This window comes from Centropristis striata, chromosome 2, assembly GCF_030273125.1.
Source record: "Centropristis striata isolate RG_2023a ecotype Rhode Island chromosome 2, C.striata_1.0, whole genome shotgun sequence".
Lineage (NCBI taxonomy): Eukaryota > Metazoa > Chordata > Actinopteri > Perciformes > Serranidae > Centropristis > Centropristis striata.
In genome coordinates, this window is record NC_081518.1 from 9,789,975 (window position 1) to 10,044,496 (window position 254,522).

The following is a 254,522-nucleotide window of genomic DNA, read 5'->3' on the forward strand; positions in this document are numbered from 1 at the left end:
AGCAAAGCAAAGAATTTGAGGGAAAAGCAAGAGGAGAAAGGGAGAGAAACAGAGACAGAGCAAACAAGAGAATGAAGAAAAGCTGGTTAGCGATGTTTGAAGTGAGCATTATTTCAGACATTTTGTCAGCAGAGAGACAACAGAAAGCATTGGACTAAATATAAAGCAGTGTTGCAGTCTATAGAGAGACATTTTGTATGCATTAACAGAAAAAGTGTCACTGTTATGAAATTCAAATAAAGAACTTGTCAAAAGTAGAGTTAAAGTTTCACACAATCACAGAGAATTATAGAATCTCTAATTTTGTCAGTTCTTTGAAATTGTCTCAATGTTCTACCAGTGGTGAGTGATTTGAGTCACCAATGACATTAATAGTCAATGATGACTGTCTCATCTCAGGTCAGAGCCTTCTTTTCTCACTTAAATAGAACATATTATACAAATTCATTGCCCTCATTGCATACATTAATATATTGACTTGCACATGTACAGACCTCGTCTGTCACATTTTTTATACATGTGTTAATGTGCTTTGATCTACATTGACAGCAGAGTTTGTAGCAAAAAACACTTGTAGTGTGTAGAATAAAGTTCCAAGGTTGAAGAAAGAAGATTTTTTTATTCTGACTTGTGTCTGAAGGAGCAAAAAAATTCCACCAGCTTGAAACATGTAAAACAATTTTCTCAGTGATTCAAAACTCTTTGATGCATGTGCGAATATTTTCTACCAAAATAAACTCAACTGCTTGAGTCCTTGTGTGTTTTTCAGTAAAACACTTCCATAAAACAGAGCAGCGATGTCTCATGAAAGTTAAGACATCATCATAAAAATGCAGATTTCCCCCTTTACTGTTACTCACTACACGGGTCAGCAGACAATTTGTTACAATGAATTACAATAGTGCTGCAGCTTATGCCACATTCCGGGTCTCTCTCTTTTGAAGTTCCTTGATGAAGCTCTAAGAGGAAAGATTCCTCTCTACCCTTACGGGCTCCACCCTCAGTATACGAGACAGTAACCACAAAGACTGCAATTAAAGCCCTTAGATGTCAAGGGAACATATTAAAGCTTAGCGTTCAAAGGCAGACATTGAAGCATCATTAGCTATGCTTAATTTATAATCAGTGATTCACAATGGAACAACGCTCACTCATGGATCTAATGCTTAACTTTAGTTAACCCCTCACTATTCATAGTCCACCTGAAAGCTTTGTGAATGACTTCTGTCATGTGGCACCACCATGTGATCAATGCTCAAAGAAAAACTTTAACACAACCTTTTCACAGCATAGTAAACAGATGTGCGAGCAGCAACTACTGTATGTTTGCAGCTGAGAGTTTTTTTTTGTCAGTTAACAGGAATTATTTAGCATAGACCAAACAAAAAGCTCAAGTTTTCGCTACAATTGAAATCTAACGATCATAATTTATCATGGGGTTAGGGCTGCACGATTTGTAAAAAATATCTAATTGCTATCATTTTGACTGGTACTGGAGTTGTGTTATGATTCACACTTTTTGAGGACATTATCATTATTGCAGAATTATTCATTGTTTAATTAAAAACTGATTTAAAAAGAGATGGTGTGATTTTTTTGCTGCACCACAGTACTTGGTTCTGAATGGTGCTTTAAAACATATGTGTGTGTTAGGGTTGTCAAAAGTATCGATATTCAAAAAAGTATTGATATTAAAAACGTTGTATCCGGATACGATACTCATTTTTTTAAAAGTATCGATTGTTCTAATTGTTATTGTTTATTGTATTTATTTATTTTTTTGCACTACCCCAGACCTGAAGCTTGTTATCATAGTTGCAGTTTCTTTTTGCACAACTGTTTTTTATTATAAATATTTAACCTGTGGTTCTGTTAATTTTAACATGTTGCATTTTTCTTGTTAATAAAAATATTTCTGTTAAATTTTGGGGTCTTTGTTTTTATCCTGGTGGTATCGAAAATGGTATCGAGTATCGAAAATTTTCCTATCGAGTATCGGTATCGAGTTGAAAATTTTAGTATCGTGACAACCCTAGTGTGTGTTGTGCTGTAGTGAGGATGTCTGAGCCATCTTAAATAAGAAACGTGTAGAATTTGAAAGTTAGAAGTAGAATTTGATTGAAGCATGTTTTCACTGGTTTAAAAAATGACAACCCAAACCCCCAGATTCAGGTGGTTGTCTTGGAAACTTAAGGAGGATAAGGACACATTATTTGAGAGTGAATGTGTGACAGATATGAACTATTTTATTAAATATATTAAACTATTTTCCTGTCTGGGGATTGCTGTCATTGGGCCTGAGGAGGAAATGCAACAAACAAAACATAAATATTGCACTAGACAACATGACATCATGTCAGAGTTTACAGGTCCCATTATCTATGCTTATGGGGATTTAATCTGTATGTATGAAATAAACTCATAACCTTTCAGCAGTCTACTATCGGAAGACAATAACATCTCGGGGAAGCAGGAGCAAGTAGGAGGAAAGTGAAGTGCATGCCTGGAGTTGCATGGGCATTAATTGACCAGGCCCTGACAGGGAGAGCAGAGAGAACGAAGCAGGCAAAGCTTCAAAACTGTGAGGTGAGGTCAGAAGAAATTAAGAAACATGGATGTGTGTGCATTTGTTGGCGGGTGGGCTTAAGTCATGGTAGTTATTTAATCGTAAGACCAGGAAATTTAGTAAACATTGACACTGTGGTTTCTCACAAAACTGCCTATCTCGACCTCTTGTCTTAGTAAGTGGCTTTAAAAAAGCATCCTGAGCGGTCAGAAGACGACTGTTTAAAGAGCTCAAGCAATGGCAGCAGCACAGACAGTGGTACTAGTGGCTCGATCAAGTCTCCTAGGTCCAGAGCATGTGAATGAGCACAGGCAAGCAAAGAGCGCAACTAGGAGGATTTGGGATGGAGCACAGAATGGAATTGTTTTTTTTAAACTAGAGCGTTGGCTTATCCCCAGCTCCAATATCGCTCCTTTAGCGTTTTCACCGTGCACTCAAAGCATGCCTGAGCAACCCTTCCCTGTTCTTTTTTCGGGTCTGCATTGCCTATGCCTGTCACTTACAGTCACAGTTAGGTCTACAAATGGGGTTGAGAATGATTACTGTTGTGATAATGTATAGGTAAGGGTGAAGTGTGTGCATTTTGTGTGCGCAGTGACTCCGGTTTATGTATTTTGCACCCACACAATCTTCTTTCAAAAAATGCATGTTGCGAGCTCGACAGTTTGACTTTTTGGTAATAGGCGGCGAGTGATCGTAATGGATCGGGTGAAATCGGAGTTCAGTGCAGAGTGATACTGAGCTGAGTCAACAGTTCCGCAAGCAAGGAGTGAATATTCTTACCGCTTCACTCTGCTCTAGTCAGCTCAAAATGTTAGCATGAGAAACAGTGAGGGGCTGGCTATGTTATGTTTCTTTTACAACATTCACAGACTCACTCTACACATTCTATTTCTCATGCTTTGAAAAGTTGATGGGAAGTTTTATTATTGTGTGAATGCAAGCAGAGAAAGACACGAGCCTACAGCTGTTTTATCTCACTGAAAGCAAGCTGTCCACTTGCACGCTTTGGCTCTCGCAGAACAGCAGCTGTGTTGTAAGAGAGTGCAGAGAGGGATGGACAAGTAGAAAGTGATACAAAAGAACAGCGGGGCAGGATTTGGATTCCCTGTCTTAGCTCCCAGTTAAGGAGCACTCAAAAGCAACTGCACACTAGATCATGTACGGACGAAAAGCATCATTGCACTGATATACATGGCTTAAAAAATTCAACCACTGACCACATCAGTGATCACATTAAGCTTGTACTGACCACAGCCAGTGACCGTTAAGGCTAGACAGTTAAAGTTAAATCACAATAAGACACTCCACAGTAACCTGATACATTAAAATTTTTATTTAGTGAGTTAATAATTAAATAGTAAATAATTAATATGTGGATATTATTAGTTATATTATATCAGGAGGGATAATCTTCTCGATAATGACTTAAAATGTTTGCGTTGGCCTGCAAAATCATCCTCTTCAGCTTAAAAATTTTGAGATGCTTTGGATAAAAGTGCTATATACAGTAAGTGCAGTCCATTGGTTACATAGAAGTTAACCTAAATTTAGCCGATAGTAGCCAATGATTATGTGGTTTTGTTTTGTTTTTTGTCTGGCAAACATGTTTAAAATGTCTTTGTCTGGTGCAAACTTAAGTGTGTTTATGTGTGTTCATGCACGTAGGTGTTAATGAGAAAAGCACTTCAGCACACAGGCAACCCATTTAATTGTACATAGGATGGCTGAAATAATTAACAGGACAGGAAGTGTGCCCTTATTGTGCCCTTATTTCTAATGAGTGAGAAAATAGGAAATCAACATTTTCCTGCAGCAACGTACAATCCTATCTAACCACCGGCAACAAGTAGTAGGTCACAATAAGGCTTAATATATATTCCCTGTCTCTCCTCCATGTCCTCTCACAGCATGTACTTAATATATGTTCATGCAGCATGTCTCACTGAAGCACACAAAAAAACACTGTGTGACAGCTCTAATTTCGGCTATATAACCCTTGAAAATTCTACCAATATTTAATTTATTCAAATAATTATGCATTGCACACTTTTCAAGTGTACCAAATGAACTTTGAAATCAACTAAAATTCAGGGGGCTGCCATGAGTCATAATACAGCTACCATTGTCGTTTCTGTGATGAACTGGCAGGATACTGAAATTATGTTTGAATGAAATACTGAGATTAAATTAAATTTCTCATTTAATTTTTGCTACCTGTTGTACATCTCTAAAGGTCATTTGAAAAAACTCAGCTTTCACAAAGGACTCCAAAATTCCAACAATGTACTAGCAGCATTCCCCACTAAAATGATCTATCTTACTGAGCCTAATTGGTTTTTTATTGAATCCTAACTGGAATGTGAGCTGCATATAAATGTCCTTTCATTGGAACTTGGAATTGATTGGAATTTTAAAGGTTAAAAAAAATCCAACCAGAGATGCCAAGTGCACAGACATCTACTGTACTACGGCCTGTACTTCAACATTAAATGACTATTTTGCTAAACATGTTCACAGGATATGGTTATGACACAAAATGTGAAAATCCATCCATTTATTAAAATCAGGGGCTATGTGAGGCTGTAAAGAGAAATGATCGCTTATTATACGACTTCTAAAAGGACTGCTTTTGGTCATATTAAATAGCTTTAGTGGACAATATTTAGTTTACCTTGGCTACTCAACAGAAAAGTTCCATAGGCTGATGAACTAGCATTACACAGCTACCACCAATCAGTCAAGTTGCGGCTTAGTTTCATGTCTGCCCAGACTCATATATTGCTGTTTGTAGGGACTTCCGAGACAACCTGAAAACAGAAAGTGCAAAAATAACTAAGACTAATTAACTCTTAAGTGCTGAAGAGTAGAGGAAGATAGAAATAGTAACTACTGAATAGAAGGGGAAAGAGTTTGAGTCAAGGTAATACATATAAGGGCTTTACTTAACCACAATTACTATAACGCCAAAAACAACTAATCAGACAATCCCTCACTCCAGAAAACAATCTCTCTATTTTTTATAAGTTTAAGAAACAATAAACAATATAATATAAGGAACAAAAATTACCTACATTTTAGCGGGACTCTTTTTTAAAAAATATGACTGTTTCTAATGGACTTGAAAAGCAATTTACGGACAAAATCGACTGCTCTGTGCTGCTCTTTGGAGACCTGATAATTAAGGGTTATTTTGCCCAAGTCAATAAAAGGAACCGATCTTGCCCATGAGTTGTTTCTCACCTGAAAGATTATAAGGAGACAAGTAAAAAACAACTTTGCAAAATTGTCTGTCAAAGAAAGAGATACCTTGTATAACACTTTCTATAAAGCCCATGTCTAATATGCAATATAAATATACCTCTGATGGGTTGTAATCTTCTTATAGCACTGTGTAATTATAGTTATAAGCATTCTTTAGCCTTCATAATACTTGTAACGATAGTTACGATAATTGATGGTCACTCACTGATATTGTTTTTGTAAGCCCATGTCTATAATGCATGATGGACCTACCCAAACCCTATAATATCACATTAAAAGCGTGTGACAATTATAATACACTATGATTCTTGGGGGGGAAATCTCAGTGAGTTACCAGCAATTATAAATACTTTTGATACTTGTCATTATTAAATGCTTTATTATGCACTGAGTTATTGTTATAAAGCATCATGAATATTTATAAGCAATTTTCACTCTAATTATATAGTGCTATGAGCTGCTTGTAATGTAATATAGAGATGGGCTTCATTGAAAGTGTAACTAGAACTTCTACCTTGGATATAAACTCAATGGTATGCAACCTTTCAAAGACTTTTGTGATAACACGACATTGACAAGCAATTTATAAAGTCCATTCCAGGTTACTTCATTTGACCCGCTCTAACATAGAAAAAAGGCTGTCACTTTTACTCGGCCTAAAGTATTACCACCACAAAAGCTACTCTGTGATAACTATATTAGTCCAAAGACAATTACCTTACACACATTAAAGTGTAACATGCTCTTATTGTTTCATCCCTAATTGAAAGGTTCCATTCATTTTTATTGATCAGGACAGGACATTTGCAGGACATCTGTATCAACTGCCTACAGCTAATGAGCAGAGACTTGAGAGGCGAGCACAGAATTCAAGTCAGTATGGTGTTAATTAATTTTTTTCACCCTGACCTGCTTGCTGAAAAGTAAAAACACCCATTTAATGTAATTTGCTCACTGAGGAGATGTGTTAAAGTGGCACTGACCCTTTGCCAAAAACCAACATCCCACTCTGAATAGATAAACAGCAGAGCCATAAAGGATACTGCTGTGAACAGAATGTCTACTTCGTCAAATAACTGTTCCACTCCTCCAATGCTGGTTGCATGTGTGATACCAGCCTTCTCTTTACACTAATAAAAATAAAAAAACATCACCTTATTTCTATTTACGCTTGATTAAGTCAAGGTCTGCCAAAAATACTACAGTGGCGTTCTCAAAACAAACTGTTCTGAGTCCCCATCCCAACTCAGCAGTTTGTGTACAGGATGGCAGGTATTCTCTTAGAAAACAACAGCAAGAGACACAAACATCACGAAGAATGAGGAAGTTTCAAGGGATATAGATGAATATTTAATAAGAAAAACTGAGTGAAAACTGTTTCATACTGTGTCCTTTTTAATGTTTAATGCTGATCCAGATGCTGCTGCTCTTAAGTGAGATGAAACATGATGCTACATGGCTGTGTTAATAAGATGACAAGCCCGCATGCACACATATAGGCACACACGTACGCTCAGTGACACACAGCGGCAGCAGCAGCAACTGGGTTCAACAGCTCGACCCAACAGTCGTGCTGCTATACAACCTCCACCGGGACAGGAGGAAACAGGCTGGAACACAGCTAAGAGAATGGACTCTAACCATGAGAAAGGTTTGAGTTAGTCAAATGTTTCCTGCCTTTCTCTGCAAATCTAAAATACATTACCCATGAGCAGTAACAAACCAGGCGGTCTGCATACAGCAGAGCAGCAGTGCTCTTATGTGCCTGCTTGCATATGATGAGAAGTGTGTTTCCTGATTACTGTAAAATATAGTGCTGTGTGCAGTCTCTGGGTCATTACCCTAACAGAGAAGTACAATCATCTGCTGGTGGACATCCTTCCTTTGTCCTCTCTGGAGACACCCTGCTTGACTGTCTGTCTACCTGTTTGCCATTTAGATTGCCTCCATTATTCAACACCTTGACGGTAGGGAACAAGGGTGTACTGGTGTGTAGGGGGGTCTTGTGTGCCTTGAGAGGTGCAGCATAGAGTTGTGACAGGTAGATAACACCTGGATGAATAATTCAAGTTGGCATAAGCTGGCTGAGTCGGTGACAAGACAAGAAAGAAAACACAAGACATGTGAATAAATCATCAGAGAAGGGACTAATAGACCACGCACAGGAGAGGACAAGACTGATAACATCTCATGCTACCTCCTGCTCTAGCTTTAATCATTCCAACAACCTTGTACATGAATATTCCAGATCTTGCCAGCCATACTAATGTATAAAGATGTAACTGTATAGTGTCTTATCATGCAGCATTACCACCAGGAATAGTCAGAATAGCTCAACAAAATCCACAACACCATGGCAACCCTGGAGACCCTGATGTAGCAAGGACTGCAGAGTGCTAACTGATATGTTAGAGACCAAACTGAAACTGCTAAAAAGGGGGAAAGGTGTGAGATGTAAGAAACTACACATTTCAGGAAAGAGTAAGATATTTCAATGCTGTTTGACTGTCTGAATGTTACTCAATAGTTTGGTCAAGAACTGTACTCTTACATTCTATTTCACGACAGTTAGTTCAAACCAGCAAATTTGATTTTTTTTTGGTGGTGAAGCCAAATAAAGGATTTTCTAAAAACTCCATAAATTGTTCTTGCTTATTATTGTAATAAATGGTGCTTGTAGATCTGAGGGTTCCATAAAGCAAGTTTACCAAATAAGCCAAGCTTATTTTGTTTATTTTGCTACATTTACAGTTTGTCCGGTTCTGTAAAGCATATTCAACATAATTCCCTGCTGCCATTATAACTGAGCTTGAACCATGTTGAATTTGCTTTACAGAACCATCCATTATTCTTAACTGCTTATCCAAACTCGGGCCACAGCAAATTAATTTTTAAATCTCAATAATATTTGTAGAAATATTATATTGTAGAAAATAAATATTAAAATACCATAGATAAATAAAACATAAATAATTAAACTACAACTAAAACTGATAAAATAGACTCTCAGGCTCTGTTAACAAAAAAATGCACTGAGATTAATATTTTTCATTATATTATTTTATTATTAAAATACCATCTAAACAGCTGGATTTTTTTTTTTCCGGCAATTCGTACTGCCTGTCAATCATTAGCAGCATTACTTAAAAAAAAAAAAAAGTATGTAAAGGACGATATATCGAGTCAAGGAAAAACTATCATGTCCATTTAATATATATATATATATATATATATATATATATATATATATATATATATATATATATGGGGGCGTTTATATATATATATAACAATAAGTCGATATAATAATTATCGTGACAGGCCTAGCAACATCACACTCAAGGTCATTCTGTTGTACTGAATATCATCACAACAGAATCACATCCACAGTGATATACAGTTCATTAGTACTTGCTCCGTGTAAAATTGTTCATGTGAAAGAATAAACAACATTGATGATGACAAAGTGCTGTGATAATTGTCATATTGTTTTGGTCCATATCTCCCAGGACACCTTTAAATAAATGAGGCATTGAAAAGAAATCAGCACTCTAGTCCATTTAGCTTTAATAAGACCTCTACCTAAGCTTAAAACAGCAGAGGAAATTGGACCTAACAGAAATAACAAATGAGTGATGTCTTCTGTCATGCATATCTCGAAATCAATTCACTGAAAGTGATAAAAAGCAGTTTGTTCCCTAACAGTAGCCCAGATAGTAGGCACAAGCTCTCACACACTTGCCTCTATATTTTTCAAGCAATTCCTCTTGTGCAGAATGAAGACACTTAGCCAATTACTCCCAAGCAGAGATGCAAGCATGCACACATGCTTAACTCAAAAACAGAAACTCATTCACATTGTTCTTCCTTGTTTTACCACTCCAGCTCAACTGAGAAACCCTGCCATGTTCATTGTCGCAGTACACTGCAAATTTAAGCCAATGTGTCACAGTCATGAGCCAGAGAGTTGGGACAGAAGATGGAGGAGAAAGTGAAGTGGAGAGAAAAATAGTAGGTGCTCAGAAAAACAATAGTATGGAATACTATATGTAGGAATATAAGTGTTTGGAAATGTCACGAGGCACACCTCTGTAAAAGTAAGGCTTATTGTATTGCTTTAGAAATATATATTTTTAAAGTGCAGCAGTCAGGCATCAGACAGATAGACATTAAATAAAGTGTATAAAAGAATGTAGTGGGAGTCTGACCTGTTCTTTGTGATCCAAAAGTAAGAGCAACTCTACAGAGTAATTCTGGTTTTGCATATTGGTTCTCATCAGCCTGCACCCAGAAACAGCTCTCTGACATTTCCTGGGGTCGAATCTGAAAACAAGCATCCACAGTTCAGCACATTTAGTCAACACATGGCTTAGTATTATACAGATTATAAAGGCCACAAAGGGAAATGTCATAATATAACAAAAACACATCATTTAAATCAGATATTAGTCGCATCTTAAAGAAACAAAACTGAACTTAACTTACTGCACAATAGTTCTGACAGTTGTCAAATTAAATACACATATATCGACTATTTACCTGCCAATTAAAGTGCATGTTTGAAATCCAGTTCTTGTTAATCTGTGCTTGTTACCCATGCTCAGTTTACACTTGCCACAATCTTTTTGTTTTTTTATCTTTCCGCCAAATAATATAGTTAGGCACAAAAGAAACATTGCACACCAAGGCCCTAAGTCAAATGTTTTTTTTGGGCAATGCTTTGCCATAATAACCATGTATTGATGCAGCAGGGGCACAAATTGGGGCTGCATGCTCCATCCCTGTGGTCTCTTAACGAAGGCTCATAATGATGTTTGTACAGGCTTGTCCATTTGTCCATTTTGAAATGAAAAGCCCCACATGGAAGGAATCATACAAGCTGGCATCCAGCAAACTTCGAAAGAAAGAAAATCTAAATTCAACAAGATCTGGCAAAAGATCCCAAAGTTCCTTCACCTCAGCCAAGTAGGGGTGAAAAGAAGATGTTACCATCATGCTGCCTGCTGAGAGAGACAGACTGGCTCAAGCTGGGTTGCCATGTGGGACTGAGCAAAACCCGTAAGTGCCCAAGGATGCCCGAGGGCTAAAGACAAGAATCGGCTGCCCGTTCCCTCCAGTACAAGCATTCCCCTGGCCATCAGAACCGTCAGATGGAATTTTACATTTTGCACATTGTGCACTCGTACTCCTCCACCAACGATGCAGATTTTTGGAGCCTCTTCATGCTTATTGTTTATCGTTACATATTTTGGTATTATTTAAAACATTTATGCTACAACTTGGTGAACCAAAGTCAGGCTGAAATGCTTGTGAATTTGGGACTGAAGGTCCCACTGGAGTCAGGTGAAACTTGGCACTAATGGGATACTCTTGTGGCCCTGTACCTGCTATGTGTGTAAGCTGACAGCTGTTTGCTAACACAGTACTTATAAGAAAGTGACAAGCTATGTCAAGGCTTTACTGCTGCTAGGTTGTTTGGGGGTCTTCCTGTCAAAAATAGTTTTGTCACTGAACTCTAATCATTAAATTATTTAGTCACTCTAAACTGGGCTGAGCCGCTCAGTAAGAATGGAAAGTTTGATGTCTTATTACTGAAGAAGTTTCCGAACAGCTTTGTCCCAAACATAACCATATGTGGAGGTCCCACACAGCTGTGCCAAAAGACAAGTCGTCCACATGTCACTTTGCAATTTCAAGCGTATGGTTTAGTTTGCTGAACACCTGTACCGATGTACATCTGAGATTAAATTATTAATCAAACCACAAACTAATATCACTTATGGTGTGATTAATATTGCTCTGCAGAGAACAACATCTGTAGAGGTACCACCAAGGCTGCTCTGACAACAGCATCTGATCATCTGTTATTTTCAATTATTACTTGGTTGGCACAGAAGTAGGAAGTTGTTGTTTAATTTTTAGAAAAACATCTGCAATGTTCAGGCGCTGCCAATAAACATCAGGAACAAAGGACCAAAGAGCAGAGAACGGCCACTATAAATACCTGGCCTAAATATTGTTGCTTTTCAAAAACTTTTTGTTTGGGAAAAGTTTATAATCCGCAACGGTAGGAAAACATCTCTGATATCTCTCTATATACTACATATACATTTATATACCAAGTCTTACTATAATATAATCTTTATCATGATATGAAATTACCTATCAGGAAAGGAGATTTAAGCTATATCTCCCAGTCTTAATCTGGAATAATACCAGATATCTGTTAAAGATCAATTCTAAAATTCACTTTAATCCAAATACTTATAGGCATGAATAAATCCATTCATTTGTGAAACTTTAGGTGTTGAACTTTGTTAACTTTGTCAGTGAATTGTTGATATGACTTCTTAGTATTTTTGAGCCTTTAGTTAGCAATATATTAGACTGCATCGTATGTAAAAGTGGGTGGCTAAATATTAGAGCCACCTTGCTGTGTCTTACCTTGGACCAGTTGAGGCGCTTCATGGAGGTCTCAGGCTTGAATTCCTTCTTAGGCCTGAGGCCATAAGGCAGCTGATGGTGGGTGGGGGAGCCTAGACCACCCCCAAACCCTAGAGGGGGAGGAGGGGGGGCACCAAAAGGAGGAGGCACTCCAGGTGGGGGAGGTGGGGCTGGACAACCAGGTAAGGGAGGCGGAGGAGGTGGAGGAGGGGGAGCTGGCATCCCGGGTGGTGGAACAGGCGGTGGAGGGCCAGACGGTAAGGCTGAGGGAGATGATACCAGTCCAGCATGGGCAGGGGACAGACCCACTGGTACAGCTCCAAACTAGAAAGAAAGGGGGGAAAAAACGAATTATGTGGGAACAAAATATAAAAAACAATGGTCATTTACCTTAGTGTGAGAGCTGAGGTTTGTCTCTCCAGACTATAACAATTATAACATCAAAATTGCAAAGGGTAGCCTATAATTAAAGAAATGGCACTCCTGAGTTGCCCTGGAGCTAGGCACTTAAATGCAGGGCTGATGTTATTTTTTTACCATTATCACCAAATCTCAACCGCCATTTTCCAATGTATTATACAGAAAAAAATTATCAGTGAGGCCAAAGAATAATATACTGTAGCTTAAGGCTGTGATTCTCAACCTTTTCTCAACCTAAGTCTCAAGTAAATGAGGTAGTATCAACTCCTTTATATTCCTTTATCTGGGCAGTAGTGTGAACTCTCCTTTATATGCTTAATCAAATTCTTGAATTAAATAAAATATCATCCAGTCTTTACATTTCATTTTCAGCATCAGATAATATTTGCAGTATCTGTCTTTTGCTTGCCTCAAGGATGGATTTTTTTTTATCTCACTTCCAGCACATATATTTTACTGGTTAGTAGTTGTGGACTGTGGAGCAGTGCTCAAGAAACCCTTCACCAGATAAATAAACAATGAATTCACATTGCGAGGAAAAACTGAAAAATGGGTGTAGATAAAAAAAATAGAAAAAATGGCTGTGTAGCATTCTCTAATACCACTGTGGTACGGATAAAGGAGGCGTGTTCTCTCAACCATCCAGCAGAGGCCAAATGATCATAAACGATCCAGATTCTGTCCAGAACCTACCCAAAACGATTTGTTTTTTTTCCAAAGCTAAAAATCAAATGTTATAACCGGGGCTACAAAGTTTCGTAAATTGTATCATACAGAGAAAATGGCTTATTGATCCATGCACCAGTTTTAGATTAAAGACTCACACTAAAGGTCAGCCCTGGGCCCTTACTCTGCTACCGCCTCTAGAGGGAAGAACTCCTTTGCTGAATTAACAAGTGTGCGAGCGTGTGTGTTTGTGAGAGTTAGACTGACACAGAGACGGGCAGGCAAAGACAGCGAGACAAAGTGTGTGTGTGTGTGTGTGTATGTACTCACAAGGGCTAAATGTACCACTGTCATTTGAACCAAGGTACTATTTGAGTATTCATTCTGTGTTTGCTCACTCAAATTGAAAAATTATCGGGAATATAAAAAGGAAGTTCTCTTCTCCTCTCTGAGCCTGTAGTTATCTTGCAGTGCCGGGGCGTAGGAGCAACTCTCTAGAGTGTTGGGGTGTGTGTGGGGGGGTTGAAGAGAGGCCCAGTAGTGAGGTTGAAGGGGGTTGTCAGAATAAATTGCTTTTAGAACAATTTCCTCTTATGGGATATCGGATCAGAGAATCAGAAATGGCCAACAAGGAGGGCTGGTCAGTGTTCTCATTAGACTTAGTGTCAGCTAGTCAGTATAGCCTCCGTGTCAGCCCAAACTTCAGGCTCCAGTGGATAAAACCCTTACACCCGTCCTCATCCCGCACCCCAAATAACAAGAACATCTCATGACGGAAAGTAAGAAAAGTTGAACTGCAATTCTGTGTTAGATTGTGGGCCGTTTCTTGAGTAATCAAATCCAGTATTTTCTCACATCGCAATCCCCCTAAAGAATAATACACTTTTTTTTTAAATGACATTGAAGACAAGGATATACATGTAATTTACCTGGGACCTGAAGGCCTGCAGCTCTGCTTCAAGTTCAGCTATTTTTTCATCACACTTCACCAGCTGAGCTTGTGCCTCTTGTCTGCTTAGAAACTCCTCATCAAACTGAAAAGAGAAACACACACCCAAGTTACACACAAGCACACATCAGTGTTAAATGAATGTAAATGTGAATTAACATAAGCAGTGTTCGTTAACATTTTAAAGTATAATGGTGTAATTGTTTCATATAATCAACGTTCATTTCACCTTGATTACCTTCATTTACTGATTGAATTTCAACCTTTTGTCAAACACCCAATCATTAATAAAACCTTTTAAGTACCATACACACCAACGCCAATCAGACAGCCCATCTTTGTAATCAAGATCTTCAACCTGCTGCTATCCTTAGTTAAATTATTCACAGCAGTCAATGCATTTGAACCCACACATTTCAGTTCTGATTGTGTGTTATTATGACAAATTGTATAAAAAAAACAATTAAAAAAAACTGTACTGTACAAAAAAGCAAGATACATTTCCTCAACATTTTATTTATAATCATAATCATTATCATTATAATCATAGACATTATTAGAGCAGCACACATTAAAAAGTAGGAAATAAACTTGTCATTCATCTTAGTAAAAAATAATGTTGCTACATCACTGTTCTCAAACTAAAATATCTACAATTGTTACTGACAAATTCTGTTCACCTTGCAGTTCAAAAATGGTTTCCTTTATTATTATGTTTTTTATAGTTTAATGTAATCAGTCTAAATATTAATTAATAATATATTTATGGCAAAAGATCTGTAGTGCTCACTTCATAAGACCTATTTTTCTGTTGTTCTTTAGTGTGGAAAATATTTAGAGAGTATTTTTAAGCCATTTTCTGCGACTGCAAATTTACAGTACATGAGGTTTCCAAATTTCTGCTATGATCTTGAATTACTGTTTTCATATTGCACAGGCCCCCAGGAATTATCAGTCTCATGCTAACTTCAAAGTGTAAATTTTTTGTTACGTAAACAGATATTATTTTACAAATTACAATAAATGCCTTCATGTCTTAGCGGGCTTTGTTTTAGCCAGGTGGTGCAGTGGATATGTGGTGGGATGAAAATCTAGCTTGTTGTTTTGTCAACACTTGCCTTCTGTGCCAGTTCTGAAGCTCTTTGTTCATACTCGTCAGTTCGAGCTTTATCTACACACACCTCTGAAAGCGAAACAGAAAAAACAAATGAAAATAATTTATGTCATGCTGAAATATGTGTAATGGAAATCATCTGCCAGAAGTGTGTCACTTGCCTAACAAGTGGCTGAAGTCCACATCTAGGCGCTTGCGGTAACTGAAGTCGGGGTCGGTGCCACTACGGTGGAGCACAATTTGAGAAACACACTCCTCAATGATCTTGAAGTACTGGGGCCTGAAAGTCAGGATAAGGAAGAAAATAGAGACAGTGAGAAAAGACAGAGTGGAAAAGACATGATTCAATTTCATACTAATCCCGTTGTGTGTATGCATTTTTACAAGAACAGATTCAGGTGTGAGATGAGCTGCAGGAGAAGCAGAGTTAGTGAGAATGGATAAGGGAAATGAGGTCTCCTGTAGGATTAATCTCGGGGTTAAGGCAACGATCAGGTTAACAGACAACTTTCTAGGTTTCATTTTTTCTTGCTTATTCCAAAAAGGGACAAAACAACCCGATGTGAGCCAAGAGAACATGCGTCAGGATCACAACAGTGTGTGAAGAAAAGGAAGTAAGGTACCACCCTGGGTGAAATCACAAGTTTCTAGGGAGTCGCCTGAAGCAATATTAAACACAACACATTGTTAATTGTTTATGTGAGAATCAGGTTTATCAAGAATTCTTACACATCTTTCTCCAATACCAAACCCCAACTCCCACAACACTCTCAACCATTTAATAGAAAATAGGTTTAAAAAACAATAATAGGAAAGGGAAATAGACAATATTAAACAGAAAATAATGAATGAATGAACTGCAGAAGAGGAACAGGGACTATATGTTCCCAATTAACAGATATAGAGTATTTATTCAATAAAAAATATTTAAAAAAAAATTCTAACATTTGAAAGAAAAAAACAAACTTTTGGTTTCTTCAGAACTACTAAAACATTAATTTATACACCAGTTAGACCTTAACATAAGAACTGTTTTTTGATGGTGCTGACCAATGGGAAATACACAGCAACCTAATACCAGGTGCAGAGTAATTGCAGTTAAATTGTTTCAAATGCCTCTGTTGAATGCATTAATCACAGAATAACCTAGGGCATGTCACAATAAGAGAGAGACGTTATTATAATGCAACAACAGACGACATGCAAGGCTGGGAGCCAGTGCTACTGCAAGTTAAAGGGAAAATGTCTGTTTGATCTGCTCATTATCTTACAACAATGCCGCTGAGAGTCCAAATCCCTTCTACACCAAATCATTAACTAAAACTTTGAGACTTACAAACAGCCATAAATCAGAGGCACTGCCTTCCACTTCTTCCTAAAAAATGAGACTGGATCTGATAGTATGAATACCATTTCTGTGGTTTTGAAGGTGAGCCGAAAGCTGGAATCATTGCTGAATGAAGATGAAAACATTGACAATCAAATGGAATAATGCATGTTGTCAATCAAGCTGCTGGTGTTCCTTTCATCACTCTGGGACTCGGGGACCCCCGTGTGAAAGGGGACTGTACAGTATATTCTTGACATCAAGGATAACGAGAATTAAATAACTCAAGATCACTACACCAGTCAGTCGGGAGGCATGCAGTGCAGTAAAAGGATCACATTGGCCTTATGTGCGAATGGTGAAAAAATTAATTATATCAAGGGTACAGAAGTGCCTGAGGAAAACTTATGTATTCTAAAAAAAATACTGGAAGCCAACTAAAAGAGAGCCTGAAGATAGACATCATATGTTATAAGAATGGGGGGGGATATGCAATCATCCATGCAATTAAACTATGCATTTTTACAATCATCACATTTTAATAATAACTAATATATACAGTGTGTACTAGGATGGGTCCTGATGATTTGCCCTCCAGAACAGTCTTCACGTTTTTGATTGAATTTTTTAAGTAATGCTGTGACTAATCTAGCTTGCCCAACGAATCTTCTATGTAATAAAAATCAAATTGTAGGGGAGTGCGCGTACATCGCCCCCTTCAGGACAAGAACACACCTCTCTAGTGACTAACGTTGCACAGACAGCAAACCTTTGTATTTTTATTTTATGTATTTTGGGTTTTGGACAGGCTAAGAAAAAGACACCACACCCTAAAGCAGGGGTGGCAAACTGATCCAATTTGACACTGATCCAGTTTGACACTCCTGCCCTAAACCCAAAACTAATACAGAGTATTACTCTTAGTGGAGCATGTGGAGAAATCCCAAAATTGACAGGCCTGCTGTGCCTAGTTACAGTTGCTACATGCAAGCCATTAGTATTTAAATGTTAGTAGAGGTTTTCAGCAAATGGTCAACTGACTAATTGTCCCAGTCTCGTTCTAGTGACAGACAATAAATTATATTATTCAATTATTGCCCAGTAAATTATATAAAGTATTATTTAAAGTATAACTGTTACCGTAATCCTAATGGTTCAGCTGGTTATCTGCCAGAAGGTAAAAAGAAAATTGTGAAGTCTAGACATGCCTTGGTAAGGGGGAATTGATCATGGGGAAGGAAGCGTGTTTTTGTGTGTACAGTAATAGTCTCGCCGTTATTAATGCTTACAAAATAGATGGCAGCATGTTGGCAGTCACAACGTCAACGTTAACATTTCATAATCATTTCAGATGAAGAAAAGTAATCAGACAGAGCAGGAGCTGTGCCAGACACTTAACGTGTTGTTTTAGGGTGGGAGAAAAACTGCAGGTGATGCATTTCATATTCTTCAGATTACAGCTCCATCTTTTGATCAAGCCAAGGTTTAACTCACACCCAGCTGTGAGTGAACCAACATAAAATAAGCCTTTGAAAAATACCATTAATAGGAGATGAGAAATACTCTGGAGCCATGGTTGCTGTAGATGGACTGGAGATGAAAGACACAGCATTCTCTTTGTTAGCCAATGTCATTGAGAGGGTTTAAGGCAGAAAGAGTGAGACCTCCACAAAACATAAGCTCTTCACCAGTGTACATTGTTACCCGTGTTTTCAAAAGCTGCTTCGACCTTTGCTTGTGTGTGCATTTGGCTAAGATGAGAGATTAAAATGCTTTATGTCAGTCACAAGTTATGGTATTGTATACTTCTGACCGGAGCCAAAGAGCTTTGGTCTATGAAGAAAATAATAGCGCTAATGAATAGAGCTGATTAAAAACAAATAAAAACCACAGGAAGTCCAAGTTCCAGACATACAGGGGGACAATGAGTCAATGAGGGAAGAAAATGAGAATTAAAAAAGCTGCATGCTTCATTACACTTTAGATAATTAGCAATAACTGTGTGTATGTTCGTGCTGATGATTTTTTACCTGACCATGTAGTCATTGCGTATGAGCATCAGGTGCTGCATTATAGAGAGGAAATAGGGCTCTGCAATGCTGTCCTTCACCATGCTCTGCACAATACTGAACACGTCCCCCACATCAGTGCAGAGAGTCAAGGACTTTTACATAAACCGAAACACTGCATTGTCAAATAAAAAAAGTTATCGAAATATAAAATGAAAGAAAAAGTTACTTTACTTCAAGGAATATCTGACCTTAACTGGAGGCCCTGAAGATTTCAAATGCATTGTTATGTTAGCCACATTAACAATAAACAGAAACTTAGTGTTACATGTGTCCCTTTGTAATAATGACAAGGATATTCCAGCTCACTCTTGATGTCTTCCAGCCTATGAGAGAACTCCATCATGTCCTCTTCTTTGTGTTCTTCAAACACCTTTAGTTGAATGTCAAGGGCCTCATTTCTGATGCTTGTCAGTTGCTACAGATGGATTAAAGAAGAAAGGGTAAAACAGATAAAGAGAGATAAAAATTAAAGCAACAGAAATCAGAGAGAAAGGCTTGAGACCCTCTCTGACATCAGCAGCAAAAGGAAAGCACCAAGCTGAAGTAAAGACAAGGAGCTCGTTTTAAACGCTATTACTCATCATGATAAACAGGTGTGGGGACCAGCTCCTAACTTTAATTTATTTGTTTTCTGGCAGCTACAGCAACAATGTTTACAACAGATAAACATGTTAGGTAGATGGTATAAAAGCCAGTAGGAAGATTATTAGCCAAGGCACTAGAAACTTTATTGGTTTCTGGGTGCTGGCACAGGCAGAGGGCGTGCAAACTCTCCTCTGTGTTTCATAAATTATTTGCTGGAGCAAATCTACAATATTTCACTGAAGTGGACAACTCATTTAAATATTAATACGAGGCGAGTGTGAGTTTGTATTATGTGTCCGTGTGTGTGTGTGTGTGTGTGTATGAATGTGTGTGGTTTCGTTGTGCTTACCGGCAATATCTCTTTCAGGCCACAGCGCATAAATTCATTTCTGATGTGCAGCCTGAAGTCCAGCTCATCAGGGGATGTTACTAGTGCATTGATGAGCTGCATGCATGCCACCTGCAACATGAAGGGTACACAGGACAAAGAGAGAGGGTGAGAGGGGGAGAGAGAAGAGTGAGAACCAGAGAAAGAGACGACGGACTTCTTCTTCCAGAAGTTGATGAAAAGCATGCCGGCATGCATTCTAAATGAGTTATGTCCCTTGGAAGCAGAGGACCATAACTAATGCATGTCTATTTTCTCCAGTCACCAACTAGGGGGTCTGATTTTAATATTAATGCAACAACTGCAGACCCATACACACAAAACTAACTAACAGTCAATTTAAGGGCAAACTCGCTCTTTTGGAAGCTGTTTTTCACTCCCCTATGAGTTTGGTTTACTGCACAGGGAGCGCTGCATCCTGTGACTCTTCAACTAGCCGGGCAAACACAGACAGAAAAATCAATTATTGATCAGTAAAGCAATCCACTCATGTGTGAAAAGAGGGTCTGGCAATACTTGAGCCAAGGAAGGATATTCAGATGTTTTCAGGGTTATTCTGAATTTGATTGCTTGGTAATTACCTGTCTTCTTCTTGTATCGCAATACAGATAGGTACCACTACAAAATGTCACAAAACCTTTGACTAGACGTGTGACCTGTGTACAGTGGCAAAGATGGGAAAATAATTTATTATTATCATTTATTTGAAGAATTACCATCCACATATCCTTTGGTTTCGGTTTACGCTAATACATTTTAAGCAAAATCAATACGCAGAGAGTTGACACTTGCTGGAGACACATAATCAATAACACGAGACAAAAGGGGAGTAAGAAAGATCGCTGCAATGCTTTACATCATTTTTCATGAGTAAACCATTACAATGTAGATGCTGTATTGGTATTTGAAGCCTGTAAGTTGATTCCAGCTCTTCATATATTTAATAATTCATAGATGTATAGTTAATCATTTACATTAGCCTCAGCTTTGTATTCAGAACAATGCATAGGCCAATTACAAATATTAAGAGAAAATTCAGCCATCTTTGATTCCGGTGGCCCCCCAATGTGTCCATTTACACTTAGTGTCTAAATGCACACTTTCCCCAAGCCAAGAGCTGCCAGGGGAAACTGGGTATAAATGTAGTCAAGTAGGACAGAGAGCCTTTGGCCAAACAGTGCAATGGTAAGGATAACAATATCTGTGCTTTAATAATGCATGGGGTTAAAAGGAAACTGTGCTGTGTATTAGGAAGTGGAAAGTAATAACAAAGCATCAACTGCTTCCCTCACTTTTGTCCTCTCCTTCTGCTTCCACCCTCTTAGAGTGTCCCTACAGTTTTGCAGCCGTCAAATGTATTTACAACAATCTGAATGCAAATGCTACGGATAATGCTACAGGGGGCAAAAGAGATATCATCTTTTAATTAAGTTTAACATAGGTCATTTCATGAGAATACGAAACAAGCAAAGGAGCAAAATGGTAATTCTAGAGTTTTATGCTCATCTCGTGAGAGTGTGTGTTGTAGGCATTGGATGAATGATCACTCTCTTCACATCCCTCAGCTACCAATTAAAATGCAGACAACATACTTTAATCATGAATTACATTATTGTGACAAAAATCAACAATGCAGTCCCCGTTTTGAGCAGCCCATATGCACTGTCTCAAGTGGATATGTCAGCAAGGAGATGATACATCTGAACAATTATGTCCACAACAACATGTAAATGCAGTGAATAAGATGATAAAATTGGCAATGTGCAAGGACAGGTAAAAATCTGTCAAACCATAAACTGGATAAGGAGAGTTTTTGAGTTTACAAAATTTTGTTATTCAAATATACTTAGGATTACTTTTTGAGGGTCACATTAAAGAAATAAGAAATTTGTGATTTTATTGTTTTTGTTTGTTTCAGTGTTCTCTTCCTGCTTCTACAGTACTTACATTTATGTTACAGCTTATTATTAGATGTTCCTAGAATTTAAATTCTAACAGTATCATAAATACATGTGGCAATTGTAAATCATGGAAGATCTTTACCTCAATTAAGCAACTAACACCATTACAAAATGATTATGTTCATGATTACAAATGGTCAAATCAAATTAACAGGTTCTCGACTGCCTTGTTACCTTACAGCTGCTTGTTTGATCCGCAAAACGAACCTTAACCAACATCAATAAACCATTTACCCCAGTTAATAAACACCAGGGACTGAATCACACAAAATTAAAAACATTTGACAAATACAAGCAAGGTATTGGTGCTTTAATGTTTCCACCGTGACTGGATCTGAGATTTGCAGAAACATAACACCTTATTTTAACTCAAAAGACAAGTATAATTGAACATTTCTTGTCAAAAAAAAAGACTGAAGAATGTGTAAGTGAGTAAAAGAGCCCTGAGCCCCAGTTGTGATATGTTAAAAAGGTCAACTTTCCAAAGCCATTCCATATTCCATTTCAGAGAAATCTTGGGGAAACGACAAGGTTTCAATGACTGTACAGTACATGTACTTTGCACTTACTTGTAATTGAACTGAGCGATCTCGTAGTCCCTGCACAATGGGACTGAACCTCTCGATGGCTCGCCATTCCCCTGCTGTGGTGATGGCTTCAAGGACCTTTTCCAAACTAAATGAGAACATGAAATGCATGAGCGAACAATTGGGGGAAAAATGAAGACATGTCTTCATTTGAAGGGATTTTGACTGTGAGCTCTCTCTCCATTTCCACTATATCCAACGTTCCTTTTTCGTCAATTTGACCTGAGTGGAAGGCTTTTCTCTGGGATTTCATCACCTTCACTTTAGAACATGACTTCAGTCTCGAGTAGGAGTGGGATGACAATTTTAAACTGGTAAAATGTATGTGTATGTATGTGTGTGTGTGTATGTGTGTGTGTGTGTGTGTGTGTGTGTGTGTGTGTGTGTGTGTGTATGTGTGTTCAATATCTAAATCTACTTCTGTTCATATTGATGTTAATGCCAAATATCTTACGGTATACCTGAAAAGGCCTACTGTATTACTTTTTTTAAGTACTCTTAAAATGTATCTTGTAATATATAACGTGACACTCAATTATATTCTGCACTTTAACCAAAACAAGGCTAACACATTTTCTACATCTGACATAACTATTGCAATACATGATCAATATACAATATACTGACACCAGTATTATGATACAATAGCTGTGTCCCAATGTCAAGGATCCTTCCTTGGTAGGATCCTTCCTTCAGAGTCGGGTCCTCCTAAGGCAAGGCAAGAGTCCTTCCTTTGACTGGTGTAATGCACAAATGGGACAGCCTTCGGAGTGTGCAGCTGTGCGTCATTGCGTAATTGGACGTCCTGCTTAACTTCAGCGCCGCTCTCGGACCTTTGGCTAAGATCAAGTGTAGTATCTGTTCTTATCAGTTTAATAAAAAAAAATTAAAAAAATTCAGCGCCGCAATTTCAAAATCAGTTCACGACATGAATGTGTCTCTGGCATCAGCACTCTGACACATATTTGTGAAAATGGAAGAAGATGCTTTAAGGTTGAATCTCCACGATTTATCAAGTAAAAACCATAAAGTGGATTAAACCTGAATATTTAACTGATCCTGGCTGAATTCGGCCGCTACTTAGTGTCAAGAATGCAGCGGCGCATAATTCATCATGGAAATATATTCTGTGATTTTTTATTTTTTATTTTACAGTACAGTACAATAACAGTTATTTATAAATAACAATAACGGATAATAGCGGACTTTCGGTCCCTGTAAACACAATAAAGAAATGTATAACTTTCTGAATGGCACAGTTGCACATAGTACATCATCATCGGACACATATAAATTAATAAACAATAACTTTAGCGACTGAGACGGCAATAATTAACTTAACCGGCAATGTATCAAGATGACGTTTATTAGGCTATCTTTAGACAAATATTCTGGCATTTGTTTATGTTTATGTTTTTGCTTGACTTTGAACACACGTTTTGTAAGTTATGTGACAACATTCAGTGTAAACTGTAAATACTTATTTAAATGCATATTGCGCCGCTAGCGTCGCTGTTTCTACGCTCGCCATTTTTAAATCTCCCGGTAGACCGGTGTGCGCAATGCTTTATGGGTAATGGGAGCGCACGGAGGATACACACATGCATCCTTGGAATTTGGGCAGAAGAAGGACTCTGTCCTCCGGAGCATCCTCGACATTGGGACAGTCCTTCGGCGGATGTCGATGACGTGGCATCCTTCAAATCCAGCCGTTTGAGCATCCTTCCTTGACATTGGGACACAGCCAATGTATTGACTGACACTGGCATTCAGAAAAATCACAGGCATTTCTTTCCCTTACTCCAAATATTAAATTCTCTTGAGACACTGTGGCAGTTCAGCCTTTTTTCCAAATTGTTGGCAGTTCTATGCTTTGCTTTTCTAAAATACAAAATAACAAAGAATAGTTAGGGCCCTTAAATGACAAAGTTTGCTTTTGAGGAATCAAAAATCATAAAAAATGATTTCTTTCAGCAGTACAAAAGCAGTTAGACATGGATATGCTGACAGACTGAATGAAACAGAACATACGTGTTCTCTTCGCCCACAATGCAGATGGCTGACAGCAGCTTAACCACGTCAGTCATCATGGCAGACTGGGTGGGATCAATGGCTCTTGCCAGTAACGCAAGACTTTTCTCCTCCCCCAGGATTCGATCCAAGCCATACTGCAATAAAGAAACACAAAGCACGATTACCCAGATATGCTGAGATTCTCCCCATTTGCAACAACATGAAAACAATATCCAACAATGCACTTGGACCCCAGAAAATGTGATTAAACAGCAAAGTAATTACTAAAATAAGTAAGACTAATTCTGCTATGCGAGTTTCACCGTATGTTCTATAATAAAGCTAACAAAGAAAAAAAACAATCTTGCAATAACACCATAATTACAAAAAACATTATTGAAAGTGTAATTGTCAATACAGTTTTTTTGTATGTGATGACAGAATTGTACAATGAAGAAGAAATTCAGCAACATTCAGAACTGTAATTGCTGCTAAACAAAGATAATCCAGGCTCATTTATTGATTGTGGTTAATTTTTTTACAGAAAAAAAAAATCAATTTACCAATTTCAGATCATGTTAGTAGACAAAATGCTCAGGACAAATAATACATTACAATTAATTGACTCTTTGTATTGCAGTGAAAGGGGCTTTATTTGACTAAGGAATGTATCAAAAAGTGAGGGTTTTTTTTTTCTTGCTTTTGAAAAACAATTTCAAAGCGCTTTTGTAGACATGGTGGCAACACCAAGCACTACTGAGCACCCGAATCCTATTTTCTGTTTGCCTGTTTTATATGGGTTTTATGTTGCTTCCTTTTCTAAGAAATATGATATTTTTCCAGATTTTTCTCTCAAATTTCTGAAATGTCTGTCATACTATACTTTGGAGAACCAAGCAGGCCTTTTAAATCCTCAATACCATTGTTTTACATATATATAGTCATGGAAAAAAATATTAGACCACCCTTGTTTTCTCTAATTTCTTGTTCATTTTAATTCTTGGTACAGCTAAAGGTACATTTGTTTGGAAAATATAATGATAAAATAAAATAGCTCAAGAGTTTAATTTAAGAGCTGATATCTAGCCATTTTCCATTTTTTCTTGATAATGAATTTGGTTATTATAAAAAAAAAACATGGAAAATGGCTAGATATAAGCTCTTAAATTAAACTCATATGTGCTATTTTTGTTGTTATTATTATATTTGTCCAAACAAATGTACCATTAGTTGCACCAGGTATTAAAATGAACAAGAAACTGAAAAAAACAATGGTCTAATATTTTTTTCCATGACTGTATATCACAGTATATAACAAATTAACAGTGTAAATACTGACCGATATTGAAGTTAATAAGTACTAACAAAGTAATGAAGATAAAAAAGTAAAAAGTGAGAGCTATACAATGTGTGTATTTATAGTAACTTTCTTGATCAAGATTAAGTTGTTCCAAGGCTAGTTTCATAGTACAGTAACTTTTACACGACAGACAATAGGAAATATGCAACTGTGTGACTTGACGCAGGAAGGCGAAGAAGAAAAAATGCTGCACTGACAGCTGGCAGAGAACACCTGTCTTCTTGGCATTGTGGGTACATCCCATCCCAAGATGCCTCTCTAGCCAGGGAAAGGTCTGGGCTGACAGAGAGGCCTACGGGTAAATGCTGGCGTCTGGCGCCTGTTGAGACGCAGGATTACATGAGACCTTACAGCACACTTTGTGCCAGAGCTCCTGTATATCTGTCTCCGGTGGGTTTTAGCTCCATGTGTTAAGATTTTTTTTTTCTCTATAGCTACTGTGGACTAACAGCACACAAGGAGAAAAAGCTGAAGCATTGTGAAATAAAACTACTTTGACGGAATAAATTTCAATGTAAAAGTGCTTTGGTCTGGGTAATAACTACATTTTTGTCTACCGACCTTAATTGGAATAATTTTATCACAATGTGATCATATGGTTTACGGTTTTGCGAAATAATTTTATTTAACTTGTACATGCAAACTGTAACTAAAAAGTTTTTGAAAAGTCAAGACCTTCCAAAGTGACTGACAGTGATAGATTACTTTCAGGTACATTCAGGGGCAGGCTACGTATGACAGCTTGTCTCAAGAAAAATTTAATATACCAAGCATAATGACATGACTTAAATTATGTCAGAGAGCAACTCATTATGTAAGTTTCATTAAAAATGTTGGTTTATTGCACTACCCTACCTTTTATTTCTTTTAAAATGTTTTTTTTTGTTTGTTTTATTGTTAAATTGTTCTAAACACACATAATTTGTGTTGAAAGGCTGTCTGTGTCCATTATGTCTACGGCCCAGATTCTGCTAAGGGTAATTACGTTTTTCCCAGTCCGGTCCAGTCTACAAGCTTAGACCGGTTTGATTTCATGCAAACCGGCTGAACCGACATTTGTCATTATGACACATTCTGGCAAACTGAAAGTAGCCCACATCAGCAACCTGTGCCGACAGCATCACAGCACTAAATCCAGCTGTACCGCATTGGTGATAAGCAATATGACAATGTGATTAACATAATATTTGTTTGTTTATAAACGGACTAAATGAGCCACTAATGTCTGACAGGCCGTGTGCAATTATTCACTGCCAAGCCGAGGCTGCCGACATGAAGAAGATCACATTGTCGTCGAGGTGGGAGAGGGTACGAGGCTCATGATGCATGTTGTGTTTGTCTAATGGAAAGTCCATGTGGATTTTGTGGTGCAGGATTGAGACAGAGCATAGTTAGTCCCAAAGAAAAATAAAACAGTGCCAATTAGTCAACATTTTGGATTTGAAACCAACAAAAGAAGTGTGCCAGATATACATGCGGCAACATGTAAACACTGCTTGAAAAGTCATGGCAAAAGGTGCTGATAAATGCAACATTGCTGCCACCAAGTTGACTGGAGTTGCTACACTTTCAGTCATGAGCCCCCTCTGTCTCATTATGTTGCACTCTACAGTGGTAAAATTTGGTATCCATGTCTGTCTGGTTTCTGGCATAATATGAAATTGGTTGAATTTTTTTACAACAACCCAACCCGAATTTATACTAAATAGTCATAATAGCTTCAGCAATAAGATTCAGGAACTAAATCTATAACAAAAAATCAACTGTTTGTGTTGCTGTTACATTTCAAATGCATCTGAAAATGTTTAAGATTAGTCAAATAGACCAACAGAAGATTTTTAAAATGACTGCTTTGTTTGAGATGCAATATACGTGCTCAAAAAATAACAGAGAAACAGAGAGATATATGCTGTTTTGTGATTTGTTGTTTTAATTTATGCCGTACTACATTACTACGTGGAAACCATCGGCAGATAAAGTTGTGTTCTTCCCACTTATTCTCTCAATAGCATCTCTCTTCTCACTTACACTCTTAGTCACACACTCTTTCTCTCTAAAGTACTGACTCCGGAGAGAATGCACAACGGGAATCTTAGATCTGTGGAAATGTGTCACAGGGTGTCATCCAGATTGCATCAGCACATTAGTAAAACTCCCTTCAATTGGCTCCATATTGTTGTGTTGCTGCTCTTCTCCTCCACTGGTCATAAGCCCTTTGTAATTGAAATCCCAGGTGCCTAATTTGGTAATTGCATGAAAACACCAGATGTCGATGCGGATGGGATTAAAATTACCCTTGGAGATCAGACTCAACTCAAAATACAAGAAGTCATTGCAGACATATTTTTTTTCCCGAAGGGTAAAAGGACAAAACTGACATATTAATTCAAGAAGTTATATCATAATTAACAAAAATGTATAAGAGCAACATACTGACTTTGGGGACTCCTGGTGGCAGTGCACCCACAACCACACCTGCTTCTTTAAAGAGTCTATGAACATTTATCAATTCATAATCACTAAGGAATTAAGTTAATGTGGGCTATTCTGCCCACAGACAAACATTTCACAAGTCTATAAACAATTAATCAGAAAAGTACGTTGTTTTACTGATTTTCAAAGGTCAGACACACAAATATATATACAGTGCTTAACACATTTATTAGACCATCTGTCATAAACTAAAACAAATGTTTCATTTTTTTTTTCATTCCAGGAATGAAAGTAAATAACTATAAATTGACATCTTTGTCAATAAATAATAATTTGCTCGACCAATATAATAATATAATATAATAATTATATTTTAGCATTAAAACTATCATTTCGTTTAAAGAGCTTCTACATACTGGTGTATTAACCATAACAGAAACATAAAATAAACTGGTGGTCTAATACATTTGTTAAGCACTGTATATGATAACTTCAGTAAAAACTAAATTTGAATTAAGTTTATAACATTTCTCCTTTATAATTGGGTATAATTTTTTTTGCAGAATAAAAGTATTCATTTAAGTAATAATAAATAATAAGTTAATATGCAACCTATTGTGAAAACAAGATTACCATTAAAAAAAACTAATGTCATTACCTTATTATTCATGATGGCTTTGAGACACTGGACAACTTTATGTTGATTCTTTTTGTCAAGCTTCTCTTGACTAGGGACAAAGAGACAGAGAGCGATCAGGAACAGTTCATCTCTAATGTAGCATGAAGACAACACATTGTATGCAGTGTGAAAATGTATGTACAGATAAATGCGCAGGATAAATGACCCTGAAGAAAACAAGTGTAATGAGATCAGATAAGCATCTGTATACGAATTCATAGAAGTTAATGCATAAACTTACTTTTTCTTTAACAGCAACCTTTCCAAAATGTCCAGAAGTAGTCCAAGACCCTCATGCCCGAAGCTCTGCACCCAACTGAAAAAACAAACATTAAATCAATATCACAACAGTGTAAGACTGACAACTGACAACAACACTTTCATGATCATCAGCCACTGTGGAAAGCTTTAAGACAGAAAAACACATGTAGAATTCAGTACATTGTGCCGAGGAGAGAGGAAGCGGTAGTAAACAAAGAATTATATGCACTAAATATCATAGGCAGAAGGGAGCCGTGAAAGCTAGTATAGCTATATAATAGAATCCCAAAAATGCATTTTTGAGAATACTTTACATAAACACATAATTAAAACAAACATCTTTGAAAAGGATCCCATACATTTTGTGTGAAATATGCAGAGAGCTAGACACAAAAAACTGCCAGTTCTTAGGTGAACCGAGATCTTACTCACACTTTTAAGCCCACATGTATGCCAATACCAATATGTCAGCATGAAGCTCTAATTCATGTTGCAGGATAAAATTCTAGACATTGATATAATACTCTCATCTCCAATATAAAATAAAAAATGATGACAGTGTCCCCGTTTGTTATTTTATTTAACAAAATATATTTCTTAGGGGAAAAAAAATGTTCATAAATTATATTTTTGGTTTAGCAAGTAGCTTTAGTTCATTAGTGTTGCTTTGTTGTATACACATAATAGCCTAGATACCGAAGTGTGATTTCTACATTAGTGCTGGTCGAAATATTGGACAATGACTGCCATTAGCAAAAATCTTAGATACAAAGGCAGGAACAGTGTTATCACCACCACCAGTTTTTTTTATCTGCTTCCAGAAGACAAGATAGTGACCTTATACCTCTTCCAATAGAATGGATTAATCTGATTATGCAGTACAACAACCAGGAACATTTTATAACAAATATTAATTCAATTAAAAACAATTTCTCAGCCCTTCTCAGCATTATATTCCTTAATCTTTTGTCCTAAACACTTGGGGAAGGTTCATTGTTAGGAGGTTATAATGAACTCTGGCCCAGGCTACTAAGATCTCTTTGGATCTTGGGTGGAAACTGTAAAACTGATGCAGAAAATAGGGCATTCCTTTTCATAAACCAAAGAGTTTCCTTGTTCTTCCCACTTACATATTACAATAGTTGCTAAACCCATACTTGAAGCAGATGAGGGAACAATTGTGTGTGTGATAGTGCTGCATAGCATTAAAAAAAAGTTTTTACACAAAAGTGAAGGGAATGGGATAAAGAACAGTGACACTTTCGAGAGAACAAAAGTTTTAACTCTGATTCAAATAAGTAACACAAAAAGGTACAACAGTTATTATGTTGCGAGGCAAGGTAAAACCCTTTAGGGTATGCAAACAGCGTAAGTGAGCGGCTGCACGTGACTCCTGGTTTAAAATTAATTAAACATCTTTGAATATTAGCATTCAGTGTTTGTACTTTTCTAATCAACAAGCTGCACGCCTCCCAGCATCAAATCTACAGAAATTCTCAAGGTGACAACATAAAATGGTAAGCTGTTAACTGAATTGAATTTCCTGAAAAGGAGTCTAGGGTTGTAATAAGTAGATGTAAATAAATTATATGTTGTTACATTTTTGTGTCAGATGGTAGATGCTCATTTTGTTCACACCTTGATTGTACACAGGAGATGGGTGATTTCCCATTTATTTAACATTTTCCACCAGAAGATGACTGGTCTGGAATGACCTAAAATGTGGATGATTCACACACATCTTCAACCTTACAGCATAGAAGATCTATAAGATCACCACAGATTCAAGTTGGACACTCAAGATTAGTGTCACCAATTCAGTATCCAACCACATGTGTCACAATCTGCTTCGAGTTGGGCAATGTATTTATATAAAAGATATATTGATATATTTTTAAATGTGATATGGAATTAGTCCATATCTCATATATCAATATAGTTAAAAAATGTTTTCTTTCTTTATATATAAATGCTGCCCTAACTAGGGTTTGTCATATTTAGTTATTTTGTAATGTTTGTTATTCTTTTCTCATATACATATATTTAATTTAGAAAAATACCTATTTTATTTCAAAGGCTATTTTAATTTAATTAATATTTTTTAATTAAAATGTGCGCTTGGAGTTTTGATTATTTTTTTTTAAACTACTCCTGTTGTTATACACTATTTATGATTACTTAAACGGTTTGATTGTTGATTGATTGTGTATGATTTGAGTGAAGTGATTTAATATATGTGTACGGGTAGTTGATTCAAAGAAGGGTGACACAACTAATTTGTCTGTGCATGACATAAAGTTGATTTGTTTCTAATTGGGAAAAAAGACCAATGAATGGCCCACTGATGCCTAATGGCACCCTGATTGGCAGAGCTGCAAGTAACTTAAGCCTAAGGGTGCTAACTGAGCCAATTTCAGTGCTTTATATATTTCTGTACTTTCTTAATGATAGATAACTGTAGATGAACGGAAGCCCACTGTTTCAAAACAATGTTACGAGGTGACACTACACACACACACACACACAGTTGGGCGTCTGTATCAATGAACATCAGTTAAGCATTTCAAGCATCACAGCTCAGTACATGCAGTTTTAATTAGCTGGCTTTGCTTCATCTTTGCTGCGAAATACAGCAAAATAATTGACGATCATCATTTTTATACAAACAATTTTATCATGGGAATCAGAGATCTGGGCTTTGTGTTTAAACTACACCATGTGAGTTAGATGTAGGACTGTGTAGACCATCTAGGTGCAAACATTTCTTCCCCTTTTTGTATTTAAGCCTCCATGTTTTGAAAAATCTTTGAGTTAGTCAAGTCATGATATACTGGAATGTTTTTTGTTTTTTTGGTTAATGAGGGCATTCATTGTGCAAATTAATAGTAACAAAACTGATTTTGAAAGGCTTCCAACAGCGATTTCAGCATATAAACCAAGGCTTCAATTCCACCTGCCTCTAGCAGTTACGAAAACCTTATTCTTAATGGCCTTCCACTGACAAAAGGAGGACAAGAGGCAGGGAAGTAGCGTGGGCCTCTGTATCATCAAGGTGTATGACTGTGTGTGAGAGTGTGACAGGGTCAGGAAAATAAGGGAGGCTGACAAAACCTGTCACTGCCATTCTGATGAAGACAGGGAAGGCATCTACCAAGGTGCCAAAGTAATGAGACTCTCATGTTTGAAGGGAAAAAAATCAATTTAGCTCACACTTCTCATAGGCCAAGGCTCAGGCCATTTTGGTTATAGAGTATTCAAGTCGGGGGTCTTGGCATGAGCTTCATTGAAATGCATAACTCAGTAGCAACTGCATGCTAGTTTTTTCATCATCTGTAGCTGAGCCAGAGAGCAAAGGAAAATAATCAGTTGATCTATAGCAGGAATTATCGCACAGGAAGCCAACAAGCCTGTACTGTCAGGGTCTGCTGCATCAAATTTGAAAGACATCTGCCTTGCAACACATTCCACAAAAGCAGAAGAAGACAAAAGGTGACATGGTCTTTCAAAGAGCTTTCAAAAGCTTCTCGTAAAGAGCCTGTAAAGTTTAGACTTTTTCAGAGCCTAGTAGGAGACAATATAATAGCTGTCCACAATACCTGAAAAAAAAGTCTCATATTCAAAGGAAAAATAAATAATGGCAATGGCAATAATGTACCTAAGGATTATGTCTTTCTATCATAGTTGAAAGTCAGGAGATGCTGGGCACACATTGTGCAATTCTATTGATCTTGCACATTGTGTTTTCTCACAATACACCTTTAACTTGGCCTCTACACATGGTCAGAACATGCTACTTTTCTGTTCACACTGTACAAATTAACTGACATGCTACAACATGCCTGTTGAACAGGATATCTTTTCAAATCAACAAATATCATGTGTAAATCATGGTACATTTCAAACAGGATCAGAAAATTATTTGTCTCCCTCCATTAACTACTGTACATATTTTTCTGAACGAAGGTCCCATAGTGGTCCACTGGATGAAGAGGGCCTCTCTATAGTGACCTGTTCCTTTATCCTCACGCAGTTAGTGATTTGTATTTGACATGCTGTCTTTCTAGACTCTAAAGTAATTAGTATTTTAAATTCTGTTTGCTAATCTAGCATGCTTTGGCAGCCCTTGGGTTTCATTAGTTCCTAACATCTGGCAACCCTCCCACATCCCAAATGAGAAACTTCAATCACATTCTTTGCCTGAATGTCTTCAGTGTTTGGAGCCGTGTTGAGTATGAGTGATCTGAAACTTTTCTATCCTCGGCTTTTCTTTGCTGAAGATACTGCAGCACCGATTCATGTCTGACTGCTTCCTGTTAACATTGATGTTATCATAGTTCAGGTTGTCTATTTTCTCTACTAGCAGTGTGCACATTTCAAAAATATACATAGAGTAAACCACCGTCAATGAGCAAAACACCACACTGAACTGAATTGTGGGGGGAAAATGGAGTTCTGGGAGAAAAACAGTATTTAACCCTTACTACAGGTGCATCTCAATAAATTAGAATATCATAGAAAAGTTTATTTATGTCACATATTTAATTCAAACAGTGGAAATAACACATTATATAGATCCATTACACACAGAATGAAACATGTCATGTCTTAATTTATTTAATTTATTCTAATTATAATGATTATGGCTTATACTTAATGAAGACCTAAAATTCAGTGTCTCAAAAAATTTGAGATGTTTCATATGGAAATGTTGGCCTCTGAAAAGTCTGTCCATCTATATGCACTCAATACTTGGTTGGTGCTATTTGACTTGATATACCGGAAATGGACTTTTCCATGATATTCTAATTTATTGAGATGCACCTGAATTAGGGCACTGATGGACAGTAATACTTTTTTTTTAGCAGCACTCTATCCACAAGTGAAATGCATAAATCTGGACGCTTACAATATTCCATGTCCTATGCCAACACTGCCTAAAATTTGACCATGACTTGTTAGAAACGGAATCTTTGTAATGCGTCAGTCTCCCAAAATGTGGATGAGATACTATAAAATACTATTTATTCAATGCAACAAACGGTAATTAATGTTCAATCTGGGATCAGAGGCATACTTTAATCACACTTCACCATCAACAGATGCAAAAGAAGCACAGCAGTATTCGACTGAGGGCTATCATCTCAGAAAGACACCAAGAAACAGAGCGAGGGAGAGAGCATTAAAAAATAAGGAAAACAAATTCATCATCCCATTCCCTGGGAAACAAAAACAGTCATAAATCAAAGAGAAAAATGAGGCGCCTTATCTGGCTAACTTCACACCTAAGGTAGCTTGACTTCTAACGGAGTCTCAGGAGAATGCCTCCAAGGTTCCCAGGCAGTAGAGCACAGTGTTGCACTCCGCTAAAGCGATTATGAACCAGAAATAAAAAATTAACTTTAAAATGTTGTCCCAAGTATAGCAAGTTAACTGACTACAGGAGGGACTCTCCAGGGACGAAGAGAAGGAGGCTTAAGTCATAGCAATGTGGAACCTCTGAAATAAAAATAGAGGTCATTTCATTGAGGAAGGACTGACTAACGTCATTTTTTAATATTCCCACTGACAAAGATGCTTGAAAAAACAAGGCATCAAGTTCCTACAATGTTTTAAATATTAAGGTATTAACACATAGCTATAAATCTTGGCCAAACTGCAAGGATATTCATCAAATCAGATACAATGCCTTCAACCAACCATTTGATTGATCACTTAGCCATAAATTCTAAACAAAAAAAACTACACATCTGTTTACATTTTTTTTAAACTTCACAACATACCCTTGAATATTGTATCATGAACATATTAACCATGACTGTGTGCCTCAATATTTGGGATCTCAGGACTTTGACCAGCCTCTACCATTTTAACATGAATAGGAAATAATACATTTCTGTGTGTTCTTTGAAGCTTCAGATTTTTCAAAAACACTGGTCACTTTATTAGGTACACATGTGAATGTAATGCAATTGTAACCTGTAATAAACCTCAGCCATACATTTTACCAATATAAGAACAATAATAATATTCAGTTTTGATAGAGAAAGTTAGAGGTAAAAGATAGGTATTTAATTACATGTATATTATTAGGGCTGTAGTTTGTAGTGGTGGTGGACTAGAGTCAATTATATTAAAAAGTGGTCCTAATATTTTAATATTCCATTATTCCTTCTGTTGTAACACCACTGCAGCCTATTGTATAGCCTTGATCATAAACATAAAACCTGTACTTTTACTTTTTTTTATAGAGAATTGGTTGCTGAACTGTCGTTTTGGACATAATTAGATTTTAGAGATGTTCCTAATAAGTGTATTCCCTTATAAAAACAAAGAGGTATGTTTGTGTATATTTTGTTTGAGGAATTGTGAATCTGTGTGCAGCACATGGGTGGCAGGTGTATGAGAGACAGGCAGAGCATCCAAGGTTTATTAAAAACGTTGGTGTAAGGAAGAGGGATATTAAACTCTACCCTATTTTATAGCTAAACTGAAAAGAAATAAATAAATCTGAGGCCTTAAACCTGAAGGTCAGTTTTAATATAAAATCAAAAACCAATTTCCACTTGTTTGTCAGAACCATTTATCAAATCCATTTAATACAATTACATCCTGTGGCCTTGCTGGTCCTGTGGGGTAGTACTGTGGCCTCTCTTCACAAGAAGGGAGAGAGAGCTAGAATAGCTGAGGTGGGTAAGCTATACAGGGGTCAGAGACAAGCGTCACACGGCGACACTCTGGAGCTGCAGGAAGTCCCAAATTACCTCTAAGTCTGCCTGCTCAACCAGAAGGAACCTGATGAGGGAGCACATAAGTCTGTCAACCCATAGTAGCAGAATGCAAACAGCTTATATTAGATGGAGGCAGTGAGTGAGAGATGTCTGCTGCAACAGTGCCAAGAAAGTGACAGTGATCAGCATCCAAAAACAGTGGCAGACAAAATACCTTTACTGCCAAATCAATCCCACAACTCAGGATTGTAATGGTGCTATTAGAAAGCAAAGGGTTACTGCTGTCGGGCCACTGTTTCTAGCCAAGGCAGATTTACGGTCAAGCCAGATTGTGTCATTATACATGAGCCTGACTGTCCATTTTATTAGTGGTGACTTATTCAAAAGTCAGTGCCTACAGGCCACATATTCCTCAAGGATCACAGAGGTGAGGGGCCCTGTAAGCAGTGGGTACGCATAGACTGTTGCCATTTATGTCACATTTTTGTGCAAGCTCATATTGCCAGCAATTATATATTTTAATGATACATTTAATGAAGTATCATAAATGTTTGATAGTAAATAACATTTTTGTGCATATTGTAATAAAACAAATCCTACAATGTAGACTTTATTTGGTATTTTTTAAACTCCGCCTTACACCAAATGGCTAAAAGTAACTAAGTCACTGCATCTACTGTCCTTATTATCAATGCATGTTGTTGACATACACTGCAAGTGTCACAGGTCAAAGTATAAAGGAACAAGAGAGACACATACATAGAGACATGCTAGTGATAAAAAGGCATCAAATTAACCGGATCCAAAATTAATTAATTCAATCAGTAAGTGACAAGTTATTATTGTTATTATGATATAACATTTTAATCAAACCTGTGTTTAATTTAAAATGGTAACTGACTAATATATATCATATATGTATTGTTGACAAGATGAACACTTGTATGCCTAATTCAAGTAGAAAGTGCGAGTTCTGTCCTTGGCAGTGTTTGTACCTGTTTGCTGAGGACATTGACATTGGCAGACAAAATGTGGATTCATTATGATTAAAAGCTCTTAACACCAATTTTCTCTTGGCTCTCTTAATAGAGCTACGCTGCTCAAGAGGTTGTAGAAAACATAGAGGTCTCTGTTCTTTAACTCCTACATCCATGTGCTGCCACTCATGTGCTACAGTCTACTGTGTAAGTGGGTGTCTGTGAGAGCTGCGGTGGGTCGCAAGGCTACTCCCATGTGAACCCAAAGAGATGAGCCTGCCAGTGAGAAGGCTTTATTAGCCAGGAGAAGGCTTAGACCAGTTAAAAATAAATAAATGAATGAGATGAGAGATTCCAGCTGTGTTAACAACATACTGTATTAACACATTTTCATGTGGTTACACTGGCAAAAAATAAATAAATTTAGTCACCTTAGCGTCACCCATTTATTTGTGCACATTGGCATCACCATCTTGATTTTTGGCTGTTGCCATCTTGTTGTTTTTTTTGCAACCAGCACAGACCCATTTTGAGCAACTAAAATGTTACAGTTCACTTTATTGACGTGAAATCACACTGTGAAAAGGTAAAAGTTCCAAGACGATCACACAGAGGTACAGTGCTCTAGCAGCCTGTTGATCACAAGGTAGCTTCGCCCTAAAGCATACCTTGCTATATTGTCTATTTTACTTTACATAGGACCATAATTTGTAACTGAACATCCTGCTGTACTGAAGAAAAATTTAAACTAGCGATTAAGTCAATAAAGTAATAGGGAACTTGTTAACTGTTGCAATAAATCAAGATGTATGGTCAGTTTCCTATTGACTTTCATACAATCTAGGTTACCATATGACCGGTTGCTGGAAAGCAATGTAGCATTTAATAGGCTATTTTAAACACAGTCCAGCACATCTCAATCCACATAATGTGCACCGGGGCTGCATGACACTAACATGACACTGCCAGCTAACTTCATTGGGGTCAATAAACACAAGACCGCATCACAAATCTGTTTTAACCAAATATTCTCTGGTGTAGCTTAGCTACAAACACAAAACACAGAACGCTGTGTATTTCGTCTGTTCACGAGAGCAGATGATATTAATGATCCTGTGAAATTTAGACGGCTGCACTAATATTTCTGCAGCGGCTGTGTACCGCTGCTGAATAAAAATATGGGTCTGGATTAATCCAACAGTCATTTTTTACATTAATGGAAGTATCGTTTGGTCTGCAAAATGTCAGTAAATAGTGAAAAATGTCCATCCCAGCTTCTCATAATCCAAGGTGATACATTAAAATGTCTTGTTTGTCAGTCCAAAACCCAAAGATATTCAATATGGTAAACCAATTCTTCCTCCAATTTAACATAAACCTAATGGAACATTAACAGAAGAGAGCCTTCCCTGTTCTATTTATTCATTTCAGCTGAATGGCTGAAACCGTTTGATTTGGTGATGAAGCTCAGTTTGCTTGTTGCTTCTGCTATCTCAGCGTATTCATCCACTGATTTCTCAAGGGCACAAATGTATCCATCCTAGCCCTCTTCTTTTTCAAATCATCCAGCTCGTGTGAGTGGGCCTTTCTCTACAGGTCAACAGCTTGCTGCTCTCTCTTTTCCTTTTCTTCATCCAGGTAGTCAGAGTGCTTCTGCATAGCTCCTGCAGCTGAAAGCAGCAGCTCTTTGGGGATCTCTACCTTGGTTATGTCCCAACAGATCTCGCACGGTCAACAATGAGCCTCTGAGTCTCCAGAGACGTCTCCTTTTGAAGCTCTACAGTCAATTCTCGGGTGCTTAAGAAAATACCCTCTCAACAGTAGCCTGTCCATGAGATAGAACAATAGGAATCTTCACCACATCCTGCACTATGGAAAACTACTAGTTGGTTTTGTCTCCATTGTGTCATAGCGTAAGGTGCATCAGGGGTCAAATTCCCCGAATTCAGCCTGAGATGCAAGACTCCCAAAACTCTCAGAGTATATCATCTAGGGTTGTTAAAAGTATCGATACTCAAAAAAGTATCGATACTAAAACATTGTATCTGGATACGATACTCATTTTCAAAATTATCAAGTATCTGAAGCTTGTAATCATAGTTGCAGTTTCTTTTTGCACAACTGTTTTTTATTATAAATATTTAACTTGTGGTTCTGTTCATTTTTACATGTTGCATTTTTCTTGTTAATACAAATATTTCTGTTAAATTTTGGGGTCTTTGTTTTTATCCTGGTGGTATCTAAAATGGTATCAAGTATCGAATATTTTCCTGAGTATCGGCATCGAGATGGTCATTTTAGTATTGTGACAACCCTAATATCATCACACACTGCCTCATCTACATGTTTAGCTTGAAAAATCTATGTGCAACATTCTTTTCATTTGACATTTGAGGCTTTGAAATAGCTATTTCCAATCCCACAAAAACTTTTAAAACTTACAAAAAGTATCTCTGTCATAGAACAGGAAATAGCTTACTGGGATCAAATAATCAATCTCTGTGTGTATGGCAATAGGAGGTGGTAGATTGTTAAAAAGTCAGTGTAGATTACATTTTGGAGCTCAGATTTTTTGACTGTCTTTAAAGTGTTTCTGGGAGAATATATGATAATGTGAAACAAACATGCTAATCCCCAACCTCAGAGAGAGCCCAAAGCAACAACCTAAATCGACGAGAGGGAGACAACCAAGACAAGACTGCCAGGGATCTGGCCGTCATTACGGCGAGATATCAAATGAGCACTTCCAAGGCTCATATGTATATTACACTCTCTTGTTAAATTATCAACAAAAACAATAAAAAATGTCTTGAAAAAGACACAAAAGACGCACTAAATCACTGAAGTCTTCAAAGGAAAAACTGTCAGTCAATTCTGGATTAAATCAATAGTTAAACTATGGTGTTTTGTTCTCCGTGAAGCATTTTCAGCTCTGATTCACAAGTCTGCCAGGAATGATCTTCACAGCTGCAATTCATGAAGTTTAGGACATGTGACCAGAACCTGCTGGCTCTCTACTTGTTGAAATTATATTTTTTGAAACACGACATCTGATTGTGACCCCATCAAAATGTCTTTATGCAGTGTAATTATTAGCAAAACTTATTACAAAAGAGACAATAGTGAGAGCACTTAAATTAAAGAGAGCAAGGTTATTTCCATTTGCTGTAATTTTGTACTGTACCTGACAGGGTTGCTGGTAAGGGAGACTCGCAATGAGTCCAGACAGGCAAACAGACGTTCGTCCATCACCCCTGACTTCAACTCTCCCAGGAATTCCTGGGGAGATATTTGATGGCTGCTTCTCAAGCTACCCTGGAAGCAAGAGAGGAAGAAGAAATCTCTTTAGTGCAGCCATGGAAAAAGTGATCAAAACAAGAGGCCAACTCATAGAAAGACCCAACATTGACAGTTTTAACAGTCAATCATAAAAGTACAAGTGTGAAAAAGTGCCCACGGATTCATTTCCAGTACTTCTCTCTTTATAAACCTGCAAATCAATTTAAATCTAGCCTACTTGAACATATTTCATTGTATGTATACATGCCATCTTTCTCCATATTTCATCTCTTCAGCTGAGATATAGCATTCAAGTTCTTACAAAATGTCACTCAAAAGAGCTGACACATTTGCCAGCACTATGCAATGATTACAAAAGACCAAAAAAACAACGTTGTCTAGAATATTTTTATGAATGTTTACTAAAATGACAGGTCTTTCATAATCACGCTTTTGTTGAAAAAATAAAAGAGGAAAGGAAGGAAAAAAATATCAGACAGAAAATTTGCTTAGATCAATGAGGTTGACATATGTTTAAATATATAGTTTAATCACGAGGGCAATAAACTAGCTTCAGTGAAGGAGATACATGCAAATCATCATCAACAGTGTTTCCCAAATATTCATTTAGTAACAGCAGTACAATGAGAGCAACACCCAGCGCTCAAGAATTAGTCTAAAAAAACAGTAAAAGTACTTGAGAACTTGAGAAGTACTTAAGAACTTGAAGAGCATCACTGACATTTGGAGATTATGTAAGAATTATATTTTAATATGTAATTTAATTTGAGAAGACATTTTATTAAATGCTCCCACTGCATGAAAATGAATAAAACTACATATTTTTATGACAGCAATTCTGTTCATGCCTGTGTATTTATAATGTTTTCTTAAATAACACGAAAAAGCTCAAAACCATTTAAGTTAAAAAAAATTAAAAAAACATCAAAGGCACTATATTTAAAATTAGTCTTACATTAGAAGTAAAAGTAAAAACATGTTTTCGACCAACTCATTTTTTAATGTTTTTGGATCAAAGCCAGTAGCTTCTCATCCTTAAGCAAGCCCAGGGTTATGAATAAACCTTTGCTTTTTCATCTGTACTCTTCTTATTTTTTAAGATGGTAAGTCAACTTTCCTAATTAACTTCCAAATCTTAAAATATCTTACCCCAAAATTACACATTTCCCAAATACCACAATCCAAGGGGGCAGAGAATCTAAAATCTTTTCATGTTGGTTAAAAATTATTAAAGTCATCAATAGAAATCACAGCAATTAACTGAGACAGCAATCGTCTGTCACACTGCAATGTTCTATAATCTTTGATAACACACAAAAAGAAACCATGCCTAGAATCACATGTAGGTTTGGATTGTTGTACTTTTTATGTTTATTTGTTCTGGCCCTGGCCTATAGGTCCCCACGTGCCCATAGGAGAGGGCTTCTACAAATGTACAACTTTTCAATTAGAACCACAGATTTGAAAAAAAAAAAAAAAAAAAAAAGCAACTGCGCCTCCCGTTTCTACATGCATCTTGCTGAAGTCGTAAATATACCGGCACCGACAGTCACTGCGTTTTTCAGTGGGAGGGTGGTAGAAAGAGAAAGCTACACTTACACACTAAACAATTTGTTTATCAAGACAGCTGCACTGATGTCAAAACGTCACATATCGTTGGGTACGTTTTTGATTCACCAAAGGCCTCAGAAAACAGTCTGTATAACTACCACCAGGAATAAATAATCCCTACCCCTTGCAGGCTGCCAAAACAATGGAACTATGCCCAGACTGACTCTCCCCTGACACCCCAAGCACTAATCTATGATATCCTTCTCAATAGTTAATAAATCAAAAATTAGCTGTCAAAATCTCACTCAAGAAAGCCACTTTTATCTTCAGTTGTGTTATATTGGTCATAAGCACCTCTATAGACTTAATAAGGGAAACTGACTACCCGTATAGGCAGAGCCAATGTGACATTGAATGAGAGCCAGGAAAGCAAAAACATCATTTTGGCTTCAGTCCTTAGTGATTATTGGATAGCTTGGTATCCAGTTTGACTTTAAAAAACAGATAAAAAGGACTTTACTATTTGTTTAACCCAATGAGGCTCTGCTTCAGAACCATGGGACACATACATTTCCTCTCCTCCCAATTAGGTAGTAGTCCTATAAATCCTCCTCAGCCACACTAGTGTTGTTATCATCATGGTCAAAGCGTGCCTTTTTTACTTTGCTCCCTCAATGTTTCTCAATTGAAACTGTCTTGCCATCATCAGCCTAGGCTGACTCCTGCCTCATACGTTTTCCTGCTGTTGTAAATAACTGGAACAGTGGCAGCAAATTCACCAATTCTACCCACTCCCTGCCAGCACACCAGCCCATCAAGAATACAGTAAGTGTCTGCCTCCCTCCTTATTCTTCTTCTGGCCTAGTGGTCACACATCTCTCACGTCCTGGAAAGACATGATGATGACCAGCATGTTTGTTTCTCGAAACCTTTAAGGCCTTCAGCAGTCAGAGAACCATAAGTGGTGCTCATAGCAGCAACAGGCACATCTGGCTCAGCCTTTCTGGCTAAAGGGGCATAAGTGACAGCATGTTGGCCCACTGCTGAAATCAGAGGAGCTGTGGAACCACCTGCAAACCCAGCCACATCCACATCATTTGCTGCAGGGGGAACCCAGTGAGTGTCCCTGTGAGCCTCTTCATTTCTAATAGATATTTTTCAACTTGATATGAGTTCCATGCTATTCATTATTAAATCGTCCTGATATATATATATATACACAATGTGGCTACTATATTCAGATTCAGCCATTATAAATAAAATAAGCTGCTATGCTATGCAATGGACTGTGGTCCACTGTTGCATGCATGACATGAAACCGTACAGGGGTAAAACAAAAACCTTTCACTGCCCCAGCAGGAGTGGTGTGGTTGACAGCAGTGAGATGGTCACATTTAACCTCAAACAAGTATGAATCTTTGCACATCACTGTCCTCTCATCATGTTCACCTGCATCCCTGTGAAGAAGAAAATCCTCTGTGATTTCCATTTCTTTCTCAAATAACTGTGCCTAGAACAATCATGGTAATTGAGCAGCTTTTTCCCCCATTGCTTCCCCATCTCAAACACCCTTTCCATTGGGGCCTTTCTCTACTCACAACGGGACATGGAAGTGGACCGAAATGCCACAATCCCTCTGTCTCAATGCACTTACACTCTCAGAGGATATTTGTTCACCCCTCCATTCAGATATATCGGACACTGAAAAAGGGGATACAGAGACAGTGACTAACAATGATAACAACTGACACTCCGTTTGCGACACACGACAAAGGTTTTGTTTTCCTGCCGCAGCAAAAGCCAACATTACCTCAATATCAAACTGTGCCAGCACTTTTAAGAAACAGCACCATTCCTGTAAGAGTTCAAGACCAGTACCTCTGGTGCATACAAACATCCCAGCACTACTAAAAAAGCCTGAACTGGTGAGCTTCAACTCATTTCTGACTGAAATGTAATTACTAATTAAATGTTCAAATCAAGACCATGTAAAATATCTAAATCACCATGAGTAGAGGCTTTTAAGGAAAAAGGTAACAAATATCACAATTGCATGCCATATCCAACATGAAAGCTGTCATCATGAAAACGCATTGGATGATGTATTTTTGTCTAATTAAATAAAAAATGCTTATGCGTTAACTTGAACACAAAATGCTTTCATTTTTTTCAAAATGTATTCAGTGTTCACCTTCTTTGTTTAAATTCTTTAATGTACATATACAAACTTTGTTTCTCCTTCAACGATCAGCTCCTTCAACAATCAATCACTTTAATTGAGGTCTTAGCCACAATTGGGAAAATTGGGAACTAGTAGAACACAATTTATGCTTGATCAATGTTGACAAAGTGAGCCCCAGCCTACTGTTTTCTAATGCTAGCTGATTAAAAGTCTCTGGGGCTGACTGGTAGTTTATCCAGAGAAAGTCATATAGGTGAAGTTGGGCTGTATTCACAAAACATTTTATCTTACCAAAATCCATATAAGAAGCCTCGTAATCCTCAGACTAAAATAACCATGGCTGATGGTGAAAGGTGCAAATTAAAACCAAAATGGAGGCAAGAATAGCTTTTACTCTTTTCTCAGCTTGTGCATGAAAGAAAGGACATTATTAAAGGAGGAGATGTCTGGTGTCATTTGTTTATTTCTATTGTTTGGTGAAGGGACTGCAGCCTTGACTAGCTCTACTATAATCATAGCATTGTAGTTAAGAAGATACCTTTTTAAAAGCTCAGTATCATTAAAAGGGTATAAAAAATATAATTACAAAGTTGATTGGATTTTAGGGTTGTTTGTGATTTGCTCTTAGTCACTTAGGAGTCCCCTTGTCTACTTCTAATTAATCAGATTTAGCTGCTGGTCTTAGCACTGAAATAATGTTCAACTGAAAATGATCAAATATAAGAGTCCTAAAATAAGGACGAATGCACTTACTTACTTTAGTTACTCCTAAATCAGCAAGTTAGGAGCTACTTTTAGCCTGAAGATGTTTTGTGAATAGGGCCCCTGATGACTGCAGGATGCCAGGTTTACAATAAACTTGGTGCAAAAAAAGGAGCTTGGAAGATACCCACTTGATTTGGCAAAATCAGACTGCTAAAGGTTGATTAGAATGCATTTTTGCATAGATCAAGGACTGTGGATTTGATAACATCTATTGTCAGATGGAAGTGTAGAAGAATGGAACAATTACAGTGATCAATAACTTTTAATGTACATATGGGCATGTGAATATTGTATCAGGGATACAGTAGACTTGAAAAAATACTTGTTCTGTCTTTGCATATAAGAACACTGAACGCAGGATTTTTATGACCTATTAAATAGTCCCTGTCCTCAGTCTTAGTGCGTGTTGTATCACTAAGACAGAGTAGACCTTTCAAAAAATTTGTTCCAGGTGTTTAAAAAGGCAACACTAAGTAAAACCCCATTTCCTACACAGCAGGGGAACTGCAGACAAATCAACACAGTGGGGTCTCCGAGAAGTAGAGTTATTTTGGTTATTTCAAGACAACTACAGCTTCACAAAACACTGGCAAAGGTCAGCAATTATTTTGTGTAACAAAATACCTGACAATTGTTTCTGTACAAGGCAATCTACAAAAATGGCAAGACAGAGTCACACTTCACTAGGTTATCAAGGGACATAGTATACATCAATTTAGGATGCAGTATCAAATAATTAATTGCTAAAGCCATCTTGTGGTGTGTCAGGAAATTGGTTTGCCTTATTCCCGAGTTTCCTGGTGGGAACATTTACCTGACTCAAGTCAAAAGATGTTAAAGCCACCAGAAAATCTCCAACTTAATAATAATAACATATTTGTGCTAAGTTAAACATTGTGAATCTGAGATTGGCGGATGATACCAAGATTTGTTTCACTCCAAAAATCACTGTTAAAGTACATTGAGTCACAGCTTGTATTAAGAATACCGTGTGACTGATGGGGTTCAAATCTTTAAACAATCACTCCACTGGTGTTCAAAAAGCACTTGATCAGTTTGACAGGTTTTAAAGTTTAGTAGCTAAAGTATTTGATCAGCACATATGTAAGATAAGAAGAGAGGAGAAAACACATAATCGCTTAAATATGAGAACATTTCCATCATATACCAAGTAATGAAATAAAAGTAACAGGATCATTTACTTTAATTTATTTACATAAGCCTACAATTACATCATATTGCATCCCATAAGCTACATACTATTATTACTTTATTTATTATTATTTATTTTAATTGCCCCTTGGGGCCAAATAAAGTTTTTTGAATTGAATACATGAATATCACCCATGAAGGGAAAACACATAAGCCCACGGTTGTCACTGAGCCTAAACCACACCAATATGGTACATTCATATTTGGTGTCAGCAAAGAATATTTTATGCCTAGACAATTAATTTGTTAATTATTATTTAATTGCACATCAACATTTAATGCAGCACTTCTGGACAACGATATTACATATTTAATAGGAGCACACAGGCTTCTTGGACTTTAATTGTACACATATGAGGCTAAAACAATTAAAATCAGCGAGGTGTGATAGTGCTTTTGCTCCAGTCATGGAGGGCTGCTATAAGTTTTACAGGCCACCAGATGTCACTGTGCTTGCTGCGTTTGAAGCCCTGAAGCCTTGGATTATTTTTCGGTGCAAATAGAAAGAGAGCCCCAAAGGTTCAAAAGGCTTTGTCTGCCCAAAATAATTGCATAACCTTGAGTGTATTATTGGTTAAGGACTCAGTATTGGTCTCACAGGGTAAATTATTACACGAGAGCCTGGCCAGCTTAAATAATGGCCATAATTTGACCATGGGCTTGAGAGTGATTTAAAAATTGAAAGCAGAATTACACCCAGCCTGCTGAGCATCTTACACCTACTGTCATAATATATATTAACTCAGTAATTACTGACATGAGAGATATACAGTATGTCAATATGCTTGTTTTCTTTCACAACGTCTCTGTCTAAACATGCAATTTACGACAACTTATGTAAATGTAGCATTTCATCATTTTAATTTGTTGCCTTTTGGCCAGTGGCAAAATTATTTTACCATGCAGGTAAACAAATGCAGTCATATAAACAGGCTGGTCCCCATGGTAACTAGAGATGGACAGCCTCGGGCAACTTTGGAAGGATGTCTGATTATAGCAAATATAATAAATGCAGCCCTTCTCTGCAAGACACTGTGCCAACTTGTTAACCAGAAAACATTTCAAAAGCAAACATGTAAAGGATAATCTGAGCTGCACTGCAGTGTGAGGAGGTAACATGTGCACTCATGAGATTCTGTGATATTTGTTAACAGCAGATCTAAGTTAGGTGGTGCCCTCAGAAAGAGGTTATTCTCAAGCTTCTGTTAATATGAAATCAATATAGAAACACCTCCGGTAGGCTACAATTTCATTATTATTCAACCTAAGTATCACAAACTGAACCCATATTAACTATGAACACACTCTGGGGTAGATATTTAATGGAGTATCACCTGCAAATTGCGGTCTTTCAAAGATTCTGTTCTTAAGGGTAAGAGCAATCGATGTAAAGCATGGCCTTTTTCAGTCCGGGAGAGAAAGAATGGTCCGTGGTTTCCATTTCTTTGGAGATTTAATCGCTTTTTTTCTGAACTCCAACAGTTTTATTACCCTCTATCAAGATCCGTCTGTCTGCTTTGAGGGTGAGTAAAAGGAAAAGCTTAAGGCTCAATCCTAAAACTTTGAAAAAGGACCAATCAACCATGATCACACACTCACAAAAAACAAATCAATTATCTTTCAGCACTCAAAAATGTTATTCAGAATTAATACCAAACCTCATCCATTTGTATTGTGCGTGTGAGAGACAGACAGACGGACAAGCTCAGTATGCACCAAAGGACTACTGGGCAGTAATACTCAACTTTCAGCCCAGGGGCATAGGGTGCCAGATGGCCTGCTGACCATTTTCCAATTCAAAAATGAAAACAAATTGATTCACACTGGAAGACTACTAGAACAAGAAAAGCATCAAAATAGAGCTTGTTTATCAGAAAAACAATTGCCAGGGGAATGGGGAGGATCGTGTGGACAACCCAACAGAGGCCCGGAGTAAATATGCTACTTGTTCTGTCCCTTATAGGAGCAGTTTATGTTTATAGTTAATATTCAAATTATTCCAACATTTGCATGAATGGAAGAGGTTTCGTCAATGTTTAAATTGTTTGTATAATTTTCTTTCAAATGTAACCTAAGAAATTTAACCAACCAAAATGTAGTTGCTGCTGTGAAATGCAGTAAAATATCTGATATTTTGGCATATAACAGTAGTGTCATAAGTCAATTAATTAGAAAATAAAGAATTTAGTTATGGGCCCTTTAATATTTATTCATGTCTGATAAATATTATTAACTTTGTATATTAACTGGTCCCTGGCCTCCTGTCATTTTGTAAAAGTAGCCCCCGGGTAACACAAGTTGAGTATTCCTGCTGTGGGGTTAATTTTATACAAGTGAGTAAACAACATAAGCAGATCTTCACTAATTGGATGAAAGGGATATTTTGTAAATTCTAGCAAGGTGCCATTTTGACATATGGATACTTGAACTTTGATACTATTTAAATTTCCATTTCAATGACTACTCCTGCAAATATTACCATCCTCAAAACAGTATTTCTGTATTGTAACAAATGTGTCCCGATGCAGATGCAACTACCTCTCCTAGATATAGACATGGCAAGACAAACGAGATTGCATTGGCTTGTAATCCAATTTACACTGTTTTTGATGTTGGATAATCAAATTCAATTCCTCTCCAGTCTCAAATAAGAGGTCCCATGTGAAATATAATTTTTCATTGAAAAATGAACGGAATGTTATAATATGTGCCAGGAGTGTGAGCAAAGTTTTAGGATTAGAAAAAACATGACATTTAAACACATTTAATCATGTTACTTTATAGAGATAGGCAGAAAAACATAGGAAGTGAAATCAAGTTGTGTTTAAAAACTTACAGTTTTAGAAGCAGTAAAAACATACTGGATGACCATTTCTCTCTTTGTGTTGAGGTCCTTGTCTCTCAAAGGAGTCTTTTTTTCCTCATTCAAGTTCATGTCCTCCTGGAAGGGAAAAAACAGACAGAAAGAAGGTATTACTAAAAATGTAATCTAATTTAAAATGCAATATTCTTGTTGTTTTTTTGTTGTTTTTTGTTAGCAACACCTCTGGCGACAGGACCTGCTTTGGCTTTTCCCACAGTGTATAAATTATACAATACTTCAGCAATATTAGCATTGGTCCAAACTTATTTTCCCATTCCATTTTTTATTTAGATGTAGATATTCATTTGCAACATTGGCCAAAACAGGAGAAAGTGTTCCATTTCTGAAAATTAAACTTAAAAAAGTGAGGTTCATATAATATGAAAAAATCCAAAGTCCATTACTATGAGAGCATTGTATTAATGGTTAATGGCCCAAATTATGTTGTGTTAGTGACTACCTGTTCATCTAAATTATTTGTCTGGATGATGAAATGCAAAGGTCTCAAGTTAATTATTTTCCATGTTTTTTTACAAGCTCATTGTAAACATTTTGGTCCCAAGACTTTTCCAAAAAACAAACAAGTGGAAGACATCTCCATATTTTCTTCCAGCAGTAATATGTGAAGCAGAAATATGGTATTATAGAATGTCCTATTAGAAAATGGCAAGCCCAAACCAGTCTAAGTAAATCCTTTTGTGTTCTTTAAAACAACCGTCTTAAAAAAGTGTCAGTATTTGAGTGAAAAATAGGGTAAAATACTATCTATTTTTAGAATTTGCTGAAAGCCTTGTCATATTTGTCAAGTATTCTTTTTTTACCAAAAAGTAATGAGATTTAAAAAGGGTTTGCTTTTTTTGCTTTTTATCAATTTCCTGTACCTAAATGTGACAAAACATTTAAACTATATTCAACATACGCCCATGTTGTTCTAATTAGTATTTTTGTTTGATAATATTTTTTTTGGTTGCCCTTGCATCAAATGCTGGTTTAACATGTTGAGGTACAACATTGTTTTTCTAAGAAACTTTTGATTTTGACAAATGACAGCACAACTTACCATCATCTTTTCAAAAAGAGCCAAGATCTCTTTTTCTGAGGTGATCTTCGCTGAAAGTTCCTCAATCTGATGTGAGGTGGATGATGAAGAAATGGACCAATCACTTGTATTGTGTTTTGAGAGTGATAAGGGTGGCCGCTCCTTTTTACTACCCGGAATTCGAATACTGGCGAATCGGTCCAGCTGTACAGACAGAGAGAGAGAACACATTTAAAATAAGGAAAAATACACATACATTTCCATGCCAAATTGAAATACATAAACATGTGTTAGATTATGAGCATATTTGAATGGTTAACACAAAGAAAAGAGCAGTCAAAACAACTAGGCTATTAATGAGTTAGAAAAACAATCTTAGTTGGAATAAAGCACGTACAGTACACAGAACATCTGTTAAACACAAGTTGAGCAGAGCATTATTTACATAACATGTAGAGCCAACAGAGACATTAGTGTGTGAGAAAAGCAGTCTGTGCTTGTGATGTGAAAGAATACTTGGAAGACTAATTCCATTGCCACTCAAAATAAGCAAATTGGAATAAGAGATGTTAGATTATGCCAAGATTGATAACCAAGAGAAACGAGTGCAAACCAATTTCTGAAATCTTACCACATCATCTGTGATGTTTCTAAAGGGTAAGTGCTAAAGGTGAGGAACAGAAAAAAACACAAATGAGGATACATGAGGAAACTGCATCAAATGTTATAAAAATAATAATAAATAACCCTATAAAATCCTTAATCCTGAAACAGACTGCTAACAATTACACGTTCAATTTGTTAATTTCTCTGCAGCAAAAGGGGAGAAACCGTTTGAAAGGACAAATGTTGCTATTTTTTTGTCTTTGCTTTACACTCATGTTGGAATTCAAAAACAGACAGATGTTTGCAGTTATTTATCTAAAGACAGTTCAATAAGAGTGATATCTGAGATTGCTAGCAGTAGCTAAGTCATTCACATAATTTTACCAGTGATCATTGTTAAATGGTCTACACTTATATAGCACTTTTCTAGTCTTTCTAGTCAGATGGTGCTCATTCACCCATTCACACGCATTCATATTGGTGTCCGTGGCTACCCAAAACGGAGCCACCTGCCATCATCAGGAATTCATTCACACACTGATGAACGCAGCATCGGGAGCATTTTGGGGTTCAGTTATTTGCCAAAGGATACTTGGGCATGTAGGCCACCAATCAATGGGCGACTACTCTACCAATTGAGCCACAGCCGCAATTGGGACTGCCATGTTCAGTTGAAACTGCTATGGTGTTATGTTAGTGTAACATAGTGTCTATCAAAGCTTTGATCCACAGGTTTAAATGGACCCACTGGATGCCAGCTAAATGAAGCCCAAACTACAGTGCATTCCCCAGGAGCCCGTACAATCATCACCAAGCACAATGGGTGGGTGCCAAACTTTCCCTACAAAGAGAAAATCCTTTTGGGGCACCCAGCAGTGCAGTTTAGCACATCATTAAACATATGTTTAAATGGCTAAACCCAAGTGACATGTAAGTCATCAACGACACTAGTCATTTAAACAAAAATTGCTGCCTAGAAAGTGCTTCTCTAACAAGCCCTGTCTGCAAATTACACTGGATCCACTTGTAGAAGAGGAGATTGGCAGTTGGCCTATTGTTATCTGTGCATACCAGCTACCTCAGTGCCTGCCGAGCAACTTTTGTCTGCTGTTTTCTTTCTGCTCTCTCAGATTTTTTTGTTTGTTTGTTTTTCTGTAGACTTCTTGGGAAAGCTGAGATCTGTATTTCAAGCAGGTGCATGAGTCAAACAAGGAATTATTCTAATAAGGAACAAGAAGTCAATACCGAAAATATTCAACTTCAAAATGTTGTCATAATGAAATGCTGAATGAAAAACTGACATAGAAAGGTTTAGTCTCCTTCAAGCAGAACAGCAGTTTGTACAGAACCTCAGAGGAATAAATCAATACACACAAGTGTTTAATTAAAATTAATATAAAATTGCCTGGAATAAAATGTGTCAACCTGTCAATGAGTCATCCCCTTAATGAGTTTTCCAAGATTAACCTCATACATTTTTGTTCAAAATGTGCGAGAAAAGAAACAGACCTGAAGGTGGACATGAGAGAATATTAATAAAATGACCCACCATATACAGTTTTTAATTATAGCAATTATTTTGTCTCCATAGATTGACAGCTGTGCCTACTGACTTTGACCAGTTGTAAAGTCATATAGCCACAGCTTGGCAAACTATGAGAGTAGGCATATTATATAATTAGAACAAAAATTCACAAAGATGGATGAGCTATTATCTATTCAAAATTATTTTATTAATAGCTGAGATGTTAAGAGGTAAAATGCACTTCAAAAAGTTCTATAAAATAGAAATAACCAGAATATTATGACGACTGCAAGTACATTAAAAACACAAGAAAATATTTAGTTAACAAGTGTGATATAATTCACCAAACTCGACTCACTATTATTGAATTTTATATATTATTAAAATAATTCTCTCAAAAGTAGAAAATATAAAAAATAGTTATTACTAAATACATAAAAGAATACAATAAAGTATGTAAAACAGTGAACAGTGGACAGCCTATTTCACACCCCTCTAATCTCATAAATTTCCACCTTCCCCTGCACTTCCACTGTCAAACACTTGTTTTCACATTAATTTGAATCTAACAGTAATGATCAATGGGTTTGTGACTCAGAAAAGACAGGCTCCCTTTCTCTGTGCTTTAACAACCTTCATCATAATTCAGCTTTTCAACAATGACGAAATGGCCATTGATGACAAAAGGATTATAAAGCAATCCAACACCAACATGATTTGATTTAAATTAATGTTTCTTTTGAGAGTTATCTAACTCTCTCAACACAATAAGAGCAAAACTGCACTTAAAGTTGGGGAAAAAACATAAACAAACAGCATGAGAAATTCTCACAGCAGCAGTCAACAATTGAGCTTCTGCTTGTTATTCAAGTGCTTGTTAGAGTTCTGCCGAGGTAATGTATACAATGGAAAAGTAAGTTAGCCCTCCTGTTTTGTTCCTGTAGGATTAATGGTGTGGAACACAAAACTGGGAAATATAAAATGAAGGAACAGATATTATGCTAGTTACTGTCCTTTTTGCATCTTGTTTTATACATTGCAACAGTGTCTAAGCTGACATTTGTGCCAGCGGTTGCATTCTAGTGCAGTGGTTTAAGGACCCCCACAGAGGCCTTGGATGACAAATCTAAGGCATAGGAAAACTAGATAACTTTTTGTTTTTTGCTTCGCCAAATTATGTGTCATTCTGCAGACTTTCCTATGTTTTTCCCCAGTGAAATTGGTTAATGTTAAACGTTTGGGTCTGTTGTTCAAACCAAACAAGTAATCTGAAGAAATCACCTTGGGCTGTAGTAAATTGTGATGGGCCTTGTTCACTTTTTTCTGACATTCTTTGATGAAACAACTAATAGATTATTAACCAGGAAAATAATTGGCAGATTAAGCGATAATGAATATATGCTTTATCTTGCAGCGCCACCTGGGATCTTATTGGTATTTGAGTTCTAAAAATGAGTAAACAAAAACAATTCAAGGCTGTCTTTCAGTACCAATCCATGATGGTAACAATTAACACTGCAGGAAAGGGTGAGGTCTTGCCAGCACTCCCAACTGTACAATCCAATGTGGTGCACATCATAAAGGAGCTGACCTGGTCTTCAGAAAGAAGTACGATTCCCAGGTAACTTAAAAATAAGGTGGCCTGACAGTAATTTGTAAATATAATTTCCACTATCACCCTGTTGATTTAATTAAACTCTGATAACATCTTTTTCAATTAACTGAGAAGCACTTGTAGTGAAACTGCTGATTTATAAAACACTGCACATGGAATTCACAATAGAAAAGAGATATAAACAAATTGGAAAGGGAAAGGGAGAGGGAATGCTTCATGGAGGCAAATGCAAAAACTATAGAACCTGAGACCCTACCAAGATAACATCCATAGACATCAGATTGTGACAACTTCATTCTTTGGACCCTTACAGCACTGCTCACTCTTTTTCCTTAAATTCTACTTCATTTCTACTTTTAGAACTTTGAGCAACTGCACTTCTCAGATCAAGAAAAAACAACTGCTATAAGGGGCTCTCTCACCAAGAAATGAAAAATGGTTCCCTAAAATAAAAAATACCATTAAAAACAAACCCTCAAAAAGAGTGAGAAATCTCTTTACAAATAAGACAAGTGGATTTTTTTTCTCCATGTTTGGGAGTGTTTACAAGTATAACAGACGTATAACCTGGAAACTAGACGAATGTGGTATTTTTTTTTTTGCTCCAGCAGATGAGTCTGTTTACTTTCCCATTCAGACTCATTTCTAGTCAGCCTGCACCCTAATGAACACAAATCACATGTGTATTTCATATAAGGCAGGTTTGATAGGGTGACTGATGTCCAGCGCAACTTACAAAACTCACATCAAACAGTCAAACTAGGCAGCACTGATCAAATACGAATCAAGGTTCTGTTGTTCTACGTTGCCTGTACTTCTCGGCTAAGATGCTTTCAAAAACACATTTGTGTTGCGTAGTGTAAACAGATTTTTTTTTAAACTGTGGGATCCGGCCGCTATGTTTCTACTGCTTGAAAACAGACCAAGCACTGTCCCGGATTGTATCACTCAGCGCTACGTCATACATTTCCTTGCTATGATTGGTTGTAGGTCTTTTCAAAGGTATTTTTGTCTGCACTGGTTAACACCCTTTGGAAATCAAAAATTAATTGAAAGGTCCCAAACTAATGTGCACAGATGTATGTGGTTAGTTGTACAAAAAATTAAACATATCACACATTGAACTCTTGAGCTTTAGTAAGAGTTTCTTACTTGAGGGTTATTTTTTTATATATTTTCTGTCAATTGCATGGACTAATTCATTAATCTCCTACCTCGATCATCTCACAGTCACTGGCTGAAAAGCCACTCAGCAAAGAAAAGTTAACAATGAAAAGCCATAAAAGAAATTTGCTTTGGTGGGAAAAAAATGTCAGGCAAAATAAATGCTGATAAAAATACAATTCATTGAAAACTGCTCACTCTCCCCCCTAACAATGTTTTGGTTCATTTTATATTTTAGCTCTAAAATGACAGATATGCTTCAGACACGACAGGTGTATTTTTTTACTCCTCTCCTTTTTATTAACACAGGCTTTATGAAGATGAAATGTTCATGTTTTTAACTGGCACTGTAAAAGCTTTAAGGTTAATAGAATAGATTCATTGAGTGTCTCAATTATGCTTAATTCATTCCCAGTTACTTATTTGAATGCCAAAATTCTATAATATTGCCCATTAACACTAAAAACATTCTCCAAACATTAGTGATAAAGAAAAAAGATATTATACATCCATTACATTAATGAGTCGATAAAATCTTTTCAAAGCTTAAACTGACAACCAACTGTTTTTTTTAATGAATAGTCCTTCACATCCTTTCTATCCTGTACTTACGAAAGCCAAAAACAGCATCTCAAAAGAACATTAGCACATTGCATTAACATGTCTCCTATTCCGTTTTTTCACTTTAATAATGCTCTGCCTAAAAATAGTCACAAAACATAAAATGGCCTTTAATGGCAAATCTACTCTGTCAGTTACAGCAAGTACTGTGGTATCGCAGTGCCACCTATTGAAATGAATAAATAATTGAATGACCTTAACTGTGAAAAATAATGTTGTTCAGTTATTTGTAGTTATTTATAATAATGGTTAAAAATGATAAATGTGAGATGGGCCAATCGAATGAGAGACAGGGACAGGCACCATCACAGATGCATGTTTGTTTCTTTTAGTAAGAATAAGTAACAAGATGTTCTTTGGTTTCTTTGGAGCATTACTTACTGTTTCAAACTGTAAGGAGAGCATTGTTAAGCAATGCAAAGCTCTCTGGGAGGCAATATCGTTTGAGTATATTGCTTTTTATTAAGTTTTTAAACGGAGAACCAGGACAATAACAAACCCTTTTGTCAGCATGAGTGTCAATGTGTGGTTCAGCTCACGTCAGGATGTTTGCCCTTCACTCTTGTTGACAACAGTGAAAAAGTGCGGGCGAGAGCACGTCACACAGGATGAAACTTCAATATGTTTTCAGCTTGTATAGCTTTTATTCTGAAGTAGCCACACAAAGACTCAAGTGTTTACGACCTACTGTGTCTTAGCGTAGATTAATTAGTTTTTTCAATAGGTTTAAATTTTGACAAAATAATCTCAACTCAAGATTCAATTGTTTGATTTTTTCAACTACATCTCAGTCATCATCATTCGATTGAGTTTCCTTTGTTGTAAACATCAAGTGATAAAAGAACAGAACAGAAATGATTAAATAAATACCAGTAAGTAGATTTATATAGTATGCTACACATGGGTTCAAAAGTAATAAGAGAATTTTATATAACAATTCCATCGTAACATGAATATTTGAATAAAAATGAAATATATATAAATAAATATTTTTTTTAAAACTACAAAATAAGTTCAAAACAACAAAGTGCATGGCTGCTTTTGAGATCTTCTATGTTTTGTGTGATGTGAGACAAACTCAGTAATAAAAGGAGAAGCCAGAGGTCTGTTTGTGTCTGACGTTGAATAGAAGATATTGAATTTTGAAAAGAAGTGGTGAGCAGTCGCTATGGTTAAGACTTCAGAAATCAGCTGGAATAGCTGTAGATCTAGTGAGTGCCCTTATCGCCTGCCGAAAGTTTGCCATTAATAAATATACAACAGTCTTGATTAACAACACCATAAATAAATGTTGCAGTAATAGTTTAGAGAGCACTGTGAGTGATGCCCGCCGTCCATTTAAGGAGCTGAAAGACCCTCACTGTGATAAAATAAATGGCAGGTCGTGTCAGTTTAGACACAGAGTTAAAATATTTAATGAATCTTTACTGACAGCACCATGAGTGGCTTGCCATCCATTTAAAGAGCCAAACCATCTGCCATAGGACTGTCACTGTAAAAATACAACGATATAGTAATGCGTTGTTGTTCAAGGTCATTAAGTCAGATTCTGGGCTTGGAGCAGCCACTCATCCTCCATGCTTCCCCACCACTGTTACATATTTATATGGATCAGTGACATTACTCCCCAACATACAACCAACTGTTCCAATATGTTCCAAGCATAGGTCACATGATGACAACAGACCCATCTCCATCACAACTGTGCAAACTCCATCTGTTGTCTAAAACAGCTCTTGGACTGGTAACAAGGGACCCGGTTACGTAAAACACTACTTTTGCTTATTGTCATTTTCAAAATATGACCAGTATGACCAATATGTGATCAGCCATATCAAGGCAAAATGCCTATAATCCAACTAGCTTACTCTTAAACATTGCAAACAAAAACCATTGTGCAACTGATATTTGTTGTCTTCACCTTTAACATTGCAGCTATAGTATTTTGTATACTCACAGTAAAGTTTCAAAATAAATTCCTATTAAGAGGTAGTTTGCATTTATTCTGAATCCAATACTACCACAAGTTACCACAAAGCCCCAAGTGTTTCCTTCAAACTAACCATCAGTTTTCTGTAGTCGGTGTGCATATTTAGTGTTTTCCAAGAGACAGTGCAATTTTGCAGGTTACATACAATTTGGCAGTCATTCTGAATGGTTTAACAAATATCATTCAACCTGACTGCAACCCTACTTTCAACCAGCACTGAACACACATCTCAACAGGCAAACAGGTGTTTCTATTAGAGATGGTAAATGTTAGACATTTAGCCAACAGCTCATCAGTGGGAGTGGATAATAACAGGCTGGATTGAAAAACCATCCCTGCGCAGACCTTTACTAGAAGATTAGAATCTCTGAATGGTGGTGACAAGGAATTAACTTGTGTTAGCTCTCTCATAAGAATGGGGTCAAATGCAGGTTGAGCGTGCATTAAGTAGATCTGTGTCATACACAAGTCTCCTGTCTGAAAGAGGGATGTGTGTGTTTTTAAGCCTGGCTGCTTTGAAAAAGAGACCTCCAATTGAGAATAGTCACAAGATTTTAAAATAGCAACACCTCCCTATTTTCCCCAAGAGAATACAGCAGAGACCAGGTAGACAGACAAATGTTGGTTTGTAATAGTAGGAAGGACATGGATTAGTGTAAGGGCTAAAGCCTGTGCTAATTTTAACCTTTTGATTTCCTACATGCAAAGCAAAGTGGACAAACAGTCCAGGGGGCCGTTTATAAAGAAAAATAACATTGGGTAGAAGCTTTCCATCTTATAATTCCGTTAAGGCATATTCTCTGCATTGGACATAATATATTGGGTCAAGTAGGTATATTTCACAGGCATAACACATCTCCACCACTGTTCCCCCATTTTTCCTAAGGTGTGATCCAACTGACAAGCCAATTCTGAAATGATTAAAAGTAACTGGAAATTAGAGCTGCAACAAAAGTCTATTAATCATTTAGTCAATCTTCACAATATCAATCAGCAACTATAACTATATGACTGAATAATCATTCCAGTATTTTTAAGTGAAAAGCAAACATTTGTTGATTGTATGCTTCTCTTAAATATAAGAATGCGATGCTAATATCTCTTATTATCATAACAAACCAAACAGCTTTGAATTTTTTGACTCTTGGTAAGTTAAAACAAACTATTTGAATACATTACCTCAGGGTAATAAGGTTAAGTTGTTACTTTCTGACACTTTGTTGAGAAAATTATTCATTTATTTATCTGGATAATAATCAGCAGATGAATCAGTATTGACAATATAAAACTGATGTATCCTTTTAGATAGAATCAAGCACCTATTCACTATGAAAATGTGTATATGGAAAACAAAAAGTTGCTGCAGCTAGTTTTAGTCTGTCATACTTACAAACTTGGGTTTGCGGTCTCCATCATCGTGACATGTGTTGTGGTTGGAGGAACCCTTCTTCTTCTGAGATTTACTGTCTCGTCCGGTGGTGGATTCAAACCGATGACTATAACTATCCATGTTATTGACCTAACGTTAATGACTTCTGCCCGACCTGAACCTACTAACGACGTTAACCTTGTACTGTATGTGACGTTAGCAAACACCTTTTCTACATTACCATTCGTAGCTCACGTTGGGTGGACAGTTAATGTAGCTTACTGTAACACATGGGTGCAAATGTCATCCCTTTGTCCAAATAAATGTCTGTACGCAACGCTAAAGTTTGCGTTGTATTTTCACTCTCAATAGTCCGTTTAGCTAACTAGCTAGCAAGTTTGCTAAACTACCATTCACTGATGGATTTACTTAGCGCTAATCCAATTTAAGGACTGTCACGTATAATAACTTAACGCTTGAGTTTCCGCTAACAGAAGGAAGGCTGCATACAACATACCGACTTGTCCATTGACAATTTTCCTCCAGCCATTAACTGAAAGCTATGTAGTCATTAACATCAGTAGCTGAAGCGTTAGCTGAATACATTTATGTGGCAGATATTTTTTGACAGACCGCGCGCAATGAAAATGTCAGCTGAGCCTGTTTAATCCAACCAATAGCATCCACTGAGACGCCAATACGGACTCATCATTGGTGCAGACACATATGTTTACGGTTGAAAGGGCATTTGATTGGCCACACAGGCCTGTCAATCATCCCGCCTCCGTATTAGGTTGTTCGTTTTAGTTACCTGGGACTCCCGTGCACTAGGTACGATACAGTCTATGGGTACGATGTTTTATTTTGCCGGTCTACTCCATGAATGTTAAAAAAACAAAATAAACAAACAAACAAACGAACGAACGCAACATTCAACCAGCATCACAGTACAATTATAACAGACCAATATACGCTTAATATCGGTTATTGAATAAACTCCTGTCAATAGTTTACAAAACCCGCAAAAGAGACGGTAGAATATGCAGAATGTCGAAACCCAACCCACAGTTCAAATCGTTTTTGAGGGTGGAAACTTCATTTTAGTGTTGCATTAGTAACAAGACAAAACATACATTTCCTTGAAAGATTCAATCAACTGTGAGTCATAACAGGCCTACTAATAGGCACTGTTGATTAAAATTGAATGACTCTTTTAACACAACAGAGCATAGATGAGAAAAACGTGTGTGAGTCACTTTTTTTTTTCCAACTTTTCTGACATACAGGTGATTTTTTTGTGTGTATTTTAGAAAACGCTTTGCCCTTCTCTCTGTACCTGTAACATCTCCATGGCTTAACCAACCATACTCCTTATTCAATTTTATTTAAATTGCTCAGAATCACTAATTAGCTTCAGAGGGCTTTTCAATCTGTACAGCATACAACAACCTCTAACCCCAAACATTCAACAGGGAAATAGGCAGGCTTTCATGTTAAGTTTGGGGTGCCTTTAAAAAAAAAAAAAACAGGTTGTTGCACTGAAAATGCTTCACGCTGTTGGTTTTCAGATTTGTTTGGCCATTTAAAAGTACGCCTAAAGCTACAGTAAAATCCCCAATACCTTGTCTGATGCAAACAGCAATGAGGTGATGTGATGCAACAAACAGAAACTTTTGTGAGATCCTTCTCATGTGCTCTGCTAAAAACCCTTGCTTCTCCAAGACACACAGTATCAGGGAGCGTTCTTCAATGTAAAGCCAAGTATTATGGAACATGTGCACTCCTGTTAGTGAAACGCATGAATTAGGCTACATGATAATATATTAATAGTATGGAATATTCACAGTAAACCACATGGCATTAGTCACTGCTCTTGGTTGATGCTTCTTATAAGCTCCTAAACGATTAATGTTGTCATTCGGCGGTTGATCATGCAGAATTTTCTTCATGAGGACAATGAAGTTTACGTAACCTAATGATAATAGGATTAAAAGGCACGTTAGTATTAACCTTTTCGCTGCCTTTGTGCTTCCAGACAGCTTTGAGCATGCCAATTTTCCTTAAAACATCATCAGCATGAAATGATAATTAGACACATGTAGCCAGTGACAGTTACAACTTTAACAACAGTTGCTTGGAAGTTTGATTGACAGTTTTTTTTAAAGAAGGCTATCTTTGCCAGCAGCAACAACCAGGAAGTCTATGGTATACACTTAACAAACAGGTCAGAATTCAACTGTCTCTGATGGTTCATGTAATTTGCTCAGCTGTTATATTTCAAGCATCAATCTTTTACAAGTGGTGCAGTAATTCAGTATAATTATGCTTCCAGTATTACCATGTCAATCTGCAAAAACGCAGTAGACTGGAATAAATTCTCACCAATAGGTAAACTGACATATGAAAGGAGATTTAAACAGGAATTGTATATGAATGGCTGAACAGATTTGGCATGCATGATTAGAATTTAAATATATGTTTGTTTGTTTTTTTTCCTATCAACACAAAAGTTGAAGTCAAATGTCACTATTGGATGAAACCTTCAGCTATGAAATCAAATGTGACTTTCTTTTAATTCAAGCATTTGAAATCTTGTTATCTGTAAAGACCTTTTTATTCCTTGAGTCACTGAAAGGCTGTCTGCATGGCTGCCAGCAGTCTGTTAAAGCTCTTCATATAGCCAAACACAATCCTTGTGGCATTGTGCCTTTCTAATCCCCTCAGACAATGAGAGATCTACCCTTCCAAATCGGAATTTGTGCAGGGATATACAATCAATAATCCCAGGGGGCAAATAATAGAAATTAAAATTTTGTTGTATTGATAAATGACATGCATCTCTGCTATTTAAACAGAGTCCATATACAGAAAATCCATCTGTGTGAGCTTGAATTTCTTTTGTTCTAAATGAATGTGTGCTTTATTGGCATGAGTATTTCAAGACATAACACATAGCATAATATAAGCAAATATAAAAGGTACAATTTATTTAAAAGAAAAAAGATTACTGATTGTTAAATTGAGCTGCAAGGATAATTTGAACAGTATTGTCTCTTAAAGTCATTCAATTCATAAACAAAAGAGTTTAAATGATTCAGGTTTTTGAAGAATTGATTTGGGCAGACTTGTTTTAAATTATCTGTAGTGTCCCCCCAAAAATATAATTCTATGTCAGTGGTTGTGCCAGTAACAACACGATTGAAGCTTTTATTAAAGTCAAGCTGCATAAAATGAATGGAGTGAATCGATGTTGAATACTGCAAATATAAATCGATAACTTTTAAAGGCTTTGACTCACTTAAGGAAATGTCATTTTACAATGAAGCTTCATTGCTGGACTGGTCCATTTTTTTCATTGCTGGGGATCATGTGAAACCTGTATGTTGAGAGTAGGTGCTGTTTAGTGTGCATAGACTGCCATCTTGTGGCTAGAATTAAAACTGCGTCACTACATCAGAACCCTGGGTTTTATTATAAATATCCAAACCATGGCAGGTATTTTACTTTATTTTACAACATTAAGTAATAAGTGCTATTTTCCCTGTGCTTTTCTACTTTTGTATTGTGACATGTCAAAATGTCTTCTGTGAAAAAGGATTATAACAAGCAAAGTTCCCGTCCTTGTTGGGTTTTTTTCTTGTCCAGCTGCAAAGAGACAAAATGACTATGAAAAGGGGCAAAACAAGCACAAAGAAAATCCAAAGAAACTACAAAGAGATCCAAAACCCCAGAGAGATACAAAATAGCAATAGAAAGAAGCTAAACAACTGGATAGTTTTTGTGACTCGATCCAATGTAGGAAAGATGGTGTGGTCTTTTGCATGTCTGTGCCCAGGGACTCATTGTTTCATAATCCACTGATGCCAGCAGTGAACGTGGCTGTCCTATGACAGCTGTTGGCTGGCCTCCCCAAGTTATTAACATGACTCCTTGTCAAACAAGAGTGTAGCATTACTTAATATGGTTAAATGTTGTGACATACATGCACCACAATCATTATTCATCAGTTTATAGTTATTTTTCTTTTAGATAAGACTTGTAAATCTTATCATCTTCAAGCTGACAGTTATGTTTTACCTTATTATTTTAACAAAGTTTATGTGGAATATAGTCACTTAATGACAATGTCTTTTTTATGGTTATCAGGGATTTCTTAAAACATTTTACATTTACATTTAGTCATTTAGCAGACGCTTTTATCCAAAGCGACTTACAGGAAGAGTAAAAGCAAACAATCAAGGTATAGTGCAATAAGAGCTATTAGTGCATCAATAAGTGCTAGTGACAATTCTTTGAGGAGTAGAATTATCGTGTGGAGCTAGGAGAGAAGATACTCTCTGAAGAGATGGGTCTTCAGGAGTTTTTTAAAGGTAGAGAGGGACGCCCCTGCTCTGGTAGGAACTGGTAGTGTGTTCCACCAGTGGGGAACAAGAAGTGCAAAGAGTCTGGATTGCCTTGGACCAACGGGGGGCAGAGCCAGGCGCCGTTCATTGGAAGAGCGCAACGGTCGTGAGGTAGCATATGTCTGAATCAGGGCGTTCAGGTAGGTAGGAGCAGTACCGGAGACAACTTTGTAGGCCAGCATTAGAGATTTGAATTTGATGCGGGCTGCAACAGGTAACCAGTGGAGCTCAATGAGCAGTGGTGTGACATGTGACCTTTTTGGCTGGTTGTAGACTAGGCGCGCCACCGCGTTCTGGATCATCTGAAGCGGTTTTACTGTGCAGGCTGGCAGGCCTGTCAGGAGGGCATTACAGTAGTCAAGTTTTGAGATGACAACAGCTTGTGTCAGGAGTTGAGTGGCATGTTGAGTTAGGTAAGGTCTGATTTTTCTTATGTTGTAAAGTGCAAAGCGGCATGACCGGGTAACTGAGGCGACATGACTGGAAAAGGTGAGTTGGTCATCAATCATCACCCCTAGGTTTCGCACCACCTTGGTGGGTGCAAGACACAGGGAGTCAATCTTGATGTTGATGTTGTGGTGTATTGTGGGGTGTATTTTGTTAAAAGCTATGAATCAAAAATGAATGTACCAAACACCAGTATGCACCAATGCATTTCAGAGTTGCCTCACAGGAAATTTGGCCAAGTGAATCACAGAGTTATCAGCAGTTCAGAAAACCAAGTTGAAAATAGATTCATATGCAGAAGAAATATAGAAAGTAAAAGTAGTTTAAAAAGTGAAACTGAAACTATGTGAAGAGCTGGTAATATTTTGGTCCCTGCTAATGTGTCAAATCCTGAAGCAATATAGAAAGTAAAAGTTGTTTAGAAAGTGAAACTGAAATAATATTTGGTTCCCAGCTGTCCCTGTCCATGTGGGTATCATGTGTCTGTTTTGCTCCCTGGGCCATCACATAACTTTTCTTTTTTATTTCTGGCAGATTTGAGTACTACTCACTGAACCTTATATATCTTTGTTATGTTTAAGGAGGCGCTGACAACGACTGTGTGCTAACTCCGTGCTTTATTAATATCAACATTAGGTGACATTCAGAACACACGTCACACGTTACGTTTGCGGCTGACGTCATGCCGTCATGACTCTAACCTGGCGTACAGCCATACACTACATTTACCCCCCCTTTTAAATAACTCGAACCAGTACAGCAGAACAGTCTCTCAACAAATCAACCTGGCTGACAAAACCGGGAAGACTACTGGTTTGCCTGCATAGCCCTGTAGTGGAGCAGAGTACTCTGCAGTGCCGATGGAAACGGGAGGCTGTCTGCCAGATGTGCTCTGAGCCCGTTCTTGAGCGTTTGGTTGAACCTTTCCACGCCACCGTTAGCCTGCGGGTGGTAGAAGGCTGTTCTAATGTGCTTGATTCCTCTCTCCTCCGCGAAGGAAGTGAAGTCGGCCGAGATGAACTGGGGTCACCCTTGACGCGGTGGAAGGGTGCCAGTTCTTCCGAGACTCTGGCGGGCCAGCCCTCTTGGATAAACGTGCAGAGCTGGGCGAACACAGGGTCCTGTTCGGAAGCAGCCTGGAGCTCCTGCAGAGAAACGGCTGCCTGGAGGGGCGTGTGCAGCATGAGAATCAGTTCTGGCTCTGAGGGGTCCTGGACGGTGTCAGGCACTGCACCGGGTGTGGCTCTGGAAAGGAGATCTGCAACAACGTTCTCTCTGCCAGGCGTAAACTGTGTGGTGAAGTCGTACGCCTGCAGCCTCTCAGACCACCGATAAAGGCGCAGTGGCCTGTGGCCAGATCCAGTTGTGGACAGCAGGGCGGTGAGGGCCTGGTGGTCCGTCCGCAGGGTGAAGTGCCGCCCGTACAGGTACATGTGCCAGCGTTCACAGGCCCAGACGCAGGCCAGTGCTTCCCTTTCCCCCACCGAGTACTTGGACTCAGCCGGAGTGAGAGATCTCGAGGCAAACGCCACCGGCCGCTCGACCCCTTGCTGGAGTTGGAACAAGACGGCGCAGACGGCTGTGTTGGATGCGTCACAGGTCACGAACGTAGGACTCCGCAGGTCAAAGTGGGCCAGCACTGGCGGAGAGGTGAGCTGGGACTTGAGGCGGTGGACAGCGGCACGGCATGCAGGGGTCCAAGCCCAGGGCACGTCCTGCTTGAGAAGGGCGCGCAGCGGTGAAGTGGTCTCAGAGTAGTGGGGAAGAAAGCGGAGGTAATAGGCTGTCATCCCCAGGAATGAGGATAGCTGGGCGGGGCAGGAGGGCTCAGGCAGGCGCAGGACAGCATCAACATTTGAGTGGAGTGGGCTCAGGCCGTGGCTCGTCAGGCGAAACCCCACAAATTCGATGGCAGATGCTGCAAAGATGCACTTCTCCCCGTTCAATGTGAGGTTGTGGCTGCTGAGGGCGTTGAGCACCCTGGAAAGGCGCTCGTCGTGCGAGGCGGAGGTCGCCCCGTGAACCACAATGTTGTCGAGATATACAACCACACCTGGGATGACTGCAAAGATGGTGGCCATGATTTTCTGGAAGCAGCTAGGGGCAGAGCTCAGGCCGAAGGGCATGCGGGTATACCGAAAGACCCCCATGTGGGTCACAAAAGCAGTGAGGTTGTGACTGCCAGGATGTAAAGGGACCTGTAGATAGCCTTGGCGGAGGTCGAGCTTGGAGAAGACTGTTGAGCCATAAAACTTAGCGGACAGCTCCTCCACTGTAGGCAGTGGGTATCTATCTGGGATCACTGCTCTATTTACCTGCCTGAGATCCACGCAGGGCCGCAGACCACCTGACTTCTTCTTCGCCACCACCAGGTTAGAGACCCAGGGCGAGGCATCAACTCGCTCAATGATGCCGGTGTCCAGCACTTTTTGCAGCTCGGCTGTGACGTCATCTCGTAGGGCGAGGGGCAGCCGGCATAGAGGTTGGATGACTGGGGGCACAGCCGGGTCGATGAGCGGCTGGTGGTTGAAGGCGGTAAGGCAGCCCAGCCCGGTGAAAAGTGACGGCCATCGGTGCTGCCAGGGTGTGGACACAGTCAGTATGGGTAGTATATCTGGGAAGAAGTTGATGGATTTTCTTCAGGTGGCTCCCATGTGCGTTGACACTCAACATTGGTCTTTGGAATATGAAGTGCAGTGGGATGTTGTTGTTCACAAACCTCACAGACCAAGCGTTTCTTACAGTCACGGCTTATGTGTCCAACCTTTAAACAACCAAAGCATACAGTATTCCTTTTTCCTTTGGGAACCGGATCTTTTCTCTGTGTTGGCATTGTTGGCATTTCTCCAGGAGGTGAGCACGTGTACAGCAAGAACAATACAAGATATCCTGTCTCTTTGTATTGCTTGTGTGAGCATTTTCTTCAGATGAGTTAACAGGCATTACTGTCGTGGCAAAACTACTTCCTTTCCCTCTGAATGACTTTGTTTGCATTTTGAATTTGCTGTAGGGTTTTGAAGCAGTTACATTTTGTGGTACAGATGGTTCAATATTTCCAAAAATTGGACCAGAAAGGATCCTCACTTGTTCCTCCAAAAATGCAACAACATCAACAAAATGCGCCCTTTGATTGTATTTTTCCATTATATCATGGGCAACAGCTCTCCACCTTTCATGATATTTATATGGTAATTTACAAACCACTGTTTTCATATTGCTTGGCATGTCCATTTCCTGCATATGAGGAAGCTCTTCCATCACATTACAGCAACCCCGTAGAAACAAACCATAGGCTTGCAATGATTTAACATCCTCTGACTTTATTGCTGGCCAGGTTAAAGCCTTTTAAATATATGCATTAGCGATCTTATACTCATTACCAAAATGTTCCTGAAGCAGAGCTTTAGCCACAATGAATCCACGTTCGGGATCCATGTGTTGACAACTTTGCACTAGTTCCCTTGGTTGCCCTCTGGTGAACTGTTCCAGGTAATACAAGCAGGTCAAGCTCCCCGCCAGCTCTCGACCATACAACATCATAGAGGGGCTGAGTCCAGTGCTTTCATGAGGGGCTGTACGCAGCGCAAAGCAGATCTGGGAGAGAAATTTGTCCCACGAAGTGTGTTTGTCCCCAACATAGGCACGTATGGCAGTTTTGAGAGTTCGGTTAACGCACTCTGTCGCGTTTGTTTGAGGGTGGTAAGCGGTGGTGAGCTTGTGCACTGATCCGAGGGTGGAGATAACGTGTTCAAACAACTCACTCACAGAAGGCTAACCTCTGTCAGAAACAAGATAGGATGGGGCGCTGTGTCTGGCGAATATTTCACTGACACCGACGAAATCTACTCCTGCGTACTCCCAGGGTTTCTGAGGCAAGATAGGAACCATGAGACCAGCCGGTTTCCTTTGGCTTGGCTTTGTGAACTGGCAGACTGAACAGGAAGTGACATAGCGCTTGACATCTTCCGGCATTTTGGGCCAAAAAAACCTGTACTGCAGACTAGTCAGTGTCTTTGAAATACCAAGATGACCTGCAGTGGGGTGGTCATGATAGTAGCTGAGCAGGGTGCCTCGGATCGATGTTGGGGCATAGAGTTTGAGTTATTTCAGCGGATGCAATCCACATCTGGTTTTTGGTTCCTTGTAGTATAGCAGACTGTCATAAAGAACATACTGTTGGGGGATGTTGTCGTCTGTGTCAACATGCGGGTCTGCCTCAAGGTCTCTGAGAAGCTGACCTGTGACTGGGTCATCTAGCTGTAGTTGTCTTACATGTGCGCGATCTGCCAACAACACAGGGGGCAGGGCGTGGAGGTCCAAACTGCCGATGACAGCATACTCCGGCAGGAGATCTGTGTGTGTGTCACAGTCCCAGGGCAGTGGGTTACGAGATATGGCGTCAGGCACGTTGTTGTGTGCCCCAGGCTTGTGCACTATGGTGAAGTCAAAGTCTTGCAGTCGTAGCGACCAACGAGCTAGCCGGCCAGTGGGGTTAGGGCGGGACATCAACCACCTGAGGCTGCTGTGGTCTGTGAAGATAGTCACATGAAGTCCTTCAACATAAGGCCTGAAATGTTCGAGAGCCCAAATTACAGCCAAACATTCTTTCTCAGGGGTAGAATATGGTTTCTCTGCTTTGTGGAGGGAGCGACTCGCGTAAGCCACTACAACTTCTCGACCCTCATTGTCTTTTTGCATCAAGGCCGCACCTAGGCCGAGCTCAACCTTAATATGGGTGCTGATGTGACACTCTTTTTCAAAATGTCCATGGCTCCCTTACATTTGTCATCCCAGTGGAAAACTGCATCTTTCCTGATGAGCGCGTGGAGGGGCTCAGCATGGCGTGCATAGTCCTGGATGAAACGACGATAGTATCCCGTCAGTCCAAGGAACTGTCTGACTTGTTTCACGGTGGTTGGGGATTCGAACTCCACCACAGCTTTGATTTTTTCTGCATCTGGTTTTATGCCAGAGGGCGTGATGCGATAGCCCAGGAAGGTGAGCTCGCTCAGGCAGAACTGATATTTCTTGAGTTTCAGAGACAGACCAGCAGCCTCGAGTCTTTTGAGCACCTCCTCTAGATCAGTCAGATGTTGCTCAAAGGTGGGGGAAGTAACAACAATATCATCCAGATACACTGCACATGTCTTGTAGATGAGACCAGCTAGGACAGTGTTCATTAGTTTCTGAAATGTGGCTGGTGCGTTGCAGAGACCAAAGGGGAGCCAACTGTAACTGAATTCCATTGTCGACTGTTGTCGCCAGACGTGTTTTTCCAACAGAGTGAGGCATCTCACTTCATTACAATCTCTGCCGAGCGCGAGCGGTAACGTGCACAGAAATGACGCCGTCCAACACAGCTACGCGTACCAAAACTTAGAAAGTCTGGGAGCATTTTAGCCTGGATACGGCAATAAAAAAATGACTTGCAAGGTTTGCAAAGCAGATCTTGCGTATCACGGCAGCACCTCGGTGATGCACGAGCATTTAAAAAGAAAGCACGTCGGGCAGTTGAACCAAACGGAGTCTGACTCGCCTCGGTAAGATTCAAGTAACATTCAAGCCGATACGTTTTGTTTATAAGCGCATTTTTTCGCTTTAAAAGAGAGCTTTAACGTTATGTCTGACAAACGTATTTTAAATTAAATGCATGCAGTCTGAAGCAGAGAGCCACCATGAAGCCTTTCTGCAGAAGAAGCAGATGTGCAGCAGCAACAGGCGCCTCACTGAGTCACTGGAGCTGGTCTGTGCTATGAGGTTCCAACAGGTGAGCCCAGTTCAACCCAGACTACATCCAGAACCCAGAACCAGTTCCACCCACTTGATGGAGCAGAAATACAGTTTTATAAAACACATTTTCCTGTCCTGAAAAAATGGACAGGTTTATTTATTTTTTGTATGAATCAGCAGCTGAATTGTTGAATAAAAGATGCTTTTTTCATTTAAGTACCCATCTTTCTTGTGTTTATTAACATTTGCCACATATTTAAAGCAACTTCATGCTAAATTTAAGAAAAAATTAATAATTATCTGATTAGTCGACTAATCGTTTCAATAGTCGGTGACTAGTCGACTATTAAAATAGTCGTTAGTTGCAGCCCTACTGAACACTTTCTTTCACTTCTTTTATGATTTCACTCTGTACCATCTCAGCTAAGCCCTGAAGAATTTCGTTTTGGATTTGGTGACTTGTGTACTTTGCATTCCCACATGCATCCAGCCTTTTTTCAATAAATTTGTCGTGCTTCGCTATCTCATCTAGTATGGCCAAAAAGTTCCCCTTATTCTTAGAGTCCTCAGACTCCCGATGGCCTCTCTGCGCTATATTTTGGATTGTGGTCAAAAGAAGCACATTTGCTATAGTTTTCACATAATATTGATTTTCTTCCACTTTTTTTTGTCAGTTCATGTTCAAAGAGTTTAACATGGTTGTGTTCATCTCAGTAGCTTTTTTACACTGATTCCATGCATACATTGCATTGACATGCATTTCTGATTTTGAGTGGAGTTTAAACCCAGCCTCCTTTGACAATGCTTTTTTCCAATTGGAGAAGCCTGACTCTGAGGCAAAGGCGGAGTCTGGTGCATTAGGCAAGGAGAAATGTCTGCAGGCAAAGCAGTAGGAAGAGTCTTCAAGGATTGAGTATTCAAGCCAAGAATTGGCTCTATACCAGGCACTGTAGAATGCTCTCTTCCTTGATCCATGCTGGGTTCTGGGGAATCGTGTCAGACAAGGCTGAACTGGTCCCTCCTCTTTGCATCTTGAAATATCTGGAATATAAATAAAATGGTCATGAAAACACAGTTAAGGGATCCAGAAGATTATTAGGCGATAACTGCAGCTAACTAGCAGGTTTCAGGTAAGTAGACCTACCACTGGGTCCTCTTGGATGAACAAAAGTAGTGCTGGAGACAGCTGGCTCTTCTGGCTCACCGACATCCTCGTCAGAATTAGAGGCCTCTGTGTCCTCCTTCGATGGAACTACATTGTATAGTGTAATCAAAATAAAAATGCAACCACCATTAAAAAAACAACACTCATCAGTAACCAACATTTCAAAATATCTAAAACTAAACTTAATTACTGAACTGAGCATGTGACTGTTTCTGTCTAAGCTCTGACCTGGTGATGATGGGCTTTGCTGTGCCTCGTACGCTCTCTCCTGACTAGTCCCAGGAAGGGAGCTGCCACCTTCGTCGTCGTTGTCCTCCCTTAATGGAACTACATTGTGTAAAAGTGAAACTATTAGCGTAAGCAAAACAATAATACAACCACCATTAAAAAAACAACAGCAACACACATTATCAGTAACCAACACTTCAAAATATCTAAAATTTAACTTCAGGGTTCCTACACATTTGAAATTTCCAGACCCTAATTCCCAGACTTCTCAGTAAAATAAATAAATAAAATAATTTGTGAGTAATTAGATGTGTATCATGTGAATAGATTATGCAATTAATCATTTGTTTTCATTATTCTGAATTTGTATGCCATTATGTCACTAAATTATTTCCAGGAGATTGTAGCTAGGTAGTGCATGCAAATTAATTAACCCAAATATCTTCAGATAACCCAGATAAGTATTGGATAAATATATTATTTCCATACAATAGTTTCCATTTTCCATACTTTTCCAGACCTGGAAATGTATAAAATCAAATTCCATACTTTCCATACCAGTGTAGGAACCCTGTAACTTGAGCATGTGACTGCTTCTGTAGATGCTCTGACCTGGTGATGATGGGCTGCGTGGTTCACACTCTCTCTCCTGACTAGTCCCAGGATGGGAGCTGCCAGGACTGGGTTCTGTCTGTCTGCCTCCCTCGTCTTTGCCTGACTTGCTTCTCTTTAAAAAGAAGTCATTTATCTTGTTCCCCTGTCTTTTCATCCTCAACTGACCCTATAAAAAATAAGCCAGTCTTGTTACTCCTAGCATCACTTACAATTACACAATGTTATTAAATCCCCCCTTCAAGCCTAAACAATGTCAGGGCAAATAGACCACTGTAAACGTAACTTTAATATTCAGACATTTCAGCTAGTTGACAGGCTAGCTACCATCTTCACGTTACATTTCATTTAAGGTAACAGAGCATGAAACAGCTAGCTGGGTGATTGTCTGCTAGTTTCACTCTAGAATAATTGGAGAAACATGTGAATATATATAACGTTAGCAACGCAAGTTAATTAATTGTAGACGTTAATGTTCCAACCCTCACCTATGGTCACGAACTTTGGGTAGTGACCGAAAGAGCAAAATCGCGGATACAAGCGGCTGAAAAGAGCTTCCTCCGTAGGGTGGCTGGGCTCAGCCTTAGAGATAGGGTGAGGAGCTCAGACATCCGGAGGGAGCTCGGAGTAGAGTCGCTGCTCCTTTGTGTCGAAAGGAGTCAGCTGAGGTGGTTTGGGCATCTGGTAAGGATGCCTCCCGGGCGCCTCCCGTTAGAGGTGTTCCGGGCACGTCCAACTGGTAGGAGGCCCCGGGGAAGACCCAGAACACGGTGGAGGGATTATATCTCTCTCCTGGCCTGGGAACGCCTCAGGGTCCCCCAGGAGGAGCTGGACGTTGTGGCTGGGGAGAGGGACGTCTGGAATGCCCTGCTTAGCCTGCTGCCCCCGCGACCCGGCCCCGGATAAGCGGAAGAAAATGGATGGATGGATGGATGTTGAGCGGTGGTTGGAAGCTGACACTGGTCATCTGTATACGCCATGAGATGTAGCCTAACGTTAACGTTTGCTTGATAGCGTGCCTCTCTGCTTGTAGCAAAAAAAAACTAAAAAAAAAAAAAAAAACGATCTCCTATCTGAAAACAAAAATTATTTTAAACAGTGACTCATTAGGACACCACCGTAAAACTTACTTTAGAATGAAGATTTCACTGTCCATGTAGGATAGTCTTCTTTTACGTTGTTCGTCTTTTTCGTCTCCTGTCTCCTTCTCTCCAGCAACGGTAACCGACTCCAGTTCAAATCTGCCTCTTCTTCTGTGGCGATTCTTCTTCTCCTCCTAATGAACGTGGATTACAACGCTTTGTGGTACATAGCGCCAACTACTGTACAGGAGGGACTTAGCAGTCAATGGGCGTCACTGATTTAAAAATGCAACTGGCTCCTTTCGACAAGACGTGCAGTGCCGCGATATGTCAATCATCTGGGGTGGCACCTGGGGGGTCCAATCAGATTTCAGGGGGGTCCAGTGCTACCCCGGCCCCCCCTCTAGCTCCGCCTCTGCCTGTAGGCATTCCGCAGTCTGTTGACTTCCATTTGTAAGTCTTGAACCTGTTGTTCTAGGTCTGGATTTGTACTTTGAGGAACAGTGTATCTTGCAAGATCTTCCCAGTCCAAGTCAGAGTAAGGGTCAAACTCGTCAGCTTTTAAGTCTGGGTGGGATGCCATTATGCACTAAAGCTTTAAACCACAGACCTTTAAACTAGTGCTACACTTTGTTTGTTTTTGGGGCAGAATTAAACTTACTGACCACAATGCAGTTAATGTCAACCAATACTGGCCCTTACAAACTACACTTAGCACTGTGTGTATATGATTTTTACATGTAGCTAAACCAGAACATTTTCACCCATTTGACATAATGCTATGTGAGGAAGATAAGAAAAACAAAACAGAATAATCCTATTACAGTCAGGCACAATAATCACTGAACATTTTTAAATTGACTGAATGTCACAGAAAAATCACAGTGAAAAAAAGTACACTTTAACAGATAAGCAGACACAATTTTACTCGTTTTTTTTTTTTTTTTTTAAAGAATCACACTGTCCTCTACTCACTCAGTCCAGCCAATATGCATTTACGAGTGAAACAGTCCACAATCCATGATAAAAGCGAAACTTTTGATTCACCTTTTTGAATAGTCCTTTACTCCCTAATGAATGTGGAGTGCTTTCTATACATGTTTCCGTTTTATTATATCCACAGTCTCTTGGTATTGCTCCGGTCAATTTCAAGGATAGCTCCAGCGATGTTAGCCTCAGACTCCGTCCGGTTATGTCCGGCGAAACAGCAAAGCATCCACTTACACGGACTCCCGCGGTGAAAAGATGCCGAAAGCAGTCCGGTCCGGAACGTAGTCCGGGTTAGAGGGTTGAAGCGAGGTCCAGAGGATGATGTTCGGGCGCCACTTGTAACGTGAGCTGGTGCAGGCGGAGAGGCTAGCAGTTAGCATTAGCAGAAGCACCGGATAGCAGGTTAGCTTGGAGAGACGACAGAGACAGAAGTGAGGATTTCCACACGGCGGCTTTATTCTACAGAGTCTAAACATTGACCATACAAAGCCAGGTCTCCACGGCGCTACGTTCACTAACCATACAGGAATAGCAGTAGGTAGACAGCACAACCAACACCAACTCGTTACTATATATTGAGAGTTCTCTTCTGAGGAAAGTCCGCAGAGCAAGAGACATGGTGAATGACCAAGGCTCTGTATACACACCCAAACAGGATTCGAGACCATAGGTGCCGCCCCCTTGTGGCGCTTTACCGTACTACAGTACACATCTAGACTGACTGTTACAAGTTCAATAAACCCATGTGGAGAACTTTTTACCTCAGACATTTTAATGCTTTGCATAGACTCTTGTATTAATTTCCTTAAAGCACTTGCTTTGTTTAGTTTAACCTTTCGAACATGTTGTAATCGGTCGATCTTGTCTGCGAGTCCTTTATCGGAAAGTTTGACCACTCGTTGGTTTGTCCGTGTGTCGATAGTGCCGGCGGCCACAGAGTCCGGTTTGCCAGTGTAACGGGTGTGCATTGTCTTTAATAGGTTTGTATCAGGATTAATGCACGTCCATTAACCCTTATAAGTTCTGCGTTGTGTTCTAGTTGTGCTGAAGGAAAGAAGGACCACGATCAGCTGCTGGTTGCTCTTTTAATGAAGGCAGGACAGTGGATCTGTACAAATCAGAAAAACAGAAACAGAAAAACAAACAAGGCTCTGTAACATGCAGTCTTCTCCACACAGCACACAGGTCTCAAGCTCCTCCTCTCAGCTAATCTGGCGCGAACTGCATATTCATGACTTATACTACTTTTTGTATTAACAGAAAAAATACTCTTAAATAAAAAGTGAAAATTAATTATATAAATTATAAAATGCTCAATATATTTAATAACATGAATTTCTTTTAAATGCTCAATACAACCAGTGTAAACACCATGCCAAATGAATTATAATAAACACAATGCACATACCTGTACAAATCAACAGAAAAACAAACAAGGCTCTGTAACATGCAGTCTTCTCCACACAGCACACAGGTCTCAAGCTCCTGTTAACAATTGAGCATACAGAAAACCCTGTAAACTAGTATGTGGAAACGTTCATGCTCGCAAAAAGTCAGTTTACAAAGTTATATTCAATTAACACATTAACTGCATGTTCACAACCTAGAACCTTACATTTATACATGCATAAAACAAGGTTTGCTTTGTCCAAAAACCGAAATAAATGTTCAAAAATAATGAGCAAAATAATACATTACCTCCTCTCAGCTAATCTGGCGCGAACTGAGAGAAGCACAGAAATGACGGCACAAAGCCTGCGACCTCTTAAAGTGAAAGTACAGGTATTACACATTGGTCTGAATACAACACTCAGGCATTAATATAGGCAATAAAACACATCTTAAACATATAAAAAACTATATTCATCAGGATTTGGTGACATTTCAAACGTAAAAGTAAATATATAATTTCAACCTGGTTACATTCACCCCTCCTGAAATTCACTAACATCCTGATAATAAAAAAAAAAGTCTCAGGACTGCAAGAAACGTACAATATGTCCACTACCGACACAATCTGGCACAAATGAAATGAAGGACCTAGTCCACAGTCAACTTAAAAGTTACCCCACATACAAGGTTCAGGGAAGAAAGAGGTTGATCAAGCCCCTGAATCCCCTTAGGTTAGTGCGACGCCTGATACGCCACACAACACTTGGCCCAAAAGAAAACTTGTCCCACAGACATTTGTACGTAACAATGTTCATGACTCAATTCCAAACAAAAAAAAACAACAAACAAAAAAATGTCCCAATCACGTTACCAACAAATATCAAGGCTCATCTCTGCAAATCAAGGAAAGATTGGGAACGGTTCCCAAATAAAATGTTCGAGCCCCTCAAAAATGGTTTCTGAACCATGGATTCTATCAGTCTATTCACTGATTTCACTACTCTCCCTGCACGTGTTCTAACATGATCATCAGCTGCAGTGTGTGCATGTGGGTCAAACCAAAACATCAGCATGTAGTGAGTGTGAAGTATCGGAGTGTGGTGCAGGTGATATGGATGGGCAATCAGCAACAACACCAGCAGGACTGTGCACTGGACTAGACTGGACCAGCTCTTCTGAATCAGCTAACTCAGAGTCAAGTGGGACTTCAGGTGACAAAACTGCAAACCTCTCTCCATTTCTAGAATCAGACAGGTTCTGTGCACTGTCATCTTGAGTCAACAACACAGACACTGAGGCTGCATCATCACCACAGTCACAGTCTTCCTGATCAGACTCCTCGCTGGTCAAAGACTGATCACTTGCAAGGGCATCCTGGCTCTCATCCATCCCAGGAAGTGGCAAAAAGTTGACCTCCAACAAAAGATTCCTGTGCACAACTCGTGCGTCCCACTGCATCCTGTATTTTGTAGACATGGATATTGGGATTTGCACCAACAACTGTGTACACTCCATCCTCCCATTTCTCGGCCAACTTCTTCTACCCTCGTTCCCCCTTATTTGCCACTAAAACACGATCTCCCACAGACAGGTAGGTACCCTTGACACGTCTGTTATACTGGCGGGCCTGATGCTGCTGCTCAGTGGAAGTATGTTTCTGGGCGATTTCCATAGCACTTTTGAGGCAGGAAAGCAGAGACTTGGCATACGAGTCATAGTCAACAACTGATGGGTCGTTCAAAACCTGTTTAAACAGAATATCCACCGGCAATCTAGATACACGCCCAAACATCAAGAAGAACGGTGCATAACCTGTGGTCTCATGAATGGTGGCATTATAGGCAAACGTGAGGGTCTGGATCTGTTGTGGCCACTGGTGTTTTTCCTTAAGGGGAAGGGTACGGAGCATGCTGCCCAGGGTGCGATTGAATCGCTCTTTTCCTCCATTCCCCATGGGGTGGTAGGCTGTCGTGCGAGAATTTGCAACACCGGCCAGAAGAAGGAGCTCAGCAATCAAGTTGCTCTCGAAATTGGTGCCCTGATCAGAATGCATCCTCTCAGGGAAACCGTAAACACAGAACACATTGTCCCAGAGTTTTTTCGCGACCTGCTTTGCAGTCTGATTGGCACAAGGGAATGCATGAGCAAGTTTGGTGAAATGGTCAGTGACCACTAGGACATCCACAGACCGCTGCTTGCTGTCCTCTGTCGACCAAAAATCCATGCACACTAACTCCATCGGTGCAGAGCTCTTGATGCTTTCCAGAGGTGCACGAGCAGCAGGTTCTGGCGACTTCCCAAACACACATCTCTGACAGCATCTGACATGTGCCCTCACATCCCTCTCCATATCAGGCCAGTAAAATCGCTGCCTTGCCAGTGAAAGAGTACGGTCCTGACCCTGATGACCTGCCAGATCATGAATGCCTGATAAGGCCTTTTCCCTTAGATTCAGAGGCAACACATATTGAGATCTTCTCTGCTTGGATACAGGATCTCTCGTCACCCGATACAACACCCCGTCATGGACTTCCAACTTGTCCCATTGCTTGAACAATCTGAGGACCTTCGAGTCAGCGCCATGTCTTTCACGCCTAGATGGTCGCCTCCTGGCTGCAACGAAGGGCAACACCTTAGAGACGCAGGGGTCTTGCTCTTGACTCAGCTGCAGCTCCTGAGCAGAGAACATGGACGAAACATCCTGACCACTCGACAGCTGTTGAACGTGTTGGGCCAGACAAAGTGCTCTGGACTCCGCTGCATCAATCCAATCACAGTGTGCCTGACAAAGAGCTCTGATCTCAGCTGAATCACATGCCACCATGGGTGTTGGATGGTTCCCTGATCTGTAGCTTTGAGACTGGCAGCTGACCCTGAAAACATCCTGCACAGAGTCCTCCTCTACCCCATTAGCTTCCTGCATCAGAGTAGGATATGGTTCCCTCAGCAGCCTCTGACAAATGGGTTTTGCGAAGAGGTCGCGACTCAAGGCATCAGCCACCACATTTCTTTTCCCGGGCAGGTGTTTGAGATCAAAGGAGTAAGATGTACACCCAGCGGATTTCACATGCATCTAGCTTCGGCTTTGTTAGAAGGTAAGTAAGGGGATTATTATCCGTCCAGATGGTGAAGCTACGGCCTTTCAGCCAGTGGCTGAACTTTTCACATATACTCCACTTCAAAGCCATGAACTCCAGTCTGTGAGCTGGATATTTCCGTTGCGATGCACTGAGGGTTTTGCTTGCAAAAGCAACAGGTCTGGCCTTGGACTCTCCTCGTGGCACTTGAGAGAGCACCGCTCTAAGTCCGTCCAATGACGCATCAACTGACAGGATAAACAGCTCGTCAAAGTTTGGATGGGCCAGCACAACACATTCCAACAGCATGGTTTTCAACTGGTCAAAAGCGTTTCCATATTCCGCTGACCAGTCTGCAGAGGTAAGCTTACGGTAGGCACCTAGAGGCTTCCTATCCTTAGCTGACCGTCCCCGTCTCTTCTGTCCAGCCGTAAGTGCAAACAAGGGCTTCGCAATGGAGGAACAATTCGGGATGAAATGTTGGTAGTAAAATACCATGCCAAGGAATGATTTGATTCTCCAGAGAGAAGGCGTGCATCCATCGTCCTCCATGAGGTCTCGTATTGTCATCTTGGTGATTACCTCCACTTTGGCAGGATCAACGGCCACACCCTCACCATTAATGACATGGCCAAGGGATCCAACTTGTTTTTGAAGCAAATGGCACTTCTTGGGGGCCAGTTTCAAGTTGTTCTCTCGCAACCTCTGAAACACTGTGTGAAGTCTGGACAAGGCCTCATCTTCAGATGGTGCAAAAACAAGAAGATCATCAAGATAACACAGGAGTTTTGTGAAGTTCATGTCCCCAAAGATCCCGATCATCATCCTCATGAAGGATGCGGGACTGTTACACAGTCCCTGTGGCATGCGATTATATTCATGCAGTCCAAGGGGGGTCGTGAAAGCTGTGTACTTCTTGTCGTCTTCGTGCATTGGGATGTTGAAGAAGCCAGAAGTGAGGTCCATCGTGCTAAAGAGGCAATTGCCACCAAGAGCAGCCAGACAGTCAGATTGGTGCGGCAAGGGATGGGCGTCCTTTAAGGTTCGGGCATTCAGCCACCTGAAATCAAAGCAAATCCGCAGCCCACCATCTTTCTTCCACACCATCACCAGTGGCGAAGCATACTCGCTTGAGGACTTCCTGATAATCCCTTTTTCCTCCATATCAGTGAGAGCCTGCCTCAACTTCTGATAGTGGGCAGGAGGGACTCTTCTGTATGGCAAGCGAAAAGGGCGATCATCGGTGAGATGAATGCGGTGCGTGTATCCCTTGACCTCACCACAATCCAATGAGTGCTTGGAGAAGATGTCTTGATAGTTAGTTGACCTATGGCTAAGCCACACCCCCAAAGGCGATGAGCCAATCACAGTGCGCATAGCTAACTCAATACACTCGGACATTCTCTGCTTCCACATCCATTGAAATGCATTGGAGTTAGTCCGTTTTCAGTAGTTTTTATGTGTTTTTTCTTGATATTTTAAGTTTAAAATGGTCAAACGGTGTGCATGGGGTACCTGCAACTCTGACACAAGGTATCCCGAGAGGCTGGGCGACAGGGTGTATTTTCTACCATTTCCTAAGCCACATCTCAACCCAGATAAGTGTCTGCTCTGGATCAAGTTATGCGGTAGACCACAACACCATTTTAACGTGGATAAAATTAACAAGGATGTCTACATCTGTTCTAAGGTAAGTCAACAACGAATTTGAGGCAACATATCGTCACTCTGCTAAAGATGTTTAGATGTTAGAGAGGTTAAAGTTATCTTTAACATCACTAACGTTAGCCTAACGTTAGCTAACGTTAGAAAACGTTAGGCTAACCCTTTCTAACGTTAGCTTCTAGCTGCGTTGTACATCATGTCACTTTGTTTGGGAGTTCATTAGCCTGTTATGTGCTAGTTTCTGTACTTTTGCAATCGTACATGATTGTTAGCTGTTGTCCAAAGGGCTCTAGTTATACTGACGTTAACTTTCGGAGCTTAGCTTCATTAATTTATCTGTGAATAACCGAGATAACAAATGTTAGCAATGTTATGCTGAATGATTCATGTAAATACTGTAGCACGAAACTAACGGAGAGGTACTCTTGGTAAAGATGATAAAAAGGCTAAAAAGACGTATGCAACTTTCTGTCAATACAACAGGGGAGCTTTGTGATATACTTTTTAGAAAAACATGTAATCTTTTTCACTACTCTTCAACATAACTAAATATTCAAACTATTTACATGCATACAGTGTCAATAGACAAGAGGTCAGGATGTTCAAAAGGTCATTGATTTGTGCCGGTTTAGTGTGAGTAATAACTCCTAATAAAATGCTATATTTTTTGTTTAAGCATTTTGTCAATGGAGGGCCCAGCACTGAGTTTCCCCATCCTCATCAAGCTACAAGGACTGGATATACTGTAGGAAAGAGGTGTCGTCCATCTCCAAAAAAGAGGTACCTCAAATGCGTGTTGGGTGCACACATACATGAACACACACAGGTTCAAGTCACACTTGAGCATTGATGACACAATATCAAGCTGAAGGCAAAAATCAGAAAAAGGATCTGCAAACTGTTGAAAAAATCACAGCAGCTTTAATAGCAGAAAGCATTGGGTTTTGAGAAACACGTTGAAACATTTTATGACATATTATTAATCCACTTAATATTGATTAATCCATAAAATAACCGAAACACATTGATAATGAAGATAAATGTTTCTTGCAGCCCTAATGATGTTATTTTTTTTTCATTTACAGGTGTGAATCAGCTCCCAGAAGGACCACAAAGAACAGAAAAATCAGGAGAGGAGGTGAGATCTATTTCTTGGGACAAAAGTTATTTACATGAAATTCACGAAGCTTTGTAATCATTGAATTGATGAACAGGACATCTTTGTGAACTCTCTCAATGTACAGATCTGCTCTTGTGTAAAGGACAAAATCACAGAAATCAAGTCCACTTAAAAGCAGCTGCCCTTGGATTTGATAGTAGCAGTTGTGGCTTTTTGAAATTTTGATGTCTTGTCCATTGTTGATGACATAGAAATCTTTGATCGTTGAGGCAGCTTCTTCTATGGTCATGTCTCTTGATCCAAAGGGGCACTTAATTTCGAGCAGTCCAGTTTCTCCATCATCACATATAATAGCATCCGGGGTAGCACCAAGAAACGGCAGCTCTGGCTGTAGCATTAGGCCAGCATCGTGTACATGTCTACATGGATATGTCTCTTGGTAGAGCTCCTTTGCCTTTGGCTCACTGGCAGTGCCATAGCTCGTTGCCTTTGAGGTGAAGGGTTTGGGGTAGTAAATCAACTGAATGAATTCCTCTGTAACTTTTTTTCTTTTCAGTATTTCTCCAAATTTAGAGGCTGTTAGCCTTCCCGCGCGATCTTTGTGCCATTTCTCACAGGCATCCTGTGCCTTTGTCGCCACTTGAATTTTCCTTGCTTCTTCAAGACTGAAACTCTGATTGACTGTAGGTGTTGGCAGAGAGATGTCTGGGGAGAGGGGCCTGGGGATGTTGTCGGCACAGGAACAGGATACGGGCAGGGATGATGCTGGCTTGTTTAACACTGGAAGCTACAGGAGAAGGAAATTGAAGTTATGACAAATACAGAAACAGCTGAAATTACAATATAACTAATAATAACATATGAGAGGGAGTGCTCTGTTGTGGTTATTGGCACTGGTGTGCTGCCTTTTTTCTGTTTAGGAAATGTGAATGGGCCCTTAGTTTGAATAATTTTACTGATATGTTGGTTGGTTTGTGACATTTGGCTTGCACCAGAACATCTTTATGTTTTCCTTCATTCATTTTAAACCATAAATTTATATTTGCAGTGCCACTAGAGCAGGGATTCCCAAAGTGTGGTGCGTGGACCCCTGGGGGTGCAACACTCAGGCATTAATATAGGCAATAAAACACATCTTAAACATATAAAAAACTATATTCATCAGGATTTGGTGACATTTCAAACGTAAAAGTAAATATATAATTTCAACCTGGTTACACCAGCAGCAACTAGCGCATGGACACCCGACGATGTGTCCACATTAGTCCCCAAGTCCTCCATTTAAAGTCCGACAGTCACAACATGTCAGTCAAACCCATTCAAATGTTTTTCCACTTCAGCAATCAATGCATTGGGATTACGCCCATACGTGTGCACACTTTTAAATTTAGATGGCCATCTCTTATTAGTGGTAGCGTTACCTTACCTATGACTGAAGGCTGTGGCCATGTGAAGTTCTTCGGCGTTCTCACCGGCGTTTCCTCGCCAGCTCCTCCTCGCGTTGGCTCTCCTCACCGGCGTGTCCAGTCGGCAGGTGAACTGCGGAAGCGCGTCCTCCTCGTGGCTTTCTCCTCCCGACCGGCGTCTCCTCGCCCGCACCTCCTCGAGTTGGCTCTCCTCACGGCGTGTCCAGTCGGCGAGCTGCGGAAGCGCATCCTCCTCGCCATCCTCTGTCCTCACCGGCGTTTCCAGTCGGCAGGTGAGCAGCTGGCGCTCAGCTGATGCCCCGATCGTCACACAAAGCCTGCACCATGGCTCTCTTTTCCTCGTGTCCACCACCAAACGCAACAAAAGTCCAACTTCCAGCCTTTTCTTCGCGTTTAACACCAACACGCGAACATAGGTCCAACTTGCCACTCCAGTAACTGTTGTCGACCTTTCAGACAGTTTTTGACTTTGATTGTACAAGCTAAGCCAATGCTTTAAGCCACTGAGGCATTTCAACAGGAAAACTAATTGACACGCTTTGACTGCCATGAATGATGAATGAGAGTCCAGTTGCTTTTCAGATTAGATGCAAAACAAGTCCATTTATTTAACATCTCATGCTTTAATCACACTTTCTCTCTTACATACATCCGCACGAAGCATTACGAGCACAGCGTAGCGTAGCGGTCAAAAACTGTTTTTCCTCTTCCGGTTGGAAAACACCTGACGAGCCCCCAAAAGGTTCCCACCTATATAGGCTGACCTGCCAGTCACAATTGGACCATGACACACACAACAATTAACATTAAATCTGCTCTTACAACAACTGATCTCTGTCCGTCACATAGACTGTATATAGATAAGTCTGTCATTGTTAAATTGATGTCTTTTACCTTGTTTACCAAGTTACAATCTCGAAGATCTCTCTCTTGTTTTGTTCTCATTGGCAAAACCTTTTGCAGGAGTGTGATTGAGTCACTTTTACCTGCTTTTGCAGTTTCATCATTTGCAGTCATCACTGTCTTCTCTGTTTGTTCGGCGATAGTAACTATTCACTCGGACTAAGAGGCGGGCAGTCAGAGATATTTCATCAAATACATTTACAGCTCAAAGAGACATGGGGTACGTTCAGCTCCATGTATTAAATAATGCTGATGTTAGGGAGACAGGGGAAAATTGTACATTTCTTTGTGTTTTTTTATTAATTAAATTTAAAATTTACATTTACATTAAATTATTTTACTTTTTTTTTTATGCGGCTCTTCCTCTTCTTTGGATGGGCTTCCTCCCACAGTCCAAAAACATGCATCTTAGGTTTAATTGGTGACTACATAAATTTCCCGTAGGAGTGAATAAGAGCATGAGTGGTTGTTTGTCGACCAGGGTGTATCCCGCTCAGTGTCAGCTGAGATCAGCTCCAGCCCTCCACGACCCAAGTTCGGATATATGAGGTTATGGATGTAAATGGCAGTTAATTTCATCTATAATTTATGCCACTTTATTTTTTGTGCTTTTATTTTGAAGAGCACCACTCTTATTTTGTTACTTCCTGTTATCTAAGACACTAGACTTCCTGCTCTCGTAGTGGCAAAAACAACACGATAACGATGCTACAGAGTTGGACTGTTACTGTGAGGTGTGTGTGAGAGGAAGGTGGGCTGCTAGCAGGCCGCAGCAGCGGTGGTTTCTGCAAAAGTAAGTGTCATGTTAAAGGGTGAGCTTGACATGAAAATTGATCAAGAATTTTTCTGGACCGATTCACAAGTTGTGCTTGGGTACATCAACAATGATGCCCGTAGGTTCCACATATTTGTTGCAAACCGTGTTCAGCTGATTAGAGATAACAGTAATCCCAGTCAGTGGTATTATGTGGATACCTCAGAAAACCCGGCAGATCACGCATCCCGAGATCTTCATGCTTCAGACATTCACTCAACGAACTGGCTGCGAGGTCCGAAGTTTCTCTTGGAGCGTGAATTACATCTAACACCCAGCACTCCAGCAGAATTGCTTGTTGGTGATCCTGAAGTCAAGACAATTCAAGTGCTTGCAACCGAAGCCAATAACTGCAACGACATCCACCAGCGTCTGAGTCAGTTTTCCTCATGGACAACACTTGTAAAGGTGGTTGCAAGAATCAAGAGACTGAGGTTTAAACAAAAACAACATAGTGAACATGTGACTGTGGAGGAGCATGAGAAGGCTGCTGAGGCAGTGATTAAAATCGTACAGCAGCAAGCCTTCCCCCATGAGATACAGACGCTTCAAGGTGAAAAAGAACTCCCAAACTCAAGCTCTCTCTTCAGTCTTGATCCCATCTGGTCTGAAGGACTTCTCCATGTTGGTGGGAGATTAAAACAGTCATGCCACAAAATCAAGCACTCATTTTACCAAACAACAATCATATTACTAAGCTTATTGTGTCCCACTGCCACGCTAAGACATGCCATCAGGGTCGAAGCCAGACACAAATGGAGCTTAGGACAAATGGATTTTGGGTCATTGGTGGCAGCAAACTGGTAGCTAAACTGATACACACCTGTGTGCTTTGCAGGAAATTTCGACGGCCGACAGAGAACCAGCAGATGGCTGAACTCCCTAAAGAACGTCTTGAAGCCTCAGCACCTTTTACGAATAGCAGCATGGACTGTTTTGGCCCGTTTATTGTAAAGAAAGCCCACAAAGAATACAAAAGATATAAGAGCTGTCCATATCGAGATGCTCGAAGATTTGTCGACAGACTCATTCATCAACGCATTGAGATGCTTTATCAGCCTCAGAGGAGCTGTCAGAGAACTACACTGCGACCAAGGTTCTAACTTTGTTGGCGCCAGAAATGAGTTTAAGGAAGCACTTAAACAATGCGACACCAAGCTACTGGAAATTTTCCTGTCTGAAAAGCAATGTGAATTTCTCTTCAACGCCCCCTCAGCCAGCCATGCAGGTGGTGTCTGGGAACTGCAAATTAGAACTGTTCAAAATGTGCTGAATGCAACCTTTGCCCAGTGCCCAGGTCGACTTGATGACACCTCTCTCAGAACACTGTTGTATGAGGCCATGGCAATCGTTAACAGTCGCCCATTAACAGTAGATGGAATCAACGATCCTCATGCACTGGAACCCTTAACACAGAATCACCTCATCATGATGAAATCTAAAGTTGCTCTTCCTCCCCCTGGAGTATTCGTGAAGGAGGATTTGGCAAAAACAACACGATAACGATGCTACAGAGTTGGACTGTTACAAGTCACACTCAACAACACTCTCCGAGCATGGCGTGCCGTGGGTGAGGCATCAGCGCAAGCTCTGCGACAAGACGAACAGAAATGAACACTAATGAATTTTCCTTGAACTAATGAACTGCTTAACACACCTAAGGGCTTGAAACAGTTATTTACAGCTAAGGAGTGATTCGGAGTGGTGGTTTCTTCACCCTCACCACACTCGCGCTAACAGCCAGTTGATTGAACACGAGGTTGGATTTGTTTGTATGTGTGCTGGACAAGTTTTGAATCTGAAAATGGAGCGTTGCGATAATATGCACACATATGCACACAGAGCCTTGGAGACCCAGCTGGGAGTCATGGATGATTTATTAAATCAAGAACACTCCTCAGAATCATCTCCAGAGATTACAAAGAGACCAAGTAAAAAGTCAAAAGCAGATATGGAGGAGCAGAACCAACAGCCTGTGACTAACTCACTGCTGCTGACAATCATGGAGAGAATTGAGAAAATGCAACAAGAGTCGCTCAGACAGCTCCAATCAGTGGAAATAACGGTTAAAGACAATAGCAACACCTTAAAAAGTGTCACTAACTCTCCAATCTAGAGTCGAAACTCTGGAGAAAGAAAACACTGTGCTCCGTGGAAAGTGCAACGACCTGGACACTTATAAAAGAAGATGGAATCTCTGGGTCGCTGGAATCCCCGAACAGCCGTGAGAAAACATCAAGAGGATCATCATAGACCTTTTCAGCCAGGTTTCCCTTGACATCCTTGACCAACTGAACCTCTCTGTGGACATCGCTCATAGACTGGGTCCCCGATCTGAGGAGGTGAGCTCCAGCCGCTGGATCATCATCCAATTCCTGCTGTGGTCCCATAGAGACAAGATCTGGAAAGACGCTAAAACCTCTGCCATACTCAAAGAAAGAAAGATAAGAATAACGGAAGATCTGACACAAGAAGACAAGGACGCTCGGAACAGGCTGTGGCCGATGGTGGAGCAGGCGAGGAAGGAGGGGAAGAGAGCAGGATTCAGAGGTCCATTTGCCTACATCAATGGGAACAAAGTGTCAGTGAGTAACATGTAGGGGATAAAATATATGTTGTAGCAGGCTGTTACCTCTGACACAGCTCTTTGATGACACTCGATTAAAGTAAATATGATTTATAGTGTTTAATTGAATTAAAGGGTATGCCTACTTGTCTGCTGAGATATAATAATTAGTACTTTGTGTGATGATCTCTGGCAAACCGGGTAGTATTACCAACTTCAGCTATCGAAATTGCACATCTAAAAGCCAATTCAATTATAAATGTACTGGTCTGTCGCAGATGCAACAGTTTTCCTCAAATCCTAAGTGAGGATTTTGAGTGTTTTTGTTTCTTCTTAATTAGTGTATGTCAATTTGTGTTCTTTCTGTTAATGCCAGGGGTATTAGAAATCATATAATGAGAAAAAGTGTTTATTTTTATATTGCCAAAATAAAGGTGCAGATTTTTACTTCATTCAAGAAACTCATGCCTCAGAATCGGATGTGTCAATGTGGAGGAGTCAGTTGGGGGGGGGTTCCTTTGGTAGCAACAGGTCAGCAGGGGTCACTATATTACAGGGAAAGTTCAAAGGCAACATTATCAATCACTTTTCAGATACTAGATAATGGTGGTAGATGGATAATCCTTGTAGAACCTGATAATGTAATAAATTCCCGTTAATGTAATAACCCCGTTAATGTAATAAAAATCTGCACTTTAGTCCAGTGAAAATGTAATAAAACCTGATAATGTAATAACTTCCCTGTTAGGGGTAGCGGGGAGAGGCTCGAGCGCACAACACAAGAGGCAGGATTTAGTAGAGTTCAGGGTTTTATTAGTAGGGTGATGTGGGGGGAAAAGGCTGGGTGAGCTGGAGGGGAGCTGGAGGTGAGCTGGAGGGGAACCGGAGGTGAGCTGGAGGTGAAGAGCAGGTGAGGTGACTGGGCTGGTTGACGGGCAGGCAAGCCGGATCACTGCTGGAGAGGGGAGATCTGTGGGAAGAGAGGTTGAATATGAGTTGGAGCAAGGCAAGGAGGCAAAAAGGTTCAAAAAGCCAAAAGGCAAAAAGGCAACAGCAACAAAACACTTCTCTTCTCTTCTAGGTACTTGCCAGGTAACAATCAGGGAAGATCTGGCGATGACTGGCAGGAGAGCTGGAGTCTTGTAGGCAGAGGGGTTGATTGGAGAGTGGCAGCAGGTGTGCAGTGATCCGGCTCATTCACCTCGTCAACTAATCTGTTGCAGCTGTGTCTGAGGAGTGCCCGCTGGGAGCGAGCTGAGGTGCTGGGAGTGGCTGAGGCCGGAACAGAGGGGTGTGAAGGAGCAGAGGAGGAGGGTGTGGGTGGAGCCGTAACAGGACCCCCCCCCGAGCGAGCACCTCCAGGTGCGGCCATCCGGGGCCCACCCGGGGCATCAGGGTGGGCCCTGTAGAAGTCCCGGAGGAGGGCAGGGGACATGATCTGCGACCTGGGAACCCAGCTCCGTTCCTCAGGCCCATACCCCTCCCAGTCAACCAGGTACTGGAACCCCCTGCCCTGGCGCCGGGCCCGAAGGAGCCGCCGGACCGCCCACTGAGGGTGACCATCCACCAGCTGAGGAGGGGGCGGAGCAGGAGCCGGCGGCACAAGAGCATTTGTGACGACGGGCTTGACCCGGGAGACGTGGAACACCGGGTGGACACGCCGAAGGGAGTGGGGGAGGACCAGCCGGACAGCCACAGGGTTGATCACCCGGTCGATGACATAGGGACCGATGAACCTGGGCGCCAGCTTCCGGGAGGGGACGTGGAGGGGGAGGTCAGCAGTGGACAACCAAACCTGCTGGCCGGCCTGGTACTCAGGTGCAGGGGAGCGGCGCCGGTTGGCACCCCGAGCGGCCCGCGACGTAGCACGGAGCAGAGCCGAGCGCACAGAGGCCCAAACCCGCCGACACCGACGGATGTGAGCCTGGACAGACGGGACTGAAGCATCAGCCTCCTGGAGTGGGAGCAGGGGGGGCTAGTACCCCAGGGAGCACTCAAAGGGTGACCGGCCGGTGGAGTCGCTGACCATGGCATTCAGGGAGTACTCAACCCAGGGCAGGTCCCTGCTCCAGGAGGATGGATGGAGGGAAGCCATGCAGCGGAGTGCCGACTCCAGACTCTGGTTTGTCCTCTCGGCCTGCCCGTTGGTCTGGGGGTGGTAGCCGGATGAGAGGCTTGCCGTGGCCCCAATACCCCCACAGAAGGCCTGCCACACCTTCGAGGTGAACTGGGGACCACGGTCAGACACCACATCCTGGGGGAGCCCGTACAGCCTGAAGACATGGGCAGTCAGCAGCTCTGCAGTCTCCGCTGCGGTTGGCAGCTTCGCCAGGGCCACCAACCGCACAGATTTTGAAAACCGGTCCACAATGGTGAGGATGACTGAGTCACCCTGGGACAGGGGGAGACCAGTCACAAAGTCGACCGCGATGTGGGACCATGGACGACTGGGTACGGGGAGGGGCCGCAGCAGACCAGACGGGGGCTGATGGGATGTCTTGCTGCGGGCACAAGTGGGGCAGGCTGAAACGTACCCCCGGACATCCTCTGCCATAGTAGGCCACCAGAACTGCCGGCGCAGGAAGGACAGGGTACGTCGGGCCCCCGGGTGGCAGGCAAAGCGGCTGGCATGACCCCACTGGATTACCGTGGCTCTGACGGCCTCCGGAACGAAGAGACGACCAGGTGGACCAGTCCCAGGGTCGGGCTGGGTGTGCTGAGCCCTTATGACCGCTGCCTCGATGTCCATATTGACCACTCCGATGACCCGGGAGGAAGGAAGGATGGTATCTGGAGTGGTAGGCTCCTCCCCCGCCGCATGACACCGAGACAGAGAGTCAGCCTTATTGTTCAGGGACCCCGGGCGGAACGTGATGGTGAAGTCGAACCGCCCGAGGAACAGGGCCCAGCGTGCCTGGCGGGAGGTCAACCTCCTGGCCGACCTGATGTATGTCAGATTTTTGTGGTCTGATAGAACGGTGATGGGGTGCTCTGCGCCCTCCAGCCAGTGCCGCCACTCCTGGAATGCCTCCACAACAGCCAGTAGCTCCCGGTTACCGATGTCGTAGTTGGTCTCAGCGGGGGAGTAGCGACGGGAAAAGAAGGCACAGGGGCGCATCTTCTGGTCAGCAGCCCGCTGAGAGAGGACACCGCCCACGCCCGTGTCTGAGGCGTCCACCTCCACTATGAAGGGCTTCGTGGGGTCTGGGTTGACCAGGATTGGTGCAGAGGTGAAGCGCCTCTTCAGGTCAGCGAAGGCGGTACTGGCCCCTGGTGTCCAGGCAAACGGTCGCAGAGAGGAGGTGAGGGCAGTGAGGGGGGCAGCCACCCGACTGTAGTCCCGAACGAACCGGCGATAAAAGTTGGCGAAGCCAAGGAAGGACTGCAGCTGCTTGCGGGAGGTAGGCTGTTCCCAGTCGACGACTGCCCGGATCTTCTTAGGGTCAGGCCGGGTCCGTCCCCCCTCCACAATGAGTCCCAGAAATTCCACGGAGGGAGCGTGGAAGATGCATTTCTCAGCCTTAATAAACAGTCGGTTCTCCAAGAGACGCTGGATGACGAGGCGGACATGCTGGACGTGTTCCTCGGGGTCTCTGGAGAACACCAGGATGTCATCCAGGTACAGGACCACAAAGATGTCCAACATATCCCTCAGCACGTCGTTCATCAGGGCCTGGAAAACCGAGGGGGCGTTGGTTAGGCCGAAGGGCATCACTCGGTATTCATAGTGGCCACGGGGGGTCTTGAAAGCCGTCTTCCACTCGTCCCCCTCACGGATCCGGACCAGATGGTATGCGTTCCGTAGGTCCAACTTAGTGAACACCGTGGCCCCGAGGAGGGGCTCGAAGTTGGAGCTCATGAGGGGGAGAGGGTAGGTGTTCCGGATGGTGATGGCGTTGAGCTCACGGTAGTCAATGCACGGCCTGAGGGACCCATCCTTCTTCTTCACAAAGAAAAATCCCGCTGCCACCGGGGAGTGAGAAGGTCGGATAAGCCCCTCGGCCAGGCTCTCGGAGATGTACTCATCCATGGCGGCCTTCTCTGGAGGGGCAAGGTTGTACAGGCGGCTGACCGGGTGTTTGCTGCCAGGGCGGAGCTCAATGGCACAGTCATAGGGCCGGTGCGGGGGCAGGGTGCGTGCACGCTCTTTACTGAAGGCCTCTCCTAAGTCGTGGTAGACCTGTGGCACGGAGGAGAGGTCGGGGGGAGCTGGAGGGGGCTGTGGTGGTGACGACGGGGTATGAGCAGCACGGAGACACCGCGCATAGCAGGCCGTACTCCAGCTGAGGATGCGCCCCTCACCATAGCTGACATGGGGAATGTGGAGCTCCAGCCATGGTCGGCCCAGAATGAGGGGGGCTTGGGGAGAATTGAGGACATAGAAGTCGATCGTCTCCACATGGTTCCCGGAGATGGTCATGGAGAGGGGTCTTGTGCGGTGGGTGAGGGGCCCCAGACTGTGTCCATCAAGGGCAGATACTGCAAGTGGGGACTCCAGGGCGACGAGGGGGAGGGCAGCCGAGCGGGCAAACTGGGCGTCCAGGAAGTTCCCGTCTGCCCCTGAGTCTATGATGGCCCCGACTGAAATAGTCTGACCCTGCCAGGAGAGGGTGACAGGGAACCTGGCTGGGCTGATAGGTGGTGGGGAGTGAGTAATTCGGCTCACCCGCAATCCCCCTTCGGGTGAGCCTACTCCTTTTGACAGGGAGGGGCAGGTGGTGGCTGGTTCTCGAACAGGGGGGTTGGCCCTTGGTGGGGAGGCCCCGAGGATGGTGTTCCAGGGCCGTGATGAACTGGTCGAGGACCGCCTCTCACGCTGGCGCTCCCTGATGCGCTCGTCCACATCAATAGCCAAGGCCACCAGTTCGTCCAGAGTGGAGGGCTTGTCTCTGATGAGTTCGTCCCTGATGTTCTCACTCAGCCCCTGACGAAAAGCGCTCCTTAGCCCAGCGTCATTCCAACCACTCCCAGCGGCAAGAGTGCGAAACTCCGTCGAGAAGGCGGCTGCTGTCCGGTTCCCCTGGCGAAGGGACATCAGCCGTGCCCCAATCTCCTGCCCGGCAGTGGGGTGGTCGAAGACCCTCCTGAACTCAGCGAGGAAGGTGGTGTAGTCATCAAACAAAGCCGGGCGAGAGCTGAGGATGGCCTGGGCCCAATTCAGGGCCTCGCTGGTGGTGAGGTTGGTGATGAAGGCCACACGGGCTGCTGGTGTGAGGAACTGGCTGGGTTGATGGGAAAATATCAACTCACACTGCATGACGAAGCCACGGAACTGGGAAAAGGTCCCGTCGAAGGGGCGGGGACTGGCCAAGTTGGGCTCACGGGGCTGGACGGGAGACAGGGCCGGAGGCGGAGCAGCCAACGGGGGTGGACCTGCAGCAGGGGCAGCCAGGGGGGTGATGGCAGCCATAAGTGCAGCCACCTGCTCCGACAGGGCCTGGACCATCAATGTGAGGTTCTGGACCTGGGAAGAGCGCCCCTGCTGTAGAGCCTCCTGGGCCAGGAGCCGGTCACCCAGGGACTGGACAGAAACTGAAGCCTCCCTGAGGAGACGGCTGTGGTCCGAAATAACTCTCCCTTGGGCCTGGAGAGCCTGCTGTGCGGGTTCAGGAAGCGGGGTTTGGGTCCGCTCTCCTGTGTCTGCCGAGCCTGGGTCCATGGCCAGATCTTCTGTTAGGGGTAGCGGGGAGAGGCTCGAGCGCACAACACAAGAGGCAGGATTTAGTAGAGTTCAGGGTTTTATTAGTAGGGTGATGTGGGGGGAAAAGGCTGGGTGAGCTGGAGGGGAGCTGGAGGTGAGCTGGAGGGGAACCGGAGGTGAGCTGGAGGTGAAGAGCAGGTGAGGTGACTGGGCTGGTTGACGGGCAGGCAAGCCGGATCACTGCTGGAGAGGGGAGATCTGTGGGAAGAGAGGTTGAATATGAGTTGGAGCAAGGCAAGGAGGCAAAAAGGTTCAAAAAGCCAAAAGGCAAAAAGGCAACAGCAACAAAACACTTCTCTTCTCTTCTAGGTACTTGCCAGGTAACAATCAGGGAAGATCTGGCGATGACTGGCAGGAGAGCTGGAGTCTTGTAGGCAGAGGGGTTGATTGGAGAGTGGCAGCAGGTGTGCAGTGATCCGGCTCATTCACCTCGTCAACTAATCTGTTGCAGCTGTGTCTGAGGAGTGCCCGCTGGGAGCGAGCTGAGGTGCTGGGAGTGGCTGAGGCCGGAACAGAGGGGTGTGAAGGAGCAGAGGAGGAGGGTGTGGGTGGAGCCGTAACATTCCCGATAATGTAATAAAGTGCATTTCCCAATAATGTAATACACTTTTAACCAATAATGTAGTAAAGTATTACATTAATGGGAGGTTATTACATTATCAGGTTAGCCTTCATTTCGCAAGTCCTGATAATGTAATAACTTCCCGATAATGTAATAAAGTGCAGCAGACCACCCATTATTTGAGTTCAAGTGGTGATACTGTGTAGGCAACTCTAGCTCAAGAGCTCTAGCGCCACCAACAGGTCAAAGTTGAATGTTTATTAACTTTTGACCCGTTCATCCGTTTTTCACAAACGAGGTATCACTGGAACCCTTGGGCCAATCTGAACTCAATTCATCCTCAATGGGGGTTTTCGGCCATATTGGATTTTCCGCCATCTTTGATTTGATCAAAAACCTTTAAAGGGCCTCTCTTATCACAAATTTTGTCTTATCTTCTCTAATCTTGGCCCAGATGATCTTCAGACCATGACACACAAATGCATTCAACATCTTCTTGAAATTCAAAGGCACTTGGCTGTGACAGCCAATCAAACTTGATGGTGAGGTCACCAAACAGGAAGTAAGCCCATTTCTCAGTAACCCTTTAGCATATCTTAATCAAACTTGGTACATATGACATCATGACATCATCATATGACTCATGACATCATCCTGGGGACACCCAAAACATCTGGTGACCTTTGACCTCTAGGGGGCCACATATTCTGTCCAACCTTCATGAAACTTAGCATATGATCTTCAGACCAAGTTGAATAAATGTGTCAAACAGCTTTTTCAAATTCAAAACCATTTGGCTCTCTGACAGCCATGATAATCTTGAGTGCAGTATCTCCAGAATGCATTGGTGCAAGTGCTTCAAATTTGGTATGAGTGTTTGTAGGGACTTAAAGATTAATTGATTTGATGATGAAGGTCAAAGGTCTCTCCTTATATGTCCTTGATGCACATGTTTCAAATTAAGCAGCTAGCTCAGTGAGCTCAGCAACATAGCAACATTTTAGCCAGTATATTGCATCCACTCTAGTTGTTTCTAGTTGTTATTATTATTACTACTATTATTGTCTTTAATCATCTCCAGTAATATATTATTACTACTAATACGAATAATCAAAAATATAGTATTACATTACAAGTATTGCATTACCTACATAGTTTTTCTAACTACATGCTGGTACGAAAGGCTCATCGATAGCTGTCCAGTGTATAAAGTCCCTTTTATTATTATAAATGTATTTTATATTCTATATTTACTTCAATTAGTCTATCTACTAAAACATGGAGGGCAAATGAGGCTTTGGTTAGTGAAGTTATTTCATATAATATTCACATTAAATAACGATAATAAATTGTCTATTTGCTATTGGTTTATGGATTATACACCAGTTCAGTATATGGATGCCGAAAGATAGTTCAAATCCATGTTCAAAATAGCCATGATGAAGACATCAACCATAAAGAAGTTCTAAAATGATGGCTCTAAAATGAGGTTGCTTTTCTGGATAGGTTGCTTTTGTTGTGTGTTGAAATTAACTGAAGAAATACAAAATTGTTGCATTTGGAGTCGACTGCAATTTGCCAGTGATATTTAACGAGCTCAGAACACAGTTGGTAACACTTCATTTTACAGGGTCCCTAATACAATGTATCCAACCTATGTACTTAGTAAAAAGTAAAGTGTTATTGCACTGTTTGAGCAGTGCTTTGTAGCCTAATATTGCTGTTGATTATGTGAAAATGTTCTGAAAGCACTAGGCACAAGTAGTTACATATAGTTTGAAATACAAAATAATCCATTCCAAAAACGTATAAAAGCTGCAAGCAATGATGAAGGGGCCAATATAGTGGATGGCACCAAGGCTGGTTGAGACCAGGTTTTTTTCCTAGGTTCTAAGCCGGTTTGATGTCAATAAGAGTTAAAGTTTAACACCAGGATGCTCAAAGATCAGAATGGCAGCCAAATTCTGATGTGCAAAATAGTTTTGGAGCTATTTGGAGAGGTCTGGCAATATCACCAGACAGTGAAAAATAAGTTTGCAATCCACTTATGTGAAGATATAGGAGTTAAAACACATTTTCGATATTGCACCGCCCCCTAGATGTCAAAGTTCACCAAATTGTTTAGGTGTTCCCAGGATGATGTCATGACTCTATGTACCAAGTTTGGTTAAGATATGTAAAGGGTTGCTGAGAAATGGGCTAACTTCCTGTTTGGAGACTTAGCCATTAAGTTTGATTGATTGTCACGGCCAAGCACCTTTAGATTTCAAGAAGCTTTTGAATGCATTCGTGTGTCATGGATACCTCGTTTGTGAAAAACGGATGAACGGGTCAAAAGTTAATAAACATTCAACTTTGACCTGTTGGTGGCGCTAGAGCTCTTGAGCTAGAGTTGCCTACACAGTATCACCACTTGAACCCAAGTAATGGGTGGTCTGCTGCACTTTATTACATTATCGGGAAGTTATTACATTATCAGGACTTGCGAAATGAAGGCTAACCTGTTAATGTAATAACCTCCCATTAATGTAATACTTTATTACATTATTGGTTAAAAGTGTATTACATTATTGGGAAATGCACTTTATTACATTATCGGGAAGTTATTACATTATCAGGTTTTATTACATTTTCACTGGACTCAAGTGCAGATTTTTATTACATTAACGGGGTTATTACATTAACGGCAATTTATTACATTATCGGGTTCTACAATCCTTCTTGTAGATATTGTCATTCTCATATCATTCTCAGTTTATTGTTATAAATATATATTCCTCCAGTAATAAACAAAGTAATGCAGTTATATCTTCAACAATAGAAAACAAAGTTAACCAGCTCTTACTAACGTTCCCTATGGCCAAAGTATTATGGGGGGGAGACTTTAATATAGTGCTGGATGAAAGCCTGGACAGATGGCCTCCCAAGGACAGAGTTATTAATGAATTAGGGAATATTTGTGGCAGGATGGGCCTTATTGACATCTGGAGGCACAGAAACCCAAACCAAAAAATATATACTTGGAGTAATAAGGACAGATCCCAACAATCACGCATAGATTTCTGGTTGATCTCTTCAGACATAGAAGATAAAGTGGAGTCCATCATAATTGAACCTGCAGTTTTGACAGATCATCAGGCTGTCACAATTAAGCTCAATATGTCAGCAACTAGATACACCTCTAACAGAGAGTACTGGAAACTTAATGGAACATTATTACAAAACAAGCAATTTATAAATGACGCCTAAAAAATAATTACAAAATACTGGAGACAAGCAAATTCACTAAATAGCTTTGGGAAATATTGGGAACTTATGAAATATGAAATTAGAAAGATAGCTATTGCAGCTGGGGAAAAAATCGCCAAAGCAAATAGAGAAAGAGAACATCACATTATCACAAAAATTATAAGACTATCAGAGAAAGTAAGCCCGTCTGGAGAAGAACTGAATGAACTGTCAGCTTTACAACTTAAATTTGACCAAATGTATGAGGAAAAGGCCAGAGGAGCCTTTGTTAGGTCTCGGAGGAAATGGCTGGAACAAGGGGAAAAATGCACCAAATACTTTTTTAATTTGGAAAAAAGGAACTTCGAGCTGGCATCTCTATGTAAACTTAATATTAATAACCAGCTATGTGAGGATGAAAAATGTATCTCCCAGTATGTAGCTGATTTCTACCAAAAATGATATGCTGCTGATATTGAAAATGAAGGCAACCTCGATTTTTTTCTTCAAGATATTTAAAAGGACATTAAAGGTATTGATGACGGCTTTAAAATGGTTTGTGACATGAGGGTTAGCTTGACAGAGGTACAGCAATGTGTTGACTCTAAAGGATAATTCCAAGTGGGCCGCTACAATGGATAATGAATGACTGAATACGTGTTTCAAATGAATTTTGATGCAGCCTCAACCAATAACAAAGATGTGTGTGTGGGGTGAACCCCACTTTGCTGTCAATCAGTTTAAGATTAGTGAATATTCACCTCCCGATCACTTTCATACTATGTGGCAAGGGGCAAATAAATAATTTATTTTCAGTGGGAACGAAAATGTGTATCTTTGAATCATGTGGAGTTCAACTTTGGTAATTTTACAGCTTCAAACAATAGCAAAGACGTGTGTGTTTGACCCCACTTGCCTGTCAAGCTGACTACAAACCAGCAGCAGTTTGTCCCATCCTGCACATACTGCATCGCCAGGTGATGGTAAGAGTATCATCACTCCGGCTTGTTTCAGACCAGAGCAATTGAGTGTGTTAATTGCCCCGGTTTCCACATGGCTCACCTTATTTGAGACTCACTGTTCTTCTTTCTACTTGTTTGGAGTCAATAATTGGAGCCGCTCATTGAGCCTACCACAAAGGCGTAATCTTTTTATAATGTGTTTACTTACCTGGCGCTACAGCCTGATTCTCGCGATATCACGAGATTACACGGAGATCGCCGGATCATGCTTCTGTGTCGCATACATGTGGCAGAATGTGTTTACAACATGGTCCCCCCGCCCCAGAAATAATCACTTATAGCTGATACTGTTTTTAGCGGGAAAGCTTCCATACAAATCAACATGACTGGTAAACCTGATGTTTTCAACAGTGGGGGATTAAAAATGTTCTGAGAAGCAAAGCAGACCCCTGCGAAATTTCGAAGCATGTTAGTAAAATCGGGGGTTTATTTTGAAGGGCGGAAGTCTGTGGTTGTGGGGACTGATGATGTGGGGTGCTCAGGCTGGGAGGGAGGAGGAGTTGGGTGTTGCCTCGGTCTCTGAGCTGGAGGCAGGAGTCCCAGTCGAGATTCAGTCCGTTACACGCCGCGACACTTGGCCTGCTGCTGCTGCCGTCTTGTGAACTCAACGCCGATTATATCTGACTATAACCGACCACCATGGGAGTCGAAGGCTGCACCAAATGTATCAAGTACCTGCTTTTCTTCTTCAATTTCATCTTCTGGGTAAGTAAGCCTTGTTTTTTGTTGTTTTTTTTAAAACCACATTGTGTGTTCACTTCAGTGCGCAGAGACGCCTCCTCTGTGGTTAGCGGTTTTTAGTTGGTTTATGCTGCCAGTCCGTTATGAATGAACGATGCTGGATAAATCAACAACATACATGCTAAATCTAACAACGCACATATTTTCATTTACCGTTATACCCTGTGAATAATAGCGCGGCAGCTTTTCCACCGCTAGGGGGGATTATGGCGAAATTATAGCACAACCTTATAAATGGCAAGAAAGGCATGCGTGCTTAATTTACGTCATTATTATTCACACCCACGAAATTATGAATATTATAGTTCGTATACAGCAAACCACAACATGCCGGAGTGGTCACCTCGGCTATTAGGTCCGCAAAATCTAACGGAGAAAATTGCGTCTTCAGCCCCCAAATGACAAGTTCACTCGATAGTTTTAGTTTGTTGTGACATGAAACACACGGTTCAAACGGTTTTAATAACATATTAGGTCATCGTCAAAGTCTCAAACACCATATGGGCTGATTAAAATCTTTAGTTTGGAGGTTTGCTGTGAAGCATGTTGGGCGGTATTGGTGGAGACTGCCTCGCTTGGGTTTGGAGAATGGCTTTGTTTGGATTACATCCTCCACCCAATGTGTGTGTGTGTGTGTGTGTGTGAGTGAGTGAGTGAGTGAGGAGGGGGGCTCATGGTGGTTTCCATTTGGTGAGTCAAGGCCCTGCATTGGATGATTGATCATGGAAACATTTGTGTTTCGGTTTTACTCTCCTTGTGTAAGTAAGGGTTGCTGTAGAGTTTGTTCTTGAACAGCTCCTTCGCTTTCATCCCCATTGACTCAGATACTTTCTTTCTTTCTATCAAATTCAAAAGTCATAGCTTAAATCAAAAAGTGGCCCTGTATTTTCTTATATGTGATCTGAGTGTCAGGCAACTCAATTGGTTGATCCAACTCCCGTCTGGGGATTGTTTTGAAATCAAGAATAAAACAATCCTAAACAGAGTGTCAGCCTGACACGACCCAGTGTTAACAGCTGCATTGGTGGAGGCGCCTTGTTGATGACAGTGAAATATGGTCAAGGGATTCCAGTTGTGGTAACAGATAAAAAAAAAACAACAACCACTAAACAGCAGGTAACAGCAGGTATATCAGTATTATATTAATATCATGATATGAGACGTCTAAGCTTATGGATCTAAATATGGCAGAGTTGTTGTTTTTCCTGGTTTTTAAAGGGCTGCATTACAGTGGTTTCATTATTTAATTTATTGACTGTTTTAGCTGTTCTGTTATTTGCCTGAATCGTACGATGGCCCTGAAGTGCAAACCACACCAGCAATTCACACAACACACCAGCAATTCGCCACAACACGCCAGCAATTACCACAACACGCCAGCGATTACCACAACACGGCTGCAATTCACCACAACACGCCAGCAATTCGCCACAACACACCAGCAATTCATCAAAACGGAAAGGGTAGGTACATATTGGACACTGATCCTCCTCCTGATTGGTTGCTGCCGTCATTCGCTTCGCCATAGTCAAACCAGCCTCCCCTATACATGTAGTGCGCCCGTATTGTGATATTTATGGTAAATTCGTTGAGACTGCTCAGAGCGAGCTGACATGAAGGATAAACACTTTACTGTTATTCTTTCTCACTTTGCATTACAAAACTCTTACCCGCAGAGAGGAGATGAAGTATTAACTTTACATGAACACGCCGAAAATGTATTTGTTGTTGTTGGCGAAATTCATAATAAAATGCTGTTATAATTTAATATACCACAATATCAAAGTATTTGAAATAATTCAATATTTGAATTTCTACATATTGCCAAGCTCGAAAAAGGATTTTACGGCTACTATGTTAATCTTTGTTGCACAGTTAACAGGCATTTTATTTTTTGTATTTAATTGAACATTTGCCTGCATGTAGTCTATTTGGTTAATGCAACTAATTGCCGGATGCCATTGCAATGTGTTTTAGACAATTCAAAGGTGGAAATGAAGGCTCAAGAGAAGACCATTATAAGAACCAACTGTAATATCTTTGTTGATCATTTGTATTCGTTTTAAATGTGCTCTCCTCCAAGTTTCAATTTAAAGCAGAGTGTTGCCCACTCATCTATCACTTGGGTACAGATCACACTTCCTGTTCCAGCCGCTTTGCTGAGACAATTTAGGCACATTAGAGGATGTTAGTGGTGTAAGTGCAGGGATCACCACAGGCTGACATGTTGCAGACAGGTCACTCAGTTTAGAAGGAGCTTCATCAGCAAATAAGCAGGCCTGTGGGGAAATTTTTTAAAGTTGTGTTTTGCAACTTTATGCAACTGTGCAATTGTTGTGAATTCTTGAGAAATGTGTGTTGCTTAGTCCTGGTGTTGCCCAGGTTGAAACACACATTTGCTGTGTCATACTATGTTGGACAGCAGTAGACACTGCCAAATACAGTATTCATACATTTTCTTCAGGGTTGGCACAAATGTTTACTTTAATTTACTTTTTTTAAAAACTTTTTTGGTATTATTATTCTAACATTTGTAGATTGCGTCAGAAACAGCACTATAACGCAACACATGGTATTATAGGCTACATTATAAAATCAAATTTTTCTGTGTTAACTATTTAATTCTGGCATGTCCAACAAGTGCCTGAAAGCAACATAGGTTGGCTCCACCGTGTTACAATTTAAAGGTCTATCGTGGCCAGAACAGTATAGCAAGTTTTAAACCTTAAGTCAAAACAATATGGAACAGTTATTTTTTCACATTGGTGTTTGTTACACTCCCACCTGGCCGGCAGTTTGAGCCCAGGAACCACAGCAGGAAATGCTTATACTCCTTATGACCATGCACCTCTGATTAGCATCATCAATAATGAATGTCAACTATGGTGTTGGAGTTGAACAACGGGCAATGTGGTCTTTATTTCCCACCGCTGCACTTTTCTTCAGTCTAACTGTTCAGGGACAAGAGGCTTAATAATTAAGCCACAGTCCTCGCATTATCTAACATAGATAAACAGGAAATGGTGCAGCAGATTTGTAGCTTCAGATGGTAAAGGCACAGTGTCTACATTAGAAGAAAAAAAAAACCTTCACATTCAGCTCCACTCTTAAAACAGTTGGTGGTGGGGGTGGTGGATTTTTTTAGGGGCAGAAAGCAGGTCAACACATAGAAGTGGAGTATTCCATGTGAAAGCTGGGAACCTGAAGCTTATTTGAGATGCAGCTCAGTATTGTGTTTCAAGAAGGTTTAGTCATTAATCTGTAATAAAACATGATTAATAATTAATTAAAATTGAAATTGAAATGTATAAGGGTTTAGATAATTCTGATACGATTATATAGAGTCTATTTCCATGTTCAATCGTGTCTCATAAGCCCTACAGCAATGTTTGGGTCGAAGACCTTGAGGAACACCACAGAAAAAGCCCTGCTGTGGTTTTGTTTTAGAAACTTTAGACATTTCTACAAGAATTAGATTTTCTGCCAATTGGATGGCGAGCCATTCTATTCGGCAAAGCCACTTATTGCCAATATACATAGGAAAAGCCATATATCTCCCGAATGCCCTAGGTCTTTAGTTTGTGGTCGTTAAGTTTCATTAGGCTGTGATTATTATAGAGGTCACAGCAGGTCATTTAAACAGTTAAGTCAAGTTTAAAAATGCTCCCACTGCAATGAAATGGCTACTGTGAGGACTTAAATCATCACAAATAAAATTGAGCCAATTGAATCCTCAAGAGTCTCAGCTTTCCAGTCACCCAATTTTGGCAATTCCAAGACTGTTCTGGGAACCCAGTATGCAGAAATCTTCAAATACAATAGGCAAAAATAAAAAATGTTTTGCCTCAGACTGCATGGGATCAGCATACAGTGGTTATGTCTGTAAAGCGGAGATTGCTTGTAGGCAAAGAGCCCATTTTTATTCAGATATCTTGAGGTCAGAGATCAAGGGACCCCTTTGAAAATAGCCATGTCAGTTTTTCCCTTGCTAAAATTTAGCCTTTGGGGTTCTATTTCACCCACCAATATCTTTCCAGCTTTAAAATGGAGCCAACCCCTGCTTCTGAAAGAGAAAGTGGGCAAAACGTTCTGAACCGTAGAGTGCTTAGCAGTCCAAGATATATTTGTTCCTTTGATTATTTTCTGGACTCATTTCTTTAGTTTTTGTCATAAAAGTGCGTCAGAATAATCTGTGCCAGTGAAATTGTCAGACAAACCACTCATTTATCTTACACAGTGTGTTAGACCTTTTTGTTCAGCTGGCTAAATTCAAATAGTGACAGGCTCCATGTCTTCATAGCTGCTGTACGTTGTCCTCTCTGCAAAGTCTCCTAGTAGCTGGGTGTTGTCCAGGCCTATCTGAATTACTTAAATATAACATTGTAGGGATTTTGCTGTATACGTACACATGTTTGCATGTGCAAAATAGTCACTGATAAGAAGTGTTGGTCATACTCTGAAAAGTGACTTTTAATGTGATTGGTAATGTACTACAGCATCCTTCTGACTCCTTCTTTCTTTTTTATCACAAATCCCACTTTAACCCTTTTAGTTTTATTGGCTGCTCTAAAGAGCTCTGTGAAAAGATCCGTCAGAGCAGGCGAATCCAGTCGATCTGAAACAACACTTTGACTGCAATGTGCGGTCATTGAGCAGCCGCCCGCGAGGGTTGGCTCTTTAAAAGGGAGACCTCCTGTTTCCATAAATCATACTGGACACTGAGAGGGTTAAGAGGCTACAGGAGTTGGGGGGAGGGAAGCCTCTGTGTGGTGGTATAGGAGACTAATGGGAACTGCAGACAACACCTCAACACCCCCCCCACCCCACCCCACCCCACTCCCTGTCCTCCAGCATGCCCAGCATTCTACAACCCCCTGTACTCTGGGCAACAGGCAGAAATAGACACAGGAGCGAGGGCTGGCAGGATGATATTTTAAGCAGTTTCAGAGTTTCACATCCTATTTCTGTGTTGCCCTTCCATGTTGAGAGTCATTAAATGTTATTTATAACAGGACTCTTTTCCTGTTTAACACAACACATTTAAACTTACTTTTAAATTTTGATCAGAAGGAGCCTACACTGTCATTCACCAGTAGGCACGCTCTGTATGGTGACAGCAGGCTGTAGGAAACATGACGATTGTGGCCCATGTGTTTAGACATTTCTCTGGGTGAGGAATGTTTGACCACAAGTGCAGTGGCTGAACGAGCAACAGATGGTTAGTTCATGTCTTTGGCATCTGATGCCAAAAATATTATCTGTAACTGAAAATGGGGCACGTGGACTCCTGTTAATGTTTGCCCTAATATCAGTCTGTGTATTTCATACCACGGACAAGTTTCAGTATATGTCATAATAAGGGCCTGAGCGGTACAGGATGTTTTGGGGCAATTTAAGAGAGGAAACATTTGACAGTATGACATCCAATATAATTATTTTTTTAGCTTGAATGAAAAAAGACATTTTCTATGTGAGTTGTAGTCATACAACTATGAAAATGTAATAAGGAAGCTGCTTTCTTCAAGATGTTAGCTTCTTAAAGAATATTTAACGTTATTATACATTATATGATATGTTCAATGTATTACATTATCAACTCCATCACTATCTTTGGAGAAATAGTCCTACACCTTACTGCCTGTTCGCTGGAAAGAATATTTTATCATGTCAAACTATGTGATGATGAAAAACCCTTTTTCACAATAGACATTTTAACTTTCTGTAGTTGGAAAAGATTCCTTACAACATTAACGATCTGTCTTTTCTAGTCCTAGTAAGCCATTATAATGAAGCAGCAGCTGTTAGAATGGCTAAATTAAATGCATTTATTATTAATACTTATCCACTATCTCACGCTGTTTCTCCTATTCAGGGTTGCTAGTCGCAGTGGACATTTGGCGGAAGGCAGGGTTTACCCTGGACAGGCAATCACAGACAGGGCTGACACTAAAGCTCCTTTCACACTGAGATTCCATAATACTGCCATAAAGAAGATCCACCATTACGCTTTGCTTTCAACACTGAACCAACAACAGCAACATAATGGGAAAAACAGGCGTGGCTGTGGTTTTATTATTTCCACTGTTATAATATTTACTATTTATTTTGTTTTATCAACATTTTTTTCATTGCTATTGTGAGGTATTTTATTGATATTTACCTATTTATTTATCATTGAGATTTTTTTCAGTAGCTGGTAAAGCACTAAGTGCATTTGATTTATTCAAAAATTTGTGGGAAAGAGGATATAGAGACAGACAACCATTCATGCTCCCTATCACACCGACAGGCAATTTAAGAGTAGATTATTAACTTAACCTAGATGTCTTTGGACTCTGGTAGGAGGCAGGATAACCCAGAGAAAACCCACACTGACATGGTGAGATCATACAAACTCTGCGCGGTGATCGGTTTCTAACCCAGAACCCTCGTCTCTGTCACTGCACCACCGTGCCGCCCTCATTATTAATAATAACTAGTCATAGAGTATACTAATAGTAACTAGTAGAGTTTTCCTTATATTATAGGTCATAATATCTGCCATGAAATATGTTTATTACAAAATAGACTTTGCTGTTATACATCATTGTTAGAACATTATTTTATTAATAACTAATCAGTCTTTTGGGCTTTAATGTCAAATATTGTGTAAAATGCCCCTCATAAATTCATATTTCCCAGTTGATATGTTCAAAGGAGACTTTTTATTTGAGTTATTTCCCTAAAGTATGTGCACTCGCCCCAGCCACTGCTTGGGCTTGGAGTCGAAACGGACAGTGGGACAGCCCTGCAAGCAAAAAGCCAATAAAAGTAACTTGGAATCCTTGCAAAAGATGTGCAGACAATGAAAATAAACCCTCAGTGGAATAGAGTTTATTCAGGTAACTGTACCGAAGCAACAAACACTGAAAGAACAGGAGAAAGGAACAGAGAGAAATTCCTTCGAGACAGCGATGAGGTCAAAGTGAGGGTTTGTTATTTTTTTTTTTTTTAAAAAGAAGAAGAATGAAATAGGAAAAAAGGAGCCTGGAACAGCTTGGATGCAGGCATTATTTTTCTTAATGCAAAACAGAACTATTCAGTTGTTAAGCACATTACATTGAATTGGTTTTAATATCTTTATTGTATTTTAAGTGTGCAGCTGTGCTATCTAGGAAAATGGAAGCATCTGATCAGAAGTCTGTATCGGCAGATATTCAATATTAAATGACTCGAATCGGGATCAGGGGTGGAAAAATGTGATTCAGGCATCCCTAGTTATGTACTTGCCTTTTTAGTTCTTCCTAACCATTTGATCATAAGTGGCCAGCAGTGGGCCTTTTTTGGCTACTCTGTTGAAATATGAGTCTTCTATCTACTATCTACTCCGACTGAATGTCATTCAAGTTTCAGTGATTCTTTAGAATTGGTCTGAAACAGTTACTGCCAGTCACTCTGAGTCAAACATCCCAGGGTTCATATTTATAGCTCAAAGATCGTGTTATGGGTTTGTGATTCACTGATTTATTACTTTCTTTAAACCACCAGCTGGTATCTGTGAGTCACATCCCATCACATGTCCTTTAAGCTGTAGCAAACCTGTAACGAGGAAAGTTGGTGCCCCTCGTTATCAGTTATAGCTATGTTGCTGCCTCAGACACTTCTCTGGCAAAGCAGAACTTTTTTTTGTTCTGTCTGCGTTCTCCCTCTCCATCATGTGTAAAAAGGCTTTAAATTGAATCTTGTTAAACCTAATTCACTGGTAAGGAGGCTGCGAGTTCACTTGAAGTTAGTGAGTCATTTTGCGGGGGTGCTGTGGCGGTGTGTGTTGAAATTCTGCACTCTCGCCAGTTATGGTGTTGATCTTGTTGCTAGGCAGCAGCTGGCCTTAGCTGAGGAATGGACCTCAAAAGGAGGAGGAGGAGGAGGAGGATGGGGCGGGGAGAGTCTGTTTTGGTTCACATCTATTCACAGAAACTAGTGTTAGCTAGTTTAGATATTCTCTTTGGTCATATTCACTATTTTGAATGTATTGAAGTATGAGATTTATTTAATATCCAACCCGCATGTGGAGCAGAAGGGTGTCTGTTGTGTCCCTGGTGGTTTGTTTTACAGCTGCTGTGAGCGGTGATGCTTGTTCCTGTGTGGCTGCTGAAGTATATGCTAACTCTGGTTATATTTAGGATTTCTTTGTCCTGGGCCAAAGAAAAAGGGGCTCAGGAAGGCTTATGTCAATATAAACCTCCCTGCAGAACAATACATTACGGTGACAAAGTTGTACATTTCAGTATGTACAGATTTTCCCCAAGGAAACTGCTGAGAAAAGGAAGCATGATTAAACAAAGGATCCCAAAGACGTTAGCTGCTTTAGTGTTGTTCTGCTGGTTGCCTCAAATATCACTTCTATATAACAATTAAAGGAATTTCGGGAAATACCCTTTATAGGAGAGAGCTAGATGCACAAAGAGCTAGCCCGGCTCTGTTCAAAGGTAACAAAATGTACTGAACATCATCTCTAAAGTTCACTTTGTCCTCAACATGTTGCCCTTCCCAAATAAAAGAAGGGGTTTGACTTAAAACTGGGCAATTTTACATAATTTTGGAACATTATTCTTACTAAAGATAACGTGTGAAGGCAGCTGCTGTCCTCTCAGCTGTTGACAGACCGCTGCCATCTGCCAGCATAGAGAGTGAAGAGAAGCTCAGACAGACTGAAAGCCTTGATCAATCAATGTACATGTGGTTAATAAGTTAAAAAGACATGTACAGCGGAATATTTGGGTGATTTAAACAGCCGTCTATGTAGATACACATAAAGAAACAGAAGGTGGAGGCAGTGTGGATTACATTACAGAACATATACGCACCTCATGTCTCACACGCCTCGCTGCCAGTGTGGATTCCCAGTATGGCAGAAACGCCAGTAATAACTGGCAGCAGCCAGGCCTGTTTTATCTGTAATGTTAAATGAAAATGAAACATAAACCATCATCAGTTTATAGTGTCCTTCAGGCTCCTTGTAAGGATGACACGCCTCATAAAACTGTGTAATCCTGAGTGTGCATCTCGCACAGGGCCTTTCTTTCATATGTCACCAAGAATGCGTCATAAATGTGAAAATAAGAAAACCATGAAAACTGATTTTTAAAAATGTAACCAGCGCAATGTAGTCAACGAACGCTGAAGTAACTTCTTGTGTTGTGTGTTGCAGCTTGCAGGAGGTGTCATCCTGGGCGTGGCCCTGTGGTTGAGACACGACCCCAAGACCAGCAGCCTCCTGGAGCTTGAATTTGATGGAGCCCACGCCCCTAGCACCTTCTACATCAGTACGTATCTCATCTGTATCTCTGTTTCCGTCTTCACATTGTCTTTGTCTTGTGGACACTCTTGATAAAGCTGGCAGTTCAGTAACAGAGAAGCTTGCAGCAAAGAAGCATCTGTTGCCGCACTCAACCTATTTCACAACTCGGAAAATGTGTTTCTGGCATTTCTGCTCATTTACATTATTTCCACACGACGCCACTGCCCTTTGTCCACTAAACAGGCCAAGTTAAATGTTACTCAGATGGAAATGCTCTCTGTGTTATTTAGTCTAATAATTATTCTCATTACACCCGTTTTGCTCAGGTTGTGGAAAGACTGTTTTATGGGTTCAAAGGAAAGTCCTGAAGTCTGAGTTAGCTGTCATAAAAAAAGCTGCATGGAAACAGGAAGTCATGTGAAAATAAAAACTCATATTGCACATACAACATATTCTATTTCTATGACTCTGTTTTTCTGATACAGTAAAACATTCAGGGCTGTGCTTAAAATAGCACAACATACAGTACACATCCTTATATGGTAGATCAGACCACAGGATGTGGACTAGATTTCAAAACACAAGTTTATATTTAATACATCCTGGTAATTGGTAGGGATATACCAATTGGACTTCTCAAAATAATCGGCCAATATCGAGTACCGACCCAATACCTGTGTTTGTTTAATAAGCTGTATATCGCTCTGTGTGGAAGTGACTTCTGTGTATAAGGTAACATCAGGCATGACTCAAACATTGCTTTCTTAAATTTCTAAAACAAATTTTTATCATACACACACACACACACACACATATATATATACACACACACATATGTATATATACACACACACACACACACACACATATATATATATATATATATATACACACACATATATGTATATATACACACACACACACACATATATATATATACATATATATATATACACACACACACACACACACACACACACACATATGTATATACACACACACATATATATATTTATTTTTTTTTAATTTTTTTTAAAGACTAAACTCCAACTCATTAAATCGAGCAATTTGACCATTGGCCTTTTGGAAACATTTGGATCCCACGAGTTGGAAAAACTCCTACACAGCAATCACTGTAACCTAATTATACAAATAGTATAATACTTAAAAATGATTGTAAAATGATAAAGGTGCTGCTTGAAGTAATAAAACTTTGTCTTCACGATTTGTTCAGTTACCTTGTAAAAATCCTCCCAAAGCATCTCCTCCTTCTCCTTCTTCTCCCTCATTACAAAGTCCTGAATTTGAATCGTCTCCGGCTACTATGCAAATATCCAACCGCTGCCAAACCGGAATTGAAATGAATAGAAGCAAAAATAAAACTGAAAAACAAAATCTGCGGATCATTCAAATGTTATAATTTGTGTTCAGTGTTATGAATGAAGCTTCAAAGCTTGTAACTATTCGATAGAGCCATCTATATTTCAAGATACTGTAGCTGTATCATGAAACCAGTGTTGGCTGCTTTTTAACATTATCGACGTTCTCAGACGTTTGTATGATGTGCTGTTATGATTGACAGTGCTAACAGTGAAGTGAAACAGTATATAATAGACCAACATTAACTATTAATGGACTGAATAAGTGGATCTCCTTTTAAGGCTCTATGATTGAGATGGATGTGATGTACATTATTAATAAGTTAAAGATAAAAGGCACATTAGTCAATTACTTTTGGGACACATCATTTTGGGATTAGAACTGCTAGTTTCTTTGTTTGCATTAGTGATGTCTACAAGAAGCTTCATGAACCATTAATGTTTTTTGTTGAACCCACAAGGTAACACTAGAAAGAAAAGGGTTCAAGCAATGGCAATTCAGTTCAGTTCAGCTTTCAACCCTTTGTTTAACATAGAGCACTGTGTAGTAGGCTCAGAATATACAGAAATTGCTTTATGAAGCTGCATTTAGCCATCACTATCTGAGCCACAATGTTTCTGATTGCAAGTGAAATTAAAAATATATATTTTCAATCAATATTAATCCATCTGAACTTAACAGTAGTGCTGCAACTGACGTTTTTGTATCATCAAATTATCCCTCAACATATGTTTAAATTAATCGAACAATTGTTTAGTAAAAAAAGAAAAAGGTTGGTGATAAGTGCCTGTCTTCAAATGACGTGGTTTGAGCAACACACAGTTTAAAACCCAAGGAAAGTTTTAGAAAAAAAAGCTGCATGTTCTCACATTTGAGAAGTATTTTGTGTTGATGAACTCATCAGTCACACTTACACCTACAGTACAGTACAGTACAGGGTGTACAAAGTTGACCCTCAGTAACCTGGATGTGAGAATATTGAACTAGTGTGAAATGCGTTGTGATGAAGTGAGGCGGCCCCGCCACGCCCAGATCACCAGTGACTTGTGACCAGGACTAACAGAGGCCACACAGCTCATCATATGACTTTGTTACTAGCTTGCTCTCCCACATGAAGTGAGGCGCTGTCACCTCTTCAACCCTGCAAACCAACATCCACATTACACAAGTCAGTTCCTCCCATCTGCAGGAACAACTTGACTGAGTCATCTGCCTTGTTAACGGAATGAGAGTGAGAAGAGGAATGAAAGAGAAGATGACAGAAGGAAGAATTTGTTGAATTACAAAATAAACGTGGGAGTCTCCTATCCCCATCTAAAATGCAGCTGCTGAAAAAAATGGAGGGTTTGTTTGGATCATTGTTTTCTCCGTCCTCTGGGGCATAGCTGCGGTTGTACAATGAAAAAAGGCTCACCAGCCAGAGAGGAACTACTTGGGGACCTTCTCTCAAACAGCCTCAATGATTGCATCCTACCCATTACATAAAGCCTCCCTCTCATTCCCGAGGAGGGAAGAAAAAACCTCGTTGGTAAAGGAAAAAATTCCTCACTGGCCCTCCCTTTCCCTCCTCCTCACCGACCCCACCCTCGGCCTCCCTCCTCTGTGAAAGTTTTCCTCTCCCTCACTCCACTCGGTTTCTTTCCACTGTCGCTCCCCCTTACTCGCCCATCTGGTTGTGGTTAGTGTTCAAGTCGCGCTGTCTCACTTCTCCTTATTTTCCTTTAGTCCTTCCCTCCCTCCCCTCTATCTCTGTCTGCCCTTTTATTTCCTCCCCTCCCCTCCTCTCCTCATCCCCTGCTGCAAGAACGTTTCAATATGGAGTCCTACATCTGCTTCTCTCCTTTCTCTCACCCCTACCCGCTCACAGACACAATTACCCAAAGGCAGCCCGCCTCTCGCCTTTCAACAGAATTAAACATGCAGCGAATTTGTCCATTAATAGAAAGATTACTTTTTTACTGAAATCTGGTTTCCTAACTGGCCCGGCGTAAAGCAACAGAAAATAACTGAACTTCAGCTGAACAATCAGTTGAAAGTCAAGTAAATTAAATGAAGTTTGGAAAATAAAACATGGGGGTTTTCTTTAAACTTCTCGGTTCCTGTTGAGTCTTATTGTTTTCCCTGTTACATCAGTTTTCTCAATGGCCAAGCAGGGTCAGTTCCTTCCAGGTTATGTAATCATTACAGCTTTTGTGGCAGAAGTTAGCAACAGTCATGAGAATGCTGGTTGGTAGGTTGATAGTCATCTTGATCTTGGTTAGAAATACTTCAGAGAACAGAACTATGACTCTGTTATGTGTCTGAAACAACAAACCAAGCCTTAATCATTCAACTGTTCAAACTTAAATGAAGTTCTCACTGCTTATAAGAAGATATTTTAAAGGAAAACCACAGTTTACATTACAATGACATTTATTTCCGTAGTCCACGTCTGAAGATACATTGCTGTGATCTTGAAAGTTGCAAACATCTCTAAAAAAGATGAAATGACAAATTACAAATAAAAAGATGTCTGTCCATCACCATGTCCTTGTACAAGAAATGATTGTAAAAAAAATTGGACAGTGGTTGATGACTGTCAGCCATCGTGATGGACGATAGCGTCATCCATCGGCCCAACCCTATAACTTCATCATAATTCAGTCATTTTAACGCATTCATAAGTGAAGCCATTTAATTTCTTATTTTAAGTAAGTCACTAGACTGGAGCTTGTGATAATAAGTTGAAATATGGTTATAACTAAGGAAACTGCACATTTAAAGTTGATTAGCGCTAGAACTGGCACATACTTCATGATAGAAGATCAATGAATGTCATTTAATTTGATTATGGGTTTTACAGTCCAGCTGCAGTCTGTAGTGGTGTATTGCTTTGAAATGAAAGCAATGAAGGCACAGAAATATTTAATCCTCAGCCCACATACAGTAAATGACCAATGCAAGTGGAGATTCAGGAAGTTACCACTTAAACCACTTGACTCACTTTCCTATCCAGCAGCAAACCACGTGGTCACTGACTTGTGAAGACATTTGCTGTCACTGGGACGACTAAGGTGATTCCAACAAGAGTTAACATGAAACTAACACGACTCACTATGTTTGTCTGGAAGTCCCGAAAATGTACCAGACCCACAGGGATTTCACATGTCAGATGGTTTACAGTACCACCTCATAAAAATAGATTCAGAGTCAGGAGTATCCCCTCCTCACAAGTAGGTGGGATTTGTTTTGGAATTTAACCTCTTCCATGCCAGCCATCCTTTTCACTTTCTTTTTAGTTTGGGATCTTTAGGGGGAGATAGCAGGTCAAAAGTAGATGACATGGTTGATATCAGTATCTGCATCTATTCAGCAACAGGGTAAAAAAATCTGACAACAGATTTTATTGTTGCCAAACAAAAACTAAACATTTTTGATGAAGCAATAGAAAGCTAATATTTTTTTTTTACCACAGCTGATGCAAAATTTTATTTGGCTTCTTTCTGCAGATAAATAGGATTGAACATGGTCCTACAGAGTCTCAGAACGGACCGTAGAATGTCTTAATTGACCAACAAGAATCAATAGTAACAAATCATCACAATCCAGCATGACACTTTGTCACTAAATGAGTACTTTGAACATACAACATACTGTGGTATGGTACTTTAGACTGACCTTCTACTTTATGGCATCGTATCTGTTATCAAACTTAAATGACAGATTACAATGTCGAGATGTTATACTCTTTATACTGAATAAAACAAAGTCATTATGTATGAGTTTAGTCTGCTGTGTTGATGGGCTGTCTGTGGGTTGGGAAGTCTTTTACTCCCCTCCATGAAATTCCACCTTGAATGTCTTTTCCACTGCATTCACACCAACCTGACGTCAGAATTTCTGATGTCCTTACATGGCCCAATGGCAGTATAAATAATAAACTACAAAAATATAACAAGGAACCAGAAGCAGCACAAAGGAAGGCTTTCATTGTATAATAAACAATAGTCGGATGGCTTAACTTAACGCATCTGGATAAAATATTTGGAGGTGCATTAGTATATTAGCTTCATCATCTCAGGGAAACTCCACCTGGAATATATGTTGTTTGCATCAGCGAGCGGATAAACAAACACAATAGGCTTAATTCCAAGAATGTATAGTTGGAAGTAGTTAGGTGGTGTTTGTGCTCACAATGAAAGACAAATCATTTTTTCATTAGATATAATTATATAATTAAACATACATGGTTGTCCATAAGTTGTGACATGTTTGGAAGAGATTTATAAAGTGTTGAGAAGTTATACACTTTTCCTACTTTATGGCAACCGTGTAACAGAATATGAAATTATAGAGATTAGGGGACTTAATAAATGATAAATTGATATAAAATTTAACTTTAGTTAATTGTTTACCATTTTTTAACCAAAATCATTCTTAGTAATGCTATAATTTATGTCATAGAACAGTTTATTATTGCACACATTATAACATTTTATATACTATATTAAGTATTTGTCTATAGACATTCTGTAGATGGCTGTTATAAAGGTGCAACTGAGGATTATAATACTTTATCTTATAAAAATATGTTAATGTTACTTGATGCTTCATAAAACACTTATCAATCATTAACTAATTATTATTTGCATTTGTTGCAACTTAATAACAGATCATGTTTATAGCGGGTTTACAAACATGTTAGTAGTTATTGATAAAGTATTAACTGTCTAAATAATATATAAACATTTAACAAAGTTTTATTATCATCAGTTGAAACTTTATAATAGTCGCCTAAATAATGTTTAAAGATTGTTTACAAATTAATGAGTGACCACCAACAAAGTTATAATGTTTGACAACAGTAAAACAACGATGAACCTTCAATTAACCATCAATTACCCGTATTAACGATGGTTATTATAAAGTGTATATGACAGAGCTCGACCAGGTTAAAGCTTACTGACACCATGAGGTAAATTAAAATCTAGCATTAGATTTTTGAAATGTTAAGTTTGCAGAACATTTCTTCACATTTTATTCGTAGCCTTTAAATATGAGACGGCCTCGACACTTCTCATGTTAAAGCTGTAACACTGAGAGTCACATGATCCATCAGCTCCTCTTCAGACTGTACACGGCAGACGCAGAAGCTCGGTGAATGGAAGCAGATACAGAGCATAATGGAAGAGGATCTATGAGAAGATTAAATCAAGACAGGCAGGAAAAGACATTTAAGTAAATGGAATTATTGAGAGCATAATTTCGAATGAGCAAACGCATTAAATAGAAAGGACAGATGGGCGGTGGCAGGAGAGGGAGAGACAGAGAGGGCCAAACAGCCTAGGAGGAGGGAGGGGCAGGGAGGGGCGGGGCGGACCGTGTCAGCCTGGAGAGCCACAATATAAGAGATGGAGAGAGCACTTGGTCAGTCTCCAAGATATCGATTTATAAATTAGCCTTAGTGTGTGTGTGAGAGGCTCTGTGGGGAGCAAAGGGGTGGGGGGTGGGGGATGTGAGGTACGGGACCAGTTAGTGGTCCGCAATCGAATTATGTCAGAGCTGACAAGCAGGAGTAATGATGCTGAGGCTGAATACGGAGAGCTGCACTCCCAGCCTCGAACGAACACAAAGAGCACAACAGACCCTGGTGCTCACGGACATTAATGTGTGAGCTGATAAAACGGTTTGGTTTAAAAAATGTAAGGTGTGGATCGTGCTATTTATGGAGCCCTAAAGGGCTCAATATTAATTAAATTAAAAAGTCTTTTTTTTAATCTAATATATTAGTGAAATAATTTATCTCAGTTATTTATTATGAATTTTAAATTTATCATTTTACCACAATTTCAGTTCATTTTTATTATATATATATATATATTCAATATATAAGTCCTGCGTCTCTGTGGACACAGCACAATTATTGAACACAAACATTTTTTTTACAACTTTTACTTACAACCTTTCTTGACCCCTCCTCTCTGCTCTGTGTAAACAGCCTGCGGTCATATGACTGCTGGTCTCAGCGAAGACATTTATGGCTTTACAATGGCCAGAGCACAGAAAAGAATGGTTGTTTTTTTTCTAGGATTTTCCTAAAGAAAGTTTGTTTAAAGAATTATGAAAATTCAATGATCACTTTGTTTTTTTACAGTTTCTCTATATGGTAAATTGTGTCATTTTGGCTATTTATTAAAGAAAATATGCCATTCAAACCTAGCATGTGCAGCCTGCATGAAATAAAAAAAACGCTAATAAAAAATGACATGACATTAAAGTTACATTGGGGATAAATCAATCATAAAATGAAATGAAAACAGTGAACATGAGTTTTTGATGTAAATATACATTTAAGGAAATAACATTTCATGATAGTGAGTTGAATTTAAATACTTTGTTAATTATTAGTCATTATTAGTTCACTGATATATTTTACACTTGTTGGGGTCACCTGTTACAATAATAAATTATGAGAGATGGCTGTTAAATCGCACCATTTTAATTCAAGGAGCTCTGATCATCACCTCATGTTCATAATCTCTGACCTTTCTGAGCATTTTATCTGCACATGAACACACCACCAATTAGCAGTTAACTTCTCAAATGTGTTCGCACTTCTAACAGCATTACTGCACAGTTAAAACCAGATGTAATCACTTTAATAAATGACCTCACTCCAACAAACCTCAGCTTTTAGATTTTTTTCATGTTTACTGCAGTGAATGGAAACTGTATGGAAAAAACACATTCAACACAGGAAAGTCTCAGGCAGTCATTTATATTTATAGGACTGAAACTTGCAAAAACAGCAGATTGGACTTTCAACAAAAAACAAGCTTTTCTATGAAGCCCACGTCTATAACATATTATAAGCAAACTTATCATGTATTATAATCTGCTTATAGCACTATATAATTTTATTTCGAAGCACTCATAAATAATCAGTAGACCTAATAAACATACCATATTATAAAGCATTTTATAATTACTTGAAGTGACGTGGGTATCATAGAAAATGCGACTGTGTTTTCTCATCTCTTCCAATACTATTTATAGTAAACAAATTCAGAAATAACACATTTTTGTATGTAATTTCTTGTTTATGCTTCCTGGAATTTACACTTATAAAATTTAAATTTCCGAATGGCTCTAGTATTTACATGTTGAATACAGCTTCTGCATCAGCCCTTTGATCTGAATCTTTATCAGCCCTTCACTTCCTTGTCTTTTGTTTGTTTTGCACAAAAGCCCAGTGAGCAAGATGTTAGGCAGAGATATGGCTATTTCTGCCCTCCACCCTTCATAAAATAAAAAATGAATCTGCAAGCACCTGCCAGCCTAACACAGGAAACATGCGGAGGTCTGTGAGATAAATGTGTCTGAGGAGCGACACTAAACAAGTGCAGCTACTGTTTTATGTCCTGTGTGAAAAATAATGTGTTGAATTATGGAGCAGGGAAAGTGACTAATTTTATTCTACTGGCATGAAAACAAGATTGCACCTCCTGCTGTACGTCAGATGTTACTGCAGGCATGGAGGTACTAAAATAGGGTGGAGCATACTTCCACAGCATCAAAGCCACAGTGGTTTGAAAGCCTTTTAGTGGTTTCAATTCTTGCAGTGGCTGTTTACATTAATTAACTTTGTCTCTAAGCAGCAGGATCACTCTGAAAGCATGTCAAGTATGCTGGATATCTCCGCAGAATGCCTGACGCCCTCTTACTTCCTCTTAATGTATGTTAGGGCTGCTCCAATGTGGCACAGAATCAGAGTCACACTTTCTTCACATGTATTGAACTTAAAAAGAGAAACACTTGCCTTTATAGGGGTTAGATTATTTGTGAGAAACAAATAAAAAAATAAATGTAAGAAAAATTAGATCAAATATATTATTTACATAAATATATATCCATTTAAATACAAATGTAAAACTAATAAATAAATAGAATATGCTTTCTTGTAAGGCTAATGTGCTTTCACAACCTACTGAAAACTACCAAACAAATGTTCAATAAGTAAAATAATAAATAGAATTAAAATTGACATATTCAGTAACTCGACGAAAAAGGGCTTTAGTTTTAAAGGAACGGAATTTATGACAGCACAATGAGAACATTATTCTAAAACAAATTGTGGCACAGTAACTGTTTTATCTTGTTTTCATAATGATATTAATCAGCCAATCTTTACTTTCTGTCTGTCCATCCAGGTGTCCATATCCTGATTGCTGTCGGCGCAGTGATGATGGTGGTCGGTTTCCTCGGCTGTTATGGCGCCATCCAAGAGTCTCAGTGTCTACTGGGAACTGTAAGTCTTATTTAAATGTTTTTTAGACCTCTAAACATGCTATGGAAATGTTTTTAGTAGGTCCTCGTTTTGTTTACCAAACGTTTTCATCCAATCCACTGATCAACAGGTGGCACGTGTTTCAGTGTGTGTCAGCAAAAGCTGGGGAGAAGAGTAAGCTAGTAAACATGAACCTAAAACAATGCTGAATATAGAATAACTTGAAAAGAATCTCCTTGCAAATGTTCTATGAGGAAGAAAATGCACTTTTGGATTCATGCATAGCATAACTTTTATTTAAAACTCCACAGGGCACCTTTAACTTAATCAAATATTACTTTCTCTCATTAAAATGTAAACCCTTTGTTTGCTAAATCCTTCGATGGAGCTGTTTCTGATGTTTCTATTCTGTCCTGCAGTTCTTTGCCTGCCTGGTCATCCTGTTCGCCTGTGAAGTTGCAGCTGGAATCTGGGGATTCATGCATAAAGACACTGTAAGACTGCAGACAAACACCAGACAGATGATGAAATACTGCTATTACACTAATGTGGTTGTTATTTTTGTAAAAACAAATGCCGGCCTCTTGGATTGTAACGAAATAGTAATGCATGAGAGCAAGTAACTGGACTAATTTAAGATAAAGAGAGGGTATGAAATGTGTCAACATGACAAAAATGTAACATTCATTTAAAATTAATTTCTCTGTAGCGATGTGCAGATCTTTAAAACCATCAATTGGAAATCTGCTTTTCAATTCAATTTGTTAATGCTACAATGTTGATAAGTAACTTCCCATCAGTGACAATTGCACTTTTACATTGCACATTTTTTCTCGAAGTGACTGTCTGTTGCTTACTTTAATGTTTTGTGTTTATATCGACAAAAACAATTTACTAACACTTAAAACTGACTGATACAGTTTTGAGATACAACAATTTCTTGTAAGTTTGAGGCTGAGCCCTGAGAAACCTCTTTATTCCTGTTTCAGGTGTCAAAGGAGATGATCAACTACTACGACTCTGTGTATGAAAAGGCTGTGGCAGAAAGCATCGTTGATCTAGACAAGAAAAGGGCTGCCGCCAGCGTGCTCAAGGTCTTCCACGAGACGGTATGAACATACATCAAATATATAATTTATTTTCATACATATCATATTAAATGTATTTATTTGTTCATGTGTACTTTATTATGTTAAGATATTATTCGCTTTACTAGGATCATTTTGAAACATGAAATGTATTTCAACCAAATGCATCACAGAGTCTATCAATTATTTTTAGCTTTTGAAATTAGGGTTTTATCTAATCTAAATCCAGTGTTTAATACACTAATTTTGAATCCTATCAGACGTCTTTGTGAATTAATTTACATTTAGCATTCTTTAGCAAACTTTTGAAATTTTGCTTAAATTGTAAATAACTAAAACTCGAAATTGAAATTCGACAATTCGACAGTTCAGAAGTCAAAAAAACGGCCTGATAATGACGAAGAACTTATATTATAGTTAATAATAAGAAACAAACGATGTGAATATGAGCAGTTTTTTTGATGTGTATTTGTTATGTTTATTTGGTGTGAGTATAATTTGTAATGTAATGTGAAGGATAATTCACATAAAAGCCTCCAAGCGCTTGAAAAGTGGCGTTCTTCCAGTGGCATGTGACATAGAAATAGTTACAGTAATAAAATATACACAGTTTAAAACTGTTAAAGACAACATTCAGAGTAAACCGAGATAGATTAGCATAGTACTTGACCACAAGGCATTCTATAAACACCCAACTGTTACAAGAGTATAACTGATCAATCAGTCATAAGACACACACACACACACACACACACACACACACACACACACACACACACACAAACACATACATAATGTGCAGGGTTTCCTGCAGGAAACCCTGCAGGGGGGGGGGGAGGATAAATTAATGAATTACTAGATTGTTTAATTATTATTATTGCCCTTAATATTAAAGAGAAGATGCTTAATCAATTTTTATTTTTGGCTCTCAAAATATGAGAGAAGTTGCTTGACAATAAACCCACAAACATGAAGATGGAAAACACAAACTGTTTATTTTTGGGGTCATGGCCTAATAAGTTTGGGAACCCTTGGCACACAAAGCAAACAGAAAATTCAGAAAACGGAAACAGACTAGGCAGTGGAGGACTCAGACTACTAGAAGGGCGGGGGCGAAAAAATAAAAAGGGCAGATTCTGCACAACATGGGCCCCACCAGCACGCAAAAAGCTAGGATGCATTATGTATGATGAAATATTAGCATTAAGTTAAAATGAGATCCAGATCAAAGTAATTAATGATATGGTACTGACAATTAAAACCATCGAACCGATCCATCTAGGGGGGTCCGGGGGCATGGCCCCCCCGGGAGAAAATTTGTAAATTTTTAAGTAAAATGCATCTATTTTGTGCACTTTGAGAGCTAAATGAGAGCAAATATCTCACATAACATTATTCACAGTTGGGTGATACCGTATTATAGAATCTCTAGAGGGCACATCATCATAATTTATTGTATAAAGGGGAACCGTAGAGGGCAATCAATAAGTTTTTTCATGTGTAAAGGGCAGCCAATAAGGCACTTTCCCTCATTTTCACCATTCTAAAGGGCACTTTCGCGCGCCTTTTCAACCACGGAGGCACCAAGACAGGAAAAAGGGCACTAGAAGGGCACTAGAAGGGCTCTCATTAAGGCACGTTATCAAATTTTCTTGCACTGGAGGGCACATCATCATAAGTCATTGTATGAAGGGGCACCAAATCATTTTTTGCACGTGTAAAGGGCAGCCAATAAGGCACTTCCTCTCGTTTTCACCACTCTAGAGGGCACTTAAGCGCACTTTTTTCCGATCTTACTGAAATCAGTATCTGCAGATCCAATATTTTCGATCACCGATCACAGCGTCGTAAACAGTAATTGAAGCATTTTAATTATTCGGTAACAAGTATTAAAATAGGAGATGAGAAAGTATTATGAATTGACAACAATCTGTTTTATTGCAGGGAATTTGCAACTCTCCACTCTAGCTATTACTCTCTTAGAGAGACAACTTCAAGCTTACATAGACTGTATAATCATAAATCAAATCAAATACCTTTCATAAGTGCAACATTGCATTCTTTAAAGTTGGGGTCTCAAACTCAATTTCCCTTGGGGCCGCTGGAGGCAGTATCTGGGTGAGGCCGGGCCGCATCAGGTATTCCACAAAAAAAACTTTGCTAAAAAAATCAAAACTTCTCAAATCCCATTATTAACAGTTATTTAACTTCAATGGCTTCTTCTGAACATGAACTGTCCTGAACATGAATGGAATATTAAAGAACATGAACGGTTCTTCTGAAAAAGGCTTCTCCTGCCTACTTCTTGCTGCCAGATGTATATGTATATATATGTTCTCACAGAACGGATATAGCTGCAGTTTTTCTAACAGAAAATTAAGGCCAGACTGTCTACGCCAGCATACAAAATATAGTTTACAAACAACACTGCAGATAATAAACTGTCCAGTAGCATTTGCCTTTCGTTTTGCGCTCAATTTAAGTCTTTCATGATGACATGAACATCAGGACATTTGTAGATGGCAGAAAGTAATGGGATAGCCTAAAGGACCGCACTAACATTAAACTTTCATATCAAAGTGGGGGCCACAAAATATCGTCACGAGGGCCACAATTAGCGTGTGTGTGTGTGTGTGTGTGTGTGTGAGTGTGTGTGTGTGTGTGTGTGTGTGAGTGTGTGTGTGTGTGTGTGTGTGAGAGAGAGATCGACATGGCGCAGAATGCACTGCAGGCAGACAGCGCAGCACTAAAGAATAACATTAATTCATTATAACACAAATCTATCTATGTGTGCTGGTAGATTAGTTCTCAAGCTTCCGTGTCGCTTGAATGCGTTGCATCTTTTTTTTTTTTTTGCCGGACATTCCAGCCCGGGCGCTACAGATTTCAGGCCGGGCGGGGCGCCTGGCCAAATAAGGTCTGCAGGAAACCCTGATGTGTATGATAAATTAGAAGGCTCACACTTATCTTTAAATATTAAAATGAGCAGCTGCTCACTGTCAGACGAGAAGAACAAGGTGGCGTGTGAGGAGAGGGATCATCACTGTGTTGTTTCTGTGTTTCAGCTGAGCTGCTGTGGTAAAGGCCAGGGCTCCACTTTCATGACAAAGTTTACAGACGTACTTGGCCTGACTGACCTCTGCCCCAGCTCTGGAACTTTAACTGTAAGTGCAATCATCCGTCTCAACACTTCTATCAGCACTTCTGTGCATCAGCAGTTTGGCCACAGAAGCTCGTAGCTTGAAAAAAGTAACACTGACATTGTGAGGGAGATACATTTCAGATCAAGAATTGAAGATAAAAGTGAGCGTGTTCACATACATCATTAGTCAGAAGGTTGTATAGTAACACAGAGTAATGTTTCTCAACATTTCTGTCGGAGTCAGTCGATATGCAGACGGGAGACAAATGATAATGTTCCCTTGGAAAGTAGTATCAACCTTCTCCTCAAAGTCTCTTGTAGTTTCCCCCTTGATGCACTCTTACGATAGTACCTGGTGGTTATGTTTTAAACCCTTTACATTATGCCATGGTTCACATTATTTGAAAGCTGAGAACCTGATGATTAATTTGAGTCATATGTCAAGTTGTTCTAGTCATTATTCTGTACTATTAGTAAATTAATTAATCAAACTTGACACATAGATGAAATTGAGCTCATTGAATCCACAACAGTCTCGTCTTCCCTGTCATACCCAATTTATGCAATTCCAAGACTTACTGACCCCAGTATGCAGGAATACTCAAATTCAATTGAAGAAAGTGACATATTTGTAGTACTGCATGAGAACAAGTGCATGGTTTATGCCTCAAACTGCATGGTATTAGCATAAAGTGGCCATGTCTGTGAAGGGGAGACTTGTGGCTACCCATATAACCTATTTTATTAATTCAGACATCTTGAGGTCAGAGGTCAAAGGGGCTGCTCTCAAAATCAGCATGTCACTTTCTCCCTTGCTAAAATTTAGCTTGACATTGGAGTGTTATTGGAGCCCACTACAGCCACAGGAAGAAAGAAAATCAACAGGGTGGTCAGATCATAGGAATGCTGAAGGGTCCGGCCCCCCCTCCCCACTGTGCTGTGGATGGGGGACACACACCCAGTGCCCCCACACCCAAAAGAGAAAGTACAGGCAGAGTGCAGGCTCTCAAATGTTGTTTGAATTTATAGATTGCTGGTTGAAAAGTCGAAATAAATCAGAAAAGGTCTATAGGGTCAGGGGCCTGAAAATGTTGAGAAACGCTAATCTAAAGCAAACATCGTTTGATGTGAAAATGAAAGTGGCGTCGAGAATCAATGGGAGCTGTATTCAGAGCTAAAACCGTAAGTCAGCTGCTTAAGTGCAAAGCTCAGTGGAAAGATATGCAGAGAACTTTATCTGTATTCATGACTTGTGCTGCACGGGGGCCTTAACTTGATTTCTTGGCAGCAAGCTGACATTACTGAAATGACCCGAGTCCAATCCAAGCCTCCCAGGGTTGTCTTGTGTTCAGTTTACTGGAACGGATGTTTTCCAGTGTATTTAGCCAATAGCTTTAAAGAAGCACTGGCCTTTACTTCTTTGACTGTGGGTGTAATCATTGTCGACTAAATGCAAGGGACATAGTAAGCTGTGACATAAAATGTAAACATGCAATATGTGATTTACTGCTGCTCAGGGTCTCTCTAACAAACAATGAAAAAAGACAAAGCAAAGGAATCATTGCAGTCAGTTTCTCGCAATTGGGGTTATTATATTAAGGTCATTTCTGATCTCTGTTTTGTTGGTTTCCCTTTGCAGAGTTGCCACACGAGGATTGATGAATTGTTCACAGATAAGATCTACCTGATTGGTCTCGCCGCTCTGGTGGTTGCAGTAATTATGGTGAGAACGTCACAGACATTAAACCTTTCAGTACCATGGTGTTTTTCTGCCTTTAGTTTATCCAAAAGCATTTAAAAGGTCCACAGCTTAACATGTCATTAAACGTAGCTGCACAAACAATGACAGAACGTTTTGTTGGATAAGAAGAAGATCTAATCAATGACTGTGTCCATCCACGTAGATCTTTGAGATGATCTTCAGCATGGTGTTGTGCTGCGGGATCCGCAACAGCCCGGTGTACTAAAGCGACGGGCCGCCAGCCTGCTCGCCCATGAAGGAAGGACGACCTCGAAGTCTCCGTCTCATTCTTTTCCCTTTCTTTCATAAGCAGGAAACGTCACATATATTGCTTGCTGGATTTAGTCGGCTCTTTGAGAAGACAACCTAAACCATCCTCCATTGAGCATTTTAATTACACTGTCAATTATTTTTTTGTTAGCCACAGATGCTGTTCTTCATATTTGACCAGTGCTATCCTAACCTGTTATGTAGATATTATATCACTCTGTCACAAATGACTTTCACCAGTCCTGGTGCTGTAATCCTAGTGATGCATTAGTTGTTTACTGCTCCCTTGCCTATGAACATGCTCTTATATTCTTGGTTTTATGGATGTTTTTTCACTGTTTTATGTATAAACTGTATATAAATATATATATTAACAGTGCTTTATGACTGCCTAAGCATGGAAATTGTATTACAGTAGATCCTTCTCCTGTATTATTCCTGCACTCTCTGCTTGTTTGTCTCTCTCTAGACTGAACCAGATGATGGTGTATATGACCGGCACTAGTGAAGCACTAGTGTTGGCCTCACCATGCCACATAGAGGTTAACACATATGAACACACGTCCCTGTCCTACAGACCATTGTCCTGGTTCACACCCACACTGCTGTGTGATGTCTGCAGGAACTGACTAAAGAAGGAATCTCTATTATTCTTGGAAGCTGGAACCAAAGTCAAAGTGACCCGATGTCTGTCATTTTGGCCCTATGGACTTATTTGTTGTCTTTGGCTGTTTGTTGTTCATCATGTGTCTAAAACTGTCCGAGTTCTCGCTTGTATAAAACACTCAAGGAAAGCGTTTCCCTCAGTAGTTGTCTTTAGATTTCATTAACTACTTTACTTATTCGGCCTCGCATGATTCAAGACTTGTGAATCATCATCAACATTTCAATTGTGTGGTTAAAAAAGCCAGTCTGGTTATCTTATTGTTAGTGATGTCTAAATGAAGCCTCATGAACCATTAGTTATTTTTGTTGACTACACTAAATGGCACTCTTGATTTAAAGAGAGCACCATCCAGTGGGCCCAGAAAATAATTCATAAAGCTTCATTTGGCCATCACTATTGTTTTTTTTTATGATTTCCTCCCGACAACAACAGGAAGCAGAAATCAAATCTGTTTGAAATATTTCTGGAAACCACAGTTTGAACGGTTTTATACAACTGTGCACTTATTTGTGGAGGCAACTCACTTAACACTACAACCACCTCTCCCAGATCAGATGAATCAAACTGAGATTATGAGCCATAACATTTAAACTCCAGTTGCATCCATGTATTGACCCTGTGCTGACAATCAGCAAGACTTTTTGTATGGCTCATAATCTCAGTTTGATTCCTCTGATTTGGGAGAGCTGATTGATCAGCAAACTGGTTGCTCAGCCCTGAAGGAAATTAATTGACTTCACACATGGTGAAACTCCAGCCTATCGGCAATGTAGAAAGCAAGAAAGAGCCTTGGTTTGGTGTTATGGATCTGGGTTGCCTTGTCTGGTTGAGTCTAGTCCCATCTCATCTGACCTGGTTGAGTCAATGTATTATCCCTTTGGCTTCACAGCCTACTAACCTCCCTCATTGTCACCATTCATGTGGTACCTGTTCCCAGAGCAGGCAGGAGCAGCTCAACTGTCATGAGCCAGCCAGTGGTTTGCACTAAGCTGATTGCCCTCTTGCTTATGTTGCGTAGCCGTTGGTTTGTCCCCGTATGCACCACACAATTTGACTTTGTGTATTTGTGTGCACATACAAATCAATATGATCACCAGTGCAACTGGATCAAAGTGTGTGTGAGACATACAGAGACCTATTCCTAGTAAGTCACAACACCTGAAAAAGAAATAGTTCCAGCATGTAGCTCCTCTTAAAACCCCAGCTTATGGTATCTAGTAATTATTTAGACATTTGTGGTTTCACAAATTAATTTCAGGGCTGCTGTATTAGACTGCGTAAGATTTAACAAGTGGTAATGATTTTGTGTCTGCTACCTTTAAGTCCATATTTTAACTGTCTTGTGCTGACTGCAGTGGTAATATTTGTAGCAGTTTTTGTACTAGTATGGGGTAGCGCAGTGACATTAACAGCTACACTGTCGGCCACAAATCAGTCTTAACTGCCTCCTGAAGTTCAGCCAATCAGAACGCTCCCACCTGGCAACTGAACATACTGCTTGTATAGTCCAGCAGGGTTTCTACTCCACCACACAGGCTTTGAAATATGTTGTCCTGAGGTCTGCTCCTACTAGATCATGCTGCCGCTGACACTACCGCATCACATTAAATTGTATCATCTTGTTTAACCTTCCATATTATCACTGCTTCGTCAACCAACTAAAACCTTGTCTTGTTAACATCTCATACTTAAACTGAGAAACAGTAAAAGTGTCTTGTAATATTTACAGCTCTGATGTACTAATGAACTCATGAAGGCTGTAGAAAGACAATGTATGCCTTTTTTTCTTCTTGTATTGTGATATCAGTGTTTGGTACGTCGTCCAAGGAGTCCAGATAGAAAGGGTGGAAGATTTTGTGGCAGTGGTGACTGAGAAGAAGTCAAACCTTGAACACATCAGCTACTTCCTCCTCAGCAATCATTGGGCAACACCCCACAGTACAGTATTCCCCAATGAGGAAGACGCTAGCTGTGTTTCTCTGACAGTACTGTCCACGTTGATGCCTTTTTTAATTCGGGAACTGACACTCAGGACCCACTGCCACTTAAATCTCAACCCCCCTCTACTATTGTAGACTTTGGTTTGCCCAAATATAAAGGGATTAAATGTATTTTACAAATAAACTGGTGGTCTTGTCTTTTTGTTGGTGAATCTTCATGAAAAGTGGGAACTGTAACTAGGCTGAATATTACTGAATATTAACTTTTGCAACATCTTAAGTTGACTACAGGTCTAGAAGAATGTGAATAAAAAATAATTATATAAGTTTATTTGTAGGGTGCATAAACATCAACTTTTTCAAACTTAGCGAGAGTGAGTTAAAATAATCAGCTTGCATGTAACAATGGCTTCATCAAAACTACAAATAGAGAAATAAACTAGGACTGCAAGCAGTACTGAACGGGCCCTCGCAGTACACGCGTGTCGGGGCATGCTGTCGTCGGGGTGTGTGCGTTACAGGGGCCAGTCTATACCACCCCTATGAATTTCATTGCCTTAAGTGTTATAGTGTGGCCACGGTACTAAATATGAAATTAGACTGCCACCACAGTGCCACCTAGGGGCCGATCAATAAAACCTTAAAGGGTTATCCTCAGGAGGGCATTGACAATGATTGTACCAAGTTTTGTATAATAATGCAAACTATCCCTTTAATCCTCATACAGTTTCTGAAGGAGGACTCTTAACTGATATGTATAAGTTAGAAGAGGCAGGGAGCAATGGTGGAAAGTAACTATGTACATTAATAAAGTACTGGACTTAAAGTAAAATTTTGAGGTACTTTTATGTACATTTTATGTAACTTTATACTTCTACTCCACTACATTTTGAGACATATATTGTACTTTTTATTCCTTTACATTTAGCTGACAGCTTTAGTTACTTTTCAGGTCAAGATTTAAAATGAAAAACATGATAAATTAAACCACTTAAAAGTTTATTTTTTAATTTTTATTTATTTTATTTTGTATTTTTATTTATTTTTTTCATTTTTTATTTTTTTTATTTTTATTTTTTTTTAATTATTATTTTTTCTGCGTTTCTACGCATGCGCGGCCCTGCTGAGCATGCGCGGTCTTTCTGGACAATGCGCATGCGAAGAAAAAGCCGCGCAGAAGCACAGTAGAGCCGCGCATGCGCAGAAGCCAGAAAGACTGCGCATGCGCAGAAGCGCAGAAAAAATAATAATAAAAAATAAAAATAAAAATATTTAAAAATATTTTTTTTTTAAATAAAAAAATTAATTGAAAAAAAAGTGAAAAAAAAAAGGTGAAGAAGTACAAAAGACAGTGGTGGAAGAAGTGTTCAGATCCTTTACTTCAGTAAAAGTACTAATACCACACTGTGAAATGACTCCACTCCGCTCATTTTAACTACCTAATAAACTTTTAAGTGGTTTAATTTATAAAAATGGGTAATCATTTTAAATGTATCATGTTTTTCATTTTAAATCTTGACCTGAAAAGTAACTAAAGCTGTCAGCTAAATGTAGAGGAATAAAAAGTACAATTTATGTCTCAAAATGTAGTAGAGTAGAAGTATAAAGTTACATAAAATCTACATAAAAGTACCTCAACATTTTAATTTAAGTCCTGTACTTGAGTAAATTGTACATAGTAACTTTCCACCATTGCTACCTTTCCTTTATTATAGCGCCACCTAGTGGTGGAAATTCAGGATGACAATAGATTATTAAAATTTTTCGCCAGGTGTGACTTATATTTAAAGTTTCATGAGTTTTGGGGTATGTTCAGGCAGTGAAAAATGCGATCATTTGGGAAGAAGAAAAAAAATTATAATTCAAAATACATTAGGGACCTCGCAGGTTGTTGCCTGCTCGGGCCTTAATAAATAAAAAGGCGGTGATAACTGGCAGATAAACAACAGACTGCTGGCTGGTTGTGCTAACTATTTGAAATTGATAAACTACTTTCAAAATAAAATCTAGGACTGACATTATTTAAACACCAGATGGAGACAAAGAGTCACATTTGGTCTCTTCAATTCAGTTTATTGACATTCTGAATATTATATCTTATATGTATATATTATTTATAACATAGAATATGATTATATTATCTATATATTATATATTTTAGGAGTCTTTAAAAGTACCTTCTAGACCTAAGAGATTTCTGTTTCTACTGTGATTTTCTGAACAAAATGTTGTCTTGTGTTTTTTTCTGTTACTATGAAAAATATTAACATATTTAAATTTATGTTTAGACAGAGGACAAGTAAGCCAGTATGTTTACAACTGGAATAAAATAGAAAGCAGGTAGGTGAGGAGGGTGAGGCGTCTACATGGATGATGAGGGATGTTGGAACAGGTCAGGAGATCAGCGGGGAGGGTCAGGTGACTGGAAGGACAGGGAGGGAGTGGAGACGAGTCAGTAATAAGGCCGGGTCCAGGGGGAAAAGTCAACGGGCAATCGGTGGAAGGGTAGAAAATGTGCATGAACAAGTTTGGAGAAGTGGGAATGTGGCTGGAAGGAGAAACAGAGAAGCAGCTTGTGACAGAACTTCAGTTTAAAGTACAGAAACTGAAGCCATGATCTGTTCCTGAAGCTAATCAGGTAGTTTTGTTTCAATTCAAAACATCTAACCACATGCTTAAAGCCAAGACCTTAATCTGGGAGAAAATGTGTCTACCTTTTCATTGATGCATTTATTTTGTATCTGAACATAATTTTAAAGAGGCAGGATTGCGATTACACACACTTAATAACATTTAATTCTGCTCTTACAAGTCTGTGATCTCAAATGTCGACCTGCAGACTGAAAAGTGTTCAGAATTTGCTCTCTCCAATCTTTTGTCATCAACATACTTCCATACACTCAAGGAATGAGCTGCATGCTGCTGTGATATTTGGCACCTTGTGTGCAGGAGGGAGTGGGGAGCAGTGAGACAGAAACACAAAACAGTTTTTTTTCCGTTTTGAAAAAAAGTTCAATTTTTTTCTGATCTGTTCTGTCACAGTCTGCTTCAGTGATGGATTTAAAAACCTGATTTGATGATTTTGTCAGAATGCAACGAGGAGCCAAGTGCAAATGAGAGGCTAGACACCAAAGAAATATCTCAGGAGATTTGAAATTGAAAGCTAGTCGGGCTAGAATAACTCCAACCTAGACTTGAAGTTGGCAAAATGTAGATGTTAATGTGCTGGGCTGTAGACATTTTAAAACTGTTTGTTGGGAAAAAAATAAATAACTGTTCATGTCGTATGATGTTTTTGTCACAGCCACAGGGAGCCACTGCAGACGGCCTAAAGAGCTCCACATGCAGGTTGCCTACCCCTTGTCTGTCCTTTCTCCAAATCAGTTAAAATCTGCCGACCATCACCCTAAGGCTCCCTAATTAACACGTTAAATCTTGTTTGTTGATCTTTGGACAGATCCAGACTAGCTGTTTTCTTGTCCTTCCAGTCTTTATGCTGAGCTTATTGTTACCTGGCTACAACTTCATATATCAATATTCTTTTCTAAACTCTTGGCAAGAAAGTTGATTTGCCAAATTGTTAAATTATTCCCATAACTACACTACATAGACCATAACGTCAAACAAATTAATGTTTTAGTCAGAGGGCACTCTGTCTGACTCTCTGGAGAAACCTTGGCGTTTTATAACCATTGACAATAAGATCCAGGTGAGCTTCTTCAGTGCATCTGGTGCCAGGAATGCCTTTGAAGCTACACACCCTGGAAACCATTCTGTGGAAACACCGACAATGCAAATACAAATCAGCTGACTAAAACAAGCAAATCAAAACCAGGACTTTTCATTTGACTAACGGTGAAACATCTTTCTGCAAAAACACAGACTGATGATACAGACACTGTACAGCTCTCTGTAAATTAAGTTGTTTTTATAGATGTGTGATACAGTAAGTGACTGAGATCAGACCCAGCATAATGTTCATTCTGTATATTTCCAAGTAGGAGAGTGTGGGTTGAAAGTAAAAATCGAAGTAAACTTATGTTATGTTATGTTATGTTAAACTTGCATCATACATCTATCTTCTTTTTCCAACAAGTGAGATTGTTCATTACCAAACTACCAGAATATATTTCTTGATCCAGAACAGTTTTTTTAAACTTTACTATAATGTTATATTCCCTTTCTTCATTTTGTGATTTAATTTTAATATTGTTATTATTTTTGATTACTTATAGAGGACTTTTCCTACAGGAGGTTGGCTCAAAGTGCTTTACAATAAAAAATTAAAAAATACAGCACATTAAAACAAGGACAATATGTTTCAGTCTTGCAATCAATCAAGACAAAGTAAAGCACAATGTCACTTCCTCAATAAACCTTTGCTACTGTAGCATCTCTGGCAGCTACTATGCTGCATTAAAGCTACACTAATCAATACTCATATTTAACAATGGATCAGATGGCTTTGTGTAATGGAGCAGCTCGTATAGTGACAAACCCATGCAAAGGTTTATTACCTCAATTTGCATTTGCATTCACATCTCTTTCCACTGTTTTTTTACTTAAAATGTTACAGATTTGTTTACTCATGACTCTCTTGGTGGGAATAGTTTGTATTACTGTCTTTCAACAGCCCTGTGTAAACTATGTCCCTCCCTCAACTTTCATTTTTTATTTTTACCTGTGAAGACAACCTAAATTTAAAAAAAATGAAATAGCAAAGTTGACCCTGGACCCTTTCATTTAATCTTCAATAAAATCAGCTTTAAACTTAAAATCAATTAAAGTTAAACTTTAATATTACATGGGCACTGGACCAAGAACTCTCCATTTCTCTTCACCTAACTTTTTTTATTATCATCTGTAATCACTGACGTGTCCATGATGCTGATGTCAGTCTGAGGCTGACGGTTGAGCTGCTCAAGCCTTGATGTGTAGGATGTATAACTTTAGTGACTCCCAGTGGTATGAACAACAATTTCACTGCAGCAGACAATGCAAGGATGTTGTCATTTACTTGTATTTATGCTAATTTTCTCAGTTTCAGAAATATTAATGAACAGCCTAAACCGTGGCTCTTACGGCCGTCTGCAGTGGCGTTCTATGCTGTGACAAAAAAAATTGAAATTGAAATTAAACGGTTATTTCTTTACATTTTCATTTTCATTTATCAATGGTTTAGGCCCAAAGACAATAATGTGTAGCTTATATACGGCATTTTTGTCAACTTAAATGTGCATCCTATGTTACAAAAGTCTGCGGTGCTTTACCTCTAAATCTTTGCCAACTTCAAGTCTAGTTTTGAGTTTCCTTCGTTAGGCTAGGCTAGCTTTCAGCTCCAAATCTCCTGAGATATTTCTTTGGTGTCCAGCCTTTCATTTGCACTTAGGTCCTAGCTGCATTCTGACAAAATCATGTTAATGAATGGTCATTATGACCTATTAGAAATGTTGGCCGGGTAATTTAGACCTAAGACTTAGACTTAAAATGAGTTTTTAGGCTCCATTACAACATTTTCTCTCTTTCTGGCCAAAAATGGCTGTTTTGTTAGTAAAAGTTGCTGACCCCTGAACCACTTATGTGGATTTTCGTTTTTTACCTGTACACAGAGTTTTAACAAGATTAAGAGTATTTAATGTGATAATAAAGGTAGATGAAAAGTCGGTTGTCAAGACTTTTCAATCTGGACAAAGTTACAGATCAACATAACATACAGCCATGCTTAAATCTCCAGTGATGTCAGACAAACATGAATAAAAGTTATGCTTACTGTAACAAAATGTATCTATCATCAGATATTAGCAAACCATTATCATGTTACATGACTGTATGTTATGCAATTCTTGGAACTGATCATTCTTATCCAAACCCAAGTAATGACTGCAGCCATCAGGAGGAGCAGGGTGGAGTCAGGGTCAGATGCTTAACAAGTTTAGCAAACATGATCAGCTGAGGTGATACACTACAATGTGATGTCATCTCAAAGCTTCCTAAAGTTCACTGAGGTGAAGCACAACGTGAATACACGCACATAGGAAATCAAGATAAACAAATGCTGCTTAGGTTGTTATTCCCCTCTGGCTCCAGCTCCAACTTATTGTTCTTTTACCAGCATTTTAAATGAGGATAAATGAGAGTAACAATAGTATTGCAAAATAAGCACAGTTCTCTTGTTGATGTGGCGGTTGTTTAAGGCCCCAGGAATGTGGAAATAACCTCACCTCCTAAACCTAACATGAGAAGTCTTGGGGGAGGTCTGGGAAACTAAGTCTGAGTCTGAGGAGCAGTAATAAGTCAGGGGCCGAGAGGTTTAAGGAGGGATTCCTGCAGCCTGTCTCAGAAACAGTCCTGATAGCACTGAGACCCCGAGGCTCTCACACAAAGCTACAGAGAAACCGCTGACTCTCAGTTTGGGTGTGGGCGTAATCAGAAGTGTGTCTAAGCGCCATTCTTAGTAACAGCACGCACAAACACACACACACACACACACACACACACACACACACATACTCACTTCCACACATAGGTCATGACCTCTTACTTTTACTTACACAAAACCAGGAATGTGTGCTAACTGATGTTATTTTTTCTCTGAGTAAATTCATTCCAGCTGAATTTTCCTTATTGGAATTTTTTTTTAACTTTTCCAGTTAATTACAGGCTATTGAGAGAGCATTTAAATCATCAACATACCACAAATTACATCTTTAATATATTGCTGCTCTCTTATGTTGTTTATTTATTGTGCATTCATGAGCAAACATTTTTGAAACATTATGCCAAATGCTGGGATGTTTAGCTTTTCATTTTTATTCTACATCCTACTTTGGAAGTCTGGGACTGAAATTATATAATTCAATAAATTAACATTTTAATTCTCTATGTGTGTGTGTGTGTGTGTGTGTGTGTGTGTGTGTGTGTGTGCATTGTTTAAGATAAAGTTAACAACAATTTAAAAAAGAAAAAAGATGTATCGACAAAATATTTATTATTAGACCAATTCGACGTAATGTTTAAGGATTGTATATTAATATATCACAAATATTTTTGCCTTGAAAGTGGGGGGAAAGCAGTAAAACATTGCATATGCTCAGTAAACATTTGGTCATTTTTGCAACTTTTTCCATTTTTGCATATTTTTAATTCATAAGAAACCAGATCCAGTAATCCTTAAAGGAAAATTATGGGGGCTTTACCACAGACCAAGTTGACCACATAGAACACATTTATGATGTGTTTTTTTTATTTTATTGTTTTAAATCTACCCCTAAATGTCAAAGATCTGTGATGTGACATATACGATACATTGGGCGTTTATTGTATTTATGTTTATGATATTTTTTATTTTAAAATTTAAAAAACTAGACACATTTTCTGCTTACAGAGACACAAATTTGCCTTTTTCTTTGCATCTCCACAACATTTATCAAAATTGTGACATCAATAGTTAACAATAAATTATTTTTCAGATTTACTTTAAGTAAAAATAAGAATACATCAATAATAAATAAAAACAAATAACCATCAGCCTTTTTGTTTGCATCTCGATAACATATATCAAAATTGTGACTTCAATTTGTTCACTTCCCTATTAACGGATTAGAATTGTTAAATGGGTTTAAATTTAGCCTATAGTAACAAAAAATAAGCTTTTTGAAATTAGCTACTTTTTTTAACATTTCTGTTTCCAGTCACGGCCACATTTTGGAGAAGTCAAAAATAAATAAATAAATAAATAAATAAATAAATAAATAAAAAATAAAAAAACATTTTGGAGAAGTCACTTCTTGTCACAGTCACGTGTGGTGTGACCACCACACCAGGGTGTTGAGTTTACGTCGCTTAGGGATTTAATGAGTTAAGGTGAAGCATAAAGCTGAATATGGGAGATTATTGAATATTTAAAGTGTTTGTTACACGGGTGTCACCATGGGTGTTATGGGTTAAATTAACAACATGCTAATTGAAAACATAATCCGGGTGGGGCTAAGTTTCCTTTCCTTTAAAAGCAGGCTATTTGCTGTTGCAAATGAGTTACATAAACGTCACGTCTCGGTCGTCCTGCTGACCGTCAGTAGGTGGGTTTAGGTTGCCCCCAGCCCAGCTGCAGGTCCCGCCCACACTCATTCGGGCAGCTGACCGAGCTCCATTTCGTAGCGGACTCTCAGACGACTGACGGACCCTGTAGGACCTCCTGCCTCCTCACTTTTCTCTCTCTGCCTGGGTGAAGAAGTTTATTGTGACTGTGATGATGAGTGTCGCGGTGGCGGAGGGCTGTTTTCTGTCCGCCCTGCAGCCCAACTCCTCCTGCACCGCTTATGTGGTTCCGTCGGACGGTCCGTCTCCGGACCCGATGGCTAAAGCCAGGCGGGTCCGAGAGCAGGTCCGGATGCGGCTGGCTGAGAAGAAGTCCTCCTCCCTGCCCAGACTGGACGACTCGCTGATAGGATCAACAGGTGAGCCACATCAGGGTAGAAAAGTTTGACTTCAAATCAGCTCCAGCTGTTTAAATAAACTACAGGTTGAAGTAAATTATGCTGCTGCTGCCAGATCATTGAATAAATATTATGCATACAGTAAAAACATGCTGATAAGGAGGAAGAACATGATGTAAAGTTGATCCTTTTCACACTGATGGAGCAAGCTGTAGGCTGTGAATAGGCTGTATATCTGCCTGCATCAATAGGTTTCACTAGGATACCGGACTGAAGGCTTAAAACTGCATTGATTCGGTTTTTTCTTGGGCAGTGGGAACAGTTGTAAACACAACAGGAACATATTCAATGAAGTTGTGGTGGAAGTGCTGGCAAACAGTTGATAAGTATTTTTGTTCATATTCTAGTAGCATAAAGGCAACATCAGTGTAGCCTATATGTTACAGTAACAAGTATGTTTATGTGGATTGTGCGCAGATTTTTTCTACAAACAATTATACAAACAATGTATTACATTGTCAGCCAGTACTACAAATGATAACTGAGAGAATAAAGAATAAAAAGGAATAATACAAATAACTAAATAAACATCATTACTGTTCATTCACTTGCTGACTATTTAAAAAAAAAAGAAAAGAAAATGAATAGCTACATCATTTCTAAATCTTGCCAAGCAATATTTTCTGCAATATATATTGTGTTAAAAAATGTTTTCATAACGGCACACACATCGGACAGCATATTCACCGATACTGATAGGCGTTTGATAGACCATATCATCCTCTATCAGTCAACCGATATATCTGTCGAACTCTAGTAACACTAATTATATTTTGTGTGGTGCTTTTATTATTCAGGTCCTGAAATGAAATGTTTTTGTAATGGGTTAACAGTGTGCCACTATACAATGTTGTGGATTTTATTTATCAAAATATTATTTTCATGTTCACCTTCTTACCCTGTTTATGGTATAATTGCTATTCTCATCACCATTAACACCCTTTTCTCATAAAGATGTCATGAAACACGACTTTTCTTAAAAGTCTGCTTGCAACTTTAGTATTCATTCACCAAGCAGCTAATTAAACATTAACCTCATGCAGTCCAACATGACTTTCTGTCCCAGTTAAAGATCAGTTTTAGGCCAGTGTATATACTTTTATTTTCTGAAAACCTTAAATACCATAATCCCTATATGTTGCGGTCTTATTACACTTTCCTGATGTAACCGTACACCGTTTAAACACATGTGGGATTCTGCTCCAGAGGCAGGAGTTTTTGGGGTTGCTTTTTTTCGGTAAATATAACCATCAAAAAAGCTGCAGTTACACCACTGAAATGTTGCCATATGGCCAACAATGAAGAAAGTAGAAACAGTCACTAATGCTTTTTGTCATAATAAAAAAACTACCCTTAGTCACCCCTCAGTTTAACAACGTTTTAGGGGAAAATAACCTTGATGCCATCAGGGGTTACTTTAGTTTAGGCGTGAACATTTTTAGGCAGAAAATCTGCGTTACAAACTGGAGGTGTTCACTTAGGAGGCAGAGAGGGTGTGAGGATGATCCAGTTGCATCAGGGGAAAGGTAACGCTTCTGCTACTTCAATTTCAGACTATTCTCGTTTTTTTAATTTTGTGTTTTGTATTTCTAAGATGTCAGTCTTATTATTCTAATTGTCAGAAGCAAATGCACCCCTAGTTGTACCAGGCATTAAAATAAGCAAGAAATTGAAGAAAAAGGGTGGTCTATTGTTTTTTTCCATGACCGTAGTCATACAGAGGAAAACATATATGCTAACAGTCACTGTTCATACAGTGAAACGAATAGGACACATGAAACCAGTGCTACTGTGGAGAATAGTTGGAAGGTGATGGAAGATGTCTGAATGCTACGATGGCTGAGGTACTGGATCGGCAGTAATGATTTTGTTCATTCGACGCACAGAACAAAATCAAACACAATGTACCAGACCTCCTGGAATGACTGCATGCACTATCACAAACCATTATTCTTACAGTCATTTGACTCATTGATCAAATAACTACAGACTGTCCAGTTCTGTGTTTGGTCAACTTTTTCTCTGTAATAGCTTTAACACAGAGGCCTTTCTTGTTGGCAGAAGGCCTGAACAGACAGAGCGCTGTTTGCTGCATCTTTTTTTTAAATTGTTGCTGGGAAACCAGTGAATCACCTGTCCTTAGCCGAACCCGTGTATTGCTGTGAAGTAATCCCGCAGATCTGGACCTTTGAATTTTTTTAAGAAAGCACAAAACATGGAGAGGTGGAGGGTAGTTGCTCTCTGATTGAGGGTGAGAGGTTGTTGTAAGGTACGTTGGACACAGGGGAACTGAGACCCTGATAAGGTGGAGAATTCAAAGGCAGCACCACCAGCGGGTCCAGGAGCTTTGCCTGGATGATGAGTCAGGGACAGATTCAGCCCTCAATTAATCTGATATAACAATGGGCCCTTTATCAGCATAGGAAAATACATCTTACTCACCAGAGAGATTCACCTGACTGTTCACACAGCTCCATGCATCAATTAGCTCAGTGGTTCCCAAAGTTTTTCTACTGGGCCCCCTTTTCTATCTAAAAAATACTTTCAAGTTGATATTTACATTTAAATTTAGAATACAAAATCCACTCAGTGTAATTTTTACGGTGAAGTTCTGGCAACCACAGCTGCCGGTATTTTACTGTAAATTAAACAGATTCTTTTTTACAGTGCAGCATTGGAGAACAATTAAATTATTTCAATTTATCCTTGCCACGCCCACCCCCGTTTGTAACACTGGGCCCCCCCAAGGGGTCACACCCCCCAGTTTGGGAACCACTGAATTAGCTGATTAGCATTAAAAAAATGCGCTGACTTTGAATTATTCAAGTAATTGTTTTAAAATAACGCAAATCATACCACGTCTACCAGCATCGAAACAGGAAGGAAGTGGCAAAGTAGTACAGCCCACCTGTTGATTGATTTGATTGGCTGCCTTGGGAAAGCATGAGGAATGGTGTGATTCAGCGCCTTGCACTGAAAAGTTGAGAGTATTTTAACTTAAATGCACATTGAAAAAACATTAGAAAAACACAACACGCAAGAGAGAAGTACACACCATGTTTCCAGCGACCCAACTGGACAGTTGTGTTAAAGCAGTTTTGTGATAGACAAATGTATACAGTTCAACAAAGCGTGCAGAGTTGTTTTTTCTTGCATTCTACACAGACTCGTCTGCACTATGAAAAACACACTATGAGGGGGTTACTTCCTGGCAATTTCCTGTTTTTTTCCTCTCTATGGAAACTTTAATTATGACATCACAGGTTCCAGTCAGGATGATTCCCAGTTGTAACTGTTCACATGTTTAACAAGAACTGCTTTATGACCCAAAAGTGATGATTAAGATTCACCTCATGGTCTCTGTCTTGGCATGTGCAGGTTAATATTAGTGGGCAGTCAGTCTGGGAAGCTCAGATGATCAACGTCTGTCTCGACGCAGGCTGAATGGTGACTTGGCATTAGTCTTTTCAAAAGGAAAGAACGGGAAAGAAAGCAGAAACTCCCCCCTTCTACTCCTTTTCCTGTGTGATGTCAGACAACAGCACCTCAGTTTGACCCAACAGGGAGTCAGGATGCTGCTTGAAAGCTACATAGAATGTGTGTAAATGTGTAAAATGACTAACTGCATGTCTCCAAGCCAGATCAGATAACTATTCATGAGAAATATCCATTACTCATTCAAGTTTGGGTGGGAAAAATGGTGGAGAAACTACTTTATATATAAACAAAAGCAGAAAATGACACAATTCGTCCAAAATTATATGAATTTTAGAAGTTACTTAGTGTCACTAAAACCACCTGTGAGGTAAAGCTTTGTACGATGGCTCTGAGAGCTCGGCACACTGCAAGAAGTTAGGATGTTAAAATGCATCGTAAATTGGTTGTGTTGTGTCTATTTGTCTGACATCTCTGGGCCACTGTAGCTCTGAGCAACAATGTACAAAAAATTACAACAAAATTAAAATGAAACACGACTTCCCAACAGTGGGAATGGGACCATCTGAGGAGCATGTGAACGCACCTTTACCCTTGGCAAAAGTCTGCACTCATTGGATGTCATTCTAGTTTATAGAGTTAATCAAAAAGGCAGCACTGCATATCCTCACAGCAATAACCACAATTTGACACAAGTTATTGCAGAACTCACAGTAATTTATGACACAATTTGAGCTTAAATGTCCTACTCAAATCTCTGCTGAAATGTTTATACGAAGTACAGATGTGAAAGACAACTAATGAATGTCGAAAATGGATTAAATCAAATTGAAAATACAGTTTTTGCTTAAAAAGCAAAACATGTAGACCTGTATTATGCAAGATGGAAAAAATGGACGGCGTTCTTGACACCCCCCCCCCCCCTACTTTTATTTTATTGTCTTGCTAATGGTCTGTTTGATGTGGTGTATAACCGCCAGATGCTTTCCAAGGGACATATACTGTTTTGACTGAATAGATCAAAATTTTATATGTTGATCATCCTCAAGTTATCCAGTTGCCTGACTATTTTATTTTTCATTAGAATGTACTGTGATGTTGTCATGTTTGACTATTCCTGACATAAAAACTAATAAAAATATAAGTATAAAAAAAAAAGCAAAACATGTTTTTGTTTTTTTTACTCTTTACTTATTATTTGCACAAAATGTGAGAAGCATGGGTGTTGTTTAGTGTTGTCATGGGTCCAGTGGATCTGGTGGAGCACATACCACAAAGTCTTAGTTCTTGCAAAGCAGCGGGCCCAGTTCAAATCTGGCTCAGAGCCCTTTCCTGCATGTCTCCGTAAAAGTCTGTCATGACCTTAAAGTCAGTGCGTTACCTGTCGTGACCTCAGTTTGGAATTTGTTTTGTGCGACATTTGAAGTTGAATGGAGCTGAATGATCCCGAGAGGTTTGGCAGAATCGGATGAAGTTCACACATTCTGGTCTGGATTTAACTTGGTCTGGATGCAGTCCAGCAGCAGTGGAAATGAGAACAAAGGAAACAGATGGAGAGGACGCGTTCAGTCACAGGAGATGCTTGTGTGGAAGAGTGGGATTAAACAAAGGTTTCACTCCTGTCTTTAAATTGTATGTAGAAATACAAAGAGAAATGCTGGTTTGCTGACATCTGGGTCGACACCCTCCTGAGCTCATTGACCACCTTGTGTGTGGAACATTCCTGTCCAATCTGCTCTTCACAGCACGTTATCAGAGTCTATTTTGGATCGGTCTGTGTTTCGGCCAGTGGGGTCGGGCAAGTGTCTGATATTTTCACTGGCCCATAAAACCTGAGGGCTAGTTTTTTTCCTCAGTTACAGCACCTCTGGCCTTTCTTCTCCTGAGACCTAAAATAAAGCAGGTTGGACATACCGTCAGAAACTCAAAGCCTTGATTTTTCTTACGACCACGTCCAAGTGATCTAGAAAAACATCTCAGGAGTTCTTGTTTCACTACCTAGGGTTATACAAACTAGCAAGTTTGAAAGGTTGTGAAAACACCCTTATCTACAACTGTTGTGAAAAAAAAACAGTTCAATTTACAGTCGAGTGAGATAAGAAGAAAAAAAGGCACAATGACATGAGCAAAGATTGTTACCATCCTAAGGTCAAGGTCAAACTTTCAATCCAACATAATGGCAGGAGTCGATTCTATACACAGTCCTGTCTCAATTGTTTTACTTGAGGTATGTAAAAGCTTTGATGGGAGTGGACAATGACATTTCTGGTGAGGTGGCTGTGGCTCAGAGTTAGATCGGTCTACGTGTCTTAGTGTCGGTGTGAATAGGTGAATGCTAACTTGTGTTGTAAAGTGCTTTGACTGGTCAGTAAAGACTAGAAATGCACTATATAAATGCAGTCCATTTAGTGCTGGACTTGGCCTAGGAGTTCTGCCAGCTACAAACTTTTTTGCAAGACTTGTGGTGGAGCATGACGACAGAGATACTCATCTGTCAGTTGGTTTGTCTATCTGTCCAGAGTCAAATATTTCAACAATGTGATTGTGGTTTTGGAGACCTTCTTAACATTTGTTTATCACCAAAGTTAGGTCAAAAAATCCCCCAGAAGTGTCCAACACATGGGATCTTGTATCTTTTCAGCAGACTGCTGAAATTCTTGAACACTGAAGAAATTTAGTGCACATTCATGCATCCCGTCTTTTAACACTCAGAATGTTAAAGCAACATTTCAGCATTTTAGGAAAAGTGCTTATTCACTTTCTTACCAAGAGTTAGATGAGAAGGTTTATACCACTCTCATGTCTGCACACTAATTATAAAGCTGCAGCCAGCAGCCGGTGTGGCCACAAAAGTTCCCTGGTGCATGTCTATTTGGATTATATGAGCTTTTTTTATGGTTCAAACTTTTAAGACGTTTTGGCCCCTGAATTGTCAATATATTGTGTGTTTTATCTTCCACTGTTGCATTGTGGGGAGTAATTTAGTGCTGCAGAGGGTTGTTGTTTTGGAGTTTTGATTCAAGTTCGAGAACAGATAATATTTTGGATATCAAGGACGGGAGCCGTGCTGGAAGATGAGTCTGCGACAGAAATGGATTGAGAAAACTTGGTGTTGAGAAAGGCTTGGCGGGGTAACATGACCCAATAATTGCTGATGGTGAATGAGAGGAGCTGCACACATTCCATACACAATAAATACATAAATCACTGAGAGGCTTCTTGTTTTGGAGAAGTCAGAGAAATCGTTCTCATCTGGGCTTAATCACAGTCATAAAACTTGATTAAAAACACATGGATATCTGAGATAGTAACACTCCCATAATCTGGGACTCTAATGGCGTGTGAGGGTGTTTTTGTTCACACACAGTAACAATTTAATCAAGAATTATCCTTCCAAGAATTTGACTGTCTTAGCTGCGTGTTTGTAACTATTTGAAACATGAGACGTACAGTGGATATGTGATTCACAGACCTTTAGTGAAGACCGAACAGACATGTCCAGGGTAGAATGGAGACGACCCCAGATAGTCTGATAGAGACGTCTGGATATTTGCGAGGTCATGGGATCAAGGAAAGGGGGGTTCCAACAGACCCACCACAGGAGACACTCCCACTCTCCTGGATCGTTGCCAACATAGATAGCCAGTTCAGAAAAATCCCCCGTACAATTGTGTTATGCTGGATCAGATTGTATGAAGTGTCTTGAATCAGAAGTGTAGTTTTTAACAATATTATTTAAATAGCGGGAAAACAGTTCACATTTTTGTCATTTTCTGTCTCTCCTTGAAAGCATTCAGTGTTACCCTTGGTTGTTCACATAACCGACAGAAAAAAAAGTTGTATCAAGAATTTTAAAAAGCTGGCCAATCATGTCGAAGTAATAAAGTAGTTGTCAATGTGGAATTGGTGATTTTTTTTTTTAGATTACAGAAATCATCAGACACAACCTCCTCTAATCTGAAATTGGAAAGCTGTGAGACGAGACAGTTTCCCAAGCTATTCAACCATCTGACAAACTGTTCCTGCAGAGTATCATGGCAGTTTAAGCACTCAACTGTGGTCTGTTGGCATTTCAAGAACCTTTACCACACACACCACCACTGACAATGTGCACAACAGAATCAGACAAAGTATGACTGGAGCCCTGTTCGTAATGCTACCATGGACTCCACACTACAGAGTTTAGAGTTTGGTCAGCTGATTGCTCTTCCGGCAGAATAAACTGGCTGTTTCGGCTCAGGCCAATTAATCAATTTACCTTTGATAAAATATGGTGGAAATGGAAACCGTAGTGTCTACGTAAATCCCTGTACACATGAATAACACAAAGAAGACGAACTGCCTAGCTTTAAATATGTTAATGTAACAGTTCCATTTCTGATTATGACACAATGAATTGTTCTTAGTTTTCTTTTAATTATGGGTGAAAGCAATATTACATGACTGACACAGAACTGACCACAGAGCCTGTAGCTGTTCCTTGTTACCCGTTGTTGCCCTGGTGTCAGTCCTCATCTCAGCAAGTGGCATTTGTCAGAGACTTGAAAAAATGTTACTGTGTGTGCTATATTGGACATTCTCCATTTCTTGTTTGAGCAACAGCGACGACACGGACAGACTTTAAACAACGTATTAATAATTAATCAAACCGCTGAATGAGATGGAGATAAGGTTTAAAAACAGCAAAGAGTTCCTTTAAATTTTAAAGTTCCTTTAAAACTTTTTTTTTTGCAGGGTAATCTGGATCATTAGAGCTGCTCAGGGACCTTTATATGTAAAGGCTTTAGATGTCTGTGGTTCTGTTGTACTAAGACATCCAGATTGCATTTGCTATGTGTTCCCCTCCTTATGGTGGTCGTGTATGTGCGTACCCTGATCCCTGACCTGGTGATGCTAATGTTCAGGCATGCAGCCCAAGTCCCCTCCCTGCAGCATCTCCTCCCTCCTTCCTTCCGCCCTTCGTGTGTTGTTTTTCTCCAAGCCATTTACTTCAGGCAGCGCTCCCCCTTCCTTTCTCTGTTCAGCCCATAGCTGCCCACTTGTGTAGTGTTTTACAGTATAGTGTGCTCTTGGGTCAAGAGTTCATACATGTGGTTACAGTGTGCAGTCTCTATAAAGTCCCTACGTTATTTCCATCTGTGAGGTGGGATGAATCCATCGGTAGTTCAGTCCAATATATACAAAGATCTTTAATGTGAAAACCTTCTGGTTTCATGATGATTTCTGTTTAGTGCTAATAACGAATGTTAACCCTCTGGAGTTGTTGATCACGCTGGCCTGATCAAATCACATGACTTCATGGCATCACAACGTAAAAACCAGCAGCACCGAGCCCTGCTGTAAATTTCCCTCTAAAGTACTGGCTTGAAACTCCATGCCAGTTTTTTTTTTTGATGATGATATGCCAAGTAAAACCAGAGATAATGTTAAATATACTAGAACTGGATTTTACCCCCATTCTACTTCCTATATGTAATATTTGCAACCACTCGCAAAATTTTTAATTCTTCATTGATCATAATTGTGTTTTGAAAGTTAAAAAACCCACAATTTTCTAAATCCGATTTTATGTTTTTTTGTGAATAAAATGTTGATTCAGAAAGTCAAAATGAAAAAATAATTATCAGGTCATATAGGGGAATTTGTGCTGAAAACAGTGATCCCTATGTGGCATGGTGAACATTTTTTCAAGTCGTATATACAGGCAGAATGAAAAGTATTAGAAAACCAAAAATCCGAACCAAAAACTCCAAAGGAACATTACATTTATTTGGTCTCTTGTTGGGTCAGTATTGCATCTTGCAGACTCACCTCAGCAGCCCTCTGTGTCTTGGGCTTGGCCTCACAGGGCCTTGACCTGGTTGGTGTGTAAATGATTGTAAATAGTTTGCTTGCTACATGTTTCACAGATTGGGCTTGTGGTCAGCACTATCTCCTCACAGGCTGCAGTGAGGGGAGGGCAGCGGAGAAAGAAAATAATAGGACAGCAGCATGCTTAAAGTTTTGTAGCATAGGGTGGCCTGGATGGCACTTCAACTTTTGTTTTCTTAATTTAATAATTTTAAAGCCACCCTACACTGCACTGCATCTTGTTTTATCTGCCATAGGGCCATCCAGGAAGGCAGTTTTACTGCGTTTGGGGGCAGCAAGGGAGGCAGTCGTTGTTGTGAAGACAGTTCAGGTGATTAAATGAGTTGTGTTCAGGTGTGCTCCTGCTTGGTTGGAACAAAAACCTGCAGCCACACGGCCCTTTCATGGATCAGTTGGACACCCTGTCTTTTGTTGTCTCACTGTGTATAAACAATAATTTATGTTGTATCACTGTATGTTAAAATCCCTGTTGTGTTTGAGCTTCACCAAATTAGAAGAAAAATCACCTTTGCACTGTTGAACTTTTAGTGTACCTCTGTAATTTGTCATCATACTCTCTCAGCCATTTGCATTCTGAATATGAATATTATATTTTTTTAACAACACTAATATTCTTCCTCTGTCTTCTCTTTGTCCAGAATACAGCTATCCTGAGGCAAGGACCATTTCCCACGCTCTTGGTTTCAGTTCCAGATCCATGATACACACACCGACCCGCGTCATGGCTGTGAGTACCACCTGCCAGATCTGATAAGTGTTAAAAAGGGAGAAAGCTCCCTGTCAATTACTCTCAAGAGAAAGATTTAAAAATCAGATGGAGTAAACACCCCTCCAGGTAAGGCCAACCAGAGACTGAGGCCCCGTTTACACGAGGACGCTCGCGGGTAAAAACGACAAAATATTTTATCGGAAGTGCCTTTTGTTTAGACGGCAGCTCTAATAAACTTACAGGAGTCTTTCCACCAAATGTACAGGTTATGTAGAGATAGTATTACTGAACAGAGAAGGATCTGTAATTACCTCCATCACATTTTGGATGCAGCAATTCGTCGGAGGCGAGCCAGACGGCTGTGAACGAGACCTGGGAGATCTAGTGGATGGTGGAGAACTTTGTGGAAGGAGTAGCTGATGAAAATGCGTGGCGTGAAAACTTCTGCATGCCCAAAGATGCTCTTATCGCTTTAAGTGATGCCGCCTGGCATGCATACAATCGAATTTCACACACTTTTGCGTCACCGTATGCACGCAGATTTCCTCCCGAAAATGCTTGTCTAAACGAGGAATAGAAAGTGAGGACGCGACGCCACTTTTGCGTCTTCTGTTCAGACCGTCCTCGTGTAAACGTAGCCTTATTCTCATTCTATTTTTTTTGTTTTGACTGATGAAAGTCGAAACATCATAAACAATTAACTTTATTGCAAGTAAGTGACAGTGTGCGGGAGTTTTCCCTCTTTCTGCACGCAAGGAAACTTTTAAAAGAGCCGTCCAGTCAAGATCAGTGTAAAAATATTCATTTCTACTTTTATTATCTTTAACTACTTTTCAAAGTAAATAAGGTACGTTTGGGATATGTTTAGTGGAACTGAGGTCAAAGACAGGAAACAGGTTCAAGCTTTGACATTGTTCTGTCTGGTTCTTTGATACTGCTACAGGAATTAGCATTTTATTGTTGTTATTTCACCCGGTGTGAACTGACTTTAACAATGTTAGGCTCTGTGAGGATTCACTGTACTCTCCGAGCCAAAAACCTTTAAGTTTGACTGATGTTTTTTTTTGTGGCGTTTACTCTTGCAGTCAAAAGAAACAGTAAACAAGCAATCTGCTTTGGAGATTTCACTCACAAAGTTAATTGCTGAGATCTGCCAGGATTTTAGAAATATTGGTGTCATGAGTCCAAGTCCTCTCAAAGCACCCTGCTGAGTATTTTTGGGTTTCTAACATTTGGTATTGAAAAAATGTCAAGTATTGAATGCTTGGCAATATTCCTAGAAGATTCTTTAACATTTCCTATTAGCCAAATTCTGATTTAAATCAGTAACTTTTCTACCTTTAGAATGTATTCTATTTAAACAAAGATTTTTAGAACACCAATGCACTGCGCTGTTCAAAATATTTTAATACATCTTTTTTTTTAAACCTAAGTAATGTGCAATACACGCATCAATATTGTTACCCAGCCCTAGTCCCAAACCGAGTTTTGTTGTTGTTGTTGTTGGCCTGACATGACCCCAGTGTCCTCAGTGATAGCTACGACCCTGACTGAGTTATTTGAGCATAACTAAGTCTGATAGAACACAAGCAGTCAGCCTAGGATATCTAAAAAGAAGGGAAAATAAAAACAAATGGTGAAATTATGTGTCTGTTGTAAACATCATCTGACTGTTCATCATCTACAGATAGACTTGTTGGCAGTTGGGAGTGCAGGTTTCCTGTGTTATGAGGGATTATTAGCAACATTTCGGGTGTACTCACTTTTGGTTTTACTTCTGAATAAATGGTTTAGATCATCTGGACAGACTGCTGGTGTGTTAACAACTGACCCTTCGTATTTTTGACCCCTTTCTTAGACAGATGTCTGTGAGTTCCAAGATGCACAAACCAGCCAAAACTATTTTAATAAAACCGGTTGTAATGTCTAAAAAAATCTAAAACATTGCTTTTTCTCTACAAGAGGTGGGAAATTCCTTGACTGGAGCCCTGTGAGTCAGTTGCACACACACACTGGAAAGCAATAAGCCAGTATTGTGTCTGAATAATGTTTCCACTCCTGTCTACCTATCCAACACTGCCGTCCAAATTCAGAACAATGTGAAAGCAGAAAGAAAAATATAAACAGGACGCTTGTCTGATGCTTTTAACTGGCCAGTCTAACAATGCAAAGGCTGCAGTGAGCTTCCTGCAGCTTACAGTAGCCGAGCTTTAATAAAGGAGAGAAGGAAGAGACTGTGCAACCTCTTACACCACATTTTATTGTGCTGGACAGTTTCACTCGCCTCAAGCAATGTTAAGAAAAGAAGAATACTAGTGATACATTTTTTTACTTTGCCATTACTGTTAGAGCTTCCGTACTTTTAAAGGTATAATATGCAGAAAAATACAAAAGTAGTCCGCAGAGTAGTCTGCAGAGACCCTGTGCTGTGTGCTGGACGTTTGTGGACGTGAGAAAAGAGCCTTTGAGCCCCACTACATGGGTGTGTCACCCCCCACCCCCCCTACTGCTGCATTGTTACGCACTTCAGCACATACACACACACACACACACACACACACACACACAAACACGCACACAGGCAGCGACAGCATGAAGCTGTTATTCATACAAAAACCAACAATTCAGCACCTTCCAGCTGGGTTGTACAGATGTGTTCCTTTGTGCTGTGAAACAGTGAGGAAATAATGTTTATTCACTATTCACTGTTTATTGCTATTGCCACTCCTTCTCTTCATTCATTGACTGGCTTGCTCGACGTTGCCTTCACTCTCTGGCTTGGAGAGCCGAGGAGGGACAACTTTTAATGTTGTGTGTTTGCAAACACAAACCATTCATTTCTACTTTTATTACCTTTAACTACTTTTTAAAGTAAATAAGCCTTTTAGTAACAGGAATATAGAAAGAATTGTGTTTATCGTCCACTGCTGCTTTGTGTCTGTCAACCTTTTATTGTTTAACAATTTTTATAGATTTTTCCAAAAAATCCAACATACATTTGTTTGCAGCATATACTAGAAAATTGAAGTTTAAATGGTTGCAACTGTAAAAGGTCTAACCTTTTAATTTCTCCCTATGCCAACAACCCTGCAGATGCCCACAGCACCCCTTCGCTCCTCTGGTTTCTCGTCTCGCTCTGCTGCGGAATCCAGTTCAAAGATGAGCCACAAAGGAACCAACATGGTCCACAGCAGCTTCCAGTCCTCCCAGTCACACAGCAGAAGCAGACGCTCTAAGTCACTGTGCCAAACAGACCAGGAGGCTATTCCTCTCACTGTGTTGGTTCCTCCAGACAACGGCTCCTGCACGATCCCTGTGCCTCCCCCAGGCACCCTAAGGCGCAGCCTCAGTGGGACACTGGCCCAGGGAAGAGGCCACTGGCAGGAGGAGGAGCTGCCGTGTCAGTACACCTACAAAGGCCCCTCCCACCGCACCATCAGCCGCATCACCAACCGACAGCAGCACTTCCAGCAGCAGAGCTCTGGCTTAGGGCAGGAGGGCTGGGTGGGGACTGGCAGAGGGGTCCCTATGGCAGGGGACGGTTGGGGGACACAGTGGCAGCAGCATGTGTCCAGGACCAACCATGGCATGAGCTCAGGGCAGTACCAAGCCTCCCTCCACCGGGCTGCCTCACTCCGCAGTTTGAGGAGTGTCGGGAAAGGAGTGGATATCTTGGATGGAGCTTCCATACACAGCAATGACCCACTGGAAGAGTGAGATATATTATTCATTCATTTACCTGGCTGAAACATCTGGGCCGCCTCTGGTTTGGGTCAGCTTTATTTATAGCTCGGGTAGATACATGAATTGCCGAACCTGGTCTCACAGAAATCCGTGAAATAGCCACGGATTTCGCTTAACTCAAAATCTGTGGAATAGCCACGGAATCGCTCAAATTTCCGTGAAACTGACACGGATTTTGCTACAATGCAAATTAATGACAGTCATATCCCGTGGCTATTGGTTTGTTCCAAGTCACGTGACTTTCAAGGTCCCAGCGGTCAGAACAAAAAACATGGCGGAAAGTTCTCTCATTTTTAGTGAAAAATCAATATTTTGACTTAGTTTCTGCATAAAAATGGATTTTGATCACATTTCTAGCGAGAAATATATGTTTTATTTTCTAAATCTTCACTCAGTGAATGTACATAATCACTTTGTATGTTGGAATAGCCACAGGATATGACTGTCATTAACTTGCATTGTAGCGAAATCCGTGTCAGTTTCACGGAAATTTGAGCGATTCCGTGGCTATTCCACGGATTTTGAGTTAAGCGAAATCCGTGGCTATTTCACGGATTTCTGTGAGACCATGTTGGAATTACCTGTAGAGTGTATGTTGCATTAAGTCTGTGTGACAGAAGTTGTTTATTTGAGAAAAGTTGTTTATTTTTTCTTATTTGTTACAGAGAAAATTATAAATAAAACATAATTAACAGTTTAATCAGTCATTTGAATAATAATTATTTCTTGCATAATGTGTTTACAGCCTCACCATATACTGCTATCACAGCCACTGTTAATATACAGCTCAGTACCTTTCTGTGTGTGTGTGTGTGTGTGTGTGTGTGTGTGTAGTGTTCGGGGCCTGGACATGGCTACAGCTGTCAGATATCTTTCTGAGTCAGACGCTGCGTTGCAAGTTCTGGGAGCTGCATACATACAACACCAGTGTTACCACAGCAATGATGCCAAAATCCAGGTAACGATTTCCCTTATTTTCTGTATTAATCTATTATTTATGTAATACGTGTTTTTGTTTTTATGGATCCCATACTGGCAACTGCACATCTTGAGGGAGTTATTTCAAATTTGGCACAAAGATGAAATGGGATAAATTATGATCCATTTTACATCCAAAAGGTCAAAGGTCAATCTCATTGTTAATCACAGTGTTCTGCAAAAACTATTTTCTGAACGTTTTTCCCTCAATAACTAATACATTTGGAGACTGTGACACTATTTCACATTTGGTCGAATACTGAATTGACATGCAGACATAAGGTGGTAATTGTAGTTTTATCACTTAGTAGTTTGTAGTCTACCACATGTTCATCATCAGCACCTCTTCTCCATTTATCGTATATATGGTTATCCTGATCTCTCTCCCTCTCCCCCTCCCTCTCCCTCTCTCTCACTCTCTCTCAGGTCCGTGCTCTGCATGGCGTTCCAGCTCTAGTTCAGCTTTTCTCAAGTGAAAACCAAGAAGTGCAGCGTTACGCCACTGGTGCCACACGGAACCTCATCTATGAGAACGCTGAGAACAAGGTGGCACTCATAGATGCCGGTGGAGTGACGAGTCTCGTCAACATCCTGAGCAAACCTGACGAGGAGCTCCGAAAGACCATCACAGGTAGTAACGCTGTCAGAATGGTGTGAACCCTGATTATGAGCTCATGTCCATGCATCAATATTCAGTCACATAATCCAGATGTCGTTAATGATTCATCCTTATTCATATTTTACTGGTTTGAATAACTCAGTTATTCTGACAACAGAATAAAAACCTGTTTGTTGTGGCTGCAGGTGTCCTGTGGAATCTGTCCTCCAGAGACAACCTGAAGGAGAAGCTGTGCAAAGAAGCTTTATCAGAGCTGACGGAGAAAGTCCTGGTTCCTCTGTGCAACTGCATCCCGCTCAGCCCATCTGAGAAAGAAATCTTCTACAACACCAGTGGCTGCCTCAGGTGATGCTTTTTGTTTTGTTTTTGTTTTTTAGTTTGGTCTTTAAAAAATGTAAAAATTCAATAAAAGTTTAATCATAAAAAAAAAAAGTATGCCGATCCATCCAATCATTGTAGAGAGATTTCACTTTGATCCAGAAAGAACAACCTGCAGGTTACCTCAGAGTTAGAGTTGGAGGATCATAAAAATCCACTGCCCTATCCTGTAAGGGTTAATGTTACACTAAGGGTCTTTTGGATCATTTGAGGACACTTTACACATGTTTCTAAAGTCCCTTTGCATTGTTTCCCTCAGTTTGGTCTGCTGAAAGGCACTAAACACTACATTCATGAACTTTATCTGCCATTGCTATGGAGATGCCGACAGAAGCACAATCCTGAGTTAAGAACAGAGGCAGCACTTTGTTGCTTCCAGTGAAAAACAAAACACTAGCAGATTTATTGACCCAGTCCTCTGTTCACTACATCACTTAAAGAAACAGTCACGTAGATGATCTCTTTTACTGACATTATAGAGTGCAGTTTTCATCCATTTGTAACATAAAAAATATTCAGTTAAGGTCACATAACCCTCGTTTATTTTCACATTCAGGCGACACCTTGTAAAGTATTTCTTTGATACAATTATTGACAGAGATAGAATTACATGTAAGTGCAGTGAGATGAAGAAAAGCTTTTTTTTTTTGTGGTGAAAGGGCTCCTAAGTGTTCTTAAGAGAGCGTCATAAAGTTTCTGCTAAAATCACTAAACGATTAATTTTAGTAAGACAGCTTTACTGCATGGTGTTCCCACAGGCCAGCCTGGGTTTAAATGTATCTGTCTTTGTGATTGTTTGTGCAGAAACTTGAGTTCAGTGAATGAGAGGACAAGACAGAAGATGAGAGACATGCGAGGCCTGGTGGACTCTCTGGTGACCTACATTCAACAGGAGGACATAGCAGATGACAAGGTAGCTCCGACTTGTGCTGTAATATAGCTGGTGACATTTTTACACACTGTAAATAATGTCTGATTTGAAAATAACTATGTTTATTACGGCTTGTTCTGGTGCGTCAGCTTCAGTATACTGCGAAAGAACAGAACAAAAACTCATCTGGCAAGGGCCAAATGACTTCACACCCATTTATAACAGATGCTCATTCATATGTCAAAAGTCCCGTACTCTGACTTTAAAATGTGACTCCTGATCCATGGGAGAGAAGATGAATCACTCTGTTGGAGTTGTGGGAACTATAAAAACACTCTGTCCACTGGGGATTGCACTCTGGTTTGTAAAACTGGGAAAATGAAGCTGCTCTCCGATTGTTTTGGACACTGCTCTTTGAGTCTGAGTTAGTCACAGCAGAGCACTCAAATCATTTTTCACACTCACACTCTAATTTTCACTTGTATATGCAGTGAAATGCTGCACTGTAGAGCCTGTCTGTCGAAGGTAGAGCAGCACTGCAATAATAGGAAGCTGCAGTGGGCCAAATAGTAGAGTCCAATAAAGAAAAGAGTGGAATTTTAATTGCTTTATTTTAGCTGATCAGCCTGATACCAGTCCTTAGGATCAGCTCATGACATCTCTAGTTCCTACTGAAGACGTAATTCAGTAATTTTATAATACAGCTGGAAAAATGTTGTTTTTGTTAAGCAAATGTTACTCAGACAGGAGAAAACTGCATTAATTCGGGACTGTTTTCAATGGTGGATTATTCACATTTGGTGCTATAATGTGTATTTGTGGCAGCAGTGCAGTGTAAATGAAACTGAGTCAATATGAACCACAGTATGTGAGTGTCACCATGTCAACATTGTGGCTTATTGATGTGTTTTCAATAGTTTAATATCAGGTTATGACTTCTTAGTGAGATCAATTTACTGTTTGGGTCTTTTCATGAAATTTGTTGTGAAAAAGAACATCATTTTTAAAGCCTTATTCTTGCAGCACTGTAGTGAGAGCAGAGTGTGTTACTGGGTGGTGTTACTTTAGCTGGCAGCTTCACTGCAGTTGCACTGAATCACTCAGGAATGTGAGCTTGTTACTCAATTCAGTACTTTATCTCTCCGTCCTCGTACTTTCAGTGGCTCATTATGAGGTACAGAGGTACTCACATTCTTCTTCACTCATTGTGGTTGGGCACTTTTCACCAGTGTTGACTTGGGTCAGGAGTGCAGATGAAAATGACTTTGTAAACACTTGGATGAATCTTTAACAAATTGGCAGATGATTGATAAACATGCTGCTTCAATTAGATTATCAGCAGCATGAACCGTGACAGGGTCCAATGACTTACTCCATACAAGGAAATTAATCCACATCCGGATGTCCCAATATGTTGCTTTTTGCCATGATTTTATCAGTATTAAAATGGACTCATAATACTGTTTTGGCTTGAGTTTGACAAACAGGAAGATGTTTTTATCCCTCATTAACCTGTTACACATGAGAGGACATCAGACGTTCAAATTAGACTCCATCATATCACAGTATGAGCTTGTTACTTCATCCTATTAGCTGTGCAGTTTACATGTTTCAGCATCAACTGAGATTATTTGGTTATTTCTGCTTCTACACAAATTGTCCATTTTTACCCTCCTCTTTTTAAACCACACTTGTCTCCTTTATGTCTTTGTTAATGTTTAGGGTTTGGAGAATTCATTGTGCGTGATGAGGAATCTGTCGTACCAGCTGTACACAGAGCTCCCCCCCTCAGTCCGACTCCGTCTGGAGGGCCAGACGAGAGGCTCTGCCTCCAGGGACAGTGATGCCATCGGCTGCTTCACTCTGTATAACAAAAAGAACAATGAGGTAAAATTCATCACACCCGTAAAATGACACACCAAGAGCATGACTGTTTTGTGTAGGATGTGTCAATGGACAACTGTTTGCTAACATGTTCTGCATACTGTAACATTTTTAGCAGGTGACAATAGGTCAGTGTTGCTGTTTGAGTAAATCTCCTAGGTCCACTCTATTGCATTTAATGTATTCCTTTAATTATTTGTTTCCCTTTAAGATGATCAGAAGTTTGCTCTAAATGCATTTCCACTTTTTAGATCCAAAGTTTACATCATCAGTAATGTCTTGGATATTACGTCAGCCTGCTAGCTTGTCTGCCACAGCCACACCCATCACATCCCTCTGAGGTGACGTCACTGTCACTGCTATTCCTGCTGCTGCTGATTGTCCAGTGCTTTGTATCTGAACAGTCCGTGCAACAAAATCCACTTATACATCTTAATGAAAGCTTTAATTGTCAAAAGCAGATATCGAAACCATAAAGATCAAATGTAGCTTTACTGTTTTCTGTTGATTTTGTACCCATGTCTTTCAGACAGCATCAACACTATCCAACTATTATTGTATCCTGCTTTGGGTCACAGCCTCAGTAACATGCTCATTGTTTACATGTCAGCTTCTTTTTCCCATGGGAAGCTGCCCGTATTGTATACAGGATGGGAATATCCAGGTCATAGAACTCGTGTTGTATAAATCATGTGGCCAGATCAATTTGGGCCACACTATTCATGCACAGGCATGCAAGTTCCGTTTGTCAGATGCATCATCATGTCAGATATTAAAACATTTTAAACATTGCATTGGGATTGCTTGAGTCAGTTTTGTACATGTGATTTTTAAGGTATGAGCCTCAAAAAGTCAAGCTTTAACTCAAACCGTTGACATCGAGCAGGTCGAGTCTCTCTCAGGTATTTCAATTGGAGCCTGATAATAAGCGGCCGAGCAGATAGAAACACGAGAGGTTCCCTCAGGTCCACAGGGAGGATCAGTTTCCACTATAGCACACACAACCAGCAGATCACCTTACACATCTCAATAGCAAGCATACAAGGTCAGTGGAGAGTAACCATCAGGATCACCGTCACATATATGTTCTCATAGTCAGAGTGAGGAGAAAAGGACCTGTTTAACTATATATGACCTGGTTTTTTCATTCGAGCACATATTTATCTGTAGGGTGAACAGGGAAGATGTTTATCCTGCTGTAGCTGGGCCTGAGGATAGTGATCTGTCCCTCTGTCTATTTATGTGGTTAGCACTTCTGACAACTCGTAATTAGACAGCTGAGAAACCCAGTGTGAAGAGTCAGGGTCTTCAAAGGATGATACCAAATTGTTCTGGTCACAAGTTTTCTCTTGACCTGCCATTGGTCCGTGACTAAATATCTTGAAAACCAATTGATTGTGTGATGAACCCCTCCCCCAAACAGTGTCGGTCCAATCAGAGCTTAGCAACGGTAACTGGCACTGCAGGCATGTCAGGCTTTGTTTTCCTCCACACGTACTGAAGCAATGTGAATGGCACTGTACTCAAAGTCACACTGCATTTAAAGAGTTTGGAGGTGGTGTCCTTATAAGCCCTTTCCCAAGTAAATGTGAAAGGGATGGATTAAACAGCTTGTTTGTCTGCTCTCAAATTTAAACATATGGTTTAAAAATGTATACATTAAAACGATGAACCTAACCTCAGTTCTGGTTGTCCAAGTATCTAAGCTGTTTCTCTGTTTGAGTTATCACACTTATAATACCAGGAATACGTAGCTTTACATTGCAACACAAACTGCTGCATCTGGGACGTTCAGCTTTAGCATTAGCATCTAGCCACCAACTGCGTTTAGACCCCTTTCTCAAGATCCTCATTTTAAAACCAGTCAATTTAAAAAATTGAGCAAGTCAGCCAGAGAGTTAATACAAGAGAACAAATTAAAAATTATAATAAAATACACTGACAGTTGTGTAAAGCTTCAGTACTATGAATGAACAATTTATCTGTCTTTCACCTCCTTCATGGCAGCGGAACCAGAATCTGTCCATATTGTCTGAAGTGTCCCGACAACCTAAGGGGGCTGAGTGGCTGTGGCACCCTAAGGTGGTGGTGCTGTACAAGGTTGTCCTGCAGAACAGCGACAGCAGCGCCACCAGTCGCGAGGCTGCTATAGGAGCCCTGCAAAACATCACTGCGGGAGACGCCAGGGTAAGATCTCACGCTTCATAGTTCTATGAACTACACATTTATGTTTGTTTCTTGTTGGTGCTGCTTTGAAATCTGATTCTTCTGCAAGAAAACCAACAGTAGCACACACTCATGTGATATCTGCCCCTCTCTGCCAGTGGGCCTCAGTGCTGAGCGTCGTGGTGATAGAGCAGGAGAGGATGCTGCCCATCCTGCTGGATCGGTTAGACACCAGCAGTGACATGGAGCTGAAGCCTCTGACTGGCCTGCTGAGGAACCTGGCCAGACACGCTACTGACAAAGACAACATGGGTAAGACACAAACAAGCATTGCTGATGGTGTTTCACTCCTCGTTGGGCTGGAACCTCTCTATATGCGAGTTATTTTGCATCATTATTCTCATTTTCATTGAAAAATATATAAAATTGTTGATTGTGTGTTTTTTTTTTTCCAAGCAAACACTATGTGGGCATTTTTCTACTCTTTTAAAAGAGTGTTTTATGAACGAGCCTTAAACATCAAACCACCACAGAGGTGAGACCATTCACCTGAAAACAGTCCTGTAAGACAACCACCCTCGCTTTTTGTCCTTGCAGCTAAGAACACTGTGAACGTTCTGGTGGCCAAGCTGCCCAGTGATGGCCTGCAGAAAATGCCATCCAGCGAGGTGGTGGTCAACATCTGTGGAGCCCTAAATCACCTGGTCACCTGCAGTTCCTTGGCAGCCCGGGACATCTCGTACTTTAACGGCCTGCCAAAACTGATGGGCATCAAGACATCTCATGATAACAGGTAGGACAGACTTCTATTGTTATCCTCAAATATCACTTTGGCACATTGAGAAAACAGCTGCTGCTTCAGGAAGCTAACTCCCCAATAATGTTGAATCCATTAAACTATTTTAAGCAACAAAACCATTTCTTTGCTCTCCTGATGACTGGTTAATATTTTTTCAGCTTTAACAATCTTTCACTTTGAAAGCTGTAACCTCTGTTTGCTGTCAATGACTTTACATATCTTGAGCTGTTACTGCTCTCCCTTCTGGCCACTTGCCACACAAAAATATAACCTTTTGCTAATTTGCAGGTCATTTGAGAGTGTTTATCACTGTGTTTATCCCCTCTTCTGTTGTGGTATTTCCTTTTTGTTTCTAACTGTGTGTCACTGTGTCCTCCTTCAGCTCAGGGAGTCTAAAAGCTGCCAGAGCTGCCTCAACTGTCCTCTGCAACATGTTCCAGTACAACAAACTGCACAAAGACTACAAACTGGTGAGACACACACAAGTGCTAGTGCCAAAGAACACAACAACACAATTGATGTGATCCAAATATTGGAGCTGCAAACACCTAGAGCGAAATCTTAGTTGCACCTGTCTAATTTTTTACCATTGATTAATGCATTTCTTTAACCCTTTATCAGGCAAAGAACTATATTTGGTAACTTCAGGTAATATTTCGAGAAAAAAGTTGCAAATTTACTAGATTAAAGTGCCAAATCTACAAGAAAAAAAGTCGCAGATTTACGAGAAAAAAGTGGGAAAAAAGCAACTTTTTTCTCCCAGATTCACCATTTTAACCCTTAATAGGGCACTCATTGAAATACTTGCAAATTCCAAATTTCAACCCTAGAGAATATTGGAGGATATTACATACTGCCAGAATGTGTAAAAAAAACATACGAAAATATTTTGAGAATAAAGTTTATGAGATTAAAGTGGCAAATCTACGAGGAAAAAAATTTGCAGATTTAAAAGAGATTTGAAGTGGTGAATCTGGGAGAAAAAAGATGCTTTTTTCCCACTTTTTTCTCGTAAATCTGCGATTTTTTTCGCCCAGATTTGCCACTTTAAATCTCTTAAATCTGCAACTTTTTTTCTTGTAGATTTGCCACTTTAATCTAGTAAATTTGCAACTTTTTTCTTGAAATATTACCTGAAGTTACCAAATATAGTTCTTTGCCTGATAAAGGGTTAATTATTGTTATTATTATGATTAATTGCCTAGTGTATGAAATGCTTATCATCACTTCCTAGAATCCAAGCTGATATGTTCAGTCCAGAATCTCGAAATACTTCATTTTAATGATGTGAAACTGAGAAAATAAGCAGATCTTGAAGGAGATTTGGGGATTACTGTCAGTTTGTATTTCTCAGACCAGAACTTTAGTTAAATACTTATACTTAAGCTTACCAATGCAAGCTGAACTTTTCTGAAAAACTGTGTTACCTCTACAGCATAGATAGATACAGTACAGATGTATACATATTATCTTCTGGAAAACTTTTCTTGGGTTCAGAATCACTGCATCACAATATCAGAGTATTAATCTCCCGACATACTTAGCTGCTACCTTACAATCATTCATACATTAAAATATATATATTTTAAAAGTCATTCAGCAGTAAAAAACAATAAGAACAATTAAACTAACAAAACCAGTACAAAAAAGAATATTGTTCAAGATTTTGTCTCCTTTTCTTTCTCTTTTCTCTGAAGAGAAATATCTGGATCTTCAGTTGCTAATGGTCCACTGTGTTCACTATGTATGTAATGGGCAGGTAGTGTACAGTGGATATATCAGAGATTTTTAACATCAAATCATGGCTCCTGACACAATCACAGAACTAAATGTGGAAAGCAGAAGATGCATTTTAACTTGACATTAAAAACTGAGATGTCCTCTTAAATTTGAAGGCAGGGCTCCTCGCCTTAGAGCACCTACGGACTCATGCGACCTCACACTGCTGTAAATGTTTCTCTGCTGGAGGTTAAGTGTTTTATCTCCTGCTGACAGCGGAGCAACCACGGGAACGAAGTGCTCTGCACACTGGAGTTAACTTGGAAGTGCATAAATGCTCCAAAGTTTGTTTGAACTGCAACAGCTGAAGAGTTTCTGCTGGGCAGCATCAGCAGCGGCGATGGCTGTTATTTCTCTCAGTGCTTCTGGTTCCTTGCACCAGTGATTTGACTGTGGTCTTCTCTCTCACAGTGTTTTGAGAGAAGGACCACATTGTTCAGCACATCCATCATAAGAAAGATGGATGAAAGGAACTAAAAGACTGTTGGCTTTGGTCCTGGCTTGGGTCATGGAGGCAGCCAGAACATCACTAATTGCTTTCAGTTATCTCCACAGTACTGACACTAGTGTTACGCTCTGTTGCAGGGGCGTGTGGCTCACACCCTGTTCCAGGGAATAGGTTTATTTGCAAGTATTTACGAGTGTAAAGGCTCACACTCTTTTCTCAACGGTAATCCTCCAGGTGATAAAGTTAGTCTGTGGTAAGGTCTTTCTTTGTGAGCGCAGGTTTTTGGCCTAGTTAACAGCATGCTATCTAAAAGGGCTTGATTAGTCGACTATTGGGTCGTTTTGATCATATGAGCACATCTTTGGTAAACACAAGATTTAAAGTGGTGCTTTTGAATGATTCTTTATGGATTTATGTAACAAACACGTATTTTAGATTGTAACCCATGAATGGGTTTGGGTCCTAATTCTAACCAAACTGCCACAGCTAGCCTTAGCAAAGATTAAACTAAACTTACCGATTTTTCCCAAGCTGTTGTTTGTAATTGAAAAATATAAATTAAATGAACTCTGTGACTGAGTTTGTTATTCCACATAATGTAAAAACTAGCAGCAAAAGAGATTAGCAGCATTAATCACAGACTCAGTTTTTGACTCAAGTGGAGTTTATACAACTTGGTATATATTTAAGTGTATATAACTGTAAATAATCAATTATATCGATCAATATCGACACCGTGGCACTGTTAAATAGTATTTTGTGCTGCTGTCTGTGTAAATGGAAACATGATGAGCCTGAAGTTAAAATGGAGAGCAGAATGTGTGGGTGTTGCCTGACATTGTGCTCCAAACTTTTGTCTTCACCAGATGGTTTTCTCGTCTACGTCTCTTCACATCTGTTTTTTATCCCACTTGACCTCCGCTCCTGTCTTCCCATTGGTCCTCTTCTTCCCTCCTTTGCCCTGCTCCTAAAAGTCTGTTGTTAGTTTCTGGTCATACCTTTTTTTTATACTTGGCTCTGCAAATCCAAATATTTTCTCTGTAGCTGATTAGATTGCAGTTATTTAAGTTTGTGTCTGCGTTGGAGTGGCTCTCAATCTGTCATCCCACACATTGGGAAACTAGTAGTGATGCAATCTTTACTCAAGGCATTCACTTTTAAATCTTTTTGAGTAATTTCTGTTGAAACTACACATCAGCAGGATTCAGAGGAAGCAGTGATGACCGCAGCCTGGGTTTCATTCTGACCTGATGCCTTTTGCTGCATGTCGTCCTCTCCCTCCTCCCCCTTTCCTGTCTATCTACAGCTCCTGTCTATCTCTCCCATAATTTATTCCTGTCTCAATATGAAAATATTGGAGCTTTAAAGTTGCTACCTGGTTGTAGTCTATTGTTGCTTTTTCAACAAGTGTATTGGATGATGCGTTAATAAAATGGAAAACCCCAGGAAATGCCTGCGGTGGGAATTAAGCCAACAAAAATATGACAAAGAGTTGAAAATACAACCAAGAACAAGTTGGTTTTCCCCAGTTTATGACGTTGATAAAGATCCAAAGTGAGTGGATAACAGGATTACAGCAGCCTCGGCACGAAAAGAGAAGCAGCTCCTTTTATAGAAGGATGTTTTACCAATCTGCTGTGGAATGCCACAGAGATTATTATGTTAGATAACACCTTATCCCTCTGATGCCTCCTGTTAAGGGTTTTGTAATTGTATGTTGAAATTACACAAGAAAATCAGACTATCAGAACTACACTTGCATAATTGTAGAGGTGTAACAATCCGAAACTCCTTTAGTTTTGTTGAACACAGTGACAATAGATCTTCTCTCCACATTCTTTAAAGGATCCCTGCTTTATCTCCTGAATACTCTACTTGTGTCCATCACTGCCAGTGTCACGCTCAGGTTCTGTTGAGTTTTAGTTCCTGAATAACTGCTCTCAGCAGGAATGCAGAGAATCCTGCTGAAATATTTTGGGTTTGTCTCTTTTGTGCCTCCTGGGAGGAATAAAAGAAGAGTTTGGTTCTTTGGACTTGGCAGTCTCTGAACACTGTTATGTTCCTCCCGTATAACAGCCCCCCTCCCACACACACATCAGCGCCCGCCAAACCGAACCTGACACAGCAAACAAAAGCCATGTGTTTATCTGACTGCTGGTGGCCATGGTGAACTTATTACATTTGATAGATATCCTGTAGTGTGCCTGTCCTCAACCCGGTCCCATGCCGTTCACACACTCTGGGCTGTCTTCACAAGTTCCTGTTCAAACAAACTTTTGTGGTTGGTCATGATTCCCAGGGGGAGAATCCTTTCCTTTCCATTTTGTACAACACTTTTCTCTAAAGACAATCTCCAGACAAATTATGGTGGAAGTATTTCCTCATCTAAAAGAAAGACCGACATAACATTTTGATTTTCAGCCTGGGTTTAGGTCATCTTTACAGTTTGTAGTATTTCAATATTTGTACATAAACAATGGATCAGATGACAATGTCTAGCCTAAAAGATCTCTCACTTATTGATGAGGCCACACAGAATTATTACCCAACATTTTCCGTCAGCTCTGCAAAGCATTTCAGCATTTTCCAGCTCATTGTTTTCATTCGGGCCACAAATCCACTGTTTTGGATCAGTCTCTGCACTTTTGACAACCCTCTTCCCAGCAGCAGCAGACTGCTGTTCCAGTGAAGAGGCTCTGATTAACCCAATGTAGCCAACAGCAGACAGACAGCTACTGGCTGGTGAACATAGGCCCCTCTCCATTCTGGTTTAAACTCCCATTACAAATACAGAAACAGATACAGATAATGGTCTACCTGTCATCCCTAGTAAGAGGATTTACACACATTTGAAGTATAGTTTGTAGGAACATTTTGGGGCACTGGTGTGATGACTAAAGGAAGAAAGTATTGTTTATAAGTTCAGCAGTGTACTATTTTAAATGGATTCTAAAACAAGCCAACATAATGGTGTTTGATAAGCAAACTATAGGTCATCAAAGACTCAACTATGAAAAGGGTATTACAATAAAGGTAACTGGGAAGGTAGAACTGACTCCACTATCACAGAGCATGAAGCAAAAGTAAAAGTCCTGCCCAATCATTGCATCATTCATTATGAACACTGCTTTCACAATGTTTTTCAGTATTTGTATTGTGTCTTTATGTTCTTACAGAAAGGATTTGCCAGACGAGACTTCACAGACGCCACCATCTAGGCTGCAGTACGTTACATGATTCCTTCTGAGCTTCTGACCTTGGAATCAATGTTGGTGTGAGGACACAATGAGAAGCAACAGCTGGATTTACTAAACAGAAGATCTAACTGTGATGGACCTAAAGCAAGAGAAATGTGGACTGGAGCCAATGGAACGATGAACTTTAAGTTTGTCCTCTTTCAGATGGCTGTGTGTTTAATTTGGCTTAGCTTGCAGCAGATAACCTGAGATGACAGGAACTTCAAAAAGTCCACACATACAGTGGACTTCAGCCCCCAAAACTATCATATGCTCTTTGTGTATTTAGGTTTGACTGATGTTTTTTGTGGGTTTTTTTACACTGACACTGATTCAATTTATTTCAAACTAATATTGCTAATAGCTGATATATGAGGGACACATTAGAAACAGAGAAAGAGACATACAATAATGTCTGTTAATATTTTATACATGGTTAGAGGAAGGCTAGCTGATATTAGAAATAGTTTCTCTTTAGATACTGGCTCAAGGTAAAGCAGCCATTCACTTCTTTGGTTCACACTGGATGGGACAACTATTGGATGGGTTGCCCAATTCCCGGTCTGAAACGTTATCCCAGAGTCGTTATCCCAGACTCTGACTTTGGTGATGATCAGGAGAAATATTTCATTTGTCAAAGACTTCGGTTTATGATGAAATACTTGTAAAACTGATGACATTCCCATTAATTAGCAACATGTTAAACCTTATCTGCTAAATATCAGTGTGTTGGCATTGTCATTGTGAGCATGTCTGCATGCTGACGTTAGCATGTAGCTCAAAGCACCAATGTACCTAATTACAGCTTCACAGAGTAGCTAGCCTGGTTGCTTTTTAACCAACAAATACAGATGTTTTTTTCTCTCAGATGTAAACTAGTGATGGTAAAATGAAGCCTAATGAAGCTTTATGAACCATTAACTTTATTTTCCTGAGCTCACTAGATGGCATTCTCTGTTTAACAAAAGGATTGAAAGCTCACTGATTTGCCATTTCTTGAGCCTTGTCTTTACACTAAGGGCGCCACCTAGTGGGGTCAACAAAGACAGCTAGTGGTAAGGTTCATGTGTACATCACTAGTGTTAAACCGACTAAAAGGAACTTTTAACTGGTTATTAAACACCCTCTATTTAACACTGATGCCTCTATATAGCCTTAATACGCAAACAAGACCATATGTGAGAATAGGCGCATTTCCATTAGGTACTTTTCCCTCTAGTGAGCCGCTATGGGTGTGGCTTGGGAGAGAGAATCCGCCCAAGATCCGCCCATGTAAGTGTTGCAGAACTATTTACGTCACATTCGAACTCCGTTGGTTAGCCGCTACAAAAGTACCTGTATAGGAACACAGGGCGAGGGGAACTAACTGGTGGGCATAGCCAAAACACTCAGCCGATTACCAAAAAGTACTCATAAAGCACTCAGTGGAAACACGCCTGATATTGGCTGTTTCTTTGTAGTTATTCTAATTGCCTGTCCTGCTGCTGCCGGGTGGGATTGACCGAAATCAGACAAAATCATGCAGGTTTCTCCAGAACCTCTTTTAGCTCAGACTCCAGTGGGGCCTCCAGCAGCGACCAGCCCAGCGTGGATAAAGTTACAGATCTGGATTTGACCTGCAGCGGAGAGCTCTGTGCCAAGCAACAGCAGAGTTTCACCACACTCCCCACCAGCTTCCTGGGAGCCAACACCTCGCTGCTTTAGTCCCATACCATTTTTGCTGAGCCTGCTGGAAGGAAGGGAGGCACTTTTGTCCCCGGAGGCAGCTAAACTCAACACATAAAGCAAGTTCCTTCTAGCTGCCTTACACTTCAAGTTGGGGTCTAGCAATTTTCCTTAACAGTCCAGAAAGTGAAAAAAATAGCAGTAAGAGGAGTTTAATTATTAATAATTAGTTTGATAAAAGAATAGCTGAGAAGACAGCATCAGTGCCACCATGGCAGTAAAAGAAAGGAGCATCAACTGCACTTCAACAAACAGTGTTCAGCATTTGATCTCAGGAGACCTGCTTAGAAATACCACTAGCACTACATGTGGCGTCAAACACAAATGAACCAAAACAAGACAATTAGCCTGTCTTCACAATATAGTTTTTGTGCTCATGGTGAGGTGAATCATGGCCTTGAAAGATATACTGTATGTGGAGTGGAAAAGGTTCAAAGACTGGAGAAAATAGTGTGTTATTTGAGGAAAAACTCAGATACTCCTTCTCTGCCCTGTATAATCAATCTAGTCAAACAAAATTTGATTAAAAGGAGAAGCCTCATAATGATGTCTGCTGTGAGGCCAGTAGGAGCCAACAAGGGGATTACTCTGAAAGGATGTGTGGGGGAGACAGTCTAACCTTGAGTCCTGGACTTTTATCTGCCAGAGGAAACTGCAGACCAGCAGCAGCCTCAGGCAGATGGAGGAAGGGAGGGGCATCCATTCACAGAGGAGATGTGGACAATAATCATCGAGAATTGCACCATGGAGTATACAGTTGTTCTTAATGTGTTTCCCTTTTCTTTATGTTATAAATTGTATCCCTTGTCCTCTATGTCAGCTAGCTAACTGGTCATATGTTGTTGTTGCTCTCTGCTGTCACAAGGTTGTCATATATCACCGTCCCCAGATAGTGTTGTGTTTACAGCTTGTTACAAACCCCATAAAGTCACAAGGAAATCAATTAATGCTGCTTTAAATTGAGTGTGCAAGGAACTAAGAACATTATAATGATCATAATAAATATCAGCATTGTTAATAATTGGCTGATTAAGCTTACTTATTTTTGTTTACACTGGAGCACTGGAACATTTTTACACATTGATGGATAGAACTTGTACTTTACTTACAGTAAGTTATCATGTACTATACATGATAACTTACTGTAAGTAAAGCACAAGTACCTCCAAACTCATGGTCCTTTATACTGAAATTACTATACCTTTTACTCCTACATATACATCTGTAGGTTTTTACAAAGAAAACATGTTCCGTTTATAAAAATAAGCTTTGCTGTAGATTAATCTGGACTTCACTGTACATGCTCTGACCTTTCTATTAGGTCATCTGCAGTAAGAGGCAGTTTGACATTAATGTAATTCTGCAGTTTTTCAAGGTTTTGACAAATCTGTAGTGTTAGCAGCAGCAGCAGGCTGGATATGATACACTGTAAGATGAAGAACAGTTATCAGTAAGTACTGATTGTGGAGGTAAGCTGTGGTAGCAGCAACCCAAACTCCCCACAGGGAGCTTCAGAGTTTCATCCACTTTAATCACAGGGCTTTCAGAGCAGCCTGTGAATCTGTCTCTTCATCCCAACCTCAGAAACCTCGATCCCAGACTGAGCATTCCTGACCTCAGTCACACATACCAGTAAAAACTCCCAAACCTGCTCATGTCCACAGTCCACTATGGCACAGACTGATGCCTAAAGAATACCATACATGCATGTTTTAATCTTTATTGAACAGCTGCAGACTTGGAGGGAAGGGTTATGATATGCAAGTTTTAATGTATTTCAGAATAAGTGTATAACTTTTTGAAAGTATATTTCCATACAATATGGACAGATGCAGCCCTGCGGTAGACCTGTCCATGGTGTGCCCCACCTCTCGCCCAATGTCGGCCGGGATCGGCTCCAGCCACCGACAGCCCAAGTTTGAATATAAGGTCCAGGATAATGAATGAATGAACGTATAGATGCAGAACAGATGGATCTTCCCTGCCCTCATGTGGCAGTCCTACTGACCCTACTGTCAAGGACTTTTTACATGGTTGTTTTAGGGTTTATTGTCACAGCATACATTTCCTAAAGCTTATCTAAAGTGTTGGACAGAGTGTGTTGACATACTGTGAGACAGTTGCGCAAACATGTTTTTCTAACTTTTGAATTTGGGAAATGGTTTGACCTAACTGTACCCTGAGCTGTTACGTCTTCCTCAGAGCTGACAGCTAAGCTTAGCAGTGATGACTGGAAGGTTGGCTTTTAATCATCAGACCAGTTGAGGAAATATATTTGGAGAAGCTGAAAGAGTTGAAAAAAGAAGACTAACTAGCTAACAAAATTGCATTGCAACCAACACATCAACTAAACATTGTAAAAAGTGTAATGACACAGAAAGTAAGCGTGTTAGCAGCCTGTTTTGAGTCATCAATCTCAGATATCTTTGGTCGAGGAAATGTTATTTTTACTGAGTCTAAAACATTCATGACTTTGTTCATTCATTCAGCTGTTTTGCTGCACTGTCTTCATTTGTAGTGATCTTGCATTTGTAATGTTTGTGATCTGTCCAAATTGTTGCATGATGTATTGTTTTTCCTGGCTGCTACCAAATGTCCACAGGTGGGATTATAAAGTTTGACTGGACTTGATTTAAATGAACAAAAATATAATTCTTGTGTATAAAATTTGAAATAACGAAAATAGTCAGAGTCTTAAACCTCTGAAGTCCAGGATTCGTTTCTGACTCTGTTTAGCATCTTTCAGTCTGTCCTTACATCACATGCATTGCTCCTTTTTCTCCACACAAACTTGACTATCATTTAGATTTTTCATTTTATTTTAATTAACAAAGTATAAAGCTGCCAGGAACCCAAAATACAAACAAAGGACACAGACAGGTGTCTATGGAAAAGAAAATTGTAATAGGTTTCATTGTAGAAAGAAAATTCACAATTTAAAAATGGTCTGGAAACATAAAAAAGCTACTATGATTGCACTTTCAAGCTTTCTCAGCTTGTCTACAAATCATATATAAATAAAGTTATAACTGTAAATAAAACGTGTATTTTTAATAAATATATGGCTCCAGAGGGTTAACCTGAGCTACACTCCAGGCCAGCAGGTGGCAGTTATGTGCCTTAACGTTTGTTAACTGCCACAAAACCTTAGACGAAGAAGAAAACGAAGCGGCTAGTGAGCTAACGCTAGCCTAGCTGCAGGCTTAATTTATGGAAATATGGCTGCTGTGCTCCCCATCAGACCGCCCTGCGACAGTAACCCCGCTACTCCTGGAGCACAATCCATAAAGGTGACATTAATATTCCGCAGACACGACCAACACGAATAACAGTTAGCGCTGTCTGTTCATGGAGCTATGAACGGTTGCTTACTCCGCTAACGGCTACCGCTCGTTAGCTACCCGCGTCCATCAATGACAACTGATGGCGACGTTAGCATCATCACCCCTTTGTTTTCAAGTGTGTGACAAATATTAGGGATAGTTGGCATTTTATGTGTTCTGTCTAAGCATGTATTTATATAATGTATGACCATATGAGAGACATAACGTCTATTCTATTGGTGTGAGTGGTTACTGCTAACCTTTTTTGTGCCTTTGCATTCCACGTTAACGTTACTATACTACTTTGTCAACTGTCGTTAACTGCAAGCTCCTGCATTTGTTTTGGATTAACACTGTCGTAATTTTGAAAACCCTTTTCACATAATAAGTTAACGGTGTTTCTGCGTAATACAAACACATCAGTCACCGGACACCCATTCATTCTGTCGCAAAATGACTCTGTCTCTACTCCAAGAATAATCACATTTATTTAACGTTAGACCAGATAATTGTTATTTTTGATTTTCACATTTCTCGTGGCAGATGACGTATATCGTCAAATAATCGCCCAAGTCATTTTTTGTCAAAATTGTTTTTTTGTTGTTGCCTAAATCATCTCCTCATGATGTCGGCCACCTATGGTAAAATCGCCTACATCCTCAGTTGATCAGATCATGTGATTTTACCTCTTTAAGATCATCACTTCTTTGACAATTTTCCACATCCATAGGCATCAAATAGTAACCCAACAAAGAAGAGCTAGAGGGAGATTGTTTAGTTATCAGTTTAGTTTATCAGTGTTTTATTGTTGACACTAATATTGGTAACACTTTCCTCTAAGGTGTCTACATAAGAGTGACATGAGCGTGTCATAAACATGACATGGGATGTGTCATGAACATTAATGACACTTTGAAGTAACATTAATGCTCATGATACTTGTCATGTTTCTGACAGGCTTGTGTGACTCTTATGTAGACACCTTCAAAATAAAGTGTTACCATATCTTGCTTAACCCATTGAAGCCTGGAAAGCGTTTACGTCGTTTTGTAGTATTTTGTATAAGCTCTCAAATACTTTTTGAATTTCATTTCTATCTGCTACAGAGGCTGAAAAATCTATTATTTAGTAGAAGAGTTCACACTTTTTTTCCCAGAATTTTTCCAGAATTTCCAGAAAATTAGAGGCTTATTTTAAAATCGCCCAGCGGTTTTTCAGGCCTCAATGGGTTAAGTCACAAAGGCATGTTCAAAAAATTGCCTAAGTCATTTATTTATCTTAAGTTACATAATTTACACACAGTGTTATTACTATGCCAATAGCCATCCTTTGTTAAATCCTTTTTGAGTGAAATTATCAATAAATGTCATATGTTACACTTTTTTTGTGTATCCTGCAAAACTAAAAAAATTAGTTGTTTTTCTTGAAGCCTTGTTCAGTCTAATATACAAATTTTGCCTTTGAAGACAATGTCCAGAAATGTACACTCATTTTTTGAACATGGTATTTGTTCCCTATAGTTCAAGCCTGAAAGTCTAATATGGCTACTGTTGCATGGGGATTCATATGACTGTTTTGAATTCCGGTTCTTCATTTCATCTTTCAATCTTCCACTGCTTCTTAGAACATGTGGAAATTTGAAGAAACTTCACCAACAGTACAGTATTTTGTTGCAATTGGCTGGGTGCTTATTATTAAGGAATATATTAAGTGCTTGCTTCAATCACTTTTAGGTCCAAAGCGTGAAGATGTTTTATGACACACTAAGCCAGATTTTGATAAAGAAATACAGCCGTGTGTCTTCTTAAATCAGAAGGAGGGACAGTGACATAAAGACCATCCATTCATTATTAATTAGTTATTTTCCAGTGGAATGCTGAACCACAAATAAGATGGCAAAAATACAAGGTCCTCTAAAGAGCAGCACAATAAGTTCTCCAGGTAGAGTAGGGATTAAAAATGAGATACTCTTACTCTTTAATTATTTAATGCTCTCACATTACATACAGGTCCAGTTTGTAAACGCAGGTATTTTCTGTGGAGTTTGCCAACATCCCAGTATATTATTAATAACTATATAACAAATATTTTCCTGTGTAGGAGGATGTAATAGAAGAGGAGTCCAATGATGGCAGCCAGCTTCCCAAGAGGAGGAGGATGGGTTCAGGGGACAGCTCTCGTAGTTGCGACACCTCCAGTCAAGACCTGGGGTAGGTTGGCTTGATACTTGGCATGGAAGAATAAATTGGCATTGCCAGTGTTCCCCTTTTAAATACCTTATTTTAAAATGCTCATTCCATTACTTTTTAGTTCTCCCGGCTTCCTCTTATATCCTCCATGCTCATAAAAAACTTGAGTTTTTAAAAGAGTTTCTATTCTTAACATGTTATCCCTTCATCACCCTTCCAGGCTCACATATTTCCCAGCTGAGAACCTGACAGAGTACAAGTGGCCTCCAGATGACACAGGAGAATATTACATGCTGCAGGAGCAGGTCAGCGAGTACTTGGGAGTCACTTCCTTCAAAAGGAAGTACCCTGGTAAGACTGAAGTAACAGCAGTACTGCACCTGTCAAAGCTTTTAATGATAAAGCAGGGGTCTTTTCTTAAAAATACAATTGATTCTATAATAAAATACTGTTGAACAGCTGGTTCTTATTTTCTTATGTAGTTATGCATAGTTGTTTGTCTGTTGTCATACTGCTGTAATGACATTTGTTTGCTTATGTTGTCACCTAATGAAGAAAGAATCTGTTTCTCGACCAGTGATGCTATTTTTTTTGTCACTCTGCAGACATGGAGAGGAGAGACTTGTCCCACAAAGAGAAGCTTTATCTGCGTGAACAGAATGTCATAACTGAAACACAGTGTACTCTGGGTAGGAAACACCCCTAACACTCTCAGATCAAATATTCTTGTTGTTTAACAAAATCCTAATGTTCTCTTGACACAGTAAATTTAGAGTGCAAATTGTGTGGTACCTTGTTTATACAATGAATTCTGTAAATAATTTCTGATAGAACAAGTCATCAGCGTGCTTAATGCAATCCAAGTGTGCACAGAGGGTGTCTTTTGCTTGTTTCTAGGTCTGACAGCTCTGCGGAGTGATGAGGTCATAGATCTAATGATAAAGGAGTATCCCACCAAACACTCCGAGTATTCAGTCATACTGCAGGAGAGAGAGCGGCAGAGAATAGCTAAAGAGTACTCTGTAAGTATACTAACAAAAAGAAACATCCCAGGGGCTGATAATTACTGTGACGTTTTATTTTGCACTGATTACTTTAATGCATATGTACATGTATGTACATGTCTCTTACAGTATTTGTCTTTTGTCTTTTGTAGCAAATGCAGCAGCAGAACCCTCAGAAGGTTGAGGCCAGCAAGGTCCCTGAGTACATTAAGAAGGCAGCTAAAAAGGCTGCAGAGTTCAATAGTAATTTTAACCGGGAGCGTATGGAAGAGAGGAGAGCTTACTTTGACCTCCAGACACATGTAAGTGCTACCAGGGAAAACAAATGTTTTAGAAAATTCAGTAAGATCTACAGGAATTCAAAAAAGTCTTTGTGCCACTTCAGAGTTTTTTACATGCATTGTGTTTTGTGTTTTCTCAGATTATCCAGGTGCCCCAGGGCAGGTTCAAGGTGCTCGCACCAGAGCTGACAAGGACAGGGCCTTACCCTGTGGCTCTCATACCAGGACAGTTCCAAGACTACTACAAAAGGTACACACTCCCATAATTGCTTTACTCTACAATTTGTCTCTTTTGTATTCAATATAATAAAGCTAAAATTATGTTACCTTTTCCTGAGCGAAACTATGTTTTCTTGATGGGCTCTCAGTGGGGGTGTAACAGTCATTTTTGTGTTGTGTACCGCTACACCCCTAGCTCTCAGCCTGTTTCATGTTTTGCCATGCTGTATGTTTTGCCCTGATTAAATATTGTGTTGTGCATGACAGGTACTCTCCCAATGAGCTGCGATACTTGCCATTGAACACAGCTCTGTTTGAGCCTCCACTGGATCCAGAGCTCCCAGCACTGGACTCAGAACCAGACTCTGACGACCCAGAGGATGGCAAGGGTGACAAAAAGAACAAGAACTCTTCTGTAAGACATTATGCTGTGTACAATTAGATTTTAGAGGTACAGATGCTTAATGGTAAAAGTGTATTATGCTACTATGCAAGCAACTGTATGATGAATTCTACGTCCAATGTCATTTACCTAAATTTGACTCCCATATCTTTATGGAAATTTTTTTTTACATCACTATTAAACCCCACTTTTCCTCCCTCTTCTTCTTCTACAGGACAGTTCTTCAGGAAACACATCGGACGTGGAGAGCCAGGAGGGAGGACGTAAACCGGGTCACAAGTCCAAGGCCAAAGACAGAACATCTACGCCGGGCAAAGACGGCAGCCAGCGCCATTCTGCCTCCCACAAAGCCACCCCAGGGTACAAGGTAGAGGACAAAAGCACCTGAACTCTTCTCCAACAACAGCAGCAGCACTTTTCTACCCCCTCCTCCTCTTTCTACTACTACCACTCCCTTACTCCATCCATCCATACCCCTCCCTAGCTTTCTTCACTATGTTCTCCGGCTTCTACAGTTTGTCAGCTTTTCAGCTGGGACAACCTGGTCCACACACACACACACACACACACACACACACACACACACAGATACACACAGGGGGTCCTGTCTTCAGTTTTTGTTCTTATGATTGCCACGAGGCTTTTTTTTTTTTTTTTTCTTCGAACCAGACTGTGAGCAATAAGAACATTTTAAAGGAACAGTTCACTTGTTTCCTTTTCACTGCACTTTTTGGGTTTTCAGCGAAGACAGATTTGAACTTTAAAAGTTTTTCCTTTTGAATGTCTTCAATATACCTCTTGTCTGTCCTCACTTGTCAAAAAAAGATACTTCCTAGACAAGTAAGTGGATGTTTTGGCTGCTAGTTTTCCTTTTTCATTTTTGAAAAGAAGAGTCTTTTTGTTACTCTGATATAGAAAATATAAACCACATACAATTTGTGGTTGCTTTTAAAAAGTAGTTGATGTAAACACTAGAGAATTTTAACATTTATATCTAAAGTGTAGAATGCACTTAACCCTAATGTTTTAAGTGTGTATTATTGATATGATAATATGCTTTGTTTATACACCATGTGATGTACTGTTATTTGTTATTAGTATCAGACAGTTGTTTGACGTGGGGGTTAACTGTCCCTATAATGTCATCTGGTGGAGATGAGGTCTTGCTGACCTTGTTCACACTGTTGCTGAGCTGAGCTAGAAGTAGGCTGTACGCTGTCTGTCTGGGTTTTGACTCTGCTGGACAAGCCCCACATTAGCTTACATTTCTTCATGAACCAGTCATGGCACGTCTTTGGCACTCATTTAAATAAATAACTTGAACTTCATCTAAATGTTCAAAGATTTATAGATGGGAAAATAGTGTTATTTCAGTGTACCATTTGTTCATTACAGCCTGCTGTGCCATGTCTTTATCATTTTTCCAATTTCATCCTTGCAGACTTAAATTTCCTAAATATGCTGGTATATTGAAGGAGAGATGGACCTGGATAGGTCCAGTTGAGTTCAGCTCAGCTTTGTGGTGTGGGCATGGTCCCTTTCTAGTTTCTGTTAAAAATAGTCTCAGTGTGTTTAAGTTTGACTGAACTGACCTTTATTCATTAGATCATTTTGCATATGCTTTTGAGCCCACAGACATGGCATGGCATGTTGGTAGGCAGATTTCACTAGAATTAGTAGCTTTCAGGCATTTTTATATTTGATCAAATGCAGAAGGCAAGTATGATCCATAAATATGTATCTCTGGTAAATCAACCAGAGTAAAAATCCTTTAGTGTTGAAATGTACCCGTCTTCTATTTAGTTGCAGATTTTTAATATCTTTTTTTTTATTTTTTCCCCTTCTCAGAAAATTAGATTAAAGTAGATTAAAGGTTTACTAATTTATAATGACTTTTGTGTCTCTACAAAAGAAGCCATGTGTGACAGCAAAAGTTTCAGTCAGTGATGCAAGCCGCTAGCTGATGTTAACCTGCTCTGGACTGGCTACCATTTACAGTATATGCAGTGGATAATAATGACCTCATGATTTATAGTGTGATATTTCACTACAGCCAATGAATAAAAACTAATTTTGAACAACAAAGTTGGAATTAGATTGACTAAATGCCTCTAAAAAAGTATTTTGTTCAGTGTGACACATGTGGGATGTTACATGTTAAATCTATATTGCACCATTAACATGACATGTTCATGATTTCAGTAAAACAGTCACTCAAAAGCTATGGCCTTTCTGTAGCCTATACATAGATGCAGTTGCATATAGTCATATAATGTTAATTGCATTATTATTATTAGCTGCAGCAGATTATATTTTATGTTCAGTATTGTTAGTGCTTCCCGTGATATTGCTCTTAGTCTTCTGGAGAATGTGCGGTGTTTGTTTTTTTGTATGTGAGACAGATTGGATGAGGAAATTATATTGATGAGAGTCATGCTTACCATTATCATCACAAGGTTTAAGGTTGAGTAAAGTTAATTTCTTCATAGATAATGTACATTTTGCCGAGGCAGATGGGAAGTTGTTAGGCATAGCTAACAGGTTATCACTTATTTACTTGATAGAAATCTCAATAAAACTAAACACATGATGTTTAAAGCATATGATCCACTGATCTAAACTCTGTGTGCTCAGTCAGTCAGTATAGAGTTCCCACTTATTTGTGTCTCAGTATGTACGCCTCTGTGTTTGAATTATGAGTAATGTTTAGAGCTATATGACTCCATACAAAGCTACCAGATTATATAAAAGTAAACATGCCTGAAATGAGTTCTCAGTGTTTTTTTTCTGTTATGTGCATAACATATAGCATTTCTTGTGTTATTCTGTTTTTGAGTCAAATTCAGTTAATTTAGAATAAAACAGGATTCAACCTCATGAACTGCTCATGTTCTATTTTTCTGTGTGGATAGTTCCACTAAAGATATGTTTTACTGTGCAGGCATCAAGCAGACTCATTGGACTTATTAGTAAAATGTTGGCTGGACATTGGTTGCTTGTAATGTAAGCATTTCGTGTGGCCACAAATACAGTTTTACAGTTTTAAAAAGTCAGTTCACAATAGCACCAGGGGCAATTCTTTCACTATTGATTGCAGTAATGCAGCAAGGCCAAAGTATGGATTTTTTTACTTTGAACGTAGACATATTGATGGAGTGTATATCTGCATATGCATAGTGAGTATGCATGAAATGAACACAAGGGCTGTGTCTAGCTCTACCTTTTTTCTTATTTCCCTCTCCTGCTGCTGTCTGTCTATCAGTGTAGTTCTCTGATTTGTCTCTAGTCTTGGATTTTCATCATTACCAAACCATGTCCTTTAATGACCCATAAAGCTGTTAAGTGTAACCTGCTCACTTCCTTTCAGGGGACATTTTAATGAAGGATGTCACTGTTTTGAGGCTTTAGAAGTAACTGGATATGTGTAACTCGTGAATACCACAAGTAAATTTTAGAGAACAGATTTTATTAATTTTGGGGATACTGATACTGTGTCCTAAACATAAAACTACCTCACCTCAGCACATGCATATATTATGCTCTTAAGTTTCACAAATTTTGTTAACTTGTTGAAAGTTAGAATCAGATTGTTGATTTTATTTTATCTATGGCTGTTGCAGTCCAAATATAAAATCTTGCTTGATCTTCCAAGTTTTATTGTGTGGCTACCTGTAAAAACATAAAGTGTAAAATGTTTCTGTCTATCTGTGTGACATCCTGATTTAAATGTCCCTAAACCACCTTAACTTTCTGCTCTGGTTCTTTCCTCTCTAAGCTTTGTTGACCTGAAAAGTATGTTGAATAAAAAGCAACAGTAAGATCTTTAAAGTCAGTCTGCTATCAAATAAAACGTCTTTTATGCTTCTTGCAGTCAGCGCTGTTGGGGAATGGAGATATTACACAATCATGGCCTGGGCGACTGTGCACACAGAATCTGCACACTAGGCCGTGCACCTCCAAAATTTTGTTAAAACACAGACAGTGTCGCACGGACACAGAAATGTGTATATGTTAATAGTCTACAACAACAAAGCAAGAGTATGTTCTATCTGAAAACAGTGTAGAATGACAGGTTTCCTTGAATCAGTGTGAAGCAGGCTTTTAGATGTGCTTTATCTCTTTTGTTTGGTGTGTCAGAGGTATTGGCATTAAAAAGTTGAAAAGAGAAAATAGATGGTCCATTCTCTGAGCAGCTCTGACTGCTATCAATATGAACAACCAGTTTTTTGTGTGGACCATGAACTCTGTCCACATCTTGCTGACTGCGCTGACCACAAGAAGCATAAAACAGACATAAGTCACCACTTGACTACAACACTAAATCTGCTGCAGATTACAGATGCCACTTGCTTTCAAGAGGGTCTTGTATTTTGTAAGATGAGATTTATTTTAATGTCTTGGTACTTTGTACAATGTTTTTGTGAGGCCCAGTAACCTGGCGACGCTCCGTGCCACAAATACTTTTAAAAACAACAAAGATCTAGGCTGGTAACATTTAAAAGTATCAAACTACGTTTGATGGAAGCTTTAATGCCAGGTGTTGCATTTGTGCTTGAAGTGTATAAACTAGTCAACATGTAATCTATGTATTATGCACCCCAAAATAGAAGGCATTTATTAGTTCTCTTTTGGTTCTTCCTTCAGGCATTAAACATTTGTTGAACTACTATATTGTCCATGACTAAAGGATACACATGGTTTTTATAGCATTATTCTGCCCTTGCAGCCTAAGGTCATTCCCAATGCTATATGTGGCATTTGCCAGAAGGGTAAAGAGGCCAACAGGAGGGGCAAGCCAGAGGCTCTCATTCACTGCTCCCAATGTGATAACAGCGGTAAGTGCACACTGTTCATTTTACAGGACAAGTTCCCTTGTTTATATGTTTTGCATTTTTATATATTCAACATCAGCACATTTAGCCACTTTTAATTCCAGGAGTGTTTGTTTTGTGTAAATTATCGGCATAATAAAATTCTGAACATAAGCAGTCACTTTAAATCAGTTGTCCTTCTGACACTCATTTAATATCAAATTAGCAGATGTTTGAAGTGATTAACATTGACTAATAAATCAACTATGTCATCAGTGAAAGGATATGTTAAGTCACCATTTAATTTTGTATAAGCAAGTTTTACTTCAGGCAATTTAAACAGCAAAATGTGTAGTTAAAGTAATGTGTAATTATCACTTCAAATGACGTACATACTGACTGCAATTACAAAGACATAAAAGTATGTCTATACAGTTATTCACATCTGGAGGTTGTCTCAAACATGTTGGCAAATTTAGTGTTTATTTATAATCTCTAGGCAGTTAAACATGGGGGGAAAAAGCAATGTATTTCACATCGTAAAACTGGTCTTTTTTATGATAGTCTGCATTAATATCAAGTGTCCCTGACAATACTTCAAAGTTTATTTTAGGATAAATTTGAACAGATTATAGATGTTTTCTGTTTCTTTTTTTTAATGGTGGATTCTTATTACATGTGTTGAAGTTTGGCAGAACCTGTTCACATTATTTCTGTATTTGTCTGTTTTGTGTTTTTGTCTGACCTGCTTCCTTGTGTCTGTGTGTGTGCATGCATGCACTGTGTATTTATTTTTGTGTGTGTGTGGATGCATATTTGCTTTTGTGGATGTGGCTCTGTGTTGATACATTTCAGGCCACCCATCCTGCTTGGACATGAGTAAGGAGCTGGTGGGTGTGATCCAGACGTACCGCTGGCAGTGTATGGAGTGTAAAACGTGCACCGTGTGCCAGCAGCCCCACCATGAGGACGAGATGATGTTCTGTGACAAATGTGACCGAGGATACCACACATTCTGCGTGGGCATGGACTCCATACCTACAGGTGAGGGGACTGATTAACACATACTCACAACACCAGCATACAGATTATAATGCGGGCCAGCAGATACATTTATCCGAAGATGTTTCTTTTTTCTTACTTTTGTCTCTTTTGTGGCAATTAATTCATTATTTCTGTCTCCTCAGGCATTTGGGTATGTGAAGTTTGTGACAAAGATTTCAACACACCCAAGAAGAAGGGAGGAGCCAAAACACCTAAGAAATCCAAGTCAGCTCAGAAATGATCAACAGCATCATTAAAATAATGTATGATGCATCATTACAACCAAATTCTACAATCTACAGTTTAATAATTTGTAGAAGCTATACGTTTTTAAAACATCAGATCGCTGTGATCTAAAAATAAACTGTATCCCTCCTACCAAATACTAACAATCCACACTCAAGATCTTAATTATAAGTCTTTATTGATTGTCAGGTCTGTAAGTAGACTGGCTAACACTAGAAAACAAACATCACTCTTTTCTGTGAAAGCTTTGACAGCAGTAAGGTGGGCCTGTAATTTGAATCACTATCAGCTGAAAGAACTTTTATATCATATCTCCAAATCAAACTTTAAATTATGTATGTGATTATGCTCAAAAATAATCCAGATTAGGCATTAATTTTAGCATAGCATCTCTTGCCTTTAATGGTAGAGAACTCCAGATATTGTACATGAATATTGTTAACAGCCAAACTGCAAATCAAATCCATCCAAACATGCTGCACTAAACCCTGTGATCTGCTAACCACTAACAGTATCAGTGCATTCCTACTTCACTCATGTTGTAGTTTCTGTTTTCAAATATTTCTACAGTGGGAAATTTGTTTCAGTTGAGCAAATGGTGCTTTGGATCTGGTACTACTGAAACATTCAAGAGTTACTTTCAAAACAACATTTTTCTATGGTTTTGTATTTTTTGGTATTTTTAATTGACATTTATTTAATGAGGCAGGCCAGTGAAGAGCAATCTTATTTAAACAAAGTCACTCTTAAATAATGACATGGTGCTTGTGTTTCTGTGTAATGAAATGTAATGGACACTGGCTGTGGTAGACCTCATGGCTGCAGCAGGTATTTATGTATAGAGTCTTGATTGCTGAAGCAAAGTGTTTCACTTTAAATGTATTGATGTTGTTGTCAGCCATCCACTATGGATTATTATACAAAAATGTAACCACTCATTGTAATTACATTGACATTCAACATCCATCAGCTATAATTAGTCAAGTGATATTTTTGTAGTCTGCTTGAAAGAATTTTTATATTTTGAAATTTTGTATTGTCCCTCAGTTAGCAGTTTAAGAAACATTTGTTGCTAATGTCAGAGTCACTGAATTATGATGTGTTTTTCCAATAAAAGCTACTAAAAAATACTCTCATTCATCTCTTTGCCTATTGTGTACCATAATTAATTAAATCCCCGTTTTAAAACCATAGAGCAAAATAATCTTGAGTGCACTTAAAAAGCAGACACCTTTGCATTGTGATGTACATTTTTTATTCATTGTTAGTCTTGTATTTATTGGTCTAATAACGCGGTCCAGCAAACTGCACATCTGGAAAATGCAATTATTTGCTATCTATGTTTACTATATCTTATACAGGGATGGGCAACTTAAATGCTGGAGGAGGCCACCATTTTTCATCGTGCACTTCACCAGATATGAACTGCAATTTTAAATATGTTTACAGTGTAGTAACTTAACATATTCATGCTCAAATGCATGTATAACAGTATAAATAGGAATACAAAAGGTTTGAAGCAAACAAAAAATAACCACTTACTGTGATAGCCACTTAATTGTGATCTTGAAAAAATCTTGAAGCACTGATGATGGATCCTGCTATACATCAAACAGCCTGTGGTGTCGCTCTCGCCCAGATTAGATCTAATCATGCGGGTGTGATGACAGTAAAAGAAGAGGCTGCCATATTGCCGTGATACAGCGAGTTTACCGGACTGAGTCTTGAACAGCTTTGGTTTCTTGAAATATAAAAATGCTCTCCTCTCAAACGTTTGGAGACAATGGGAAGATGAAAGATTATCATTACACAGGTCCAGTAGAGCACCGCTTCTCACCGTACGCTTTCAACGGAGGGTAAGTGTGACTTTTCAACCGCCGGGTGATTAGCATGCTAGCTAACGTTACATCCAATTGGACTGAGCTAACTTGCTAACCAGCTTAGCAAACGATATACCAAATGAAACTAAACAAAGGTGAAGTTGATGAAAAGCATGTGAATAGAGCAGAGTTAATATGTCCAACACAGCAAGCATCGTCACTTAGCCTGAATGCTCAAATTAGGATGAAGGTAAAGTTAATTTGATGGGGAAAGATGAGCTAATACCACAGTTTCAGTTTCGAATCAGTAGCTTAGCTTCCGTTAGCAAGTATCAGGGACAACAGTACATTTTCCTCTTTGATGAGGTGGTTTATAAGTTTATTTAATTACTCTGTGTTTGTTTTAATCCAGGACCGTACTAGCTGTTGCTGGGGAGGATTTTGCCATTGTAGCCTCAGACACCAGGTTGAGTGAAGGCTACTCCATCCACAGCCGAGACTCGCCGAAATGCTACAAGCTGTAAGTTTGCACCGTCACCTACCTGAGATGTCAATAGCGGACAGATCAAGAGTAATGATACACCATGTCAAAAAGTAGACACATTTGCAGTGTGATGTACATTTTTAATTCATTGTTATTCTTGCATTGTATTTATTGGACAAAGCCATTAGACTATTAGACAGTCTTATATACGCAGCCCATCATTGCAACAAGGTGAACCTGCTGCAATGAGTATTTAATGGTACTGTGTACATTTTGGGAGTACAAAAGTTTGCACACGGAGCAATGAAAAATATGTTAAGGGAAGACTTGAGAGAAAAAAGAAAAAAAATCAAGTAAGTTACATAGAAGGAAAAAAAACAATACAGGGACATTCATTCAATGCCTCCATAATGTATTGCCCTAAGGACCTCATACAGTATATCTGGCCCACTACTTGGTCCAGAATTGAATGAAGATTAATTATATTTACTACATCTAGACTTGCTGAAATGCTACACGCTGTAAGTTTGCACCGTCACCTACCTGAGCTGTCAATAGCGGACAGATCAAGAGTAATGATACACCATGTCAACACATCTTTAACAGGTCCATTATCCCTACTACGTTCATAGTTATGTGTAAAATAATCAAAAGCCGTTATGAGTCAAATTTGGAGTACAACCACTTTAGTCACTACAACACTAATCTGGGTTAAAGCTGTGCAGTGTATTTGGTTCCTACATGGTGCCAATCAGATTTTAACATCTGTGGCTAAAATTACTTGTCATGCTACTATACATGAATCCAGGCCATTTTTTTGTTTGGTTTAGTTTAGCTTTTTTATTTCGAACATGTGCAACATACATATTTACATAATACATATTTACAAAAAAATACAAAATAAATAGATTAAATAACATACATAAATAATTTATCATTTATGAAAACACCCGATTATTAAAGCCCTTCTTCCTTCCTGTACCTTGTGAAAACCATGTGTTTGTACTACTATTTAAACTGGATCATGCTTGGACATTGCTTGAGCTCCACACCCTGTTCCACAGCCTCACTCCACAAACTGAAGGACAAAAACTTTTTAATGTTGTACGTGCCCGCTGATGTTTTAAGTTGAAGTCAACCCTCAGATTATAACCCCCAACTGTAAAAAAAACAAAAAAAAACAAACAATTTTTGAATATTTCCAGGAAGTAGATTGTTTATTGCTTTGTACATGATTTGTGCTGTTTTGAAATTAACCAGGTCAGTGAATTTGAACAACGTGATACCATGCACTGCCAATGTCACTGACTTTGCTGTTTCACCTTTCACCTCACAGGACAGACACAACTGTCATTGGCTGCAGCGGTTTCCATGGGGACTGCCTGACTCTGACTAAAATCATTGATGCCAGACTAAAGGTGTTTTTTTTGTTTCACTCTCTCTTTAGCTTCATCCTTTAAATGATCTACTTCTGCCGACTCTGCTCCCTGTCCTGCCTCTGCTTGCACACCAGCAGAGACTGTTGATTACAATCATATCCAAGACGCAGTGGACATGAGGCTGTTATTCTTATGTTTTATTATTCTAAAAACATCTTAGGAGAAATATCTAAATAGGAATGTACCCAAATCCAAATATATTATTCAGGAAAGCACAGGCAGGCACTTCTTTATTATTAAATCCCACTTTGGGTCTTCTGTTAAGATACAAAGACAGATCATTTTATTGGATGAACAGATACACATAATATCTCTGTGAATCTCTTATAACTAACTAATAGCATTGCTTCAGTTAATTATCAATAAAGACATCATACTTGTTATCACTCTTTAAGTTTCATTGTATCCAGTCATGTACCCCTACAAGACCTACACAGGGTTTCACAGGTTACTAAATTTGTACTTATACCTGTACTAATGTTCCTGTCCCTCTCTCAGATGTACAAACATTCAAACAATAAGACAATGACCAGCGGGGCCATCGCAGCTATGTTGTCCACCATCCTGTACGGCAGGAGGTTTTTCCCCTACTACGTCTACAACATTATCGGAGGACTGGATGAAGAAGGTAGGTACTTAAATGCTGCAAACACTGAGATTAGTCAATGTCTTGCTTTTGTATGTGTACACAGTGGAGAATGTGGGTAAACAAGCTGTATATTTAGGCTGTAGCCATGTTTCTTGTATACAATAATTGTAGGGGCGACTGTGGCTAAGTCGGTAGAGTGGCTGCCCACCGATCGCAGGGCAGGTGGTTCGATCCCTGACAGTGGCAGCTTGCATGTTGAAGTATCCTTGAGTAAGATACTGAACCTCAAATTGCTCCCGGTGCTGCGTTCATCGGTGTGTGAATGAATTCCCAATGGTGGCAGGTGGCACTGTTTAGGGTAGCCTCTGCCACCAGTATGAATGTGTGTGTGAATGAGCGCAGTCTGTAGTGTAAAGCGCTTTGAGTAGTTGAACATCGACTAGAAAAGCGATATATATGGCAGGTCCATTAAGGGGAAAGGAGTGTTGCTGTGTTGTTGCTTATAAATATTGAGCTTCATATTGTCACACATGAAATGTTATTTTTGATGTGTCTTCATTGGAAATGTTTTAAGTCCTCGACAATGTTCTTTGTAATAACTGTTTATATTTGCAATATTTTTTATTTGTAATGTAGGCAAAGGAGCAGTGTACAGTTTTGACCCAGTGGGCTCCTACCAGAGAGACACCTACAAGGCTGGAGGATCGGCAAGTGCCATGCTTCAGCCGCTGCTGGACAACCAGGTAAATAACAAACACTGCACGCTGAGCTGTTGCAGACAATGCAGGGCTCCAGCCAAGTGTCCTTACAGCGGACAAGCTACATTTATGTCTGTCTCTCTTTTCAACACTCCTTCCACAGATTGGTTTCAAGAACATGGAGGGTGTTCAGCATGTTCCTCTGACTCAGGACAAGGCAGTTCAGCTGGTCAAAGATGTCTTCATCTCAGCTGCAGAGAGAGATGTGTACACCGGAGATGCCCTCCGGATCTGTGTCGTCACTAAGGAGGGCATCAATGAGCAAACTGTACCACTGAGGAAGGACTGAGAAGGGATAGGTTTCCTGTTCTCTGCTTTTCACTTTGGTCGGTTGTTTCCCCATTCACCTGTTGATTTTGGCCCCTTTGTAACAAATTCTTAAAATAGGAGTGCTGGTCCTGAATCTGTGTCTAGTGAAGCAAATGTTCCTTTTTTTTTTTTTTACTCCATTCATAACTTGCATCATTTGAAATTGGCATCTTTCAGTCATACACTTTTAAATCCCTCCCTTCTGTTTCTGATATTACTACATCCTCATTTGTGGTCTAGCAACTTGATTCTTGATCTGTACTCCTGTTGCTGAGAAGCAAATAACTCTTCACTCAATCTGCCGAGACTCTTGTTCTGTTTGGATTTTTCATTATGTTTTGAAAGGATACATTCTCTGCGGTTCTTTTTACATTCTTAATAAATGTAAAGAAACAAATCTTGTCCATTGCATTTTCTTCCCACAAGGGTACTCAAGTATGCAGCTCACATGGGTTTCCTAAAATAGGTGATGGCATATTAAAGTAATATTCCCTCCTCGTATTCATTGTTCAAGAATACGTCTTTACACAACAGGAGCATCCTAGCAACACCATGCTGAAAGCTGAGGTAACGAAAGCCACACTGCCTTGATTTTATTATACTGTTTTACTTAAACATCCTGTGGACAGCTTTATTTTAGTTTTATGACTCAAGCACACCACTTTAGATATTTAGATGGACCCTCTGTCATGTTTAGCTTTTCCATTCATTTATGTGAAACTTAAGAGTTGAACAAGGTAAGTGTTGACAGGTTCAGGGCCCTGACAACATTTCTTGGCAAAAAGAGGGAAGATCTATTTTTCCTTTACGTTATTTTAACACCACTAATCTTACAAATGTGAAGTTGAAAGTAACTACTTTTTTAAACCCACAGACATGGCACTAATTTATTCTGCATTGGATTAGCACAAAGTGGGTATATCTGAAAAAAAAAATCATCTCTCCAACCAGTTTTTATGTACTAGTGTACATTTAGTTAATATTATGGCAGTGTTAATATGCTTCAAGTTTTCCCAAATTCTCGTTAAAACAAAAGCTGTTAAGATAGGAACCTATGTTGTACTGAAGGAACACAAAGTGTTTAATAATTTTGATATTCTACAACTTCTGAAAGAGTGAAAACACAGACTGTCCCATTGGTGCCCAAGAGGAAGAAAAACAACACTTATGACATTTTATTTCTTTTTATTAACCCAAGTTAATCATCAACTGTAACAAGTGTATACTCAACGACTGTTTTAATAATAAAGGCTCTCGCACACACAAATAAAGACACAGGCAGTGTCCTCAGGCGTAGTACTGAAGATTGGCCTTCTTCTTGGCTTGGACCTCCAGGATGCCCTCCATGTAATCTTCATGGTTCAGCTCTGTGGCCCCGCGGCGCAGCGCGATCATGCCAGCCTCCACACACACAGCTTTGCATTGGGCTCCGTTGAAGTCGTCGGTGCAGCGAGCCAGCTCCTCGTAGTTGACATCAGGACTGACGTTCATCTTACGGGAATGAATCTGCATGATACGAGCTCTGGCTTCTTCGTTTGGCATGGGGAACTCAATCTTTCTGTCCAGGCGACCTGAACGGAGCAGCGCAGGGTCCAGGATGTCCACTCTGTTGGTGGCAGCAATCACCTAGGAAATAAAAATGTATGTAGTTAGACTGTCAGGTTGTGATTAGAAAGAAGGGGGTGTTGGTTCTTAGCTTTGCTTCAAGTACAATAAACTTTTTACTTTGTTGTTTTAGGTTTGTACATCTTTAACACTTTCTGATGTTTCATTTCTGAAAATATTTATTTTTGTTCCATCCCTGTGTGCCCATGCTTCATATTTTAAGGTTTAGTTGTCTGCATTTCAGAATAATTACTTTTGAATGGGTTTGATTTATTTCAAAATAATACTATAAAGTAAATATGATTTTTTTAATACTTGAGAATGTCTATTTAAATACAGTATATGTCAGTAAATGACTATTTAAAAAGGAAAACATTTTGGGGGGCACTGTTGCCCCTGCTGTCTACAAAAAAAGTAAGTAAAGCATTAAGTTGCCTTTTAGTGTTGTTTTTTTAAATGTGAAATATGCCCTCTAAATTTCATACAGTAATCACGACCTTGTGCCAACACGAGTAAATACAAAGTATGTGGTAGAGATGGGAATTAAAAAATAAAATAAATTAATGAAAATAAAATGATGGCTTGATGCAGGATACTGGCCTATTTTTTTCTCCTCAAAACAAATATTTGCCTCTTGATCACAGTTACCAGTGGAATTCTGAGATATCAGTTTGTTTTTTCATATAAGGTGGCATCATCTTTACCTTGACCTGCATGTTGGGTTGAAATCCGTCCAGCTGGTTGAGCAGCTCCAGCATGGTCCTCTGCACCTCTCTGTCTCCTGCCTTCTCGCTGTCAAACCTCTTGGTCCCTATGGCGTCCAGCTCATCAATGAAGATGATGGACGGGGCTTTCTCTTTGGCCAGGGCGAAGGCGTCTCTCACCAGCTTGGCTCCATCTCCGATGAACATCTGGACCAGCTGCGGGCCGGCCAGCTTCAGGAAGGTGGCCTTGGTCTGGGCGGCGCAGGCTCTGGCCAGGAGGGTCTTCCCTGTGCCAGGTGGTCCGTACATCAGGACCCCTTTGGGTGGCTGGATGCCGAGGTTTTCAAACTTCTCCTTGTGGTTCATGGGCAGGACGATGGCCTCCACCAGCTCCTGGATCTGCTTGTCCAGCCCTCCGATGTCGCTGTACTGCTCTGTGGGGCGCTCATCCACCTCCATGGCCTTGACCCTGGAGTCATACTCGGTTGGTAGGGTCTCCAGGATCAGGTAGGAGTCCTTGTTGACACCCACCAGGTCCCCGGGCTTCAGCTTCTCGGCGTCCACCAGCCCGATCACCGGCAGGAAGTAGGTCTGTCGAGTGGAGGTCTTAATGACGGCGCATTTTCCTTTCCTCTGGGAGTCCAGGTCCACATTAGCCCCGTCCTCCTCCTGGTCGTTGGGGTCCACATCCAGCAGCTCGATCACGTTAGATACCAGGTACGGCAGCGTTTTGTTCACCTTTATCTTCTCCGTGTTTTCTTTGATTTTATCCTTCATAGCCTGCAGCTCGTGGGTCACCCTCAGCACCTCGCTCTTCATGATCTTTATCTCGCTGTCGAGGAGACGAGTTCGCTGAACTATCTCCTCTGTGGACATTTTTAACACTTCTTCGCCGATTCCATCCTCCACTTCGTCCCAAACTGATTTGTCACTCAGCGACGCCATCTTTGCTCTGTCTGCTGTGAACTGTGACACGGCGGAAAATAAAGCTTCCGCTTCCGGAAGTAGCCGACGATGAGCGCCGAAGCACAAGACCGGGGATGAAACGAGCCTGAAGCGGAATTTATTTAGTTCACGTGCTGGTTTGAACTGCGAGAGTGTGAGCGTAAGTTGGCGAACAATTTCTTTCGGTGCACTGGTAAATGTCAAAGTTATTTGCAGCTCTTTTTAGCACGCAAAGTCACTGCTTTGAAGCTACAACGCGTTTGACTAGCTAGCTAGTGTTGCTAATGTTAGCGCAGTGGCTAACTTCAGCTAGCACTGTGTTGATGTTTTACTCTGGAGGCTGTGAAGTCCCCCTGCTGCAACACTACTTGGCTAGGGTAGATTTGTCACCCGTATTTTGCACACTAAAGAATTTAAATGAACCACAAAGCAACGGGGCCAAAATAAATGAAATCGCTTAATTAACGTTGATTAAAAATAAAGCCTAATGTGGTGATTAACAAGCTGTGAATGTGTTCGCGCCACCGCTGCAGCTGCATAAACCTCTGCGAGTTCGTCACTTAACCATGAGCATGCACGGTGCTAAACGTGCTAAATGTGTTTGTCGGAAATTCAAGGCTCACAGCTTTCCAGTCATACCCAATTTATGCAATTCCAAAATCGTCACGATGTTAAAATAATTGCCTAACAATTTTTTTCAAGTTTTGCAGGAAAAACAAACAACTTTACCAAAAGTGTAACATATGACATTTATTGATAACTTTACTAAAAAAGGATGTAACAAAGGATGGCTATTGGCATAGTAATAACACTGTGTGTAAATGATGTAACTTAAGAGAAATAAATGACTTAGGCAATTTTTTGAACATGCCTTTGTGACTTAAGCAAGCTATGGTAACACTTTATTTTGAAGGTGTCTACATAAGAGTCACACAAGCCTGTCAGAAACATGACATGACAAATATCATGAGCATTAATGTTACTTCAAAGTGTCATTAATGTTCATGACACATCCCATGTCATGTTTATGACACGCTCATGTCACTCTTATGTAGACACCTTAGAGGAAAGTGTTACCAATATTAGTGTCACCAATAAAACACTGATAAAATAAACTGATAAATAAACAATCTCCCTCTAGCTCTTCTTTGCTGGGTTCTTATCTGATGCCTATGAATGTGACAAATTGTCAAAGAAGTGATGATCTTAAAGGGGTAAAATCACATGATCTGATCAACTGAGGATGTAGGCGATTTTACCATAGGTGGCCGGAGTCATGAGGAGATGATTTAGGGGGAAAAAAACAATTTTGACAAAAAATGACAGGTGATTATTTTAACAGTGTGACGAAATGATTTAGGGACCCCAGTATGCAGAAATATTAAAATGCAAATAAAAACCCATTCGTACTGCATACTGAAACATCATCAGTTTTGTGGCGTTTCTATTGTTAGTTAATTTATTTTCTTGCATTATTTTAATATGCTTTACATTTCTCCAAATACTTTTCGTTGTACTGAAGAACCATTTAAGACTTAATATCTCTATATGTTATTTCTATATTATTATTCTACAGCTGGAAACACGGTGTCCTATTAGTGCTCAGCAGGAAGAAACGCAACATAACAGAATGACGTGAGTTTTGTTCATCTTTTCAGGCAGGACATAGCTGCCAGAGAGAAGAAACAAGAAGTGGGTGTTTCTGCAGTCCAGCCCGGTTTGGTTTTTGGTGTTTTTCTACTGTAATACAGACTCTAGACGCACAACTTTGAGGCACCTGCTGTGTCAAGTTACTTCCTGCTCTTGGGTGGCAGTGAACTAACGTGGGGAGCTAAAGAGATGGACCAGAACAACAGTATACCACCCTTCCAGGGGCTGGCATCCCCTCAGGTAACAATGGTTTTCAAGTATTTTGTGCATTAGACATTTTGAAATGAACTTGCCTTCACTAGAGCTAGTATCTAGCTTTCCCTCAACATAGTCTGATTTATCAAGTCACGCTCATAGCTTATCCATAATTACCCCTGCACATCCACATCTTTATGGGGCTTCAATGTACCATTGCTACCTATTAGCTCCCACCCTGCAGCTCCAGCATATAATCTCACATACAGGAAGCATAACCAAGGCCTAGCTCCATATCTTTTAAGTTCACATGTTACAATCAGCTCATTATTTGCAGCAAATTATTGCACAGCTACTTAAAAACTTCTGATATTTCCATTTCAGGAAATACTTGAAAAAAAGTAAATCAACTTTTAAATGTGGCTGAGGTTATTTGAAACAGGTTATAAGTCCGCTCTTAATTCATGGACCAGTGTAAATTTATTATCACAGGTAATATAGCTGCACAGCTATGACAGCATTTTGAGCTAAAAAAAATCAACCCATATACCAGGGTTATGTCGGTATTCATTTAAGTTAGAGAACTGAGGCAAAGTGAAAAACATTGTGTCAAAGGGGAATTTTTCCATTATCACGTGTCAGTAGCACTCGATCCTAATGTGGTTTTTCTGCTTGAACTCAACTTTGTTTGTTTTTTTGGTGTTGTGCCCCTGTGCAGGGTGCCATGACTCCAGGCATGCCAATCTTCAGTCCCATGATGCCGTATGGCTCTGGCCTGACACCCCAGCCCGTCCAAAACACCAACAGTTTGTCTATACTGGAAGAACAGCAGAGGCAACAACAACAACAACAACAGCAGCAGCAGCAGGCACAACAGGCAAACGCAGGTAAAACACACACTGTTACGTATCATAAATCATATCCCTAGAATTGGTATCCTCCTTGTTTGTTCTGAGGAAATAAAATTGGCATTCAAGTCTGAACTAAAGTGAAAGTGTGTAATTGGTTTATATTTTCGAGGAAAAACAATATTTTTGTTCTCCAGGCCTTCCTGGAACATCGGGGCAGACCCCTCAGCTTTACCATTCCCAGACAGTTGCAGGCTCGACCACTACAGCGCTGCCGGGGAACACTCCGCTTTACAACACCCCGCTGACCCCTATGACCCCTATCACACCGGCCACCCCAGCCTCAGAGAGCTCTGGAATAGTACCACAACTACAGTAGGTTTCATATCAATTCCAATATTTATTGAGACCCTAAAAATAAATATAGTTCACATCTCAGAGACTACTTTATTGTGTCCTGTGTCATTTTTTATTATTTATAAATGTGTTTTCGCTACCAAAATAAACAATATTGCCATTCATTTTTTAACACTTTAACTTGTTTCTTACCTGATGACTGAACATTTTTTAATTTGTCTTACTCAGTTCTTTTCTCTCTACTCTTCTTATATTCCCTACTTTTAGAAACATCGTATCTACTGTAAATTTGGGCTGTAAACTAGACTTGAAGACAATCGCCCTGAGAGCCAGGAATGCAGAATACAACCCAAAGGTGAGACTGTGCACACATTACTTTTTTCAGCTTTATGTTGCTCAACAATGTGACTTTCTTTTAATAGTGGAGCTTAAAGGGCAGTTCCTCTTCAACCTTATGTATTTACTAAAAATATTGGTATTGTTTTTTTTGTTGCTCTATGGGTAAAGCTAATTTGCCTCCATTTTGTAGAGATGCAGGTGAATGTGGATTAATGCAAAACAACAAATGTCAGGGGAACCACAGTAAATGCAAAGTGGTTGGCTGGAATTGACAGAAATGCTCACTGAATTGTCATCTACATCCAGTTCAACTTGCATGTCAGTTTGTGAACTTGTGATTCTTTCAGCCACTATTTTAGTTGTGCTCCATGTCTCCCAGTAAGCCTTGACAGTGAGCCAGCATGCACAATAACACAACCTTGGAACAAGCTCACCTAAATGGAATTTAGTCGTTTGTAATGTTAATTCCACCCGTGCTTTTCCTGCAATGACGCGTCAAAATGTCTGTTGTGAAAAGGGTCAGGCATTCTGGTTGCAATAACATTCCCCTCTCCATTTCTTGTAGCGTTTTGCTGCAGTCATCATGAGAATACGAGAGCCCAGGACGACTGCTCTCATTTTCAGCTCTGGGAAGATGGTCTGCACTGGAGCCAAGAGGTTAGAATATGTGTTATTTGCTGAAGTTGATTAAAAAAAAGCCAGATTTTAACAGTAGGGTGGTCTCTACCTTATTGCCTTGGATCTCATCTCCTTTCCTTAATACTCATTAATACATTTTCCTCTTTTTTTTCTATAATCCGCCTTAACTTCTCTCCAGTGAGGAGCAGTCGAGGTTAGCTGCCAGAAAATACGCTCGTGTGGTGCAGAAGCTCGGCTTTCCTGCAAAGTTCCTGGACTTCAAGATTCAGAACATGGTGGGAAGCTGTGATGTGAAGTTCCCCATTCGGCTGGAAGGATTAGTCCTTACCCATCAACAGTTTAGCAGGTAATTTCTGTTTATTTTGTCTTGGCTTCATCTCAATAATTGAGCAAAGGCTTGTAATTACAAAAATATATACTTGTCTGTTTCAGTTATGAGCCAGAGCTGTTTCCGGGACTGATCTACAGGATGATCAAACCCAGAATTGTCCTGCTCATCTTTGTTTCTGGGAAAGTTGTACTCACAGGTAAGACCTGTTCCTCTCTGCTTTTGTCCTCAATTCACTGATTAAATATGAGTAATGATCAGATGTTACGCCATGTCCTCAGCAGTTAATTTTGGTTAGTGCTGCTCTTTGGGGTCCCAGGACTTTAACAAACTGAAGTTGGAGAGTTAATATCTGTGTTGTTTTTCGTTGTTTTTAAGGTGCCAAGGTGAGAGCAGAGATCTACGAAGCATTTGAAAATATCTATCCCATCCTCAAAGGCTTCCGCAAGACAACGTAGAACCGGCATCTCCTTTAACCTTTATTACCCCAATCCTGACTCTTCGTACTTGGAATTTTTTTTAATTCACAAGAAGTTTCATCTAAATGTTGACCTCTACAAGTGGACTGCTGTAAGGGCTGTTTTACAGGGATGTGAGTCGTCTTTTTTTTTTTTTTTTTTGCGCTCCAGATTTTTTTGAAAAACAGGTGTTTTTTTGTTGCTGTGTTTTGATCACAAGTGTTAAACTATTTTACACAGACACAACTCCAAATATTCACAGCATTTCTTTCTTTTGGTTTTTACCCAGACACTTCAGTTTTTTTCTGTTGTCCTGATCACATCCCCGATTGTACATACGACTGTAAAGAAATGTAAAAAGTGCTGATTTGAAGAGAAGCAGTCTGATTAAGACAGTTTTTAGTTTTTATTTTAAGCCATTTTAAATAGTTTTGTACGTTGCATTTTTATAAATTGTCCACTCAGTCCCAAAATCCTTTTTAAAACATGTTCAGGTCTGTCAGCCCCACATTCCTGTTAAGAGTATTTGCTAGGATTTTAGTTGAAGTGACTGTTTATCCCAAAGCTAATCAGTCTACTTTTTGACAGTTTTAACTTAATACATGTTTTTATTCAAGTTAATCACATTTTGGTTCAGCTAATTCCATAACTGCTGGAAGTGGATTTCTTTCTAAAGTCAAACATTTTTACACAAGTAAAATAATACTGTCTGCAGTAACTGAAGGTGGGTGCTCTTAATTTAGAAGGACAGAAGTTTAAGTTAATTGATGCAAGTACTTCTACATTTGTGTCACTGTTGGGTTCCTTATACATTTGTACTTATAAGTCAACCAGAACAAAACATGAAGAAGCTCTTGGTGTGTAAGTAGACAAGCTCTTTTACATCTTGCATCTTACATTCTCAAGCACTAAAAGATGAGGAAACTATGCATTATGTTGCCATGTTTGTTTTTTTTGGCCACTTAAAAATATATTTGAACATTCATTTTTGAATAATTATTTTTGTGTGTAGGAAAATGTGAATCCGTTTTGGTTGTCCATGCCGTTTGCTCAAAACACACGGCCAAAAACTAGTAACATTTCGGGCACTTCTTGTTGAGCTGGTTCTGGTGATTGTCAGTTTCACCATCTGTGTGTCTACCACCTCACGTCTGTATGGGCCACAGAACTGCATGGGAGATAAGGGATTAGTACTAAACTACATTTAGTATTAATTCTTTCCTCTGTGATTTGAAGCGAAGCCAGGTCTCATCTCAATGCAATTCTGCTTCTTCTGAAATTGTTAATGTGCTGCACTGTACATTAATAAATTTGTACATACTGACTCTTGTTGAAGCTGCTTCTTTCACTATAGTAAACATCTCTTTCTGACTGCTGAAAAATGCAGTAAATCAGATGAACGCTTGCTCAGACAGCTTTAGTAAAAACTTTATTGTGTGATGAGGCACAGGGTCATATTTTATAGGTTTTGTTGAAGTTTCGCTCTGAAAGATTTTCTGTATAATCAGCATATAGCACTGAAAAATGTGCTACATGCCGATTACTAACACATAGGTCGCAAATACCATCAAAGCTTAACAGATAGACTTAAAATTATAACAAAAGGATTGGAAGCATCAAGCAACCAGAGAAACAATCTCTAGCTGAGAATCATTTGATCCTGATGATGAATATCTGCCCTCCAAAAACATCTTCACTGTCCTCAATACTCTGAAAGTAAACTAACTGCTCTTGTAAGTAACATAATGGGTTACAAGAGCCGCGGCACATGTCCAGTCCACTAAATCTGAGTGACATCACTCCAGCCAGAGTGAAAACCAGTTTGCTACCTCCAAGTCCAAGCCTTTACATGCATCAGAGTGACAGGCATTATGTAGGTTTTATTTGTGTGTGTTGATCTGGGCTGAAGTCCTGTTTCCAGATGAACTCAGGGCGGTACTGGTCATTGTGGTCACAGCTGGCAGAGCAGGTGTAGACAGCCAGTGTCCCCCAGTCAATACTGGCTCCTGTCGAGTCCACAGACAGACTGTTTAACAGCTGTGGCATCACCTAAACACACACACACACACACACAGGATTATTACATGGAGACAATGCACACACTGTTCAATAGCTGACCTGTTACCTGTGTGGGAGACAAACTGTCACATACATAAACCAGCAGGCTAAATATTTCAAACAAGGCATTATTCTTTTTTTTTAATCTTCTATCCTTTTTGGCATTTTATGATTTTTTTTTATTGAAATAAAAGGTTCAGATATACACAATAAAAACAAAAACCTGGTGAGACAATCAGATATTTCGTCAATAGGTGGCGCCAAAATCAACACAACAAGAAAGTTTGGGGTTGCTTTAACTTGGCTTGTTGCCATCACCAACATGCACACACACTTTTAAATTCTCTGCACCCAATAACAGCATGTTGGCATTCAAGACTGGGTTGAGTGAGCAGGTGAAAGCTTGGGGAAAAAGAAAATAGAAGGAGAAGAAAGCACTTACCTGAAACTCAAAAGTCCTCTTGGTGCCACAGATGCACGGTGGGATATCCTGATCTGAAGGGATGTGCTGAGAAGAGACCCACAAGGGGGACCCCTCTCGACTGTAACGCACCACCTGAACATAAAACACTGTTGAACACAGAGAAAACTATACAGGAGTCGATTGTTTTCATTTAGGTCATTTCTATATTTGTTTTCTTTGTTCACCTGGTGTGGCTCTGGTGCGATCCTCTTTTTAAACCGCTGGAACACTTTGTTGTCTTCAGTCTCGTGCATAGCCATCTCCTCCAGGTCTGTCTCTGCCAGGGCTGGACAGAGAGCACAAAGTCAGGAGTGAGAGGAAAAATAATGTCTGTATTATTATAGTTATCAGACATGACTGAAGGCCTACTGTCTGCTAAGGAGGAATCATCTGTAGTCCCTTCCTCTCCTTCAGCCTGCTTTGTGTCATCCTCTTCCTCCTCCTCCTCCTCCTCAGGTTCAGTGACTAGCTCAGACTCAGGGAAGAGGAAGGAAGAGGTTGGGACAATGGACGCTTCTATAGAGACAGACAAAGACACAGAGCAGACATTAAGTTGGCAAGAATTGACAGAAACTATGTAAGAATAAATTAATTTCTGCTGGATGTATTGAGGTGAGCTGGTTCTGTGATTGGAGCCAGGTTAGACACACTGGAGGAGGTGGTGGAGAGATGCACTGTCAAGATGTTCAAGGCCATCTTGAAATGCCCAGATCATCTGCTACACAACACCTTTATGGGCCAAAAAAACAGCAGTGGTTTCCTTCAGTTGCAGGAAAGGAGAGGTTTAAAAGACCCTTCACTCCTACAGCCATCAAGCTGTCTAATTCTTCAATAACCTACAGAAAAGCTAACAGACTAACTGAATTTCCCCTCAGGGATACATTAAGTAATTTTTGCTACACTAACAAGAACACATTTTTTTTAATGCAGTGAATAACACACACCTTGGTTGCAGCACTCTCTCTTGTGTGTGTGTTTCCAGTGGAGGGTCTGGTGGTGCTTTCCACAGTAAGTAACAGTGTGACAGCGGGAGCAGGCTTTGTTGCCGGGGCAACCGCACACCCAGCATAGTTTAACTCCAGAGACGGACAACATGCTCTGATCCGGGTCAGAATCACTGGGGGGTTCATCCTCTGAGGGAGGGGGGGGGGGGAAGATTAATACAAAATCATGACAAAAATTACTGTTTAAATACACAAATGGACAAATAAAAATATATGCAGATTATACAAAAAGTTTAAGTGTCATAAATCTCCAACCATATTGTGTCAATGCTCTATTTGTGTAGCCCTTGCTAGTGGGAGGGGACAAAAAGATTTACTGACATTGTGGCAATATACACCAACCTGGAGGCGGCTCGAAGGGGTAGAACTCATTCCTTCTGGGTAGCTGGCTTCTGAAAACTGAAAGAAAAGGAGGAGATTGTAAAATCAATAAGAAAACTTGACAAAATAAATGTAGTCAACAGATTAATTTAAAATGTGGGGAGGAGAGGAAAATAAAAGAAAGCAGTGAAAAAGATTAAAGAGTTTATCAGTCCTCTCGTGACAAAAATACTGACAAAAACATTTAAGTTAACAACAATGTTAGTTACCTTTCATACAGCGGCTGTCATTGGATGTGTAGCACTCATGAGTTCTACAGCAGAACAGGAAGAGCGTTCTGTGGAAACTTCTGTCCTGGCCAGAAATTGGTGCGTACACCTGCGAGGAAGATGTAGAGGGTAACTCAGTTATTGTTGTTTTGTTGTTAAGTAAGCTTATTACTACACAACTTCCTGGGCTGGGAGGTACCAAAAGGCACCTGGCCACTAATAACATCCAGGGCAAATGGATGTGGCAGATGTCCACATCCTTCAAAAATGATTAACGCATCCCTAGCCGAGCTCCAGCCTGTAGTCCCCACATGCTTTAAGAAAACCACCATCATCCCTGTCCGACAAAAGGCCTGCTGCCGTCTGGCATCCAGCACTGCACCCAGTCCTGCACCACCAGGCACAGGGTTCATCCCTAGGCTACAAGACTTTTGAACTCTTTAAGCTCTCTAAATCATCACTATTTGCCACTATACTCACATTACAGTGGTACACTTGTAGTACCGCTGCCTCTACTTAATGTTACCACATGTTAACATCTGTGAGTATATGATACACATACATATTACTACTGGTTTACACCTGCACATACTGCAACATATATTTATAATGAGTTATTTTAAAATATAGAATCATTTGATATGCTACATTTTATTTTACAGTATATATTGATATTGATATGTATATTGATACCACGGTTACCTTGGCCAGGCTGCTAAAATCAAGGTGAAATAATACATTACACATTACATTTCTACATTTGTATTAAAACTCCTCATAAATGTTAACAAAACAAGTCCCAGTACTTGGATTTTGGGAGGTACTTTTTATTCCTCTTTTTTGCATGTTTTAATCTTATTTCCATTATTCATATTCCCCTTTTCCCCCCTATAAGTCGCTTCGGATAAAAACGTCTGCTAAATGACTAAATGTAAATGTATATGAAGAGCTCCAGAGTCTCTTTCTGGGTGGCATCATCCCATTCTTGATAACACTTGTTCAAGTCCTCAAGTTATAATTAATCTCAGTGTGTTAAGCAAGTGTGTCCAGAGTCCCTCCCTCCTTCGGAACACTTACCTGCAGCAGGAAGGCCATAGGTAGGCGGCATATCTCACACTCCAGCCCGGGCAGTGAGGGCAGGCCTGTCTGGCTGAGCCACGCCGGCTTCCCTCCGACTTTACTGGGGAACTGCGGGGACAGAAGCCGCCACGGCTCCGCCTCCTCCAGGAAGCCCAGAACCACCTCTGCCGAGGACAGGCTTCTACCTCCGGACATATCAGAGAGGAGGTTACCTGCCTGTTAAATAAATACGGTATATCAATGACAGTCCAGGAGAAACGAAGAACTTTTCCAACCTCTCACAACACAAAACATGACACGTGGGTGCAGCTTAGAAAAACCTCCGTGAAACACTGATCGGCCGGTGTTTGGTTCCGCAACCCTCGAACCTCCGCAGCTCTCACTATAAAGACTAAACCAGATTTATGTCACGTGTGGATGAATATTTATTATTTATTAGCCGCCTGGCACTCCCAGACACACCAAATGTTATTATTTTGTTTTCTTAAATAAGGTTTTGCTTAAGTGTTATTGTTGTCATGTTTCTCTTCCACTTCTGGCCTCTAGGTGGCGCAGATGTCCTGTCAAAGCCTGTTGAAAAGTTTCACAAGGAGTTAAATCTTATGATACTTTAATTTGGGCAACTTTGTTGGAGATCAGAATCGCTCAGCTCAATAGCTGTGATGGAAAATAAGTATAATAATAGCCTACATTCGCCCATAACTGTACTTAAGTACTATTTTGAGTTATTTATAGGTTATTTTGACTGAATTCTTATGTTATGATACTCTCTACAGTACTTTCTATTCCACTACATTTATCTGACAGCTGTATGCTGTTGTTACTCTACTCTATTCTAAATATGATGCATTAAGGTTTATTCCAAACAGCTAAATAAACTAGTTAGAATGACTTCCACCTCTACCTGCTGGAATATAATGTGCTTATAAGGTGCTTGTTCCCATATAAATCCACTAATCTACCATATATATCCATCTATCATATCTTATCATGCACTGTGTTATTACTTTATCACTTTCACATGAGTGAAGAATATGTTAAGATAGAATAGGAGAGTAAGATATATGAAAGGCCATATAATGATGATGATGATGATGATGATGATAATAATAATAATAATAATAATAATAATAATAATAATAACAACAACAAGCAGTACTGAACTGGCCCTCACAGTATGGGGCATGCTGCCGTCGGGGTGTTATAGGGGCCAGTCTATACCACCCCTATGAATTTCATTGCCTTAAGTGTTATAGTGTGGCCACGGTACCAAATATGAAATTAGACTGCCACCACAATGCCACCTAGGGGCCGATCAATAAAACCTTAAAGGGTTATCCTCAGGAGGGCATTGACAATAATTGTACCAAGTTTTGTATAATAATGCACAAACTATCCCTTTAATCCTCATACAGTGTCTTTTTGACTTCTTTACTTTTTTTTTCATTTTCTCTAACATTTATTTTATTTTTTATTTTTTATTTTTTCTGCGTTTCTGCGCATGCGCGGCCTTGCTGCGCTTCTGCGCATGCGCGACTTTTTCGCTTCTGCGCATGCGCGACTTTTCCGGCGCTTCTGCGCATGCGCATTAGCCAGAAAGCCACGCATGCACAGAAGCGAAAAAAAGCCGCGCGTGCGCAGAAGCGCCGGAAAAGTCGCGCATGCGCAGAAGCGAAAAAGACCACGCATGCGCAGAAGCGCCAGAAAATCCGCGCATGCGCAGAAGCGCCGGAAAAGTCGCGCATGCGCAGAAGCGAAAAAGACCACGCATGCGCAGAAGAGCCAGAAGCGCCGCGCAGAAGCCGGAAAGACCGCGCATGCGCAGAAACGCAGAAAAAAAGAATCAAAATAAGATAAATAAAATAAAATAAAATAAAATAAAATAAAATAAAATAAAATAAAATATGAAATAAAATAAAATACGAAATAAAAAATAAAAAATAAAGAATTAAATAATAATATTATATATATAATATAGTATCATAACATTACTAGTATTAATTGTTTGAAATCTCTGAAGAATCTCATCATAGTGGAAACACACCGGCAGTAGCCCCCGTGGCACTTTCAGAATTTCCCCAGAGGAAATTTTCCAGTTATTATTATTAGCCTTTTATTATAGGCCTGATGACTCTCTCTCTCTCTCTCTCTCTCTCTCTCTCTCTCTCTCTCTCTCTCATATACACACATACACACACACACACACACAGGCGCGCGCGCGCACTGTGATGTCATTTGAAGGGGAGTGTGGGACGGTCTGTCCATTGGACGGCTGGACGGACACAGTAACAAACGGCTAACGTTAATTGAATGCCCGCTCTTTTAATCGGACTTTAATTCACATTTAAATCCACCATGAAGCGTAAAACATATACGGCATCAGTTTTGGGGCTGTGTGCGGTGAGCAAAAGTTTAAACTTTTTGTAATTTGACCATGGAAACTAAAAGGAAGCGGACAGCAGCGACAACAAGAAGTCAGTTGACAAACCGCTCTGTGATAACGGAAGAATGGACGATGTGAAAACTGGCCCGAACCGGGACTGAAGCTCCTGCCCGGCTCTCCTCCGCCTACATGTCGCCCTCCTCTCCATGCCAGATGCCTTCGCGAGGCGACAGCGGCTACAAGCCGGCACAGGTGTCCCCCGCTCCGCCTGTCCCACCGCGGAGGGTCAGGGGCTCCGGCCGGACGCGGCGGTCCGGGGCAGGGGCACCGTCAGCCGGGGCCGGGGCATCGGAGAGGCGGGTGAAGTGTGTGCTGGTGGGGGACGGAGCTGTGGGGAAAACCAGCCTGGTGGTCAGCTACACCACCAATGGCTATCCCACCGAGTACGTCCCCACCGCGTTCGACAACTTCTCAGGTAAAGGATGCACTCAAAAAAAGAATATTGCATATCGTCACCCTGTTAGAATAATCGCCTAACTAATTTTTTTTTTCAAGTTTTGCAGGAAACACAAAAAAACACCAAAAGTGTAACATATGACATTTATTGATCATTTCACTCAAAAAGGATGTAACAAAGGGTGACTATTGGCAAAGTGATAACACTGTGTGTAAATTATGTAACTTAAGAGAAATAAATGACTTAGACAATTTTTTGAACATGCCTTTGTGACTTAAGCAAGTTATGGTAACAATTTATTTTGAAGGTGTCTACGTAAGAGTCACACAAGCCTGTCAGAAACATGACATGACAAGTATCATGAGCATTAATGTTACTTCAAAATGTCATTAATGTTATTAACATCCCATGTCATGTTTATGACACGCTCATGTCACATGTATACACCTTCAAAATAAAGTGTTACCATATCTTGCTTAAGTCATGAAGGCATGTTCAAAAATTGCCTATGTCACATTTTATTTTGACTTAGGCATAATAAATCCGCTTAAGTCACACACTTGACATAGGCCATTATCTTAAAGGGGTAAAATCACATGATCTGATCAACTGAGGATGTATGCGATTTTACCATAGGTGGCCGGCGTCATGAGATGATTTAAAAAATGACGATTATTTTAACAGGGTGACGATATTACTCCATTCAATTAGTACAACATTTTTACACCTAAAAATTTTGAGTTGATTTGAAAGCTCTAGTAAATTTAAGTAATATTTTCAAGTACGTCTGAATGAATTGACTTGGCTCAATTACCGCATAGATTAATTGTGTAATTGTAACTGATATATTATGTTAACCATATGGAAAACCTGAGTAGAAATCACTAAACAAACTGAGTAAATATAATTGAAAACATGTGTAGGATACAACTGCAAATTTGCTTATGATTTACTGAAAAAATGTGTTGTACTGACTGATTTTACACTTATTATTACAAATATTTGAACCATGTAATCTGTGAGTCAAATATGAATTTATTTTGAAGAAGTAAACTTAATTTATATGTGGATATTTTACACAAAGATTCCTGTTCGAGTTCTACTAATGAATTTTGATGTAGTCAACTCAAATACTCATCATGATGATATTCAGCATTTTTATTTAGAATGCATACCTTCATATTACTGTCTCCTTGAATCATTTCTTAGCGTGTGGAGTACCAGTGAGTTTTCAGTCCTGCACTGAAAATGTTAGGCTACTTAAATTAAAGTAGGAAAGCAGCTATAATCAGAAAAATGTCCTTAAAGTATTAAAGGCAGAAACACTAGCCTATAAACTATATCATTATATCGTTTATACTTGTTTTTTTTAATGTAAAAGCAAGATTTGACTGTCCCAGTTGCTTGAGGTGAAGCTCATTTTGAAGTATTAAGTAATTATTATTTTCATTATATATTATTCTGCTGATTATTTTCTTTAGTAATCGATTGTTTGTTTGCTTTGTAGGAATAGTGAGAATAATGAGAAATGTCCCAAGTGACATCTAAGTGTTCATTTTTTCATAGTCCAAACCTCAAAATTATTGCTAACACATTACAATATTACAACTATTGGTATAAATAGCAGCAAATGTTAGTTTTCACTTAGAAGTCAGAACCATGTCATGTTTTTGAATGAAAAAGACTTAAATTACTATTTTTTAAAAAGGCACTTATAGCCAAACATCTGAATTGTAGTGTACTAGAATTAGAAAGACATGAAAAGACTCAAGTACCTCAAATTTCTACTTAAGTACATTACTTGAGTAAATGTACTTAGTTACCCTCCACCTCTGGTAATTCATTCAGCTGTATTTATGAACACGTTTGACCATATCGCCTGAAATAGCAGCTATAACCATACATCAGAGCTTCAGAATAAAATGTTTTACAGCTGCTTAAGACATCATTTATTCAGCTATCAATAAGTTTGATAAATTGATTCATCTTTTTCCATCTAAAATGTCTAATATATATTTTTGTATTTTTACATTTCACTTCATGTGAGCTTAATCTTTCATTTAATGTAACCACGTTTAAGTTATAACCAGAAATTGTTTTGATTTTTGACCTTTCATAATTTATTTATTGACTAATATTTTCTTTATTGCAATAACTTGAAAGTAGTTAAATAGTTTAGATCTGCAGTGATTAGTCAATTGAAATATAACCAACAAATATTTTGATAGCCGATAAATCGTTAATGTAATTAAAAAATGTCAGAAAGCGCTGTTTCCATCCTCCCAAACACTGATATTTCCAGCGTTCTCTGTTTTATATCATATCAAAATGAAAATCTTTGGGTTTAGGATGGACAAATCAAAATATATAAAGGCATCTCTTTGGACTTTGAGAAACTAAGATGGCAATTTTTCACTATTTTCTGGCATTTTACAGACCAAATGATTCATCAAGAAAATAACTTAGTTGCAGCCCTTAAATAGTAACCAGCATCATCAGATTATGTATGCTGTTAGAAAAGAATTGGTCATGTGTTTTTCCAGTGAAAATTTACACTCATATTGTGTGTGTGTGTGTGTGTAGCGGTGGTATCAGTGGATGGGCAGCCAGTCAAACTACAACTCTGTGACACAGCTGGACAGGTCAGTGATCTCAATACAAGCGCACACACACACACACACACACACACACACACACACACACAACATGGTGCAGGGAGAGCAGCAGCATTTCCTGTTGTTTTATTTGCTTTTGAAACAATGCGTTTGACCAGAGGAAATGATGAAGACAGAACAATCACCGTTCTTTCTTTCTTTCTTTCTTTCTTTCTTTCTTTCTTTCTTTCTTTCTTTCATTGTGTCAAACGTGGGAAGAGAGACAAAGACAAGCCCTCACCAACCTCTTTTGTTATGAAAACTCAAAAATGTGCCTCAAATGCATTTAGAGTTTTCATACGAATATTATTTGCTGCTCTGCCCACATGTATTTTTACATAACAGAATAGTGACCATCTAGTTTGACCAAGATGCTGTGCATGAAGATAAATGTCACATAGATTGCTGTAAGACTCTTCCTGACCTAAATGGTTTTACAATGGATCTTACTGTCAGATTTAGTGTTACTGTTAGTATCAGTCTCTGTCCAGGAAACTGTCTGGTTACTCTTTCATTAGGAAAAATTCCCTGGCACACAGGAAGTGGTGCATTTTACATCCCTGTAACAGCAGCAGCAGCAGCAGCAGCTGTTATCTGTAACACATACAAGACAGAACTGTCTTCTCAGAAAGAGTTGTTAGAATTAGAGCTAATCATGTTTACATTGAAACAAGTAACAGTTATCTGTTACAACAATTAACATAATTAATTTGTAACGTACATATGTATCAGAAAAACAGATCACACAGTAGCAAAATAATTTTGTTTGGATAGACATCATTGGCAGGATGTGCTGCACCAGTAATGACTGTGATGTATTTTTGTTCAAATGCTGTTAAAATCACTGTTGTGCCGCTTTGAAAAATCTCTTCATCCTCAACACTCCTGATCTCTCCCGACCTCTCCAGGATGAGTTTGACAAGCTGCGGCCTCTGTGCTACACCAGTGCAGATGTTTTCCTGCTGTGCTTCAGCGTTGTCAGTCCCGCCTCCTTCCAGAACGTTCCTGAGAAGTGGGTTCCAGAGATCCGGAAACACGCCCCCTTCGCTCCGCTTGTCCTCGTTGGGACGCAGTGTGACCTCCGAGAAGACGTCAAGGTGGAGTACATTGAAAAAAACAATGCTATTGAATTGTAGTAATTGGAATTGATAAGATCATATTGATACCATTGTCATTATCAATTCTGCTTATCAGAGTTATTCTGTATCAGTTTTCCTTAATGATTCCTGATCAGTTTTCTGAACACAGTGTAGTTGTGTGGCTTTGATGTCATTATAAAAGGATATTTATCCTCTGTAACAGACAGGCTGCATATTAAAAGCAGCTCCTACAGAGAGCCTCAAATACGTGACATTCCTGGAATTTATATATGGAATTTAGATTTCCATATTGCAAAGATGTTTCAATTTATTGCCATTGTTTTCACCCTTATTTAAAATTTTACAGACATTACAAGCAGCCCCATGAAATGAAGCCACGCTTTGGACCGTTTCTTTCCCTCTGCAATGACTCCTTCTTGTTTAAAGTTTCCAGCAGTGTAGATGCAGAGTGTCACGTCATTGTTTTGCAATGCACAAGTATCAGAGACACATGTTGGTATCAATAAAAAGAAGTGATGTGCTTTAAAGCATACGATTCTAATGGATCAGTTTGGAACTGGTTCTCATCTGGAACTGGTTCTTGATCCCTGCTTAATTGTGACGAATGTGAAACGAAACCAGGAGCTTTAAATAGAGGCTACACGTCTTCATGATCTGAAAAACATTTTGCCAATGTGTCATGTTACTTTAACAGACACTACTACTCACAACAGACTTTGAACAGACGTTAAAACAGGAAAAGTAACAACATCTTTTGTTCTATTCATTGGTGGAGCAAATCACTGGGCAGATACACAAATTCTTTACCACTTTAGTTAACATTGTGAGATAGGGCATGGCCTTGGCGGAGGTCTTCCCTTCTGTTAGTTTTTTATTTAAATGCTTTAAAATTAATGTGAGGCAAACATTTCCATAAACAGATTTTTATGTGCTGTGATGACACAAGACAATAGCAGAGGAAACACACCGCCAGGATACTGTCAGCAATGTGTTTTTATCTTTGAAATATAAGACCCAGATAGATTAGATAAGCAAGATGAGTTTGAAGTATTCAAAACTAATCCAAAATATTTAGGATAAGTAACTTGATTTAAGTAATCTAACGGGATAGGCTACAAATTACATTTCAGGGATTGTATTCAGTAATCTATTGTGGAATATGTTTTAAAAGTAACCCTCCCAACACAGCTACATGACTATAAAATCAGCAGATGCAAGATTTGAAGTATATTAACTAGGGCCGGGACTTTAACGCGTTAATTAAGATGAATTAATTACATAAAAATTAACGCGTTTAAAAAATTGACGCATTTTATTCACACTTATTTTTTCACCGTGGAACGTTTCTCACTGGATGAGTTTCAGGCGGACTGATTATACTGTTGCACCAACTAGCGTTCATGAATTCAGACTGGTTCAGACAACAACAAACCACAGTGAACATGAACAAAGAAGCTGATGAGACCGCTTTGGTTGGCCCCGTGGATGGGAAGTTTTGTTACAAACAACGAACAGATGGAAGCGTCGATAAGAGCATGGTTGTGTTGCTATGCAACAAGGAATTTAGATATCACCGCAGCACATCGAGCCTGAAGTATCACCTCAATGCAAAACACAGCAGCTAGCGGCTAGTGTGGTAGCTAGCGTGGATTGTGTTTTACCTAAAAAAAACAAGTATTATAGTTTACAGAAGGTCTACCTACCTATAGGCTACTATATTTATAAATATGCTATTGCAACACTTAATGGCAAAAATTGCACTGGTCTGTTGGACTTGAACAAAAATAAACAATATTTTTGTTGCTTAAGCTTATGTATTCAGTCATTATTCAATGGTATACTAAAAATCCATGTGAAAAAAATTACTTCTCACTGTTCTCGGGTCAAATATTTATATGCGATTAAAATGTGATTAATTTGTATTAATTAATTACAAGGCCTCTAATGAATTAAATACATTTTTTTAATCGAGTCCAGGCCCTATTATTAACACATTGTTTCTCTGTAGGTTCTCATTGACCTAGCTAAGTACCGGGAGCGACCTGTGGACCCAGCAGATGCCCGGGACTGTGCGATGGAGATCGGGGCTATGGCCTACATGGAGTGCTCTTCCCTGACCCAAAAAAATTTGAAAGAAGTGTTTGACACGGCCATACTGGCCAGCCTGCAGAACTGCAGCTCTCACAAGCACCCGAGAGGGAAACAGAAACGACGTAAAAAGCAAAGGCAGACACCGGACAAGATGAAGAGTCTGTCCAAGTCGTGGTGGAAAAGGTACTGCTGTGTGGCCTAGAGCAGACCTGCGTTGAGTCTGAGACTCTGACTCTGGGTTCTGCCTGGATTTGCTTTCAGTTTGGGTTTCTCTCTAATGGAGCCTGATGTTGAGCAGGACCTCGACTGGACTGTGGCTGGGAACCAAAGTCTGAAGACTGTCACGGATCTAAAATGTTTTACTCTTTGATTTTATCCAAAGAGTGGTTTTAGTCTTATCATGGATGAGATTTACTGACGCTAACAAAACCTGCTCTGAAAACACAGCAGCCCTACAGTGAATGTTTTCTAACCTGGTTTTAATCTAATCTGGGAGCAGCAGAAGACCCTCTCCATGTCAAGGTGGATGTAACAATGTTGCCTGTTATCAGACTGATCCAGATTTGAACAACAACAGTCTTGTGTGTGTTTAACACAAAAGCAATAGTGTAAAGTCTGGTCTTCTTGTACTAACCTTCCCAACCAAGTGGTGGATTTATATGGTTGTCATGTAGACTAAGAGGCTCACTCAACTCACCTAAACTGCATCTAAACGTCTTTTGTCCAACATGTCTCCAACACTAATGATTAGAAACAACTGCTGGCTGAAACCAACTCAACATTGTTGATATCTATATTTGAACAGAAGTCATATGTTTTTTCTGACACGATTACTGGTGACGATTCAAGTGAGAACTTAGTCAACGCATCGAGTCCATGGTTGATTATAGAGCTTCTTGTTATAACTAGGATCATTGTTGCTCTAATGAAAGACTTTATTTAGCAGCTAATCATTTATCCTGGTCACATGCACAGTTCACTGTCATGCTTGCGTGTAAACCTAATCAGAAACCGGGATCATGGTTTTTATTTTAGTCTCAATCTGAACTATTTATGGAATTATGTCTGGCTTGGTTTTCAGTGTGGTTTTGTTCACTTCCTGTCGCTGTTTGGCCCAGAGTGAAGACAGACAGTGACAGTTTGGTGAGGCTCAGTCATTAGGCTCATGTTTTGAAAGAAGAACTAATGTTGATGTTTTTTTCCCTGCATCGGTAAAAAAAAAACTGAATATCCTGACATTTTGCTGTAAAAGCAAATTGTATCTTATGAAGACACAACACTGTGTGTAGGAGTCAGGTTTCCATTAATGGCAGTAGTCCTTCATGCTCATCTTTCCTACACAACTTTGTTCTGTATGGTAGCCAAGTGAGTTGTGTCGACCGACAGACAAATACTATATTGGTTTCAGACATTTGTACTGCTCAGTGTGTGTTTGATTTATCTTTCCAGACATTTAAACAGCCTTACTGTAATTGTGAGCACTTAACAGAATTAGACCAACCAAGTGCTCTTTCCATGTGTTAAAAAAAAAGGATGCAGCTGCTTGATTCTGTACGTTTGCAGCAAGAAAAAACTCAGAACAAACAAAAAGAGATGGGGTTTATTCTCAGCCCTTCAATGCAATTGTGTATCTAAGACTGTGAAGTTTGAATCATTATGTATATATTAATTGAAATATTTTCTTATTAGTTATGAACTATAGTTTGATTCGTAATGTTACTGCTCTGCATCTCTTCACCCAAAATATGCTTTATTACAGTTGTAATTATTGATCATTTGTATCATTCTGCATCCATAATGCTTTAATATGTTATCCCTGGTATGCTCTATATTATGTTCTGCAGCCTCTTCAGTCTCCAATAGATGTTTTATATGTTGTAAAGCAGAAATAAAAAGGCAAACTAAAACACAAAATGTGTGGATGTCAAACACTCAGCTGCCACACCTCCCTTTGTACATTGTAGTGACTAAAACCAGAACAGAACCCCTTAATTTACAACCATTTCTCCACAGTGCCTTCATCTGAATGGCTCTTTGTTTTAAAGTCACTGCAGAAAAGGGAGAAAAGGGTGTGGATCTGCCATTATTTAGAGCATATGCTCAACATTATCATTAATATTGATCAGACGTAAACTCAAAAAAGGATTTTCACTCTTGCATTTCTTAGCCCTGGGGCAGAGTAAACTATGACCTAAAACCTTGTTTAAAAAACGGACAAGTTAAAGCTTTGTTTGACTTGTAACCCAAAGGTTATCAGACAAGGTTAAAGGTCCAGGGATAACATCTTCACAGTGTGCACTATTTAACTCTGTCAGTCTCACAACAACATTTCATTTAACAGTGAATATTCTGCTGCTTTTGCTCTAAACTAAACAACCATTCTGTCCTGGAGCGGGTTTAAGTCATTTTTGGGCTGTGAATTTTTTTTCCCCTTAAGAGCTGAATAGCATCACATTTTGTGGGGTTCAAAATGACTTCTCTACTGGTGTGAAAAGAAGTGAGCTGTGGTGTGCACCAAAAAATGCTTACATCATTAATACAGTAGTTTCTGTTTAGTAAATGCAAATTGAGAAAGACAGAACATGCACTTTGTTAAATACTCTCTGCAGGCAGATGGCATTTTGTTTGTTTGAAAGGATGTAGTTTAGGTTGTGTTTTAGCCACATGCTACACAAGAATGTCTGTAGAAACTAAGATGTTACCTTAAAAATGAAGCCTCACTCATGCATTTTGGTCTTATTTGGGTTTAATCGTGCCCCTATCCTATCCAAGTGGGTACACAACTTCAGCTTGATATCGGCTCCAAAACTGGTTCCTACAAGACTTCTCTGCCTTATGTGACCCAAACGGGCCTGACGAGTTTCACACTATTACATGTATGCACCGTGTTGTTCTCTAAGAGAGAACTTGATCTAAAATGTATCTCAACTTAAAATCCTGATTTTGGGTCTGAGTGTAAAACTGAGAGAATTGAAGACAGTGCATTACTGGAGCTGTTTGGTCATTTTCTGCTGAAGATGTTACGGCTGCGACTGAATGGGTTCACTGTGTCACGATGTTATACTCATGATAGCAAATGCATTGTTTCTTGGTTGGGGAAAAAGGCATAATAAGTTGCTTGTCTTGCTGTTGCATGTGCAGTCTAGGCTAATGGTGGATTTAAGTAGGGTAAAGGTCACACAGACCCTTATGATAGCGTGCATTTCCTCCGTCAGTTCTGATCAGTTCTGATCAGTTCTGATCAGTTCTACATAGTTACATGTGTAATTTATCGAGAGCACAGAAAGTTTCTGCAGCATGATGTTAGAGTTGGCTCTGGCCTGCTTTTATGCTGAGAAAAAATATAAACCTGTGTTAGATTATTCCTGATTAAATACATTATCAAAAACAGCATGAATAAAGAAAAACAATAATTTGCATGTTTCTGACAAAAACTTGAGGTCTTTGTTTTGGTTCTCCTCTCTTTATCCAGCCTGTAACTCCTGCTAAAATGAGCTCCTGCTGTAATCCTTTGAAATTAGTCCATGCCGTCCACCCTGGCCACACATTATATGTGTCAAAACATAGTTTAAAGGTAAACTACTATGCTCATTTTCAGGATCATAGTTTTTAGGTTTACAAGATTACATTTTCAAGAAACACAATTGTCTCATACTGTCTACAGTCTCTGAATTATCTAGGGGTATAACTGTAACAAAGCTGCACTTTTTACCATGAAAAATCACCACAAAGCTTCTAAACCAGATATTACCTAAATAAGCAACATATATGACATATATGACAGAAAATGAGCAAAAAGTAGTGATGAAGTGATGAAATATCATCACTTTTTCACTGAAGCTAGCAACCCGTCATACCAGACCATGGGTATGATTTGATTTTTTTTTTTTTAAATAATGAATTTAAAAGCACAACAAATCAAAAGCCGATAATGACACAAAAAAACAAACACTTAGTAAAATCACTTTTTTCCAAAGTTGTTCTCGAATGGAAACAACAAAAATACATACCAATAATGGAAACAAACTAAATTATACATAAACCTACTAGTCCTCCTTGCAGCTCCAGTCCATGGTTAAAAATCCCCCCCTTAAAAGTGAGCCATCAACACTCACCACAAAATCTCAGCTTTTGTTTTAATGACTGCCTTTGTTTGGATTTGTTCATGTAAGGCTATATCTGTTAAACTCCTAAGTATGTTGAATTGAAAAATGGAGCATTTCCTTACTTATAAGTTCAGCTTTTTATGTGTAAAATTGTGTTAGTTCCTCTGTTAAAAGTCTTGCTTTAATGTTTTAACTGCTTCTCAGAAGCCAGATGAGGCTGGTTGATCCGCAGCAGTGTCCGTCCTGTGTGACAGATGATCGTCCCTGTAATGTTGAACAGATGGGTCTCTGAAAGTGAACTACTGTGTTTTAAGAAAGTCAGAGAAGAGACATGATGGTGACAGAGTTGTGTTTTGTTGAAGGTGAGACTGAAATGTTAATGCTCCGTGTTTGGGACGGGTGTCTGGATGTTGATGGGACAATAAGACGGCAATGACTGACTTCTGTTCCTGTGTTTACAAACCAACTGCAAAATGAAACATTTTCTGTATGTGAATGACCCCAGATAACTGGAGGCAAATCGTTTTTTGTGGGCCTTACTTGGCACTAAATTCCCACACTTTCTCAACTTTTGATTGCACAACAATATCCCACAAAGTCCAGACAGCCCGGGGAAACAGACAGAGCGGTTCATTCTTGAGATTTCATTGTTTTATTGAGTTTGATACCCCCCTGAAGCACACCTGAGCTCACTCACATGGGACACCAGCTGGGAGCTTCCCTTACATAGAAAACGACCCCACTCAGCCTGTGTGAAACATCATTTTTCCTGCATGTAAAAACATTGTAACGCTGCTGCAATCTGCTCACACTGAATTCTCTGTTTAACTGAGGATGTCAGACAAAGGAAGAGATGTTTGTACAGAAGTTTTATACCCTGAGAAATAAAGAATATTTGGTATAATGCATGCTGTGTTTTGTTAATTCTGAGGCTCAATGCTCAGCGGTGGGACTGGGAATATGTTTGTGTTTAATTATAACTCCTTGTGAGAGCCCCTATGCTGTAAATGAGAATATGCCTTTAGGTAGATATAGCTTGTCTATATCAAATTCTTATATTTCTGTGTCTGTTCATCAACATGATTTCATAGATTTGACCAGAAAGACACTTTAAATAACAGTGAGGATTATTAGTAGCAGATAAACGCACATAAAACAGTCCCTCAATCCTTTTTTAAAGATATATTTTTTTAGTTTTCAGGCTCCAAATTGATCTTTTTTTCAGGTTGTTGTGGCTGAAGTAATGTTTTGAAATTGTGCTGTGCGCTTTGTGATAACCAAGTCCAACAACCACGCTGTGCTCAGCTGATGCACATCAGAGGAGAGGGGATAAGATGTGAGCAATGTTTGGGGGCATAAAGACACACACACACAACAGGAAAGTCACACACACAGACGCCCACAGAAAGTCATCCAACTTCAGTCTGGATCATTGTAAACAGACCCTCCGCTTCCAGGCCCTCATGGTTATGCAAGAGCTTTATTTTGAAGTCTGTCATGTGACATTTGGTTAGTGGCTGTGCCCACTGTTCTTGGAGGTAGTGTGTGTGTGTGTGTGTGTGTGTGAGGGGGGGGGGCATGCCCTGACTTAACTTGTCTGGGAAACAAACTGCTTGGCTCTACCTGACATCACAGAGTTAGTACATAATGAGAAAGCCGACTTTGTTCGGGTTTGATCAGCTGCTCTGTGACTCAAGCAGTGCCAGGTCCCATTTACTGATATTATTCAGCTGGTTTTCCCCTCTGTGACTGGGCTGGACACTGACTGGTACAATATTTTTCTCCTAAATGAAATAATCATGAATTGAAACTCAACAAGAACAGAAAGAGTGCAAATGGTGTGCAGCATTCATTTTTTTTATGGTCTTGGTCTCCAGTTGGAATACTTTGATTTCATGTTTTTTTTCATTTGTAACAAGAGATTTTGTAAAACAGAATATAATTAAATATTTAGGCCAATTAATTAACTATGTAATAACACCTCACAAATCGAGCAGATGTTGATACAACAGACAAACAATGTTTAACACATGAAGCACCGACATGTAAGTTGAAATGTCAGTAGTTTTCTGGAGCAACTGCCACCATCTGAAAAATCTTTGCAGTATTAGTTAATGGTTTTTGCAAAGCTCTTGTAATGTGTTTTTACAATGCTATTACAACATGTTGTAAAGGTTTGTACTTGTTTCTATTGACGCATGTGGCCACATCCTATGTATAGATGTCTTGCTTTTCATCATTTCCAGACTTAAAATCAGGAAATAATAATTGCATTTTCCAGCACTTCATCATTTTACTATTTTATTATTATGGTATTCATACAAGAACGGAAGACAGAGATACAGAGGGACTTTTTTGTACCATACAGCTTCTTCTTATTGAGAAATGTTTCAGTCACATGGTCGTGCATACACACAAAGCTGCCAGTACTCAAGGCGATGGTCTGAGGCTCAGTTCCAGCCCATTTTATAATTTTATAGCCTTTTTCTCTCTGTCTTCGTGTGTGTGTGTTACATAACATAAAGAGGGGCCAGAGTGACATCAGTGCTGACTCTTAACGAGCGGAGCTGAAATACAATCTCCACTTTCCTAACAAGCCATAAACCCAATCAATGTGTGTGTAGACAGCTGCTCTGTGTGTGTGAGGGAGAGTGTGTGGATAAGAGAAAGTGAGGAGGAAGAGTGTTAGAGGAGGGTGACAGACAGGAGAGAGAAAAACACTATCATATAAATTATCTTATCAAAAGTGACAGAGCGACAAGTGAAAGAGAAACAAAATGCCATAGATAATGAGAACATCTGAAACTCCTCCTGCCACATTAATCAGACTGGGAAGATGATTTTGGCGTAATGTTAAATGTTCTGGAGCTTTAAATGCAGCCTTTAGCTTACACTAAACATTTAAAGGGATAGTTCTTGAAGTGGGCTTGTATGAAGTACATATCCATGATCAGTGTATTACCTACAGTAGATGGCAAAGAAGAGAAGCAATGCACTGAAAATCACTTTACTCACGGCCACTTTATTAGGTACACCTGTGCAACTGCTCATTAACATAAATAACTAATCAGCCAATCACATGGCAGCAACTCAATGCATTTAAGCATGTAGACATGTTGAAGACGACCAGTTCAAGCCGAGCTTTAGAATGGGGAAGAAGGTGACTTGAACGTGGCATGGTTGTTGGTGTTGGTGGAGAAAATACTTAGTGAGCGGCAGTTCAGAATGTCTTGTTTATCCAAGAGGTCAGGCGAGAATGACCAGACTGGTCGGAGATAATAGAAAGGCAACAGTAACTCAAATAACCACTTGTTACAACCAAGGTATGCAGGAGACCATCTCTGAACTCACAACACATCCAACCTTGAAACAGATGGGCTAATGCAGCAGAAGACCACACCACCACTTTATTAGCAGTGTGGCAGTGCCACTTCACCTAATAAAGTGGCCGATTAATGTGTATTTAGAATACTTTCATTGCTTTACCTTGCCATCACACAGCCCTTTCAATAGAGAATATAAGACATTTTATCCATATGCTCTTGTCAAAGCCACCAGACTCCATTGACAAAACAGTAATTTTACTTTGCAGAAGATACTGCCCTGATCGGTTGACTGTTTGTGACTTTGATGAATCCGAAGTAACCCTTTAAAACATTCATGCGTCTTCTCTAAACTGGGGGTGTAACCATCGCCATCTACTGTAGATCATCTACCGACTAAGGATAAGTTTCTCATACAACCCCACTTCAATTAATCATAACTTTAACTATATACACCCCTAACTCCTGGGTCCAGAAATTGTGTCTGTGAGCATATTTTCTTTCTCACAGTGTGATAAATACAAGTTCACATACAGACACAGCTAACTAAACAGAATCAAACACACTAACACACACACACACTCCTTTAACCTTTACTCAGTGTGCTTTATCTCTGCTCTCAACTTTTTGTTCTCGTACAAACACACTTTTTCCTCCTTTTCCTTCCTTTCCTTATCACACTGTGTTTCTTTTTCAGTATTTTCCTGTAAAACACCACCTCCCCCCCTGTCGTGTTCTGTCACCGCTCATCATAACACCTCTTGGTTCATCTCTACAGGTTGTCTGCTTGGATGACTGGTGACGATGTGTGTGTGTTTGCATGTGTGTTCAAAGTTCACAGAGTGTGTCATGTGGCAGTTGAGCAACAGTGTGACACATACAGCTTCCTCCCACTCTCCTCTTCACATACTGTACATCTGACCACAGCTGACCACTGCGTTTACATAAGCACATTACTGCAGATTGCACCATGTACATCACGGTCAGGTCAACATGTACTACATTTTCACAACCTGACCACATTATGAATAAATACAATATGTCAAAAAGGAATATGTGCAAAGCAGAGTAAGGTACGGTATTTACAACAGTTCTCAGATAACAACTCTCCGCAGCTATATTTAGATTTCTTAGAATAACTCAAATTATCCTACATGGAAAATATGAAAATGTCAAAAACAAAATGTCAAAACAATATTACCACCCAAAACTGTTTGAAAAGTAAATATCTTGGAACCAGTGAAAATTATGTCATAACAAGATCATGAAAATATGCAGTATATTATGGTTTTGCTTAAATTAGTTGTTAGAGCTGCAAACCCACACAGGCCTTTATCAGTTGAGACATGTTGTCATGTCACAGTAGTAAAAGCATGCAAATAAGACAATATTTGGTATTCTTCATGCTGACTCACTGTCACCCTCACTGGAGCACTTGAATATTACAGAGCCATAAACAGTAATACCTCTGCTTTCCCTACTATGACAAGTCAAACTGTCTGTTGTGAAAAGGGTCCCTCACAAAAGGTCACTGGACTTCATGTCCCAATAATAAGGATCAAATGTGGGATATTTTCCAACCAAACAGGTGCAACACAGCTGACAGGGGAGTGAGGAACGTGTCAGTCAAGCACAGTACACAGTGGCAAGAAAAAGTATGTGATCCCTTTGAAATTCCTAGTTTTCTGCATTACTTTCTCATAAAATGTGATCTGATCTAAAACATTTTGTTCAACAAGACATGAAATATTGTAATTGTGTAAGTGGTATTAGGTTAGGCACATTGTTTTTTAATACACTTGGGGCTTAAATGCAGATCAAATCATATTTCATGACAAATTAAGGCAGAAAACTATGTATTTTCAAAGGGTTCACATACCTTTCTTGCCGCTGTATACATAGGCGTGCAGGGCATTGAAATACAAGTTTATTTAAATTTAGCAGTTGATTGAAATAATTAGCTTTCTCTTCTGGTGAATGTCAATTTCTAAATACAATTGGTTTGATAAAACACATTTGTGAAACTCCAGCGTGGCTTTCTTGTTTTTTGTCTTGCTGTAAAGGTTAATTCGACAGTGTGTCCGTTTAGTGTACAGCAGCCTGAAAATAACAGAATTGCCATATACTTTCACTTTATTCAGTGAATGGCAGGTATAGCAGGAAAAACACAGGTGTAACTAATAATATTTGCATCTGCTCCAGTCAGTTAAGAGTCCCATTGAGCCATGACAGCCAGGCTGCTTGCATTCGAGCACAAACCTGGAACTGGCTCCCAGACATGAAGTAAAGCCATTATTAAAGTTATTAATTACATCTGTGCTTTTCCTACCATGCTGTGTTAAAATGTCTACTGTGAAAAAGGGCTATTGACCTGTCAGTTTCCATGACTAAAGTGAGTAATGAGAGATGTTAAAATAATCTGTTATTCTGTCACTTTGTCTGTCTCTGTTGTCTGTCTTTGTGTGGTGAAGGTCACTATGCATGCGTAATTCACTGTGAGTGTGCCCTCTCTCTATGCATTTATATATTTATCATGTAAGATGCTTTTGATACAATGATCATGTGCTATTATTGTTTTAAAACTATGATTACTCTAGATACATCAAAACTAAATACATTTACCCCAACTGCTTAAACTTAGTAAGATTCTATTATTATAAAAAGATGTATTATATGCTTTGTATTTTATGTGCACATTGCAACATCTGTGTCTCCAATTATATCTCTGTAAGTCACAACAAGGCAGGAGGTTTTGTTGAATGTTTTGGGGAACAGGTCAGGACACGGACAAGGTGTTCTGGGCAGATTACTGTCTGGTGACATGACGTGTCCCTATATTGATTAAAACTGACGAATCAACTGATCAAGAGGGCGGCACTTCCTGGAAGAAATCTACCTTCATGATTAGTAAATCTGTTAGAATAGAGTAAGGGATTCGAGGGAAATGGGACTGGTCCAGACTTTATGACCTGAGACCAGTCTACTGTGTATCAGGGAAGTGATGTTTGAACCCACAGAGATCTCTGTAACTGCACATTTCTTGACGTATTGTAATAAAATTATGTTAAACTGAGAACTTGGACGTCTCCTGCTCATCCCCATCAAACGATCTGTGCAGAGAAATAGGTGAGGATTTTCTGTTGGTGTCAGATAATTTAATTTTAAAGGTTTCCTCAATGCATTTCTCTAACAGAGACAAATGTGAATTTTAAACCAAGTAGACTGGCTTCATATGAAGGCTAGTCATAGTCAACAGCCAAGACTGTGAACAAGGAGGAGAGGTTAGTCTGCATCACACAGAGATTAATCAGATAAACTAGAAGTAAAAGAGGAAAGAGGAGGATGGAGCAGCTGTTACCATGACATTTATCAAATTTAAATCAACAACATATTTCTCAAGACTTTCATCATCTATAAATCTTCACCATTACTTGATTTTTGTAAGTTCCATTACATGCATATTGGCTTGAATACACACTTCACACACACACACACACACACACACACACACACACACACACACACAAAGCACACTTGTGGGAAATAGGGATTAGTAAGTGATACTGAGAGGTGGGAGAAAGCAGTCTCCTTCTGTGGCCTCTTAAACCAGATGTAACCAGCTGGCACACACACACACACACACACACACACACAAACACACACACACACACACACACACACACACACACACACACACACACACTCAGTTACCAGTGTCCAGGCTTGTGGCCAGAACTTTTGTCCTTTTCTCAACTGTGTGAGCACACATAATGTAGAGAGAGAGAGAGAGAGAGAGAGAGAGAGAGAGAGAGAGAGAGAGAGAGAGAGAGAGAGAGAGAGAGAGAGAGAGGCCCACTCTCAGCAGTGCAGAGTTCAAAGACGCTGCTTCAATGCATCTCCGTAGTTGAGGACAACAGCTCCTCTGGACTTTCATTACATTTCACGTCTGATGGTTGAATGAAACATTTCAATTGTCATCATCGTACTATAATAAAGACGAGTGAACTGTGCACATAAACTGCACACTGCAGGGAAAGTGACATGTAAGAGTATGTTTGTGTGTTCTAAGAAAGAAAGAAAGATGAGTTGCTTGGTGGTTTAAGCCGAAATGGAGAGCGGGGGAGAGAAAGAGAGTGCGTGTTGTGATGTTGAAGAGGTAACTTCAGGGAGTTAGATTCATCAGATAAGACTGTATGAGTCATGGGAGGTTAGTCCTGAGAGCAGAGGGAGGATGATTCTTACAGATTTTATGTTTCTGTGGAAAATATGCTGAGTCTTGATTATTTTCGAAATACCACCTGTGATTTGTTGAACATTTTATCTTCAGATGTTACAGGCTTTTTCTGTATTTACTCAAATTTAGATTATTTTTATAGAAACCTTGAGTTAGGAAGTTGTTAACTTTATTGTCAATACATGTGCAAAATGTTGGATGACATGATGTTGTGGCTAAAAGTTGCCAGTTGAAAGCCTGGGTCTTTTGTAAAAAGCAGCAAATGAATCAAGGAGGAGCATTTGAAGTGCCCTGTAACAAGGCAGTAATTGAATAATCTGCTGCATATTCTGTCTGGAAGTAGATATATTAAGGGTCAGGTTTTTTTTTTTTTTGTTGAGGAAAATGGTTTTCCAGTGAGTTTTAACCATGTAAGTGACGTACCTGTATGATAATTGGTATATAACCCACATTATGTTGAGCTGTGAGCCAGGACATGCAGGGCTGCCTCTATGGAGGAAGTCAGGTGATTAAGAGCACCAAAGGTTGTGAGGAAAGAAGTCTGGTTGGACGGATAGGTCAAACAAACACTTTCATTTGTTTGTGTCCTGTAACTAACGTACCTAACTAACATAAGTTACGTAATAAATTATTATTTATTAGTTGTTTTTTTTATCTAAACAGATTCTGCATTGCAGGGGGCTGTGGAGGTGTAACAATTATTCATGTTGAATCCAGGCCTCTAGATTGAAAACCTGATATAATATAATCTAATTTAATGGCTTTGGGATAAATAAATAAAAATCATGGTTTTAATGGGTTTCAATGGATATTTCTATCCTTAAGCGTGTCTGTATTTGGTCGACTCACAGGTCGAGGTTGAACTCACAAGTGTGATTTTGATAGAAAAACGTATGTTTAATTAAAAATGAAAAAGCCAAAAATGTCCCTAACGATGCACTAAGGTTAAAGAGCTTTTTGGAATCGTACAGCCCCACAGTAACAGATAATTCATCTTGCTTTAATCAATAATAACATAACTTGTTTGTCCTGTTTTAACTCATTAATTGTGAAAAAAAATGAAGAGATGTTATAAAATAAAAAAATATAAAAATGGTATGAGGTAACTCTCGGTTAAATTATTACCCTCAACAGTGGGTTCAGTCATGAGATATTAGACTTATGATCCGGAGCTGAGCTACATATAGACCTCTGAGCTTTCAACCCGGTCACAAGATGATTCAGCTGTGGGGAGAAGCAAGACTTATTCAATCACAAGATGGGCAAAAAAATATCTACTTTTACTTTTTTTCCTCTTGGTACCCATGCACAGTGAGTGTTGTATAATTTTTTGGGTGGACAAAGCCCTCGTTTAACATTGATTATAGCAGGAAGGACGGCCTGCCTCTGCCTTAATGCATGTTACGGAAGAACAACAAGTCATTCACTGATAGAAAGCAGACATGTAGGTAACAGGGAGCATTATCTCTGAACACACAACCTCACAGTCGAGACATACTCTCCGTATGGACGCTGAATGCCCTCACGCAGAATAAGTAGGTCATGTTATTCTTACTGCTTTGACCAGCAGCTATCATCGCACCATCATACATACCACTGTGTTATATTGAATAAACTCATGTGTCCAGTGTTGTGTTTGTACATTAGTTTAGACATTCACTGCAACATTAACACACATTGTTTCCCTTAAAGTCATCTTAATGTTATTAAGAATTAGTATATTTTCAGAGAGGGGACTCGAAGGAACAGTATTTTTCAGCAGGACCCTCAAGGAACCCCGAGAAGAAATAAAAGCCATGACAGGATAATGTGTCAAAATGATCAGATATGCAGAAAGAAAGTAAACATATAGAGTTGGAAAGGAAGGTAAAGAAGTATGACTATTAATTTCCTTGAATGGCCTTTTCCTCTAAACAAATTCTTGCTTCTCAATAAATCATCACCCAGAATGTTTTTCCCCACTAATAAAACCTTGAACTTGGCTGGTGGCTTCAGAAACAGTAGTGTTTAAACCTGTTTTCAGAGCAGAATCTTCACAGATCCTTTCTGAATCAGTCCATAAAAGCTCTATTTTGATCGTTTTGGTAATTTTTTCTGCATGTTAAGGTGTCACTCTTCAACTTAAGACAGTGGGAATTAAGAAATGGCAAGTTAAATAAAAAAATTAAAAATGAAATTGAAAATTCTTAAAAGTTCTTACAGGTCCAGACTATACATAGATATTGATGTGAACTAAAATATGAATAGCAAAAAAAAAAGAAGACAGAAAAATAAACAAAATAAAACAGCAAAATAAAATAAAACTTGTTTAGGCTGTAAAAACGTAGATAAAGGTTAAAATGTATATATAGAAATAGTAAATACATACATAAAAGCAACAATAAATAAACACCTGTGCAAAGCATAGCAGGAACAAAACTGTTTTTGTGTCTTTTTGTTCTACACCTAGGGATTGTAAACCTACGCCCAGAGGGGAGGAGCTGAAACTCTGTGTGCAATGGATGGGAACTGTCATTTAAAATTGAACCAGTAATGCGCTGTAATTGTTTTGTGTACAAGGTCTCCACGTTGAGCTGTGGCTCACCAATCAGTCTGCTAGACCACTTTACTATTTGGTTGACTGAGTTTTTATTTTTCAATGAGAGGTTGGGGTGTGTGCGTTACAGGGGCCAGTCTATACCACTCCTATGAATTTCACTTTCATTTCAAGTGTTATTGTGTGGCCACGGTACCAAATATGAAATTAGACTGCCACCACAGTGCCACCTAGGGGCCGATCAATAAAACCTTAAAGGGTTATCCTCAGGAGGGTATTGACAATAATTGTACCAAGTTTTGTATAATAATGCACAAACTATCCCTTTAATCCTCATACAGTGTCTGAAGGAGGTTAACTGACTCTTAACTGATATGTATAAGTTAGAAGAGGCAGGTAGCAATGGTGGAAAGTAACTATGTACATTTACTCAAGTACTGGACTTAAAGTACAATTTTGAGGTACTTTTATGTACATTTTATGTACCTTTATACTTCTACTCCACTACATTTTGAGGCATATATTGTACTTTTTACTCCTCTACATTTAGTTGACAGCTTAAGTTACTTTTCAGGTCAAGATTTAAAATGAAAAACATGATACATTTAAAATGATTACCCATTTTTATAAATTAAACCACTTAAAAGTTTATTAGGTAGTCATTTCACAGTGTGGTATTAGTACTTTTACTGAAGTAAAGGATCTGAATACTTCTTCCACCACTGTCCTTTTTACTTCTTTACTTCTTTATTTTATTATTACTATTAAAAAAATATAATTTTTTTTATTTTTATTTTATTTTTTTATTTAATTTTAATTTTTTTCCTGCACTTCTGCGCATGCGCGGGCTTCTGCGCATGTGCGGGCTTTCAACGCTTCTGCGCATGCGCGGGGTTCTCAACGCTTCTGCGCATGCGCGGGTTTTGACGCGTTCTGCTTCAGAAACCCGCGCATGCGCAGAAGCGCAGGAAAAATAAATAAATAAATAAAATAAAATAAAATCTATGGTAAATAAAATAAAATGGTAATCGCTCTACCAGTGTGAGCCACCAGGGCGCCCCAAGGTGTCACTATTCTAACTAGTGGGGCGGATTAGCTTAACAATCGTTCACTTTGTGATAAAAGCATGAAATTTGGTAGATGTGTTGGTGAATATGTTTCAAACAAATCTGGATATTGGGCCACCTCAAAAGCGCCCCCTAGTGGCCGTGGCAGGCATTTGTTATACGAATAAATCAATGATGAATAAAAACTGCCCTTTTAATAATACCAACTGGTGATGAATTGTATATTGTTGGAAAGCCTGATTAGTCACCTTTACAACGAGGTACAGCTTGTAAGGATCGTGCATTCATGGAATGAGCAACGGGGCTAAACGTGTGGGTAGCACCCCCCAAACATGTGCATCCCCTGTGGGGCGGATTAGCTCAATAAATCACAAGAATTGTTTATTTTGTGATAGAAGCACACAATTTGGTGGATGTGTTGGTGGATATGTTTCAAACAAATCTGTATATTAGGCCATCGCAAATTCGCCCCCCCTAGTGGCCATAGCAGTCATTTTCTTCGTTAAAATTACAAAAAATATTTAAATTATTTCTTAAAATATTTAAAAAATTTAAACTAAATATACAAACGTAAATTAAAAAATGTAAATACACATATTAAATTAACAAAAATCCAGTTAGACACTCTTTCAGTTATTTTTCCTGCCCCACCACAATCGGGCTAGCCATCGAGCTAGCTAGCAAATGAGCTAGCTAGCATTTGCTTCCTGGGACAAGCAGTGCAGTGGACTGTCCATCAAGGTATGTCTAAATATTTTATTTCACCTGTTATAATTATGAATAAAATATGCTATGAACATCATAAAGGCTAAAGAGAAAAACAATCATCATGGGCCTTGGCGGAAAAGTAAATTAGCAAGATAGCAAAAATAGGTACTTAAGCTAGCTAGTTAGCTTGGAACATGTATCAGTGGCTGTTGGGTGTGAAAGCTTAATAAGACACTGTTAAATTACGTCCTGTGGAATGTGGACATGCCTCTCTGCACACACACACGCACACACACACACACACAGGCACACACACACACACACACACACACACACACACAGGCACACACACACTATATGTAATGTCTCCTTTGCCCATGTGGTTCTTTTTTTCTTTTTTTTAAAATGTATTTTATAACTCCATCACAGTTAGTCAGGCGGCTTAGGACCAGATTTGAGAAGAAAGGGACACGCCGGACAAAAGCACCAAAATTTTTCCACATGCTCTCTATCACCAAAGGTTTCACCTTTTGGTAGGAGCCACTTCATCAAGATTGCAGATCGGAGATGGCAGCCATATAAGCCATAAGCCATAAGTCTATGAGAACCAATATATCTTCCAAGCCACTTAGAAGGTCAATCTTGGTGTCAAAATATACATTTTCTGGGTCAAAGAATCATTTAAAGCTATTGAGAATATCACTGGATGACTCACTGTAAATAATTTGTTGATCAAGATCTGACATGAGATGAAAGCGTACCCTTGATTTTTTTGAGCAGTGTACATGGCAGCTAATCCACACTCTCCCGTGAACATTGATTCCAAACAGTTTCAACTCAGGATTCCCTGCTGCAACTTGAAGCGAGTTGCCCAGTCTGAGTGAAAATGAACATATCTATTTGATCAAATAGTCATCTATTGATATTCTCAATAGCTTTAAATGATTCCTGAACCCAGAAAATGTATATTTTGACACCAAGATTGACCTTCTAAGTGGTTTGGAAGATATAGCATTTCTCATAGACTTTATATGGCTGCCATCACCGCAATCTTGATGAAGTGGCTCCTACTAAAAATCGAAACCTATAATGATAGAGAGTATGTGGAAAAAATGTGGTGCTCTTGTCCGGCGTGTCCCATTTATTTGGCTAAGCCGCCTGACTAAGTCACACACCTCAGTACAAGGATTTTGCCAGAAAGAGTAACCTGCTACAAGTAACCCTAGTAGAATTTTTAAAATGTATGATTTTTTTTTCTCTGTCTAAATGTGTTTTGTTTTTATTGTTGCAGGTCATACAATATTGAAAATTATTTTTTCTTTTTAAGGAGCAACAGAAGAATACAAGCCAAAGAGGAGGCCGTAGCCTGTGAATGGGAATATCAAGACCTAATAAAATGTTATACAAAGTTACTGTTCTTTTCTATTAGACTGTAATAAAGCTTTTGTCACTTTAACATGTCTCTAAATAATATTTGTGGTGCTGAAAACATGAAACAGCAGCTGTAGGGTAGGTAAAGCATTCCTCGCCAGTAACCACCGGCGGCCATTTTTAAAAATGGCCGCCACAGCCATCAGAATTTTTTTTGCGATGGCCCAATATCCAGATTCAATAAACATGTATTCAGCAATGAGTGTACCAAATTTGATGCTTTTATCACAAAATGAACGATTGTTCAGCTAATCCGCCCCACTACACAGGGGATGCACATTTTTGGGGGGTGCTACCCACACGTTTAGCCCCGTTGCTCATTCCATGAGTGCACGATCCTTACAAGCTGTACCTCGTTGTAAAGGTGACTAATCAGGCTTTCCAACAATATACAATTCATCACCAGTTGGTATTATTAAAAGGGCAGTTTTTATTCATCATTGATTTATTCGTATAACAAATGCCTGCCACGGCCACTAGGGGGCGCTTTTGAGGTGGCCCAATATCCAGATTTGTTCGAAACATATTCACCAACACATCTACCAAATTTCATGCTTTTATCACAAAGTGAACGATTGTTGTAAAATATTGAGCTAATCCGCCCCACTAAACCAAAAGGAACCAGGATGAATCCAAGCGCACCACAGATGCCTGTTCTTCCAAACTCAGATAGAGTTTAGGAAAAGTATCACTTTAAATGTCATAGTGCTGTGTTTAAGCATCAAGTGTAACTTTAGCCAGTTGTTACTTGTGCAATACACTTCATCATTTATTGTATTGTACAGCTTTGTACTGCATCCTTCAATAAAACTCAATAAAACTGTCATTGTACTGCATCACATTTTTCCGTATATATATATATATATATATATATATATACATATATATATATATAGCAACAGCATTTCTGGCTGCCGTTCACTTCTGCTTCTGTTACTGTAAAACAGTTTCCCCATGCATGCCTGTTGGTAAAATATTGCATACTTTTCATTACCATTAAAATGATTGTTTGAACGAGACAAAAAGCTGAAAAAGAGAGGAGAAGCAAGATAATATACAGAATAAACAGAAATGTGGTCGGGGGTCAGAAAGGAGGTGAATGTGTTTGTGAGAAAGAGTGAAAGAATGAGTGAGTGAAGAAATGTTTGGTGATGTCAGAGCAGCAGTATGTCCGCTGATCAGACAGCTGCTGGTTTCCACTTTGTCTTATCTCTGACCGCACCCTGTCTGTGTGTGTGTGTGTGTGTTCCTACTGTACATGCTGATGTCCTGATATGTGAACATCTGTTCATGCATGCTTGTGTGTGTGTGTGTGTGTGTGTGTGTGTGTGTGTGTGTGTGTACAGGTGTGTTTGTGAATGATTAGCTGTGTGTGTGTGTGTGTGTGTGTTTGTGTGTGTGTGTGTGTGTGTGTTTCAGGTCTTGGTATGTGCTGCCCCGGTGAACCAAAATAAATGTGTTAATGGGCACAAGAGCATAAAATTGTGCCCAACGTTTTCTCCCATGACTGGTTCTTGGCCCACTTGCGCCACCTTAGTAAAAAAAATTACTCATTTGAATTATAATAAGGCTTAAACTTCTTCTGCTTTGAGTGACTGGTGGGAGCCATCACAGCTGGCGTCTTTCAGGAACCAGGCTTCATTCAGCCACCTCAGCTCCATCACTAACCCACCTTTTTGTGCATTTTTTGGGATTTGCTAGAGGGAGGGACCCAGACGGCGATGGCCTGAGTCATTTACATTTGGTCGTTTAGTGCTTGGACGCTTTTATCCAAAGTGAATTACAAAAAAAAGGGAAACAATCAAGGTATAGTGCGATAAGAGGCAGCAATAAATGTTCGTCACAATTCTTTAAGGAGTACAATTGTCGTTTTGGTGCTAGGAGACACCACACTGAACTTTATTTTGACTCTTTGGAAACCTGACAACATGGAGACTACGTCCATGTTTAGCACAGCCTATGGTTGTCCCACATGTGATTTTGCTCCTTTTCCATCGTTGCAGCCTGAAGCTCTAGAATAAAAATCAAAAGTCCATTACTGAACCATAGCATTTAAAATAAGCCAAAGTCCTAAATGGATGTTATACATAATGCACATTATTTATGTCAGCATCCAATGGTTAATTAAGCTTTTCAACAAAGTAACCACATTATTTCCACCATTTGTCCATTGACTGTCTCCCACAGTGAGATGGAGAAGAAAATGTTACCCGACATTGGTGAGATTTGTCAAAGGATGGGATACGAGGAAAGGAAGAGAGAGAATAAGACAGGAAAAGTCATCAGAAAGGAAGGAAACACAGAGGAAAGCAAGGGAAGAAGACAAGGGATCATATAGAAAGAAGAGAGGAAGTTAAGAGGTGACAGGACATGACAGTGGGTGGAGAAGAAAAATGGGAGGAGGGGCACAGAAAGGGAAGAGAGGGGGAAAAAAGGATGTGGAGAGTTTTCCTGTTTTCTGTCCGACATGCTTAGCTTGATGCTGATGAATCACACACACACACACACACACACAGAGGATGTGTCTGGAACTGACATGCTGGTACATCCTGCCAGCAACAGAACAGCTGACTGTGATATCTTCATCAACGGTGTGTGTGTGTGTGTGTGTGTTTGTGTGTGCATGCGTGCGTGCGTGTGTGTGTGTGTGCGTGTGTTTGTGAGGAACAATTTGAATTGGACCTTTTATTGGGCTTTTATTGAAACATGATATTAATAGTGGAGCTGAGTTAAAAAATGTAGTTGTGAGACTCCTGATAATGTGTTAATCCTGCAAACAAAACATTAATATGATCTCACTTTATACAATCATTATAAATAACATATCAGCCATAGTTGCTCATTACACATCAAGCTGACGTGAAGCAACATCTGACTCCATTTGGAGTCATATTTTTGTCCAGCTAATGAAATAAAGTCCAATATTTGTGCACTTTCAGACCTGATTTACAACTCTGCAGTGGAAATGGCTCCACAGTGTTCAACAGCTATTTTTTTTAGTGTCTTTCTGTAAAAAATTATATATATTTTTTTAAGGTATTTAAAAAATAATCTACCACCTTAATGCCCAAAAAGTTGAGATGCTGTGAAAAATATAAATAAAAACAGAACGCATCAAAGTAAGAATTCTGAGTTTACTTCTTACCGAAACAAAAGTTTGAACATTACATGTCTCGTTTCTTTACTGCATTGAGTTCTGTTTATATTCATCATTTTTTTTACAGCATCTGAACCTTTTTTGGACAATGGTTGTACATCATAACTACTACTGTAGCGACTGCTATCACTACAAATGATAAAATTAGAAACAGGAATGGAGATTCTAGGTATGTGACTGAAAATAAACCTTATAGTTAACTATTTTCGGTCACACCAAGTATTTAAACTGCTCTACAGTGACCACTGGAATGTGTGTGTGTGTTGGGACGTTGCTGAATTATTTGCAATGTGAGTTCAACGAGGCCAACGCAGTTTTAGGAGCACGAGCTGGAGATTGAAAAAGATCTTGATGAATACTTACAGTGTCTAACTACAACCTGCTATTGTGGTCTAGCTTTCTATATAAGACCTGTTGGCTTGAAGAGAGAGAGAGAGACACGCACACACACACACACACACACACACACACAGCAGGTCTAGTTGGACTCCTGTGGCTCTCTTGCACAGCCATCACTCAAGTTTAAGAGTCTGGGGACAGAAGCAATGCCTCCAACACACACAGCTGGACAAGGCCGCCATTGAGCTCCATAGTAGTTGCTTAAGAATTTTTTTGTAAAGTCACTGCAGTGAAAAATCAGCCAGGAACAGCTTCATACAGTGGTCTTTTGAGTAACAGCTACATGTTTTCCAGGAAAGCTGTTATAGAAATCTAAATATTGAGGTTCATGGTGCTCATTGACTGGTGAACAGGAAATCATGCATCATTTTTGGGATAGTAAAGTCTCGCCAAGACCAGAGTAGTTTTAATCATATTCATTATACATCCAAGGACAAAATAATCTCGCTCAGACAAAGCCAAGTGTGTATTGGTCTGTATTTCTGTCTGAATGAACACCCAGACTAACAAACTTTGAACACACACACACACACACACACACCACAGAAGCCACTAATCTACAGACAAGAACAAAAAAACATCCTTCCCGTTAAAGACAGGGACAAAATGTGTGTATTCTGGTGTGTGTGATGACATTTTTAGATTCCAAGGACAGGGTGTGTTTCCTCTCTCGCTTTCTATTGTTCCTGCAGCAGCAGTGATCCTCCGGGAGCGGAGCAAACACCAGGACTGTAGAGCAGCGGCCAATGGCAGGGCAGGACACCGAGGCCCTGAGGCTGATGGGAACTAAATTCTGTCCTCTTTTGCTTTCCTGTTTCTATGGAGATTTAAAGTACATTGTGCCCACTTAGTCTTCATGAGAAGGACAGAGATCGTGTCATGGAGGACAAACATGACTACTGAAACGAGGTTACTGTTCAGTTTGTCCTTGATTCAGTGAAATCAGTAACTGTGCTCTCTGGTTGGGATGACACCCTCTTTGCCCTTCATGGCACGTGGTTACCTCTCCCTGTTTTAACCCACTGGAGTCTCCAAAAGCGCCAAAGCATGGCTTCTTCATCACATCCAGATGTAAAAACAAAGCAGACCAAAAAACAAACAAACACAAAAAGACACAAAATGACTAAAAAAAGACACAAAATGACTAAAAAAGACAATAAAAGACACAAAATTACCAAAAAAGACACAAATGACCAAAAAAGACACAAAGTGATTTACAAAGAGAAAGGATTCAAAGATGGACAAAATAGCCCAAGACTCCATAGAGTTAAGGGAACATGAAATATTGAAGCATCAGCATAACTGGTCCAGGAGGCTTTGCTGCCACCTGCAGGACTGTCCTACAAAGACCATGAATAGTGAGTCCACACAGCTCTATTGGCAGCATACTATCGAGTGCCATTTAATGCAGCAATAAACAAATACATACATACATTTAAAAACATATCTATAAAATAAAGCTTTTTGCCACAAGCTCACTGTGGCTGTGACCACCAGTGCTGGGTTCTTGCTGGCTGAAATTGAGAAGTGAAGGTTCGTTTCTGGAGTGGTGTCTGCTCTCCTCCCAGCATAGTAATGTAAGCAGTGATGAGTGAAGCAGAGGGACTGTGGCCGCACACCAACTTGCTTTGATCTGAATAGCCAAAGATAGCCATCACCCAATAATTTAAACATTTAAAAAAAAGAGCTGGGAAATAATTATGGCATTTTGAAACAAAAGTCCCATTAAGTAGGTAAGTAATATGAGGTAATCAATTTAAGGATTTATTTCATAGCCTAGCTGTTCATGTTTTTATTTATTCAATATTGACTTAAGTGGCATACTGAAGTATACTGCTCATTTCAACCTGAAAACAGAAGCCTTTGAGTGTGCAGTGAAGAGTAAACGTGAGGTGGACATTTGTGGCTTTGAGTGAAATGTTTTATGAACTACGGAATGAAATCTGATACACATTCATCAATGTCTCAATGAATTAAAAAAATTTGGTGTTCTCTTTATTTCTTTTCATCTAGCACCATCATTAGGTCAAAATCTGTCATTTGTAACTATTTTAACCTATTTATATAGGTATATACTATTATAGGTATATACCTATATACTATTTTAAACTTACTATTTCATACACTGTGGCATAAATTGTCCATGTGCATGGTCACATGTGTGAAATTAACACTGGCAAATATTCTATGCAAACGAAGGGACAAAAACAAAATATTTGCTTTCGGTGCCAAAGAAAACGTGCCTCTTCACATCGTATGGAGTTCAACTCTGGTGAACTTTGACCAGCTAAACTGCAGCCTAAATACCCCAATATTGTCTTACTGACTTGTCTTAGATTGTGTCTACAAGAAAGTTTTGGTAAATTTAACTTCCATTAATAGAAATCAAAACTATGAGCAACATTTCACAATAAGACTTCTCCGAAAACTGAATAAAAAGTTGATGCAGCAATGGTTGTTTATGAAGAAAACAGACAGGATTACAGTTGTCTCATTATTTAAAAAAATGTATTTGTATGTACTTACATACTGGTGTCAAAAGAGTATGCACCAAAAATGTCACATTGACTCACAATTACAAAGAAAAAGCATTTTCTTTTCTTCAATTACAAGTATTGAAAAACTATGTACAGAAAAAAGGGCATGGTGACAAGATAGTACACTAGAAACAAACTTACAGTCACACAATGTGGTTTAAATGAGGCTTCTGCAAATAAAGACAAAAAAATCTGAACAGCTACGCTGCCTTGGTGCTCTGAACTTCAAATTGTATTTCCACTCAAAAAGTAATCATTCTCTCCACTCTACAGCATCAGGGCTTTTTCAGAGTGTGCTTGCAAAAATGATTAATTTTTTTTTAAACTGCCAGAGAGCAGATTTGTCAAAAATAAAAAGAACAAAAAAAAAACATTTGAGTGGAAATACTTTTTACTTTAAACACATGTCCTAGAGATGATCTTAAAAAGTTGTTACCATAGAAATAGGACAGACAGGGAGTGTAAGTGGGGTGGAGGAAGGTAGAGTCTGGCTGTGTGGACATCCAGGGCTTCAACCGTGTCTCTGTCTGGATGGACACACAGACACATAAGACGCAACGAGTCGATTATGCTGCTATGAGATCTTACAGATGAGAAGTACACTAACTCCCAAAACCCCGGCATCTTTTCTCTGTCTGGAAATTTACAGATTTTGCTCAAGACAAGACACAAAGCAGGAATGAAAAAAAGAGGCAAGATGATGGTGATGTTATGTGACCAGCAAGACTTAATATCCTCACTTATGAATGGGTGCCAATGGGGAAAATATAAAAATGAGAAACAAAAGCAACTGGGTTAGTACCCCAAACCCTTCAGTCCCTCTGACCCCCTTTTCCACCAACATGGAATAGGTTTTGTGTCGAGCACACAATCCTGAACCGTCCAGAGCATTTTGACCAAAACTACACTGGTTTGGAATTTGATAAATTCAGCAGGTCTTCCTTTACCTGAAGTGCGTACAGAAGTGGGCATGTCACATTCTGCAGATTGGAAAGAGAGGATGGCACATAATAGTCTAGTTGGTCCGTGCTTGTTTTTGGATTAAAACAAATAAATCCAAGAACAGTAATCAATGTGAACCACCATCTTGCTACGATTGTTTACTACCGTTGTGGACGACCGCCCTCTGTAGACGACACTAAAGATTACAATGGTGTCACTCAAGAGATGTGGGCTGGTTCTCTAGGTAGCACCACAGAGCCAATAATTGGTGGAAAAGAGGTGTTATTAGAGTCTGTGACTAAAAAGCTGGCCCTGTATAAACTCAGGGTGGGGTATGAGAGTGGAACCTGTAAAAGGGAGGCAACACATTCAGTGCCACACTGGACCAGCACGCACACTCTTGCTGCAGCTTGAATCCTTATTTTGGGCTTCAAAAGACAATAATAGCCTCTCATTAATTGTCTAGTGTGAACTTTAAGCAATGTAAATCTATCTGTGGCTACTTCAGGTCCCTCTCTGGGTTAATTTGAGATGGTGCCTGCAAAAGGAATTCATGTTTTTTTGGCACTTTGAGATAAAATGGATGCCTTGTTATTTGGGTGCAACACAGAGAGAGCATTGTGCGATTTCATATTGGAAAAGTAACATGCTCATTTCATACTGCAAAAGTGCAATGAAAATGCATGTGTGACTGTAAATTGTGAACAGCCATCAGACAGAGGTCACTACACGAGCTCTCCTTAAATTTCCACTAAATGAAAACTGCAGTGTGGAAAAAGATTAACAACGTGCAGTGCGTGTCTGGTTTGTTCTGCAGCTTTCCTCTAGTCACAATATGTTGTGTTTGTGACTAGTGATGCGCTATTCAGCATGCCTGTGAGTCTGCCTCTTCTGAATTAACAAAGTAAAAGTTTGTCCAGCTTCTTTCCAGCGAGACCGAATGATAAGAAACTGGAGAGGGTGCTAAAGTGAGTACCGGCCTAAAACAGAGGAAAAAAACTACAATGGTGATCTTAGTTCAGCTGACATTTGAGCAATTGTAATTTTTCTGTTTTAGGGTGAGTGAATGTTTAAATTTTGAACAGAATGGGTCTCTGGTGTATCAGGGGTAATCTGAGACCAGCTGCTTCCTCGGGGACAGTTTCTCTTTGCTTTAGTCACTTTTAGCCTTTTTGCTGTCGTTCCCGTTCGCCTCTGGCTCGGCTCCTCCTGCCTCCTCCTGGTGCTTCCTCTTCTTGGTGTCGTCTGGCTGAGCAGTGGCCGGGTGTGGCCGGAGGGTGATGATGATGCAGGTCATGTTGTCACATCCTGTCCCGTCTCCAGATGTGTCTGGAGCCAAACAGTGGTCCAACAGCTGTCAGGTGGACATATGGTATTTAAAATTAACATGCATGAACCTTTTTATTTATGAGAAACGTGATTTACCATGTTTAATGGTTTAAAGGCCACGAGCCAGACCAGTTAACAGGGTTGGGTGACACCAACAAAAATGACAAATGGCAAATCATTTCTAATAAGCTGTGCTTTAAGATAGTCACACTGTGAGAAAATAAGTCAGTAGATTCGGCAGTTCGAATCTAACTGAAGAGCCCTTGAGCAAGGCATCTAACCTCCCCTGCTCCCTGGATGCAGAAATGTGCTCCTAAGCATGGTGCGTTCACTGGTGTGTAAAGGATTGGTTAAATGCAGAGGACAAATTCACTTCTCACCGTTTCAGTGAATCCTAAATCTTAATCTGTTTTTTAATTCCATGTGAATCCGAATTAAACTGAATCATGAGGTGCCTGGACGTTCCCACCCCTACTAACCGGATCCCTCTCTCACCTCTTCCACAATGTCTGTGAGGGCTCTGACTTTGCCATTCTGGTCTGGTTTGATCCTCTCGCTGATGAAGTCCACCACCTCCTGACTGCTCAACACATTCCTGCACACGACACGAACAGGGATTATAAACGAGTAAATGACGAATAAAAAGGAAGAACAGCCTAACATGCATTACATGATAAATTATGTGTGAAAATCTTTCATAGTTAAATCTACAGCTATTCATGAATCCTGCTAAATAATCAGTTACAAAGACAAACTGCCAATGACCACTTAAACTGACCAGATGCCGTCGCAGGCAATGACCATGAAGTCGTGGTCCCCATTAAGTGTCAGAACTTTGACGTCTGGCATCGCAGAGATCATCTGCTCCTCTGGAGGCAGAGCCTTGTTCCTCTTGTAGAAGTGGTCACCTGAGAGTCCGAGTTAAAAGCTTGTTAAGAGAAACTCTTTCTGCTCACAGGAACGGGTTTCCCCAGAGGATGAGTGTATGTAAATATATTAGACTGCCAATTGGAACCCAAAACAGAAAATAATTATAATTATTGACAGTTTGGTTTAATTCTGATGCAAAGATGAGTGCCTAAGACAAAGTCAGCTTTACCAATAGCTCTGGAGAGGTTCAGTCCACCGTTGACCCGTCCGTCCATGGTCACTTTCCCTCCAGCGTTTTTGATGCGAGCTAGTTCCACCTCGTCCTCTGGCTTGTGGTCGTACGACATGTCCACAGCTTTTCCTACAGCAATATTTCAAAAATTTACTGCAAAGCCTTTTATGTTATGTTGTGTGTTTATAAAACCACACACACAATAAAAAAAGTTTTCTCATAAGCTTTTTACTTAAAAAAGCAGAACTAACAATACACTCTCTGTGTAGAGGAAGCTTATAGACATATGGCTGAAGTCCCTGTGTTTAATTCAAATTGAAAGACATTTTTGCCTTTTTACACTAAATTGTTTGGACTTACCACGCTCAGACACCACGCAGCGAGAGTCTCCAGCATTGGCAACGATCAGCTGTTTCCCTCTAATTAGAGCCACGACAGCTGTGGTGCCGCTGTCTGAGCCAGGCTGCAGATACATGAACATGAGATGTGATGCACTGTTAAAACTGCCATAAAGCTTGACACAATCAACATCAATAAAACACAAATTCCTCTTCCCATAATAAAACTTCATCCTTTGTTTAAAAAAAAAAAAATCCAACAACTTACTTCACCCCATGACTGAATTGAACTAGCTAAAAGCTTTCAGGCATTTTCATGCAGAAAGAATTTCAGGCAGCCACCAAACCTTCTTCTATTTACATAAAGTCATCACAAATCACTAAACTCGGCTTCTACTGCACAGAGGCCATCTGGCACACTGCAGCCTGTTTGTACAGCTGAGCTCTTTAAATGGCTAGAAAATAAACTACTGCTAACTTGGCCAGCTCTTAAAGGTGACAGGCAAAAATCTTGGTTTCAATATGACTAAAAAAGTCACTTTATAAGACGTGTTCAACAAATTATGTAAAGACTCACAAACAGTGAAAAGATTTTGTTGATAATGTCCATTTCATGTATCAGAGAAGACACTCTGCACAAAACCTAAATAAATATCAAACTTAATTTAAAATAACAAATGATCAATATATAAATATTTAATCTCCACTGTCAAGACATTTGCACTGCAATTCATCTTTCAACTTGCCAGCTAAAAGGGTTATTAGGAAGTTGATGCAGTACTTATCACAAAAAGCAGGTGTGCGTTAAAACATTAAATTGTTTTATTCTGCTGTTTCCAGTTCATACACACCTCCTCCTTGCCGTCCATTCCAGGTAGGCACATCTCTTCCTCTTCTTCATCTTCAGAGTCTTCCTCTCCCTCCTCCGTATCCTCCTCCTCTTCCATCTCACTGCTGTCACCCTCTTCCTCTTCGCTGCCATCCTAATTTAAAAAAACAACAAACAAAAAAATGGTTACAATGCAACATTTACTGAGCTTGCACAGCTTAATAGCGCGGTTTATTCGGGTCCTCTTCTCTCACCTCTTCATCACTGCCCTCCTCCTCCTCTTCGCCCTCCTCAGACTCCTCGCTGTCATCAAAAAACCTGGATTTGGAGTCTCCTGCAGCCTTAGAGGCTGAGGAGGAGCAGGAGGGACCTGCGTCTCCTTCTGCTTTACCAGCTTTTTCTTCTCCATTGGAGCTTCCTGACCCTCCACAGTCCACTGCTGCTGTGAGGAGAAGCAAGGGCAACATGAGATGATGGACAAGAATAATAACGAGTAAAGTAGAAGATGTTGTGCTTTGATTACAATTTTAATGGACTTGTGAAGCCACTCACTTGACTTTTTTAAAAACAAAACAGTACATTTCCAAGATATATTATCACTATTTCAGCAGGCAGAGCGTTTTCCATTTTCACATAACATATAAGGATACCCATTTTAATATGCAAATAAATTTGAACTAGAACACTAAACAAAGACTTTTTCTTGCCATCCCTTTGAAGACAAAAATGTACTTATTAAAGACTTCTGAACACCAGCTCCATACCTGCAGCACTGCCTCCTCCTGTTCTCCGACAGGCTCGCAGCTTAGACCCGCATGCCGCTCCTTCGGCTTCTTTCACCTTCCCGTTGCTCTCCTCCTCCACCTCTCCGTTTACCCCCTCCTTCTGTCCTTTCCCACCTTCCCCTTTCTCTCCAGAGGACTCAGCATGTGAGCAGGACGCCTTCTTTGCAGCAGCACTGAGAAAAACAAAACAAAAACACAAAGAGGAAATAAGACAAGGCCAAAATGAAACGCGTATTTGCTGTTGTTTCAAACAACAATCAAAAAAAACCTGAAAACACAGAAGTAAAAAAGCCAAGAAAGAGGTTTCTGATGGACCGAATATGGATAATTCGGCCCCCAAATAAGTCAAAGAAAAAAATAAATAAAATAAAAATGCCATCATTACTTCAATAATGTTTTTTTTTATTCTGCTCAAAAGGGTTGTTGAAATGAGATATTATACAGAAAGGTAATCAGCTTCATGTGTAAAACAATTTAGGGATAGCCAGAAAGACCGGACTGTTGTAATCTGTGTTTACTGTTTGCGTTGACTTGCATGATGTCACCACTGAATTGTTGTTTTGCATTAAGTAACATTTCCAGGAAATTCAAGTCCAAATTTCACAGGCCCTTCCAGGCCCAATATACTTGTTCATTGCCACATCAGCATTAGGCCTTGTATGAAAAGTGAAAATAAAGTGTGCAAGACTACCTTAAGGCAGCTGCATGCTTGACAGCATTGCGGTTCTGGCCGTAGCGTACCAGCAGCTCCTCTATGGTCATTGTGGCTTCCTCATGGAGCAAAGCTGCCTCCTCTGTGTCCACTGAAAGGAGGGCACAGACATGGAAACATTTAGATGTCATTTAAATAAGGATCAAAAACACTGTTATTAATCTTCCAGCACGCACTTCTGGAAGTTTTGTATCTGTTGTAATCATAACTTTTTTTGTGTATTGCATATTGATAAATGTCAATCCTCCATTACGGTTTAATATAAGATACATATTAATCACAACTCACATCAACAGTTAATACTACTACAAAAATTCCACTGTTAAGGGTGTACTCACAATCATCCTCCTCTGCCACCTTTTCAGCGGGCGGCTCCTCGGTGGGCCGCCCAGCAATCTGGACCAGCTCCTTTATGACATCCTCTCTGGTCATTCTGCTGTCGATGGCCAAGAAAGCATCCTCCAGAGCCTGGAAACACGACGCAAGTAGGTGTGTCAATAAAAGTCAAGCAACATAAATGTAATTTTGGGTTCAAGATTGACCTCATTCTGATATTGGGAAACAGTCGAGTAGCAGACCTCCGGTTGTAAACAGCTCTGCTCTGTCAAACTTGCTTAAGACAGATCATACTGTGGCTTCTCACCTTTTGCAGTTTTCCATCTTTATAGGTCTTCTGCTCCTTGATGATGCCAGGAAGGTACTTTGAACAGTACAGGGCCACCTCTTCACCTTAATGGGAACAGCAGGTTATATACATTCTCGTGGTAGGAGTGGGTGTATACATAGTACTCACAGGTGTGGAAAACAAACAACAAAAGGGGAAAACCTCATCTATAAATGTCCCTGACTGGCATTGGTGATGCCAAACAAACCTGAGATTTGGGGGAAACTGTCTTTAAAAAAGTTTTGAGGATTGTGTGCGTTATGCATAGCCAATGTTAGGATAAGGTAAAGATTTGGCTTAGTCACACAATACTGTTATGCAAGTGTTTAAATGCTGTAAACTCCATAATGTATGCAGCAAAATAATACACATTTGAGACAGTGCGTATGTGTGTGTTACCTCCATGTCCATCATAGACAGAAAACATGGCTGTGTCCTCATCAAAGTCTGGGATACAATTGTGAGCATCCTGTGGCACAACAAAGGCAAAAAAAGGTACGTTACAAAACAGACAAAATAAATAGTTTACAAATCAACACACAACAATCTGAATTAATCTTCTGGGCAAACTAAAATAAAAAGCAAACTGTACATTTAGGACAAGCAAGTCAAAAAGGGGAGGGCAAACAATAGATCTCTACACATTATCTTCACTAGCTGTATGTATTTAAATACATATATTTGCCATCTCACTTTCATCATCAACAGTGTCTGCCCTCGTGCTATTGGGGAGTATTGTGTAATATTATTGCACATGTCCCTACATGTCTTTTAATTGACATACTGATGCATCTGTTTGGTAGCCAATTTTTCTGGTTGTTATCCTGTTGAAACCTGGTTTATTATTGCCAATTGGTTGGTTTTCTCTTTAGAAGTGGTTTAACAACAGTTACATGCTATCAAATGTTTTGGGAGTGGGAGTACAATGTAATTCAGCAAGCCAAAAACACTGACTGTGAATTATGGATCTAATCTTTCACTGCAGCTGGTGCTCAGGGAAAAGCTAGATCAAGACTGTGGATAACTTGGTGTGCTGTGGAAATATACCAACCACCCCAAACAAACAAACCCATACAGAGAAACCCTCACGCCTTTTAGCCCGCCATTTACAACCCAAGACTAATTCTCTCTCTCACTGGGTTGTGTTCAAGAAGCGGCAACATGGTTGTCTGTGATCCCGGTCATTCATTTTCCGTCTCACCTCCATGGAGACGCGCCAGCCCTGCATGGCAGAGAAGCCGTAGCTCATGTTGCTGTTGCCGCCATCGGAAGAGGTCTTGGTCGTGTTAGGTTGCGACAGATAAGCCCCCATGGTTGTCGGTTTCTATGGCTTTACACCTGGAGAGAAGACGACACGGAGGAAACATCACATTTTAGCTCCACATAAAGAGACACATATACGCCCCTGTGCATTTGTCGCACTTCAGCTGCGTTTACCAGCTCGGCTGTAGTTTTGGTTGCTAGCTGGCTAACGTTAGCAACACCACAACAAAAAGTGGACGCATCAGCTAGCTAACATCACCGTGCTAACCCGGCTAAACTTCAGCCGTAACCTCTGCCCCCGCCGTGCGAGCGGCTGCGCAGTTGTAAAAACATCAAACACAAGGCCGAGGGTTAATTTACCTATTCTGACGGAGCAGGATGAGCTTATAAAAGGGTCCCGACGAGAGAGCTTGACATAGAAAAGGATTACACGTGTGGAAGCAGAAGCCGCTATCAACATAGACCAAGAAGAAGCAGGAGCTGTGGAGGAAGTGAGCGCGCGCGCATGTCCCTTTCGTTCGAACAAGGGGGCGTGTCCGAGACGTGCGTCATACGTCATGATGTCACTTTATTTAAAAAAAACATATAAATCAGCGACTAAACATTTCAACAACATACATGCATAGCATAACACAAACAGAAATGTATTATTGCAAGCACTGTTGATAAAGACTCTAAGTTGTTTTGGAGGGATGTACTCTTTGACTTTAACAAAAATAAAGAAAAAATATTATTTTTATTAATACATACTCCTTCTTTAGACACTTTATATTTTATTGTATTTTATATTTTATTGCTTGAAGTATGCCTAGATTGTTCTTTTTATTTAATTGTCATTGTCTATGTGTGTAATGCTGCTGCTACACTGTAATTTCCCAGCTTGGGATAAATAAAGTATATCTATCTATCTATCTATCTATCTATCTATCTATCTATCTATCTATCTATCTTATTATAAACCTCATCATACTGATGGCGAAATTTAATATTCATAAATGTAAATTTGCTGGAAGAAAACCATCTTTTGCTGCCTTTCACAATGAGCTCAGGCAGTACATCGCTTCTATTAAATTCTCCAACAACCAAAAAGCTATTAAAAAAGTTGATATTTAAAATATATATATATATATATATATATATATATATATATATATACAAACATGGAAAATATACAGACTCAATTAGATATACAGACTTAATTTAAAAAAAATCTGTTTTTTTTGTACCTGTACAAGGTAAGGAACAATAACTAAAAAACATAAGGATCTAACGCTATTCATTATTTTTTTAAGCTATTAATAAGCTATTAATACAGTCTATGGGTTTATATATATATATATATATATATATATATATATATATATATATATATATATATATATATATATATATATATATATATATATATATATATATAGTTTAACTAGTGACTTGTAGGGGGCAGCAGTGCGGCCTTGCTGCGTTTAGTCTGCCACAAATCTCATCAGAAGAAGAACCAGACTCAAACGTCATAGATTCAACATGGCGCGGGAAACCCGGGAAGAAGAGATAGAGATGGACGCCCGCGGAGCAGTCGACGAAGAGGCGGACAGTCTCCTCCCTTCAACTTTAAAACTGTACGAGACGCAGTTTTTCGGGTTCACCCCGCAGACGTGTATGCTGCGGGTCTACAGCGCCTTCCAGGACTGCCTGTACGACATTCTGCCCGTCGTGGAGAAGGTGTGTGTGAGGCAGCTGAGCAAAGGCGAGCCGGCCGAGGCCGAGGAGCAGCTCCGGGCCCGGGCCAGGGAGTGCAGCCGCAAACTGCAGCAGTATCTCGACGAGCGGTTCAAGCAGCTGTCGGAGCGGATGGAGGCGCTGCTGATGAACCGCTGCTTCTCTGTGCCGCCAAACGTCCTCCTGCCCGAGGACCAGTCACACAAGAGCTGCCCCCAACACATACAGGTGGGCGAACAAGCGTTAATTAGGGCTCACTATTATAAGCCTAAGTCAGAGACACTTTGTGATATTAGAGTCCAACATAACGCTGCAAGTAATATAACTACTCCGTGGCCTAGCCTGTAAATATTTTGAAAATGTGAAACACAGACTTAGGTAAAGAGTTGAGTTTCCTCTTCTTCTTTTTTTAAATTGCAGAGGAAAATGTCAGGTCCGCTCAAAAGTTTAATCTCTTTACTGTTATGATACACCATCCTGTGTTGTGTTGTGGCATACCTGTACATATTTTCATACAAAAATGATCTGTATATTACGTACTTCTCTTTTAGAGCCAGATTTGTAAAAAAGGCAGATACATAGGCTGATTTTAGCCCTTCACAGATACACCTGTTCAGCTTTATAGAATCGAATAGGAAACCAATGCCATGCTTATGACTAACAAGAAATAAAGGTGACAAATTGTCTTCATCAGCAAGTATACAGCATTTGCTTAGTTTTGATGGAGATAGCTCAGTTGTCATCACATGACTGATGTATGCAACTTCAGTCACATGAAAACAGTTTTTAGACTGAGGTGCAGCTGTAAGCAATCTCCCCTTGACTTTAGATTATTTTTGTTAGATATTGATCTTGGTGTTTGTCTCCCAAGACTTGGCCCACGTCTAAAACTGAATGGCCTATAAACAATGTAACACAATTTATGTGTTAGTTATTAAATCTGTCGCTTCAGTTTTTTGAAGGGCTTTTTGTGCAGTTTTCCCAGCGCAGTCATTAACAATTTTTCTTTACTTCTCTTAATGTCTTAATATGTTGTTTAAAAACAGGAAACTAATATCTGTCATGGTTTGACTGTGGTCCCTGTCTGTCCAGGATGTGCTGAGGCTGGAGTCGTCCATTGCTGACCTCCAGAGAGCCCACGAAGCAGAAGTCTGTGCCAGACAGGCCCTGCTGGCTGAGCTGGAGGAGCAGAGGGAGGTGCAGAAGCAGCTGGATGGGATCCTGACATGGGTCAGAGAGCTGCAGGAGGCCTGGGTGAAGGAAGGTAACGGCAGCTTCCATGAAAGTTTCCGACTGGCGATGGAGTCGGTAAAGAAGCTGCAGGAGGCCGTCGGGGAGGTCTGCAACAAGGCGCCTCATTGAACTAAACTCAAATTTGTGAAAAAACAGACACGAAAGACAAGAAAACTTTTTTGTCTATTATTATTTTAGAAGACAATTTCACCCACTGATTTAACCCGGTTTGTATAAATCACTAATGAATTGTGTAAATATTGCAAAACAGCATGCATTACTTTTATCAAACAGAGAGCTTCTGTTGAGACCTTTAGCCAAGTTTTAAACTTGTTTTGTCAAGTTGGGAACATTATCTTTGGCTTCTTTTTGCCATGAAGACGACGTGCATTCATTAGAAAAAGAAGATGCTAGCAATGATGAAAACTTGTGCTTTGATGCCTTTACGAACATGTATCTTTTATTTAATCCCAATAAAGCTTTGTTTCTAAGTATGCTTTGACACAACAGTAACATCAGCTAACATTAGTTTACCTGTCCGCAGTGTCAACTGGAGAAAGATTGTTAGTTGTTAAGTCTCGTATCCAGGACCTTAAATAATGACACCTTAGAGTAATGGTTGGGCTAATGAGACTCCCAATCTTCGAAATCAATCAATCTTCAGAATCAAGCTCTCATTCTCCAGAAATTGCACCTTTAACTGTTACTTGTAACTTTGTAACTTGATGTTAAGGTGTTGCAGTGATACCCAGCAGAGGGCGCTCTCTGCTTGTTAACAGCACTCACCCAGGTCAGCTACAGTTGAAGTGTGGACCTCTTTTATGTTGAAAGCTGATACATGCACTCAGTTGCCAGTTCATTTTATATATTGAGCTAAAACTATAATGAAAGTAGCCTTTACTGCAAGAAGAACATATCGGTCTTCATTAGTTAATAATGGCTATTAATCTGCCCATTATTTCCTTGGTTAATTGTTTGGTTGATTAAAAAGTCAGAAAATATTGAAAACGTCCACCCCAGTATCCTAGTGTCCACAGTGATGTCCTTACATTTATCTTTTTAACTGGAAATCTACAGATTTCAGAGCCTGAAAACACTTTCTGCCATTTTTGCATGAAAATGTACTTTAATGGCACTATAATGGTACTTTTGTGTTCAGGTAATCATTAATGCTCTTGGACTTTGATTTGTGCAGAATATGCACGAGTTAGCTGTGTAATAGCTTATTATTGTTCCTCTTTCTTTAAAATCATAATTCACCATTAATATGTGTCACCTAATATTAAACTCAAATTTAACAGAAATCACCTCTGGAGCTAGATCACCAAAGAAGTCATAGACAAACTTCAGACTGATAAAAATGTACCGTAAAATTGGATTAATGTCTTAAACTTTTTTTTACTAGAGATAGAAACAAGGCTGTTTCTGGGTTTTTCAGTTACATGGATTGGGCCATTGGGGGCGCTAGTGCTCATATATTTGTCTTGTGCATCTCAGCAGTTCACCACAGCCGTTTCAGAATGTGTTTTTAATATCTACTTGCTGCTTCATTTTAATACAGTTTCTGAGGGGAAACTGCAGCATAATTGCAGGGTGGTGTAATAATTGCAGAGCAACTTCTCCCACTGAATTATGATTTGTGAGAAACACTTATTTGGTGATTAGAAAGGTTGACTGAACAAATTGGATCACTTGTGAGTGTGTAGCTGACGTCTGGGTATTAGACTCAACATGATATAAAGGAGAGAACATTCCTTTTCATTACAGCGTCTGATCTTCAGACTCACATGGGCAACAAATAAGATCTTTTCATATCAGTAAATATATTTATTACTGTAAGGGTTTAAAATGATCAAAAATAACAGACATAATATGCATATGTTATAGCCTTTCAGTGTAATAATTAAAGTCCAATTGGTTGGGGAAAGAATCTGTGATTGTTATTGCTGATGTCAGATTTACAGCCCCAACAACAACAAAAACAATTGCAACTGAAAGTATGTAAACAACAACAAGAGGTCCAGTGTAAACACTAAACATTTGTTTTAACATTCCTGGAGTGTGTGCTTGTGTGTGCCCCACCTGCCTCGGTCCAGATGGAGGTGTGAGAAGTCTCTGTTTACGTGTAAGTCGACGTGTATTTCTGGAGAATAATGATCTTACAGGCTTAACTGTGTTTTGCCTGGAGCATTTTTTTCTGCATTGTATAGCTATAAAAATGACAAAAGCATGGTTCCCACAGGTCAAGAAAGCTGCAAAAATAGAAACTGTTCATTTGATATACTGCATAAATGAATAGGCTTTGTTCTGCTTTCTACATGTGTCTCCTGTCTTGCAGCATCTCTTTTAAATAGTTCTCCGTAAGCTTCTGAAAAGGCTGCTTTTTCTCAGAATTTAAACAATAATTAACCCTGATCTGTGCCTTAAACTATGCTATATTGGTTCCTTGAATTTGAGGGAATGGGCCTGGAGAGTCCTTGATGAAACTTTTAATTTAATTATGAAGAATGTCTGCAAACCCTACAGAAGACCTCCATACAGATTAAGGAATCAAACCATTTGTTTAAAATAGATGTCTCATTCACTTTTAACGAGTGTGTTTTCTCTGTGCTGTTTGGAAAAACAGAGGAAAACATAGAAACGGTGTTTTAAGGACAATGAAGCAGCACTATCATATTACTTGTTTTTCTTTTGGTTTGGCAATATTAGTTAAAAAATCCAATCCAGAAGCGCTGGTCAGTGGTTTCTGTGATAGAGCTGTTTTTACATGGACATCTTCCAAATGTGTTCTGAATACATCATGCTTCATGTCAGAATAAAAAGAATAAGAGGACTGTTTGTTGTGGGATAATAAGACACTGTAGTTTAAACACTGGAGTTTCCAAAACAATCTACACTTACAACTCAACTGTCACAGATTGAAAACAGAAATACTACTGTAATAAGAAAACAATGTAAGCAAACATGATGTTATTGGAATATGAGTGGACTTTAATACGTTAGTACTGTATGATACACTACCACAAAGACTATAGTTTCACAGATAGAAATTGTTGACTTCTCTATAAAGCAAGGAATTTGTATGTGAATGTGTGTGTCCTCTGCATATTTTGTGTTGTTCAGATCAGATCTACTTCATTTGGGTACTCTACTTCATTGTTATATTGCTGGGGAATCAAGGGAGAGCAGTTTGGCCAGATTATGGTGCTATAACAATTTTTGTTTTGTTTTAGTATGCAACTTTTGAACCATCAGTCCTTATTCAAATGTGTCCATATTTTTTTGTTTTTTTTGCTACTCTTACAAATTTTGAGCAGTCGTCAACATATTTGGTACAAAAAGATCTGTACCAAGCTGGAGAAAGCTGCTTTTAGGATTTTTTGTTTTGTTTTGCTAAACATGACCTTTAAAGTTTGCTCAAAAGCTTTGAAAGGAATATCTGTTTGTCTGTGTGTATGACTGTCTGTCTGATATCTGAACAACCATTTATCCATTAATTTTCACACTTGATGGGTGTTTTGCTGAAGGCCCTAGAGAGGGCGGTGTTGAATGTGAAGTTGTTAAGAACCACGGTGTGCAAGAACACTGCAAGTAGCACTCCGGGAGCCAAGCAAATGGGCCGCTCTGAACTGGCACACGCTCCTAACGTGGGCCCCTAGACGGGCACTGCACTAGCTGATAAAGAAGTAGATTGTTTTGGAAAAATGTGTTCAGTTGGATCAGTGCTGTTAAGTGGAATAGTTGTTTTGTTATCTGACTCTGACTGTTTACTGCTGATTTATCCAACATAAGATATTCCATCTGAGGAATTCAGTTTGTCTTTAATTTTATCTGATGAGGATAAATTGAGAGATTACACCATATTTTCTCCACTGACAGCCAGAGTTGGATAGTAACACCAGGAGATGGTAACCTGTGGTCATGGATTATGTTTTCAGCAGTCTAACCATGCAGAACCTCCAGCCTTCATGTTGGATATTTAGCTCTTTAAAATCCTATCTTCTGATTTTCTGCTCAGAACCACCTCCTATTTCTGTATAGTAACAAGGTGTGCACATGGGACCACAGCTGTCTGTCTTTTCTCTATTTGTGAGAACAAAGTTACAATAAATCCACAACTCTGGCCTCTGTGTGTGTGTTATAGCTTCTTAAGCCTATAAAAGATGTCGTCAAACACGGCGAGGAAACAGCTGTATGCAGCTGTCCACTGGCTGTACACACTCTGTATGTCTGCTGACAGAGAGAGAAAATAAAGTAATCAGAAGGAAAAGGAGGGTCTAATCAGCAAGAGAGAGCGCCAAACAAGTGTCAGTGAGTGTGTTGAAAAAGTGAGAGTGTTTGTGTCTGAGGGGAGAAGAGACACAACAGAGACAGAAGGTTGAGGAGGAAAGTGTCTTCACTTTACAGCAGAGTCCCAAACTTTCACACTGCTGTCCTAAACAGCTTTGGCACTGAGACTTGAGGTGTTCACTGTTTGCATGTGAATACCACACACTGTATTTTCAGGTGTTTTCAAAGATCACTTGGGTTTACTTTTTTGTTTTCGTTCCCTGTTTTGTTGACTTGCAACTTGACAGAAAATAAGTGATTTGACATGAGGTGAATTACTTGTCTTTGTTCTTTTTGTGTGTTCAGTTTGTCATACCTTAATAACGTTCAGTTTTGATATTGTTGACATCACACATGTCTGTATAATGTAACCACAACATCAAACTTTGCTTGTCATTTAAAGACTCATTGGGTCCGATACAATTTGTTCTCTCACAACTCTGTAGCTAGCTAACATTAGCCTGATAATGATTTCTAACACCATGAACTCAATCAACAAAGTTTAAAAATTGGATCAAAAGTAATTTCATAGGTGGTTAAAACACATAAATTAGATAAATTAATTAAATGTATAAACCTGTTTAAAAGAGCAGTTTAATTTAAACATTGTAGGTGCAATAAATGTATTTAAAAAGATAAGTTAGCACAGTTTAAGTTTGACGTAATTGAGATTTCATGAAATTGCTCAAATTAACTGAAAGTTATAAAATCGGTTAAATCCAGTTTCTCAAGTGTGGTTTGTCTTTAATATGCAGAATTAACAATTAATTGCTAAGTTTTGAATATTGACTGGAGAGAGTTTAGTTATTGACTGCATTGACTGACTGATTTAATTCTCATGATGTTTGTCTTTTTTCTTCAATGTTGTCAACCTATACTGTACCTATAACTAACCATCCTGGTTCAATAAAAGGAAAGGAACTGTATGAGTTCTTCAGCGTCCTCTGTGGTCCTTTATGCCGACTCGAGTTAAGGCAGGCATTGATGAGAAAGGCTACTAACTAGACAGAATCAAACTTTGGCATTGTAACGTCACGTTTTTGCAAACCACGGATACATTTGAACCCAATCTCCAAGTTAAGTCATGTTTCAATGTTGATTGCATTTCAAAATGTTCATGTGTCATTTAGGTGGGCTTTTAAATGGCTATAAGCTGGTAAATAAATATGTTTTATGTAGTGACTTTAATGCATTTATACATCATTCATACATCTGTTTCCTTATGGAATAGCGTATAATTCACAAAAATGAACAAATGTAGACCCCCTTAGACCCCCAAAAATTAGCTCCATAGTGCTGCTAGAGGTAAAAAACAAAAGAAAGAAAGAAAACTCCACAGTGACTTTAAAGCTCTGTTTGAGTATGAAAAACATTTCACTTAAAGGGATAGTTCATAATATTTGAAGTGGGGTAGAGCTACTTATCCATAGTCCGTGTATTACCTACAGTACATGGTGGTCGGCACGCCCCCAGTTAAGAAAAGCAGGCAGGAGTACAATGACACTAAGCGCTAAGCAATGTACTGCTGTGGACAGGGACAATCGCAAAATGTATTATAGCCACCTTAAGAAAATATACATTTTCAGATTTAAGCAGCACAGAGTCGACAAGCTGCTGTTTTTGTGTGCATGTGTTGACATTCAGGTGGTGTATATCAGTTTATATTTGTGTTAATGTGTCTACATGTGTGAGAATGAGTAGATCCCTACGTACGTCAGTGTTTGAGTTTATACATTGTGAGTGTGTGAGCTCATGTGTGTACCTGCTGGAATTTGTGACAGTACCCGTCTGTATGGTGTGTGTGTGTGAGCGTGTGAATCTATATGTGTGTGTGTGAGTGAAGACAGCATATGGACAGTGCCCTCCCTTCCTGTTGGGAGGGGAACAACGTGGCTCTCTGTGAACCACAGCTTGACCTCTGACCTCTTAGGATCACACACACACAAAGAGAGCGACACACACACACACACACACACACACATAAACCCAGATACCTTCACATACACAGATATACATCCACACTGAGCCAGCCAGCTGTCCTCACTGCCTGACTGTCCCACACAGAGACAGAGAGGAGAGAGGAGGTGAGAGTGACAGTCGGGCGAGCAGACAGGATTGTTTTCTCAGGCTGTGAGAGTGAGTCTGGAATTCACTCCGATGTTTTTAAACCCACGTGTCACCCAGCAGGGGAACCAACACACAGCAGCAGACCTTCTTTTCCCATTTCAAACATTTCCTCCAACTGTAGATCACAGTGACGTCATGAATCCTTAAACAGCTGTAAGAGATCACATGCACTGACCTCCCTTATGCTTTTATTTTGATAATATGTGTTTGAAACCGTTATTAGTTTACATCTGAATGCAGTGAGCATTTTTACCAATCAACCTTTTTTTGTGACCCTGCTTCTGAGAGCATGTTGTGTAATGGAAAGAACATCTCTGTAAATAATGATGTGCTATTGTTTCATCCCAAAATGTCCCAAGACTCTACTTTTGGCAGGATTTTTCTGTTCAAGCTGAATCAGACAAGAAGAAACCGTAGCAAATTTGCTTAAAATTCCCATCTTTATTAAGCACCCAATTTGTCATTTTCTGCCGCAATCAAAACAATAACAAAAGACAGAGTTTTACTGTGTTCCAGCTGTGGCCTGTTGCACCAGCGGTCAGCTGGATTACATTAGTGTTCATCATTCAGGAGGTTTATACTGGCAGCCGAATTATCCTTCTCCCCTAAACAAATGGAGCTGGTGGTTAAAACTGGCAAATCACTGAATAAAGCAGGTAAACATCAGTGTTTCTTCTATGCTGTTTGGCAGTTAAATGCCTCTAAAAACTGGACAAAAAGTCAATTCATGGCAACTTCGGGCAGACAACCCCAACTCTGATTCATGCACAGAAGAGACTTGATGCATATTAGCAGGTGGCCAAATAATATTTTTTCAGTTTCAAAAATTGTTGAAAACATTTGAGATAATATAAGTAAACAATTACTATTATTATTATTATTATTATTATTACAATATATTTGTATAGAGGTTTTCAGACATTTTGATGTGCAAATGTTTGATACTAACTAGATACTTTTAATATCTCAACTTTTTAATCTCAGTTGAATGGAAATATCAACTTTTTCTACACTTTTACTTTTGGGCCTTTCATTGAACTTCTGTTGTTTCTGAAAAAATATTTTATGTGTACATTCAAATTCTATTTAAAAAGGTGTACGACAAGTTATTAATTGTTGTGTTGATCATTTTTGCTGTTTACGTCCCTGAGATTTCTTGTCAATGTCATAATTGTTCTGATGTCTCTTCAGATTTCTTTTTGATATCATTTTCAGTTTTCTTTAAGCTTTAATTGTGAATATAACTTTAATTTTTGCACCCCTGACTCTGTTAGCATACACTGATCATGTGCAGGAGGTCCCGTCAGCCAACAGCTTTGTTTAATGTCAGACAAGCGGCTTTCTGCTGTTTTGGTCGCATTGTTTGTTGTTTCCAGAACAAACATGGAAGAAAAATGTCTGTGCCAGCAAGTCAGGATCCTCGAAAACAGGTCAAATGCCTGTGATCAGATGACTGTCAAACCTCAGCATGTCTGTAAAAGCCACGATGTAGCAACAGAAAGAGAAACATCTGCTTTTGGTGGTTGAAAACATTTTTAACATTTCAGAGTCAGCCACATTAGTGTGGAAACGGGCTTTCTTGGATTGGCTGAGTGCTTTGTGCAACCTGCCTCATAGTGGGGTGTTCTCATTACATGTTGGACAATGACTCCACTTTCAGACCCTGTGGCCTTTCTAAGTGGTTAAATGATACCTTGCTCAACAGCAGCCGGGTGGTAACATGAAATATTGTGTTTGCAATCAAGCTAACCACAGCCGCTCCACATCTACATTATGTTTCTCCCACTCCTTTTTTTTATTGCACCACTACACTGCAGCTAAATACATTAAAGGTGCAATGTGTGATTACTGCCCACATGCTCCCAAAAGAACAGGGGACAGTATTTCAACTTGTGCAAGACTTGCATGAAAGGTGCTGCATGAAAACATAATGGACGTGTCGTGGAGTTAGCAGGCTACCATGCTGCTGCACACCTGGCTCCACATCTCTGCCTTTGCCTCCTCTTTAATTGCTACGCTGTTGTTCACCATGCAGTCTCTTAAATGCAGAATTTCAGCTCCACCTTCTAGTAGGTTGAGATTGTTGTTATCAGCCCATTCAATTTGCTGAAAACTAAGTGGTAACGTTTAGTTAAAATATCACAGTTTTGTCAGGTTTATGCTTCAAAACTACTTTTCTAAGGTTAGGGTAAAAAAAGTTCCTTGTTAGTCGTTATAAAAGGAAGTTGAAAAGTCAAAATAAATGCATGTAAACATCAAAAGTGAAGTCCTGAGTAGTGAGAGTGACAAAGTTACACTGGACAGTTCAGTTATATCTCCTGGGTGAAAGTCCTGGGCTTTTTTGTCCTGTAACACCTTGTACTCAACTGTATAAGAGGACTGAATATATATACTTTTTTTTATTTTTTAATCTTGTTCCATTTTTATTTAAAACTCACCTTTTCCAATGCTCTTTTGACTCTTGAGCTGCTGTAACAAGTGAATTTCCCAGATGTGGAAACAATCAAGTTAATCTCGCTTTATCTTTCATCCGGCTCTCTCTGCCCCCCAGGTGTCCTGAATACAACAGACCTCCTTCCTTTTAGTTTGACTATTTGATCTTCTAAATGTCTTTTCAGTGAATAACAACTAAAAGTAGAAAAAGAAAAAGGCAGAACGAAAGGAGCAGAGAAAGCAGGGAAGAAAGGGAGGATGAGGTGAGAGGAGCAGAGCAGCAGCTGGCAGGTGTCAGGAGTCACAAAGGACCATCTGTCCATCGAGTGCCATCTCCACACACACACATACACGCTACATTAAACTTTCGTCCTCACAACAACATGCCTCTACAGAGCTGCTTGCCCTCATTCCCCCTCATCTCGTTTGTTTTTCTTACTTTTCTTCTTAGTTCAAAAATTCCAGTTTATTTTCAGAGTTTATTTCTCTCCACTGACTGACTGGCTGACTGAGTTCGTGTTAGTTGGCTGTTTACAGTAAAATACAAGCTCCGAGTTCCAGTCTTGTACAATCTTTGGCTTTAGCTCCCCAGGTCTCCACCCCGTCAGAGTCAGACTTTCCTTGTCTTTCGAGAAAGAGTGACTTGTTGGGAACAGGTCCAGAAAAGTCACGATGGTGACAAAACGGAGGCAATGTGGCAAAGATGGACTCTGTGTGCGTGTGTGTGTGTGTGGTATGCTGCTCCTGCTCTGAACTCTGTAAACTTCCTCAGCTACTTACCAAGACAGGCATGCACATGGTGCTGACCACTGACCTTTCACCTCAAACAATCTCTCTCTGGGGAGTTTTTAAGAGCTGGGATGACACATGTTAAAACCTCTATACACGCAGCAACTACAGTAATATCTCCAGGCTGAGCTTACTGTGGAGTGTGAGCGAGGTCACCTGCACACAGATGTTTTTTCATCGCCTTTAGTGTAACTTATTACACTACATGGCCAGAAGTACAAAGACACCTGAATAGACTTTTGAATGTCTCATTCAAAAACCATGCGTATAAATCTGTAGCCAACACACAGGTCCAACGCTGATGTGTTTGATGTTGAAGGCTGACTTCTTCTGGACAAAGAAGGTAATTTTCAGCCCAGTCATCAATTATTTTTTGTTTTTGTGCGTTTCTGCAAGATTTTAAATGTTTTCTGCTCCCTTTAGCGTCTGAGTTGCTTAAGGCTGATGGTGTGGTATATCAAGCATTACAGTCCGTGGAGAGAGGGTGTCAGGGTGGATGATAAGATTAAACCAACACCAGACCTTCACCCAGGCTACTGGTGTTTGCTGCCCATTTGTGTCCTGTGTAAAACCGAAAGTCAATGTTTTTTGTTTTGGGTTAACCTGTAATTTAGAATGTCACGTTCTGTGTGATGTGTCCTGTAGTTTTTTCCCCCAGATCCTTATTGAAGCTGCACAGAAGTTGTTACTTTTTAAAAACTTCTCATCTGAATTAAAGAGCAGCAGGAGGTGAATATCAGAGAGAAGCTTCAGCTGACGACAACATTTGAAATCGGGTGTTTTTTAGGTCAGGTCAGACATCATCTGGCTCTTCCTCACACCTACTAACACCCTCCGCTCTCTTTCTCTTCTTCCTTAAACAGCTCTCGATATATTTCTACCCCTCTAGCCCCCCCCTCCCCACTCTATCCTTCCTTCCCCATCCAGCAGACAGAGGGCGGATGCTGGCAAACACTTCCTCTCTCCACGAAGTTACTTCCTGTCTCTGGGAATCCATTTCCTGTTCGCAGCTACTACAACAGCACTAAGAGCATTCCTTAGGAGTCTTCCTATCACACACACACACACACACACACACACACACACACACACACTACATATGCAGATGTGTGTGTGGTTTGTTTTCCTTTCACTTAGGGGTATTAGTGTCCGTTGCTTGTCAGCAGTCCTGTAACTTAAATATGTTTGTCCTATAGGGCTGCCATGCTTGGGACCTTCCTGTTTTCCGTCAGTGCGTTAACACTGAAGTGATTAGGAGACTCAAACATAATTTCTAACCATTAATGTCAATTGTGGCACAGCCTGATGATGCTGCGGAGGTAAATGGGTCGGAGATACCGTCCACAGCCAAGTGTTTGAGTCTTGGTTTGGTTTGAGGAATTAGAAAAGACACTAAAAGAGAGACAGAATAAGAGGTTGGAGAAGGAAAGTTTAAAAAATAAAAAGGTTCTCGACAGGAAACAGGCATGGTTTCCTGTGGTGTTAACACACACACACACACACACACACACACACACACACACACACATAGTCTAGTTTCTAATCAGTGGCAGTTTTATCAGGCCTTACAGGGGGGAAGTGTTTATATTTGTCTTGTAGGTTGGACCACCACAGTGCTGGAAGTCTCTCTCTCTCTCTCTCTCTCTTTCTCTCTCACACACACACACACACACACACACACACACACACTCAAAGACAAACATAATCAGCACAAATTCGTCCATTGAAAGACACTAATACACACAGAAAAACGTGAATAATAATAATAATATTTATAACTGAAGGCAAGGCAGAAGTAAGGATAGGGAGTATAAAGAACAACAAAGTCCACTCTTTTAGGATGGGAGGGCTGGCGAACAGGTTAATGTTATGTGAAGTTAAGCATGTAATTTAACTAAGTCACGTTTATCAGGACGTCACCGACATAACTACCGTAACCACATCATGTCCAGCGGTATTTAAAAAAAATATTTTCCTAATCGTGTCATTTTGTTTTCTTACCCTTAAACTAACCAAAGTGCGACTTTTTCACAACGTTAACCGCAAGTTTAAAACTGCAACCGTTACGTTTAGATATGAGGACATGTTGATCTCCTGCTACTGGTAGGGGCACTAAGGAAACCATCCTGTGGGTCGTGCATAACTTTTCATAAGATACCTTACAAGCGGTTGAATAAGGATAGGTTGGTGTCCGAGGAAACGTCCTACAGGAGGGTCTGTTTGGATTTTTTAAAGTTGTGCGGCTGCTGGTGTGTTTGTTCATTGTTGGTCCTGCCTCCTCTCTCCCATCTGCTGCTACTCATTAGCATGGAAACAGGACCGGGAGCGTTTTCACACATACACACACTGGCCATTAATCAACAAGTCAGACCAAGGTCCATTCCCACACATACACACCACACGGATGAAAACAAAGACCATACACACACAGACACAGCACCTAATCACAGAAACATCCCAGAGCACACTTTAGTAGGTCTCGACCACACCTCTCGTCTCAGCGGATCAGACCTGGCAACCCAAATGTTTGTCTATCAAATCTGGTAGTGAGGTCTCAATTGCTTTTTACTTTAAGTAATGACTGTTCCCTCGTGACAGCGTCAGTGAACACAGGGACATTTGTTCCCATCAGCTGTTGGTTTTTTTTGTCTTCTTCGGATGAATTGGCACTATTGGTGCTTGTATTATTATGTGAATTTGGTGTCTAATGTCTCGCCATCATGAATGGCCACATTGAAGGAAAGAGTGTCTTGTGTAAATGAGAGTGGTGTGTAAAGACAAGCGAGCAAGCCTTGTTACGGACAATAAAGAAACCAAATTACTTCTATGTTTTTGAGTACATGTACTTTCTCTATATTCAATATAAAAACAAAATGTGGATTTAAAGCATTACAGGAAGTTCTAACCACAAGAAAAGTAAATATTTATATATATTATATTGTACTTTACAGTTTTCTCAATTGCTAAAACACTAATTCCTGTTGTGTGAATCAATTGCTCAGTTGTCTAAACTCATTCCCTGAATCGAACATCCTTTTGACAAAACCATGAACTATCTTCATCCATTTGCAGATCTCAGTCATTCCTTTTGCAAAACTCTGAACACAATTCTCATGCAATAAGACACAGTTGTCACTGAGATGAACTTGTGATACATAATGGTAACAACAAGTGACAAAACATGAACACAAATGTAACACAACGGTCATCCATTGAACACAACGATTCAAAATTGATCACACTTGTTTCTCATCATGTCAAGACAACATTTGGTATAATGTTAGTTTTCACCATGCTGTCAGAGTGAGAGAATGGTTCAATATGAATCCAAATTTCTGTAACCTATACTTGCCACCATACTCTCCATTCCTCAATGTGATAGAGGAGTTTTTCTCCACTGCATTGTAGGCTGTACACTTTCATTTGTAATTGTAAATTTCAGGATTATTTTTTTCACAGTACCTATGTTTCAATGCAGAGTAAATGCTTAATCCACTGAGTTGTGCAATCTATTTTATTTTTTTACTTTTGAGATGCAAAATGCATTTGCTATACTTTAATGTGACCAATAAACATTTCTCCATGAGCTACATGGCTTGAACACTGTGTTTTAAATTTTTTGGTGTAGTGTGTAATGACTGCTCAGCAGTCTTTCTATTTTGACCAATTAGTTCAAGATCTGTCAACATTGCTTGGTTTTGAGAACAGGTAAAACTATTTTGAGGCAATGGGATGGGTTTGCTAAAAGAATCAGAGGTTTTGTGAATGAAGTGTGAGAGTGTAGTGTGTGTTTTGTGTTTAGGATTCTGAGAAAAGAACAGGAGGATTCTAAAAATATGTTTAAGCAATTGAGAAAAACTGTAAGTCATGTCTCACATTTTAAAGTGGCAACAGACAAGTTTTTAGCTCTAACTTATTATTATGAAGTTGCACAAAATACTGGTTCTAGAATAATGACACCCCAACAGTATTTGGTTACCAATAAACCTCACTTTCAGTATGCAATCCTGTCTGCCTCTGGGTACCTGAGAAAATGAAGGCTTGATTTATGGCACAAAGCAAGTGTTTATGAGTTGCGCCTATACTTCTGAAGGTAATAAATTAAGAGAGTCTCCGTAGTCCAAATGGTAAACTTTTTATTGCCTCCCACATTATCATTTGATTAATTCCTTCAGTTCTTACCTTTCACAATAAAAGCCCAAGACATAAACACCGTATCACCGCTTAACAGAGAGCATGATGTAACAGGCAGGTCAACAAAATAGCTTACAGAAGCTGTCGTCAGGTAACATTTGTGAAAATGGTCAAACAACCAGAGTAGTGTCACCGGCAAAAGAAAAAAACTTTTAGATGGAGTAGTGAAAGAAACTGCAATAGAGAGTAATAAAAGAGGATGACATTTAGAAATTGGCCTTTTAAAAAAAATCTATTTCAATCCACGCTATTAGATTATGCATGAGCACATTGGGACAGAGCTGCTGCAGCCTGATTTGACTCTGAATAAAACCCTCTATTTTGACAAGACCGCATGAGTTCCACTTACTTATTGTGTAAACTGTGATTCAACTCCTCTCGTGAGTTTCATTCTGACTCGTGACTTTTATGTCCTACGGCCTTTCCACTGTATAATATCAAAAAAACACTTCCTGCAGAAACTATTAGCCAACACTTCTACTGTCCAACGAGTTCACACAGCGGAAGCTCAGAAAGAAAGTGTGAGCCAGAGGCGGCAACAGCGCTTCAGACTTCATGTTATTATTCGCTTGAAAACAAATGTAGGAATGAGACAATGAAGACTGCATGTCACTTCAGTTTTCTGTTTATCAGCAGACTTAAAGTCTTAGCTTACTCCCATCCCAAATAAACCTTGTTCTGAGTTAATATCATGGAGATATGACTTTTAGCAGCCACTCTTATGCAATATTTATATTTGATACCAATTAGTGTAACCAAGGAAATCTCCATGTTTATCAAGAAAATAACCTTGTTCTGCCGTTGATGGAACAACAGCAAAATATCTACAGAGGAATTACAGATTAAATAATTTACAATACCTGAACCCCCTTATAATGATATAATGATTATGATAATATTGATAGTTAAATTGTTTCACAGGAATTACATGAGATAACATCGTTGCTATGATGTTATTATTTTTAATTTTTTTAAAGGAGAAGTTATGTTTTAATCATCTTATTCAATTTCCTTAAACTCACCAATAAATGCCAATATAACCAGATTCCACATGCAACTTGGACAAACATCTTTTTCTGTTTGGAGGATCAACATGATGTATTTCTTACCATACAGGGATCATTAAAGCAGAGGGAATTATCTGGTGCTTCTTGTTTTGTGGTGCTTTATCATATTTGTTTGTGTATATTTTGTTTGCATTTTCTTGTTGAAATCTTGTGTTTTTAAGGTACGCATTTATTGTTGAGTTTGTGTTTGTACCGACTCTTGTGTATTTGTTGTTGAGCTCAATGTATTTTAAAGGCCCATCGAAAGGAGGGGATTCCAATTTAGCTTAAACGCCGTGGTGTGAGGCATTACAACATACTTCCTATACATAGAAACATTAAATAAGTAGACGAGAACCAAGATGAAGCATGTTGGGCCTTCACGAGTCAGCTTTATTTCTCCTCAGCATAGCTACTACAGATTCCCAGGGCTCTTCCTCTTTGAAATATTTTCTCACTTTGATGATAACACATCGCTTCAAAATCTCCTGCAGGCGTTCAGCTGGTTAAGTTAAGCAGGGAAGCATCTTCATTGTTATGTGTCTCTTCTCATTTGTTCAGACTTTGCCTTTAATTTGTCAACCGTCTGTCTGTGATATTGTCATGCAGTGTGGTTATCATGTTTTTTCTCACATCAAGAAGGCAGTTTAATTAGGAAGTGAAGCGTTTAGAGGCTTACAGAGTCATTTTGAGGAGAACATCGGTGCCACACCACCGCGACAGAGACATTCGACCACAAAAGAGAAGTTCTCACCACCCTGTCCTGCTCTGGACTGCTGTACAAAGCAGGTGAAGCTGTTGTTTCTTCTTACCTGCAGCTGAAGAGTTGAATACAAATCCAACTCATCACAACTCATCCAACTCAGAGAGAGAGAGAGAGAGAGAGAGAGAGAGAAAGAAGATAGAGAGACATCTGCTCCCTCTCTCTCTCTCCTCCTGTGTGTCCTCTGTGGCAACATCTGCTTCCTCCGCTGCTCTTTCCCATCATGCAGTGGGCGTGTCCTTTGTGTTGCCCCCCCAACTTCATTGTTCTAGCCAATCATTGTCCTCGCCAAGCTGTTCCCACGATGCACCAGTAATGACCAGAAGGCGCTGATGGGAGCTGGTGTCTCTGAAGGAATGACTCTGTCTTTACAACCACTTTAACCCCCAGGGAGAAATGACAATAAACAAAATAAAAAACAAAAACAAAGCGCTAACTTCTACTCAAAGAGAGCTGAGGAATGCGTCCTGTATTAGGTGCTTCAATTTCCAATTATATCCCCCTAAAACTATCATTTAAATAAAGAATATATAATCCAAGAAAAGGAAAAAAAGAAATTTAATAGAGTCATGTTGTGCAGATATTAACAGAGTCAGAGGAGGGAGACAATCAGGGAAAGAGGAAGAAAGAGGGGGAGAAGGAGTAAGTGAAAGAGAGAGATGGAGCTCTGGGAAAAGATCAGAGCCTGGTCCCTGGGGAGCTGCGACAGATGAAGTAGCTGAATAAGCTGTCTGTCATTGTGTGACTCGAGCTGCTGTGGTCACTTCGTTTGTTCAAACTCAACAATGGAGGATGGCTGAGAGAGAAATCTCTGTTTTCCCACAAGATTTAGCCCCAAAAATCACTAGTCGGTGATGCTCTGTGTGTGTGGGGATTTGTCCTGGTGACGAATTGAAATGCTAATAAAAGACAAGAGTGGAGAAGAGGTGTAAAGTCAGTGAGTCACAGTTATGATGCTCTTTCTACTGCTGTGACAGAAACCACAAATCAGCAAAAAGGTGGAGACCCAGAGAGACAAAAAGGCTTAAAATGTACTTTGTGTTTTAACAAATCAACTGACTTGCAGAAAAGTTTTGTTCATGTATATGCATTTAAAGATCAAGTGGCATTTATAAATTGCAATCTCAAACTTGAGGAAATAAAACAAATTAAACACATCAGTCAGTCAGAAACATAAGGAC

At 39.6% G+C, this 254,522-nt stretch overlaps 11 protein-coding genes and 1 non-coding gene across 13 annotated transcripts in view; 8 read left to right on the forward strand and 4 right to left on the reverse strand.

Annotated features, from left to right (window-relative positions):
- Positions 1-59,238, reverse strand: part of LOC131987059 (protein diaphanous homolog 3-like) — a 181,712-nt gene extending 122,474 nt beyond the window's left edge. Inside the window, exons 1-17 of the mRNA XM_059352207.1 lie at positions 58,618-59,238; positions 50,338-50,370; positions 49,728-49,910; positions 48,641-48,745; positions 39,979-40,109; positions 29,070-29,144; positions 28,808-28,877; positions 24,375-24,511; positions 22,326-22,431; positions 19,757-19,867; positions 19,119-19,237; positions 18,781-18,897; positions 15,585-15,703; positions 15,428-15,492; positions 14,290-14,394; positions 12,275-12,598; positions 10,039-10,153 (exon numbers count right to left, since the gene is read on the reverse strand). Of these exons, the coding sequence (XP_059208190.1) occupies positions 10,039-10,153; positions 12,275-12,598; positions 14,290-14,394; positions 15,428-15,492; positions 15,585-15,703; positions 18,781-18,897; positions 19,119-19,237; positions 19,757-19,867; positions 22,326-22,431; positions 24,375-24,511; positions 28,808-28,877; positions 29,070-29,144; positions 39,979-40,109; positions 48,641-48,745; positions 49,728-49,910; positions 50,338-50,370; positions 58,618-58,737 (2,035 nt within the window). The 5' untranslated portion in view covers positions 58,738-59,238. The remainder of the gene's footprint in view (positions 1-10,038; positions 10,154-12,274; positions 12,599-14,289; positions 14,395-15,427; positions 15,493-15,584; positions 15,704-18,780; positions 18,898-19,118; positions 19,238-19,756; positions 19,868-22,325; positions 22,432-24,374; positions 24,512-28,807; positions 28,878-29,069; positions 29,145-39,978; positions 40,110-48,640; positions 48,746-49,727; positions 49,911-50,337; positions 50,371-58,617) is intronic.
- Positions 23,161-23,347, forward strand: LOC131961054 (U2 spliceosomal RNA). Its single transcript, XR_009389825.1, has one exon. It is a non-coding gene; the product is annotated as a U2 spliceosomal RNA (small nuclear RNA).
- A 38,022-nt stretch (positions 59,239-97,260) lies between the features above and the next one.
- Positions 97,261-125,429, forward strand: LOC131985261 (CD81 antigen-like). The gene is made up of 8 exons (XM_059350306.1): positions 97,261-97,435; positions 106,662-106,776; positions 116,321-116,418; positions 116,817-116,891; positions 117,387-117,506; positions 120,551-120,649; positions 122,267-122,350; positions 122,532-125,429. Exons 1-8 carry the CDS (start codon positions 97,370-97,372, stop codon positions 122,592-122,594), a joined length of 720 nt encoding a protein of 239 aa, XP_059206289.1. The 5' UTR covers positions 97,261-97,369; the 3' UTR covers positions 122,595-125,429.
- A 7,889-nt stretch (positions 125,430-133,318) lies between these two features.
- On the forward strand, positions 133,319-165,281 carry LOC131984319 (plakophilin-3-like). Its single transcript, XM_059349181.1, has 13 exons — positions 133,319-133,701; positions 143,685-143,773; positions 146,849-147,468; positions 148,334-148,457; positions 148,904-149,108; positions 149,282-149,441; positions 150,279-150,387; positions 152,068-152,232; positions 154,237-154,416; positions 154,554-154,707; positions 154,993-155,188; positions 155,577-155,664; positions 160,598-165,281. The coding sequence occupies exons 1-13, from the start codon at positions 133,494-133,496 to the stop codon at positions 160,637-160,639; spliced, it is 2,340 nt and encodes a 779-aa protein (XP_059205164.1). The 5' UTR covers positions 133,319-133,493; the 3' UTR covers positions 160,640-165,281.
- Positions 165,282-165,534: 253 nt separating this feature from the next.
- phf10 (PHD finger protein 10) lies at positions 165,535-176,892 on the forward strand. Its single transcript, XM_059352412.1, has 12 exons — positions 165,535-165,672; positions 167,806-167,915; positions 168,115-168,245; positions 168,500-168,583; positions 168,792-168,916; positions 169,051-169,200; positions 169,320-169,429; positions 169,666-169,813; positions 170,016-170,168; positions 174,528-174,636; positions 175,468-175,656; positions 175,800-176,892. Exons 1-12 carry the CDS (start codon positions 165,601-165,603, stop codon positions 175,895-175,897), a joined length of 1,479 nt encoding a protein of 492 aa, XP_059208395.1. The 5' UTR covers positions 165,535-165,600; the 3' UTR covers positions 175,898-176,892.
- Positions 176,893-177,581: 689 nt separating this feature from the next.
- psmb1 (proteasome 20S subunit beta 1) lies at positions 177,582-181,698 on the forward strand. The gene is made up of 6 exons (XM_059351190.1): positions 177,582-177,758; positions 178,135-178,242; positions 179,543-179,624; positions 180,144-180,273; positions 180,871-180,977; positions 181,096-181,698. Exons 1-6 carry the CDS (start codon positions 177,658-177,660, stop codon positions 181,279-181,281), a joined length of 714 nt encoding a protein of 237 aa, XP_059207173.1. The 5' UTR covers positions 177,582-177,657; the 3' UTR covers positions 181,282-181,698.
- A 768-nt stretch (positions 181,699-182,466) lies between these two features.
- Positions 182,467-184,583, reverse strand: psmc3 (proteasome 26S subunit, ATPase 3). Its single transcript, XM_059323896.1, has 2 exons — positions 183,611-184,583; positions 182,467-182,927 (listed from the first exon to the last, which is right to left on the reverse strand). Exons 1-2 carry the CDS (start codon positions 184,553-184,555, stop codon positions 182,589-182,591), a joined length of 1,284 nt encoding a protein of 427 aa, XP_059179879.1. The 5' UTR covers positions 184,556-184,583; the 3' UTR covers positions 182,467-182,588.
- Positions 184,584-184,604: 21 nt separating this feature from the next.
- On the forward strand, positions 184,605-190,354 carry tbp (TATA box binding protein). Its single transcript, XM_059323872.1, has 9 exons — positions 184,605-184,715; positions 186,214-186,445; positions 187,119-187,287; positions 187,446-187,623; positions 187,873-187,960; positions 188,510-188,601; positions 188,762-188,929; positions 189,016-189,110; positions 189,290-190,354. Exons 2-9 carry the CDS (start codon positions 186,395-186,397, stop codon positions 189,367-189,369), a joined length of 921 nt encoding a protein of 306 aa, XP_059179855.1. The 5' UTR covers positions 184,605-184,715; positions 186,214-186,394; the 3' UTR covers positions 189,370-190,354.
- Positions 190,355-190,785: 431 nt separating this feature from the next.
- On the reverse strand, positions 190,786-194,877 carry pdcd2 (programmed cell death 2). Its single transcript, XM_059323859.1, has 8 exons — positions 194,562-194,877; positions 193,485-193,593; positions 193,237-193,293; positions 192,835-193,023; positions 192,260-192,406; positions 192,076-192,176; positions 191,870-191,983; positions 190,786-191,418 (listed from the first exon to the last, which is right to left on the reverse strand). Exons 1-8 carry the CDS (start codon positions 194,757-194,759, stop codon positions 191,239-191,241), a joined length of 1,095 nt encoding a protein of 364 aa, XP_059179842.1. The 5' UTR covers positions 194,760-194,877; the 3' UTR covers positions 190,786-191,238.
- Positions 194,878-196,829: 1,952 nt separating this feature from the next.
- Positions 196,830-206,926, forward strand: rhoua (ras homolog family member Ua). The gene is made up of 4 exons (XM_059323883.1): positions 196,830-197,422; positions 199,988-200,046; positions 200,967-201,155; positions 203,167-206,926. The coding sequence occupies exons 1-4, from the start codon at positions 197,137-197,139 to the stop codon at positions 203,449-203,451; spliced, it is 819 nt and encodes a 272-aa protein (XP_059179866.1). The 5' UTR covers positions 196,830-197,136; the 3' UTR covers positions 203,452-206,926.
- Positions 206,927-226,690: 19,764 nt separating this feature from the next.
- Positions 226,691-235,430, reverse strand: ppm1g (protein phosphatase, Mg2+/Mn2+ dependent, 1G). Of its 2 annotated transcripts, none has more exons than XM_059356421.1 (14): positions 235,072-235,430; positions 234,650-234,786; positions 233,848-233,917; positions 233,428-233,513; positions 233,123-233,252; positions 232,764-232,875; positions 232,052-232,245; positions 231,542-231,726; positions 231,310-231,441; positions 230,481-230,583; positions 230,118-230,249; positions 229,797-229,926; positions 229,514-229,613; positions 226,691-229,043 (listed from the first exon to the last, which is right to left on the reverse strand). In XM_059356421.1, the coding sequence occupies exons 2-14, from the start codon at positions 234,758-234,760 to the stop codon at positions 228,843-228,845; spliced, it is 1,686 nt and encodes a 561-aa protein (XP_059212404.1). In that variant the 5' UTR covers positions 234,761-234,786; positions 235,072-235,430; the 3' UTR covers positions 226,691-228,842. The 2 variants fall into 2 exon arrangements, with proteins under 2 accessions (XP_059212404.1, XP_059212396.1); XM_059356413.1 differs by having other exon boundaries at positions 231,542-231,729.
- Positions 235,431-236,214: 784 nt separating this feature from the next.
- On the forward strand, positions 236,215-240,284 carry mis12 (MIS12 kinetochore complex component). The gene is made up of 2 exons (XM_059346855.1): positions 236,215-236,655; positions 237,520-240,284. The coding sequence occupies exons 1-2, from the start codon at positions 236,233-236,235 to the stop codon at positions 237,787-237,789; spliced, it is 693 nt and encodes a 230-aa protein (XP_059202838.1). The 5' UTR covers positions 236,215-236,232; the 3' UTR covers positions 237,790-240,284.
- Positions 240,285-254,522: the final 14,238 nt, after the last annotated feature.

What these genes read in the sequence shown, in the direction of transcription:
- LOC131985261 (XM_059350306.1), top strand. Translation starts at nt 97,370, where the DNA reads ATGGGAGTCGAAGGCTGCACCAAATGTATCAAGTACCTGCTTTTCTTC. An exon ending in CCAGCTCTGGAACTTTAACT is followed by an intron (nt 120,650 to 122,266) that starts GTAAGTGCAATC and finishes TTCCCTTTGCAG; the next exon opens with AGTTGCCACACGAGGATTGA. An exon ending in TGGTGGTTGCAGTAATTATG is followed by an intron (nt 122,351 to 122,531) that starts GTGAGAACGTCA and finishes CCATCCACGTAG; the next exon opens with ATCTTTGAGATGATCTTCAG.
- LOC131984319 (XM_059349181.1), top strand. Translation starts at nt 133,494, where the DNA reads ATGATGAGTGTCGCGGTGGCGGAGGGCTGTTTTCTGTCCGCCCTGCAG. An exon ending in AGCAATGACCCACTGGAAGA is followed by an intron (nt 147,469 to 148,333) that starts GTGAGATATATT and finishes GTGTGTGTGTAG; the next exon opens with TGTTCGGGGCCTGGACATGG. An exon ending in AACACCAGTGGCTGCCTCAG is followed by an intron (nt 149,442 to 150,278) that starts GTGATGCTTTTT and finishes TTGTTTGTGCAG; the next exon opens with AAACTTGAGTTCAGTGAATG.
- phf10 (XM_059352412.1), top strand. Translation starts at nt 165,601, where the DNA reads ATGGCTGCTGTGCTCCCCATCAGACCGCCCTGCGACAGTAACCCCGCT. An exon ending in TTCCAAGACTACTACAAAAG is followed by an intron (nt 169,430 to 169,665) that starts GTACACACTCCC and finishes TGTGCATGACAG; the next exon opens with GTACTCTCCCAATGAGCTGC. An exon ending in AAAAGAACAAGAACTCTTCT is followed by an intron (nt 169,814 to 170,015) that starts GTAAGACATTAT and finishes CTTCTTCTACAG; the next exon opens with GACAGTTCTTCAGGAAACAC.
- psmb1 (XM_059351190.1), top strand. Translation starts at nt 177,658, where the DNA reads ATGCTCTCCTCTCAAACGTTTGGAGACAATGGGAAGATGAAAGATTAT. An exon ending in TCATTGATGCCAGACTAAAG is followed by an intron (nt 179,625 to 180,143) that starts GTGTTTTTTTTG and finishes TCCCTCTCTCAG; the next exon opens with ATGTACAAACATTCAAACAA. An exon ending in AGCCGCTGCTGGACAACCAG is followed by an intron (nt 180,978 to 181,095) that starts GTAAATAACAAA and finishes CTCCTTCCACAG; the next exon opens with ATTGGTTTCAAGAACATGGA.
- psmc3 (XM_059323896.1), bottom strand. Translation starts at nt 184,555, where the DNA reads ATGGCGTCGCTGAGTGACAAATCAGTTTGGGACGAAGTGGAGGATGGA. An exon ending in AACCCAACATGCAGGTCAAG is followed by an intron (nt 182,928 to 183,610) that starts GTAAAGATGATG and finishes TTTATTTCCTAG; the next exon opens with GTGATTGCTGCCACCAACAG.
- tbp (XM_059323872.1), top strand. Translation starts at nt 186,395, where the DNA reads ATGGACCAGAACAACAGTATACCACCCTTCCAGGGGCTGGCATCCCCT. An exon ending in AGGGGCTGGCATCCCCTCAG is followed by an intron (nt 186,446 to 187,118) that starts GTAACAATGGTT and finishes GCCCCTGTGCAG; the next exon opens with GGTGCCATGACTCCAGGCAT. An exon ending in ACCCATCAACAGTTTAGCAG is followed by an intron (nt 188,930 to 189,015) that starts GTAATTTCTGTT and finishes TGTCTGTTTCAG; the next exon opens with TTATGAGCCAGAGCTGTTTC.
- pdcd2 (XM_059323859.1), bottom strand. Translation starts at nt 194,759, where the DNA reads ATGTCCGGAGGTAGAAGCCTGTCCTCGGCAGAGGTGGTTCTGGGCTTC. An exon ending in GAGAGAGTGCTGCAACCAAG is followed by an intron (nt 192,407 to 192,834) that starts GTGTGTGTTATT and finishes CTGTCTCTATAG; the next exon opens with AAGCGTCCATTGTCCCAACC. An exon ending in TGATTCCTCCTTAGCAGACA is followed by an intron (nt 192,177 to 192,259) that starts GTAGGCCTTCAG and finishes CTCTCTGTCCAG; the next exon opens with CCCTGGCAGAGACAGACCTG.
- rhoua (XM_059323883.1), top strand. Translation starts at nt 197,137, where the DNA reads ATGTCGCCCTCCTCTCCATGCCAGATGCCTTCGCGAGGCGACAGCGGC. An exon ending in CGCGTTCGACAACTTCTCAG is followed by an intron (nt 197,423 to 199,987) that starts GTAAAGGATGCA and finishes GTGTGTGTGTAG; the next exon opens with CGGTGGTATCAGTGGATGGG. An exon ending in TCTGTGACACAGCTGGACAG is followed by an intron (nt 200,047 to 200,966) that starts GTCAGTGATCTC and finishes CGACCTCTCCAG; the next exon opens with GATGAGTTTGACAAGCTGCG.
- ppm1g (XM_059356413.1), bottom strand. Translation starts at nt 234,760, where the DNA reads ATGGGGGCTTATCTGTCGCAACCTAACACGACCAAGACCTCTTCCGAT. An exon ending in AAGCATGCAGCTGCCTTAAG is followed by an intron (nt 232,246 to 232,763) that starts GTAGTCTTGCAC and finishes TGTTTTTCTCAG; the next exon opens with TGCTGCTGCAAAGAAGGCGT. An exon ending in AGGAGGAGGCAGTGCTGCAG is followed by an intron (nt 231,730 to 232,051) that starts GTATGGAGCTGG and finishes TTCTCCTCACAG; the next exon opens with CAGCAGTGGACTGTGGAGGG.
- mis12 (XM_059346855.1), top strand. Translation starts at nt 236,233, where the DNA reads ATGGCGCGGGAAACCCGGGAAGAAGAGATAGAGATGGACGCCCGCGGA. An exon ending in GCTGCCCCCAACACATACAG is followed by an intron (nt 236,656 to 237,519) that starts GTGGGCGAACAA and finishes CTGTCTGTCCAG; the next exon opens with GATGTGCTGAGGCTGGAGTC.